General features: G+C 40.4%; 5 protein-coding genes across 10 annotated transcripts; 1 reads left to right on the top strand and 4 right to left on the bottom strand.

Annotated features, from left to right (window-relative positions):
* Window positions 1-24,019: 24,019 nt before the first annotated feature.
* On the bottom strand, window positions 24,020-39,013 carry vcpkmt (valosin containing protein lysine (K) methyltransferase). Its single transcript, XM_067991019.1, has 5 exons — window positions 38,501-39,013; window positions 34,375-34,485; window positions 30,088-30,160; window positions 28,110-28,229; window positions 24,020-25,454 (listed from the first exon to the last, which is right to left on the bottom strand). Exons 1-5 carry the CDS (start codon window positions 38,743-38,745, stop codon window positions 25,323-25,325), a joined length of 681 nt encoding a protein of 226 aa, XP_067847120.1. The 5' UTR covers window positions 38,746-39,013; the 3' UTR covers window positions 24,020-25,322.
* A 3,154-nt stretch (window positions 39,014-42,167) lies between these two features.
* sos2 (son of sevenless homolog 2 (Drosophila)) lies at window positions 42,168-140,708 on the bottom strand. 3 transcript variants are annotated; one of them, XM_067991651.1, is made up of 24 exons: window positions 140,025-140,708; window positions 100,189-100,314; window positions 97,957-98,088; window positions 96,002-96,166; window positions 91,333-91,536; window positions 88,080-88,223; window positions 86,565-86,675; window positions 80,387-80,485; window positions 76,203-76,327; window positions 74,161-74,816; window positions 72,306-72,387; window positions 71,946-72,068; window positions 70,786-70,889; window positions 62,994-63,216; window positions 59,564-59,683; window positions 54,907-55,069; window positions 53,546-53,663; window positions 53,067-53,239; window positions 52,832-52,948; window positions 51,290-51,548; window positions 50,620-50,673; window positions 49,279-49,320; window positions 47,228-47,331; window positions 42,168-43,995 (listed from the first exon to the last, which is right to left on the bottom strand). In XM_067991651.1, exons 1-24 carry the CDS (start codon window positions 140,100-140,102, stop codon window positions 43,513-43,515), a joined length of 4,005 nt encoding a protein of 1,334 aa, XP_067847752.1. In that variant the 5' UTR covers window positions 140,103-140,708; the 3' UTR covers window positions 42,168-43,512. The 3 variants fall into 3 exon arrangements, with proteins under 3 accessions (XP_067847752.1, XP_067847755.1, XP_067847754.1); XM_067991654.1 differs by lacking the exon at window positions 140,025-140,708 and adding an exon at window positions 116,891-117,391; XM_067991653.1 differs by lacking the exon at window positions 50,620-50,673.
* Window positions 140,709-161,206: 20,498 nt separating this feature from the next.
* l2hgdh (L-2-hydroxyglutarate dehydrogenase) lies at window positions 161,207-189,216 on the bottom strand. 2 transcript variants are annotated; one of them, XM_067991645.1, is made up of 11 exons: window positions 189,173-189,216; window positions 188,828-188,991; window positions 186,627-186,742; window positions 179,430-179,581; window positions 177,865-177,996; window positions 174,536-174,698; window positions 172,936-172,970; window positions 170,204-170,371; window positions 167,921-168,078; window positions 167,144-167,275; window positions 161,207-162,282 (listed from the first exon to the last, which is right to left on the bottom strand). In XM_067991645.1, the coding sequence occupies exons 2-11, from the start codon at window positions 188,926-188,928 to the stop codon at window positions 162,087-162,089; spliced, it is 1,353 nt and encodes a 450-aa protein (XP_067847746.1). In that variant the 5' UTR covers window positions 188,929-188,991; window positions 189,173-189,216; the 3' UTR covers window positions 161,207-162,086. The 2 variants fall into 2 exon arrangements, with proteins under 2 accessions (XP_067847746.1, XP_067847747.1); XM_067991646.1 differs by lacking the exon at window positions 189,173-189,216 and having other exon boundaries at window positions 162,174-162,302; window positions 188,828-189,138.
* A 14-nt stretch (window positions 189,217-189,230) lies between these two features.
* On the top strand, window positions 189,231-205,730 carry dmac2l (distal membrane arm assembly component 2 like). Of its 2 annotated transcripts, XM_067991650.1 has the most exons (5): window positions 189,231-189,391; window positions 189,686-189,802; window positions 189,886-190,094; window positions 194,592-194,763; window positions 199,207-205,730. In XM_067991650.1, the coding sequence occupies exons 2-5, from the start codon at window positions 189,699-189,701 to the stop codon at window positions 199,319-199,321; spliced, it is 600 nt and encodes a 199-aa protein (XP_067847751.1). In that variant the 5' UTR covers window positions 189,231-189,391; window positions 189,686-189,698; the 3' UTR covers window positions 199,322-205,730. The 2 variants fall into 2 exon arrangements, with proteins under 2 accessions (XP_067847751.1, XP_067847750.1); XM_067991649.1 differs by having other exon boundaries at window positions 189,232-189,802.
* Window positions 200,978-244,151, bottom strand: cdkl1 (cyclin dependent kinase like 1 (CDC2 related kinase)). 2 transcript variants are annotated; one of them, XM_067991647.1, is made up of 9 exons: window positions 243,455-244,144; window positions 227,874-227,995; window positions 226,118-226,190; window positions 222,685-222,775; window positions 220,575-220,775; window positions 217,774-217,856; window positions 204,396-204,452; window positions 202,757-202,906; window positions 200,978-201,293 (listed from the first exon to the last, which is right to left on the bottom strand). In XM_067991647.1, exons 1-9 carry the CDS (start codon window positions 243,620-243,622, stop codon window positions 201,192-201,194), a joined length of 1,047 nt encoding a protein of 348 aa, XP_067847748.1. In that variant the 5' UTR covers window positions 243,623-244,144; the 3' UTR covers window positions 200,978-201,191. The 2 variants fall into 2 exon arrangements, with proteins under 2 accessions (XP_067847748.1, XP_067847749.1); XM_067991648.1 differs by lacking the exon at window positions 202,757-202,906 and having other exon boundaries at window positions 243,455-244,151.
* Window positions 244,152-251,925: the final 7,774 nt, after the last annotated feature.

Genomic DNA, 251,925 nt, shown 5'->3' with positions numbered 1-251,925 from the left:
GATGCGGAGGAGAAGGTGTGGAGGGCAGTGGTGACTTTGACAGCGACAGGTAAGCAGTTGGTGCTGGGGCCAGCCAGGAGCCGCTCAGCATGAAAGAGCCTGCAGATCTCCACGACTACATGTCGAGCGAATCTGCGCCTCCGTGTGCACTGCTGCTCGGAGAGGTCCGGGGAGCTGCGCCTCGGTCTGTGGACCCTGTGGCGAGGGTAGTGCCCTCTGCGATGCGTCTCTCTCTGCGGTAGCCCTCCCTCCTGCTGTGCAGGTGGGCGTGCAACAACACCGTGTTGGGGGGCTCCACATCTCTGCGGCGGACGGCGTGGACTGCGAGGCTGCTGGGGCTGGTCATGCTGTTCGTCCTCCGAGGGTGTCCACGCACCACCCATCTGGCAGGTGTTGGTCTGAGGGGTTGTGCAGGGTAGGTGGGTGGTTCCTCGGACTGGGGCTGCAGTTTCGTGTCGGTCTGTCCTCTGGCTTGGCGGGGGGTGGTGGGGGGCAGGGGTTGCCCTATGTGACGCGGTGGCCTCCTGCGTGGGTGAGGGCTCTCCCCCGTGGGGTGCACCTTGGTACCTGCCACAGGCTGCTGGCTGCAACACGCCTGGTTGGAGAGAGACTGTTTCCCCCAGTGTGGGAAACACTCTGCGATGCAGGTGAAATCCCACACTTCCTCTTTTGACAGCTGATTCAGCTCATTAACTGACCTCAACAAGCAAGGTAAGTACTCTCAAGTGGAACCCCGCTGGCTTTAATTGCCTGCGGGATTCCCACCAGCGGGGGCCACGCACGCAGCCCCGCACGTCATCGGGGAACCCGGAAGTGGTCGGGATCGCGACGCGATCCGGTCACGTGACCGCATTTCGGGATTTTCGGGGCCCCCCCGCTGGAAACCCGCAGGAAACCCGACCCTAAAATCGAGCCCAATACTCCTATTTTTAGTGTATCAGTATGGATTGCTTCATTACATTGACATTTCATACATCTAGTCATACACCCCAGCATTTTTGTTTGCCTTTGCAGCTGCTGCACACACAGACGACGCTTTCAACATTTCGACTGTTACACAAAGATCTGTTTTCTGATTTACTTTATTTAATGATATATGCATAATTTTGTAATTGCGTTTGTTATTAATACATATTCCCTGACATTTTTCAATATTAAATAGCATATGTTATTCATGAGACTCTGTTGGACACAGCTGTCCAATTCAAACTACTATTGTTGGCCACTAGCCTTTTCTGTTATTTCGTCAATTTATTTTCCAGTTTCTTCTTTGTTCCAGAAGCTCTCATTTTAGCCACAAGAATTTTGTGAAGCAGTTACTGAATAACTTCTGGACGTCGCAATATACATCATCTATCACATTACCACGATCCACCAATCTTATTATATCCTCAAAGAATTGTAAAAATTTGTTTGACATGGACCAGGCTTTCATAAATCTGTATTATGTTGGATTTATTGATTAAAACTGGCCACAATGCTGATCCGGAGTTGCACAACCTAGAAAATTCACCACCAGTTAAGTACTGCTGCACAGCTTAAGTTTCCATATTTATAAGCCTTTTAATTTGATTCATAAGACCATTCTGAAATATGCATATCTTCAAATCACTCCAAGCAAAATGCCTAAGATTATTTTTCTTTAAAGTGATTTGTTTCATAAAAGGATAAATGATAAAATTGTGGTTTCTTGTAGATGTAAGATGAAGTATGACTCATAAACAGGGACAAGCAGTATAGGGTGGTAGGGTGACTGGCCATTTTTGTCAGTTTAACTACTATACTGATGACCTATTATATGCTAATTTCCAATAAGCACATAACCCTTTATCATGTCTAGTTTTGAGACCTTTGCACTGGCTGTAAATATGGCCAACACACAATAATAATTGCAGCAACTAGGTCAAAGGTGGAAAACTGTTCTGTTTTATGTAAACAATTTTATCTTAAAAATATGACCCCCAATAACCCCTTATCACATACAACTACATTATTTCACATTTTATTAACAATGATGGCATCTGAATTTGAGATTTCTGTTAGGTACAAACACAACAACTCGATTTTATAGTTGAATGAAGATGAAAATAAATAAATGAATATATATATAAATAAATAAATAATCTCCAGTGACACGTTTCAGGATTTTAAAAAATATTTTTTCTTCACGGAAAGGACTTGGGATTGATTTACGTTTAAGAGTTGCGTTTTGAAATAGAGTGAATTCGCACAGGTTTAAAAAAAGGCCACAGACAACGGGCATTGAAGCTATGGCAGAATAAGGCAGTTTGTAGAATGTTGCAGCTCCCAGTCTATTTGAAACTGATATAAATGTCTCATCCCAGGCCCAATGACCATGATGACTAGCCTTCGGTATCACATCTCAGAGGCAAACAAATATTCACACCCATTGTGGGGGGGGGAGGGATTGATTCTATTCATGTGGACACCACCCCTCTCCTTCTGGGGTCAGATTTCACAAAAAGAGGGATAAACCCATGTTCAGGACAGTCAAGTTTTAACACGAGACTGCCAAGTGTAGGCCTGGGGCTGGAGCTAAAATGCAAGAGGTTAGTTTTGCAGCCAAAAGTTCTGTAGAAAGAATTTACAAGGCTATGCGGCCAAAAATAAGTAAGTCCGCGCACAAAAGGAACAGGGCGTTTGGTTTCAGTATTTCTCCCATTTTTCAAGGACAGAAGTGAAGTAAATGGAATTTGCTTTGACTGTTACTTTGTACGGTCACATGCTGTCTGTGAGATAAAGCAGCTCAATGATTTTAATGGCTTTATCTCATTAACTATTTCTCAGTCCGTCTTCGAATACATTGGAGAAATGCATGTGGCAAAAGGGGCAAAAGATACACTAGCCAGTTCAGATTATGCTGTCATATAATTAGATATTGGGTACTATATGGGCACACTCTTAGAACGTAAAATGCTCGGACTGCTGACGGGATTTACTAGCACTGCTGTAACTGAGAGAATATCGAATGCAAGACTTTAAACTTAAGGTATCAATGGACTGGTCAGGTGGGCAGAAAGGTGGCAAATAGAATTCAATCCAGAGAAGTGTGAGGTAATGCATTTGGGGAGGGCAAACAAGGCAAGGGAATACACAATAAATGGGAGGAGACAGAGATGTAGAGGAGCAGAGGGACCTTGGAGTGCATGTCCACAAATCCCTGAAGGTAGCAGGACAGATAGATAAGGTGGTTAAAAAGGCATTCAGGATACTTTCGTTTATTAGCCAAGGCATAGAATTTAAGAGCAGGGAGGTTATGCTGGAACTGTATAAACACTAGTTAGGCCACAGCTTGAGTACTGCATACAATTCTGGTCACCACATTACAGGAAAGATGTGATTGCACTAGAGAGGGTACAGAGGAGATTTACGAGAATGTTGCCAGGACTGGAGAATTTTAGCTATGAGGAAAGATTGGATAGACAGGGGTTGTTTTCATTTGAACAGAGGAGGCTGAGAGGTGATTTAATTGAGGTATATAAAATTATGAGGGGCCTAGATAGAGTGGACAGGGAGGACGTATTTCCCTTAGCAGAGGGGTCAGTCACTAGGGGGCATAGATTTAAAATAATTGGTAGAAGGATTAGAGGGGAGCTGAGGAGAAACTTTTTCACCCAGAGGGTGGTGGGGGACTGGAACTCACTGCCTGAGAGGGTGGTAGAGGCAAAAGCCCTCAACTCATTTAAAAAGTACATGGATGTGCACTTGAAGTGCTGTAACCTACAGGGCTATGGACCAAGTTCTGGAAATTGGGATTAAGATGACTAGCTCTTTTTCAGCCAGCACGGGCACGATGGGCCAAATGGCCTCCTCTGTGCCGTAACTTCCTATTATTCTTTACAGCTACGTGAGCAGCATCCTCTTCTCTAGTGAGGACCAATGCGAAGTATTCATTTAGTACCTCAGCCATATCCTCTGCCTCCATAAGAAGATCTCTTTTTTGTCCCTAATAGCCCCCACCCTTCCTTTGACTACCCTTTTACTATTTATCTGTTTATAAAAGACTTTTGGATTCCCTTTCATGTTAACCGCTAATCTATTCTCATACACTCTCTTTGCCCGTCTTATTCCCTTTTTTAGATCTCCTCTGTACGTTCTGTAAGTAGCTTGGTTCTCTGCTGTATTATGAACCTTACACTTGTCATAAGCTTGCTTTTTCTGTTTCATTTTAATCTCTATATCTTTAGTCATCCAGGGAGCTCTAGCTTTGGATGTCCTTCCTTTTCCCCTCATGGGAATATGTCCAGTCTGTACCTAAACCATCTCCTCCTTGAAGGCCTCCCACTGTTCAATTACTGTTTTGCCTACCAATTTTTCATTCCAATCCACCTGGGTAAGATCCCTTTTTAACTCACTGAAATTAGCCCTCTTCCATTTAAGTATTTTTATGCCTCATTGTTCCTTGTCCTTTTCCACAACTATTCTAAACCTAATGATATTATGATCACTAGTCCCCAAATGCTCCCCCACTGAAATATGCTCCACTTGCCTCACTTCATTCCCCAGATCTAGATCCAGCACTGTTTCCTTCCTCGTTGGGTTGGAAACACACTGATCAAGAAAGTTCGCTTGTATACATATATTGCAAGAATTCCTCCCCCTCTTTGCTCTTTACATTGTTACTATTCCAGTAATATTTGAATAATTGAAGTCCCACACTATCACTACTCTATAGTTCTTGCATCTTTCTGTAATTTGCCTGAAAATTTGCTCCTCTATCTCCTTCCCACTATTTGGTGACCTATAGTATACACCCAGTAGCATCTCCTCTATTGTTCCTTCATTTTTTTTTTATTCGTTCATGGGATGTGGCCGTCGCTGGCGAGGCCCGCATTTATTGCCCATCCCTAATTGCCCTTGAGAAGGTGGTGGTGAGCCGCCTTCTTGAACTGCTGCAGTCCGTGTGGTGAAGGTTCTCCCACAATGCTGTTAGGAAGGGAGTTCCAGGATTTTGACCCAGCAACGATGAAGGAACGGTGATATATTTCCAAGTCGGGATGGTGTGTGACTTGGAGGGGAACGTGCAGGTGGTGTTGTTCTCATGTGCCTGCTGCTCTTGTCCTTCTAGGTGTTAGAGGTCGCGGGTTTGGGAGGTGCTGTCGAAGAAGCCTTGGCGAGTTGCTGCAGTACATCCTGCAGATAGTACACACTGCAGCCACTGTGCGCCGGTGGTGAAGGGAGTGAATGTTTAGGGTGGTGGATGATGTGCCAATCAAGCGGGCTGCTTTGTCCTGGATGGTGTCGAGCTTCTTGAGTGTTGTTGGAGCTGCATTCAGCCAGGCAAGTGGAGAGTATTCCATCACACTCCTGACTTGTGCCTTGTAGATGGTGGAAAGGCTTTGGGGAGTCAGGAGGTGAGTCACTCGCCGCAGAATACCCAGCCTCTAATCACTAGATTCTGTCTTTGACCCCTCAACTACATCATTCCTTTCCAGTGCTATAATAGTTTCTTTGATCAATACTGCCACTCCCTCCCCTCCTTTCTTTCCTTCCCTTTCTTTCCTGAATACCTTACAGCCAGGAATATAGGAATATTAAGTACCCAATCCTCCTCTTCTTTGAGCCAGGTCACTGTTATTGCCACTATATCACAGTCCCACGTGATGACTTGAGCCTGCAGCTCACCAACCTTATTTATCATGCTATGTGCATTTACACGCATGCATTCCAAACTCATCTTAGACTGTCTCACATTCGCTTTCTGTTTGATCCCTCCTATTTCTGAACTATTCTTTATTCTAGTGCTATTTTGAATTTTAGAAAAGCCTCTTACCTAATTCCATGGACAAAACTAGTAAATTAGAAATGTGGCTGACAGCTGTAATTAGTCATTGAACCAATGCAATGCTCCGGGCGTGAAACCCGGAAACAACTTTAATCAGCGAGACGCTGATCGCCTATATCAAGATCTATCCGAAAATTGGAACAGGTGGACCTCCAGCGGTAAGTCAGCAATTAATTTTTTAAAAATTATTGCCCTTCAACCACCCTGTTTAAGTCTAAATATGGCACAGTTGTGGGGTGAAAATCCACCCCAGTGGTTAATTAAGCCAATCAAAGAAGTATGACATCCTTTTATGATGTGAAACCCTGCAGGCACTTGTTAGGCACAAGACTTTTAATTGGAGATAGATGTTTAAGTAGGATAAAATAGAATTTGATTAACAACAACAGAAAATGTTTCATTTGCATTGCCAAAACAAACTATAAAATGCTACTGTTTCTATTTTGATGTACAATTACCACTACAACATTCACAGGTAAAACTAAACAATTTGAGTCCCTCACATTATTGTTAAGACAATCCCCAGAATCATTTGCTAGTACTTGAATAGTTTCGGTCTGAATCATCAGTACTTTATGATAATAGAAAGTCATTAGCGAGACAGAAATTAAGGGCTCAGCTTTCTTAAAATGATACATTAACAAAAGAGAGCAATAATGGAGCTACTCCCATGTGAGAATCTCTGCCACCAGCTATTCATTTATCAAATCAGCTCTGCAATTGATTCTGGTTTTCATAAGTGTCTAATGAATTTTACAATTGCTTCTGAAGACAGATATTTCACCCACTGATATGATCCCAGGAATTTATTGCTGTGATGTTTTCTTAAGAAATATTAGCCGTATAGTGTTCTATTTGACAAAAGACTTGCTAAAACAGTGATCTTTCAAAGATAACAATAAGGAACTCAGTTAAGTGGAAGGGAATGAATAGGCATAATGCATAACGACACATTACATTCCAACTTAAAAATTTTATTAAATAGCAATTTACTTCAGTTAATTTCAAACAGTGTACGGCAATGTATTTTCACATTGCTTGCAATGCCACAAATGAATACGATGCAACATGTAAAAATGAAAGTGACTTTAAAAAAATAAATAGAAGGAACTAAAGAAAAAACAGAATAGATTATTCTGAGTTTTTGATTATTGTACCTTACATTGGAATGTTTTTATAAAACAGTGCAAACTGTCATTTTGATACTGCTAAATACTTAACAGTTCCAGTCTCAATTGAAGTTATTTTATCTAAAACTCGTGTGTAATTGGACAAATACCGTGAATAAACCAGTTCAAACAAGAAAATGGTGTATGTTTTATGAAGTCCAGTGATATTTCCCTTGATTCACAGTAACATGAACCAGATTGTTGTAAAGTACTCCAGTGTGATATGGGTTTGCATTCCTGAAAATTAGTTTTAACACAGGCTATAACATCGTTGTAATTAAAATGGTCCAATACTGCACTACTTAATTGTTGAACCGCCCTTCCCTTTCCTATTTGACTGATCACTAGATGAGTTCCCCCAGATTATTTACCTGAATAATTTTCAGGTTAAAAAAAAGTTGTTGGTTCCTTTGCTGAAAACTGAAAGAAAATTAATAAAGGAAATACATCTAAAATATAATCAGAAGTCATAGAAACCTGCTGTTATGCATCCCCCTTGTCCCAGATTCCCTCCCAGGAATTCTAACCTATCAAAGCATAGTCATACTTCCCTTCCCTAGGTCACAAAATCTAACCACAGGTTTGTGTATTCTTAGAATATATGTTGTCAAACACACATAGCACTTTAATGTCATAGCATCCAAATATCTCTTGAATGATTGCAAGGCTTTTGTCTCCAGTATCATGCCAAGAAGTCTATTGCAAGTGCTTATCATTCTTTGGATGAAGAACTTCATGACATAATTCTTAAATTTGCTTTTCACCAGTTTAAACCTATGCTCTGGAGTTACTTTATCTGTACTGTTTATTATTTTATATATATCTTTGAGTCACCCCCTTTCAAAGCTGAAGAACCCAAGTTTCTTTAGTCTTCTCTACAGGCCTCGTGTCTCGATGACCAAAACTGTACACAGTACTCAAGATGTGGTTTGACCACAGTACTGTAGTTTTAGTGTGACATCCTCAGACGTGTACTCTACTGATGTAGCATTCTATTTGCGTGGTTAATTGCTACTTCATGGTGACTGGACATCTTAAGCATACGAGATCATTGGCTTAAGAGCTGAGTCTACCTATAAACCCTAGGTTTCCACCGGGCGAGGGGAGTTAAAATTCCTCCCAATGATTCAGCTGCTTGTCCAGTGATAAACATTTCCTTCATGTTCTGATCCAAAAACAAAGTAAAAGTGCAAAACCAAACCCCCACAAAAACTAGTCAAAATCCAATCAAAAGTCACTAGATGAGTTCCCCCAGATTATTTACCTGAATAATTTTCAGGTTAAAAAAAAGTTGTTGGTTCCTTTGCTGAAAACTGAAAGAAAATTAATAAAGGAAATACATCTAAAATATAATCAGAAGTCATTGAAACCTGCTGTTATGCATCCCCCTTGTCCCAGATTCCCTCCCAGGAATTCTAACCTATCAAAGCATAGTCTAAGTAAGCCTGTGTCCTTTTAACAGAGGCCTTCTGCACACAGCTTATAACTACTGGCTGAAAATCTGCTCCTTTCTTTGCTTACTGTATTGACCTGATCACACTCTAAATTTGCCAAGATACCATTTTGAAATCAGAACTTTAAGAAACTAGGCCATCATGATATTCCAGTAACAACTATTATTTTAAAATGTTATGACTGAATAAAATGTATTTGTGCTACTGGAAAATTCTGAGTATTCTATTGGTTTCTTCAGTTAAAAAGGTATTATTAAAGCAAGTGGATGGACTTTTCTCTGCCTCTAGCCTGTGCCATTTCTGACCTTGGACTGATTGATGCTGACACTGGGAGTCAAAAGTAGAGAAAAATATTCCATTTGTCAGCATTGGTATCCATTATCTTGATAAATTTCTTAAAAAAGAATCTTCCAAAAATGTTAATTTAAAAAGCTCAATATTAGGTCACACGCAAGGTATATGGACCCTTTGAGAAATCTAATTGGAGCAGCTTTGTAAATATTTTATAAATAGTGATTAAGATTGCAAGTTTTCAGAAATCTCTGTCTTTCCTCTGGTGCAGATGCTGCAAAGCAGGAACAGAAAAATTAGACTTGTGAGATCTTGGACAATGTGGGATGTTTAAAAAAAGAACACTAGTTACCTGGATCAAGGCTCTGTAGATTTGTAGAATCATTATTTTGTAACCTCAATAGTTGTTCCTTTCCTCTTCAATAGTTTCTGTACAATGATTTCTCTATAATTGAAAGCATAGTAATTATGAACATTATATGATTAGAATCATCTTCTGGATACTATCAACAGGATTGGAAATATTCAGATCCACTTTTACATCTGCAGGGGCTTTCCCTCCAATTTTTCCCTTGACCTGTCCTTTCCCGACGAAGCAGATGTGCTTGGGTATTGTTCCATGGACAGCCCTCTGCTACCTCATCCAAGGGGCCAAAATCCGTCATATGTGAGGTTAATCAAGAATGCCAAGTCACCTGTCCTCAACGTTGTACGCATTTTTAATCAGTGTAGATCACTGGATATCAATCAAGAGCAGGAATTTGTGCCAATAATTTTGTTCTCACTGTTCCAGGAATGCCAAGGCCAATTGTGATATTACATCTGCCACTCTATTGAAACTGGTATCTTCCTGGCTTTTATAATTCATGTGAACAGAACATGGTGTACTTAGCTACTCATTTACCCACTGAGAGACTTTCCAAGAGTGTCACAACTAGATTAGAGATTGCAAATATTGATTTGACTGAAAAACCTGAGATACCTGTAACGGAAACTTAAGGCTTAGAAGCACTAACTTCACGAAACAATGCTCTGCATGCTTTTTGCAACTACATAATATAATGATCTAAATCACAATGGCAGATGCAATTTAATGCAGAGAAGTGTGAAATTATGCATTTTGGTAGGAAGATTGAAGAGAGGCAATATAAACTAAATGGTACAATATTAAAGGGGGTGCAGCAACATAGACCTGGAGGTGTACATACACAAATCTTTGAAGTTGGCAGGTCAAGTTGAGAAGGCTGTTAAAAAAGCATACGAGATCCTTGGCTTTATAAACATAGACATAGAGTACAAAAGCAAGGAAGTTATGCTAAACCTTTATAAATCACTGGTTAGACCCCAGCTGGAGTATTGTGGCCAATTCTGGGCACCACATTTTCAGAAGGATATCAAGGCCTTGGAGAGGGTGCAGAGGCAATTTACTAGAATGCTACCAGGGATGCGGTATTTCAATCACGTGGAGAGACTAGAGAAGCTGGGGCTGTCCTCCTTAGAGCAGAGAAGGTTAAGGGGAGATTTGATAGGTGTTCAAAATCATGAAGGGCTTCGATAGAGTAAATAAGGACAAATTGTTTCCAGTGGTAGAAGGGTCGGTAATCAGAGGACACAGATGTAAGGTAATTGGCAAAAGAACCAAAGGCAAGATGAGGAGACATTTTTTTTTACACAGTGAGTTGTTATGATCTGGAATGCACTGTCTGAAAGGGTGGTGGAAGCTAATTCAATAATAACTTTCAAAAGAGAATTGGATAAATACTTGAACAGGAAAAAATAGCAGGGCTATAGGGAAAGGGCGGGGGAATGGGACTAATTGGATAGCTTCTTTCAAAGAGCTGGCACAGGCAGGATGGGCCGAATGACGCCTTGTGTGCTATATCATTCTATGATTCTATAAAACAATGCAAAACTCTTCTCTCGCTCCCATCTTTGCATGAAGATGGTGCCCCTTTAAGTCAGAACTATTTGAAAGTTCTGGGAAGCTTTAATAGTAACATTATTTGTAAATAATACATCTTGTAAAGATGTTCCTTGAATTCATTCATATCCATAGTGACATAGGCAATAATCCAGTTAAGTGATGTAATGAATGAAGCAATTCTTCAGATTCTTTGTCACTGAGTCAATTACTGACTTAACTTCAATTGTAGGCAGTTGGTGGTATTGATATTGGGCCAGAAATCACTCCTGAAATAACGGTGGAGTTCAACAGTGCCCTCCATTTTTAGTGGTGAATTGAAGGAGCAAGTTCCCGTGTTTGCACATGTGCAGTGAAACGCGGAAATCATGAACTTGCTCCTCGTGCCAATATGACAGCTTAGAATTTAAGGGACATCGCACGCTGCAATCAGAGAAATCACTGAAAAAGTGTAAACTTGCTCATCTACCCAGCTGGAAAGTAACTAATATCGCCACCAAACAGGTACGCTTAAAAAAAAACAGGTCTAAACTAAATTTTAAAAGCAGTTAGTCTTAATGATTGCCAAGCAACTAAAAATTATCTTTAAAAATGTGGTGTCTCATCTTACTCCTTATTTTAATAGTTTTTGGTCATTAAAAAAAATTCCCTTCTGTCTCTTTAATTCAATTATTTCTTTGGCTTTGTATCAAAAAAAATTAAAAATTTTATTTACTATGACGTCCAGAATACTAACTTTAAATGAATGAAGTCTGCTTGTCTGCTTGAGCAATGCAGCCTGAATCTGTGGGCTTGACTTCTCTCCCTGACAGATTTTGTGGGAGCGTCCAATTGCCCGGCAACTCACGCTGCTTAGAGGCTGGGTTGATAGCGCACATTTTGTTCATATTCAAGCAATTGAATGCCACAGATCCCGCAGTAAGTATTTTCATTAATTAAATTTGCAGGAGTTGCAGTGAACGTTGCCTTGCCAATCTGCATGATTTCTGGCCCATTATTAGTTAATGAATTTGTACAGGTATGTGCTTTTTAAAATCAAAACTGGTGTTAAATTGACTCTCAATTTCTTTGAGGCTGCATTTTCCTTTTAGTTTATAGTGCTTTGCTCAATGTAGGACCTCAAGGAATAGGGGTATTATACGGTGTTATCAGGTTATTTTGGCTAATGAAATGTAGAAGTATTGCAACTTGAATTTTGAGGAGTTTTTTTTTGCTGTGAATTGGCATCACGAGTACAATACATCCTTTATTGTCAGACCAAAGTGCTGCCATCTATGGGAAACACCTATAACTATGGTTAAACTGAATCATAAATGCATTAGTGTGTATGGAAGTGCTTTGTGTACAATGAATTACGTTGAAATAACATGGCTGTTATATAGGCAAACACAGCAGGTATTTTTGTACAAGATCCCACAAGCAGCAATAAAAGAAATAACTCGTTTTTGGTCAGTTAGTTAAGGAATATCAGCCAAAACACTAGCATAACATCCAGCCATCTTTTCCTCAAACAGTATCATGGGATCTTTAACATTCACCTGAACCACCAGAACTTGGTTTAATATCTCATTGGAAAGACTGCACCTCCAACAATGCAGCTTTCCCTGGAGTGTCAGCTTAAGTTATATGAAAGGAGATAGCAACTAAGGCAAGATAACAGTTAGATCTCATGGATTAACAGAATAAATAGCATTACCAAACTCAAACATGTTGACAATAGATCAGACCACTTTATGTACAATTTATGAATGTATTTGTTAAAAAGGTTTCTCTTAAACTGTGCAGTCCTTTATACAAGAGCAGGGAAGATGGAACAGTCTAGATTTTTAACCTCTACATGACTACTATTTATGAGGAGGAGTTGTAATTTTACAAGCTGGATCAGATTGTATCAGCTCTTTCCTTCCTCCACCCCCATAGTGTAACACTTGGTTTTATGTCACTATTAACCATTACCAAGTATTGTCAATTTATTTTCACGGAAAAAATCAAGGTGAAGGACCAAGGCCCATAGTGCAAGACAGCATTGAAGTTAAGAAAAAGACTTGCAATTATATAGCGCCTTTCATGACCTCAGGATGCCCCAAAGGGCTTTACAGCTGATGAAGTATTTTTGAAGTGTAGTCACTGTTACAGTGTAGGAAACACAGTTACAAATTTGCACTCAGCAAGCTCTCAAGCAGCAATCAAATAAATAACCAGATAATCTACTCTCAATCATTAGCAAAGTGATGAAAGGTGTCGTCGACAGTGCTATCAAGTGGCACTTACTCACCAATAACCTGCTCACCGATGCTCATTTTGGGTTCCGCCAGGACCACTCGGCTCCAGACCTCATTACAGCCTTGGTCCAAACATGGACAAAAAAGCTGAATTCCAGAGGTGAGGAGAGAGTGACTGCCCTTGACATCAAGGCAGCATTTGACTGAGTGTGGCACCAAGGAGCCCTAGTAAAATTGAAGTCAATGGGAATCAGGGGGAAAACTCTCCAGTGGCTGGAGTCATACCGAGCACAAAGGAAGATGGTAGTGGTTGTTGGAGGCCAATCATCTCAGCCCCAGGACATTGCTGCAGGAGTTCCTCCGGGCAGTGTCCTAGGCCCAACCATCTTCAGCTGCTTCATCAATGACCTTCCCTCCATCATAAGGTCAGAAATGGGGATGTCCGCTGATGATTAGAATCATAGAATAGAATCATAGAAGTTTACAACATGGAAACAGGCCCTTCGGCCCAACATGTCCATGTCGCCCAGTTTATACCACTAAGCTAGTCCCAATTGCCTGCACTTGGCCCATATCCCTCTATACCCATCTTACCCATGTAACTGTCCAAATGCTTTTTAAAAGACAAAATTGTACCCGCCTCTACTACTGCCTCTGGCAGCTCGTTCCAGACACTCACCACCCTTTGAGTGAAAAAATTGCCCCTCTGGACCCTTTTGTATCTCTCCCCTCTCACCTTAAATCTATGCCCCCTCGTTATAGACTCCCCTACCTTTGGGAAAAGATTGTGACTATCTACCTTATCTATGCCCCTCATTATTTTATAGACTTCTATAAGATCACCCCTAAACCTCCTACTCTCCAGGGAAAAACAGTCTCAGTCTATCCAACCTTTCCCTATAAGTCAAACCATCAAGTTCCAGTAGCACTCTTTCTAGTTTAATAATATCCTTTCTATAATAGGGTGACCAGAACTGTACACAGTATTCCAAGTGTGGCCTTATTAATGTCTTGTACAATTTCAACAAGACATCCCAACTCCTGTATTCAATGTTCTGACCAATGAAACCAAGCATGCTGAATGCCTTCTTCACCACCCTATCCACCTGTGACTCCACTTTCAAGGAGCTATGAACCTGTACTCCCAGATCTCTTTGTTCTATAACTCTCCCCAACGCCCTACCATTAACGGAGTAGGTCCTGGCCCGATTCGATCTACCAAAACGCATCACTTCACTTTTATCTAAATTAAACTCCATCTGCCATTCATCGGCCCACTGGCCCAATTTATCAAGATCCCGTTGCAATCCTAGATAACCTTCTTCACTGTCCACAATGCCACCAATCTTGGTGTCATCTGCAAACTTACTAACCATGCCTCCTAAATTCTCATCCAAATCATTAATATAAATAACACAGCGGAGCACCGATCCCTGAGGCACACCGCTGGTCACAGGCCTCCAGTTTGAAAAACAACCCTCTACAACCACCCTCTGTCTTCTGTCGTCAATCCAATTTTGTATCCAATTGGCTACCTCACCTTGGATTCCATGAGATTTAACCTTACGTAACAACCTACCATGCGGTACCTTGTCAAATGCTTTGCTAAAGTCCATGTAGACCACGTCTACTGCACAGCCCTCATCTATCTTCTTGGTTACCCCTTCAAAAAACTCAATCAAATTCGTGAGACATGATTTTCCTCTCACAAAACCATGCTGACTGTTCCTAATCAGTCCCTGCCTCTCCAAATGCCTGTAGATCCTGTCTCTCAGAATACCCTCTAACAACTTACCCACTACAGATGTCAGGCTCACCGGTCTGTAGTTCCCAGGCTTTTCCCTGCCGCCCTTCTTAAACAAAGGCACAACATTTGCTATACTCCAATCTTCAGGCACCTCACCTGTAGCTGTCGATGATTCAAATATCTCTGCTAGGGGACCCGCAATTTCCTCCCTCACCTCCCATAACGTCCTGGGATACATTTCATCAGTTCCTGGAGATTTATCTACCTTGATGCGCGTTAAGACTTCCAGCACCTCCCTCTCTGTAATATGTACACTCCTCAAGACATCACTATTTATTTCCCCAAGTTCCCTAACATCCATGCCTTTCTCAACCGTAAATACCGATGTGAAATATTCATTCAGGATCTCACCCATCTCTTGTGGTTCCGCACATAGCTGACCTTGTTGATCCTTAAGAGGCCCTACTCTCTCCCTAGTTACTCTTTTGCCCTTTATGTATTTGTAGAAGCTCTTTGGATTCTCCTTTGCCTTATCTGCCAAAGCAATCTCATGTCCCCTTTTTGCCCTCCTGATTTCTCTCTTAACTCTACTCCGGCAATCTCTATACTCTTCAAGGGATCCACTTGATCCCAGCTGCCTATGCATGTCATATGCCTCCTTCTTCTTTTTGACTAGGGCCTCAATCTCCCGAGTCATCCAAGGTTCCCTACTTCTACCAGCCTTGCCCTTCACTTTATAAGGAATGTGCTTACCCTGAACCCTGGTTAACACACTTTTGAAAGCCTCCCACTTACCAGACGTCCCTTTGCCTGCCATCAGACTCTCCCAATCAACTTCTGAAAGTTCCTGTCTAATACCATCAAAATTGGCCTTTCCCCAATTTAGAAATTTAACTTTTGGACCAAACCTATCATTCTCCATAGCTATCTTAAAACTAATGGAATTATGATCACTGGTCCCAAAGTGATCCCTCACTAACACTTCTGTCACCTGCCCTTCCTTATTTCCCAAGAGGAGGTCAAGTTTTGCCCCCTCTCTAGTCGGGCCATCCACATACTGAATGAGAAATTCCTCCTGAATACACTCAACAAATTTCTCCCCATCCAAGCCCCTAATGCTATGGCTGTCCCAGTCAATGTTGGGAAAGTTAAAGTCCCCTACTATTACCACCCTATTTTTCTTGCAGCTGTCTGCATTCAGTTCCATTTGCAACCCCTCAAATAATGAAGTAGTCCGAGCCCGCACGCAGCAAGACCTGGACAACATCCAGGCTTGGGATGATAAGTGGCAAGTAACATTCGCGCCAGGCAATGACCATCTCCAACAAGAGAGAGTCTAACCATCTTCCCTTGACATTCAACGGCATTACCTTTGCCGAATCCCCCACCATCAACATCCTGGGGGTCACCATTCACCAGAAACTTAACTGGACCAGCCATATAAATACTGTGGCTACAAGAGCAGGTCAGAGGCTGGGTATTCTGTGGCGAGTGACTCACCTCCTGACTCCCCAAAGCCTTTCCATCATCTACAAGGCACAAGTCACGAGTGTGATGGAATACTCTCCACTTGCCTGGATGAGCGCAGCTCCAACAACACTCAAGAAGCTCGACACCATCCAGGACAAAGCAGCCCGCTTGATTGGCACCCCATCCACCACCCTAAACATTCACTCCCTTCATCACTGGCGCACCGTGGCTGCAGTGTGTACCATCCACAGGATGCACTGCAGCAACTCCCCAAGGCTTCTTCGACAGCACCTCCCAAACCCGTGACCTCTACCACCTCGAAGGACAAGAGCAGCAGGCACATGGGAACACCACCACCTGCACGTTCCCCTCCAAGTCACACACCATCCCAACTTGGAAATATATCGCCGATCCTTCATCGTCGCTGGGTCAAAACCCTGGAACTCCCTTCCTAACAGCACTGTGGGAGAACCTGCACCACACGGACTGCAGCGGTTCAAGAATGTGGCTCACCACCACCTTCTCAAGGGCAATTAGGGATGGGCAATAAACGCTGGCCTTGCCGGCGACGCCCACATCCCGTGAACGAATAAAAAAGTCTGTTTTCTAGTTGATGGTTAAGGGATACATGTTGACCAGAACACCAGGAAAATTTCCCTGCTCTTCTTCGATTAATGCCAAAGGATCTTTTACGTCAACTTGAAAGGGCAGACAGAGAATTGGTTTAACATCTAATCTGAAAGATAGTATGACAATGCAGCACTCCCTCAGTACTGCACTGAAGTGCCAGCCTAGATTATATGTTTAAATCTCTGGAGTGGGGTTTGAACCCATAACCTTCTGAAGAGTGTTACCATTGAGCCAAGTCTGACAAGTTGAAAAATGTGGAAGTAGTAATTAGGTAATGACACGTTTAAAAACCTTTAGCTTAAAAGAAAGAAAGAAAGAAAGAAAGAAACAGACAGACAGACAAGGACTTAAGAAGTTCCACCATTTTGAGGTCCTGGGAAAAAATGAAATACAGTAGGAAACAATGGAATCAGGGCTTGCAATCATAGCATCTTGCATTGCCAGGATCCCAGCCATATTAACAACCCCAAAATCTTTGGATTGTAAAAGTGGCACAATAGTGAGAATGAAGTTCACTCAATCACTAGGAATAGCTTTGCAAGGCTTGAAAAAAAGAAAAAGACTCTCCCTCTCCTGGAACTGTCCACTGCAAGTAGGTTATCACCTTGCAAGGCAGAGTTTTCTGCCAATTCCTGCCAATAGTGATTTTGGCTCTTCCATACGGGGTAAAACCACCAGTGGAATAGAGGTAGATGAATGAGAAAAGGAGCTACAACTGAAGAGTACCGCAAGTGATAGACAGAAACCAGGGTGAGAGAGAGAGAGAATGAACCATATTGGAGAGATATTGCAGGATCGTGAGTGGAGAGAGATGCAGGTGAGGCAATGATTAGGGGCAATATCAAGGTGCCATTGGAGAGAACTGCCTGTGACTTAGGAAAAGCAGAGTCAGTGTTTGAAACCTGCTGATGAATGTAGAGGAGCTAAAGCAATGCCATGTGCATCTCAGGCTGCAGAAGCAAAAAACGTCAGGTTCTTGGAATAACTGGTTTACCTACCTGTCAGATTACACCCGCTCTTTTAGGAAGCTCTGGCACCCTGCCTGATAATGAAACAAGCTTGTTAACATTAAGGATAAAATGGCAGAGAACCTGATTGCAGTATGTAAATAATAGTAAAATGCAATCTCAATCCCTACCCGAGATCCTAGGATTTGAGAGATTGAATCCCAAAGTCCTGAAATCACAATAGAAATCCAGTATTACAAATCCTATTCGCAATGAGTCTAGATTTCAATATAGTTGGGATATAGGGAGGAGGAAGAATATGTAGGATGTATTTGAGACTTAGATAGAACAACAGAGGAAGGTTCGCTGTTGGTCTGGCCATAGTAGCATCTATAGAATGGAAATGAATTTTTGTGGTCAGCCAAATGTCTGAAACACAAAACCTTGCTTAGGAGTCTCTAAACCAAGCCAATGAAAATCAACTAAGATAAGGAGGTAATTTTAACCTAACCTGCCTGGCAGAAAACAGACGGAATTGGATCGATGCCCATTGAAATTAATGGAACTGAAGATCGGGCAGGGTATATAAACAGTCAGCTGATCTGCAACCACCAGCCCCCCAACATTGAATTTCCCCCCCACTCTCTCTCCTTTCTGTGTGTTCTTCGCTTCTCTCCATCTCACTCCTTTTCACATTGAAGCAGCCTTGTTTTTTTTAATATAAAGTGCAAGTCATTCACAAAAAGGAGCTTGGCAATCAGCCTGGCATTAAACAGTCCTTCACCATATCCAGGATATGCTTATGCATACTGCCAAAACTTAATTACTCAAATTAAAGCAAATCTTAATTAGATCTGTATTCCAATTCTTACCTTTGACATTCTTGATTCTACTAACAACTGTATTAGCAAGAGATGGTCTACCCATAACTACTTGATCTTAGGAATAATTTACAGATTTTAGAAATGAGTTTTCTGTAAAGGAACAAAACATGGGTTCCAGTAGTTTGGGTATTGCCTGTTCTATCAATTCTAAATGTTCACTTTTGGTAAATACTATTTACATAGTGATAATCATGTGTATTTCTACTTTTAGCCTAATGATATTCTCATTCAGTTTGGATCAGGATGATTCAATCTGCCTTGCCCTTCAGGTTTCTACTAAGGGCTGGTCAAAACCAGTTCCTAATACAAGAGGTATTAACTTACCTGCTTGGTGCATTTCCTATTTTACCTGGTTAAAACTAGAAGATTTGCAGGAGACTATTTATACCAGCCCAATGTGAGTCTCGTGCTTTAATAAAGATATAGAGGCACTGGAGAAGGTGCAAAAAAGATTTACTAGGATGATACCAGAACTGAGCAGGCTGGTGCTCATTTCTCTAGAAAAAAGACTGAGGGGTGACCAGATAGAGGTCTTTAAGATTGTGAAAGGGTTTGATAGGGTAAAAGTAGAGAAAATCATATAATCATAGACAGTTACGGCACAGAAGGAGGCCATTCGGCCCATCGTGTCAGTGCTGGCCGAAAAAGAGCTATCCCGCATAATCCCACTTTCCAGCACTTGGTCTGTAACCTTGTAGGTTACAGCACTTCAAGTGCACATCCAAGTACTTTTTAAATGAGTTGAGGGTTTTCAGGCAGTGAGTTCCAAACCCCCACCACCCTCTGGGTGAAAAAAATTCTCCTCAGCTCTCCTCTAATCCTTCTACAAATTACTTTAAATCTATGTCCCCTGGTCACTGACCCCTCTGCTAAGGGAAATAGGTCCTCCCTATCCACTCTATCTAGTCCTGTCATAATGTCATATACCTCAATTAAATCTCCCCTCAGCCTCCTTTGTTCCAAAGAAAACAACCCCTGCCTAACCAATCTCTTCTCATAGCTAAAATTCTCCAGCCCTGGCAACATCCTCTTTAATCTCCTCTGTACCCTCTCTAGTGCAATCACTTCTTTTCCTGTAATGTGGTGACCAGAACTGTACGCAGCACTCAAGCTGTGGCCTAACCAATGTTTTATACAGTTCTAGCATAACCTCCCTGCTCTTATATTCTACGCCTCGGCTAATAAATGAAAGTATCCCCTTTGCCTTTTTAACCACCTTATTTACTGTCCTGCTACCTTCAGGGATCTGTGGACGTGTACCAAGGACCCTTTGTTCCTCTACACCAAGGATGTCCTTGAGGGGTCAAGGACAGAATCTATTTGGTTAAAGTTAAGAAATAGTAGAGGGGACATTACACTACTCAGTGTATTCTAGTCAGCCACCAACTAGTGGGAAGGATATAGAGGAGCAAATTTGCAGGGAAATTATAGAGGTGCAAGAACTATAGAGTAGTGATAATAGGAGACTTCAACTATCCTAATATAGACTGGGATATTAATAGTGTAAAAGGCAAAGAGGAGGAGGAATTTCTGAAAAGTGTTCAGGAAAACTTTCTTGATCAGTATGTTTCCAGCCCAACAAGGAAGGAGGCATTGCTGGATCTGGTTCTGGGGAATGAGGTGGGTCAAGTGGAGCAAGAGTCCATAGGGGAACATTTAGGGAAGTGTGATCATAGTATCATAAGGTTTAGATTAGTTATGGAAAAGGACAAGGATCAATCTAGAGTAAAAACAGTTAATTTCAGTGGGTTGAGAACGGATCTGGCCCGGGTAAATTGGAATCAAAGTTTGGCAAGCAAAACTGTAATTAAACAATAGGCAGCCTTCAAAGGGGAGATGGTTCGGGTACAGTCTAGGTACACTCCCACGAAGGGGAAAAGGTAGGTTAACCAAAGCCAGAGCTTCCTGGATGACGAGAGTGTAAGATGAAGCAGAAAAAGGGGGCATATGACAGATATAAGGTTAATAATACAAGTGAGAACCAGGCTGAGTATAGAAAGTACAGAGGAGAAGTGAAAAAGGAAGTAAGAGGGGCAAAGAGAGAATACGAGAATAGACTGGCAGCTAACATAAAAGGGAATCCAAAAGTCCTCTATAGGCATATAAATAATAAATGGGTATTAAGAGGGGCCGATTAGGGACCAAAAAGGAGATTTGTACATGGAGGCAGAGGGCATGGCTGAGGTACTAAATGAGTACTTTGCATCTGTCTTTACCAAGGAAGATGATGCTGCCAAAGTCACAGTAAAAGAAGTAGTTGAGTTACTGTATAGGGTAAAAAATGATAGAGGTGGTACTAGAAAGGCTGGCTGTACTTAATAAGTAGATAAGTCACCTGCTCCAGGTGGGATGCATCCTAGGTTGCTGAGGGAAGTAAGGGTGGAAATTGCAGAGGTGCTGGCCATAATCTTCCAATCCTCCATATGGGGGTCGTGCTAGAGGACCAGAGAATTACAAATGTTACACCCTTGTTCAAAAAAGGGTGCAAGGGTAAACCAGGCAACTATAGGCCTGTCAGTTTAACCTCTGTGGTGGAAAGGCTTTTAGAAATGATAACCCGGGACAAAATGAATAGTCACTTGGACAAGTGTGGATTAATAAAGGAAAGCCAGCACGGATTTGTTAAAGGCAAATCGTGATTAACTAACTTGATTGAATTTTTTGACAAAGTAAGAGGGTTGATGAGGGCAATGCAGTTGACATTGTGTATATGAATTTTCAAAAGCCGTTTGATAAAGTGCTACATAATAGGCTTATCAGCAAAACTGAAGCCCATGGAATAACAGAGTGGTGGTGAACAATTGTTTCTCGGACTGAAGGTATACAGTGGTGTTCCCCAGAGGTCGGTACTAGTACCACTGCTTTTTTTGACATCTATTAATGACTTGGACTTGGGTGTAGAGGGCACAATTTCAAAATTTGCAGATGACACAAAACTTGGAAGTGTAGCCAATAGTGAGGAGGATATTAATAGACTTCAAGAGGACATAGGCAAGCTGATGGAATGGGCTGACACATGGCAAATGAAATTTAATGCAGAGAGTGCAAAGTGACATATTTTAGTAGAAAGAATGAGAAGAAGCAATATAAACTAAATGGTACAATTCTAAAGGGGCGCGGGAACAGAAAGAGATCTGGGGTATATGTGTACAAATTTTTGAAGGTGGCAGGACAGGTTGAGAAAGTGGTTAAAAAACATATGGGATCCTGGGCTTTATAAACAGAGGCATAGAGTACAAAAGCAAGAAAGTTATGTTGAACCTTTATAAAAGACTGGTTTGGCCACAACTGGAATATTGTGTCCAATTCTGGGCACCGCAATTTGGGAAGGATGTGAAGGCCTTAGAGGGGGTGCAGAAAAGATTTACTAAAATGGCTTCAGGGATGAGGGACTTCAGATATGTTGAGAGACTGGAGAAGTTGGGGTTGTTCTCCTTAGAACAGAGGAGATTTGATAGAAGTGTTCAAAATCATGACGGGTTTAGATAAAGTAAATAAAGAGAAACTGTTCCCATTGGAGGAAGGGTCGAGAACCAGAGGACATAGATTTAAGGTGACTGGCAAAAGAACTAAAGGTGACAAGAAAAAACTTTTTTTTAAAGCAGCAAGTGGTCCTTCTAGCCTCAAAAAGGTAAGTAGGAATGTACATGTTCCTCCACAAATTGGCAATGTCACTCAGACAGGTTTAAGGTTTGGGACATGGAAAAAATATCACACTGTCACAATAGGGGCTGGTCTTAAAGTTCAGGCTAAAGCACATTGTTTACCAGAGTAGAGAGAGCTTTACTATCTATACCTGACCTAGAACTGCTTTGCATCACATTAAATGCCTAAAATGGAAAGTGTTCCATTTCCTAATCTCCCTCATCATAGTGTGCACAAAAGTTATAACATTAAAAAAAAATTTAACTACAAATCTCAGATCATATCATGGTCAAAATATACAGCATCATAAATTTATTGGCCTGCACAATTAGTTTGGGTTGTAGTAAGCTTAATGAAAGCGAGAACTGAATTAATATATTATGAGTGATTCTAGAACAAAATTAGCTGAAAAATATGGAACATTAAATATGGTGAACACTTTATACTGCCTATTTCAGTTCATATCATTTAATAAATTTAGATATAAAACATTCATAACTTGTTAGAGTTAATAATGACATTGCCTATCAAAAGGTGTATCGTTGGCACAACCAACCTGACATATCACTTAAGAACAAGGTAAATAAAATACATGTAAAAGTCAATTAATTTGCTACAGCAGGAATGGGAGGTGGCCTTAAAGTTTTTGACATCAATGAGCACTCAGAAAACTTAGGAAACAGCTGCTGTGAAAAAATAACACTGGGTGACTACATTAAGATAGTGTGTATCTTCAGATTTAAAAAGGTCTTTCTGAAATATACATTTTTCATAATGCTTTAGTTATGAATTTTAACATACAACCAGATAATTCAATTCTGTGGTCTGCCTAAACATTCACATTCAATTCTGATAATTTTTTATACATATTTAAAATAATCTACACACAGTTTAGTTACTGTGTGGATATATTCATTTAACTTGAAGGGTTATATGTTCTATCATTTACCAGCATTAGTGAAACAAAATATTCTGCACAAGACTACTTAGGTTTGGACTAATGGTATAGTTACAGGGTTTAACTGCAAAGACTTAGACAACATTCGATGTTTAACGTATCAGCAGTAGCAGCCTTTATTTTGCCTGTGACACATTGCACTGTTTAATTCAGTCATCTTTCTTGCTAAAGTTGGATTCAAATGGCAGTGTGAGCCCCTTTACTTCATGATTAACCCAAATTATTTGAATTTTGTTTGTGGAACAATAAAATAATTAAGAAAACTGTTTTTGTTGACTTTCACAGATCAGATGTTTTGAGTAGTGGAATAAAATGCATTAGGAAGGCTCCCATTTTTGAATATATCTGCTGAAATTACTGTGTGATATTTGACATGCTTTACATCATTTTAGTCTAGCAAGAAACTTTGTGAAAGTGTTGCTAAATGCTTATATTAAAAAAAACTACAAACTACTAATTGGTAAACAAAAAGTTACTTTATCTTTTAAAATAGTGGGTGGTGTTTTTTTTCCCCCACAATAAAGTAATTCTAATTAAACACACCACTCCTTTGTATAAATAAAACCATTACAGAGTATAAACCCTATAAAAGGCAAACAATAGTGTTCATGGACCCCAATTAGTTCACTGTCCTTTAGGGTTGGAAACCTGTTTTCCTTCACTGGGTTGGCCTATACATGAGTCCAGTCCCACACCAACGTGGTTGACTCATAACTGCCCCAGCAAGTCACTCAGTTGTATCGATCTGCTGAGCAACTAGGGATGAGCAATAAATGTCAGCCTTTCCAGCCACACCCACATCCTGAGAAGGAATTTTAAAAAACTGGTGTTAACCCCAGTTCCACCACCGCCCCCCCCCCCCCACCAAACCCCATCACCCAAGGAAAGCAATAATTATTTGTGTAAACTATCATCTCCCAGACTTAATCTTAATTGAACTGGTACCAAATCCACATAAGGGCTCTGAAGTGTTACCTCACACCTTTTGCACAACTGTTCACTAATACCTCTTCACGTGAGATTGTATCAGTTTGTGATTAACACGTGGTTATGCTCTCAGGTCATTCCAAAGTGTTACAAAGCCAATGAATTACTTTTGCAGTAGTCATTTTTGTTTTGTAGGCAAATGCAGCAGACAATTTGTGCACAGCAAGGTCCCACAGACAGCAAATGAGATAAATGAACAGTTAATCTGTTTTACTGGTCTTGGCTGAGGGATACTTGTTGACCAGGCCACTGGCAGAACTGACTCCTCTCCAAGAAGAGTACCATGGGATCTCTTAAATCCTCCTGAATAAGCACGCACAGACAACTGGCAATGCAGCATTGCCTCAGACCTGCACTGAAGTGTCCGCATAGATTAAGTCCTGGAGTGGAGCTTGAACCCACAACCTACTTACTCAGCAACAATGATTACACAATTTATGATGCACATTAACTTCAATCATTTTGAAATTGTTTAATCAAATTCTCAGGTCATTTCCAGTGCTGTTCTGAATAGTGAACATTAAAATTTCAAAAAGGTTCATTCAGTGGTTTTCAAACATGATCAATAAAACCACTCAACCACTGTTCAAAACCGACCAACACTTCTAAAATGCGATTTTTTTTTATGACTGCATAAAGAACAAAATGAACAATGGTTTAGGAAGGCACCAGTGGTCTGCCTGAACATTCCATAACATTCACATTTGGATTCAGCAGAGGATAAACCCAACATCAAACCCTGCTGTCTCAATGTCATAAACCATGATAGGAAAGCTCAAACTGTTCATGAGCATAAGCAGAAACCAGAGACTGAACACTTCCCTCCAACATCATCTGATATTTATCTCGTTATTGTACACATTAACTACATGTTCAAAGCAAAAACAAAAAAAAGGAATCTGTAACATAAACCATGCAGCTTGCATTATTGCCTAGAATGTATGCTGGAAAGAGAACATTGATGACAGTTGGAAATAATGCAATGACATTCTATAAAGAACAGAATAGCATTTGTGACATCCACAGAGCTGAATACCATTCTTCAAGTGGGTTAAAAAAAATAACTTTTTACATTTGCTTGTGTAGTAGATATATATCACAATAAAACTTTAATAAGAATTGCCCTCTCTCACATCAGGGTTCAACCTTTTTTGGCTTCACTGTGTCGGAGAACAAAAACGGTGGCAATTTTTATTTCAAGGTAACGATTCCCTGATGACGTCTTTTTCTTTTTATGTGTAAAATATGAATGTCTTCACTTCTGTATTCCTCATCTTGCCTGTCCAATGGAATCTCTTCTATGTCAAAATCAGTCTGCAAAAGCTGATGTAAAAGGTATGTTGGCAGTTAGCATCGCAAGAATTGCAATCAATAAATCAAGCACGAGTTTAAAATTATTGTTTTACCATAATTCTCATTTTATCTTTTCAGTTAAGTCTGAGTAAAGAAGTTATCAAGGCCAAGTCCCCCTTTGCATATCCAGACAATACAGTAATGCTAGCAGCAACTTGGGAACAGGTCACCAAGCAGACACTCAATTGTGAAAAAATGTTTTAAAGAATAATCAGAATTAAACCTACATTAGGAAAGCTAACTGAAATTAGCTAACAAGCAGAAAAGGCACCCAATTATCTATACAAATAAAAGAAAACTACTGCTGTTTTTTCTTTCTACATGTCACAAGCAATCTCAAAAGGCTACACCACAGATGCAGACCATTTGTCCTATCATTTTTCTCTATGAACCACCTAATTGAATCCTATCGCTTGCTCATTCCCTATACCCTTTAATATTTATTTTTCAAGCAACTATCTAATCCCCATTTAAAAGAATTTATTTACAGACTCTGCTTCAATAGCTTGTGGCAGAGAATTCTACACTCTAATCATGCACTGTGTAAAGATTTTTTTTCTAGCCTCTCCTTTAACTCATTTGGTGATTATCCTAAATTTGTACCCTCTTCCTGCTGTCTAGGTGACCTGTGGAAATAATCATTGTTTACCTTATCATAACCAACATTCCCCCTACTTTTTTTTCGGCCATGTGCGGAATGAATTTGGGTTTGTGCACCAATATAAAAAGGATGTGTGCACCACCATTAAAAAAAAACATAACTTTGAATAGAATGTCTTTTAAGAAAATATTATTCAGGGTATATAACAAATGTACAAAATAATGGATAATTGTAGCAATTTAATGTTATGTTGGCTGGTAAATTTATGAGATGAGTTCCTTAAGTTGCACTAGGATTGAGCAGACCAGTCTCATTATATTGTATTAAAAATCTGATAGGAACAATTCTAATCAGCTTTTTATTGAATCAGCTTAATGACTGATTCAAACAGAAATAAATCATGTGCAATCAGAATTTTTAATTTGAGTCAAATACAAAACAGCTGTCAAATCAGTCAGTGTGAATTTGGGGATAGGGAACAATTTAATTAAAGCTCCCCCCACCCCACACCATTGAGTCTTCAGCAGGGTTTAAAAAATTATTGCATTACAATTGTACATTTTGCAGGTCTCATTAGTTTTGGCTGCCTCTATGTAAGGCAGGGAGCAGTTTGGTCATGAAGAACCTGAACTGAGGGCTTTTGGATAGCAGTTGTATAATACAATTTAAATCAACTTCATTGTTTTGATTATAATGTACCAACATGATTGGAAAATATGTTTTAGCACAATTGTAGAAGGATCTTTAATAACAGTATTACACGATCTGTCAGAATTACTTAATTTGTAAATATGAAATATGGAAATTGATAAACAATTATTACAATATGCCAGGTAATTTGGGTTCACTTGTAGTTTACTTCAGAAGCTAACGCTGAATAGGATGGTGACAAAAACTGATAATTGCACTAATCGTAGACTCCCTCCAATGTTATTTGCTACCAATGCTTTAGATATGTTTGTCTTTAGACTAAAGTAACAGTTCTCCACAATTCGCACTAGTGGTGAAAAGCTTTCATTTAATTAAACGCTTCTCCTCACTGAATCCTTGTGTGCTGAAGTTTTCTGATTGGAAACTCAAAATCAGCTATATCATGAAGGAATGGAATAAGTTTTTCATCGAACGGTATACTATTTGTGGAGACCGGTCTGAGCAGCTGTACCACTGACCTGCACTAGATGCCGACATTCGCAGTACAACGCTCCCATCCAACCTAACTTTAATCCCCACCCTTGCTGCAAAGTGATTGGTAGCCGACGTCACCTCAGCAGCATTTCCACCAGAGAGCATTGGTTTGGTGCGCAGATGGAATTATGACGTGCACGGCACAAACTGCTGCACAGCTGCGCTTACGCGCAGCTTAGAGGGAACAGTGATCATAATTCCTCATAATCTTGAAGACCTCTATCAAATCACCTCTTGCCCTCAGCTGAAGTGGAAAAAGCCCCAACTCCTTGTCTGCCTTCATATCTATAACCTCTTATACACAATAAGATTCCAGTGAATCTACATTGCATCTTTTCCATTGCTTTTATATTCTCTCTAATGGTTATGCAAAACTGTACACAACATTCCAACTGAAGCCTAACTAAGGTCATGGTCTGGTTCTGAGCTGAAACCACTGGGGATCAGTTTGAAGATGTTCATACTGATTTTGAATCTGAGCTGTATCACATTTTTAGTAACATACTTTTAACTGTACTCAGACATTACTGTCATTTGTTGCTGACAAGTTCCTCACAGGTTTGAGGCAAGAGCTAATAAGGTGAATTATCAACTGTCATTTCATCTTACCAAATCCTGCTTATAACAAATGTAGATTAGGGATTAGGAGAACACCTTTGAGTATACTACTTTGTGAAAGTATAAGATGCGGGTTATTTAAAAATTCAATGTGTACACAACTAGTTTCAGTTTGTCAATATCTCAACCTATCCAAGATATAAACATTAACCATGGAGCGACATTTATCACAATCCAATACAATAAATGTGGTATTTGTTTTAGCATAAGATAAAACATACCTTAAAAAAACGTCTCTCTATTTTAGGGTTGTTTCCCATTGTCCTCTCTTCATAGCAACATATGATACAAGTTTTTCTTCCTGTAAGTTCATTTATAGTCCTCAGCAAGGGCTCTAAAGACTGCAAAACCAGTATATTGTTTAAACAATACACTCATAATTTAGACAACATTACGACTGTCATCTTATTCAAACCACTTTTATACAAAGTGGGAGAACAAGAACAGCCACTGCAAGGCAACGTACATCATACAATTTAGGGTTTCTTACAATAAAAAAAGTTAAAGATACAAAAATATTAAAAGTAGGAATTTAAACTAAAAAAAAATCTTCAAATCAGAAAATGCATATGAAAACACAAAAGATAATTTGATGTGAAATTGCAATGGCTATTTTGTTTGCCACTGACATTTTAAAGTAAAACAACTTAAATACCAAGCTTGCTTGAGATCTTCTCCTCAACCATAGCCATCTGCCAATCTCATTTTTAAAAAATATAATGGCAGTGTGGACCGATGATTAGTCAGCTTAACAAAAATTGTTAGTAGTGAGATACTGTAATCTCAATTCTTAAAATGTCACTGTACTTCTCAGCATATTTTTCTGTGCGCCAACAATAAAATATACTAATTTATTTTCAGTTCTACCTGTTTTGATATGTTTTATGTATCAATTATTGGCCAAGTCAATCTCCACTGTGTGTGCTTTCAATTAGCAGAATGAGTGTTTGCAGTTAGTTTTCAGCTAATGAAAACCCATTTTTTTGAACGTTCCTCCCATCTTCAAAGTGAGTTTAAAAAGAAAAAAAGTACAGAAAAAGATAATCCAACTTAATTTACATCAAAAGTAATGAAACTTAAAATAAAATTAGAACTGGTAGAATGGGAACGAACAGAGTAACAGAAAAAGCAAAATGAATGTTTAAAATGTTATTGTGTAGGGTTAATAATACTATTCCTGACATGAGTAATTTTATTGCTGTAATGTTGGTGCTTGTTTCAGCAGTGTGTAAACTGAAATTTTACAAATACCAGCCAACTCAAGGAATCAATCATTTGTTGGGATTGCCCTCAGTCCCAGGTTAAAGTACAGCATAAAGTAAAATACTGCAGACGCTGGATATCTGAAATAACAGAAAATGCTGGAAAAACTCAGCAGGTCAAGCAGCATCTGTGGAGAAAGGAAGGTAGGATTCTGACAAAGGGTCATAGGCCTGAAATGTTAACCCTAACCCTACCTTCTTTCCTCCACAGATGCTGCATGACCTGCTGAATGTTACCATCATTTTCTGTTTTTATTTAAAATACAGCATATCTGAACCTTCAAAATCTACTTACAAATGAGCATTCTATATACCCATGGCACACTATGAAGACATTCTTAAACATTAAATTTAAGAGTAGTTTAAAAAATAACCCTCATCTTAACTAAACATGGTAGGATATATCTAAACACTACAAATATGTGCAAACATTATTTAAAGGTGCAATTTTAGAAAGAGAGTAGAGGACGATATAGGACAGTGGGAAGAAAGCAGGGCAGTGGGTTTAGTTTTGGACTGCTTTAATGGCATGCCAGCACAGATATGGCGTTATTTATGAATGAATGAAATAAATGTGACGGAATGGAATGGAATGACATACATAGACACACGAGTCTAAAAACATTCAATTCAGTGTTACATCAATGCAAAATTTCAGTTTGATTATTGCATTATATGAAGAATTATATTTTAAAACTTTGTGGTTACATTTATACTGCATAAAGAACCATAATTACATTTGCTACACATACAGGATTAATATCAGGCATAAAGACCACATGACAGATATGAAAATACAACCAGTGCAACTTGATTTTTCTGTGAAAATACTTTTATTGCACGTGTTAAATTAAAAACAAAGTTAAGGAACAATCCCCTTACAAAGTACATTAGTCCATGAAGCCACTGTTTAATTTGAAAACCCAGGAGTACACACCTGCTCATAGTAAATACAGTCTGCCAGAAGGATGTAGTCTGGGTCAGGTGGAAGGTCTTTCACAGTTTCACCCCTGAAACACCACAATACAGAAACATTAAGGCTCCAGTTGTACTACACTATCATAGGAAAAGGAGTAGACCATTCAGCCCCTCAAGCCTGTTCCACCATTCAATTAGATTATGGTGGATCTGTACCTCAACTCCATTTACCTGCTGTTACTCCATATCCCTTGATACCCTTACCTAACAAAATTCTGTCGATTTCAGTCTTGACAATTTCAATTGACCCAACATCCACAGCCTTTTGGGGGAGCGAGTTCCAGATTTCTACGACCCTGTGTGTGCAAAAGTGCTTCTTGATTTCACTCTGAAATGGCCTAGTTCTAATTCTAAGATTATACCCTCTTTTTCTGGATTCCCCCACCAGAAGAAATAGTCTCTCTGCATCTAACCTTTCAAATGCCTTCATCATTTTAAACACCTCGATTAGATCACCCCGCAACCTTTTAAACTCAAGGGAATACAAGCCAAGTTTATGCAACCATTCCTCATAATTTAATGTTTTAAGCCCTGGTATCATTCTGGTGAATCTTCACTGCACCCCTCTGAGGCTAATACATCTTTCTTGAGGTTCTTGAAATATAAAAACTGACAGTAAAAGCTTCTACAAGTATATAAAAAGCAGGAGGGTAGCTAAAGTAAACATTGGTCCCTTAGGGGATGAGACTGGGGAAATAATGGAAAACAAGGAAATGGCAAAGGAATTGAACAGATATTTTGTATCTGTCTTCACAGTAGAAGACACTAATAACATACCAATAATAGTAGAAAAGTCAAGGGGCAAAGGGGAGGGAGGAATTAAAAACAATCACTATCACTAGAGAAAAAGTACTAGGTAAACTAATGGGTCTAAAGGCTGACAAGTCCCCTGGACCTGATGGCTTGCATCAGAGAGTCTTAAAGGAAGTGGCTACAGAGATAGTGGATGCATTGGTTGTAATCTTCCAGAATTCACTAAATTCTGGAAAGGTCCCAGCGGATTGGAAATCCGCAAACGTAACACCCCTATTCAAGAAGGGAGCGAGACAGAAAGCAGGTAACTATAGACCAGTTAGCCTAACATCTGTCATTGGGAAAATGTTAGAATCCATTATTAAGGAAGTAGTAGCAGGACATTTGGAGACTCATCATACAATCAAGGAGAGTCAACATGGTTATATGAAGGGGAAATCATGTCTGACAAATTTATTAGAGTTCTTTGAGGAAGTAATGGGCAGGGTGGATAAAAAGGAACCAATTGATGCAGTATATTTGGATTTCCAAAAGGCATTCGACAAGGTGCTACATCAAAAGATTACTGCACAAGATAAGAGCTCATGGTGTTGGGGGTAATATACTGGCATGGGTAGAGGATTGGCTAACTAACAGAAAACAAAGAGTTGAGATAAAAGGGTCATTTTCAAAATGGCAATCTGTGACTAGTGGGGTGCCGCAGGGATCAGTGCTGGGGCCTCAACTATTTACAATATATACCAATGACTTGGATGAAGGAACAGAGTGTCTTGTGGCCAAATTTGCTGATGATACAAAGATAGGTGGAAAAGCAAGTTGCGATGAGGACACAAAATGTCTGCAAAGAGATACTGACAGGTTAAGTGAATGGGCAAAAATTTGGCAGATGGAATATAATGTGGGAAAATGTGAAGTCATCCACTTTGGGAGGAAAAATAAAAAAGCAAATTATTTGAATGGAGAAATATTACAAAATGCTGCAGTACAGAGGGATCTGGATGTCCTCGTACATGAAACACAAAAAGTCAACTTACAGGTGCAGCAGGTAATCCGGAAGGCAAATGGAATATTGGCCTTTATTTCTAGGGGGATGGAGTTATGCCATAACTGTACAGGGTGCTGGTGAGACCACACCTGGAGTACTGCGTACAGTTCTGGTGCCCTTAAAGGAAGGACATACTTGCATTGGAGGCAGTTCAGAGAAGGTTCACTAGGTTGATCCCGGGAATGGAAGGGTTGTCTTGTGAGGAAAGATTGAACAGGTTGGGTCTATACTCATTGGAGTTTAGAAGAATGAGAGATCTTATTGAAACATACAAGATTCTGAGGGGACTTGATAGGGTAGATGCTGAGAGGATGTTACCCCTCATGGGGGAATCTAAAACTAGGGGGCATAGTCTCAGAATAAGGGGTCGCCTATTTAAGATGGAAATGAGGAGGAATTTCTTTTCCCAGAGGGTCGTGAATCTTTGGAATTCTTTACCCTAAAGAGCTGTGGAGGCTGAGTCATTGATTACATTCAAGGCTGAGTTAAGACAAATTTTTGATCAGCAAGGGAGTTAAAGGACATGGGGAAAGGGTGGGAAAGTGGAGTTGAGGTAAAAATCAATCAGCCATGATCTCATTAAATGGCGGAGCAGGCTTGAGGGGCCGAATGGCCTACTCCTGCTCCGATCTCTTATGGTCTTATGTGCCCAAAACTGAATGCAGTATTCCAGATGGGGTCTGACCAAGGTTCTGTACAACTAAAGCATCACTTCTGATTTCCAACCCTCTTTAAGGTAAAGGCCAACATTCAATTAGCCTTTTTGAATCAGTCCAAACCAGGACCTGTAGTATGTGAACCACAGCTGGCAAGACCAAAGTTACACAGCAGGCTATCATTCATACTGTCTGCTTACATACATGCAGATTTGTGCTCCTACAATAGCAATTTTATAGCAACATTAGGAGAGATAGCAGTACCATGCTTTCATAATATTAAAAAGAATCAATACTGCATTTATAAAGTGCCCAAGAGGTCCAACAGAGTACGTGAACTCTTTTTAAAATCTAGTTATACATCAAACTAGATGAAGACTCACACAGCTCAACCTAAGGTTGGCATATCATCCAATACCAGAGCTATGTTATACCACTTTTGCACATCTAAAACACAATACACATTGATACAAGAGACAGTATAATTGCAGCAGAGCTATATACATGAAGCAGCCATTAGGCACTCTACAAAACACGTGGCTATATTACCCAAGTTCAAACATTATACATACAACAGGCAGTGAATAAGTTAGCTCTTCCTAGCACAGTTCTTCTCTTTTTTAATAAAATAGTTAACATTCGACACTAAGCTGCTCTACTTTGGCAAAATCTTGCTCATTCTTTTGACTGCAGTCATCATCTACATACCATTCGATAAGCAAAGGTCATTGACGGAAACAAAAACGCAAGATCCTTGAAAGACATTTTGATACAAAATCCTTTTCGGCATTCAGTTTTTGATTGCTCAATAGAGTCAAAGCACAATTTAACACATTAGGTATCAACTTGGCTCAGTTGGTAGCACTTACCTCAGCCACATCATTGTGGCTTCAAGCCCCATTCTAGGTCTTGAGTACATGATCTAGGCTGACACTTCAGTGCAGTATTGGGGGAGGAATACATTGTTGGCAGTGCCAGCTTTCAAATGAAACCTTAAATTAAGCCATACACACACCACCCCTCCCCCCCACGTTAGGGAAGTACCTTTAGACCCAGTGATAACAGTATCAAACACCCTTCACAAGCTTCAAAACTTGCTTTTGTTCACAGATTGCATTCAATAACACTTATCTTGATTTATCCCATCTTTAGCAACCACATAATGGAAACTATGTCCACTTTCAGAGGAACACTAAGAATGAAAAAAAAGTAATCACTGGAGAAAGACAAAACTCATAATATTATTTGGGTTCAAGCTTCACTGTGGTACAAGGACAGCTCGCTCTCCTCAGGCTTGAAGAACTACCTGAAAAATTTCTCTTCCTAGAACCAAAGCTGTCATTGAGATCTGATATTAGCAGGAAGATATTACATCTTGGTACAAAGGGGTAGGTTAATTGCTCATCTAAAGACACTTCTGCACTGACAAAAAGAGAAAAGAAATTAATGGGAGTGATTGAGGGGAAGCAATTCTGTATCTTCACAGAAAGTCACAGCAATAAATTCTCAACTGAGATAACATCAAATATCTTAAAGGACTAATCAGTGTGATGGTTTCCCCTCCTCCCACTTGTTTTTCCCCTTTCACAAGCTAGATTAATCCTGTGGCATGTAGAGAATGATGAATGGTTACCTTTTTTCCACGAAGAAATCTATATCTAATTAAAATACGTTCAGTGAAGCAGAGGTCAAGGTGACATGAATCCCTAAGCATTTATTCTGAATAAATAAAAACAATATCAAACAGTTGAAAACTCTTGTTGAGAAGTTTGAAAGTCAAACAAGTACAAACCATTTAAGTACCTTGGCTTGGATAGAACCAGTAACCAAGTGCTTGTTATCATTGATGTTTATGTTAAGTAAATCCTGCAATTCTTCAAGATCTGTGACTGTGACGTGTGCTCTGGAAAACAGAAGGAAATACATTAGTTTAGAATTGAAATCAAAACTTAAGATGATCTTTTATTTAATTTTGCACCACAAATATTAAATAACAGTAACAAAGGGGTTAAGTGACATGGTACATTACCACATTTCTCCCTCAGCTATGGAACTTGCATCCATTTTAGGCCAAACAGATAGTTGAAAGTCACCTGATTCTCTTGGCTGTAAGGATCCTAACAATTTACATTTGTATAGTATCTTTACATAGAAGCAAGGCAGACCAAGCAATAGAGCATTTGAAACAGTTGGTTGCAGGCAGTCAAAAAGGTAGGGAAGTAACAAAAAGGAAAAGGTTTAGGTAGAGAGCTCCAGATGGTGCAGCCAAGATAGCAGAAAGCTCTACCAAGTGCTGAACACCAGAAAAGTCATCATGTTAATTCCCTGCTTTAGAGTATAATAAGCCTCCTTTCCAGCCAAACAGCACAACCAATCTGAATTTTTCAGGGAAAACAGCACACTTAATATTAGCTTGGAGGGTGACGCACAAGCAATGGTAGCTGACTATACCTGCCAAACATGGCTTTCTGATTTTATAGTTACCCAACAACTTACATTTATATAGCAACTTTAACATAGGAAAATGCTCTAAGGTGCTTCACACTACCATAAGACGACAAAAATTGACACCAAGCCAAAGGAGATGATGTTAGTACAGGTGCTAAAAGCTCTAAGAAGCAAGGTCCTATATGACCTGGAGTGGAGCTTCCGATCCCATTTCCTCTCCATCACAAAGAGCGCCTACTTCCACTTCCAAAACATAGCTCGTCTTCACTCCTACCTCAGCTTATCTGCTGCTGAAACCCTAATCTATGCTTTTGTTAGCTCTAGACTCGACTATTCCAATGCTCTCTTGGTCGGCCTGGCATCTTCCACCCTCCGTAAACTTGAGCTCATCTAAAACTCTGCTGCCCATATCCTAACTTGCACCAAATCCCGTTCACTCATCACCCCGTACTCACTGACGTACATTGGCGCCCAAACCAGAACTGCCTCAAATTTAAAACGCTCATTCTTGTGTTCAAATCATTCAGCGGCCTCACCCCTCCCCATCTCTGTACGCTCCTCCAGCCCTACAACCCTCTGAGAACTCTGCGTTCCTCCAATTCTGGCCTCTTGTGCATCCCTGATTTCCATTGCCCACCATTGGTGTCCATGCCTTCAGCTGACTAGGCCCTAAGCTTTGAAATCCCCTCCCTAAACCTTTGACTTTCTCTCCTCCTTTAAGACATTCCTTAAAACCTACCTCTTTCACCAAGTTTTTGGTCACCTGTCCTAATATCTTAAGTGACTTGGTGTCAAATTTTGTCTGATAACACTGCTGTGAAGCTCCTTGGGACATTTTACTACATTAAAGGCATTATATAAATGCAAGTTTTTGTTGTTGATATATGGCCTTGAGACATTGGGTAGCTAGTCATGTAGCTGCAACTTACCCACTAGCTTGCTGAATGAATCATACATTGAATGGGGGGGGGGGGTAACATTCAGTACTTGGTTTAACTACAGTGGTGTCTGGAAGGTGCAACTGGTAGAATACAAGTTACTTACCCCTGGTAGGATTCCTCTTGCTTCAAATAAAATATCAGCCGCCCACCTATTCCCAGTGCAGCTTGGAATGGTTGCAGCGAGTGGGAGCGGGACTTGCCCTGATATAGTAAGCAGAGAAGTCACAAGGGGAGCATCTCCAGTGTCACCACGTTAGAAACATCTTAAAGGGAGGGCACTCCAGCAACGTGTGCAAGATGCTAAAAGCAACAATAAAGCTCTCATTTCCACCTACCCCCAATATATATAGTCATGATGTGGAGATGCCGGTGATGGACTGGGGTTGACAAATGTAAACAATCTTACAACACCAAGTTATAGTCCAACAATTTTATTTGAAAATCACAAGCTTTCAGAGGCTTCCGCCTTCATCAGGTGAATGTCAGGAAATCCTTGAACCTTTCGCATTTATATTCAGAGAACAATACCTGGTGATTACAGATAATCTTTCCAACTGCCCGTTGTCAAGGCAATCAAAGTGTTCAGACAGAGAGGTGTTACCTACAGGACCACTGAATATACAAACGGCCAGAACACAAAACAGAGAGAGGGAGAAACATCCGAAAGGAAGAGAAAGACTGAAAATGACCCGTTGAATTAAAAACAGATAACTTTTATTCGCTGGTGGGGTTACGTGTAGCGTGACATGAACCCAAGATCCTGGTTGAGGCCGTCCTCATGGGTGCGGAACTTGGCTATCAATTTCTGCTCGACGATTTTGCGTTGTCGTGTGTCTCGAAGGCCGCCTTGGAGTACGCTTACCCGAAGATCGGTGGCTGAATGTCCTTGACTGCTGAAGTGTTCCCCGACTGGGAGGGAACCCTCCTGTCTGGCGATTGTTGCGCGGTGTCCGTTCATCCGTTGTCGCAGTGTCTGCGTGGTCTCGCCAATGTACCATGCTCAGGGGCATCCTTTCCTGCAACGTATGAGGTAGACAACGTTGGCCGAGTCACAGGAGTATGAACCATGTACCTGGTGCGTGGTGTCCTCTCGTGTGATGGTGGTATCTGTGTCGATGATCTGGCATGTCTTGCAGAGGTTGCCGTGGCAAGGTTGTGTGGTGTCGTGGACGCTGTTCTCCTGAAAGCTGGGTAATTTGCTGCGAACGATGGTCTGTTTGAGGTTGGGTGGCTGTTTAAAGGCGAGTAGTGGAGGTGTGGGGATGGCCTTAGCGAGGTGTTCGTCGTCATCGATGACATGTTGAAGGCTGCGGAGAACCTGGCGTAAGAACGGGATATGACGCTTGACTCGTCGATCGACAGTTCCGACGGGCCACAGCGAAAAATCGCAAAGACCTCCTCAGAAGACTAACACGGGACGCAACCAACAGAGTACCCTTCGTCGTCCAGTACTTCCCCGGAGCGGAGAAACTACGCCATGTTCTCCGCAGCCTTCAACATGTCATCGATGATGACGAACACCTTGCTAAGGCCATCCCCACACCTCCACTACTCGCCTTTAAACAGCCACCCAACCTCAAACAGACCATCGTTCGCAGCAAATTACCCAGCTTTCAGGAGAACAGCGTCCACGACACCACACAACCCTGCCACGGCAACCTCTGCAAGACATGCCAGATCATCGACACAGATACCACCATCACACGAGAGGACACCACGCACCAGGTACATGGTTCATACTCCTGTGACTCGGCCAACGTTGTCTACCTCATACGTTGCAGGAAAGGATGCCCCTGAGCATGGTACATTGGCGAAACCATGCAGACACTGCGACAACGGATGAACGGACACCGCGCAACAATCGCCAGACAGGAGGGTTCCCTCCCAGTCGGGGAACACTTCAGCAGTCAAGGACATTCAGCCACCGATCTTCGGGTAAGCGTACTCCAAGGCGGCCTTCGAGACACACGACAACGCAAAATCGTCGAGCAGAAATTGATAGCCAAGTTCCGCACCCATGAGGACGGCCTCAACCAGGATCTTGGGTTCATGTCACGCTACACGTAACCCCACCAGCGAATAAAAGTTATCTGTTTTTAATTCAACGGGTCATTTTCAGTCTTTCTCTTCCTTTCGGATGTTTCTCCCTCTCTCTGTTTTGTGTTCTGGCCGTTTGTATATTCAGTGGTCCTGTAGGTAACACCTCTCTGTCTGAACACTTTGATTGCCTTGACAACGGGCAGTTGGAAAGATTATCTGTAATCACCAGGTATTGTTCTCTGAATATAAATGCGAAAGGTTCAAGGATTTCCTGACATTCACCTGATGAAGGAGGAAGCCTCCGAAAGCTTGTGATTTTCAAATAAAATTGTTGGACTATAACTTGGTGTTGTAAGATTGTTTACAAATATATTTAGTAACATGGAACCACATTTATTTGTGGTTCCCCCCCCCCCCACCCCCACCCCACCAAGCATCGTCTCTAATGCCTTCTCCCCGATGAATAAAAGAAGTAGAGATGAACTTTACCCCAGAGCAGAAGCCATCAGCCCCACCACTCCGGTCCCCGAGCCCAGCTCCACCACGCTCTTCCCGGTAAAGGAGTGAAGGCCGTCTCGATAGAAGCCGCTGGTTTCCAGGTACTTGGCCAGCACCAGCGCTGCGTCCCAGACGACACAGCCCACATCGCCGGCGCTGCGCTGCTTAATACGGAGCTCGACACCGCTGCGCCGCTCCACCGCCCGCAGGAAATAGCCGGACCCTGCGCCCGCCATCACCACAAACCAAGACCTCCTACCCTCACCAGGCCACGCCCGGGCCGAGGAGAGGCGGGTCGCCGAGGAGGGCACGGCTTCGATGGTGACGATTGTATGTCTTCTTCATGTGACGATAGCACACCCGCGCGCCGAATCCTCACCCCGTTTAAAACAAAACTGTCAGCGCGCGCGCCGCCCATTGGCTATTTCCTTCCCGGGGGCGGGGGTGGTGAGGAGTTTGTTTCCCCTCCCCCCCTCTCGCCAGGCCGATGCGGTTTACGGCCAGACCAAAGGGGCGGTGCGTGCGTCTCCCCCAACTGGTAACCATGGAGACGCGTGAGATACGCAACCTAACTCGCTACCCGCAGGTCGGTCTGCGATTGGTACAGCTCTCTCGGGCCGGAAAGATGTGTCAATGGTGAAACGTCGATAAAATCCAATAACATTTAAGGATTTAAAAAAAAATCTACTGCAATTTCAGCTCAAAAAACCTATAAACATTGACAAAGTAATTATGAAATTTGAATAAGACAAAAGACTTTTAAGCAGTGCATTATTAAAGTGAGAAGGAGGCTGCACGAGATGTATTTGAAGTGAACTGCGCAATGTGGGCATGTACTGTAATAAGAATCTCAGGAAATTGATGTAATGTACCTGTAATGAATCTGTAATCAATAATCTGTATTGAGTGTAACGCAATGAGGCACCCTAGAGTGTCATGAACTGTAATTATGTACAATGTGCTCATTGAACTGTACTTGATGTAACCTGCAAATTGTATAATCTGTATAGTGTACATTTGGAATGTGATATGACAACTATATTGTATGTATTGCTGCAAATTTTATGAATAAAGTATATTTTTTGGAAAAAAACTGGCGACGTCGTGAGATTTTCTTACGTGTTCATCATGCTGGACCATCTGAGGATGGCATTCCTCAAATCTTGGAATCTTTGGGACAAGTCCAAGATTGGTATTATTTGGAAATTTGAACTATCAAAAGGAACAAATGTTTTTAGAAGAAATGTAAAAAGCTGGATAAGTTTCTGGTCATGAACGGGATTGAAGATTATAAATATAAATATGGACAGGGAAAGCATGTCCCCACTGGTTGCTGAAAGTACAGAAAGACAAGTAAATTATACTAGGGTGACAGGCACCAGATTTCCCAAAGCCTAGTGCTTGCTCAGTAACTATTTCAGCAAATGGTGGTTAACTGCACTGAAACAAAGGGCAGAATTTCAGAAAACAGCATCATCTCAATCAGATGCAAAGACAGGAGACAGGTTCCTAAAGGCTTTGCAGATGGCATTCTATGCAGATTTTTTGAACGAAACAATGTTGAAATAAAAGCAAGATGCTGGAAATCTGGTATAAAACAGAAACTACTGGAAACACTCAGCAGGTCAGGCAGCATCGGTTGAGAGAGAAACTGTTAACATTTCAGGCCGATTACCTGAACATCACACTTGTAGCAGCTTGTTTTCTTGGCAGAAAGATGCAAATCCAACTTAATCATCAACAACTGTTGCAGTGTTCCTCTAGTGGACTAACCACCTAGACCTATACTCTGGAGTTTAGAATGAGAGTGATCGCATTGAAACATAAAAGATTCTGAGAGGGCTTGACAGGGTAGATGCTGTTTCTCCTGGCTGGAAAGTCTAGAACTAGGGGGCATTGTCTCACGATAAGGGGTCAGCCATTTAGGAATGAGATTAGGAGAAATTTCTTCACTCAGGGTTGTGAATCTTTGGAATTCTCTACCCCAGAGGGCTGTGGATGCTCAGCCGTTGAGTATATTCAAAACTGAGATCGATAGATTTTTGGACTCTAAGGGAATCAAGGGATATGGGGATCTGGCAGGAAAGTGGTGTTGAGTCGAAGATCAACCATGATCTTATTGAATGGTGGAGCAGGCTCGAGGGGCCGGATGGCTTACAGCTGCTCCTGTTTCTTATGTTCTTATGGAGGAACATCTTTTCAAGATGCATTCTGGCATGGAGCAGGTTATCCTCAAATTTACCAATATATATGACTTGAGAGTATTGAATCCAAGAGCAAGAAAAAGGCTTTTCTGCCAAAAAGGTATCCTGCCAAATACAATATTCTATCACTAGTTGGATACAGGCTAATCTTCTGCTAACTTTTCCCATGACTGGTTTGGCTCAGCTTAGGTTGGATAAAATTCCAAGGAGCTGAATATTTGTACCTGAAAAGAATTCACAACCATTTTAATAGCTATGCATCATTACAGTCAATCTTTCTCAGTTGATTAACTTTTCAGCATTGAAGTCAACACATCATTTATCTGCCCACTGTATAAATCTGCTCGTATTTGCTTGCAGGAATTTGTCCTTCAGACAGTTAACCACTCTGTAAAATGTAGTTTCATTAGCAAAAAGAACGCTGCTTTTGGTGATGTGTCTGAGATGTGAATCAAGTGGTGCTTCCCTGAATTGTGTGTAATTTTAAGACTGAAACTCAAGCAGGTTGGTCACCTAAGAATATATGTGATAAAAATATGTATTAATCAGTTTAAAATAAATACTTTGTCTAAGTTCACACCTCGTTTAATGACTTAATGGCTGCTGGGCTTTGTTGTGTTGTTGTACATTACATGAGTGGGAGAGGATTCTTACAACAATATGATGATAGATCAGGGTTACAATAGGGTTAGCTGACTTGAAGAGGTATTACTAAAACAAACAAGTACATCACAGCAGTATACAGCAGATTATAAATGGTTTTACATCCATACATATTGTTCTTTAATTAGAATGTTTCTGACTACTTTGTTATGTAAAGATGAAAGCCTAAATCAATAGCAGATTATGTAGTCAGTTTATTTTGTTTAAAACATTGAAAATGTATGGATTGCAAAAAATAAATTTTTGTAGCAATTTTGCAGTAACATTATCTTTTAATCCTGTACTCTAGGTGCGTGTTTTCCTTCTTTACCAAGTAGTCCCAATCTTTAGTTCTTATTCTAAAAGAAAAATCTATATCCATTTTCTATCAGAAGTCACCTTTTACAATGTGTAATTTTAAACACATTTTCAGGTACTATCTAGAGTCTAGTGATGCATGAATGCATGATCGTTCATATCCAAATGGTGTGCAAACTTTAATGCCCGAGACCAAATGCATATAACAAAAATTCTGGTTGGCTGCAGCCTTATTCAGAGATCTTTCCAATGTTTCCAGCTGCATCTTTTGCAAATCGACTCAATTCACAAAGCAGCAAGGTGAATATCAGCAGCGACATACAACTTCAGTAGATCATAGCTTTGTCCTCATTGAAATTCATAACCAGAGGTGAGAGCCACTGCATCGCCCAGATATATACCTAAATGCAATTTTACATACAAATATTTTAAGACATTAAGAAATACATATACATTCAAATGACTTGTTAAAATGACAACAGCAATTTTGAATGTTTAAGTAAAAATTAAGACTGGGTAATTTATTGATCTTATTAAGGACACAGATACAAAGTACAGTTGAAAGGCCACATAACATTAAATGAAAAGACCATCATTACTGCCACTTCAGAAAAGCAGCTACAACACTACTGGTAAACAACAAATTCCTTCACCTTTTCATACACCACCAGTTATAATGGCAAGTAGGCAATTTTAAGTCATAGCTACTATATTTAAATTTTTAGTAAAGCTTTGAAGTGTATGCTGGTTGAAATACAATACTGAAAGAAGTCTATAGAAGATTTAACAAAATGCTACAGCAGAGCCAGTTTAGCACTGAGATTTGCATCAGAAAGATTTTTTGTTTGTTCTTGATCCACAGCAGTTAAGATTCTGACTTTACATACAGGTAGCAGACTGTTTATGTAATTCAGTTCAGTCTATACAGAACATATTATCTGTATATATACACAGTAAAAACAAAACTGTACATTCATGTATATTACTTTTGTTCTCACTTTTGAGCGCTTAGGTGACTTGATAATTGAAGATACTCTTGTTCGCAAATGAAATCAAAAGGCACATCTGAAAAAAGATGCATGCTTACAACAATTAGTGAAAGAAATTCTTATTATCTTTAGTTATTACTGCTTGTTTTTCATAAACCGACCACAGTAGCCTACATACTAGTGCAGGTTAGACAGCTTTTCCCATTCAAAAATTCCAAATTAGTGTTATAAATTTTTCTCTAATATTTGCAGCAGCCAACCAATAGAACTCGAGATCCAGAAACAACAATTTGAAAAAAGCGCCACATTTCATAAACTTTCTCAGTCTATAGGTGATCTGCATCAAATAGTTACTGTATCGGTAAAACATCTGTAAAGTTCATACTAACAACTGAATAGTCACACATGATCGGCATTATAATAACCTTCCTGATGTCTGTAAAATTCCACCGCTTAACAAGGCCACTAGAGCTCAAATAAGTCTCAAGGATTTATCTCGTTGGCTCAGTGCAATGATTGGTTCAAATAATTTAATTCATTTGTACAGTGCAAATGCAAACTTGTGTTACACTTCAAGGTAATTATGTTGGCATTGCAAGTCTGAGGAAAGAAAATGCTACTGATCACCTGAGAGGAAATCACAACAGTGAACTGTGCTGTGGTCTGAATGAAAGAAACATGAAAACTCAGTGTTACTCCAATATCAGTTTCTTAATTGCACAATCTTCTTGAGTGCACAGCTACTAACAACAAGACGACAAAAAAGGTTAAAAACAGCAATACATTTTCTTGCCCCAGTGCCTTAATACAGATGCCTGATTTCCCACAGTGCTGGCAAGAACATTTAGTGTCAGTGAGGAATTTCTGCATTTTCCAGCAATGGCAGTCCACCTCTGTGCAAAGGAGGATGTGATAACTCTCGTTTGTAAGTCTTTGGTGGAAGTTTTGGCAGCTGCGGACTAGAGTTCTGTCTGGGAGGTATAGGTGGAGCAGAAGGATAAGTAGGGTTGTTGTGGTTAGAACAACGCCGCAAAACCCTGGGAGAAGGTGTTGGAGGAGGAGTACTGGGGGAACTGAGGTTAGTGCTGGATTCTCTGTACCAATCCTGATCCCGATGATGGCGGCCCATTGGTGCTGGCTGAAGAGGAAAGGAATCATTCATGAAGATCTCCGGAGGCCTAGTTGGTATGGGCGGTGGTGTATCAGGCAGTGGATCCCTTGGAGGAGGTGGAGGCGGACTATGTAGTGGCCCATCAGAGGGACCACATAATACAGGAATTCTAGGCAGCCGTGGTGGAATAGCAGGAGGGCTATCTGGAATATTTGAAGCGGTCTGTCAATAAAGAGATGAAATTCAAGTCAGAAATTTCTTCCAACTAATTAAGTGAGAAATGTCAAAAGTGAAATATTGAGAATTCAACTAAAAAGGACAAAACAGCATCAGGATCTGTAAGAGCTGCAATGGTGAACAAGTCTCTTTTTTTATTCCATATTCAAGCAGGACATCCAGCTCAAGCAAATACCACAATTAATTATGTGCAGGTTTCGATCCTACACAAATCATAAAGCTGAACTTATTACACAACAACCTGTGTTAGGATCAAAGTGAAAATCGACAGGAAAAATCTACAGAGAAACTATTGGACTTCTCTTAGTAAGTACACTGTCCAATGTGGAACTGATCCATACAAACTGGGAAGGTGATAGGTTCAATCCCTTACTTATATTCAGTTTTGTGCCCATTACAACACCAAAAACTTAGCAAGTCTGACAAACTGGCTTGGTTCTTTACACAATGACAATAACTTGCATTTATTTGCACCTTTAACGTTGCATAACATCCCAAAGCGATTTAGAAAGGCGAAAACTGATGTCAATGTGAGAGAAAAGCTATAGGGTGATGATCAAAGGCACGGTCAAAGAGGCAGGTTTTGAGGAGGCTTTTGATGAAAAGTGGCAGGATAACAAAGTGGAGGGGCTCAGAAAATGCGTAGGAGGAAAGGATGAGATGCAAAGTAGGCAGGGGGTTGAAAGTGCATTGGCACATGGGGCTAGAGGAGACTGCAGAGTTAAGGAGGGACAAGTCCATGGAAAGGTTTGTAAATGAGGATAAGGTTTTTGAATTCAAGGTGCTGGGGCAGGGACGGCATTGGAGGTTAGTGATGATGGGTGTAATAGGGGAGCAGGAAAGGATGCAAGAGACAGATTTTGGACGAGTTGTATTTTAAATCGGATGTAATTCAGGAGGCCAGTGAAGAGAGTATTGGAAAATTTAAGCCTGGAAGGATGAAGACACGATGCATGTTTCAGTGACAGCTGGGGTCAGGTAAAGGTGGAGGTGGAGGTGGATGGTGGATGTGGGGATTAAAATTCAGCTCAGATATAAACCGGACACAGAGGTTGCACACCGACAGACCCAGCCTGACTGAGCTGATGGGGAGAGGGATGGAATCACAGGCTTTGATGAGGAGCTTTTAGCAAGTTGGATGGCTTAGGTAAGTTGGAAAAGGTTTTAATGATCCACCACTTAATGTCAGACAAACAAATGGACTTTGATTATGTAGTGGAGGGTGGTGATGGAGAGGAAGAGCCGAGTGTCGTAAACATATGCATTGTTTTGTAAGCATACAAAAGTGCTAACTATAATCTTTCAAATTTCTCCAGATTTCAAAGTTCTCTAGATTCAGGAACTGTCCCTCTAGATTGGAAAACTGCACGTCACTCCGCTTTTTAAGAAAGGAGAGAAGGGAATTATAGACCAGCTAGCCTAACATTTGTTGTGGGGAAAATGCTGGAGACTATAATTAAGGATAGGGTAACTGAACACCTCGAGAATTTTCAGTTAATCAGAGAGAGCCAGCATGGATTTGTGAAAGGTAGGTCATGCCTGACAAACCTGACTGAATTTTTTGAAGAGGTGACTAAAGTAGTGGACAGGAGAACGTCAATGGATGTTATTTATATGGACTTCCAGAAAAAGGATAGAACAGTGTACTTTCTAAAAATGGTAAAAAGTTAAAAACAGTGGATATCCAAAAGGATTTAGGGGTTCAGGTACATAGATCATTTAAGTGTCATGAACAGGTGCAGAAAATAATCAATAACGCGAATGGAATGCTGGCCTTTATATCTAGAGGACTAGAGTACAAGGGGGCAGAAGTTATGCTGCAGCTATACAAAACCCTGGTTAGACCGCACCTGGAGTACGGTAAGCAGTTCTGGGCACCACACCTTCGGAAGGACATATTGGCCTTGAAGGGAGTGCAGTGTAGGTTTACTAGAATGATACCATGACTTCAAGGGTTAAGTTACGAGGAGAGATTACGCAAATTGGGGTTGTATTCTCTAGAGCTTCGAAGGTTAAGGGGTGATCTGATCGAAGTTTATAAGGTATTAAGGGGAACAGATAGGGTGGATAGAGAGAAACTATTTCCGCTGGTTGGGGATTTTAGGAGTAGGGGGCACAGTCTAAAAATTAGAGCCAGACCTTTCAGGAGTGAGATTAGAAAACTTTTCTACACACAAAGGGTGGTAGAAGTTTGGAACTCTCTTCCACAAACGGCAATTGATACTAGCTCAATTGCTAAATTTAAATCTGAGATAGATAGCTTTTTAGCAATCAAAGGGTATTAAGGGACATGGCCCATGGAGTTAGATCACAGATCAGCCATGATCTTATCAAATGGCGGAGCAGGCACGAGGGGCTGAATGGCCTACTCCTGTTCCTATATAGAAGCTGACTTCATGCCTAGAGGTGAAGTCTTCGAGTGGCAGCATATTGTTGTGGAAACGGCAGGCAAAGAAATGTCAAAGGGGAGAGATGGTGGAGGACAATGGAGTGGTCATGTGTGTCAAATACCATGGAAAGGCTACAGAGGACAAGGAGAGACAGCATACCATGGTTGCAGTCACCAAGAACCAGATAACCAACCGAGGCTGTCTCAGGAGGTGTGGGCAGGGTGGAAACTGGACTGAAAGGATCTGAACAGGCAGTAATGGGAAAGGGGCCACGGAACCAGATGACAACCTCTATGAAAACTTTAGGGAAGAAAGATAACTAGTTGGAGAGGGGACAAAGGAGTTGAGCATGAGCTTTTGAGAAGAGAGTGACAACAGCAGGTATGAAGGATGGAGAGACAGAACCTGATGAAAGGGAGTCACTGATAATGTCAGTGTAAATTCCAATTTTGTGCCTCAAGTCCCTTAATTTGTGCTCTATTTGTTTTGTCTGCTTTATGGCTCTCTCTGAAATGACCCGAGCAGAGCAATACTGGTCACTGAACTAGTAGGTAATTTTTCCCCAATTAATCAATGAGAAGTGCAAGAGTAGTATTATAGTTGGGGATAAACTGCCACTATGATGCCAGCTCAAGGACTTAAGACAAGGTAGAACAGGAGTTGACATGTGACCATCTATCTGTCACACCATGATGATATTTTTTGTGCATGCTACGCACAGGGCTTCCCCAGAAACAATCAAACTAGATTTATTCCTAACTTAAATGAAGAAAAAAAATTGTTATTTCAGTATTATTTCACACTGTACCACGAGGCACTTCCTTTACCTTAGAATTTGCCACGTCTAGATCAGGCTTCCTTCGTTGGGGAAGAGGTGGAGGAGTAGGTGAGTCTTCACTTAGCCTATGAAAACTTGAAACGGAGTGAGATTCTGGAAACACACAGCGAAAGGAGAAATTAAACACAAATCATTCATATTGTGTTTATATTTCAGTAACCCAAAAAACCCCAACAGTAACTTGCATTTATAAAGCACCTTTAACTTAGAAAAATGCCCCAAGGTGCTTTACAGAAAATTAACAGACACAAATGGACACTGAGCCAAAGGAGATATTAGAAGGGGTGATCAAAAGCTTGGTGAAAGAGGTGGATTTAATGAGGGTCTTAAAAAGGAGGTAAATGGGTGGAGGCGAAGGTGTTTAGCCAAATATTTCTGCATCAAACCAGTAACATTCTTATTAAACAGCATGGGGTCTAGACGGCTGAAAGCACTGCCGCCAATGGTACGGTGAAGGGAGTGGAGGATGCATAAAAGGCCAGTGTCAGAAGAATGGTGAGTGCGAGGAGGGTTTCTAGGACTGGAGAAGCTTACAGATATAGGAACAAGGCCATGGAGGGACTTAAACACAAGGATGAGAATTTTAAATTGGAGGCACTGCAGGATCGGACATCGATGTAGGTCAGCAAGGACAGCAGTGGGTGGATCCTGGTGTGGGGTAGGATATGGGCAACAGAGTTTTGGATGAGCTGAAGTTTACGGAGGGTGGAGGATGGGAGACCGGCAAGAGAGCATTGGAATAGTCACGACTGGAGGTGATAAAGGCATGGGTGAAGGTTTCAGTGGAAGATAGGCCATGGCACAGGCAAAGGCGGGTGATGTTACGGTCTTTGTGATGGAGAGGTTAGGAGGTCGAAAACTCAGCTTGGAGTCAAATATGACACTAAGAGTCTGGTTCAGCCTGTGACAAGGGCTGGGAAGGGGGGTGGAATTGGTGGCGAGAGTAGAGTTTGTGGCAGATGCCAAAGTTAACAACTATGGTCTTCCCAATGTTTAACTTGAGAAAATTGCAGCTCATTCACAACCAGATATCGAACAAGCAGTCTGACAATGCAGAGGCAGTGGAGGGGTGAAGCGAGGTGGTGGGGAGGTAGAGGGGATGTTGTCAGCATACATTTGGAAGCTGACCCCCATGTCTGCAGATCATGTGGCCAATGGGTAGCATCTGAATAAGAGGACAGGGCCCAGGATAGGTCTGCGGAGATTCCAAAAGTAATGGTGCAGGGATGGGAAGAGAATCCATTGCTGGAATTGCTCGGACTACAATTGGATGGGTCAGTGTGGAACCTAAGTGAGGGCAATCCCACTAAGCTGGACACTGGAGGAAAGGCATTGGAAGAGGATGGTGTGGTCAACAGTGTCAAAGATTGCAGAGAAGTTGAGGAGTGATAATGCACAGAGGATATCATATATGACTTTGGTTAGGGTTATTTTGGTGCTGTGTCAGGAATACAACCTAATTGGGGAGATTCAAACATGGAGTTGTGGGAAAGATGGGCATGGATCTGGGAGGGGACAACACGATCAAGGACTTGAGAAGAGAGGCAGGTTGGAGATAGGGTGATAGTTTGCAAGGACAGAGAGGCTGAGGGTGTTTTTGTTTTAGGAGAAGGGTGATGGTGGCAGTTTTGAAAGGAAGGGAGACAACAGTGAAGGAACCATTTACAATGTCAGCTAGCATGGGGCCAGGGAAGGCAAGGAAATCGGGTGGTCAGCAGTTTAGTGAGAATGGGGTCAAGACAGCAGGAGGCGGGTCTCATGGACAAAATGAGCTCAAAAGAGGAAATGAGGGAACATGGGAGAGAAACTAGAGAAAGATGCGAGGGCAGCAGGAAAGAGGAAGCAGCATAGACAGCTGAATAGATGGTCTCAATCTTAGTGAAAAAGAAATCCATGAGCAAATTAAGGAAACTGGATTATTACTATATTTGGCTTCCAATTCATTGACTGATGGAGTAACTAATACTCAACATAATTTTAAATGTCATCAGCAACTGATAAAGATGAAAGCATTATTGAAGGTAAATGGGCCCAACTTACTTGATGGTGGCAGCAAGACAGGTGCAAAAATGCTGTTGCTAACTGTAAAGAAAAATGACAAATGATTTAGAAATATGACTGATAATTAAGTCACAATAACATGTAAATTATGTCAGGACTGCGTAAATCAATACTTGGGCATGTTTCAGAACACAAATGGAATGTCTTGAACTTTGAATTTTTCTTTCTAATCAACATAACCCCATGTCCCATAGAATTGCACATGCAAATTATGTCATGCTTACCTTGTTGAATGCCAAATATTTCTGCATCAAACCAGTAACATTCTTATTAAATAGTAGCTGATCTCCCACAGCTTTGCTCACACACAGCCTAGAGTCAGCAGTGCATCCCCCAACTCTCATTTTGAACCAGGAAGAGAAGCACATCGGGGGCTGGAAAGTGGAGCACAGCAGGATAAAGGTGGACAGGGGGAATTGGGGTTCAAAATTTTAAAAATAACCAGTGGACCTTGAAAGAAGTAACAGCTTACCGGTTCAATAATACTGAAAACTGTGATGGCAACTGTTCTGAGAGAATTTTTCACTTTCTTTTTTAGTAATCCTCATATAAATGTTATTTATAAGAGCTTCATATCGAGTTGGGCCTGTGATTGAAATTAGTTTGAAAAACTAAATTGAATGACATAATTGGTTCATGTGTGCTAGCTGCTGCTGCCATGTTGCTTGGTTTTGTGCAGGATCTAAATTCAAGATTAGTACCTTTCCAGATCTATATTTGAGCAAATCAGTATGGTTCATTTAATAGATAGTTGTTATTTTCAGCCAAACAGAAAATCGTGACACATATTTGTGCTACCCTACACATTTAATACGTGACGTACTCTCCACAAGGCTTTTAATTGGATGTGTAATTCTTAGTAAAACATTGTTACAATACTATACTTTATGTTAATGCATGTTTTGCAATAGGATTCAGCATGTTAGCTAATGCAACAATATGAACAGAACATTAGACTCGTATCACTGAACAAATGCAACTAAAATGAAGGAATCTGAATGGCTTTGTGAAAATTGCAACACAAGATATCACTTTACTGGTATTTAATTGCAACTATGGTAGCAAACAATGAGAATAATCAAAAATACTAGCAGTTTTCTTTGTAGATTCAAAGTGATAAGAAAAGGATTCATATTCTTCAGATTGTAGAGAAAATTCATCACACAGAGGGTTAGAATTATCTGCTAAGTAACCACAACCAGACAAAAGCAGCAAATTAGTAACATTCAAGCAAATAGATTATGAAAACAAGAGTCAAGAAAATAAGAAAGCCAACAGCAAAAGTGGAGACATTTAAAAACCCAGCATGGGCTGACATACCACCAGCAATGTGAACAGCAGCAAAGATTGTGGAGCAGATTGAACTTGAACTACCTGCAGAAAATATAGGAATAAGTGGAAGTGACAAGCACAGCAGCCAGCAAACTAGTCAAGGTCTGTGTGTCTACTGTCCCTGCCATGCATCTGTCCAAATATTTACTAAACAGTCATTTTCAGTAAGGTAAAGTGCAATTTTTAAATTCATTTTCAACCTCTCCTCAAAATACCAACTTTATCAGAGGTACAGTTAGACAGGCACCACTACCTCATTCAAGCAGTTTATGAAATGATCACATGTGTTGGCAAATATACATATATACATACACACATATACACACTACTTTCCAGGAGTTGGAAACCACCACCAATTGTTTCCCTCCTGGCCCCAAGGATGTCCACTACTATTCCGGCTGAAATTAACTACCTCAGCAGGTACTGCAAATTAAACCTGGTGACCTGGTTTGTTGCTAAACCAGTCAGTGCCATTACCTGCTGGACTGTTGGAAGAGCTCTGAATAATACACCTGAGGCTTCCCAAAAATCCTAGCAAAAAAAGACTCGAATGACAAAACTCCACTTGAAACTTTGTGCTTTATGGGGAATAGTATAGATATGTTAATTAACCCACTGTTAATTTCAGTGACATTATACAATTCAAAATTACACTCACTGCCAGAGCTGATCAATTCCACATCACCAAAGACACTGAGATCAGAAGAAGCAGATACAGGTGGGGTTGATGGCGTGTTTGGGGAGTTTGGAACAGACATTGTTGATTCATTCTCAGTTTCTGGAATTCTACTGAAGCTGATCTTGCGTGGCTCCCGTTCTAATGGCATGGGATTTCTTAAGGTTCCAGAGGTAGAGGTATGTCTCGTGGGATTAGGTCTTATTCCTGGAGATTTTAAGGAATATGAAGTTTTTCTTGACTAAAGAAAAAGGCAAAGAAGATTTATTATCACTACTCAAAATTAACTGCAATTCTTACTGAACAATAAAACGCAACCAATGTTTAACCCTCTAACGTTGTTAATATTTTTATATGGCATAAAAGAGTGATAATGTAGTCCCAACAACAATTTTGGGTTATTTCATTCTGCATCCTTAATATCTAAATGCTGCTTATTTAATTTTGTATCTTCTCAGTTCATATCGATAATACAAGTGGTGCCAGGTTCTGAAGAGATTGCTCATTGGTTGGGCACCTCCACAATAAAGTTTTTTGTGCCATTTTCATCAATTTAAACTCTCAAAGCTCATTCTTTTTAACCCAAATGACTCAGTTCATGATATCTTTGACTAAAAATAAGAACAAGCTTAGCCAGTCCTCAAGTTCTTTTGGGCTTCATCCACCTCCAGGACCAGTGCTGCCACAACATCAGACATACTGGGATAAATTTCTGGCTTCAATGCATGGGCAGTAATCTGGCGAAGTGAATCGCCTGTCCATTGTAGAAAGTACTCAGTTGGGCGGGTTCCACAATGGGCTGGTGATTTGCTCCTCCAGGTTAGTTACTGGTGTGGACAAAAGATACAGTAACATTCTCTTTGAAAGGAACTGTGAGCTAGGTAAGAGGAAACTACTTATGGGGCAGGGGGTGGGGGGTGGAAATATGATTATTTACTGAAAAGAGAAACAAATGTACAAAATGCAAGGGAAGTTTACTTTTGGCTGGTCAGTCAGCAACACTGAATTTCTAGCACATCTATTTTGGTTGATGAGAAGAATCACTTTTCAAGTAAACTGTTTTTATTTTAGAGGCAAAATTTAGCATTCACTAGAGGGACAAAATTCTTACGGTTCTACACCCATCTATTTTTGTGAAGGAGTCAATTGCTTATAGAATACTTATGAAATATTTTAAATTTACTGAGGTAACACATTAACATTATACATGCATGGAGTACATGGGACTTACTATATTCTACTAACTGCAGGATTTTAAACACTGAAGAAATGCTAATTTACTGTAAATATTAAACAATCCAATTGCATCTTGATTCATTAATTGACAATCAATATCTTATTGATCTTACTGTTGATCTTTTAAAAAAGTTAATTAAGTAATCATTTTAAATGTTAAACTAAGTGACATACTGTAGCAAAATGCTTTGTCCAGACACCTTCAACTGATTTTAAACTGACTGACTGACTTGTTTCTTCTCAAGTAAGGTGAATAGCAAAATTAAACTGAACTTTAGGATAACTTACAAAACGTGGTGGTTGTTTGCAGTTACGTGGTTCAATTTCCAAGGATTTGTTGAACAAATAGTCTGTAAACTCTTTTTCATTCATATTTCCCATTGGATTCAGATTTTCAAAGAATTTCTATGCATCAACACAAACAGATCTTCAATTTAACTTTTATTGAACTACTGTAAAGAAACTGATTCTCAGAATGGCTATAAAATGTGAACTTTACAAAAGTTAGTTCCACAGTAGCTACCTTTATATCTGTTTCCACTTGTAGGCAGTAGGGCTGGTTTTGATACTGTTGGATTTCTCCTGTGATTTCAGCCACTTTCCTTCGTTTGCTAAAATTTATTAATTCTTTCCCGCATCTTTTTAGGAAATCTGGGTTCCCTACTTCGGTCTTCAGAATATTTGTCAAATAAATACCTTTGAATGGAAATCATTTTTAAGAATTGGACTTAAAAGTTAACTACAACATACTTAGCCAATAATTTTAAAAAACATTACTGCATTCAATTTTACTAATTACTGAAGATCTGGAAAAAATTAGTGAAAGACTTTGGTTAAAAAACTTGCTTTACTACACAAGTTTACATATATAATTGCAGAATAAATGGCTTTTGAAAATAATGTACCACCAATTTATGAACACACAAGAGAAATTGGTAGGATGCACATTTCACTGTTGAATCACATCAAGGTACCAAATTGATAAGTAATTAAATTGCCTACCAAAGAAAGGCACACAAGGTGGGTTTATTGACTTAAGTTTAGCTAGGTACTTCTTGAAGTGGTCTTGACTTAGGTCCACTGCTTCTTCTAAAACCTTTTTCTTTCTCTCAGGCAATGCCTGTGTAAAATATACAATAAAAAGGTACTATAAAGAAGTTTAAACAAATTGAGTGCTAGTAAACCAAAAAACATTCCTAGAAGTCAAATCCCATTAAATTACATGACATGATTATGATCAAAATTCAACATACTTGAGGATTAAAAATGTAATAAAAGAATGCAAAAAAACTTTAATGATAGTACTTCTGATGTTGCACCCCAATTTTTCATACAGGAGTGACATTTGCCAAACAGGGAAAGAGGATAGGTGAGATTTACATCATTCCTAACAGGGAGGCCCATGGTCTTCACCCTCAACAGAATGGGAGGACCATCTCAAAATTGTACACTTACATCTCAGTCTGCACAAGCTCCACAAATTTCATTCCATCCTGCCAAACACATGACCGTTCTGTAAGTTTACATAAATTGTAGACACAGAAATTTGCATGAATTAAACAAATTTGTTATTTGTTTAACCCAGGAAGAGAAAACAGGAACTCATGACCACAAACTACAAATAGATGCAGTACTGGCCAAAGAGGTTTTTATTTTTAAACATCAGACACAAACAACTAACACCAACAGTGCAACAGAAGTGACAGACTACACGGGGCATTTTATATCATGCATGAAGGGGAATGCGCATGACAAAATGACACAATCCCAGCTTAAACTGACATGTTCTGAAAACATTCTTTTTTTCCTCCCTCAAAATAATATTTGTTGGCTTTGGATCAATACTTAAGAGTATTGGGAAAGGAATGGGAAAAAAGGGAGGAAGAAAAAAAATGATTTGTAGTAGAAGACAATTAAAACATTTCAATAGGAACAACACTATCTTTCAAATCATTGACAAGTTAGTTTTACTCTGACTATTAGCTAACCTAGAAAGAACAAGACCAACATATATCATTTTCTGATTGTGCAACTTTTTTCTAGTAGCTGTTTATTGATCTATTATTATAATGAAACTGTTAATTTATAGGTTTAAACCTATAAATTGTCAGTTGCAGTACACACAGTGAAAGATTCATAGTTTATCAGACTAGTTTTGAACAGATCTATCGCAAATACTGTGAATTTCACTGCCTGTCCCTTACGTACACTGGAGTAGAATACTCAATTCACAGCAATGAATAAATCGATTTCGACAATTGCATCCAGTTGTGAATAGTACTTTCTACTTGAACTAAATACAAATAACTGCATATATTAATTGATCAGTAGGAGCTTCAAAACAATCCATGTAAAATACTCACCTCAAAAGTATGATCCAGCCTATAAACTGGCACAGAGTTTACTGTACTGACAATCTCCAGCACACCATTAAAATTGTTGAGCTCTTGGAAAACCTGTAGGATCTCTATAACTCGACTTAAAACTGCCACTCTTTCTTCAAAATTTTCTGCCTCCACAATACACCTGGAGGGGGTAACAGGAAAAAAAATTCAACATCACAAGCAGAGAATCTGAAAAGTGTCACTCCGAAAAACATTTCAATCTCATTTCTCTTTAGTTTCTACTGTAGGTGCAATTAGCTACCAAAACCCAAGACATTTTTGCAGAGTAGATAGTCAAATTCTGTAAAGAAAGTGAATAGAGGTGCCTGATTAAGCCATTTGGTTGAAAGGTTTTGCACAAAGTACCCCTACTCAGCAGGGAGAGCTGTTCCAATTCAACATTTGCTAATCTAGCACTTCTATTTTGGACTCTTTCTCTGTTTTCAATTTCAACCTAATTAGGTTATGGTCACTATTTACCTTCAAGTAGCTTACTTGTCCCATTTCATTACCCAGAATTAGAACTTGTACTGCATCCTTCCTTATTGCTTCCTTACTGCTCAAGGATAGTTCTGGCTGCATTCCAAAACCTTTCCCCATTTTGACCATAAATTGTCGATGCTATGACAAAGTTGTTTTGTGAAAATGCACATGTATAAATACGTTAAAAATCTTACATCTGTGTGTTCACTCCCTGCCAAGGCATTATAAAATTCCTATATCCATAGGTGTAATGGAAACTGTAATTGCAGCTTCTCCCCAGTGGAGGTCTCTGGCCTCTAACCCTGCTTCACGCCTGATCTTCACTCTCCATGTGCAAGACCACAGGCGAGCAATTCATGCTTTAGATATATATCTGCTATACCGTGTTATAAGGTCTACAGGAGAGATAGGGAAAAAGGAAGAGGGGGAGGAGTAGCCTTAATGATTAGAGATGAAATCACTTCAATGATAAAGGAGGATATAATGCGAGGTAAGCAGCCAACAGAGACCTAAAAACAGAGACCTAAATTGAGAAATAGGAAAGGATCTAAGACTATAGTGGGAATTGTGTATAGGACCCCTGGCAGCAGCTCTGAAGTGCTAGATTGTGTAAATGCAGAGATTAGACAAGCTGTAAGAAATGCATAGTGGTCTTAATGGGGGACTTTAACCTTCACATAGATTGGGAAAAGCAGACTACCAACTGTCAGAAAGGTAGTGAATTTCTTGAGTGTGTCCAGGATAATTTTCTACAGCAGTATGTCCTAGAGGCAACAAGGGGGCAAGCCATACTAGATTTAGTTAACGGCTTAACTGTACGCAAACATCTATCCAATAGCGATCATAACATGATCGAGTTCAATATAGTGTTTGAAAGGGAAAAAAAGTGAGTCAGCTGCTAAGATTCTAGACTTGGGTAAGGCCGACTTCAATGGGATGAGACAGAGACTGTCCACAGTAAACTGGGCAAATCTGTTAATGGGTAAAACGACTGATGATCAGTGGGAAATGTTTAAAGAAACATTTAACGAGATACAGAATCGGTTTATACCAGAGGGGCAAGAACTTTACTTGCCAAAAAAAACAGCCATGTTCAACTAAAGAGGTAAGGGACAGTATAAGACATAAGGAAAGGGCATACACAATGGCAAAAAATGGCACAGATCCTGGCGAATGGGAAAGATACAAAGATCAACAAAGGGTCACAGAACAGATAGTAAGAGTCACAAAAAGAGAGTATGAAAAGAAACTTGCAAGGCATAGCAAAGCCAAGACGAAGAACTTTTATAGTTACATTAGGAAAAAGAGGGTGGTCAGGAGCAGTGTTGGCCCCTTAAAAACTGAAAGTGGGATATTGTCATTGACAATGGGGAAATGGCGGACATGTTGAATGATTACTTTGCGTCAGTATTTACAGTAGAAAAAGAGGATAGCATGCCGGAAATCCCAAGAAAACTAATATTGAAATCGGGGACAGGGACTCGATAAAATTAACATAAGTAAAGCAACAGTAATGAAGAAAATAATAACACTGAAGAGTGACAAATCCCCAGGACCAGATGGTTTCCATCCCAGGGTTTTAAAGGAAGTAGGTGAGCACATTGCAGATGCCCTAACTATAATCTTTCAAAGTTCTCTAGATTCAGGGAACTGTCCCTCTGGATTGGAAAATTGCACGTCACTACGCTTTTTAAGAAAGGAGAGAGGGAAACCAGGGAATTATAGACCAGTTAGCCTAACATCTGTTGTGGGGAAAATGCTGGAGTCTATAATTAAGGATAGGGTGACTGAACACCGAGAATTTTCAGTTAATCAGAGAGAGCCAGCATGGATTTGTGAAAGGTAGGTCGTGCCTGACAAACCTGATTGAATTTTTTGAAGCGGTGACTAAAGTAGTGGACAGGGGAACGTCAATGGATGTTATTTATATGGACTTCCAGAAGGCATTGGATAAGGTCCCACATAAGAGACTGTTAGCTAAGATAGAAGCCCATGGAATCGAGGGAAAAGTACGGACTTGGTTAGGAAGTTGGCTGAGCGAAAGGCGACAGAGAGTAAGGATAATGGGTAGGTACTCACATTGGCAGGATGTGACTAGTGGAGTCCCGCAGGGATCTGTCTTGGGACCTCAATTATTCACAATATTTATTAACGACTTAGATGAAGGCATAGAAAGTCTCATATCTAAGTTTGCCGATGACACAAAGATTGGTGGCATTGTAAGCAGTGTAGATGAAAACATAAAATTACAAAGCGATATTGATAGATTAGGTGAATGGGCAAAACTGTGGCAAATGGAATTCAATGTAGACAAATGTGAGGTCATCCACTTTGGATCAAAAAAGGATAGAACAGGGTACTTTCTAAATGGTTAAAAACAGTAGATGTCCAAAGGGACCTAGGGGTTCAGGTATATAGTTCATTGATGTGTCATGAACAGGTGCAGAAAATAATCAATAACGCAAATGGAACGCTGGCCTTTATATCTAGAGGACTAGAGTACAAGGGGACAGAAGTTATGCTGCAGCTATACAAAACCCTGGTTAGACCGCACCTGGAGTACTGTGAGCAGTTCTGGGCACCACATCTTCGGAAGGACATATTGGCCTTGGAGGGAGTGCAGTGTAGATTTACTAGAATGATACCCGGACTTCAAGGGTTAAGTTAGGAGGAGAGATTACACAAATTGGGGTTGTATTCTCTGGAGTTTCAAAGGTTAAGGGATGATCTGATCGAAGTTTATAAGGTATTAAGGGGAACGGATAGGGTGGATAGAGAGAAACTATTTCCGCTGGTTGGGGATTCTAGGAGTAGAGGGCAGAGTCTAAAAATTAGAGCCAGACCTTTCAGGAGCGAGATTAGAAAACATTTCTACACACAAAGGGTGGTAGAAGTTTGGAACTCTCTTCTGCAAACGGCAATTGATACTAGCTCAATTGCTAAATTTAAATGTGAGATAGATAGCTTTTTGGCAACCAAAGGTATTAAGGGATATGGGCCAAAGGCAGGTATATGGAGTTATATCACAGATCAGCCATGATCTTATCAAGTGGCGGAGCAGGAATGAGGGGGTAAATGGCCTACTCCTGCTCCTATGTTCTTATCTTTGGAACACACCACTTGCATAATGCATGGGATTGTAACCAGCTTAAAATTTTCCAGCTTCAGGATTTGACTTTCTCCTGAAATCCAAAAGAGGGGCAAAGGATACTCAATTTTTCTTATTTATTTTGTTTTGGCACATTAAGTAAATTGGAGGAAAATCTTGCATTTGGTGCTTGGGGGGTACACAATAGATGGCCCCTGAATTTAGGAGATTATTTGCTTTGAACGCTAAAGCCATGATCTGAAGCATCACTCCCCCCCAAAAAATGAAGCAGCAGCCTGGAAATTATATTTATACTTAGGAGGCATCTAGCACTACTTCCAACAGGCTACCAAAACACCTGTCCCAACAACTAGAAATAAAATCAGTTGCAAGGCAAGGTGGAAAGGCATACCCAGACCATATGATGGAGCAAAATATGATGGAACAGGGGCCTAACCACCAAGGTAAAAGTTACACCACTCTCGCTGCTGTCATATTGTTTCCTGTATCTGGCTGTCCATAAGGGCAAGAAATGCTCCCTAAAAAGGGCCTGGTTAAACATAGCCATGGATTGAAACTGAGATGAACAAAACCAGCACACTGCGACCCAATAACAGGCCATACATATCTGGCAGGACCCTCGCACCCATATTCTGCACCAAAAAACATCCATATATTCTTACTCTCATACAGATGGCTCAGGGTGGTCCTCTCAGACAAATTACATTCTGTAACAAGACTTGAAGAATGACTGCAAAGTTACATACTGCACTTGATTTAGACGACCCACTGAATTATACAACCACTCTAGCCGAAAGGTGAAACCAAAAAGCTTCCCAATATAGATCATACTCCTGTAGCATTCACCCATAAGGGGTAAAGGCATGAAAAAAATTAAATATCATCGGTTGAGCTTAGTGAAGACATGGCTCTATGTGGGTTAATGGCACTGTGAGAGGGACAGCATTAAACCCCCAGCTTTGGAGGCAATGTTAATAAATGTGGTTTTGCATATTTACACTCCAGGAACAGTCACATCCCCATATAGATGAGCATTCTACTTACTTTTCAAACCACAGAGTAAGATTTGTTGTATGACGAATCATTTTCATTAAATTTGGAGAATTTAGCTCTTTGTTTTCTTTTGTCCAGACACTTCCTACAAGTTCGGATGGCTGAACAGCCCTATTAAAAAAATTAAATGCAGAGAATGTTAAAATAGATTTCTAAAAATCAGTGTCCATGATCATAAGAAAAAAAGCCACATCTAATTATAAGGAGGACTGAAAATAAAAGTTCAGTTATTCAAACTTTATTGTGTGAAATTTGTATCATTGATGTTTTGGCTATTAGTGACTTTATGGAAAGAAATTATATTTTTCAAATTTTTTTTAAAAATTCATTCATGGGATGTGGGCATTGCTGGCAAGGCCAACATTTATTGCCCATCCCTAACTGCCCTCGAGAAGGTGGTGGTAAGCCGCCTTCTTGAACCACTGCAGTCCGTGTGGTGAAGGTTCTCCCACAGTGCTGTTAGGTAGGGAATTCTAGGATTTTGACCCAGTGACAATGAAGGAACGGCGATATATTTCCAAATCAGGATGGTATGTGACTTGGAGGGGAACATGCAGATGGTGTTGTTCCCATGTGCCTGCTGACCTTGTCCTTCTAGGTGGCAGAGGTCACTGGTTTGGGAGGTGCTGTCGAAGAAGCCTTGGTGAGTTGCTGCAATGCATCTTGTGGATGGTACACACTGCAGCCACTGTGCGCCGATGGTGAAGGGAGTGAATGTTTAGAGCGGTGTTTGGGGTGCCAATCAAGCGGGCTGCTTGTCCTGGATGGTGTCGAGCTTGAGTGATGTTGAAACTGCACTCATCCAGGCAAGTGGAGTGTATTCCATCACACTCCTGACTTGTGCCTTGTAGATGGTGGAAAGGCTCTGGGGAGTCAGGAGGTGAGTCACTCGCCGCAGAATACCCAGCCTCTGACCTTGTAGCCACAGTATTTATTTGGCTGGTCCAGTTAAGTTTCTGGTCAATGGTGACCCCCAGGATGTTGATGGTGGGGGATTCGGCAATGGTAATGCTGTTGAATGTCAAGGGGAGGTGGTTAGACTCTCTCTTGTTGGAGATGGTCATTGCCTGGCACTTGTCTGGTGCGACTGTAGCTTGCAGTGCAGGTCTTAAAAACATACATCAATAAAGCACATGAATACAGCAAATTTTCTGTAATTGCCAGAGGGAATAAAAAGTTTCAGTTGTGATATTTTATGACAACTTCTAAATCACATCGGACAAATTATGCACGCGTCAAATTCCTACAACTACTACCCTGTCCCCGCCGCCCAAGAGGAAATAATTAAATCAAAAAATATTACTGAGACTTGGCTCACTCCGCCAGATTTGCCTGCAAGTTGTCACCCAGACTGCTTCTTCTGTATTTGTACCAGTCTCATTTCTCATTCATTATAAGATCATGTTTTCCTTCACCTATGTGATTTCTTTAAATACTTTATATTATACATTTCACTACGCTTTCACCAACTATTTTATTGATGTTCCCCACTTTGCACATTTTATATCGTTCCCCTCCAGTTCGATTCCACTCGGGTCTCTCTCATTAAGTCCTTATTATTTCTAATGTAAAATGCATCTCTGTTTCCACATCCCCTGCTTCCCAAAGAAATAAAACACAGAAAAAAAGTGGAAAATAACAGCAAAGATTGGGAAGCAAAAGTTTTAAAAACAACAGCATTTGTAAAATGTTATGCAGAATTGTAAGCACTTAAAATATATTATCTGAATTTTTCAAATGGATTATCACATTTCATTATGAAATGAAGTAGCACTGCAATTAACACTATTATATTATAATTTTAAAACACTTGAGTATCAATACTGACCTTTAGCAGTAGTACAATTTATGTAGTAATGCTTAATGGCAATACAGGATGTTCATTATTGAATTAACAGAAACTATTTTAAGTATTTTTTCAGGCAGAAAGTTACTTAGAAAACATACTATGAGTGAAAAAATATATTAAACAAGTATTAAACTTTATTTAACATTTTTCTCAAGCAATAACAAGCTTTAAGCTATCAGCACACATCTCATCACCTTTGACATGAATGTGTGTGCCATTTTGGGATCTGTAGATGAATTCCATTTAAGTGGTGTACTTTAAATCAAAGTGTGTTTACACAAGCTTAAAATTCTCTTTGCAGCATGTGCTGTAACTATTGAGACAAAGAGGAACTTATTTGTTAATGGACCAGGCATTGAAGATTGGTATTAAAGCAAGACAGACCAATTTGTGGAATGTCATGGCTCAATATCTACTTCAAACTGAGTCAATGAGAAACAATTGATTTATCCCAGTCTCATTAAATCAGGATGGTCCTATAATTTTGAGAATAGCAGATGGTTTCTTGAGACCCACACACGGAAGGGGTGGGGGGTAGTAGCAGTTTTATTAAAAGGCTTACTGACAAATCACTGAACGGGGAAGAAGTCAGCAGCCCTTCACTTCCTGGGAAAATAGGGAGAAAAAAGACAAAAGGTCATGTATGAAGGTCAGTCACACCAGTTAGGCCTAGAAAGTGAGCCTGGCCTAGTGAGGGGAGAACGAGCTCATCTCAAGCCCAGAGCTGATTAGAACAAACGGGCTGACCAGCAAAAGTTAAGTGAAAGAAAGGACTTGCATTCATACAATGTCTTTCACAACCTCAGGATGTCTCAAAGTGCTTCACAGCCAACAAAATGAAATGTAGTCACTGTTGTAATGTAAGGAAATGCAACAGCCAATTTGCACACAGCAAGGTCCCACAAATGGGATGAATGATCAATTAAACTGCATTAGTAATGTTGGTTGAGTGACAAACGTTGGCCAGGTACCGGGAAAATTTCCTTGCTCTTCTGTGAATCGTGCCATAGGATCTTTTATGTCCACCTCAGTTTTATGTCTCGTTTGAAAGTAAGCCAGCTGATGGGGATAGTGTGGCATATTTTTATTATTTCTCTTGTTCACCACGAGAGATCTGAACTTAGTTAAGATGAGATGATTTTCACCACGTGAAAGACACAATATATAGTTCAAATCATTAGGGGGTCCTATCATTATATTCCAGGGTTATACTGTACTAATAATATCTCTCAAGGCAGTCTGGGCACACTCCTAAATCTAAGGCATTTGCACTACATACGGGAAGTGAACAGCCCTGAGAGAATATCGAAGATAGGACTGAAATTTGTAATGGTGGGTCTTGGTGACAAATTTATCACAGTTTGTTCAATCTAATTATTGAGAGGATGCAGCTATTTACAGCATGTACTCGTTGCCAATATGCAGGAAATTACTGTTTTAAATGGTTCTGCATGAAATTACTTGGTAATATTTACCTTTTGGATGTCAGACTGCAACACTTTAAAAACTGATAATGTTGAACTTCAATAAAGTCTAAAGCTACTGACTAAAAAACTGTTACTACTATTTTACCTGTAAAGGTCAGATTCTAAGAGTGTAAGCTGCCGTGCTATTTCAATTGGATGAAGAGTCATGAGGTCAAATGTCTCAATCTGTCCAGATCGACTAATATGCCATTCAATTTGAGGTGGTGGGTTCTCAAAAGTAATAGCGTGGCTGATTCCATTTACTTGAGTTTGTCTCTTGCGATTAATAATTTTTGTGATAGATTCTACCCACTTCTTCATGGCTTTCCCTGCAAAAATAAAGTAACTTACGTTATTCACAGTATTGAAATAGATTTGCAAATGATTACAAAATATAAGCAACCAAGCATAAATGAGCCTAGTTTTTTTTTATTCGTTCATGGGATGTGGGCGTCGCTGGTAAGGCCAGCATTTATTTGCCCATCCCTAATAGCCCTTGAGAAGGTGGTGGTGAGCCGCTTTCTTGAACCGCTGCAGTCCGTGTGGTGAAGGTTCTCCCACAGTGCTGTTAGGGAGGGAGTTCCTGGATTTTGACCCAGCGACGATGAAGGAACGGCGATATATTTCCAAGTCGGGATGGTGTGTAACTTGGTGGGGAACGTGCAGGTGGTGTTGTTCCCATGTGCCTGCTGCCCTTGTTCTTCTAGGTGGTAGAGGTCGCGGGTTTGGAAGGTGCTGTCGAAGAAGCCTTGGCAAGTTGTTGCAGTGCATCCTATGGATGGTACACACTGCAGCCACTGTGCGCCGGTGGTGAAGGGAGTGAATGTTTAGGGGGTGGATGGGGTGCCAATCAAGCGGGCTGCTTTGTCCTGGATGGTGTCGAGTTTCTTGAGTGTTGTTGGAGCTGCACTTATCCAGGCAAGTGGAGAGTATTCCATCACACTCCTGACTTGTGCCTTGTAGATGGTGGAAAGGCTTTGGGGAGTCAGGAGGTGAGTCACTCGCTGCAGAATACCCAGCCTCTGACCTGCTCTTGTAGCCACAGTATTTATATGGCTGGTCCAGTTAAGTTTCTGGTCAATGGTGACCCCCCAGGATGTTGATGGTGGGGGATTCGGCGATGGTAATGCCGTCAAATGTCAAGGGGAGGTGGTTAGACTCTTGTTGGAGATGGTCATTGCCTGGCACTTATCTGGCGCGAATGTTATTTGCCGCTTGTCAGCCCAAGCCTGGATGTTGTCCAGGTCTTGCTGCATGCGGGCACGGGCTGCTTCATTATTTGAGGGGTTGCGAATGGAACTGAACACTGTGCAATCATCAGCGAACATCCCCATTTCTGACCTTATGATGGAGGGAAGGTCATTGATGAAGCAGCTGAAGATGGATGGGCCTAGGACACTGCCCTGAAGAACTCCTGCAGCAATGCCCTGGGGCTGAGATGATTGGCCTCCAACAACCACTACCATCTTCCTTTGCACTAGGTATGACTCCGGCCACTGGAGAGTTTTCCCCCTGATTCCCACTGACTTCAATTTTACTAGGGCTCCTTGGTGCCACACTCGGTCAAATGCTGCCTTGATGTCAAGGGCAGTCACTCTCATCTCACCTCTGGGATTCAGCTCTTTTGTCCATGTTTGGACCAAGGCTGTAATGAGGTCAGGAGCCGAGTGGTCCTGGCGGAACCCAAACTGAGCATCGGTGAGCAAGTTATTGGTGAGCAAGTGCCGCTAGATAGCACTGTCGATGACACCTTCCATCACTTTGCTGATGATTGAGTGTAGACTGATGGGGCGGTAATTGGTCGGATTGGATTTGTCCTGCTTTTTGTGGACAGGACATGCCTGGGCAATTTTCCACATTGTCGGGTAGATGCCAGTGTTGTAGCTGTACTGGAACAGTTTGGCTAGAGGCGAGGCTAGTTCTGCAGCACAAATCATCAGCACTACAGCCGGGATGTTGTTGGGGCCCATAGCCTTTGCTGTATCCAGTGCACTCAGCCGTTTCTTGATATCACGTGGAGTGAATTGAATTGGCTGAAGACTGGCTTCTGTGATGGTGGGGATATCGGGAGAAGGCCGAGATGGATCATCTACTTGGCACTTTTGGCTGAAGATGGTTGCAAACGCTTGGGGATGTTTACAGAGCCTCCTCCTCCCATTAGTTGTTTAATTGTCCACCGATTATTCACGACTGGATTGGCAGGACTGCAGAGCTTAGATTTGATCCAACGGTTGTGGAATCGCTTAGCTCTGTCTATAGCATGTTGCTTCCGCTGTTTAGCATGCATGTAGTCCTGAGTTGTAGCTTCACCAGGTTGGCACCACATTTTTAGGTATGCCTGGTGCTGCTCCTGGCATGCTCTTCGACACTCCTCATTGAACCAGGGTTGATCCCCTGGCTTGTTGGTAATGGTAGAGTGAGGAACATGCCGGGCCACGAGGTTACAGATTGTGCTGGAATACAATTCTGCTGCTGCTGATGGCCCACAGCGCCTCATGGATGCCCAGTTTTGAGCTGCTAGATCTGTTCTGAATCTATCCCATTTAGCACGGTGATCGTACCACACAACACGTTGGATGGTGTCCTTAGTGTGAAGACGGGACTTCATCTCCACGAGGACTGTGCGGTGGTCACTCCTACCAATACTGTCATGGACAGAGGCATCTGCGACAGGTAGATTGGTGAGGACGAGGTCAAGTAGGTTTTTCCCTCGTGTTGGTTCGCTCACCACCTGCCGCAGGCCCAGTCTGGCAGCTATGTCCTTCAGGACTCGACCAGCTCGGTCAGTTAGTGGTGCTACCGAGCCACTCTTGGTGATGGACACCGAAGTCCCCCACCCAGAGTACATTCTGTGCCCTTGCTACCCTCAGTGCTTCCTCCAAGTGGCTCTCAACATGGAGGAGGACTGATTCATCAGCTGAGGGAGGACAGTCGGTGGTAATCAGCAGGAGGTTTCCTTGCCCATGTTTGACCTGATGCCATGAGATTTCATGGGGTCCGGAGTCAATGTTGAGGACTCCCAGGGCCACTCCCTCCTGACTGCATATCACTGTACCGCCACCTCTGGTCGGTCTGTCCTGTCGGTGGGACAGGACATACCCAGGGATGGTGATGGAAGAGTCTGGGACATTGGCTGAAAGGTATGATTCTGTGAGTATGGCTATGTCAGGCTGTCTACCCTGTCAAGCCCCCTAAGAACCTTATATGTTTCAATGAGATCACCTCTCATTCTTCTAAACTCCAGAGAGTATAGGCCCATTCTACTCACTCTCTCATCACAGGACAACCTCTCATCGCAAGAATCAATATGGTGAACCTTCATTGCACTGCCTCCAAGGCAAGCATATCCTTCCTTCGATAAGGAGACCAAAACTGTACACAGTACTCCAGGTGTGGTCTCACCAAAGCCCTGTACAATTGCAGCAAGACTTCCTTACTCTTATGCTCCAACCCCTTTGCAATATGATTCTGAGAGTGTGGCTGTTGCTTGACTAGTCTGTGGGACAGCTCTCCCAATTTTGGCACAAGTCCCCAGGAGGACTGATTCATCAGCTGAGGGAGGACAGTCGGTGGTAATCAGCAGGAGGTTTCCTTGCCCATGTTTGACCTGATGCCAATCTCAGGATTGCTACCAGTGCCACGGGCTAGTCAGAGTAGGAATGACAGGATAGCTAAGATGAATACGTGGCTTGAGAGATGGTGCAAGAGGGAGGGATTCAAATTCCTGGGCCATTGGAACCGGTTCTGGGGGAGGTGGGACCAGTACAAATTGGACGGTCTGCATCTGGGCAGGACTGGAACCAATGTCCTAGGGGGAGTGTTTGCTAGTGCTGTTGGGGAGGGTTTAAACTAATGTGGCAGGGGGATGGGAACCGATGCAGGAAGTCAGTGGGAAATAAAGTGGTGACAGAAACAAAAGGCAGTAAGGGAGAGTGTACAGAACATGACCGGACAGATGGTCTGAGAAAGCAGGGCAAAGACCAAGGGAAGACTAGATTAAACTGCATTTATTCCAATGCAAGAAGTCTGATGGGCAAGGCAGATGAACTCAGGGCATGGATGGGTACATGGGACTGGGATGTTATAGCTATTACTGAAACATGGCTAAGGGAGGGGCAGGACTGGCAGCTCAATGTTCCAGGGTACAGATGCTATAGGAAAGATAGAGCAGGAGGTAAGAGAGGAGGGGGAGTTGCGTTCTTGATTAGGGAGAACATCACGGCAGTAGTGAGAGGGGATATATCCGAGGGTTCGCCCACTGAGTCCATATGGGTAGAACTGAAAAATAAGAAGGGAGAGATCACTTTGATAGGATTGTACTACAGACCCCCAAATAGTCAACGGGAAATTGAGGAGCAAATATGTAAGGAGATTACAGACAGCTGCAAGAAAAATAGGGTGGTAATAGTAGGGGACTTTAACTTTCCCAACATTGACTGGGACAGCCATAGCATTAGGGGCTTGGATGGAGAGAAATTTGTTGAGTGTATTCAGGAGGACTTTCTCATTCAGTATGTGGATGGCCCGACTAGAGAGGGGGCAAAACTTGACCTCCTCTTGGGAAATAAGGAAGGGCAGGTGACAGAAGTGTTAGTGAGGGATCACTTTGGGACCAGTGATCATAATTCCATTAGTTTTAAGATAGCTATGGAGAAGGATAGGTCTGGCCCAAAAGTTAAAATTCTAAATTGGGGAAAGGCCAATTTTGATGGTATTAGACAGGAACTTTCAGAAGTTGATTGGGAGAGTCTGTTGGCAGGCAAAGGGACGTCTGGTAAGTGGGAGGCTTTCAAAAGTGTGTTAACCAGGGTTCAGTGTAAGCACATTCCTTATAAAGTGAAGGGCAAGGCTGGTAGAAGTAGGGAACCTTGGATGACTCGGGAGATTGAGGCACTAGTCAAAAATAAGAAGGAGGCATATGACATGCATAGGCAGCTGGGATCAAGTGGATCCCTTGAAGAGTATAGAGATTGCCGGAGTAGAGTTAAGAGAGAAATCAGGAGGGCAAAAAGGGGATATGAGATTGCTTTGGCAGATCAGGCAAAGGTGAATCCAAAGAGCTTCTACAAATACATAAAGGGCAAAAGGGTAACAAGGGAGAGAGTAGGGCCTCTTAAGGATCAACAAGGTCATCCATGTGCGGAACCACAAGAGATGGGTGAGATCCTGAATGAATATTTCACATCGGTATTTACGGTTGAGAAAGGCATGGATGTTAGGGAACTTGGGGAAATAAATAGTGATGTCTTGAGGAGTGTACATATCACAGAGAGGGAGGTGCTGGAAGTCTTAACGCGCATCAAGGTAGATAAATCTCCGGGACCTGATGAAATGTATCCCAGGACGTTATGGGAGGTGAGGGAGGAAATTGCGGGTCCCCTAGCAGAGATATTTGAATCATCCACCGCTACAGGTGAGGTGCCTGAAGATTGGAGGGTAGCAAATGTTGTGCCTTTGTTTAAGAAGGGCGGCAGGGAAAAGCCTGGGAACTACAGACCAGTGAGCCTGACATCTGTAGTGGGTAAGTTGTTAGAGGGTATTCTGAGGGACAGAATCTACAGGCATTTGGAGAGGCAGGGACTAATTAGGAACAGTCAGCATGGTTTTGTGAGAGGAAAATCATGTCTCACGAATTTGATTGAGTTTTTTGAAGGGGTAACCAAGAAGATAGATGAGGGCTGTGCAGTAGACGTGGTCTACATGGACTTCAGCAAAGCATTTGACAAGGTACCGCATGGTAGGTTGTTACATAAGGTTAAATCTCATGGGATCCAAGGTGAGGTAGCCAATTGGATACAAAATTGGCTTGACGACAGAAGACAGAGGGTGGTTGTCGAGGGTTGTTTTTCAAACTGGATGCCTGTGTCCAGCGGTGTGCCTCAGGGATCGGTGCTGGGTCCGCTGTTATTTGTTATTTATATTAATGATTTGGATGAGAATTTAGGAGGCATGGTTAGTAAGTTTGCAGATGACACCAAGATTGGTGGCATTGTGGACAGTGAAGAAGGTTATCTAGGATTGCAACGGGATCTTGATAAATTGGGCCAGTGGGCCGATGAATGGCAGATGGAGTTTAATTTAGATAAATGTGAGGTGATGCATTTTGGTAGATCGAATCGGGCCAGGACCTACTCCGTTAATGGTAGGGCGTTGGGGAGAGTTATAGAACAAAGAGATCTAGGAGTACAGATTCATAGCTCCTTGAAAGTGGAGTCACAGGTGGATAGGGTGGTGAAGAAGGCATTCAGCATGCTTGGTTTCATTGGTCAGAACATTGAATGCAGGAGTTGGGATGTCTTGTTGAAGTTGTACAGGGCATTGGTGAGGCCACACTTGGAGTACTGTGTACAGTTCTGGTCACCCTATTATAGAAAGGATATTATTAAACTAGAAAGAGTGCAGAAAAGATTTACTAGGATGCTACCGGGACTTGATGGTTTGACTTACAGGGAGAGGTTAGACAGACTGGGACTTTATTCCCTGGAGAGTAGGAGGTTAAGGGGTGATCTTATAGAAGTCTATAAAATAATGAGGGGCATAGATAAGGTCGATAGTCAAAATCTTTTCCCAAAGGTAGGGGAGTCTATAACGAGGGGGCACAGATTTAAGGTGAGAGGGGAGAGATACAAAAGGATCCAGAGGGGCAATTTTTTCACTCAAAGGGTGGTGAGTGTCTGGAACGAGCTGCCAGAGGCAGTAGTAGAGGCGGGTACAATTTTGTCTTTTAAAAAGCATTTGGACAGTTACATGGGGAAGATGGGTATCGAGGGATATGGGCCAAGTGCAGGCAATTGGGACTAGCTTAGTGGTATAAACTGGGCGACATGGACATGTTGGGCCGAAGGGCCTGTTTCCATGTTGTAACTTCTATGATTCTATGATTCTATGTTAGTGAGGAGGACTTTGCAGGGTCGACTGGGCTTAGTTTACCTTGGTCGTGTCTGGTACCTCGTGGTCCGACCGGTTTTATTCTTACTATGACTTTTTTTTAAGCACGATTGTACAACTGAGTGGCTCGCTAGGCCATTTCAGAGGGCAATTAAGAATCAACCACTTTGCTGTGGGTCTGGAGTCACATATAGGCCAGACCAGGTAAGGACGGCAGGTTTCCTTCCCTAAAGGACATCAGTGAACCAGATGGATTTTTACGACAATCCGGTAGTTTCATGGCCACCATTACTGATACTAGTTTTTTTTAATTCCAGATTTTTATTTAATTAATTGAATTTAAATTCTCCAGCTGCCCTGGCAGGATTTGAACTCATGACTCTGGATTATTAGTCCAGGCCTCTAGCCACTATGCTACCGTACCCAATGTTGTCTTAGAAGTTTAAACATCCATTTACCCTTGGAATGGCAGTGACGAATTTCCTCGTCTTCAGGCTGCCAGCACCACAGATGGGACAACTCATTTAACATCCTAGATCAACACCTTACGACGAGTCAAAAGTTGACTTAGTTGTGTCTATGACAATGAGTCAATATTTTATACTACGGACATTGAGTGACTGCACAGCTAGACTTAGTTTTCAGCCATCAGGGCCTAGAAAATAGGAGCATGGGGGGGCGGGGGGCAGGGTGCGGCTGCAAGTAAAGTAGACAATAACAAGTATTTTAAACACTTTTTTAAAAAAAATTGGGTAAGTATACAAATAAAAGTACTACAATAAGGAAAAAAGATAAAATATTAAAAAGTCTGGCAGGAATGGGAAATTGACAGAAGTGGAGTTTTTAAAATTACATATTTTAGTTGCATAAAGTTGATACTGCAATAATAAATCTACTCCTGAGATATACATCAGAGTCATAGTGCTGAAACTTTTTTTTTCAAAAAACGCTCACCCTTTGACCTGATCTACGGGTTAACACAAGTCTAATTTTTCAATAATAAAACATACCTCGCACACTTGAAATAAATGCTTCCAACCTATTAAGTAGCATATTATCTCTCTCAAAGTCGTAGAAATGATGTTCTACCCAATGTCGAAAAACATTTAGTACCCTAAAAAAGAAAACAAGTTTTTAAACTTTATAACAAATCACAAAATCCTTTTAGTTTAAATAGATAGATTTCATCTATCATAACTTTAAATGTCGTCACACAGATGTCAGATTATTGTTACAGCTGCAAAATAATCTATTAAAAGAGGGAGAACCTTGAAGAACGACATTTACAATTACAACTCCCCTCTGATTGTAGCAACTTATAAACAGGTCAATCACCCGGTTTTGCCCATTTGCAGCAGCTGGTAAACACTATGATCATGCGGAGACCAGCTATCAACATCATGAGAAATCCATCTGTTTACTATAAAATTCAGTTGCTCCACTATTTTACAATAGTCATGTTGATACAAACACTGAGGTTTACAAATAATACATCTATAATCTAATTGTAGGTCATTAAAAGGAGCACATGCAAACCTGGTACATACAACAATAAAAAATACAACAGGGACATGCAGACTATACCACACATTTGCGCATATAAAATGCTACTGTTGGACATTAATGGAAGAGCCTTTCAATGCACAAGTACTGTCCTCAGGTGTTGCCATAAGTAAGAGATGGGGGAAGAAACACTTTTTCGTACTGACCCCTGCTGTCCGGAATATTTTCCTGGGACGAAGTCTCTCGGTTCAAATGAAAATTGGTTTCTTTTGACTGGTGTACTGCAGATTAGACATGTTACCTGTTGGACTCTTAAGTAGGAAATCCCGAAACAACTCTCAAGCATTTTTCTCAATCAGTTCTATGTACCTTCCAACATGCTTGCCAAACTCTGTTGCAAAGAGGGACACCTTCAAGAACTTCTTTTGGAAGACTGCAGGAAAGCTCTAGGTACTCAAGTCACACAAATCTAGCAAGGATAATATCTTGAGTTGACATCCCAGGTCAACATATCAAATAGAATCTACAGCAGACTGTAACAGCAGTGTAACGTCTGAGTAGTTACTGATATTTGCCTGCATCTTACCTGCATCTTACCCTGACTGTAGGATAGAGTGGGTAGCAGCCGTACAACTTGATAATATTTCTGTTGAAAATGTGAACAAACCTGAGTTGCACTGGCTGGATATACTCCTTACGAAACCGTTTCAACTCTGCACTGATTGGCTGTTCACCCTTCTCTCTGGCAAGCTTATCTGCCTCAGTGGGCTCTGGGTCAGGTATTTCAAACCTATACAAAACATGTTTAACAGAAGATATTTAATACAAATGGAAAACTCCAACAGACAAAGAATGCATTCTGACAGAACAAGTATTGAAAATTATACTTACCCATCTTTATGCTTTACTGAAATTCCAATGACAATGCACTACACCATTTTCTAAAAATCTTTCTTGACAACATTTTACAGTGCACCTAAATGTATACTTCTACAGGATCTAGTTAAGACTTTATTCACTTACTTACCTTTCTATTAACAAGTTCAGCAATTCCTGGGGCTTGCAGAATGAACGGTATGTCGTCAGAAAAGTGCGCACAAAATTAGGATCTGTAAATAAATACCAAATCACTTACACTGCAAACACAATAGTAGCATATTTGCCAAAAACTTACACAACAGAATGCTGAATCATGGTGGACAAAAAACTATTAAAAGGAAACAACTTAATCAGGTAATATGATGGATGGATCAGTATCGCAGGGTAGGATACGGTCTTTTAAACCAGTGGAATCTGGATTTGAATCTAACCCAAGCTGACTGATTAGGTCTCCCCTCTCAGGTGGCTGTAAATGTCTAAGTGAAATTAGGTGGTGTAGTGTCAATAAAATTCCTTGCAGGTGCAATTCACAGCATGAAGTCAATAGTACTTGGATAGTTGGAATGAGCAAAATGTACAATTTAATCAAAAAATAGAAAAACATGTTAAAAAAATTCATAATGGTGCAAGGGTGCTAACCAGACATTATAAATAAGGCATATTGCTGAGACAGCGTAAAGTGAATTTCACTTTGAATTTAACAAGGGAGGAGCGGAAAGAGAGAAAGAGAAAAAAAGGGGAGGGGATGGGGAAGAGAAGAGATGAGAATTGGGGGGGGGGGGGGGGGGTGGAGAGAGAAGAGATGAGAATTGGGGGGGGGCGTGGAGAGAGAAGAGATGAGAATGGGGGGGGGGCGTGGAGAGAGAAGAGATGAGAATTGGGGGGGGGGGTGGAGAGAGATGAGAAAGTGGAAATGGAATAGAGACAGAGAGAGTGCGGGGGAGCAGGGCAAGAATGGGAAGAGGGTGTGCGAGAGAAAACAAATGGAACAGAAGAGAACACCAAACAAAAGTGGACAGGCAAGCAAGAATGATAAAGAACAAGAGGACAGCAAAAGAACCAGAATTCAGCAAAGGACAAGTGCAAAAGGAGGAGGCAACAGTAGAAAGGACGAGGATGAGTGTCTCACATGGTCTTGCTTTTTTTTTAATACAGAGGGTATCAATTTTTGTCTAAGATGGGGGCCACACTATTTTTGCAACTGAGATTTGCAATTTTTGTGTATAGGGGTTTGCATTATTGCATAATCGTATGCAAATCACTCACTGGTTTTGATATGTATATGTAAACCCAAGCTCAAAAGTTGTACCTGCTTTAACTTACTTACGTATTATCCTATGTACACGCATCAATCCAATAGCTTAGTTCTCAAGTTCTCTGAATTACTTGCGATATCTGTCCAAAACCTCCCATCTCCCCCTCCCCCCAACTCCAATTTTGCCATCTGCGCTAAATCATTACAGGAAGTAAAAGTCGATTTAGGGTCGAGGTTGATTTTTGACAGGTGTACAATACTAGATTTTAATTTTATGTCACACAACTGTCTGAAGCAACAATAATAAACTTTTTTTTGGTAATGTATGCAACAATCAATATGCATTCAGGCAACAAGAAAAAGAACTCAGGGTGTGGTTTAAAATGAGCATCAATTTAGTGGTGTAGAGGGTGACCCAAATAACACCATCATGGCATAAATTTATTAAATAAACAGTATTCCCAGATAACAACTGTAACATCCTAGCTATATGAAGAGGTTGAACTCATTCTTCTTTATTTCACATTCATTTACTTTGCTGTACAACTCAAGTGCTTTTAACTAAAGTCAGTCAGAACACCAACTCTATACAAACTAAAGGATAGTGTTGATTGAGTTGCATCCTGTTGTGGCCAAATTATTAACAGGCTAAAATTAAAACCAGTTTTTAAAAAATATTTTAACTGCATTTAAAGCTTTGGTGAAAAATTCCAGTAGTCCGGCAGCAAGATAGCCCCACTACATTTACCTGCATACATGTGGTATGTCAGCCTCTCAATTAATTTTAGCACAGTTCCTCCTTTTATGATTGGTATTCCAGATTTAGTTTGCACATTTTCTTCAAACACTATGTTCTCTTCAGAATCTTCTTCTGCAAAGTTATAGACGTCTGGACTGGGCAGTCTCAGTGGCTGCTCCTTCTCCTCATTTAAAAGAACCGTGTCCAACATTCGCTCCAGTGTACTCCGATACTGAAGTGAAATCAAAGCCGCCATCCAGTTGTTTTTATCTTCTGCAGACTTGGCAGCAAATATTATACTGTTCTCATCCTTGGAGAGGATTTCAAACGCATGCTTATATTCACAAGAGTCATCTTTATCAATGATTTGCACTTTGCGCATTAGAAATTTTTCTTTGAGTCTGTACTCAACATTGCTACAGCCTGGAAGCCTGGACTGTCCATGATTGGTCCTGCAACTAATCATTAAACCATCAAAAAGGAAAATGTGTCGCTCATGCTTTGCTCCAATTCGTGTTAGTGTTCCTTCCATTATAAATTCATTGCAGCACTGTCCAATATCCTTCCCTTCCCACCCATCAATGTTTTTCTGGATTTCATTCATTTTCTTGATGGAATGGTGTTTACTTCTTATCTGGTGGTTGTAGAGGCGAGGTAAAGGTTCACTACATAACAAAAAAAGTCGAATATTATTACACTTGGTTGCATAATAAACAGAACAAAAGGAAAATAAGGTAAGTCATTTGGAAATTATGACACGATATACTATAATTTTATTATGCTGCTATGGAATTGGGAGAATTCAAAGATTAGCTGATTCTTAAAAAAATTACAAGAACAATCATCCAAAAAAAGTATGTTCATCAACGTACAGGATATCAGTGCTAGGGTCGAACACATATTCCAATTGCATAAATATCAAGCACTCTTAGAAGTATGGTTAAATGCAGAGTAAAACCCATTCTAATCTGTCCTAACAACGTGCTTTTGTCCCAACCTCATACTGCAACGGTGTGGATTTCTCCATACCCCACACTAACCATCCTATAGACTCAAGTGAGATTACTGATTTAGCAGCAATTTATGTTGATTTATGTGCACTTCTTGTGGAGGCTTACACCCATTAACAACTGACTTGAGACAATCTTAAACTCATTTCATTTAACACCTTTACAGCCAGTAAAGACTTTCATCTCATCAGTCTGTGCTAGATTCAAATCAGAGCTTCAAAGATGAACTGCACCACCAATTCTTTCCCTTTAACTCTTACAATTAAAGCTGGTTAACAGTACTGGCTAGAGCACCGTTAACCCACAGAAAAATCCAAATAGTATTAGCCTTTGTTTCAATTCTGATCCAGGCCTCCCTTATTTTGGATGCACTAATGTTAATAATGACATAAATTTATTAAAGGGAAAACATCTGCAAATGACATCCCTCTTCATGTAACTGAAAGATCCTATTTATATGCAGAGGTTAAACAAGATGCTCAACAGCGAAAATAAAAATACCACATCAATTGCCGTAAGACACAAATGTCTATTCGGTGTGGTGCTGATTTCCGTTTTCAGCGCGAAAACAATCAGGATATGTTCGAGGACAGTACAGTGACAGTGTGGCAAACTGTCATGTTTTTTAAAAAAAAGACTCTGCACATGCATGAAAACTAAATGATCCTTTATTTACATTCACATGAAATATTTCATATATGCATACAACTTCTTTAATATCCAACATCAGATCAACTGCACTTCTCCTGCCTGATTTTCAATCTTCGCAATTACTGGGCAACTACTCCTGAAATCTGACTGACAGGTTAAAAACTGTCCAGGTGGTCACCCTAAATGTACCTCAGGGTAAAAATACTTATTAATACAGTTATAATGTATATATGAAGGTATACAGAATAAAAATAATTTTGGACTCTCAATCAATTGTTTTGTATTTGTAGCCAATCTGACCAGGTTTATTAAACGGGGTCAACCACCTTGATGGGAGAGGGATAGACATTCCTACGCAAGGAGGAAAAATGCCAAAATAATTTAGCTTACCCCGCCCTGCGTTTAGGTAGGTGCTTATTGCAGATACGTTCCATACTGCACTGAAGATTCAGCAAGGTGGTAATGGCTTGTTTCAAACACTCCCTGTCTTCATCTTCACTTTTCTCCTGTAGTTGCTACAATTTTACACAAAAGTTACAGAATTAAATGCTTGGATATAAAATTACCACCACAGGAGGAAGACCAGGTATCCCATGGTGAAAAATCAACCTGGCAACAATCCCTTTAAAGTCATTTTTGGTGCAATACCAAGGTAGTGAGTATGGGCACGATTTTAAAAGGGAAAAACGGGTGGGTTAGGGGCGGGGTAATTAAAATCACTGTTTTTGGAAGTGGGCAGGCATCCCGGCTAGAACCCGCACATTTTTGAATGAGACTCAGGCAAATCTGCGTGCATGCGTACAGCAGCCATCAGGAAGTCCCCCCCACCACCACTTAAATCCGGCGGGCTGATAATTAAAAGGAGCAAATGTCCCTCAATGAGGTACTTAAGGTAGTTTATTTTGTGTGTATTGGATAGTTAAAAAGATTTTAATGTTGCCTGGGCAGCTTACCCACAGCTTCCGATTCACGCCTGGTAAAACCAGGCGGGAAGGGCCGGATGAGTGAAGAATACACTAAAAAAATAAAATTACATTTCCCATTGCAAACAAATTAAATAAACATATCTTAAAAAACAATGTTGTCTAGACCCTCCTCCACTCTTATCCCGATGTCCGATGTCTCCACTCTTTGCTCCCCCTCACCCCCCCATTTCTATCCTAACTGTCGATGAGGTCTTTCTCTCTTTTGTTTCTCCCCAACCCCCCCCCCACCCCCAGATTTGCAGTTCCTGTTGGCAGCCAGCCTGTCAATCAGGATTTGGCACCTGCAAATCACCCCCACCCCCTGGACTCTTCCCACCAGCATATTAAAATTGTGCCCCATTTGTCTTTCCTTTCCTCCACTGAAAAAGAACATCTCTGCTGGACTAACATCAGTTCTTGAGGAAAGGTGGCAGAAAAACATAACATAATTATTTGTAATTAGGCCTTAGAGAACTAAAAGGAAGCTCAATACAAATGGAAAATGCCAACAGCAAACAATGCACCTTGACAGAACAAGTATTGAAAACACCAAAATCAAAGGGAACTTGCAAAACAGAGGATTCAAGTGACTCGCTGCACACCAGATAACAAATGTCACCCACCCAGTCTGTGGCTAATTCTCTCCTAGACTCTTACAGTAAAAGCTGACTAACAGTACAATACAGGCTCGAACACAGAAAGATCCAAAATTCATTAGTCTTTGTTCTAGCTCCTATCCAGGGTATCTCTTATTTCGGATAGGATAATTTTACACCATAATGGCAGTTTTGTTGTGGATGTGGAAGGCCTCCATCACCAAAAGCAACACCTCTTTTGCTAGGCCATCAAAGAGAACCCTGCTAAATCCAGGTAGAGGAGACAATAGATTCTTCCTGTGAACAAATAAAACCAATTTAGCTTTGTTTAATGGCAGGATACCAGAAAACAAAAGAACTTCAAACCCAATATGGGATGACCAATATAAATTTAGTGTCCTCTAAATTTTATCTTTTTAGTACGTCAAAAAGTCAGAGGAAAGGTAAGGGACATACCGAGACCTGAGCTTCCATGAGAACAATGAGTTGTCAAGCATCCACACTGTTCTGTCCCCGTTTCTAATACTCGGCAGTATGGCCTTCTGCCAGCATTTAGATTCCTCTCCACTCACCCAGCAAATGTTTGGGTGGTGATGAAAGATGCACTTCGCCATGCTCCTTTGGGGTTCCTTTCCTTGGCATTCTCATGCTCTTTAATTCCACATGTTGAAACCCCGGTCACGCTGGATGCTTCTGTGGCTACAAGTATATGCTTCTCCTTCCTAAGTTAGCATGTATGTGAATGAATGAAAAGTCTTAAAAGGATAGTGCCCCATGAATTCCCATTTTGGACAATGGCATATCCATTTGTATATGGAGGATGGATGAGAATGATTCTAACAGTCTTCCACTTATGACACCCAAATTCCATATCAAATCCTGGACTGGCATTGGTTACAGAAGTTAATACTCCTTCACACTAGAGCTTTAAACTTAGTATTGGAAGAGCACTCCTAACTGCACAACATGAATTTTGCTCTTCCCACATGAGTTATCCTAGTGGCCTCTATGTGGAGCTGTCAAATAGTACTGAATTATAAGTAGACATAGAAATTGGGTCAAGACTGCTTACTTATTTCACTTAGCAGCTGCCAGAGAAGACTTGCATCTGCTCATTACCACCTAAATAAGTTGGAGAGAATCATTTAAGCTCTATGTTTTAAAGATCTGCAACATCTGCCTAGCATTGGTATAAGGTTAATACAATGTTATAATCCATTGGCTTACTAAAAGACCTACAGACACTAATAACTGGTGGGAATCAAAGTGGTTTCATTAGAGTCAGGGTGAACTCAGATATATCTCTGTCTGTTTCGCAATCTTAATCTTTTTAGTCCCCTCCTCCTTCTGATCTGTTCTTTCCTTTCCTATTTTTCCCTGATCTTTCGTACAGCTCTTGACCCCATTGTTTTCTTTCCTGCTTCCTCGACTTGTTTCTTTCCTCATGCAAATACTGAGCACAATATGGTGCCAGAGTGTCCCCGGAAAACAGATCTACACTCGCGTACCCCTGGCACTGGGTGGTGTTGGATAGTCCTCAGCACCAAAGGGGGGTGCTGCTGAGTGCTTATCAACACCTAATTTAGGGTGAGCAGCTTTTTTGGGTTTTCAATTTTGCTGTCAATAATATGAAACATATGGTCCCACAATCCTTTAGGGGCATGTTTGGAGAACTCAAAGCAAATGTGGTAGGCAGCGGCGTCATATTTTGACAAGAAGAACTTTATACTTTAATAAAGCCTATTAACAATTATGAATGGTTGGTGTTCACATATTGCCCCAAATGAGCAACCACTTGTTTTGTCCTACTGCAGGTCAATGTTGGGGGCCACATCAACAACAGCAGCCCTGTTATGAACGAAAATTCCAGTTTTTGCATCTCAGACCTCTTTGTTTGCGATCGATTTTGTTTTTGCCTGCTTTGAGTCTTTTTAAAATGGTCACCAAGAGACAGTATGTGATCAGTCAATGGTTATTGCCATTAACTGCTTCATTTTGTACTATTTAAGTGCAAAACATGGCTGCTATTTTAGCATCTGCAAGTTTTTTTTAAAAAAAGGAATTGTTTTGCAATAGTATTAAGCATCTGATCATTTTGGGAATTATGCAGATTTAAGAGTGTTTTAACAAATTAAGTTCACAATAATGCATCTAAAATAGAAAATCCACATGCCTAAATGTTTCCTTTGTTTAAAAAAAAGAATATTTGGTGACCAATGAGAGGTAAGTCACTTACGATTTTTGTTACAATCTTTTTGAAGGCTAATTTAGAGGTCACAAGTCTATATTTATTGGCATAAAACCGTATCCAGAAATATTTACAGCTTGCAAAAAACAACAGGAACTAAGGGTATAAGAAGAAAAAAAGTCCCTTATCAATTTAGTGAAAAAGTCTTTAAGTAGTGTTCTAGTATAGATGCATCAATCTAATGAACTGGCAAAGTCAAAAATGCCTGTGCTACTCTCAAGTGTCTGATCAGAGTAGACTAGAGTAAAATTTGGTTAAAATCTGTTTAACCATTTACATTTTCTAATTTAGTAATTTAGTTTTCAGACAGATTAACAGCACTATAGCATTCATCCCTTACTAAGTACCGTCCAATGTACATGTTTATCTTAGAACTTAATTTTTGCTGAAAAGAAAAATATTTGCAAACAAACAGCATTTAGCAGATCACAATTTCACCTGCTAGGAGATTCCAAAATGAAAATTATGCCAGGTTTGAAACAGTCTACTGTCAGAAGATGGCAGCACTGCTCAATGATCTAGAGACAATTTTAAACTAAATCCAGCTTTATAATATTCATGAAAAAGCAAAGTACTGTATAAAAAAAACTACACTACAGTATAAAATAAATGGCATGAAAGAAAAAAAGTAGATAAATGATTTTCCACTTCAGGACAGCTGAAGATGAACTGATCAATTTAGTAAGCATCCTGTAGAAAAAAAATCATTAATTTTCTTATAATAATTCAGCACGGTTTAACTCAAATGAAAACAGAATGTCTTACCTGCAGCAATTCGAAGTAATGCAAACAATGATAAACTGGAACTAAAAGTAGTTGTGGAAGTACATACTGAACGGCTTCTTTGAATCCTTCAGCAATAGACTAGAAAGCAAAAATGATACTTAATTAGCAATGAAAAGCTCTGCAAATTATTTGCATTAGATTGTAAAACATGAAGAACCATGAAATCCTATAATAAGAATCCTAAATCTGTGAATTTAATCTTATTTTTTATAAATTCGTAACTGCAGATTGACTGGAAAAATTATAATCTACCTGTAATGCTAGTGAAATTAAATATTTAAGACAATCCTTTTATCTTTATGCCCTTTAACCTACTATTGAAGAGGAAAGTTGATCAGGTAATCTCACTGCAACAAAAGGGCAATTCTCACAAAGAATATAGTAACATAAGAAGAGCAAAATATCAGAGGTCAATGTATCACTTACAATGCTAGCCTTCCACAAGAGACAGCAAATCAATAGATTACTTCTGCTTGTAGGTCTACTGCAACCAAAGTTAAAAAACACAACCAAGAGGTATTGAACTAATTTGATCTCTGATTATGATAAGCACGTAGGACCAATGACGAACATTTACCCTTTAGGGTTTTCTTGGGTTGTGCAGTTAGAAGCACAATGGTCACGTTAAGAGATAGTTTTTTTTATACAAAATTTATATAAATGTTTGTTTTATAAAGAAGCATATAATTTATCATTCATCTCAGCAAAAACTGAAATGCACCTCATATAGGATTAATTTGACTCTGCATGCAGCAATAGTTTTGGTCTGCAGATTGGTTTGTGGGGGGAGGGCTTGTGTTGATATCAAGGTTCTCTTCTCATGCTACATAGCTTCTGAGAAATACTCATTTTGTGTGAGGTTTTTTGAATCTCAAGTTTTAAAAAAAATTCCATCTGCAACTTCTCAGCTTGACTGCAAACATCTCAAAAATCAACAGTAATACAGCAATTAGAATTGGGCATCTGGACATAGAGAATCATTCTTCGTTTGGGATTTTTCTACTGTAACTATGGCCAACTACACCATTGTCAGCAGTTTTATTCTATGGGTTTGCTTCCCTCTTAGAGAGAAGTACCTAGCTCTTAGGCAAGTGCTAATTTGTGAGTAAAATCATGCAGATTGTCCATATTTTGGAAATGTACAAAATTGTACTTTCCACTCCACACCTGTGCAAACTGCACATGGGCAAAGGGGGAAACTGCAGATAAATGTGGAAGTGAGCTCAAAAGAGCAGCTTAATAACAAATGAATTATCAGATGTTGATTGTCAGTTGTACAACAAAGAAAAATCTTTGGGAACAAAAGACCAAACTCAGGTGTGAGAGTGCCTCGTACGAGAAGAGAATAAACATAATTTGAAGTGCTACTTCAGAAAAGGACACAAAACCAATACCAATAAGGCTGCAGCAAGATTACATGGCAGACTAAGAAAAGTTATCCAACATCAAACCCTCACTCAAAGACATCAATAGTAGTCTAGATTCACAAAAATTATGAACACTAATAGAGGAGCCAATTGCCCAGCTTCTTGCATCAAACTTTCTTATTGGACTGGGAAAGATTAAAACCAGCTGCTATAAGGACAGCTAAACTACCTGAAGGTACCTCAGCATGCTTCAAATTCCAATTCGTTAGTTAGTTCCAACTGATTGTCAATTTGGAATACTTTGTGCTTGGATAAGCCATGATAAACAGAAGAATATAACATAATATCACCTTCATGAACAATTCACATATCCTGCATTGATCAACCGCACTCCTTTGTTTATCTCTGTAAAGTACATATTTCAAATTTAAAGACGAAAGCGATTCATGTTGTGGAAAATATGCAAAATATCAACACTGAACCACGTATTTGTAACACTTTGTAACAGAAACACAGTTCCGCATGCCTCAACGAGGAAAATTTTTGCAATATCTTTTTATATAGTTACTTTGCATAGACAGAATAATACAATTTAAAGATTGGCTTTGAGCAGCTGTACCTTTAAAGTTAGTTATGGTTAGTGTCATGGGAGGAAAACAATACATGAAACTGTCTAGAGGATAACTAGTTTGTCTAGATTCCCATGTTTTCAAAATGTTAATGCAACCAAATTTGCAGACTAAGGGAGAAGAAACAAGTCGTTATCTTTTATGGCTGACTGTTAAGGAAGTTTCACTCTAGCCAATATTCCAATATGCATTACTTTATGCCTCAGCAGGTAGGAGACCACAATATACAACAGATTGCTTATCATGCCACACCAGTACTTCATATAATCTCTTTGATCTTAGATGTTGAAATCTGTCTTTAGAATCTCAGGAAATTTTATAAGAGCTGTGGTGGTTTTTCTAGGATCTTTAGTTCCTTGTTCTGCACTACCTGTTTTACACAAGCAGTGAAGAGGGGCTCATTGCTCAGTTAACAATTCGTCAGAGACTCAGTTAAAAGATTCCAGAAAGAACCACAAAGACATAGACTGCAACTGTTTAGGGAATATGAATATATTCAGAGAACTGTGTAAGTATTATGTAGGTCAAGTGTTGTAATACTAGCTATTTGCTGTGTGTCTTCTCCTGCTGTGTAAATTATCTTACTTGCAAATAAGTTCAGCTACCAGTTTTAGCTTTAATAATTTGGTTAGTGTGATATTTACCACCTTCTGAAGTGGACATAAGAACATAGTGGACAACTCACGTAGTCTGCGCGAAAAATAGCTTAATAAAAGGGTAAAAATGTATAGGTAGCTTGTTAATGATGTGCACCTCATTATGTCTACTAATTTGTCGTAACACTGTCCTGATGATCACTTTGAGACAGACAGCCTCTTGTAAGGTGGTCTAAAAGGTGAGTATGTCTCTTTTCAACTGGATCAACATGACTAAGTGGGAAGTTTCCTTACAATTAACTACTTTCAGCTTTTGGATTGGTGGTGTGTATGAACTGAATCCAAAATTGTTAAGTCCACTATTTGTTTCCTACATTTCTGCATGACAAAAACTACAAGAAGCACATCTGATAATCAGAATCAAAATGCAACTCAACTACTTACAAAGACCAAGTCCACCCAAGAATTGAATACTGCACTCATATCTGCGGCTACGCATCAAATACCACTCATTTTCACTTGAGCATAACGCAAGAGAAAGCTCATAATTTAATTGATCATTCTTCTCACCTACATTCTCCCAACTCAGTCTCTCTCTGGAGGCAGAGGGGATGGCTGAGGTACTAAATGAGTACTTTGCATCTGTCTTTACCAAGGAAGATGCTGCCACAGTCTCAGTAAAGGAAGATATAGTTGAGATACTGGACGGGCTAAAAATTGATAGAGGTACTTGAAAGGCTAGTTGTAGTTAAAGTAGATAAGTCACCCGGTCCGGATGGGATGCATCCTAGGTTGCTGAGGGAAGTAAGGGTGGAAATTGCAGAGGTACTGGCCATAATCTTCCAAACATCCTTAGATACAGGGGTGATGCCAGAGGACTGGAGAACTGCAAACGTTACACCCTTGTTCAAAAAAGGGTGTAAGGATAAATCCAGCAACTATAGGCCAGTCAGTTTAACCTCAGTGGTGGGGAAACTTTTAGAAACGATAATCTGGGACAGAATTAACAGTCACTTGGACGAGGGTGGATTGATTAGGGAAAGCCAGCACGGATTTGTTAAAGGCAAATCGTGTTTAACTAACTTGATTGAGTTTTTTGATGAGGTAACAGAGAGGATAGATGAGGGCAATGCAGTTGATGTGGTGAATATGGACTTTCAAAAGGCGTTTGATAAAAGTGCCGCACGGTAGGCTTATCATCAAGATTGCGGCCCATGGAATAAAGGGGGCAGTAGCAACATGGATACAGAATTGGCTAAGGGACTGGAAACAAAGTAGTGGTGAGTGGTTGTTTTTCGGACTGGAGGGAGGTGTACAGTAGTGTTCCCCAGGGTTCAGTGCTGGGACCACTGCTATTCTTGATACATATTAATGACTTGGATTTGGATGTACAGGGCACAATTTCCAAATTTACAGGTGACACAAAACTAGGAAGGGTAGTAAACAGTGAGGAGGCTAGTGATAGACTTCAAGAGGATATATTCAGTCTGGTGGCATGGGCGGACAAGTGGCAGATGAAATTTAATGCATAAAAATGCAAAGTGATACATTTCAGTAGGAAGAACGAGGAGAGGCAATATAAAGTAGAGGGCACAACTCTAAAGGGGGTACAGGAACAGAGAGATCTGGGGGTATATGTGCACAAATCGTTGAAGGTGGCGTGGCAGGGCAGGTTGAGAAAGTGGTTAAAAAAGCATACCAGATCCTGGGCTTTATAAATAGAGGCATATGGAAGTCATGATGAACCTTTATAGAACATTGGTTCGGCCACAACTGGAGTACTGTGTCCAGTTCGGGGCACCGCACTTCAGGAAAGATGTGAAGGCCTTAGAGAGGGTGCAAAAGAGATTTACTAGAATGATTCCAGGGATAAGGGGCTTTAGTTACGTGGATAGACTGGAGAAGCTGGGGTTGTTCTCCTTGGAACAGAGATGGTTGCGAGAAGGTTTGATAGAGATATTCAAAATCATGAAGGGTCCAGACAGAGTAGATAGAGAGAAACTGTTCCCACTGGCGGAAGGGTCAAGAACCAGAGGGCATAGATTTAAGGTGATTGGCAAAAGGACCAAAAAGGTGACATGAGGAAAAACTTTTTTTTTTTTAAAAACACACAGCGAGTGGTTAGGATCTGGAATGCACTGCCCGAGGGGGTGATGGAGGCAGATTCAATCATGGCCTTCAAGAGGGAACTGGATAAGGACTTGAAAGGAAAAAAATTGCAGGGCTACAGTGATAGGGCGGCGGAGTGGAACTAGCTGGATTGCTCTTACATAAAGCCAGCACAGACTCGATGGGCCGAATGGCCTCCTTCCGTGATGTAACCTTTCTATGATGCGCTCTTCCCCAGTGCAATATTACTCATCTCTATTTCATCAATACTATGAACTTTCCTCTCTTACTCCTAAATTCCCAAAACACCATGCTACATGCTCTCCTTGTATTCTCTGAGTATCTCTCCTACTCTTCATTCTTGGTGATGTCTTGCACTTCGGGATTTGGCCTTCAAATAGGTTTTCAATGTTATATTTTTTTAAAACTCCGATAAACTAATATTGCTTATAGATGTGGGAGTTGAAGGTTTGCACCAGGATTTTCCAGATTGATTATCCATTTTATCCAGAAACTCCTCTGGGATTTTTTGATGTTTTGTGGCCGTGGACATTTTCACTGCTCATCTAATGCAGTGACACCCAACCTCACAGAGACCTAGCTCCCAAAGGTTATGATATCAAGACCCAATTTCTCTGTAAGCTGTCCAGCCCTAGCTTTTGGCGAAGCAGCCAACTTCCTCCATAGGGTTATTTTTCAACTGTTCCAGTCAATTGTACTGTCATTTCATATATCAGTGTTTGGTGTGGGGGATCTTAGTGTCCAATATGGAGTGAATTCTTAACCAACATCTCCATATTGGGACTACAAACATTCATGATAGTGGAACAGATTTTAAAATCTAATGCTAGACAATTCTGGATCTGATCTTGAAATTACAGAGACAGTTTTTAGACCTGCTGTGGAAGCTATACCATAATTTATGCAAAAGGCACAAAGTATGATGAATTATAAAGTTGCCAAAGCTCAACTGAGATTTTAAAACATAAACAAACACACAAAATTAATTGGTTACTACTCTCTCTGATGCTAGCTAGAAAAAGTGAGCGAAGTCAGAAAGTATTATTAAAAATAGCAAGGAATGCAAAATCATAAAGGACCAAAGAATTTCAAACTGACTTCTCAGTTTTCAATAATTAACACGTTAATACTTGGAATTATTTCACTACAATTAATCTGAACACTGACTTAAGCAGTAATACACAGAGATGAAACCTGGATGTTTCATTAGACCAGTATGTTTACATGTGGGTCTCTTCCAACGATTTAACAAAATTCATGCAAAGAATATGCTAATCCCCCTTAGAACCTCAAATATTCTAATTATTTCACAAGTTAGCTGTTTACTTTTGATTCTAATCAAACCTTTCAACCAGGAACTTCATTCTCAGGTCAGTTTTCATAGCATAACAGAAAATAGCTGTATGATAAAATTGAACAAAAACAAACAGTTTACCTGAAAGTAAAAGGCTACTGGTGGCCTGGACATCAAGTTGTTGAAGTGCTCATGAAACTGTGGTGAAAGAATGTCTTGCGCACACACTTCATACGGGTCAAATACTTGTTCCTGTACACAATAGTTTAACATTGTTTCAGTACATCTCTGAATTTGCTTAAAAGGCTGTCTGTTTAATTGTAAGCATAGTACAACAAATATGCTGTTCATCACAAATAATATTCTGCCGTACAGTTTGTATCCTGAAAGAACAACTCCATTTTAAAAGTTATAATCGGCACCATCACTTTGAAATTCTCAGTTCCCCAAACAGCCAATTACTAATCTCAGTTGTGCCATGGAGGCGTGAAGCAGGGGCCTAGCATTTCCCCAGAGGGAAGGAGGACAAAACATAAGGGAGAAGACTTCCACTGTTCGTTGTTTATAACATAATCATAAAAGTGTTCTTCATATGCAAGTTTATGATTTTGCTATTCTGCCCAGGTAAGTAACATGAACTGCTGTTGTGCACCTCCTTACAGCCAAATCAAATGCAACATTGGTAAAGGCCTGAGGCAGATTACCTGCTTGCATTATTCGTTGAGGTATGATGCATGATAGCCTACAGGTGGATGAGGGAAAAGACAAAAAGGATAGTAACAGAAATGCACAGGACTGGAAAAGACTACTGCAGTCCATCGAGCCAGTCCCAAGGTAGAAGAAATACCAAATGATAATTTCTCTCTCATAGCCCTCAACTAAATTTGCCAAAAAAAACTCAGTGCCCTCTTGAACTGACCAACATTCTCCAGCTCCACTGTATCCCTTGATAGCTACTTCACACACAAGGATCGACTAAATCTAAACTGTCTGTTTGCCAACCTCATTCTGAGCTTAAGTTCATACCCCCGGTTACAGGGTTTGTCATTATGTCACAAAATTTATCAAAATTCTACATTCTTTAGGATCTTGAAAATGTTGAAGATTTCCTGGAGCCGTTTTTGATTTGCATAAATATCCCCAGCTTCTTTACTCTGTCCTCAAGTGCCTAATCCCAGAAACCAATTTAGTTGCCTCCTCTGTACTCTCTCTATAGGGAGGATGTTTACACTTTAGTATAGTGACCAGGACAGTAAACAGTACTCAGTGAAATTTGGGAACTTTTAATCTGTGTAATATTCCAGTCACATCTAAATTTTTTTTAAAGTATCAATATTTTATTTTTAACTTGAAAGAAATCAATATAACAGAATTTCTGACCATGAAGAAAGTGGTGCTTAGAAATGTCTTAGGTATAACAGAAGAATTAAATAAATTTGATTGTCCAAAACCCAGAATGAGTGACAAATGATGTATATAGTAGTTTTGCTGAGTTGGGGAAAATATACAACAAAACAGAGCTTACAAGGGTAAGTGCTATTGTATAATCTATATTTTACAAAGTACACTAGAGAAAAAGCTTCGTTTTTCTGTTGGATGAAGACCATATATCAAAAACCAATGTATGTCAACATACAAAACATTATTGTACTGTACCTCTGCCAGATCTTCAAACCAGCTGCCAACTAATGGGTGAGGGCTGCTTTCATCTGTCATCTCAACAGTATCCTCCATTAAACCTAGTAGCTTTACAGTCAGTTCATGAATATCCAAGATGTTACTGAAGATCACTTCAATGTCCTATCAGAAAACAGAGCATATAGACTTAACATCGCTTGCATATTTAGCCTTTAGATGCAGACTTCAAAACAAAAATCTCACAGGTCAACTGTGAGATAATGAAGAGCAATTAACCACATGGTTTTCCTTCCCAGCTCTCTACCCAGCCATTCTCAAGAATCAGTCACTGGGATGTATTGGATAGTGACAATGAGTAATACGTCCTGTGATTTTTCTTCATTCCAGTGGAAAAGCATATAATTGACAGTCAGCAGCTGCCCCCATGGCACAGATCATAAATCTCATGTGTGGGCAATCAAAAGATACTGAAACACATTTTACCATTTTGCAACACAGTGCCTTGTAGCCTACAGAATTCAAATCTTGGTTTATGTTTACCCATATTTGGAGTCTATTACCAATTTTCAACATAATTTCGCATAAGGGATAATCTAAAAATGGTATTCTTTCCGATTTCAGGGCAAATAATGAAGATATACATGTATTTGTTAATTAATAACAAAAGTATAATCACCATGGCTATTTTGGAATCATTTAACCTATTTGGAAGATCTCAGGTATTTCCTCAGGGAATATTACTATATTCAGATAGAAACAGGTCCAGCCATAATTTCTCTGGTACAGCCATTCTTCTCTTTGGTTTATAAACATGCATCTTTCTTTTAAATAAGCTCTGATCTTCAAGGTCATTGGTCATATTCTACTACACAAGTGTTCCACAACTTAACAGTTTTAACTTGACCAGCTTTGTCGATTTCCTTCCAAAAGGTTATTCTGTCCATAATTTGAATTAAAACATATTAATATGATCATGTAGACACTTTGTGCGTAATGAATTTATTGGCAACATTTCATCAATGCTGTTTTACTTACAGCTCATGTAAACTTCTTGTAGATTAAATCATTAAAATTCAGAGAAATACAACCAATCTTTATACAGATGTTTTTGATGGGAATTAAACTTGTTTCTTTAGATTTCGTAAGTTGAGAGTTATCAATGAAAGCCATGAAAACAGAGGTAGGCTTTGCAAGAGAGAAACGATAGTTTTGCAAGCAAGAACCATTCCCTAATTCAGATCAGTACAAGCAAGATTTTTGGCTTTTTCACAGCAATTTCCCTCTCCCAATATGAACTGAACATTTTCAACAGAGAAAAGCTTTTAATGGACAAGTTTTTCACTTTACTTCATTCAGGTTTAAAATCTTCAATTCCCTTAATCCATCTACTCAGATATTCACATTTAATAGTTTTCTTGCTTTATGTTCTTTGTCTTTTGCTACTTTCAGAATCAGCAATATATTCTGCCATTCTGATGGGCAATTATTTTAGTTACTGCTATTAATGAACACATAAACTGAATATTCTAGTCATTATCAGGGCATATGTGCAAAATTATGAGAACAAAATTTCATGATGAACAAAGGATACTGATTTGAAGGCAATGCTTTAAACAAACCCAAAAGGCAGGAGAAAGGCTAGCTTAAAATTTATACACAAGGAAGTGGTGGAGCAATTACTATAGACAGGGAAGTATTACTGAAAAAGTTGGTGGAACTCCAGTGGAAAAAAACACAAGGCCTTGATGGCTTGCATCCTAGAATGCTGAGTAAAATCAGAGAGGAAATAGCAGAGACACTGATCATAATATTTCTAACATCCGTGGATACAGAAGTTATGCCAGAGGACTGGAGAGGTACCAATGTAACACCTCTAATCAAGAAGAGAGAAAGGGTAAACTGGGTAACTATAGACGTGACAGCTTAACATCTATAATATGTAATTTTCTAGATGCCACAGCACAGAATAAAATTAATACTCACTTAGAAAAACGTGCTGATTAAGGACAATCAGCACAGATTTGTAAAAAGCAAATTGTATCTGACAAATTGAACAGAGTTCTTCAAGGAAATAATGGTGTGTTTTGACAAAGGCAATGCATTGGACTTTGAGTCTATGGATTTGAAAAGACATTTAATAAGGTGATACATAGGATTAATAGAGAAGTGTGAGGTGATACATTATGGGAGAAAGAATAAGTAAAAGGTAATATACACTAAATGGTAAAACTTTAAAACGAGAAGAGCATGGAGATTTAGGGGTTTCATTACAGAAATCTTTAAGTGGGAGGGAATGCTATATAAAAAAAACAATTGTATCAAGGTTTTTAAATTGAACTAAGTACAAAAAGCAGGGAGATAATGTTAAACCTACACAAATCACTTAGAGTATTGCATCCAATTTTGAGCAACTACTTTAGAAAGGTTGTCAAGGCCATGGCGGGACATATTAAGATGATATTAAGGATAAGAGGCTTTAATTATGAGGAGAAACTGGGCCTTTTTTCACTAGAACATAATAGGTTATGAGGAAATCTGATAGAGGTGCTCAAAATTGATAGGTTTTGATAATATAAACTAGGAAAAATTATTTCCACCATCAGTGAGTTAGTAATCAAACAGAGGATAGAACGAAGGATAAGGTTAGAATTGTTTTTTTTAAAATGCAGAAGGTCATTAGCATGTGGAATGTCCTGCTGAAACAGTGGTAGAAGCAGGATGCTCGATAGCTTTTAAAATGGAAGTGCACAAATATATTTGAAAAAGAAAACATTTTTAAGGATGTGCGGAATGGGACGAAGTGGATAGCTCTTTCAGAAGGCACAATGAGTTGAATGGCTTCCTTCTGCACTGTAAAATTCCATGATTCTACATCAATTTAAAACAATGCAGAATATTTCCTCATTAACAGCTGTAAAACATTTCCTCAACTTTAAAACATTTGACAATTTGTCATATGGTGCTCTATAATGGTAAATTATGGAAGTAACTTAAGCTTGCAATTTGTGCCTATAGCGAAAAGAAATAATACACTATTAAAATCTATTCAGTTTACATGAGGAACAAAGCAAGGAAGAATGACATGAGCAAAACTGTTGCACATCAAGATAAACATTTAAAATATTAAAACAGTTCTCTGCTCTATTCTTAGTTCATATAGAAGCCTTAACACATATTTCAAAGCACAGTATGTTTGAAATAAACTTAAAAGGGCAGTCTAGCATTTCAATGCAAATGATCTTTGACAAGGTATCAGCACATAAAAACTTACACGAGCAGTAAAGAGCTTGTTGTTGGATGTAAATGGCTCTCTAAAGACTTTTATAATTAGGTTCAATTCCCGTAGATATTGCCTTTCCTCTGCAATTTCAGCTTTCACCAGGTCATAGTATTGCTGTTCACCTGTGGCATTTGGTCCATCATCTCCCAATGAAGACAGACCAATATCATCCTGGTCAAACATGTCCATAAGGACCTGAAAAGAAAATTGAGCCCAACACTGAGCTATACATTTACTGTAAGAAAAAAAGTTAATTGTATTATCTAAATAATGGTAATTTTTAAAAAATACCCAAAGAATTAATTATCTCCAGGACATCTGGATCAGAAGAATTGCACTCTAGATTCCTTAAATAACCAAGAGACTCAGATAAATATGTTTAGGAACTATATAAACACAGCCACTCTACAAAAACACTGGAGGATAGCAAACATAACACTGATAATCAAGTACATAAATCTAGAAAATATTTCAGAAAGCTTAATATTTGTGATGGAAAAAATACAGTCAACGTTCATCTGGAGTACACTTGGATTTAGAAGCAATGAGCCTTGCCTAGTAAGCTACTGGAATTCTCTAAGAAGGCAACATTGAAAGCTAACTAGTGGATATAATGTACTTGGATATTCAGAAAACATTTGATAAAACTCCACAAGTGAGGCTTTTAAAAAAGAAACTCTGCAGTACATTTGGAAAGGATAGGAGTTCAATGAGACTTGACTTCAATACAATAAGAGTACATGGAAAGGAAGAGCAAGTGTATTTGACTCTTGGGAGGAAGACAGAAAAATTAATAGGAATAATGATCAAAGTAGCATCAATAAAATTGAGACAGACAAGAAAGAGATTGGAGGCTAGAGGCGAGAAAACAAGTTATCTATCAGACAACAAACTTTTTCTTGCATCCTGCCAGCAGTGCAAGAACCATTCCTCCCCAATAGCTCAGTTATTGTATCCACTGAGTAACTGAGCCTTGAAGATCAGGAGGTACACAGTCCGTGCTGCCTTAGTAAATGTCAAATGGGGCACTACAATTTTCCTCCGGGAAGGAAAAAATCAGTTAGGATTTACCTTCTTATCCAGAGCTGAAAGTGTATATGTGACAACTTTCAAGATTAAATTGGATAGATGAATGAAGGAAAAGGCAATGAAGGAAATTGGGAAAAGGTCAGGTAAGTGCGACTAGGACTATTTGATCGCATTGATGGCAAATGTCGACAAAGACTGTTTGGGTGGAATGATCTATGAATTTCTATGTGTAACACTAGCTTTGTAAAAATAGTAAAAGAATTTTATTCTCTGATCAGCTTAGTAGTTAGGCACCCAACTGAATTGTTCCTGCAGCCACTCAAGCAAAATGTGTAAATTACATAATTATTCCCCTACAAAAACAGGATAAAAATCTCATCTACTCATCAACAGCCTTTATGTACTTCTGTTTTATTATTTGTACTTTGTCAAATTTTTATCCACCAAACCTTAGTAACAGTGAGAAAGTCTCAATGAGATAAAAACTCCCTTCCAGAATGTTTAACCACCACAGACTGAATATTGATCCAAATCAGTCTGCTTTGGTTATTTGTTACACTAACCCCTGGTGGTCTTTACCATTTAAATATACTGCAAAATGTATTAATTTAATAAACTGTCAAATTGCTGCTCTTAATGTCCCCCTCAATGTCTTTCAAATCTTCCTTGTTCATTTTTCAGAAGATGCTAACTAAATAACTGCCACCAACAGTATACCCTTTTAAATATCAAACCAATATCAATCAACTGCTTCAGAACCCTTTTGTTTCCTTCTGTTGATTTTCATTAAATATTTTTGTTGAAATAGTGAGATGCATCATAGATAACACTAGTTTTGATAAAGTTACAACAACTTGCATTTATATAGCACCTGAATGTAGAAAAATGTCCCAAGGTGCTTCACAGAAGTGTAATCAGATAAAAATCGACACTGAGCCAAAGAGATATTAAGAGAGGTGACTAAAAGCTTGGTCAAAGAGACGGGTTTTAAGGAGGATCTTAAAAAAGGAGCGGAAGGTGGAGAGATGGAAAGGTTTAGGGAGGGAATTCCAGAACATGGGCTGCTGAAGGCACACCTGCCAATGGTGAGGCGAATGGAGTAGGGGATACACAAGAGGCCAGAGTTGAAGGAACGCAAGATTCATAAAGGGTTGTAGTGCTGGAGAAGTTTACAGAGATAGGGAGCGGCAAGGCCATGAAGGCATTTAAACACGAGAAAGAGACTTTTAAATTGAGGGTGGACCGGGAACCAATGTAGGTCAGCGATCATACGGTGATGGGTGAGTGGGGTAAGGTGCAGCATAGGATATGGGCAGCAGAGTTTTGGATGAGCTCAAGTTTATGGAGGGTGGAGGATGGAAGGCTGGCCAGGAGTGCACTGAAAGGTTAAAATGTTTTTAAAATGTTTGTACTTCCTAATGGCTGACCTCCAAATTGGAGCTACAATCTCAGAGGCTGAACCTAAAACCTGATGGTTTAGCATTTCATCTCTATTTCCTGTAGCAAGTTTTTAAATTTCCATTTCTATTTATTTTTCCATTTTCTTTCCTTTTTTTCCTAAAAGCAACTTATATTGGAACACATTCCACAGGTGTTAACAAGGTGCCCTGTCCAAGCAAAGCTACTTTTTAAATGAGAGAACTTGGATTATGAGTGTCAACAGGCTTTTCAACTGTGGAATGGTCATCTTACAGGGAAGCCCAGTTTTGTCCTCAGATGGCATCAACACATGCACTTTCCAGCAGGGATTATTTAATTGTAATGAAGAGCAGGAAATCTGAACAACTTTCTACTATTCATGAGCCATGTAGTATTGGTTGAAAGATATCTAACTCTTGGCCTACCTGAGATCAAGAAATATAAAGCAACAGTGCTGTATCTCTAACACTTTGGTCTTTCCCCAAAGCTATGCATGTAAAGATAACACAGGTAAGCATAACAGTTCAATTAGCTTGCTTTCAGAGTCACAGCTATGCAGCTCTCTGTTTAACTCTAATAATAATAAAATGGCCTACAACCTTTTTGGCTCCAGAAATGGTTGCACTATCACATTAAATCCACATCTACTATGACCCGGTTCAGTCTATCTCTAAGATGTGACTGGCACTTAGGTTAAGTCTTCAAAAAGAGTCCTCTAATCCTCTTCTGCTCCTGATCACCAGAATTCATCTCAATTTCTTCTTATCCCATGCGTATCATAATAACTTTGCACTATATTGCTTATAACTCAAGAATGTGTGTCATTGGATAACTGACTATAAATACTGCTACGGTTCTCTAAACAAAAACAGAGTTCCATTGACTTTTCCAAGCACATTACTTTCTCTCCTGAAAGCAACTTTCTCCTTTCACTTTCTTTCTAATTCCACTAATTAAAAACCTTCAACTCCTGTAGTACCGAATGCTACTGCTGCCGATCGTCTGGGTATCATCTGGACTGACCCCAGAGGCTATGCTGTGTTAACTTTTGGAAAAGCTTTTGCTTTGGCTTTGGCCGAATGTGGTCAAAAGGCTTTTTCAGGAACTATATTAATCAGAAAATGTTCCACAGTTGAATGGTCAAAGAAGATTATTATTTTTAACTTTGCTTTCCCTTCCACTTGTTTATTTATGGACCGTAGCCTGACCCAGCACTTTAAACACAGAAACAATGTGTATATATGTGACTATATTAAAAAGTGGAGTAATGACCCTATCCTATGGGCTTCATTCTTAATTTTTCCTATAGTTAGAAATAACAAAACATTTAAAAATACTCTAAAATAAAAATTGCAATTTACCCATAAAATTAATTATTGAAAATGCCTGGAAGAAGTCTCCCCCACAAAGACTTGGTCTTATGTCTACAACCTGGGTCTCAAGTTGGAAAATGTAGTGGAACCGTGAATTATACTACACCTGCCAAATTGTGTGTGTATCCGCGTGTGTGCGAGTAAGTGAACTCAGCAAGGTTCCACAAACACGATATGAATTAATGGACAGATAATCTAATGACTAGATAACAAAGAAGGAAATAGAGAATCTTAGAGGGAGCTTAAGCAATGGAGGAAGTGTTTGAGAAATGAGGAGACATTAAGACCAACAGTACCAATAGATGAAGCACTGTGGATAAAGCCATCAAAGAGAAGGTAGTTTCGATGAATGGACTTACAAGAGACATAGAGAAACTGAATACCAAACAAGAGTTTCATTGCCCCATTAACAAGCATGAAAATCAACTTAGTGATTTAACCATTGCCCTATAAGAGGAATGGAGGTTAAATGCACTGACGCTGTAAGCACTGATCTTAATAAGAAAAATATATTAACAGAAATGTAGAATATATATATATATATATAAAAAGGAGTTGACAAGCACAGTTCCTCCTACATTAAAAGTATTTATTCAATCTTTGAACAATCTTTTATTGAAACGCAATAGGATTCAAGCTCATTAAAACACGAAGAAAAGAAAATTTCCCAAATTTCTAATAAAAATTTGAAGAGGATAAGGGACAAAACTACTCACATGGCAGTTCTTCATTAAATAATCAGTAATATTGCTGATAATTAGAATTTTTATGATTATACTGGACTCTACTTGGATTAGTTATTTTAATCTACAGAACTGAGATAGTAAATCAATGCTCACCTTATCTGCACACATTGACACTTTAATGTCCTGTTGTGAAATTTCATAGTGTCGAATATTGCCAACATAGTTTCCAGCCAGTTTTAGGATGTCAGCTGAAATGTACTCCAGCACAGCCACTACATAAAGGGAAACCTGATAATCCGCTTTATAACCTAGTACATCCTGTAAACAAAACAAAATGATGATACAGAAAATTTAAACAAAACAGTCAATGGTCAGATTAGTGCAAATAAATCTTTACGGGCAGTTTTTATTTTTAGTGTCAAAAACCAGAAGATTGAGGGGAAAAAATTGAAGCCCAAAAAATTAGTAAAAATCAGTTTGTATTCAGATCACTAAAACTCAAAAAATAAGCAAGAGACTAACAAAAGGCACAGGTAAGCTGCATGTCAACCCATAATTATTTACACAATTACTTGCATCAGCTCTCTGAAATAGTAATCCAGTTAGGCTCCTTCCCCTAAACCCTTCTAAACTTTTCTCTCTCAAATATTTAGCAACTTCCCATTTTAAAAACTATGCATTCTACTTCCATGCTGTTTCTGGGAGGGTTCCTCTCCCTTCACTCTTTTGGTGGTGATCTTAAATTTATGCCCTCTAGTTACCAATTCACCAGCCATTGGAAATAGCTTGATGACCACTGAATAAATAAGTTAACACAGCTGGGTTTATACTAAGATTCAGCCAAAGTCAGCTGATCTTTATTTACCCTCTAAAAAACCTTTCATAGTTTTGAAAACCTCAATTAGATTCGCCCTTAGCCTTCTCTGTTTACCGAAAAAAAGCCCCAATTTTTTGATTCTTTCTTCATACCTATAACCTCTTATTCCTAGTATTATTCTCATGAACCTTTTCCAAAGCTCTAATGTCCTTCCTATTATGGGATGACCAGAGATGCATGCAATATTCCAACTGTGGCCTTGCCACCAATGTCTTGCACAAATTCAACATAACTATCTTGTTTTCATATTCAATGCCCCTATGTATATACATTTTTAAAAATTAATTCTTGGAATGTGGGAAATCGCTGGCAACTTGGCATTTATTGCCAGTTTCTAATGCACACCCAGAATTGTACCATTTCTGTTTATAATTCTTAACTCTATCCAGTGATTCTGTCTTAATGCAACTTTTTGTTTATTCGTTCATGGGATGTGGGCGTCGCTGGCAAGGCCAGCATTCACTGTCCATCCCTAATTGCCCTTGAGAAGGTGGTAGTGAGCCACCTTCTTGAAGCGCTGCAGTCCATGTGGTGAAGGTTCTCCCACAGTGCTGTTAGATAGAGAGTTCCAGGATTTTGACCCAGCGACGATGGAGAAACGGCGATATATTTCCAAGTCGGGATGGTGTGTGACTTGGGGGGACATCCAGGACATCCTTGTGTTCTGGTGATTATAGAAATCTTTATTAATATTACTATTTCATCTCCTTTTTCCCCCTCCCTATCTCTTTTGATAATGTTAGAACCAGGAATATTAAGTTCCCAGTCCCTTCCAAACCTTAGCCACATCTCAGTCATTGTATACCTGCAGAAGTTCAATTTAAAAATGCTACGACGATTCCAATAATACTGTACAGAATACAAGGACTTCTACAAGCTTCTACTAAACTGATTGGCAGACAAGCCAGAAAATGTTAGTGAAGACTCAGCCTGAAGGAGCACACCATGGCCAAGCTCTCAAGGGAACCTGAAACCCTTGTTACAATCAAATTCACCCATTTGCAATCATGTTTACCTTCTATGGAGCCAAACAATGTCAGATTGTGGAATTAATTCAGGTTTAACAAGATTAAAAAGTCATATCCAGTTGATCAAACATTCCATGGCCCCAAAAATATTCCTAAGTGCAGTCATTTGCTAACCAAAGTAAGCATTTAAGCAATATAGTTAAAATTTTACAGTTCAATTCATTATAAATTACATAAACATAGGATCAAAAACAAACTTGCACCTTTAATAAAGGATGTATTTTGTCCACTGGTAAAAGAAGAGGATTCCTCCGTCTACGTTTCTCAATAGCAGACTGTGCATCAGCAATAGCCCATTTGTCAATTGGATGTGGGAAAGTCTTTTGAACACGCTCCTAAGAGGAAAAGGACAGTAAATGTATCCATCTTGGATATAACACATGAAGAATGTCAGCTTAAATAATATCAGAAAACACAAGTTTTACTGCTCTCATTCAAAATTTGAAATGTCTTTAAAAACTTTCACCAATAATTAAGCTATTGCTGTAAATCCCAATGTTCTCCAAAAACAAAAATTGAAAAAGAAATGTCCACATACTCTATATCCAGAATATTTAACTCGGGGCAGCATTACTAAGTTTGTACAGAAGTACAAACAAATTCCAGTGTTAAGTTTTTATACAGGACATTTGGCCCAGAGTAATTTTCTGAAATCAATCTGCTAAAATAACTAGTGAGACTCCAGTTAACTGTGCTTCTGTTACCGAAAAATTTTTGCAGAACAATGTCTTGCGTGAAAGGACATCTCATTACTTAGCTCACTAACATTGGTTGGCTCTCATTTGACATAAATCAACCTTCAGCTAAAGAGGAATTAAATTTATGTCTATTGTACTTGCCTTCATGCCTGTGCTTAAGGGATTGCTGTAATATTTGTGCAAAATTTCAGGAGCTGCAATATTTACCAATTTCCATTAACTATCAGGCAGGTGGTTATAGTATCATCCATTATGGTAAAGAGGTGGCAATTATGATTAAATTAACTGATTCTGTCTACTTAGTATTTAAAGATTTAAAAAAATGAGTGCTGGTATATTTGGAAAAGTGACTCCGAAGTGTTCCCAATTCCAACAAGTGTAACTGAACTGAATTAACAGACCATTTAAACAAAAGTACTCAAGTACACATTCTACTGCTGTTCAATCTACTTCTCATACCATTGACTGAGGATTTGTACGGCTCCATTCTACAAATGACGGTACATTTACCAAGTGAACTATCGGGGAACCATCCATTTTAAGTTCTTACTTTTGCTCTGGGACCATAACAACTACAACTACTAATTTTCTGCTCTGATACCACAGTTTCCAAATTAACCCTTTTCAAGTCACAATTTTGAGTATTTTTTTTAAAAAGTAACTTTACCCCCAACTCTCAATCTATTCTTTTCTAAATTAATCCTCATCAAAAAATTCTCACTTTCATCCTCAAGCTTTAAGACTACGTCTGGATAATTTCAATTAATTGTCCATAAAGAAGAACTTAGTTTTTTTTTCCTCATTGGATAACAGAGTATTTATTTGCACATGGAATTTCAGTTTTTTCTTTCCAAATTTGATACAAACAGGAATATTTTCAAATGATAATCTGATAATTTTTTTTTTACAAAGTACTGGGATATCATAGCTATCAGAAATTGGAACATAAAACACAATAGATTTTGAGATTCCTAAATTAGTTAATTTGAGCTTGACCTTCGAGATCTCACACTGGAGTTCATGTTGCATTTGCTCCAAACTCAATAGAATGAAATCTGCTTTAACTTCTACTGCTAATATGAAATTGGAGTGTGTAATTTAGAGCAGACTATCACTACAGGGTTAAATGCTCAAATACAGTCCATTGAGAATTCAGTCAGGCAGTATAAATATACTATTAGTCACTAAGTTGCTGAGGAGAGACTGATGTGGAGAATCAGATACAAGGATCAATTAATACAGTACAAGAGTACTTTATTTCTGCAGATCACGTTATTGCACCTTCAAAAATTTATGCAAGAAAAGGTTCTGCAGACCTTGTTTGAATTGAGATCAAATGCTGCAACCCACTTAATATAAGACAACTCAAGGACAGATGACATGCAATATGCCATCGTCATAGTCCATTCCCTCATTGTACTGGCATACATCAATCACTGCCAAAATAAAACCAACCCAAGGAGGGTTATATTTTACATTAGAAGTCACATTGCAGCAGATTTGAGAGTCCATTCTGCCATCATGTACCATTCTTACCATAATAAGGGCAATTACTGTGTTTCACACTTCAGTTTAATCACCTATCACACTATCAGTTCCCCCTTTCTTTTATTTGACAAGCTAATCACGTTAAACTAATTAATCATTAACACGAGCCCAAAATTGTGCAGAACACAAACACTTAGTGGGTGCAATTCATTTTTAATCTGTAAAAATACAAAATTCTACCACTCTTACCTCTACATCTTGAACAGTCCGTGGTTGTGCAACACACAGCATATTTAGTAACTGAAGAATCAATTCTTCTATGTAATAGAGGGCATCTTCTTTTGCTGAAAGGGTTGGATGCACCTGCCTCTGAACCTGTATCAAGAAACAAAACTGTAAATATCTTGTCTGAAAAATACTTATTTTAAAAGTTAAATATTTTAACCAGTGAATCTCTCCCTCTGCTCCCACCATTAGAGCCTCAACCCTTCCCTTTCTTGGAGAGGCCCCCAGAATTTCTGGCCTGCTGTCATTTGCAGCAAATTCAGTATCACTCACTGTTGTGGGAAATCACCAAGACTGACCTGAGGGGAGAATCACCTATATCTATGCCAAGCAGAAGGTTCCCCCATATCCAGAAAAGTCTTGAGCACACTACGGACATGCTTGAGGCAGTAATCCATGTCAGGGGGACCCTGAACAACCCACTAATCAATCACTGAAAAAACACTCCTCAGGTAAACTGGAAAATAAATACAAAAGAATCCTCAAGTTCAGCACAGAAAAGTTGCAAATCAGAAAACCAGATGACAAGCCTCACAGAAAAGCAACAGAATTTGTGGGCTACAAAGCAAAAAAAGCAGAGCAAAAATTGAGCTAACCTTTCCCTTCTGTCTGTCCACTCCTATAGGAGGTTAACTCTAAAACCTAGAATTCTTAATCACACCAGGTAAGATCTAAAAGACAGTAAAGTCCCAGGACCTAATGAGTTGCTCACTTATAATTCCACAAACTTCTCCACCCTTAACACCAGTAGACCCATCAAATACAATTACACCAATACACAAAATGGGGAAAAGCACACCTCTTCATGCACATGCTGCAGGTAAATAACCCTTGTAAATAACAACTATAAATCATTAGGTAGAATTCTGACCCATTGTCCCAGAACTGTTCTGTTTAGACCAAAAAGGATTCACATAAAGGCACCAGTTAGGCAACAGTACCTGATGGCTATTCAACATGATGCACTACCAGAACAATGCAGCCACGGCAACCCAGGTACTCTCTCTGATTGCGGAGTATAGAGCATAACCAGGCAAGACAACAATTTCCCCTGGGATAGGACAGCATCAGATCAGCTCCCAAGCAACTCTAAAGTAATGAATTTCACTAAAAACAAAGATACTATGTTCCTACAGCATGTGGAGGTTGCAAACAAAAGTAGTACAAACCTAAGAGGAGAAAGGCCAGTATATTGGAGCCATTACACAAGCTGCAAGGACCAATATACCAAAGGTACTGTCACCTGCTGCAGTTAAATCTAGACAACAACACAGACAGCCTTCCATAAGCCATCAACTGGAACTAAATGGAGAGATGTCCAAAAAGCAGCCATGGAATGAGCAGAATATCTTAATCTACTCCTTGAGCTTCTTCCCTACAAGATGCTAGCAGGAAGCATGTAACCATCCATTTGGCAATCTCCTGCTTAGTCACTAGTTTGCCTTGTATCCCTGCACCACAGGAAATGAATAATTTTCATGACTGCCCAAATTGCTCTGTGCAAGAGACTAATCTAGGCCTCTAAACAGTGCAAATGATGTATGTTTCAGTTCAGACTTGTACTCAGCAGCAGATAAAACAATTCAATAATTTCTTGACCAAATGAAACTGTGAAGCATCAAGTAAAAATTTCAGGTGTGTTCTAAAGATCACCTTGCCAATACGCCAAATCAAATACAGCTGATCGACAAGGGTTTACAAGTCATTAACTCTGCAAACTGAAGCTAATGGCAATAGTGCAATTTCTTATGTCACAAACTCACATTCAAAGTTTCAGTAATGGATACATTAACTTGAGGTTATAAATTGGGATGTGCCATATATACCTTCTCAGGATCGGTGCATTCAGTCACTCCCGTAAGCGATCTGAATGCCTTACTTTTATGGGAGCTGACTCATATTCCCCAAGTCTAATTGCACAACAAGTAGAACAATACCCCCTCATGACCCTTCTTCCTTCCCTTCTTCAATCTCTCCGAAGACAGACTGAGCAAATACTTGGAAAGAGGAGGCTTGACATGAATCATTAAGCTGATTTCATTGCACATTAACATATAAAGCAACAGTTCTGATCAGATTCACTTGGTTCAACTAGTACAGCGTATCTTCATGGAATACTTGTCTTCGCTTTCACACATCAGTGGGATGTCTTGCTTGACTTAATTTCTAACTATCCCCTGCAATGTGTCTCTCACAGCCTTTTGCTGGGTCTCCATGCTTCACAGCTTTCCCTTTGAAAATGTAACTGCCTGCGCATCATCCTGCCTCAAAAACCTGTGCTTGATTGCCTATATTGTGTTTTTTAATTCTCACTGTTCACAGGCAGAATGGGAAGGCCTGTCAGGCCTGCTGCCAAGTGCCCAGTACCAGTCACTCCCCAACACAATGGGTGTGAGATGTTTATCGACTATTGAGACAAACTATTTATTTATAATCTATGAGGAAACATCAAAGCTAGTTCATCGGCATCTTAACTATTGTCTTAGACTTTTTTTTTAAAAACTTGGATGAATAAACTATGCCTATAATCTCTGCAATATCACCTGCCTACCTCACCCCATCCTCTTCCAAGCCTCTGACACTTCCATTCTCAAGTATTCCAATGCTCTCCTAGCCAGCATTCCATCCTCCACCTTGATAGAATCATACCGCACAGGAGGCAGCCATTTGGCCCATCGTGTCCAATTAGTCCCACTCCCCTGCTCTTTCCCCATAGCCCTGCAAATTTTCCCTTTTCAAGTATTTATCCAATTCCCTTTTGAAAGTTGCTACTGAATCTGCTTCCACCCCCCTTCCGGGCAGTGCATTCCAGGCCATAACAACTCGCCGTGCAAAAAAACCTCACATCTCCCCTCTCCTATTCTGTATTAAACCTCATTACCTCTGTTCTCACTGACCTACATTGGCTCATGCAGTCCCAATGCCTCAAAGTTTAAAATTCTCATTCTTGTGTTTAAACCCCTTTGTGGCTTTGCCCCTCCCTATCTGTAACTTCTTCCAACCACCACACCCACCCCCCCACACCCACCTCTCCATTCCTCCGACTCTGGCCTCTTGTGCATCTTCCCCATCTTTTACCATTACAACTACTACTTGCATTTATGTAACACCATAAACATAGCAAAACATCCCAAGGTGTTTCACAGGATCATAATCAGACAAAAATTTACATCGAGCCAAAGGAGAAGATATGAGGGAAGGTAAATAAAAGCTTGGTCAAAGAGGTAGGTTTTTAAAGGAGCGTCGGAGAGGTGAAGCCGGAGAGGTGAAGCCGGAGAGGTTTGGGGAGGGCATTCCAGAACTTTGGGCAAAGATGACTGAAGGCACAGCTGCCAATGGTGGGGTGAAGGGAGCAAGGGATACACGAGAGGACAGAGTTGGAGAAACACAGAGTTCTAAGAAGGTTACAAGGGTTTGCCCAATACTATGTCAGCCCCCATGATCAACATGATTAATTCAATGGCTGAGTATATCCAAACTTTTGGTACTATTGATCAAGAGGCTCGGGGTCATCCTTTGTATGGTGGGTTTCCCAGGGGAAAGGCCTGAAGTGCAATTGTTGAGTCTGCGACTCAAGTAGAAAAGTTCTGCAAAGTCTACTGTAAGGTCTCGTCTAGGGTTAGCTATTGATAATTTGCACATCAACCTACGACAGCAACTTACATTTATATAGTGCCTTTAACTTAAATAAACGTTCTAAGGAGTTTCATAATTAGTACAAGCAAATGTAGGCCAACCCAGGCAGGAAAAGATTAGGAGAAATGGCTGAAAGCTGGGTCAAATAAATGGTTTTAGAGAAAGTTTTAAAGGGAGAGAGGCAGAAAGGCAGAGAGGCTTAAGGAGGTAGTTCCAGACAGCATGACTGAGGGAACCGAAGACTCCGCTACTAATGATTCGGTGAAAAGAGGGAGCGAAGAGATGCTGTGGAAGAAATGCTGGGAATCCAAGAAGGATTAAAGCTATTGAAATATGAGGCTTACGTGAAACAAGACAGTCTTACAGAAACTGGGGAAGCATAAGCTATCAAGACCACAGGCCCAGGAGATAAATATGTCACTACTTATCTGAAAGAATGTAAACTTGTGTTAGAAAAAGTGAAATCGCTATCTGGTATGTCTGGGTACCGTCATCATTAACCGTAGGTCATTTGGGGTGTTCGAGGTGAAAGAAGTGAACTCTAGCATGTGTCACTCAGATCGATCACTTGAACTGAGGAAGTTTTTTTTGAAAATCAAAGATATATAAGATGTTTTTGACACAAAAAGTTCATTCTTTGTTTTTATATTAGTTCTTGTGGTAGTAGGAGTTCTTTGTCTAAAGTATGTAGAAGGTTGTCTCTGTTAAAAGGGGAAAAGTGCATCTGAGAGAAAGCGAGAAAGAAAGCGAGAGAGACCATGATTACAGAAGTTAAAATTGGACAGCTGTACCAGTCAGATATAGGCATGTCACTTACATGTACCAATTTCCCGGAGATCAAGGGTGGCGAGATTTAGAGGGAAGGATAACACCTACACAAACAGGGTTCATCACTCTGACATCTCAGAAGGCTAACACCATCATTCCACAGGAGACAAGGCAACCAGCTCATCTCCACCCAGCTCATAAGGACAAAGTTGTATAAGTTCTGGAAACATTGCTAACCATAAGCATACAGACTTTAATATATGCAATAGAGAGGCTATCTAATGCTCTTAATTTGTCAGCTATCTAAAGAATCTAACCCCAAATTAATCTCACCAAATTATATCCAAGTCAGCCATTGGTCTCAACTGTAAACTGATAATCAGAAATCATAGGAACATAGGAACAGGAGTAGGCCATTCAGCCCCTCGTGCCTGCTCCGCCATTTGATAAGATCATGACTGATCTGTGATCTAACTCCATATACCCGCCTTTGGCCCATATCCCTTAATACCTTTGGTTGCCAAAAAGCTATCTATCTCACATTTAAATTTAGCAATTGAGCTAGTATCAATTGCCGTTTGCAGAAGAGTTTTCCAAACTTCTACCACCCTTTGTGTAGAAATGTTTTCTAATCTCGCTCCTGAAAGGTCTGGCTCTAATTTTTAGACTGTGCCCCCTACTCCTAGAATCCCCAACCAGCGGAAATAGTTTCTCTCTACCCACCCTATCCGTTCCCCTTAATATTTTATAAACTTCGATCAGATCACCCCTTAACCTTCGAAACTCCAGAGAATACAACCCCAATTTGTGTAATCTCTCCTCCTAACTTAACCCTTGAAGTCCGGGTATCATTCTAGTAAGCCTACGCTGCACTCCCTCCAAGGCCAATATGTCCTTCCGAAGGTGCGATGCCCAGAACTGCTCACAGTACTCCAGGTGCGGTCTAACCAGGGTTTTGTATAGCTGCAGCATAACTTCTGCCCCCTTGTACTCTAGTCCTCTAGATATAAAGGCCAGTTAATGCTGAATTACCATGACATAACCAAAATGCCTTTGTAAATTCTTATTCCTTTTTCAGCTAACCCTATCTACTAATAATTTGTATATTCAATGTTCAAGTGCTGCTAATTATGATTTTGAGGTTTATAAACAATTATTAGTTCATGACTTCATTGTCCAGTTTCATCTTTGATGATTTGACAAGAAAGGATTAATTCACTCAGTAGCTTGTGCGCATCCCAATGAGAAGTTGGTAGTGTAACTGCTAAAATAATCCAAACTGGTTGATGTAAGGCATTTCAGCGAGTTAAATTTAAGCATCAATCACCCTTAGGCATAGACTGGGTGTTGAATCCAGATGGTTCTTTGACTAAGTGTTAAGGTAAAGGGTTATGGATTTGTCTAGTGCTCTTGATGAATATTCTTGTCAGAGTAACAATCTTACAATGCACAGGAGGCTGATAACAGAGGGCTGGAGGAGATTACAGACATAGGACGAGGTGAGGCCAAAGATGGATTTATGGATAAGGATGGCAATTCTAAATTTAATTCATTGGGTGATGGAGTCAAAGTAGGTCAGGGAAGATAAAGGTGATGGGTAAGCAGGACAGGATCTGCATACAAAGTTCTGGACAAGTTGGTGTTTATGGAGGGTGAAAAATGAGAGCCCAGCCCAGACAGAATCAGAGTAGTCAAGTCTGAATATGACAAAGTTGTGTATTAGGGTTTCAGGAGGAGTCCACTCGCAGCATGCGCAACACATCTTTGCAATTCTGCATTCTTCCTTGGAGCAAGTGGCAGCTCCAAGGACAACTGCAGTGGGGAAGACTGTCGTTCCAACCTCCAAAAGATTGGCACTTCAAATTGGTCGACCATCTGTCTTCCTTTCACTCGTTTCATTTTGCCCAATTAATGGAATGCTGTCAATTCTAACATTATTCATTTCAAATGCCTCTGCTGCTGCACGTTAGGCATATCATATTGAAATAATATAGTCGCATCAGCCAATCTGCACACAAAATATGCAACTTAACATTTAAATCAGTTGAATTAAGCTATTCTATTAGCTTAGAGGGTAACAGTATATCAAGTAAAATCAGTTCAGGAAAGTTGAAGCATTCATATTCATCCTCGCTCTCACCCAAACCCTCAAAAAATTCTCTCTTCTGCAACTACTTTTTTCTATGCTGATCTCTAAGTGAGCAGAGGAAGCCAGGTACCCTAGCTTCTACCTTAACGTCACTTCAAAGGCCAACCAACAGGAAATATATTCCCCATCATTCAATGGTCGGCACATTATTTTTACAAAAGGAGCAATCGTCATAATTAAAAACATCCATTAAGTATTATAGTACAGTTGTGTACCTTGCAGACTTAAAAAAAAAATTCTAGCCTACAGCCAAAAACGCAAACAAACATTCAGAAGATAAATCAGGTGTTTACTAGATTCAAATAATGATTATTAAAAAAAACTCAATCTTTAACAGTCATTACAACAGCCAGATACATGCTTCTCAGGGTCACTGATCTGGATCGGCTCCAAGGCCAAAGGTGAGGCAGTAGACGAGAGCTGTCTAAGCCAACAATGGATAGCCAACTACGGAGATAAAGAAATCCATTAATTTCTTGCACTTGGCACTGGAGATAAAGATGACGGCAGTTGGAAGAGAGGTTGAAGCAGGCAGTTTATGGTGTACAGAGGAGTTCAAGATTGTCCTCCATAATGATTCTAGAAAAGGAGGACTTAGCTGGCAAGAAGAGGAGGCAATATTGCTTGAGGTAGTCAAGCCAGACGAGCCAGACTTGACGTGGGTAAAATCAGGTCTGTTGCATGTTATTTATGGTCAAGCCTGCAGCACTTGGATTTAAACAGCTCACATCACATTTTTACGATGCTTTAACATTCTTTAATACTACTACTTCTACTGTGCATTTAGATCCTTTCATTTAAAAAAATCAGTGCAAATCTAAGGAAGTCTTCAAAGATTCTTCCAGACAGTAATCAAAAAGACAGACGTTGAGGTTGGAATTTCCACAGCAATTCTTAACCATCGCTTTTTTGGCGTGGGAATTTTAAAAAACCGTGAAAGGATAGTGTTTTCTTGTTAAACAGCCAGTTCAAAATTTTTTTTATATGATTACTACATTCCCCAAATATAATGACCATATTCCGAAACCAGATTAGTCATTTCAAACAGTTACGACAAATGCACAATATTGAAGTAAACTGTTTGAATCTACACACTATTGGAAAATATAATTCTGCAGTACTTAAGTAAACTGGTAACCATATATAAATTTAGAATTCACTTGAAACAAGTGGAAGCAACTTAAGTTGAATCAGAATATTGCATTATATAACCCTTCAAGCATTATGGATACGTTTTTTTTTAACACTACTGGATGTTAGGACCTAGTTGTGCTCGGCATGCAAGAATTATATTCCTTGATTTGATACATCAAAAATTAAAAAATTAATCTGTCACATAATTTAATGTCAATCTTCTAGATTTGGGCCATTACCCATTTTGGAAGTGATAGCAAACTTTGAAAAATAAGTGCCTTTCTAGTCCCTTTAAACCACCTTTTTTCCCACAAATGCCTAAAATGAACTTTTCATTTCACATAAGATAAACTTTTAAATTGGAGTTTTAATTTTGTTAAACTGTGTCAAGTAAAGAAAAGGACATCAGAAAGGCGGTGAATGCTGAAGTGGTTGAGAGCGAGATGAGCAATATTGGGCCGGAATTTGCTGTCAAAATAACGGTGAGGCTAATGGTGCTTTCCATTATTTATGCGCAAATAGTACAGCAACTTCAGGCAAGGGGCAGATGCACAGTTAAATGCCAATATGCAAAGTTGCTGTCAGAGTTGGGCCGCTCCTCCGTTAGCTTTGTGAAAGCAGCATCTCGCTGTCTGCCTCACCGCTGAAATGTATTGGATGGCGTGAAGTTGCTGCATTTGCACGATAGATATGAACTAAACTCGCCACAGAAAGTAATTGTCTTGTAATTTCAAGTTTAAGTACCCTTTTAACAACATGATAAGTGTTAATTACTGCCAATCAACATCCCTGGCACTGAAAATTAACCATTACAACTGTGGAGTCTCATTCCTTCAGGTATTAATTGTTGTTGGAGATTTTTTAAATGTCAAATTATTAAAACTTCCAATTTTTTTTTTACTTCTCCTTTCTGACTCTTTTTCTCTCTCTCTCAATCCAATCTTTCTTTCCCTCTCTTCAGTTCTCTTTCTGTACCTGGTTTGACATTGAATTCCCCCACTCCAATTTACACTTCCTTCTCAGTCCTTGCGCTGTTAATTTCACAATCCTTCAATCTGATTAGTTAAGGAAATACACAGTTGCTTGCCCTGTTCTCTCAGGTCCCAGATATGCTGTTTCCCTCGCTGTGCCTTTATCAGCTCGCACTTTCAGCAACTTGCCATGCAAAAAATTAAAAAACCTAAACATGCACGGCAAGTCTAACTAGCGGCAGGCACTGTTAGATGCCCTGCTGCAGCAAAATCTGGGCCATTGTGTTGAATAAAAGGAAAATTCTAGTTAAGTTAGTTAGACTAAAGGAAGACAAAGTGCCAGGGACTGATGAGATGTAGCCTAGGATCTTGAGGGAGAAGAGGGAGGAAATTGCAGAGACTCCAGAAATTATATTTCAGGGCACTGATGAATGTGAACATATGCCGGAGGATGGAGCATGGCCACATAATGCCCATTTTTTTTAAAAGGGAGACAGAACTAATCCATGTAATTACAGGCCAGTTAGTTTACCATCTGTGGTAGGGAAAATTTTAGTCTTTAGGGACGAAATTATCACATATCCAGATAATGAGAAAATAGCCAGGATGGATTTCAAAAAGGAGAATCATGTTTGACAAATCACAGAATTCTTTGAGGAGAGGATAGGCATGGCTAAGGAGGAAATGCAGTGGACATAGTGTAAATGGACTTTAGTAAAGCCTTTGACAAGATGCCACAGAGCAGATTATTAGAGAAGATTAAGGAGTATAGAATTAGGGGAGGGGAAGGATGGCAAACTGGATTAAAAATTGGTTAGAAGGGATCAAACAGAGGAGCAAAAGGCAACTTCTCAGAGTGGTTGGAAGTGGGTAGTAGTGTCCCACAGGGGTCAATTCTAGGGCCGTTTTATGCACTGTGTCTATCAACAATTTAGATATAAGCAGAGAGGGAGTGGTGTTGAAATTTGCAGATGATATCAAAATAGTAAGTATAGTTCATCCTATAGAAGACCAAAGGAAGCTTCAAAGGGATATTGATAAGATGGGGAGAATGGGCTATAAAGTGGCAGATGGACTTCAATGTCAGTAAGTGTGGGGTGATGCATTTTGGTTAAAAAAACACAGCAGTAATTATACACTGGTTGGAAGTAGGTTTGGCGCTGTGGAAGACCAGCGTGTTTTGGGGGTACAGGATCATAGAACATCAGGTTGGTAAGGCTGTAAACAAAATCGAATGGAAATCTAGGTTTTATCACAAGATCTTTAGAATGTGAAAGCCAAGAGTTAATGATGAACCTATATAAAACCTTAATAAGTCCGCCATTACAGTACTTTGTGCAGTATTGGGCTCTACATTATAGGAAGGGTATTGAGTCTTGAGAGGGTACAACTAGGATGTTGTCTGGTATAAGGAAATACAAGCATGAAGACAGACTTGAAAAATTGGGGCTTTTTTAAAAATTAGAAACGCAGATAGTGGAGCGAAATGATAGTGGTGTTTAAAATTATTAAAGCATAGAATCATAGGGTGGTTATAGCACGGAAGGAGGCCATTCAGCCCATCGAGTCCATGCCAGCTCTCTGCAAGAGCAATCTTGTTAGTCCCGCTCCCCGCCCTTTCTCCGTAACTCTGCAAATTTTTTCCCTTCAAGTATTTATTCAATTCCCTTTTGAAAGCCACGATTGAATCTGCCTCCAACACCCCCTCAGGCAGTGCATTCCAGATCAGAACCACTCCACGTAACTGAAGTCCTTCATCCCTCGAACCAGTCTAGTAAATCTCTTCTGCACCCTCTCTAAGGCCTTCACATCCATCCTAAAGTGCGGAGCCCAGAATTGGACACAATAATGCTCCAGTTGTGGCCAAACCAGTGTTTTATAAAGGTGCATCATAACTTCCTTGCTTTTGTACTCTATGCCTCTATTTATAAAGTCCAGGATCCTGTATGCTTTTCTAACCGCTTTCTCAACCTGCCCTGCCACCTTCAACGATTTGTGCACATATACCCCCAGAACTCTCTGTTCCTGCACCCCTTTTAGAATTGTACCCTTCAGGTTTATATTGCTTCTCCTCATTCTTCCTACCAAATTGGATCACTTCACACTTCTCTGCGTTAAAAATTTCATCTGCCACGTGTCCGCCCATTCCACCAGAATAATGATAGACTTCAAGTGGAAGTCTATCACTATCCTCCTCACTGTTCACTACCCTTCCAAGTTTTGTGTCATCTGCAAATTGTGAAATTGTGTCCTGAAAACCCAAGTCCAAGTCATTAATATATATCAAGAAAAGCAGTGGTCCTAGTACCGATCCCTGGGGAACACCACCGTACACCTCCCTCCAGTCCAAAAAAAGAACCATTCACCACTACTCTCTGTTTCCTGTTACTTAGCCAATTTTGTATCTATGATGCCACTACCCCTTTTATTCCATGGGCTTCAACTTTGATAAAGTGTCACATAATAGGCTTGTTATCAAAATGCCTTTTGGAAGTCCATATACACATCAACTGCATTGCCCTCATCAACCCTCTCTGTTACCTCATCAAAAAACTCAATCAAGTTAGTTAAACACGATTTGCCTTTAACAAGGAAATGCTGGATTTCCTTCATTAATTCACACTCGTCCAAGTGACTGTTAATTTTGTCCCGGATTATCATTTCTAAAAGTTTCCCCACCACCGAGGTTAAACTGACTGGCCTGTAGTTGCTAAATTTATCCTTACACTCTTTTTTGAACAAGGGCGTAACATTTGTAATTCTCCAGTCTCTGGCACCACCCCTGCATTTAAAGGATGATTGGAAGACTGGAAGTACCTTTGCAATTTCCAACTTTACTTTCCTCAGCAACCTAGGATGCATCCCATCCAGACCAGGTGACTTATCTACTTTAAGTACAGCCAGCCTTTCTAGTACCTCCTCTATCAATTTTTAGCCCATCCAGTATCTCAACTACCTCTTCTTGTACTGTGACTTTAGCAGCATCTTCTTCCTTGGTAAAGACAGATGCAAAATATTCATTTAGTACCACAGCCATGCCTCTGCCTCCATACGTAAATCTCCTTTTTGGTCCCTATTCGGCCCCACCCCTTCTCTTACTATTGTTTACTGTTTACATGCCTACAGAAGACTTTTGGATTCCCTTTTATGTTAGCTGCCAGTCTACTCTCATACTCTCTTTTTGCCCCTCTTATTTCCATTTTCACTTCCCCTCTGAACTTTCTATATTCAGCCTGGTTCTCACTTGTATTATCAGCCTGACATCTGTCATACACCCACTTTTTCTGCTTCATCTTACTATCTATCCAGGGAGCTCTGGCTTTAGTTGCCCTATCTTTTCCTCTCATAGAAATGTACCTACACTGTACCCGAACCATGTCCTCTTTAAAGGCCGTCCATTGTTCAATTACAGTTTTGCCTGACAATCTTTGATTCCAATTTACCTGGGCCAGATCCATTCTCATCCCACTGAAATTGGCCCTCCTCCAATTGAGTATTTTTACTTTAGAGTGGTCCGTGTCCTTTTCCATAGCTATTCTAAACCTTATGATACGGTTCCCTAAATGTTCCCCCACTGACATTAGCTCCACTTGGTCCACATCATTCCCTAGAACCAAGTCCAGCAATGCCTCCTTCCTCATTGGGCCGGAAACGTACTGGTCAAGAAAGTTCTCCTGAACACACTTCAAAAATTCCTCCCCCTCTTTGCCCTTTACACTATTACTATCCCAGTCTATATTACGATAGTTGAAGTCCCCCATTATCACTACTCTATGGCTCTTGCACCTCTCTGTAATCTCCCTGAAAATTTGCTCCTCTACATCCTTCCCACTAGTTGGTGGCCTATAGAATACACCAAGTAGTTTAATGGCACCTCTATTGTTTCTTAACGCTAACCAAATAGATTCTGTCCTTGACCCCTCCAGGGCATCCTCTCTCTCCAGCACTGCAACATTCTCCTTAATCAATTCTGCCACGGCCCCTCCTTTCTTTCCTTCCCTACCTTTCCTGAACACCTTGTATCCAGGAATATTTAGTACCCAATCCTGCCCTTTTTTGAGCCAGGTCTCCGTTATCGCCACGACATCATATTCCCATGTGGCTAATTGCGCTGCAGCTCACCAACCTTATTTACTACACTTTGTGCATTTACACACGTCCACTGTAAACCTATCTTAGACTTTCTTGTATTCTCTTAGTCTGATCCCACCTAATACCGTACTATTTCTTACTCCAGTGCTACCTGTCTCTTCCAATCCTTTGTGCATCTTGTTTCTCCTTTCCAATGCTACATCCTGGTGCCTATCCCCCTGCCAAATTAGTTTAAACCCTCCCCCACAGCGCTGGTGAACCTCCCCACAAGGACATTGTTGCCAGCTCTGTTGAGGTGCAACCTGTCCAGCTTGTACAGGTCCCACTTCCCCAGGAATCTAAAGCCCTCCCTCCTGCACTCTCTCTCCAGCCACGCATTCATCTGCTCTATCCTCCTATTTCTATACACTAGCGCATGGCAATGAGAGTAATCCAGAGATTACTACCTTTGAGATTCTGCTTATTAATCTCTTTCCTAGCTCCCTAAAATCTGCCTGCAGGACCTCATCCTTCTTTCTAGCTCTGTCGTTGGTACCGATATAGACCACGACCTGTTCACCCTCCCCCTTCAAAATATGCTGCATGGATGGGCCACGGTAGATAGAAAAATACTGTTTCCAGTAGTTACAGGGTCAAGAACAAAAGGCTATAGATACAAGATTATTTACAACAGATTTTGAACAGAGAGCAAGAGAAACTTCTTTCCAAAGAGTTGTGAAGCTGTGGAATTCACTTCCAGGGTTAACGATTGAGGCAAAAAGATTTTGACAGGTGGAAGAATGAAAAGGCACTAAAGGGACATGGGAACAGGATGGGTAAATGTGATTAGAACTATATGCTTGCATGGAGGGTAAATGCCAATACAGAGTGGTTGGGCCATATGGCCTGTTTCCGTGTTGTTACTTCTATGTACTAGCACAGACTCTTTCAATATTAATATTTCAAACTGGAACTGCTACTTTAAGTTACTTTTGTTTTATGTCAGCTGATACAATTCAGCATAAAATTGTATGGAGACATGTTCAGCTGAATGGTTTTAAATCATGATGTATAGAACATAACCAGAAACATTTTGCAAATAAAATTAAAATCCATATAATGGGACACCTTAGGGCACATGGAAAGAGCCGGTTTTAATCATTACAATACCATTGTTCACACTGATTCCCAAGATAAAAGAACAACTTGTTCCAGTTTTCTTTAATGGCACTTAAACATTAACAAATTTGTTAAAAATGAATGCTATGGTAAACAAATATGCTTTAACAGAACAAGACCATTCAGTCAACCAACATGGATAATGTTTCTTGGGCCAGCTCCCACAACCTGCAAAAAATCCAGAAGACATTCAGGCATGACGCTGCCAATAAACAATACAAAAGAATTTGCAGTGGTAGACAAACTCTATCAGCAGTCATCATTACTTGGGCAAATTTAAATTTCTTCAGCACTGTCTTTGAAGAATTCCTCTCTGCTATAGTATCTGTGGGCAGTTTCAGAGCAGCATTAAGAGCACGAAACAAAGTAAGTAAGGCGACGCAGACACAAATCAGTGGAAAACAGCAAGGAAGAGACTCCTGTGGAGAGGGTCGCTTACCCAAATGCAAACCTGGAGTTTGCGAGAAGAGTAAGGAAACTGTGTTGGGGCAGAGAAGAAATAACACCAAATATGGAAGGACACAGCAAGGATGAGCGAAGGACCAAGGCAAGACTCCAAGTGCAAAATTTAAATTTTTTTCCCCCTAACTGAAGGATGTGGGAGAAGAATGTTATTTTTGATCATCAATGCAGCAGTTTTTCTTACATTTGAGTCATAATATGAAAAGGTCTGTGAGAAAGATGATAGCCATTAAGTACATTTGCTGTGAAATGTTTACATCCAAAAAAGCTAGGTATAATAGATGGCTGGGGGGTGGGGGGTGGGGGGGGAAGAGAGAAAGAGAAACATGCAAAAATTGTGATCAATAGGATGAAGGAAAGAGTTTATGGCCTTCAAGAGGAGAGTACAGGAATTCATGGGCAAATAAATCCAAGGGGAATTATCAAGGATGTGGGAATAAGTATTGGAGTCACATGTCAGCAATGTGGTGGGCTGGTATGAACATACAGGGCGAGTAATCAGGGAACTGATATAACCAAATACAAGGCCAACAAGTTAAGGAGGTAAATACTGAGAGGCACACAAAGAGGATAGGAGTATTGGATGGAGCAAGATGGAAAAAAGTAAAAGGAGAGGAAAAGCAGCCAGAGAACTTATCCACAATTTAAAATAACGGATAGATGCCGGGCATTGAGACATATCGCAGAAGTTAGCCAAGTGACCGGAAAAAAGAGAAGATAGTTGGGGTAAAGAGGCAGTTTGGACATGGAAATTTTAGTTATAAGGGATTTGTGGTTACAAGATGATTAGCCAAGATTGTCATAACGACAGCACCTACAAGATGGTGAATTGGTTACCTGGAGCCAGAGCAGCTGGAAAGCCACCCAATAGCAACCAAAAAAAAGCCAGGAGTGGTAATCTATATAAGGGACAATGATTTAAGAAGAAACCACATACAGGTTCCATTAACCATGCATGTAAGGACTACCTTGAAATGGAATGCCATTTTCATAAGTAGCATGGACAGCTTTCAGGATAAAACTAGGAGACAAGCTGCATCTAAATAGAACACAAACTATGAGACTTGCAAGGAACATTGAGGCACAAAGGAAGAAGGAGCGAGGAGAAAGTGGATCCCAAATATGACCGACTGAAATATAACTGCCACGGGTAACAAAATGGCAAAACATGCTCAATGGGGTGAATAGCTTATTCCTATGGTCATATATTAAATTTCAACTGCCATCATCCTGACTATTTGTCCAATTCATTTTATAATTCTTGAACTGACTCCTCAGATTCAACTACTTCTCCTAGCTTGTCATCACATGTGAATTTGAGTTTCTGAATCCAAGTTATTAATTTAAATTAAAAAACAAAACTTTCTTCTCCCACCCACCACACAATTATCACTCACCCAGCATGGATCGAATGTTTTCTACGCTTTAACCATTTTTTAAAATCCCGTCCCAGATTTTACTTTGATTCCCCCATGGCTTTATGCTTAAGTAGCAGCCTTTTGTCCAGAACTATGTCAAACGATTTTTGAAATTCTATGTATACCACAACATTGGATTAGTCACAGTCCACTTAGAATGTCACTTCCTCAAAAAAGGTTAGTAGCTTGCCTTTCCCCATCGACATTGAATGTTTACTGGATCATCACACAGGTAATCTTCAAGTTTACTCTTCGATAATCAGTTCTATTATTTTAACCCATATTGATATGGGGCTGATGGGTCTGGCGTTTCTTGGGTAGGTTTTGTCATCCCATTTGAAAAATGGGCAGTTTCCAATCGAGCATAACCTTCCCAGTGTTCAGCTCCCTCATGACAACCATTAACACTTCAGAAATCTTGTCCCTTGTGTTTCTTAGTATCCTAGAACAAACAGAATCCATCTTTGGGGATTTATTTATTTTGAACCCTTTTCGCCTATAGGGCGTTCCTAATACATGTCACAGGTCACTTGACGCGACATGTTGGAGTACAAGCGTGTTTATTGAGTACAGGGAGCTTCCCAATGTGACCATTGCTTTTTCCATTAAATTCTAAAACTACCGCGTGTTGGACGGTTGCAGCAGATTGTAGTTGGATATTGTGGATGTAATTTCCGCTCACTCGTCCTGCAGTGTCGTTCAGTCTTTAATACACAAAATTATTCTTTTTTAAAAAAACAGGGTAACACTTGAATTATTTCCGTCGCTTTTGGAATAAAGGTAATTCTGAGACACCGTCTGACAAACTGCAGCCGTGTCGAGTTTGAGAGCCCCCGTGTCCTTCCCACCACGGACATCTCACTTCAGGTCAAACTCACCAATTCACGATCACGATACACTCAGAACAGCCGGAGAATGGGGATCGTCGGGAAAGAGATCACTGCAATAAAGTTTAAACCTGAAGCACCTGACAAAAGGTCGTAGTTTCTAACATAAAAATACAACGATCCAGGAAAACAACTGACTTTGGCTCCTCAACTCTGCTCCAATAACGAGATGCATCGTGTCCTTAAATGGCCTACCAAAGCGCGGTATCAAGTGGCACATTTACTGTTCGCAAAATAATTCACAATTCACCACAGACCCGTCACCGATAAGTGGGGATGTGCGTGTGTGGCGGGGAGGAGAGGTTTGGCGATGGGGGAGCTCTGAAAGTTATTTTTTAAAGTCTGCCGGCTAAAAAGGACGAGTCGCATCTGCTCGCAGTGCCAGGGGCTTTAAACAGCATTCAATCAGCTGAAAGGACATGAATAAACAAACGTCATTTCGAAACGATAACCTGTCAAAGTTAGTGCAACTTAACATTAATGAGGGGTTACGCATTTAACGCGTGCAATCCAACATGGCCGCCGGAAGTTATCGGGTGACACCATTAGGAACAGCCTGCAGAGGGCGCCACCCCACTCTATCTGGATTATGGAGAATTATAATGGGCGCGATGCACATCTTCACCGGTGAATGCCTGGAGGAAGAAGTCATTTAGTATATTAACTACCTTATGCTCAGTCTCAATTTCTACCCCACCAACATCCTTTAGGGCTCTCAACTCTTCTGTGACTGCCGTCTTTTCGCAGTAGTGCAAAAAGACTGAACCGCTATGTTTTGCCTAGATGTGGAGATGCCGGTGATGGACTCGTTCACCTGAGGAAGGAGGTAGCCTCCGAAAGCTTGTGAATTTAAAATAAAATTGCTGGACTATAACTTGGTGTTGTAAAATTGTTTACAAATGTTTTGCCTATGCAGCACATACTCATTTCCAGGTCTCTCTGCTCCCCTTTGAACACCCTTTAACTTTACTATTCCATCCACACAGCAAACACTTCCATATTGTCCTTGAGTCTGTCCTTTTCTATACCACCTTTTCCATACTCAAGATGATAACTGGAATCAATATAGCTACTTTAACAAAGAAACATCCCACTGCACTTCACAAATAGGTAGGAGAAAAATGGACACTGAGCCAGAATATGGAAAGATTAGCAGGGTGACCAAAAGATTGGTCAAAGAGATAGATCTTTAAGAGGTTTTTTTTTTAATACTGGAGAGTGAGTTAAAAAAGTCATAATAAGAATAAAACCGGATGGACCACCCAGTATTGGACCACTAGGCACCGGACACGACAACAGCAAACCAAGCATAGTCAACCCTGCAAAGTCCTCCTCACTAACATCTGGTGAGTTGTGCCAAAATTGGAAAAGCTGTCCCACAGACCAGTCAAGCAACAGCCTGACAAAGCCATATTCACAGAATCATACCTTTCAGCCAATGTCCCAGACTCTTCCATCACCATCCCTGGGTATGTCCTGTCCCACCGGCAGGACAGACCCATCAGAGATGGCGATACAGTGATATACAGTCAGGAGGGAGTGGCCCTGGGAGTCCTCAACATTGACTCTGGACCTCATGAAATCTCATGGCATCAGGTCAAACATGGGCAAGGAAACCTCCTGCTGATCACCACCTACCGTCCTCCTTCAGCTGATGAATCAGTCCTCCTCCATGTTGAGCACCACTTGGAGGAAGCACTGAGGGTAGCAAGGGCACAAAATGTACTCTGGGTGGGGGACTTCAATGGTCCATCACCAAGAGTGGCTCGGTAGCACCACTACTGACCGAGCTGGCCGAGTCCTGAAGGACATAGCTGCCAGACTGGGCCTGCGGCAGGTGGTGAGCGAACCAACACGAGGGAAAAACTTACTTGACCTCGACCTCACCAATCTACCGGTCACAAATGCATCTTTCCATGACAGTCTTGGTCGGAGTGACCACCGCACAGTCCTCGTGGAGATGAAGTTCCGTCTTCGCACTGAGGACACCATCTAACGTGTTGTGTGGCACTACGACCGTGCTAAATGGGATAGATTCAGAACAGATCAAGCAGCTCAAAACTGGGCATCCATGAGGCGCTGTGAGCCATCAGCAGCAGCAGAATTGTACTCCAGCACAATCTGTAACCTCATGGCCTGGTATATTCCTCATTCTGCCATTACCAACAAGCCAGGGGATCAACCCTGGCTCAATGAGGAGTGTAGAAGAGCATGCCAGGAGCAGCACCAGGCGTACCGAAAAATGAGGTGCCAACCTGGTGAAGCTACAACTCAGGACTACATGCATGCTAACAGCGGAAGCAACATGCTATAGACAGAGCTAAGCGATTCCACAACCAACGGATCAGATCAAAGCTCTGCAGTCCTGCCACATCCAGTCGTGAATGGTGGTGGACAATTATACAACTAACGGGAGGAGGAGGCTCTGCAAACATCCCCATCCTCAATGATGGCGGAGTCCAGCACGTGAGTGCAAAAGACAAGGCTGAAGCGTTTGCAACCATGTTCAGCCAGAAGTGCCGAGTGGATGATCCATCTCTGCCTCCTCCCGATATCCCCACCATCACAAAAGCCAGTCTTCAGTCAATTCGATTCACTCCACGTGATATCAAGAAACGGCTGAGTGCACTGGATACAGCAAAGGCTATGGGCCCCGACAACATCCCGGCTGTAGTGCTGAAGACTTGTGCTCCAGAACTAGCTGCGCCTCTAGCCAAGCTGTTCCAGTACAGATACAACACTGGCATCTACCCGACAATGTGGAAAATTGCCCAGGCATGTCCTGTCCACAAAAAGCAGGACAAATCCAATCCGGCCAATTACCGCCCCATCAATCTACTCTCAATCATCAGCAAAGTGATGGAAGGTGTCATCGACAGTGCTATCAAGCGGCACTTACTCACCAATAACCTGCTCACCGATGCTCAGTTTGGGTTCCGCCAGGACCACTCGGCTCCAGACCTCATTACAGCCTTGGTTCAAACATGGACAAAAGAGCTGAATTTCAGAGGTGAGGTGGGAGTAACTGCTCTTCAAATCAAGGCAGCATTTGACCGAGTGTGGCACCAAGGAGCCCTAATAAAATTGAAGTCAATGGGAATCAGGGGGAAAAATCTCCAGTGGCTGGAGTCATACCTAGCACAAAGGAAGATGGTAGTGGTTGTTGGAGGCCAATCATCTCAGCCCCAGGGCATTGCTGCAAGAGTTCCTCAGGGCAGTGTCCTAGGCCCAACCATCTTCAGCTGCTTCATCAATGACCTTCCCTCCATCATAAGCTCAGAAATGGGGATGCTCGCTGATGATTGCAGAGTGTTCAGTTCCAATCGCAACCCCTCAAATAATGAAGCAGTCCGAGCCCGCATGCAGCAAGACCTGGACAACATCCAGGCTTGGGCTCATAAGTGGCAAGTAACATTCGTGCCAGATAAGTGCCAGGCAATGACCATCTCCAACAAGAGAGTCTAACCAGCTCCCCTTGACATTCAACGGCATTACCATCGCCGAATCCCCCACCATCAACATCCTGAGGGTCACCATTGACTAGAAACTTAACTGGACCAGCCATATAAATACTGAGGCTACAAGAGCAGGTCAGAGGCTGGGTATTCTGCAGCGAGTGACTCACCTCCTGACTCCCCATAGCCTTTCCACCATCTACAAGGCACAAGTCAGAAGTGTAATGGAATACTCTCCACTTGCTTGGATGAGTGCAGCTCCAACAACACTCAAGAAGCTCGACACCATCCAGGACAAAGCAGCCAGCTTGATTGGCACCCCATCCACCACCCTGAACATTCACTCCCTTCACCACCAATGCACGGTGGCTGCAGTGTGTACCATCCACAGGATGCACTGCAGCAACTCGCCAAGGCTCCTTCGACAGCACCTCCCAAACCCGCGACCTCTACCACCTAGAAGGACAAGAGCAGCAGGCACATGGGAACACCACCTGCACGTTCCCCTCCAAGTCACACACCATCCCGACTTGGAAATATATCGCCGTTCCTTCATTATCGCTGGGTCAAAATCCTGGAACTCCCTTCCTAACAGCACTGTGGGAGAACTGTAACCACACAGAATGCATCGGTTCAAGAAGGCGGCTCACCACCACCTTCTCAAGGGCAATTAGGGATGGGCAATAAATGCCAGCCTCGCCAGCGACGCCCACATCCCATGAACGAATAAAAAAAAAGATGGAGAGGTTTAGGGAAGTAAAAGGCCCAATGCAGCTGCAGCCTCTGCCATCATTGGTGGACAAAAGACAGGGAATGCACTGAAGGGCTGAGTTGGAGAATGAAGAGGAACGATTTGCATTTAAATAGTGCCTTTAACACATAAAAACCAGGGCACTTCACAGAGCCATAAAGGGAAAAATAGACTCTAAGCCAAAGGAGATATTAGGAGGGGGAAACCAAAAGCTTGGTCAAAGAGGAGGGTTTTGAAGGAGGAGAGGGAGGTGGAAAGGTTTAAGAAGGGAATTCCAGAACATAGGGCTAGGCAGCTGAAAGCAAGGCTGCCAATGGTGGGAACAAAGGGATATGCAAGAGGCCAGATTGAGAAACAGAGATTTCAGAAGCACGATGTAGCACCGGAGGAGGTTACAGAGATAGAGAACGGCAAGGCCATGAGGATTTAAACACAAAGATGAAAATTTTAAATTTGAGGAATTAGAAGAGCAGGAACTGATGTAGGTCAGCCAAGATAGGGATGATGGGCAAGGGGGAATTGGTGCTGGATAGGATACTGGCAGCAGAGTTTTGGATGAGCTGAAGCTTAGAGGGTGAAGGATGTGATGCTAACCAGAATAGCATTGAAACAGTTAAGTCAGAGGTGACAAAGGCATGGATGAGGGTTTCAGTGAAAGATGAGCTGAGGTGGGGCAGAGGGTTTCAGTGAAAGATGGGTTGAGGTGGGGCGGAGGGTTTCAGTGAAAGATGGGCTGAGGTGGGGCAGAGGTGGTCAATGTGAAGATGGAAGTAGGCGATTTTAGTGATGAAGGGGTTACGTGATCGGAAATTCAGCTCAGGATTAAATAGGATACTGTGCAATCTGGTTCAGTCTTAGACAGCAGCCAGAGGAGGAGTGAAGTCGGTGGCAAGAGTATAGAGTTTGTGGCAGATGGCAAAGGCGATGGCTTTGGTCTTCCCAATGTTTAGCTGGAGAAAAATGCAGCTCATCCAAGATTGGACATCGGACAAGTTGTCTGACAGCACAGAGTTAGTGGAGGGATTGAGAGGGGTTGTGGAGAGAGGGGTAATATCATCAGCATGCATGTAGAAGCTGACCCCATGTCTGCAGACATTCTCACCAAGAGGCAACATGAAGATGAAGAGCAGGGGGCCAAGGATGGATCTTTGGGGAGACTCCCCAGGTGATGGTACAGAGGTGAGAAGAGAAGCCAATGATAGAGATGCTTTAGCTATGATCGGATAGGTAAAAGTAGAACCACATCTGGCAGTCCCACCGAGCTGGACAAAAGAGATATGTTGGAGGAGATGGTGTGGCCAACCATGTCAAAAGGCTACAGAGAGACTGAGGAGAGATAATACACCAGCGCCACAGTAACAGATAAGGTTGTTCGTGAGGTTCCTACATCTATCTGACTTTTTTTTAAATTAAAGGGGACTGGGTAGTACACTGGCCAAACATGGGTTCAAATCCAGCAAGACTGATCTGATGAAATTATTCTCTCTCAAATAGTTACAAGGACATCACTGAGAGGGTGCACAACATTTTGAGGGGGGGGAATGAAGGGGAACAGCCAGAAGTCATGGTCCATGTGGGAACCAATGACGTAGGAAGGAAAAGGAGTGAGGTCCTGCAGTCAGAGTTTCAGAAGCCATAGAGGAAGTTAAAAAGCAGGACCTCAAAAGATATTAATCTCCGGATTACTCCCAGCGCCACGCGCTAGTGAGTATAGGAATAGTAGGGTAAGACAGGTTAATGCGTGGCTGGAGGAATGGTGCAGGAGGGGGGCTTCAGATTCGTGGGGCATTGGGACCAGTTCTAAGGCTGGAGGGATCTGTTCAAGATGGTCGGGTTGCACATCAACAGAGCTGGGACCAATGTCCTCGCCGGGAGGTTAATTACTGCTGTGGGGGAGGTTTTAAACTAATTTGGCAGGGGGATGAGCACCAGGATGGAACATTAGACAGGAGAAACAAGGTGCACAGAGGATTGGAACGGACAAATAGATCTAGAGTAAAGACTAGTTCAGGAATAGGAGGGATCAGACACGTGGCAAATGCAAAGCCATCTAAGATGACTTTAGAGTGCATGTGCGCAAATGCACACAACATGGTAAATAAGGTTGGTGAGCTGCAGGCTCAAGTTGCCACATGGGACTATGATATAGTGGCAATAACTGGCTCAAAGGTGGGTACTTAATATTCTTGGCTACAAGGTATTCAGGAAAGATAGGGAAGGAAAGAAAGGATGGGGGGGTGGAAGTATTGATCTAAAAAACTATCGTAGCATTGGAAAAGAATTATGTAGTTGAGGGGTCAAAAACAGAATCGATTTGGTTAGGATATACAATATAGAGAAGCTATTACGCTATTGGGTGTATTCTTTCGGCCACCAAATAGTGGGAAGGAGATAGAGGAGCAAATCTGCAGGTAAATTACAGAAAGATGCAAAAACTATATAGAGTAGTAATAATGGGGGATGTCAATTATCCTAATATAGACTGGGACAATAACAGTGTAAAGGGCAAAGAGGGGGAGGAATTCCAGAAATGTGTACAAGAGAATTTTCTTGAACAGTGTGTTTTGAGCCCAATGAGGACCTAGTTCTGGGGAATGAAGTGGGGCAAGTGAAACATGTTTCAGTGGGGGAGCATTTGGGGTACAGTGATCATAATATCATTCGGTTTATAAAAATAGTTATGAAAAGGGACAAGGAGCAATCAAATGTGAAAATACTTAACTGGAGGAGGGCTAATTTCAGTGAGTTAAAAAGAGATCTTGCCCAGGTGGATTGGAATCAAAAATTGGTTGGCAAAACAGTAATTGACAATGGGAGACCATCAAGGAGGAGATGGTTCAGGTACAGAGTAGACACATTCCAACGATGGGGAAAGGAAGGGCATCCAAAGCTACAGCTCCCTGGATGACTAAAGATACAGAGATTAAAATAAAACAGAAAAGGCAGGCTTATGACAAATGTAAGGTTCATAATACAGTAGAGAACCAGGCTGAATACAGGAAGTACAGAGGAGATTTAAAAAAAGGAAATAAGAGGGGCAAGAGAGTATGAGAATAGATTAGCAGCTAACATAAAAGGGAGCCCAAAAGTCTTTTATAAATATATAAATAGTAAAAGGGTAGTCAAAGGAAGGGTGGGACTGATTAGGGACAAAAAAAAAGATCTTCTTGTGGAGGCAGATGTTATGGCTGAGGTAGTAAATTAATACTTCGCATCGGTCTTCACTAGAGAACAGGATGCTGTCATTGTAGCAGTAAAGGAGGAGGTAGTAGCGATATTGGATAGGATAAAAATAGATAAAAAGGAGATACTTAAAATATTGGCAGTACTCAAAGTAGAAAAGTCATCCAGTCCAGATAGGATGCATCCTAGGTCACTGAGGGAAGTAAAAGTGGAAATTGCGGAGGCTCTGGCCACAATCTTCCAATCCTCCTTAGATATGAGGGCGGTGCCAGAGGACTGGAGGATTGCAAATGTTACATCACTGTTCAAAAAAGGAGAGAGAGTGATAAACCCGGCAATTACAGACCAGTCAGCCTAATGTGGTGTTGGGGAAATTTTTTAGAGACAATAATCCAAGACAAAATTAATTGGCACTTGTAACAGTATGGGCTAATAAATGAAAGTCAGCACGGACTTGTTAAAGGAAAATTGTGTTTGACTAACTCATTGATGAAGTAACGGAGAGGATTGATGAGGGTAGTGCAGTTGATGTTGTGTATGTGAACTTTCAAAAGGCATTTGATAAAGTACCACATAATAGACTTGTAAGCAAAATTAAAACCCAGGGGTTTAAAAAGGACAGTGGCAGCATGGATACAAAATTGGCTAAAGGACAGAAGGCAGACAATAGTGGTGGACGGTTGTTTTTCAGACTGGAGGGAAGTACACAGAGATGTTCCCCAGTGGTCAATATTAGGACCACTGCTCTTTTTAATATATATTAATGACCTGGACTTGGGTATAGAAGGTATAATTTCAAAGTCTGCAGATGACAAAAAACTCAGAAATGTAATGAACAATGTGGAGGATAGTTACAGACTTCAGGAGGACATAGACAGACTAGTGAAATGGGCAGACGATATTTAACGCAGGGAAGTGTGAAGTCGTACATTTTGGTGGGAAGAATGCAGAGAGGCAATATAAACTAAATGGTACAATTTTAAAGGGAGTGCAGGAACAGAAAGATCCGGGGGTGTAGGTACACAAATCTTTGAAGGTGGCAGGACAAGTTGAGACGGCAAACTAACTCGAAGACCTCGGGATATTTGCGTGGGAAATGGAAAATGGAAAATGCCACACTGCCACCATAGGGGAGGAAAGGGTTGAGACACTGTTAGCACAGAGCAGATGAAGCTTTGCTTTACATCTAACCATGTTATACCTAATCTAGAAATGTTTGGTGCTGACGTATGACGCTAGGTCTCAGAAATGGAAAGCATTTAATTTTCCAGCATTAACATTTTTCACCCTGATATGCACAAAAATTCACACACGCAAAAAAAGAAAACTTGCATTTATAGTGTCTTTCATGCCCTCAGGATGTTCCAAAGTGCTTCACAGCCAATTAACTACTTTCAATGGTAGTCACTATTGCAATGTAGAGAAAAGTGGCAACCAATTTGTACACAGTAAGTTCCCACAAATAGCAATAAGATACATGACCACATTATCTGTTTTAGTTAAGCTGTTTGAGTGTTAAATGCTGGCCAGGATACCAGGAGAACTCCTATGCTATAGGATCTTTTTACTTGAGAGGGCAGACGAAGCCTCAGTTTAAAGCCTCAACCAAAAGACGCCACCTCAGGCATGCAGCACTCCCTCAATACTGCACGCAAGTCTTAGCTTTAGTGCTGGAAGTATATTTACCAGATTTAGAAGTTGTCTGCAAAAAGTTTCTTTGACAAACCCAACTGTAAGAGCACTTCCATCTGCATCACAAGGAGGACTTTTCATCCATTGTGGAATGGCAGCAAACTCTTCAAGGTCCATCATCCTCTACTCTATGATAGAATATCATATGATGTCTTCAACTTCAAAGCTTTCTTTCCTGGCTTTGGGGGAGGGAAACTCTTCCAGTAAACATACAAAGACAGAACACGCATTTATGTACTGTCTTTCACATCCTAAAGACATTCCAAGGTGCTTCGCAGCCAAGTGATTACTTTCAAACTGTAGTTACTGTTGTTTTGAAAACCTATGCAAATGCACAACTGAATCAGTTATAAACCTATCTGTAGCCGAGCAACAGATGTGACAAGTTTAATCTGAATTTTTTTTTTAAATCAATGGAAATTTCCAAGTCCACCAAAAGTAAAACTTAAGTTTCATCAAATAATCTTTGATATGCAGCAATTCATCGTTAGTAATTAGGAAACTTAGGTAGCAGCTCCTTGAAAAAGAGTAGGGGTGGGGAGAAGAAATCATGCGGCAAGTGCAATGAGAACAGACATCTTCAAAAGGATTACTTCCTGCACTTTTTCACTCCACCCCTTCCATTCAAAAATTCAAAAAAATGTGGCTGATCATTAGAATATTTGGCTCCATGACTCAAAATTATATTTTTACATTTGCCACTGTCGGTTGTACAGGGCAAAAAACACTTTATTCCACTTCAATTCTGTACACCTGGTCAAAAGTGTTGCACAGCTGTTGCAAAGCAACTGAATGCAGCAAATTTGCAACAATTAGAGGGAGGATGAAAGAGTTGTATCTTTATATCAGCTGTGACCAACAAATGGCTCGTGAGCCACATGGGGCTCTTCCTTGCTTATGGCTTTTTGACCTTTGAATATGAGGGGCAGTAGAGCGGCTCTAATTGGATAGTCATAGCAGTCATGCTTGCTGGATTCAGTCAACATGAAGAATGTTTTCAGGGAAATTGGCATATAGCAGGATGCACAACAGCATTTTATAAATGGGACTGGAGTGAGACCAGGACTTTAAAAGTGTATGTGGGACTGGGACTTCATAATTGGACTAACTTCTTCTAAAGAGTGGGAATAGCACAGAGCATGATTAATGGGCAATGGTGCCAAGAGCCATGTCAAGAGAGCAGAAGCAAACAAAATGGTGAGTGAAATTTGGTGCTTTTCCTATCGATTAAGGTCACGATGATTTTAACTTCAAAAATATGACATTGCTGATAATAGATTATGGAGTTTCAGCTCAATAACACAAATCCCAAAAAATTGTGGTGAAGTATGGTTTAATTGGATTCTTTCTAGAGAGTGGTGAAGCCTTAAGATAACTTTCAAGGTAGGAACTGCTATTCTCCTGTTCTATGAGTTTTTGGAGGAGGTGAGCGAAGATGACAAATGTGATGAGAACTCATAATGTGTACCACATGAGTGTTTTAATTATTGGTGCTAAACAGAAGTCTCTCCATAATGGAGCCCAAGGCTAAAGATGTGCCAAACAAGTGTTTTAAAAACACTGGTGCTGAGCTAAGTACAGATGCACAATTTCAATACTTTTGGCAGCACTCCTGCATATAAATGATCTGATTATATTTGTAGACTAACAGAAACAGAGACCCAACTTTTGGCACTCTTTCCCAAGACTGCAGCTATAACATAAAAGGGCCCAAACACTTGCAGCTCTTAATCAGGTACAATTGCTATCATCTGACTCTTGAGCCTTGAAAGGTTGGCCACCCCTGATCTTGATTGTTACCACATTTTTGTGTGATCACAGGGAGAAGCTTATATTATATATACAGAACTGCAAATGTTTCCACTTCAATTCTGCCCAATCACTACCTTTATACTGGCAAAATGCCACGGCTGCTATGGGGAAATTACAAACATTGAACAAAACAAAGCTATCCAGTTATAATGAAATTGGGTAGTTCTTGGGTTTAGCTATGAGTTGGCATTTAAGAAGCTAGACTATGTTACCAACTGCCATACAAGTGGAAAAATTAGTCAGTTCCCACCTTGGAGTAAAATTTGGATACAAAAGACTAAATTTATCAGCTCCCTAAACCATCCTGACAAGTAACATTTACAAACTACTCAGTACTTCATAGCTGAAACTTTAAAATAATCACAAGCAATTGTGCAAGATAAATCACAAGAGTAATAGAAACTTTACAGAATCACCAATTTTACAGTTTTACTACTCTGTCTTAACTCCCCATGGCACTGCAAACAGGGAGTTAAGACCGAGTGCAGTATTCACATCAGGCGCAGGGTGGGGAAGAATAATTGGAAAAGGAGGAAGGGGACGCAAGGTGGAGAGGAGAATAAAGAAAATAGAGACCTTAGGTGGCCGATTATGGAGAAAATTACTAGTGCAGACTTAATAGGCTGAATGGCCTGTTTCAACACTCCATGATTGTATAAAATTGTTTATTTTTACAAATAGCTACAAGAAGTTTCCCCCAAATAGGCCTGCCCTTCTGTCTAGGGTCCAGAGCTAGAGTTGGAAATCTCATCTTGGCTTTGGATCCTGGGGATTTCCAGCTGCTGCGGACAGTGTGTGTGTGTGGAGAGATGCATCATGGGAGTTGCACCACAAAAACCCAGGTCACTTGACAACTAGACGGAATTAGGACTGGGAAGTTCTCACTTCTTGTTGATAAATTGTGTGTGGGGGAAATAGATGCATCATTACAGTTGTAGTTTTCACTTTGCTCCTGTAGAACTACAGTATCCCAGAGTGAATTGCAATAACCTGGGTTAAAAAAAAATACAAATAACTGAGGTGAGTGTGACAGGGAAAAAAAAAATAATTTTAATTTAATTTAAGCCAATTCTAAACTAAAGCTTTTTTTTGCATCAGTCTGGAAAATTTACGTTTGCATCGAGATTGCAGAGAAATCGTGTTAAGATTCTTTGATGCTGGCCTCTGATACTGCAGTCAGTCAATCAAGCAGACTTTGACAATGGCAAACGACCACTTGTTCAAGTGCTTGTCATTGGAAGCTCAGCAATAGCATTAATGACAGTTTAAGGAAGAACTAAAAATCCACCATGGAAAGTAAGGGAATTATTTTTATAATCATGGAATAGATTAAAAGTGGGTTTAAACTGTGCAGATTTTTAAGAGACCTAGACAACTTCCTGAGCAAAAAGGCCATTTCCAGTTATAGAAGATGAGTTGTTAGTTAGGTGAGATGATGATGGGTAATGAGCTACAGCAGTCTCCTAGAACTTAGCATGACTGCCTTGGGAATTAGAAAGGAATTTTACAAAGTTTTTCTGAAATTAGCTGCCATTTTTTTGCCTCAATCAGAAAATTGGGTGGTTGAGGAGTTGATAAATGGTGCACAGTATCTAAATAGGGCCGGCTTGATGGATCTGATGGTCTTAACTCATTCATTTTTTGATATGTACATTTGAGGTTTTGGGGAGGAAAGAGCAAAGCTACTTGCATTTTAAACAAATTTTCTAAAATTGACTGATGAATATTACAAACATTATATCTGTGAGGCCTGTATCTTTCAGCAACAGTATGGCATGTAATATTTTTCCCTCATGTCAATCATGCAACATACCGCTTCAGTAAATTTGCTCTATTACAGTAATAGGTGAACCAGTCATATCTAGATTGCAGCTGGACCACAATAAAACATCAGAAACTGTACTCTAAGTTCCGCACTACTAGTCTGCTAGTGTTAATTATAAAAGTACGTTTGCAGAATATAGATCTTAATTCAGTTGTCTTAAAAAATTACACCCGCATCCAATCTCTGTTAAATTTTCCATTTTGGGTCAGAAATACTACTGCACTCAAATTGTACCATACAAGATTAAAATACTATGAATATTTAAAACAAAAACATCATAACCTATAAGATTCAATCGTAGCTTTCAAAAGATAAGTACTTGAAGAGAAAAAATTTGCAGGGCTACAGGGATAGGGACTAGCTGGATTGCTCTTGCAGACAGCCGGCATGGGCTCGACGGGCCAAATGGCCTCCTTCGGTGCTGTAACCATTCTTCGATTCAAAGTCATTTACAGAAACAAGCAGGCATCTGCTGACAGTCATTAATGAAGGTTGGCTCAGAAAGCATTTTTTAAGTTATTGATGTGAAAAGTTAGTATTATATTTCAACAATTGTCAACAACTATATGCTGCAGCAACATATCAAGCATTTATCTCCTTGCATCACTGAGTGGGAAGGAATGAGCAAATATAAAAGTTCTTAACTAATGCACACAAAAAAAGCTTTCAGCACTGCCAGTAGGTTGCTGTCACAAGAATCTCCCTACTGTTTTATTTATGCCACTTCAATGTATTTGAACTTCGTCTATATACCTCCTACCAATAAAATGTAACTACTTACTAGAAACATAATTTAAACAAACCTAAATGTTGTTCCATAAGGAATGTAACCAAATTAATTTTCAAATGAAGTAAAGTTACACCTGGGACAATAGAAGAAAATACGAGTTTCTTTATAACATTTTCCACTGAGCTTTTAAAAGATACGTTTTTTTTTTAAAGAGCGGTATCTACATTAAACAAACAGAAGATCAGCATGCCGAGGTCACAGAGTGTTACTCTTCTGAGACAACATATTAAAGTGCCAGTAGACACTTTGCCAGTGATCTCCTGCTACAGACGATCACATCCAAAATTTATACACTTAACTGCAAGAACTTTCCATTATAAATGGTTTCAGTTTTTTTTTTAAATGGTATTTGTGCACCATTTCAACTCTAAGCACATCCTGGATAAGTTTACTTATCCATCCTCTAACATCAAAAATACACAACTTAACATTCAGGTCTTTGTTATTTAATGGCTAGGAAAAAGTAGATTTGACAATTTGTTTTAAAATCTGCAGCAACCTTCAAAATGGACAATGGAGATAGAAGATAAATGTTTTAAAGTTTAAAAAAAACTTTATATTTTTATAGAGTTTTTTGAGGATGTAAATAGCAGGGTAGGTGAAGGGGAACCAATGGATGTAGTATATTTGAATTTTCAAAAGGCATTTGATAAGGTGTCATATAAAAAGGTACGGGCTCATGGGGTTGAGGGTAATATATTAGCATGGACGGAGGATTGGTTAAAGGACAGAAAACAGAGTAGGAATAAACGGGTCACTCTCAGGTTGGCAGGCTATAACTAACGCGGTGCCGCAAGGATCAGTGCTTGGGCCTCAGCTATTTACAATCTATATTAATGACTTAGATGAAGGGACCGCGTGTAATGTATCCAAGTTTGCTGACGATACACAGCTAGGTGGGAAAGTAAGCTGTGAAGAGGACACAAAGGGCCTGCAAAGGGATATAGACAGATTAAGTGAGTGGGCAAAAAGGTGGCAGATGGAGTATAATGTGGGGAAATGTGAGGTTCTTCACTTTGGTAGGAAGAAAAACAGAATTATTTTTTAAATGGTGAGAAACTATTAAATGTTGGTGTTCAGAGAGATTTGGGTGTCCTCGTACAAGAATCACACATAGTTAGTATGCAGGTACAGCAGGCAATTAGGAAAGCAAATGGCATGTTGGCCTTTGTTGCAAGGGGGTTGGAGTACAAGAGTAAGGAAGTCTTACTACAGTTGTACAGGGTTTTAGTGAGACCACACCTGGAGTACTGCGTACAGTTTTAATCTCATTATCCAAGGAAGGATATACTTGCCTTGGAGGTGGCGCAACAAAGGTTCACTAGATTAATTCCTGGGATGAGAGGGTTGTCCTATGAAGAGCGATTGAGTAGAATGGGCCTATACTCTATGGAGTTTTGAAGAATGAGAGGTGATCTCATTGAAACACCTAAGATTATGAGGGGGCTTGACAGGGTAGATGCTGAGGGATTGTTTCCCTTGGCTAGAACCTCTAGAACTAGGGGGCATAGTCGCAGGATAAGGGGGCGGCCATCCAAGACTGAGATGAGGAGGAATTTCTTCATGCAGAGGATTGTGAATCTTTGGAATTCTCTACCCCAGAGGGCTGTGGAAGCCGAATCATCGAATAAATTCAAGGCTGAGATGGATAGATTTTTGGACTCTAGGGGAAATCAAGGGATATGAGGGATTGGGTGGGAAAGTGGAGTAGAGGTTGAAGATGAACCATGATTTGATTGAATGGAGGAGCAGGCTCAAGGAGCCATATGGCCTACTCCTCCTATTTCTTGCGTTCGGGAGAATGGGATATATTAGTCAAGAAAACAATTATAGAATTACAGAGGAGGAAACAGAAGGGAAAAAAAGAACAGGATAAGTGCAAGTAAATAATTTGAAACATTCTCCATACAATTGTCTATTAAGGGTTATTTCATTGGTTTAGGATTAATGGTCCAGAAATTGCAGGAATGGCACATCTTGCAGAGAGTGACGTGCATTGGACTTATTTTCCTCACCCTTCAGATCGCACTATATTTATGCCGCAAATTGCTGGAAATGCGAATTGATAATGGGACAGCGATGTCAACGTTGCATCTGGGACCTCGTGAATGTCTTGTCTAATGGTCTATCTCCTTAGCCAATGAAATTAAAGGATAGAGAAAGAAACAGAGCGAATGACAGGGAAAGAAATAGGATAAATTAGAGTCAAATTAGAGACAGAAAGAGGGATCAAGAGTGATTGAGAGAAAAGAGACAGAAAGGAAAAGAAAGAAAAAAATTAAAACTAACAACTAGAAGAAGAGAACATTATAACCCAGTTGTGTTTGGGAATTGTGGTAGTAGATCTTGAGAAGTTATGAGTGAATAGCAGGGTAGGTGTGTGAAATGTAGAAACTTCATACTTGAGCCATGAAGTATTGAACCAGCATGATCATCATGATCAGGAACAATGGAACTGCTTTCATAGGAATACAGGAATTGCTAGATGAAATAAGACCAAGATCCATCTAGTTCGCCTTCTACCATCCTGGTAGTCGCATGATACAACGACAACGGAATTGTTGACTAATTATAGCAATCAATTCATCTAAAACAGACCCAGGCATGAGGTGAGGAAAACTCCAATGGTGGAGAGCTTTGGGAACTGCAGGTCCAAAGTCACCTTTTTCCTCCCAAGCATCCTACACTTACCACGTCATGTCTTCAATTACTCATCTACTGTACCCCAAAATGTTATTTTCCTGAAAGAAATCTATCTAATTTGCATTTCTGAGTGTCGAAAGAGCTTTGCATCCTGAAAATTATTACCTTCTGACACTTAAAGGAGTATGGATGGCAAGACTGGCACAAAAATACTGCCAAAATAGATTAAGTTTTTAAAAATCTCTAGGAACAATTTACTAACGGCGGGAGTGAGACTCCACAATTTCAGTGTTTCCTTTCTGGGCCTCCAAGGTTGAGTGGCATGGCAGGATCATAAATTAGGTCATTAACAGCGTCCTTACGACATGAATTACCAGCCCATAATGGCTGCGGCGAGATTAGTTTCCATTAACGGCGTAAATCCAGCAATTTCATGACATGCAATGAAGTTCAATGAGGGGGCTCATGGCAAGGTTGCAATTTTTTTGCGTTTGTTGAGGCTATCAGCAGAGCTGCACAAATTGTCCAGCAATTTGTGGAGAATCAGAACTCATGGCCTACCTCCTCTTTGCCACAAACTGCTGGAGTTTTTATGAACTAATAATGATGAGCGCCGTGAACTCACCATTATTTTTCCAGCAATTTCTGCGCCATTACAATAACAATTATTTGGGGTTTTAGTAGTTTTATTGCTGTACTATTGGCGTTTTTCTTGTATTAATGCACAAGGTGAAAATTTGCAAAACCAATTGGACCAAGGAAACTAGAGCTTCCCTGAAATTACTGGCCTTCTCAGTCTCTCCTCATATCTGTTAACATAAGTTATACAGCACAGGAAATAAATTCAAAGTGGTACACTTAAATTTGGAAGTACACGTGAGTACCAATATAAAATTATGAAAAAAAGCTTTCCAGATACTGCATTAAAACAAAAAGATACATACACATTTTCAATAACTAAATGCTTCATCCTTTTTCTGAACTAAATTCCTTGTCATCAAAAAGAACGTGTGAAGATGTGACAATGGAGTTTCATTCCCCAATCTTCTCCCCTCAACAGTTCTACAGGCACAAAAACCATCCAAAAGCTTTTTCAAGTGGCCAATGTTGACAGGTAAGTGTGGACATGAGTATCAGCAGACAGTATTGCCACTATTGTTTCAGTAATGTATAACAGTGGGTGTGTGAATTTTTTTGTCCTGTGTCCACTCGGAACACACGCTCTGCAGTACACCATAGATCTTTGTCCTTCAAGGCTTTGTGTTTGGAGAGAGCACTCAGTAGTAAAATGCCACACTGAAATAGTGGTGGTTACAGGTTTGTCACTGAGTAGTGGCGAGACCACTTTACGGTGAGGGATGAAGAATAATTATCACACAAGATGCATATTGGCAAATATATAACCTTAAAGTTTATTGGATTAAGTGTGATCTTTTTTACTGAAGCATACTGATGCCAGTACACTAAATAAGCCTGGTGCTAACATTAAGCAGGTTATTTGACCATAGGAAACAACAGTCAAACCTGACCCGTCCTCATGATACAGATTATATATTACACTCACTCATTTCAGTAGGGGTTACTGGGTTGTGATCACAAATGAGAACATTGTCCAGTTTGTTCCCCCTCCTTCCCCCAGACTGGGAACATTTTTAAAACTTTGTTCACAGGATGATGCTGGCAAGGCCACATTTATTACCCATCCCCAGTGGTAGTGGGGTGATGGGCCTTCTCCTTGAGCTGCTGCAGTCCTTGTGATGATGGCTCTCCCACAATGGTGTTGGATGGGAATTCCAGGATTCTGATCCAACGCCAATGAAGGACTGGCAATATATGTCCACATCAGGATGCTATATGGCTTGGAGGGGAACTTGGATGGGATAATATTCCCACAAAATTGTTGTTCTTGTCCTTCTTAGTGGTAGGTCGCAGGGAAGGCAAGTGCTATCAAAGTAACCTTGGTGAGTTGCTGCAGTGTATCCTGTAAATCACATATTGCAACCACAGTGCATCACTGAAGGAGGGGATGGATATCGAGTCCAGTGATCGGGGCACAGATCAAAATAACTGCTCTTTCCTGGATGGTGTCAAGTTTCTTGTCTGTTGTTGCGACTGCATCCACATAGGTGAGTGGTGATTATTCCATCACACACCGTACTTGAGCTTTGCAGATAGCAGTGAGGCTTTGAGGGGTCAAAAGGTGCACCAGGGGTCACAAGATAGGGAATTCCAGGATTCTGATCCAACGACAATGAAGGACTGGCAATATATGTCCACATCAGGATGGTATATGGCTCGGAGGGGAACCTGGATATGATAATATTCCCACGAAAATTGTTGTTCTTGTCCTTCTCAGTGGTAGAGGTCACAGGAAAGGCAGGTGTTATATCAAGGCCTCAGTCCTGTTCTCGTAGTCACAGTGTTGACACTGTTGGTCTAGTTCAGCTTCTCGTCAATGGTGACCGCCAGGATATTGGTGGTGGGGGACTCAGCAATGATGGTTCCATTGGTCAATGAGAGATGGCTATAGTTTTTCTGGTTCAAGATGGTCATTAACTGGCACTTAGGTAATATTTGAGCCACATGTCATTGGTTAACCCAAGTCTAGAGGTCATCCAGGTCCTGCTGTCGGTTGGCATGGACAGCTTCATTACAGGAGGAGTTGTGAATGGAGCTGAACACTGTGTAATCATCAATGAACAGTCCAACTCCTGATCTAAGCATTGTTGAAGCAGCTGAAGATGGTTGTGCCGAGGACATCATAGAAGCAACAGAATTTAATTTGGCTGAGGACACTCCCAAGGAACTCCTGCAGCAATGTCCTGGTGCTGCAATGATTGACCTCAGACAAACTTCCTTTGTGTCAAGTATGATTCCAGCAACTAGAGGGTTTCCCCTTTGACCATCCCCATCGATCTCAGTTTTGCTAGGGATCATTGGTGCCATACTCAGTCAAATGCTGCCTTGATATAAAAGGGTAGATACTCTCACCTCTCCTCTGCAATTCAGCTTTTGCATCCATATCTGGGATCAAGGCTGTGATGAGGTTTGGTGAAACCCGAACTGACCATCAGCAAGCAGGTTATTGGTAAGTGTCACTTGATGACACTATTGGCAACTTGTTCCTTCAGTTTACTGATGAGTGGAAGGTCGCTGATAGGCTAGGAATTGGCCAGGTTAGAGTTGTCTTATTTTTTGCGGACACACCTGGGCAATATTCCACATCTTTGGATAGATGCCGATGGCATAGCTGTACTTAAACAGCTTGGCTAGGGAAGCAGCTAGCTATGGCGCACAGGTTTTCAGCACCAGTTAGGATGCTGTCTGGGCCCATAGCCTTTGTGACTAAACCGAGGTCAGTTGTGCACTTTCCATTGTTGTCCTGACTGAGATCAGCCAACGCAAAACGAATCAAACTCAGACCTTACTGGTCTACATAACTCAGTACTGTAATGATACACACTCAATCCAGGAGCTCTTGCATGAATAGGTTTTTTAAAAATATATTAGAATACATTTGTACTTGTCTATCCCACATCAACCTCATATGGGCCATCTGGGCAAAGTGGAAAGCGGAAGGCAAAAACCAATGTACTTCCCCGTACGGGAGAAGAAAAAACCAGAGGGCGTTACTACTTGCAAACTTCCTGCAACCAGCTACACAAGTGACATGGGTAAAAACCTGCCTGCAATAGGTCTGGAAACAGAATTTCTTCATAAAAAATGGGAGGGATAATAAAATGACAAATAAAATGGACACTTAAACAAGCAGAATTTATTTCAAAAATTGTTTTCAGAAAGAGGATGCTCCATCCTGCGCTCTTGAAATATTTAACATATTTATCAGCCAAGAGCGCAGCCCGACGCAGGCATCTAAACAGAGCTTTCTTACGACTGGCTGTGAATTGCAACTCCCTATCAATGTAACAGGGATCTTGCCAGCTACATGTTATTCTTTGCAAGAGTCTCCGACAAGAAGTGCAGTATAACCATAGCCTTAGAGAACAATGTGACTGACAAAAACAATTAAAATGTGGGAGACAGTGTTTGCCCTGGATTACGTGTAGCAGATGGACACTAATCAACAATTTCAAGTGCCCCCCTTTTCCATTTGCAATGTAAGGAAGGTTTTTCTAATTTAAAAAATGAGTCCAATCAAAATAAAACCGTTAACTTGGAGCAACACATGTTAAAACACATAATTGGAAAAGTGGTGATGTTTACAGCAGACTATAGCTGTACTTTAGGTCAACAAAATTTATCGGCAGGATGTATCGTGTTAGAAATTCCAATTGCTTCCTTCACTTGCAACAATATCCTTGTAATTTTAAAGGCAGTACTTCAAGTAACTAACAAAAATTGAAACTGTTCAACAATTGAAACTTTCCCAACATTACAACATTGATTACACTTCAAAAACGTACGTCATTGGCTGCAAAGAGTTTTGGGATGCCGAGGTCACGAAAGGCACTATGCAAACGCAAACATGAAAGTTTAAGCATCAATATGAAGCAGATCTGGATAGGAATCAAGGCAATACTAATAGCATAATTCTAGGAGGCAATCTTATACTGCTTGAACTTCGCACTAGATGCAAAATGTAACTGCAGGCCAGTATGAAGCTGAGTTGAGTTCCCAGGCAATCCACTGGATCACAAGCATTTTTTTTAAATTTAAAAAAACTTCATTTTTAAATCTTTATCAGTCGATCCCACATTCCCCTCCACATTCTGTCAATATTAGAATGTGACTGGCAGTCCAAAGGTATGAATGGGCCTGTAAAGTCATTAAGCTACAACACAGGAAATATCAGCATAATTTGGGTCTGACTATTCCAGATCACATTTTACAGGTGCAAAATCAGTGCCTGTAGTGTGATGGGCCTCTTTTTCTACAGGGCAGAATTAAATAAAATTGCACTGCCCTATTTGGAACACACAGTATTAAAACACATATCACACTGATAACTGCATATTATATTTCCTTCATGAGGAAGGAAGTCCCTTGTGAGAAAGAAATGCCTGCAATACACTACTCTATTCGATGGGGCAGTGCTCTAATTTTATTTAAAAATATTACAGAACATAAAATATCCCAAAACATAAGGGTTAAGTAATAAATAAATTGCTTGAACACTTAAAATGCTGGAATTTACATTCTTACGTAATTGCACAAAAAATTGCTTAAATTGCACCTTGAAGTGTTTACTCGAGCTATAAATGACCAGTAATTCCTATATTCCCTTTTCTTTTTGGGACATCATCACACAGATATTAGTAGGCATGTATTCACTAAATTCCACTTCTTGTGTACCCACAAAAGTCACATACTAAGATCCTAATTAATTAAAGCTTATTGTATTTTTTATGGAAAAATAATAAGAGCTTATAGGGCAACTGTTACTTTGAGAGATAAATTGGACATACCTATATTTAAAAAAAAATTAACTGCTGCAGTATAATGGGCAATTTGTAATATAACCCCCTTCTTAAGTGACTAATTGTGAACCCTCAACACAGATTATGATTTACATATAGAATTCTAATTTTATTAATTCCCAGACAGAAAACGTCACAAGGGCTTGTTTTCTATGACAGACTACAATTATAAATGATACAGGATATCACTGCTACCTATCATGAAATATGATATGTATGTTCAGTAGCAATATTGCAATTCTTATTGATCATTGCTGAAATGCTAATCTTCAACCACTCTGGCACATCTATTGCTAAATTTATTAGTACAGAAATACAAAGCTCTAAAGCATCTGCATTAAAATAATTGCAAAAAGTTACAATGCATACTTTTATGTTTTAACCAAGATCATACCAAAGGATTAATACTCCTGTGAAGAAAAAAACACAACATATAAATTCAATGTTTTCACTTAAAACTTGTCCTTGTGATATTTTCTGTCTAGGAATTAATAGAAGTAGAATTCTATATGTAAATCATAATCTATCATTCATACTGGAAACACATCTTTTAGTAATTCTGTAGTAGGCAACAGTTTTAAAAAGAGCAAATTATAGATTTCATTAGTTTTGTAGGAAAAAGTTATCTCTTTGTTCGGCTCAAGTCCCCAAACAGAAATGCTTGTCCACTTTTCACTTGTTCAACAACAATAGTACCTTTGGTAATGTGGTACTTGATTGTTAACATAGCATTATGATTCCCAGTGTTAAATTCATTGAACACTTTGGGTAATGTACGTTTCAAGTGATCGATCCTACTGGCTATAACGTATTCAAAAATTGTTACATGTACTTAGAAGATATACCTGACACCAGTAATTTAAAACTGAATTGTGTATAGTATAGGTGTATCTATAGTATATTTTACTTACAAATGACAGTACTAGATTATTTATGGAATTATATTCAAAACAAAGAAATAAGAATTGGTGCGTCTATAATGTTCTCGTGGGGAAAATCGAGTTTTAAGGAAAAAAAAGAAAACTACTCATTATCTGGATTACTTTGATTTACACCGGAGGTCAAATGAAATCCAGCAATTTGCCTAATGTAATTTACACCTAATTCAATTTATCTAATAATTCAATTTTAGCACTAAATTTTCACATAGTGAATTCAGATTATTGGAAATTTCAATTTTAATCACAAAAACGACTTTAAATTATCAGGAGTAAACTACATGCATCAAAAGAAGCAAGCCAGAAGCAATTTGATAAAGGAATACATTACTGATTGATTGTTATTGGCCAATAACAATCTAACTTTTGCAGCCAAAAATCGTTTTGTATAATTCCATTTCAAATATAAATACTTCACTTGTACCTGCTACAAATTCAGACTACGTGATTACACTTGAGACCAGTGACGCGGAGCGAATCTGTAGCGTACTACAAGTTGCACCCCAACATACACTTTTCCACCATTATCTTCCTTCCCTTTCCCAAATATCGACGTTGCATTATTTAAAAAATAAAAATATGCATAATGTATCATTACCTTGCGTAAAGCTGGTACAAACAGCCCCCGCCATTTCGGACTGTTCTCCTCACTGAAGAAATCATAAGGCTGCTGCATGGCTCTTGGACACAACACTCGGCATCGGCCTCGGCTCCAACCGGCGGCGACCACACTTGAGCCTCACAAAACAAAAATATTTCCCCTCCGTTTGTTTTTATTTCAAGTAATTACTCATATCAAGTGCGAGTCCTCGCAGCTCTTACATTATTTAGCATGGCAGCCACAGACGGAAAGGCGAGCAGAAAAACGAGAAATTATTGATCCGGCGGCTGAGCCGAGAGTTCATAGACATCCCTGGATAATTCCCCACACGGCACGGGTCTAACTTCACTCCGCTTTGCTGCTGTAGGAATTAGTCTCCTCCCAGTTGAGTCAAGTCTTGGTTGGACAAACAATGGCATTAATGTTAACTACGCACATAAAAAAAAAGATCACCCATTGAAGAAAAGCACAAAGCTCTCTGCTGTTTAGAAGACTTTTCGGCTGGGGCTGTAGTGCGGCCGTGGCTGCAGCGAGTGGCGATCCCCGGGCCTCGCGGTGTCGGCGCGCCGCTCCATCCTCACTCGCTGCCTCCCTGACCCATTTCTTTTTTTGAAAAAAAACCAAATAGAATCACAACCCGTCACTCGCGCTCCCGGGACATTCTATTTACCGCAGAGGCTGCAGTGCGCACGCGCGGACTGGGCGGCCCCCTCCTTACGCACTCTTGCCAAATGCGGAAAGAGTTGAGGATCGAGGCTGAGGATAGCAGGAGCGGACAGTAAAGATGTGGGGTTTGCACTTCACTTTAACTCACTCGTTGCCGAAACCAAGCCGCTATATTTTGTTGCTCAGATATTTTCCGGGGGGTTAAAATACCTGTAACCCATTTCTCCCATCTTAGAAATATATAATGTTAATTACGAAGAAATATATAAAAAAATATGTACAGCAATTCGATATATTGTATTCTATGTGTATCTATCTATATATATACATATACATATATATATATACACACACACGCGTATATATATATATATATATACACTGAATATTTTATTTCCAGATAATCCTTGCTGTAAAATAATGTCACAATTTGCAGCATTACTCTTACCCTGTGTCAAATTCCTAATGCGCTCATTATACCTTTTGTATAGAGAGCGAACTAGATTTTAAAAAGAAAATCTAGACGATAATAAATAGCTGTGAGACTAAATATTTAATCCAAGTCACTGGAGGTTCACACTTGCAGTTTATGACATAAGAAAAACGCTTGTGGTTCTACCACCTATTAATGGTATTACATTTATTTTACAAACAAGACTAAATGTATAACTCACAAAATAAATATTCGTCAAAAATAAATTTATGCATATCAGTCTCCTCATAGATTGAAAATTGTTTTAATTGTTGGTCAGAATATTTTGATTATACAACCTACTTTATGTTTTATATTTTTTTACATCTAAAGTTCGAGCTGGATTACTTGAGGACTTATTTCTACGGAAGGTAGATTCATAGAGTCATAGAGTCATAGAGTTATACAGCACGGATAGAGGACCTTCAGCCCATCGTGTCCGCGCCGGCCATCAGCCCTGTCTACTCTAATCCCATATTCCAGCATTTGGTCCGTAGCCTTGTATGCTATGGCATTTCAAGTGCTCATCCAAATGCTTCTTGAATTCTCACAAGGTCTAGTTATATGGTGCCCTCGATGGTAGTTATCATCGTTTAATCACTTGACATCTCATTGTGGAGATTTCTGCTTAAGAGTAGGAGCTTAGGGCCCAAAGGATATAATCTTGCCAAGAAAGAGCAGCAGCATTTTAATGAGGGCAATAGTGGCCTTGGCTGCAGCTTTAGGCGTATACAGACATCAGCAATATGCCAAAGAATGTGGCGATATCACCTATTGAGAATGTGCTGTACAAATAAAGGAGTATCTTTATTGTGGGGTGTACAGTTTACACAAAGCATACGCTACAAGAAAAGACACAACTTTTCACATCCGCAAATATCCAGAACAGTAGCTAATCACATCATTAAATATGTTACAGGAGCCATTCTAAGTAAATTATAATAATCTTATAAAGATCCTCAAAGAATAAAAACATATACATAGCATTCAACTGTGATACAATACACAGTATTTTAGAAAGAATAAAATGAGACAAAACAAACATCCAATGTTAAGCCACCAGATCAATTATTGGAAGTGAGGAGTGATCTTCATATAGTTGGACAGAAGTAATTACAATTACTACTAATTGATTTCCAGCTTTTATTCACAATCTATTCTAAGGGAAGTCTCAGAGTTAGTATATTTGGTCATATTGAGGGGGTGTCATGTCACTTATAATGGTAATGAATCATGAACAACACTTGATGCCGCCTTTGATGAGGTAAATAAATATTTTCATGTATGAAATATCCAAATAATTACCAATTTTAATACTGTTACCAGATTTCTTATAATATTATAGTTCTATCATAGTACTTCAATTTGTTATGATGTCCCAATTAATTCAGAAACACTGATTCGCCTTGAAATAGAAGCTTAATAATGCATTGTTGTTTCAAGCCCTATGACCATACTTCTTACTTAAACTTTTCTTTTCAGTTCTATAATTTAAGCAATCTCATTGAGACAAGCCATAAAGCATAGGAAATAGAAAAAAGTTTTTTTGGAGGCTGAAGTTTTATGTAATTTCTCATGATAATGTAAAAACGTTGTTACTGTAAATAGCTGGTGCAACATCTGGCCCAGTTAGCCTTAGCTACAGAGAAACTGTAGCTAAAGTTAACAGGGTATTGGATTGTATTAATAGAACCATTCAGTATAAATCAAAGAACACCATTCTGTCATTATAAAGGTCGCTGTTTAATCCGCATCTGGAGTACTGCACCCAGTTTTGGTCCCCTCACATAGTGGGTGATACGGTGACCTTGGAAAAGGTTCAGAGGAGAGCTATGAGAATGATTCCTAGCTTAAAGAACTAAATATTGGGAAGACCGCAGACCCCCACAAACTCCGTTCCCTAGCCACCCTCTCCCTGGCCACTGTCTGAGGCTGAACCAAATCGTTTGCAACCATGGTGTCCTATTTGACCAAGATGAGCTTCCGACCGCACATCCGCTCCATCACTAAGATCGCTTAATTCCACCTACGTAACATCGTCCATCTCTGCTCCTGCCTCAGCTCATCTGCTGCTGAAACCCTCATCCAATCCTTTGTTACTTCTAGATTTAACTGTTCCAATGCTCTCCTCACTGGCCTCCCATCTTCCACCCTCCATAAACTTGAGCTCATCCAAAACTATGCTGCCTGTATCCTAACTCGCACCAAGTCCTGTTCACCCATCACCCCTGTGTTCACTGACCTACATTGGCTCCTGGTCCAGGAACGCCTCGATTTTAAAATTCTCATCCTTGTTTTCAAATCCCTCCATGGCCTCGCCCCTCCCTATCTCTATAATCTCCTCCAGCCCTACAACCCTTCGAGATCTCTGCACTCCTCCAATTCTTGCCTCTAGCACATCACCGATTTTAATCGCTCCACCATTGGCGGCCATGCCTTCAGTTGTCTAGGCCCTAAGCTCTGGAATTCCTTCCCTAAATCTCTCCGCCTCTCTCTCCTCCTTTAAGACACTCCATAAAACCTACCTCTTTGACCAAGCTTTTGGTCACCTGTCCTAATATCTCCTTATATGGCTCGGAGTCAAATTTTGTTTGAAAATCGTTGCGTGAAGCGCCTTTGGATGTTTTACTATGTTAACTGCGCTATATAAATGCGAGTTGTTGTTGTTGTTACTCAGATAGACTTAAAGAGCTGGATCTATTTACTCTAGATCAGCGTAGACTTAGAGGGGACCTGATAGAGGTTTACAAATAATGAAAGGGCTGGATAGCATGCCTATTGATACATTATTCCAGTTTTACAGATTGTGGAGGGCCAGAGTACTTGAATTTAAACTACCAAAAAGTAGAAATAGACTGGATGTTAGGCAATTCTTCTTTTCACAGTGGGTAGTGAGCCTCTGGAGTGCGTTGCCGGCTGATTCGATGTGTGCTAACTCTTTGCATGCCTTCAAGAGGGAGCTGGACCAGTTCTTGGCAGAGGTAGAGATTGCATCATATAGAAGGTAAGTAGATTAACAGATAACACATGGTCCCTGTGATCTCCTGGACTGGTTTCGAACACCAGAGGGGGTCAGGGGTCAGAGAGGAATTTTCCAGTGTATTTTTTCTCTTATTGGCCCAGGGTTTCTCTTTTTTTTGCCTCTCCCTGGAGGTTACGTAGCTGCATTGGAGTAGGAAGTGTCTAGTCATGATACTCCAGTCGTCATGAGTATGGAGTGAGCTTGATGGACCAGCTGGTCTTTTCCTGCCCGTTATTTTCATGTGTTCGTATTGATCAATACTTTCCGCAGTGACCTTTACAAATTTTCTCTCTAGCTGCATTCTAACAAAGTGTCAGCCTTAGTTCAATGGTAACATTCTTGCCTTTGAGTCAGAAGCTTGTGAGTGTACAGCACCACTCCAGAGAGTTGAGCACATAATTTAGGTTGACACGAGTGTCAGAGGTGCAGAGGTCAGAGGAGATGTTAAATCGAGACCCATTTGCCCTCTCAGGTGGAAGTAAAAGATTCCATGGCACTTTTCAAAGAAAAGCAGGCAGTTGTCCCAGCCAATATTTATCCCTCAACCAACTAAAACAGATTATTTGGTCATTCATTGTTGTTTGTGGGACCATGTGTGCAAAGTGGCTGCCATGTTTCCCTACAATACAATAATGGTAACATTTAAAAGATACTTCATTAGCTATGAAACATTTTGGAATGTACTGTGGTTGTATACAACTATATAATTGCAAGTTTTTCTTCTTCTCATCATGTCTGATTATATTGTAAATAATGTGGTTTGCTACTGGTTCCTCTTTTCAGTTCTTTAAATGATTTGCTTGTATCTGAAACATGTGTTTATTGAGTCACTCCTTTTTAATATAGTGCAAGCTACAGAGGCCCATAAGAACTTCTAACAAAATCAAAAAAATCAGTAGCATTCTTTGGCTTTTAAAGATTTTCTACTAAATTTCACCCATGGCCTGAACAATCAAAAAAGTTTTCAGACTTGTTTAGGTTTTGGGTCTGATGTTATAATACCAACTTTGGGAGGTTAATAAATAATACCAACAAGGCACATTAACTGATAGAATCATTGTTATTTAGAGCTATTTTATTCACTTGATTAGCACAATAAATGATTTGTTCACTTAAATCTCCTTCAAGTCCATCACCGATTCAACAGGTTGTGTTTTTAAAACCGCTGACTGCAGCCAATAGGGAACAGCTTTAAAAGATTAATGCAGTTTTAGATGTTTATAATGGATAAGAAAATGCACCAAAAGCATTGCTTCAATATTGTATATTCATTTATATTTTTGGATTCCATTTTGTTATGCCCTCCTCATTACATCTTTCCCAAGTGGAAGGACAGGCAACTTACCAACATTAGTAGAGTTAACTAGTATAAGGTGTGAATGAGAGACTCAGGAAGATTCACCATTTAACTTTTCCTCCCTTGAGAAGAGGAGAAAGAAATAGCCCTAAAGGTGAAAAGTACCTTACCTATGGCTTGTAGGTAAGGTACTTCTCCCCCTTCTCAAGACAACCAAACTGAGATGTTGGGAAGTTATATGAAGAATCGCATTGTGAACCTGGATCTTACTGCTCTATGATACTGAGACATTACTTGTTTACGTTATACAGATTTGTCAACTTAGCTCAGTGCTAGCATTCTCACCTTGAAGTCAGTAGTTTGTTGCTTTAAGATCTATTCCACGACTATCCAGACTGATGCTTCAATACAGTACTGAGGAGCGCTGTATTGTCGGAGTCGCCGTCTTTTGGATGAGACATAACACCAAGATCTAAATGCCCGTAGAGTTTGATGTAAAAGATTCCGTGGCACATTTTTAAGAGGAGCAGGGATTTATTCTAGTGTCCTGGCCAACATTCAGCCCTCAATCAACATCACCAAAATAGAATAACTGGTCATTCATTACATTGCTGATAGTGGGACCTTGTGTGCAAATTGCCTGTTGCACTTACCTACAAAACATTAGTTACTACATTTGAAAAGCATTCATTGCAATGAAGCGCTTTGGGAAGTTGAGCATGTGAAAGGTGCTATACGAGTGCAAGTTCTTTCTTTTCCTTTACAAAATAACCATGGTCAAAGATAATTTACAGACAAGCATCCGTGCCATATTGGATCTGAGCATATACACAAATAAAATGCATCCTTAATTTTATATGAAGCTGATTGTCAATTTCTATTGCTTGTTGAAATGAGCAAACAAGGCTTTATGGAGAAGAAGACAAGAAAAAATAAAAAGTTAACCATTGACATGCAGTACCAAAAGCTATTAAAAAAGTACATAAGATAATAAACATTTTTCACACTTTACCTATTTAATAAACAAAATAAACGTTCCAACCTCTAAGATTTCCCTACTTTTTTGCTTTTGGACAGTCCCCCTTTAGCTAGGATGAAGATAACTGGCAATTGGACACAGCAAGATTCTCTTTTGGATTACAACCCAATATTGATACTACAAGACACTCTGGCCCTGAATTTCCATGGGGTTCTCCTGCCATAACTTTGGGAGTAATTTGACCGACCCTCCAGAGAAATAGTGTAAAAGGCCATTTTTAGCAATTTACTCCGTTTCTCCAGGGGTTTCGGTGATCTCCCGCTAGAGAACTTTAGGGTACGGTAGCATAGTGATTATATTACTGGACCAGTAATCCAGAGGCTTGGACTAATAATCCGGAGTCATGAACCCAAATCCTGCCACGGCAGCTGGGGATTTTAAATTCAGTTAACTAAATAAAATCTGGACCATTACCGGATTGTCATAAAAACCCATCTGGTTCACTAATGCCGTTTAGGGAAGGAAACCTGCCGTACTTACCCAGTCTGGCCTATATGTGACTCCAGACCCACAGCAATGTGGTTGATTCTTACCTGCCCTCTGAAATGGCCTGGCAAGCCATTCAGTTGTACAATGCCACGACAAAAAGTCATAAGAATAAAATTAGACGGACCTCCCTGCATCGCACCACTAGGTACCGGACACAACAAAGACAAAGGCAAACTAAGCCCAGTCGACCCTGCAAAGTCCTCCTCACTAACATCTGGGGACTTGTGCCAAAATTGGGACAGCTGACCCACAGGTTAGTCAAGCAACAGCCTGGCATAGCCATACACACAGAATCATACCTTTCAGCCAATGACCCAGACTCCTCCATCACCATCGCTGGGTATGTCCTCTCCCACCAGCAGGACAGACCCATCAGAGGTGGCTGCACAGTGGTATACAGTCAGGAGGGAGTGGCCCTAGGAGTCCTCAATGTTGACTCCAGACCCTATGAAATCTCATGGCATCAGGTCAAACATGGGCAAGGAAACCTCCTGCTGATTACCAACTACCGCCCTCCCTCAGCTGATGAATCAGTACTCCTCCATGTTGAGCACCACTTGGAGGAAGCACCGAGGGTAGCAAGGGCACAGAATGTACTCTGGGCAGGGGACTTTAATGTCCATCACCAAGAGTGGCTCGGTAGTAACACTACTGACCGAGCTGGCTGAGTCCTGAAGGACATAGCTGCCAGACTTGGCCTGCGGAAGGTGGTGAGAGAACCAACACGAGGGAAAAACCTACTTGACCCCTTCCTCACCAATCTACCTGTCGCAGATGCATCTGTCCATGGCAGTATTTTTAAAAATTTGTTCATGGAATGTGGATGTCGCTGGCAAGGCCAGCATTTATTACCCATCCCTAATTGCCCTTGAGGAGGTAGTGGTGAGCCGCCTTCTTGAACCGCTGCAGGCCATGTGGTGAAGGTTCTCCCACAGTGCTGTTGGGTAGGGAGGTTCAGGATTTTGACCCAGCGACAATGAAGGAACGGCGATATATTTTTAAGGCGGGATGGTGTGTGACTTGGAGGAGAACGTGCAGGTGGTGTTGTTCCCGTGTGCTTGCTGTCCTTGTCTTTGTATGTGGAGATGCCGGTGATGGACTGGGGTTGACAATTGTAAACAATTTTACAACACCAAGTTATAGTCCAGCAATTTTATTTTAAATTCACAAGCTTTCGGAGATTTTCTCCTTCCTCAGGCAAATGTTTCAAGAGCTCCTTGAAGCCTACGCATTTATACATATTGAACAATACATGGTGTTTACAGACTGCCCCTGCAACTGCCCGTTGCCAAGGCAATCACCGTGTTCAGACAGAGAGGTGTCACCTGCAGAACCCCCGAATACACATTCAACAAAAAAACAAACAGGGAAAAAAAAACAGAGAAAAAAAAACACAGAGAGAGGCAGAAACATCCGGAAGGCAGAGAGAGCCAGCAAATGACCCATTATATTAAAAACAGATAACATTTGTTCGCTGGTGGGGTAACGTGTAGCGTGACATGAACCCAAGATCCCGGTTGAGGCCGTCCTCATGGGTGCGGAACTTGGCTATCAATTTCTGCTCGACGATTTTGCGTTGTCGTGTTGTCGTGTAGGTGGTAGAGGTCGCGGGTTTGGGAGGTGCTGTCGAAGAAGCCTTGCCGAGTTGCTGCAGTGCATCCTGTAGATGGTACACACTGCAGCTACAGTGCGCCGGTGGTGAAGGGAGTGAATGTTTCGAGCGGTGGATGGGGTGCCAATCAAGCGGGCTGCTTTGTCCTGGATGGTGTCGAGCTTCTTGAGTTTTGTTGGAGCTGCACTCATCCAGGCAAGTGGAGAGTATTCCATCATACTCCTGACTTGTGCCTTGTGGATGGTGGAAAGGCTTTGGGGAGTCAGGAGGTGAGTCACTCGCCGCAGAATACCCAGCCTCTGACCTGTTCTTGTAGCCACAGTATTTATGTGACTGGTCCAGTTAAGTTTCTGGTCAATGGTGACCCCTAGGATGTTGATGGTGGTAGGAGTGACCAACGCACAGTCCTTGTGGACACAAAGTCCCGTCTTCACACTGACACCGTCCAACATGTTGTGTGGCACTACCACCATGTTAAATGGGATAGATTCAGAACAGATCTAGCAGCTCAAAACTGGGCATCCATGAGGTGCTGTGGGCCATCAGCAGCAGCAGTATTGTATTCCAGCACAATCTGTAACCTCATGGCCCAGCATATTCCTCACTCTACCATTACCAACAAGCCAAGGAATCAACCTTGGTTCAATGAGGAGTGTAGAAGAGCATGCCAGGAGCAGCACCAGGCGTACCTAAAAATGAGGGTGCCAACCTGGTGAAGCTACAACACAGGATACATGCATGCTATAGACAGAGCTAAGCGATCCCACAACCAACGGATCAGATCAAAGCTCTGCAGTCCTGCCACATCCAGTCGTGAATGGTGGTGGACAATTAAACAACTAACGGGAGGAGGAGGCTCTGTGAACATCCCCATCCTCAATTGTAGCAGAGCCCGGCTTGTGAAAGCAAAAGACAAGGCTGAAGCGTTTGCAACCATTTTCAGCCAGAAGTGCCAAGTGGATAATACATCTCGGCCTCCTCCTGAGATCCCCACCATCACAGAAGCCAGTCTTCAGCCAATTCGATTCACTCCACGTGATATCAAGATACGGCTGAGTGCATTGGATACAGCAAAGGCTATGGGCCCCGACAACATCGGGGCTGTAGTGCTGAAGACTTGTGCTCCAGAATTAGCCGCGCTTCCAGCCAAGCTGTTCCAGTACAGCTACAACACTGGCATCTACCTGACAAAGTGGAAAATTGCCCAGGTATGTCCTGTCCACAAAAAGCAGGACAAATCCAATCTGGTCAATTACCGCCCCATTAGTCTACTCTCAATCAGAAAAGTGATGGAAGGTGTGAAGGGTTCTCAAAATTCCCACATTTTTCATATCATCAACGAGGATATGACTTTTGGAATTTTATTTGAAGACGTATCAACTGCTAGTTTTAAAACATGGATCCCTGCAAGACATGCCTGGACTTGTTGCGACAGAGTGGATTGTTCCTGAAAACCAGACAATGAGAGTAGACAGAATACGCATTCTTCCCTTTAAAACAATCAACCCAGAGAAAGACTTCAGCTTACACGAAACTAAAGCCCATCAAAACCTTGCATAAATTATCGCTACTAACTACTAAAAGCAGGAAGCCAACAATCACCTGAAGAACACAAAGAACTAACCTTGTTTTGGGAATCAGATAAGAAATTCGAAAGTCAGTATAACTGGGGACCAGTTATGAAGGGGTTTTTTTGGTTTTGGAGCAGGTTCTAAGCAGTTTAGCTTTAAAACAGCAGTTTTGAAGCAGCAAGAAGGCAGCCACAGCCCTGCACGAAGATCGTCCACCCACAACTGCGCCTTACCGTACCAACAGACTCTATCCAACTGAAGAACCTTCGCAGATTCCACAGACCAGGGCCACGTGGGGACGGCAGGGCCCAGAGGACACAAAGAGTGTACCCCAAAACTGCAACCGGCTTACCTGGCTGGATTTCGAACTGTCAAGGAACCCTGGTTTGGTGAGCATGATTCCTGACCTCTCCTAGTTCAATTTAGTTAGGTTTTGGGGGTGGGACAAGGGTAAGGGGATTAGTAGGGTGATTTTCCCTCGTTATGCCGTGTGTTCCCCATTCTTAACTAAGTGTACTTTGTATCTCAGTATTATCCTAATGTTATAAGTTCATTTGTGATTTCAATAAACCCAGTTTCTTTTCTTGTACCAAAACTAGTTGTCTGCTGCATTTTTTGTCACAACCCCCAAATAAGTCCAAGGTCTAGAACCCAGGGAGTGGGAGCGATTCGGACCGCTCAGTAGTCAGAGGTGAAGCTGACACAGACCACCACCCCCTACAGGTGTCGTCGACAGTGCTATCAAGCGGCACTTAGTCACCAATAACCTGCTCACCAATGTTCAATTTGGGTTCTGCCAGGACCACTTCGCTCCAGACCTCATTACAGCCTTGGTCCAAACATGGACAAAAGAGCTGAATTCCAGAGGTGAGGTGAGAGTTACTGCCCTTGACATCAAGGCAGCATTTGATCGAGGGTGGCATCAAAGAACCCTAGTAAAATTGAAGTCAAGTGAATCGGGGGAAAATTCTCCAGTGGCTGGAGTCATACCTAGCCAAAGGAAGATGGTAGTGGTTGTTGGAGGCCAATCATCTCAGCCCCAGGACATCACTGCAGGAGTGCCTCAGGGCAGTGTCCTAGGCCCAATCACCTTCAGCTGCTTCATCAATGACCTTCCCTCCATCATAAGGTCAGAAGTGGGGATGTTCGTTGATGATTGCACAGTGTTCAGTTCCATTCGCAACCCCTCAGAATGAAGCAGTCCGCGCCCACATGCAGCAAGACCTGGACAACATCCAGGCTTGAGCTGATAAGTGGCAAGTAACATTCGCTCCAGACAAGTGCCAGGCAATGACCATCTCCAACAAGAGAGAGTCGAACCATCTCCCCTTGATATTCAACGGCGTTACCATCCCCCACCATCAACATCCTGGGGATCACCATTGACCAGAAACTTAACTGGACCAGCCACATAAATACTGTGGCTAAATGAGCAGGTCAAAGGCTGGGTATTATGTGGCGAGTGACTCACCTTCTGACTCCCCAAAGCCTTTCCACCATCTACAAGGCACAAATCAGGGGTGTGATGGAATACTCTCCACTTGCCTGGATGAGTGCAGCTCCAACAACACTCAGGAAGCTCAACACCATCCAGGACAAAGCAGCCTGCTTGATTGACACCCCATCCACCACCCTAAACAGTCACTCCCTCCACCACCAGCGCACCGTGACTGCAGTGTGTACCATCCACAGGATGCACTGCAGCAACTTGCCAAGGCTTCTTCGACAGCACATCCCTAACCCGCGATCTCTACCACTTAAAAGGACAAGGGCAGCAGGCGCATGGGAACACCACCACCCGCACGTTCCCCTCCAAGTCACACAGCATCCTGACTTGAAAATATATCGCCATTCCTTCATCATCGCTGGGTCAAAATCCTGGAATTCCCTACCTAACAGCACTGTGGGAGAACCTTCACAACATGGACTGCAACGGTTCAAGAAGGCGGCTCACCACCACCTTCTCAAGGGCAATTAGGGATGGGCAATAAATACTGGCCTTGCCAGTGACGCCCACATCCCATGAATGGATAAAAAAAAACTCCAATGGAAATATAGTTGTCTGTCTTTTTCTCCAGGGTGCTGAGTGACAGAGTGATGTCGGCCAGATTGCTTCTACAAGACAGGTACCTGAATACCTGGATTCAGCAGTTGCCAATAAGTAATCATTGTACACGGCCTTGGACTTGGATGTCCAGATAGCAGGTTGGAAACTATCCTGCATAAGTTCTTTCAACACATTAAATGGAAATGTCTGTCACATAGTTGAGGAAACTGAGCGGCTTGGGACAACAGCTGTTGGAAGATCTTACTTGGCTGGGTATGTGAACACCCACTCATCTGCCTACCTTGATTGTGTTGCAAATAAGCAGTTGTTGCTGTTGAAACCCCTTACTTTCAACTGAAAGAACCACTGTTTGATGGGATACAGTTAGGACAGGATGATCATGGCAGTGTATTTTCATGTTTTAGATGAGTTGTGCAGCTCACGATGCTGCTTGTGCCTGGTGACTCCTAACAAGAATTGAAACCTGCACTCATCAGTTTAATATTCTGCTGCTAGTTACTGGATAGAACTATGTTAGCAGTTTAGTGCCAATTGAATAGGAATTTACCCGTCAAAATTTAATGTACCTCTTAACATCTTAAATCAGTCAAATGTGAGACACAGCCCTTTAAAGTTGTGGAACAAATGACTGTGCAACATATTGCACCTTGATCCTTATTTAAATAATTCCTTAAATCCATAATAACAGTAGTTATTCTGTAGTCACAAGCAGCAATCCTTAAATATGTCATTTCACTAAATGAAGGATAGTTGATAGTCTAAATATGATGACCTATAGAATGTAGGGCAGATATGACCATCAGTGAGAAGAATCAATTAATGAATGGCACACTGCATATGCTTTGCTAGTATAAACAGAATGATAACCAGCACGTGTGATTATGGGCACACAGGTAAACTGCAATTTTGTGAAGCATTATTTCAAATCGTGTGTTAGAATTAAAATTACATGATGGCATTTTCTTCAATTTTCTTAAGACATTAGCAAAAATAATTACTTTATCTTAAATGTGCAACTTTTATAATTGCATCGTGTGGTAAATAAAAAAACAAAACCTGTTGCAAAATGTGTTAGGTAAATGCTATTGTTAATTGTTGAAGACTTGTAAATAAATTGTAACATATCCCTGGAGGTATTCACTGACCTTATCATGAAGAGTACAGGAAGCTTATTGACCTCTTGTTGTGTTGTTCTCAAAAGTGAATACAGCACATACAGTTATTGCACAACTCAGTAATTACATCATGTTTCTGAGTCACTTTTTCCTCCATTAGCTTTTGTATGAACTTTAAAAATAGGCTGCAGTTCAAAAATCAGTCAGCTTTCATATATTTCTATTCTAACATTCTATTATGTATTTGATTCGAAATCATTTAATAATTTGCTAAAGTCATAATAATTACATAAAACTAAACCATAGAAAAGTTTTGAAGACGTCGAGCAAAAGGAGGAGGATTGAAAATGGATCTTTTTCAAGATAAATTCATCTTAATAATTTCACTAATAATTCACTTAATAATTAAGTTCACTATTTAAACATGACAAAATACAGATCCCCTTCATTTTGACAAAAAAAAACAGAATAGCACCCAAATTCCATCCATAGATATTGGAAGAAAATTTATAAGCTGTAACTTGCACTAAAAATTCTATGTTAGTTAGATTCTCTGTGTATCAATTTGGAGCAACAACAGTAGATATGGAAAAATGGATGGTACAGGCTACCTTACAGTAAGGAGGATGCCATGTAATGAAACAAAAAACGAGAAAAAATGCAGATGTAAAGGGCTCATTTTTGTAAATAAACTGATGGTGAAAATAAATACAGGGACTCAGAATTAGAATCATAGAAAGGTTACAGCACGGAAGGAGACCATTTGGCCCATCGAGTCCGTGCCGGCTTTTTGCAAGAGTAATCCAGCTAGACCCACTCCCCCGCCCTTTCCCCCTAGCCCTGCAAAATTTTTTCCTTTCAAGAACTTATCCAGTTCCCTTTTGAAGGCCGTGATTGAATCTGCCTCCACCACCCCGTCGAGCAGTGCATTCCAGATCCTAACCACTTGCTGTGTAAAAAAGTTTTTCTTCATGTCACCTTTGGTTCTTTTGCCAATCACCTTAAATCTAAATCCTCTGGTCCTTGACCCTTCTGCCAATGGGAACAGTTTCTCTCTATCTACTCTGTCTAGACCCTTCATGGTTTTGAATATCTCTTATCAAATCTCCTCGCAACCGTCTCTGTTCCAAGGAGAACAACCCCAGCTTCTCCATTCTATCCACAAAACTAAAGTCCCTCATCTCTGGAATCACTCTAGTAAATCTCTTCTGCACCCTTTCAAAGGCCTTCACATCTTTCCTGAAGTGCGGTGCCCAGAACTGGACACAATACTCCAGTTGTGGCCGAACCAGCGTTTTATAAAGGTTCATCGTGACTTCCATACTTTTGTACTCTATGCCTCTATTTATAAAGCCCAGGATGCTTTTTAAACCATTTTCTCATCCTGCCCTGCTACCTTCAATGATCTGTGCACATATACCCTCAGATCTCTCTGTTCCTGTACCCCTTTTAGAGTTGTGCCCTCTAGTTTATATTGCCTCTCCTCGTTCTTCCTACCGAAATATATCACATTGCATTTTTCTGCGTTAATTTCATCTGCCACATGTCTATCCATGCCACCAGCCTGTTTATAGCCTCTTGACGTCTATCAGTATCCTCACTTTTTAATACCCTTCCAAGTTTTGTGTCATCTGCAAATTTGGAAATTGTGCCCTGTCCACTAGGTCCAAGTCATTAATAAATGTCAACAAAAGTTGTGGTCCCAGCACTGCCCCCTGGGGAACACCACTGTACACCTCCCTCCAGTCCGAAAAACAACCGTTCACCACTACTGTTTCCTGACCCTTAGCCAATTCTGTATCCATGTTGCTACTGCCCCCTTTTTACCATGGGCTGCAATCTTGATGATAAGCCTACCATGCGGCACTTTATCAAACGCCTTTTGAAAGTCCATATTCACCACATCAACTGCATTGCCCTCATCTACCCTCTCTGTTACCTCATCGAAAAACTCCATCAGGTTAGTTAAACACGATTTGCCTTTAACAAATTCGTGCTGGTTTTCCCTAATCAATCCACCCTCGTCCAAGTGACTGTTAATTCTGTCCCGGATTATTGTTTCTAAAAGTTTCCCCACCACTGAGGTTAAATTGACCGGCCTATAGTTGCTGGATTTATCCTTACACCCTTTTTTGAACAAATGTGTAACATTTGCAATTCTCCAGTCCTCTGGCACCACCCCCATATCTATGGACGTTTGGAAGATTATGGCCAGTATCTCCGCAATTTCCACCCTTACTTCCCTCAGCAACCTAGCATGCATCCCAGCCGGACCAGGTGACTTATCTACTTTAAATACAGCTAGCCTTTCAAGTACCTCTTTATCAATTTTTAGCCCATCCAGTATCACAACTGTATCTTCCTTTACTGAGATATTATATGCTAGATATATTATATTGGAGTACAAGATTAACTGTAAGGGCTTGTTGCCATCTTTAAACACTTCTGTGTACATCAGGTACTTTATACTGCTGGCTGTAGGAGCTTATGAGATATTCCTGCAGTTTTAGTACTAGAATAAAAGGGAGTACCATCAGTGGAAAGGGCTAGAAGCAATATCTAACCCAGTAAAGTGCAGGCCAGCTTAGAAGTGTTTATTTAAAACATTATTTCACTCTAAATGTTGTATAACACATGACTGGGATCCTGCCCCACTGTTGACATAACTCCAGCCATTTCTATGAGGTCCGTTTAAAAAAAAAATGGCAATGCAGCGACACAGTCCATCTCCATTTTTCTTCTCAGCAGATCCTAGAAATGCGCTGCAGTGCATCTTGTAGATAGTACACACTGCAGCCATGGTGTGCCGGTGGTGGAGGGAGTGAATGTTTAAGGTGGTGGATGGGGTGCCAATCAAGTGGGCTGCTTTGTTCCGGATGGTGTTGATATGTTGTGACATGGCCAATCATACCTGTGCTGATGCTAACTCTTCAAGTGGAGCTGTTTATTCTAATTCAATTTTCCTGCCTTTTCCCCCTATTCTGTTATAGTCTTCCTTTTTATCTCCTGCACAGTCACGTCTGGAGCTCCACAAAGATCTGTCCTTGGCCCTCTCTCTTTCCTTATCTTCATGCTTTCCCTCAGCATTGTCATCTGTAAACACGGGACCAACTTCCACATGTATACTGATAACACCCAACATTACCTCTCCACCACTTCTCTCAACTCCATGATCACCTCTGTGTTGTCAGGCTACCTGCCTGAATTGAAATCATGCATAAGCTAGCATTTCACCAACTGAACATCAGGAAGACCAAAGCCATAGTTCATAGTCCACATCAAAAACTCCACAACCTTGCTATCGATTCCATCTCCATTCACTTGGTAAGGCTGAACCAGGATGCATGCAACCTCTGTGTTCTGTATGACTCAGAGCTGAGCTTCAAACTTCATATCCTATCCTTTACCAAGAATCTCTGCAACATTGCTCAGCTCTGTCCTACCTTAAATCTTGATCCACAACTTTATCACCTTGCCACTGTCCTGAGCTCCACCCTATCTGTTCGACCTTCACTAGCCTTACATCCCCCACCATTGCCCTATGGTCCTCTAACCCTGCACCCCTCTGTTACACCTTCAGTGGCAGAACCTTCTGCCATTTCAATCCTACTCTTAATAACTCCTTCTCCAATCCCTTGTCTCTCTTTAAAAGCCAAAACTATTCATTCATATTTTCAGGCCTATGTTCCTTCTTCTTCTATTGATGGCAGCTTTCAAAAGTCATTAACTTGCTCACCAAGAGCAAAGAACAATCCAATATAGGTGCTAAAAGGTTTTGATCAGCAATCTGCGTGCTTAGCATTAACCACTATCTCACTGGGCCAATCATGCAGGATTTTCCGAGGTTGGCTTCATTAAATGTTCACTGAGTATTTCTGGCCTGATTTGAGATTGCCTGCAGGAGTACACTGTCAGCAAATATCGTACATCTGCAGTTCGTAAAGACTGAAGTTGCTATTTAAAAGAGGCTTTTTCATTGTTGTTGTGTAGAGAAGGAATCATGGATAGACAAAGAGACATAACACCTCAGTTTTCAATAGAGCTTAGGAGGTTCTGTTGGAAGAAATACAGCAAAAGCAGACTTGATGTTTTTGGCATCCAAGGACACACTCCTCATAGAAGAAATGCCCAGCCAGGCTGTTTGACCAGAGGTGGTTACCAGAGTCAATGGATGGAAAATCTAGCCAACAATGAAGCAGAGCACATGAGGAAGAAAGATAATAGCCTCAGGACATCTGCCAAATGAATCCTATCCAACACTGCACTGTATCAAGTACATGAGCAAAGTATGAAAGCAACTAACAGATTCCTATTGGCTTCTTTGAAATCTCAAGAGTTATTTTCTCGAGGAATTTTCCAACAACCTCTGGATTATAACGTATTAAAAAGGAACTGTCAGTCAAATACAAACTGAACCAATCACAAGGCCTCTGTGTATTTGAAAATTGTGTGTTAGACATTTTCTCAGGCTAGTTATGAGGGGTTCACAACCACAAATCTTGCAAGGCTATCTCAGGGTGGTACAAGTTACAAGATTTTGGCTTAGATGGCAGTTAAACTCTCTTAAGCACAATGACTGAGTTTTAGAGACAGCCGCTAAAATGAAAACATAGACAAAAATGCATATTTTTTCTCACATCCCATTACACCCTTACTGAGATTTAATTCTATCTTTCACAAAACACCTCTTCTGAACTTCATATGCCTATCCATACTGCAGCAGGGCACACTATATTACTGCCATTTAAAACTGAAACTGTTGTTGCATGACATTTTACAAAGGTGACCTCTTAATGCATACTCTGCACGATGCATATTCAATTGTTTGGACACGAGTTAGAATGCAGGATGCTCCTCTGTTTGTTACTCATCCATGTGCTCTAAAATCTTTCAACATTTCATCACCACTTTTTTGCTTGCAGGACAAAGTGGCATACAACAGGAGGAGCAGACCAGACATCGAGGAGGTCCCTTTTATTTTAGTCCCCTCAGTTAATATGAACAGGCTATGCTGGACATAGTAGGGCCTACAACATAGCGGGATGGGCCATAGTGAATCTGGATGCCTCCCCAGAGCTCAGGACTAGCACATACCCTTCTTGTTATTCTTTCTCTCACACACACATTCACTCACTCGCTTAGAACTGCAGTCCAGTATGGAACTACATGGCCCTCTGCAGCTGCCAAGGCCTCAATGACAGAAGTCCAAAGCTTTGCTTGATTATCTCTCATGAATTCTTAGCTTCCAATCTCCAAGACACTATCTTATCCAGTTCGAATATGCAGAGGAATTGAATGGAAATAGTTATTAAGCAGGACTATACTGCAATGATTGTTGCTTAGAAGTCTGCTTCCCTGGAGATCTCCAGACATGCCGAGCAGCAAGGGCAAGACTGGAACAGACAGACAAAGCTGCTGCCTCTCAACGTGGCAGCCTAGCTCAAATGACAGAAGCTGTGGCAAAAATGCACAGGACCAGACAGCTATTGCAGCACTATTTGTGGTGGAGCTAGTTGCAGGGTCAGCTCATGATTCAGCACAAGGAAGCAAAAGGCTATCTCAATCCCAAGATGCTTCCACTGATATCCAACAGCTAGCCACATCATTTATTCCTGCTACTGGGGGAGTACCTAGAAGGAGCACAAGGAAAAGCAGCTAGGCAACAAACATGAGACACATACATCAAATCACTAATAAGGCTTAACATCTGGTTGCATTTTATTTCAACCGTGTCAAGAGTTTTTTGGGGGATAATATAGAATAACGTAAAAACAGATGAAATTCATTTGATCCATGGAAGCTAAATTACTACAGAGGTCAATATTGGTGAGGGTGCAATTAACCACTGTGTACATATGGAGGACTGTTAATCCATTGGACAGATGGGACACATTGGTGTAAGTTTCATCAATGAGGGCTTGACATATGGTTCTCAATGCCTGGAAAGATGGTTCAGCGGGAATCTCTCGTTCCTTGTTGTCTTTAGCTACTTCCTCCATCTGCTCCATTCTTATGTATTTTTGGATGTCACAATTGTGGAACATGCAGCATACTATGATGATCTCAGAGACATTGGTAGGCCTGTATTGTAAGATGCCCTCCGATCTGTCCAGATTGTTGTTTTGAATGTTTACACCCTAGATATTTTTGGCTTTTGTCTCATAGGTACTGTCATAGGTGAACCTTACTTCCTACTCCCACTTCCTAGAATATTTTTACTTGCCCTGATATCTAGGTAAAATTCATAGCACACTAAGGATAACAAACAGAAATCCCTTTAAGATTGCTTCAGCTATTGGTTCAACTCTGTATCCTCATTATCTTCAAAAGTGACAGACTAACACTACACCTTGTTTAAGGCCTTTACTGTTTAATAAGTTTGTTCGGCAAATGAGAGAAGAATCAGAACATTTTCAGTAGTTCTTAAACTTTACTAGCTCTTTGTATTATAGCTATGACTAAAACTATGACTAAAAAAACCCAACTACATAAAAAATTATAGTCATTTCCTCTATGGAAATTGTCTGGCTTATCTTATTCTTTCCAGAGGCTCTAGTCAGTTGCTTTTCAAAGACACCAGATCAAACTCATTGATTTACGTACAGGATAATAAATATCCCAAAAGAGTAACTGGATCCAAAAAGTTATTTAAATAACTTTGTTACATTCAAAAAAAACTACCAGATACATACTTGGACAAATCAGTTGTATGAATTGAGTTTAGCTCCTCCCTCAAACAAACTGCCAAGTGACCAAACTATTGTCACAATATTGTATTGAGTTAAACATGAACATGATTTGAGCAAGTAAAGTTGCCTTTTAACCTCTTATATACAATGGTACAGTTAAAGAAGCCAATACCAAGCTAAATCTAGATAAAAATGCATTTTTATCACAAAGATTTAACTGGAATAGTTTGTTTGACATCACAATGATGACTCCTTTCAGAAACTCAAGTCTCAGCAAAATTTTGAATTTCCCCTGCGCCCCCAATGTTTCAGCAGAATAATTGAGGAGGCAATGTGGAACATTGAGGAAAAAAAAATAATAGACAAGGTAAATATTTGGATTATTTGGAGCCAACATCGGAACTAAAAAGCTTTTTGAAATAATAGACTGGAACATCTCAAAGAAATCTTACCTTGGGTAAAGACTGCAGGAAAAATGTCTAAACATCTGCATAGTGCAGTATTTTCCTGACCATGTCAGCACCTGTAACTATTGCAGAATGCAGCTTTCCAAAATGGAAACTGATCAAAACCTATTAGGTCAACTAAGAACCAAGAAAATCTATCTGCATTAGCTGTGGTTGCTATTTAATACAAATTGGCCAGTATGACAGCACAATTAAGGAATTTATCAGGAAAAAAGTTCAGATGACTGAATTATTAATCAGACTAAAATAAAATTCTGTTTTTAAACTCAAATGAAAGTAATAGAGTTTGAAACATCTTTTTGTGGTGATGTGATGGGTGTTCTTTTAAAAAAATCCAGGTGTGGATTGGAAAGGGGTAGGATGGGTAAATGCCCATCACAACTAGCTTTACATCGGGATCCCCTCAAAATTCTAAGGTTGACTCTATCTGAGTGATGCCATAATCTGGTTGCTGATATACAATGTGATGGGGGTAATATTGGTGTGTGGATGAATATGATCTTTGACATTAGTTGTTGATCGGTGAAGAATGAATTTCCACCATCACAATTCCTTCTGCTTCTGATGTGTAGGACAGGCCAAGTAACCTCATCCACTTCTGTAAACCATATATTGCAAACAGTACTCTTAGGTGGTTGGAGGAAGATCCTGATAATGAGCCAACTCAGGTTTATTTTTCATTGAAAAGACAATTAACATTGCTGCAAGTAAATGATTCAGTGCATGGACTATTTAAGATTATTTTAAATACTTGGACAATAGTTTTAAGTGCAAAATTATATCTTTCCACATTCCTCTGCTTGACTATTACCCATCAAATCACTGAACATCACAGACCTTCCTCCGGTATACCCTATTCCTGGTTTGTGTATCTTACACTTGTTTCAAATGTATTTGTTTATATTACAAAAGGTGGAACTGAACAATGGTTCAGCAAGTTTATCCAGTGAGTAGCTGAATCATACAGATCAGGACGGTCCCAGGTTTGATTTCCTGCTCTGTGCTGAGTTATCTTACTTCAGCTGGGACAGCGGTATGGGTGCTACAATTGGCCTCAGTGACCTTGAGCTACAGAGGGATAATTCCTCAGGGTTCTCACTTCGGATTGCTATTCAGCAATATTTAGTGGATGTACGCATGTGTGCATGTCAGACGAGGAAAGGAGTGGCTCAGCTCTGATGCCTCTATTATCCAATAGCCTACCAATATTCACCATCAAGGTTGATCCGTGAATAATGCTCACTTGGGCAAGGAACTAGGAGGGCACCCAGCAAGTTTGGAATGTATTTAAGGAATAAACTGCTTCAAGATCAGAGGGAAAAAAAATTGGAAACTTTTTTTTTAAAGATTATTTCAAACTATTTTAATCAAACAAATCTGTAGGATTCAATGTTAGAGAAGAAGTGAAAAAAAGAGGAAGCACATGTAAACACAGATAATTCAGATATTTCTCTGACTTGCCCAGTTTTCAACCTGAGTTTTAAATATGTTGCCATATTTTGTAGTGGGTGCAATTTACCAATATTTTATAAAGCATAAAAAATGTAACATACTACAAAGTAAATTTTTTTTCTGCTTCATCAGCAATGATTTCACCAATAGCTAGGGAGGACGTTGCTGCAGGAGAAGGGGCGTTTCGAACGTGAAGAACACGGCTCCCAATAGCTCCAGAGCCTCCATCAAACACAAAGTCATCCACTAGATTCCCATCTCTGTCCAATGCTTGGGCTCTTACTCCAGACGGCCCTCTGCAGAAATACAGCATACCCTAGAGGTTATTTAAAGTATAGCAGTAAAACAATGAGAATAACTTTAAGTACTTTTAAATGGAGAAATTACATTCATTTCCAATTTAAATACTGTGTTCTAATCAGTTCATGCAACAGATTGAACCAAATTATCAGTCTTAGTTTTCCTTTAGCAGAAAGTTGCCAGGAAGTAGAAGCATTTGGCTACAGACTTTAAATCAGCATTAAGATTTTTAATCTGAGCTACGACTAGGGTCATTAATTCCGCACTGTTTACAATGACTCTTGTGAATTAACCTTACAAATCCTGAAAGTGAATTTACAACAGCTTATGTTAACAGGATGGCAAAGATAATTTCACAAAACCAAATGAAACCAACATAAAAAAAATGACAAACAGCATCAAAAAAATGGAACCACATATTAATTAACATACAGTGAACTCCTTTAATGCAGTATTGAGAAACTCCATTTATTACTTTGTACTTTTAGTCTTATAGAATCATAGAAAGGTTACAGCACGAAAGGAGGCCATTCATCCCATAGAGTCCATGCCGGCTCTATGCAAGAGCAATCCAGCTGGTCCCACTCCCCCCGCCCTATCCCCGTAGCAACTATTTTCATTTTTTCATCCATTTTATTTTTCTACTGTCCCCTTATAGCTGGTACAGCAGGACAATTTGGGTCATAGACTCAGAATATAGTTCAATATTATGGTAATGTGTAGATACCTATCACAGACAGTTCATTTTCTGAGATGGGATGAATCTCTCCAAACTTCTCTCTTCCAGAAGTTGCAGTACTCCACCATTGTAAGCACCTTAATTTAGTGGTTCAGGAGAGAACCAGCAAAGTCAAGATTATTCACTCGTGCCTCAGAATCAGAGGCTGTGGGTTCGAGCTCCTCACCAGGACTTGAGTATATGATCTAGGTTAACACTTCAATGCAGTACTGAGAAGGTGCAGTCCTTCAGGTGAGAAATTAAACCAAGGCCCTGTCTGCCTGTTCCAGTGGTTCATATGTATGTTAAAGATTCCTTGATGCTATTTGAATAAAGGCAGGGAAGCTCTTCCAGCCTAGGCAACACTCTTCTCTGAGTGAACACTACCAAATATGTATTGCCTGGTCATTCATCTCATCGCTGTTTATGGAACCTTGCTGTGCGCAAAAAGGTTTCCATGTTCACTTAAACAACAACCAGTAACTGCACTTCCAAATAATTAATTTGAAGCGCTTTGGGACGTTTCAGAGTCAAGTGATAAGTTCCTACATAAATACACGTTCTTTCTATAGCTGGAACATAGGAAAAGGAGTACGTCATTCAGCCTCTCGAGCCTGTTCCGCCATTCAACGAGATCATGGCTGATCTGTATCCTAACTCCATCACCCGTCATGGCTCCATATCCCTTAATACACTTGGCTATCAAAAATCTATCGATCTGAGATTTAAAATTATTAATTAAGCTAGCATCTATTGCTTTTTGTGGGAGAATGTTCCACACTTCTACCACCCTTTGCATTCTCTCCTTAATGGCCTGGCTCTGATTAAGATTATGTCCTAGACTCCACCACCAGCAGAAAAAATTTCTGTCCACCCTATCAATTCCTTTCAAAATCTTAAAAACTTCAATCAAATCACCCTTTAACCTTCTATATTCCAGGGAATACATGCCTAGTTTATGTAATCTCTCCTCGTAATCTAACCCTTGGAGCCCCGGTAACATTCTGGTGAATCTGCGCTGCACTCCTTCCAAGGCCAACAAATCCTTTCTCAAGATGCTGTGCCCAGAACTGTGTACAGTACTCCAGATGTGGTCTAACCAGGGCTTTGTATAGCTATAGTAAAACTTCCTCCCTTTTCTATATTAGCTCTGTAGTTATAAAGGCTAACGTTTCATTAGCCTTTTTGATTTTTTTTTTTGCACCTGACTACTACATTTTAGTGATCTGTGTAGATGGACCTCATAACCTCTTTGGATCGCCACTGTTCCTAGCTTTTCATCATTTAAAAAAATACTCGGATCCATCCTTTTTTGGTCCAAAATGGATGACTTCTCACTTAAACAAAATCAAAATACTGCAGATGCTGGAAATCTGAAATAAAAACAGAAAATGCTGGAAATACTCAGCAGGTCAGGCAGCACCTGTGGAGAAAGAAACAGAGTTAACATTTCAGGTTAATGACCTTTCGTCAGAACTGGAATAAGTTTGAGATAAAATCCCATTGGAGAGAAGAACACAACTTCTAGGCATTCCTGGAAGAGAAATGGCAGTGAATTAAACACAAACAAAAGCAAAATACTGCGGATGCTAGACCTCACACTTCTGTGTTGAAATCCATCTGCCACAGTTTTGCCCACTTACTTAATCTATCAATGTCTCTTTGTAATTTTATGCTTCCGTCTACACTACTATTCACCAATCTTTGTGTCATTGGCAAACTTGGATATATCGTTCTCTATTGTGTTAACTAAGTCATTAATAAATATGGTGAATAGTTGAGGCCCCAGCACAGATCATTGGAGGGACACCACTAGTCACTTCCTTCCAATTCGAGTATGTAGCCATTGTCCCTACTCTCTAATTTCTACTGCCTAAACAATTTCCTAATCAGGTCAATAATTTGCCTTCAATACCTTGAGATTTAATTTTAGCTAACAGTCTTTTATGTGGCACCTTATCAAAGACCTTCTGAAAGTGCACATAAACTACATCCATAGACATTCCTTGTCTACTACTTTAGTTACTTCCTCAGAAAATTCAATTAGGTTCGTTAGACATGACCTACCCTTTACAAATCCATGTTGGCTCTTTCTAATCTGCTCAAATTTCTCTAAGTGCTCAGTCACTCTGTCCTTAATTATAGATTCCAATAACTTACCCATAACAGATGTTAGACTAACAGGTCTATAATTTCCTGGTTTCTCTCTCTCAGCTTTTTAAAAATAATATAGTTACATTTGCAATTTTCCAATCTAAAAAGGACAACTCCTGAATCGAGTGCACTTTGGAAGATTATGGCTAAAGCATCTGCAATTTCCTCACCTATTTCCTTTAAAACAATGGGGTGGAAACAATCAGGTCCTGGGGATTTGTCAGTCTTCAAATAGATGGATTCCAATGTTAACACAGAGATTCAAAAGCAAGGTTTCTGTCCCCGCCAAAGCACTGAAGTAGCCATAATCAAAGTCACAAATGACATTCTCTGTGACTATGAGCACAGTGGAATATCCCTTCTTGACCTCTCTGCATCCTTTGACATGGTCAACCGCAGCTTCTTCTAACGCCTCTCCTCCGTTGTCCAGCTCAGAGAGATTTCACTCACTTGGTTCCACTATTACCTATTCAACTGTGGCCAGAGCATCTGCAGCAATGGCTTCTCTTCCCACCTCTGCACTGTTACCTCTGGAGTCCCCCAAGGATCTATCCTTGGCCCCTTCTATTCCTCATCTGCCCCTCAGCATCATCATCTGAAGATATGGAGTCAGAGTTTACATGTCTGCTGACGACACCCAGCTCACTCTCTCCACCACTTCCCTCGACTTTCACTGCCTCAGTGTTGTCAGATTGCTTGTGCAACATACAATCCTGGATGAGCCATAATTTTCTAGTTAAACATTGGGAAGGCCAAACCATCATCTTTAACTCCTGCCATAAACTCTGTACCCTTGCCACTGATCCTATCCCCTCCAGGCTACTGTCTCAGTTGAGCCAGATTATTTGCAACCTCAGTGTCCTATCTGAACCTGAGCTGAGCTTTCAACCCCATATCTTATCCATCATAAAGACCACCTACTTCCACCTTTGTAATGTAGCCTGCCTCCACTCCTGCCGTAGCCTATCTGCTGCTGAAATCTTTAATGCCTTTGCCACATCCAGACTCAGCTATTCCAATGCTCTTCTGGCCAGCAGCCCATTCTCCACCCTCTATAAATTTCAGCTCATCCAAAACTCTACTGCCGTCATCCTATTCCCGCACCATGTCCCACTCATCCATCTCCTCTGTCCTTGTTGATCTAGATTGGCTCCCAGTCCCTCAATGCCTCAAATTTTAAATTCTCATCCTCGTGTTTAAATCCCTCCATGGCTCACTCTTCCCTATCTCTGTAACCTGCTCTAGCCATAGAACCCTCCGAGAACTCTGATATTCCATCTCTGACATCTCGTGCCCCACTCCTTTCGCCCCATCATTGATGTCTGTGCCTTCAAATGTCTAGGCACTATGCTCTGGAATCTAGCTATAAATATTTCAGATTTACCTTTCCCATACCCTTAACTGTCTTGTATACTTCTAGAAGATCATCCTTCAGACTCAAAAGCCCAAGTTTCTCCAGTCTTTCCTTATAACCCAGACCTTCTACATTAGGGATCAGCCTTATGGCTCTTCTCTGCACTGTCTCCTGCACTTGAATGCCTCCCTTGGTTCTCAGGAACCAGAACTAAGCAGTGCGCTTACGGAGCTGTGTAATCAGAGCCATGTACACTTTGATCATGACCTCTTATGACTTGTATTCTACTGTTCTGGCTATGTAGTTGAATATTTTATTGGCTTTGTTGATTGTTGCCCTACATTGGTTGGACATGTTAAGCATCTCGCCTACTAAGACTCCTAAGTCTCTGAACTTCATTAATCCCAACAGTTCTGAGAACAGCACAGAAGCATAAGTAGTACACAAATTTTGCATTTAAAAAGAAAAATCAGGCCCTTAATCAAATTATTTGAATAAGTTGGTTGTGATGGCTAGATATTAAGAAAAAAGCAATGCACTGAATTTAGAAGGGGTCTTTTCCCACATAAGAATGCTGTAGTCAACAGTAATTGTTGAGATTCAATGTGCTTCATACATTCTTGCTACTCACCTCATGACATCATCGGCATTGAGGTTTGGTATGTACCGCTGAAGCTGTTTCACTTGGGCATGGGTGACGATTCCTCTGTACATTTCATTTACACCAAATGCTATATTTCTCAGTACAAGCTTTTGAACCCCACTGGTAAAGAAAAAGTGGAGACATTTTTTATAACTTTCTGACAATCTCAAAAATTAATTGAAGATCTCGATATAAATTGGTACCCACTTCCAAACTTTAATGTACTAAGAATTGTTATTTTATAAAAATAACATATGATCAAACTGCTTTTATTTTAATATTTAAATTTTCATCCAAATGTATATGTGTAACACTATAGGTTAAAAATAGTTATTGAAGGAAGTATGATATATGAACCCCAAGATGTGTTACATCCTTCAAAGGCAATCCATCTTGTGTTATTGTTAAAAAAAAATACATAGTTAGCATTCACATGTGATGCAAATTTTTGATTTTCTTTTTTAAAAAAAAATCACCAGTAGGTGTCAAGGCAAAGACAGACAACAAATTCTTAAAAACAGTTTACTTCAAGTGATTAAGAATGCGATCGGAAAGTGTGCTTTGAACTGCAACAGGAATAGTTTTCATCGTGAGAAACTTACAGTTTACAGCTAATGAATAAATCTAATTAATGGTTTGCACCCTAAAGAGAATGAACTGGAGATTTAATGGTTTAGTCAATGTTGAAAGATGCAGTTTTGAAATTAAATACTTGACGACTCCGTTAATATATTGCAAAGATTCAGGTCTGAAATTTGTGCATACCTATAGCATACTGCATCTGTAAAATCGCGCAGGTCAAAGTCAAAAACATTGTAACCTTCCCGTTTAAATGCCAAAACTGCATTGGGCCCAAGCCAGACACTACCATCCATTCTGGGTGTAAAGTGCACACCAAGGAAAGGAAAGTTTGGGTCTGGAACCTATCAAAAGAAAGACAGACAGTTTAAAGGCTCATAATAGAAATATCCAAAGAATCCCGAAGGAACACTTTTCATTCTGATTGAGTACTTAAACAAACAAAAACCAAAAGGACCGGACACAATTTCTCCAACAAAAGGCTTTTTTGATATGGAGCTCAGTGGGATTTGGTCTATTGTATTGCAATGGCAAGAGCCTAACCATAAGCAATACAATCACACTAGCTACAGTTTACCATTTATGGAAAGAGAAGCATTTATCTAAAAGTGCCATTTTACTTGGTTTGTTAAATTGCAAAGAAATTCTCATTACTGATTTTTAATATATAATGGCATTCATAAAGCTGGTATGTTGCACATTATGAATCATTATGAAGAAATTTATAGCAATACAAGATGAGTAGATAAACAAAAACAGCATCAGTTCAGCATGCCTCCAATTACCTTGCTTTGTACACATTACTGTATAACTGTAACCTGTAAAAAGCCAGCTTTAAAATCAGAGTTTAAAAAGAGCCCTTCAATTGCCTTCATGAGAGAGGAGACAATTAAAACCAATAATAATTTGGTCAACCTGCAAGATCAACACACTGCAAGTGTCCCTCAGATACACCCAATTGACATGTAGGGGACAGGAGGAAGATCTGCTCATGTCCCCTCCCACTAGAATTTAAAGGGGCAATGTAAATGGCAGAGGCAATCCCAGCACAACCTGGTTCCACCCCAAACTCCTAGTCTACCAGATGGACATCTTCCTTTACACCCTCTACGAACTCAAGCATTTTGGGGCCAATGTATTCAGATTATTTTGTTTAGCTCCTAGGAATTTACATTATTTTCAACAAGAACATTTTCCAGCAAATTAGAAGGCAAATTGTTAAGGGCATGAATGATTCTGCTTGAAACTAAGTGTTCAAGTCTAGAGTACTGCTTTATTTCATAAAGAAAAAAAAACATCAGCGTTAACAGTTTTAAATATTAATGTTAGTGAAAAAGCAATTCCAAAATAACTAAAATTTCCCTAAACTATTAAAAGAGTCATCTTATTAAAGCTATTTGTATTTTTGGTGAAACAAAATAAAATTATGCACAAAAAGACCAGAGATGGGTTGCTCCACAAGAGATCTAATTTTACTACATTTTTTTCTTGTAAAAATATTTTAAGTCCTACCTACTTTTGTTACAATAACCTAGTTTTAATAAAACAAATGAAACAATTTTACATTGTTGCCTTTGAAAGAACAATATTCTTTTTCAGCATTTTACTCCTTTAGCTTCCAGGATCAAAAATATAATTAGCAAGCCTCAACTTTTACCACAATAGGTCTAGATTTTGGGCTTTTTCCAGAGCCTTTCTCCCATTTTCCTGTCTTTGTAGGCCAATTGCCACAATGCTTCCTCTTCTCTAGCCAATAAAGGCTGGATTCTACACTTGAAAATAAAATATTCTCTAAATTATGTCAATACGAAAAATAGACAGAATTAACTCAGCAGGCACCAGAATGAAGAGCACCATTGAGGAAAACATTGATAAAATGCCTACTCACAATATCAATTTTAGATCATTAACAGTGGTAATCCAAATATAAAAGTTGTTCAATTAATTTGTACAAGTACATATAATTGAAGTGCCAAGAATTATTGCCAATCAGTAGATTTCAAAAGAGACAACAACAAAGTAACAGGAATACATTGTACAAAATACATTTACGTTTTGAGAATGCACGAATCAGAAATGGAGCTGGGTAAGAAATTTCATACTTTAATTCAATTTTTTGTGACTGTTCAGCTGAAATTGGAACTGCAGCAATTGTTTGAGAGGAATGCATTTTTATCTCACTAAAAACAAAGCTCACCACAGTGTTCCATCTAGTCAGCTGGATAGAAATTAGAGTTTATATCCAAATGAGGCAAGGGTATTTGAGTGACGTGCAGCATTGGAACTTCTCCTTCTGGCTAGGATTCCACACCCCCCTCCCCAAAACATGTATTTCAATATTTGTACCCAATTGTTCAATGCTGCATTATATGAGAAAGGAAAAACAAGAGATTTAAAAAATATACAATCTTGTGTGGTTGCTCAAGGCTAAATAAATTTGTTAACTGCATATACATCCCAAATACTTACAGGATAAATGTTGCCTTTGACTAAATAGTGCTTTTCTGGTTTTAGCACCAAGTAATCTCCCCGAAAAGGCACAATACGTGGTTCGCTACTACAGCCCGATTTCTCCGATAGTCTGTCTGAATAGAGACCTCCACACGTCAGAACGTAGCTGCATCGTATGGCAGTTCCCTGTTAAAATAAAATCACATACAACTGCAATACTTACCAATTAAACTGAATAAGTGTGAGTCACGTGATGGTGTGTGTTACATTAGCTTTTATTGTTGACCTTTCCCATGTGGTTCTTTTAGTTAGCTTTGAATTGAAAAAGACCCAATATAAATTCTTTAAAAGTTAACACAGTTGTTTGAGGAAGTGAGCAGCTGTGCCATACAGCGAGGACGGTCCCAGCTTTGCACCTAGGTCTGTGTTCAGCTGGTCACTCTCAACTAAAATGGTTCATGTCACGCTACACGTTACCCCACCAGCGAACAAATGTTATCTGTTTTTAATATAACGGGTCAGTTGCTGTCTTTTCTATGTTTCTACCTCTCTATCTCTGTTTTTTTTTTGTTTGTTGTTTTTTTTTGGTGATTTGTATATTCTGTGAGACCTGGCAGGTAACACCTGTCTGTCTGCACACTGATTGCCTTGGCAACGGGCAGTTGAAAAAACTGTCTGTACTCACCAAGCATTGTTCTGTGAATTATAAATGCGATTTCATTTCGAGGATTTCATTTTCACATCGTTCACCTGACGAAGGAGGAAGCCTCCGAAAGCTTGTGAATTTAAAATAAAATTGCTGGACTATAACTTGGTGTTGTAAAATTGTTTACAACTAAAATGGTGTAAGAGACATTACAATTGCCCTCAGTGTCCTTGGGGGGAAAACACAGGCTAGGTTCGTGCCCTGGTTTATCCAGTATGAAAATGTGCATTTTTGGATGTCTGGGAAGGGCAGGATAGAGATTGCTACAATGTTCTGCTTGATTCAATTGTCTACTAACACCTACTGTCCAAACTCACATATGAAAAATGTCCATTTGGGTGGAATAGATTCCAGCAGAGATGGTAGTGATACTTGGGGAGAAATTTGGAAGAAATAAATTGAACATAATGGTGAGATTTTGACTCAAAATGCAGATTTTCCATAAAGAAGTACATATCACAGCTTGACCTGTCTAGGAAGCCATTGAGCAGGAAAGACACATCCTACAAATGGGATAAAAGGGAGAGGGAGACACACTAAAAACAACTTGGATAACTCCCCATCTCCTCCTTGGTAATCAGTCCTGGAGTAAGTGCCAGCAGGCCTCCAGTATCTCCTAAAATTGGTCATTCCTCATGTGTGAACCTAGACAGTGAGCATGAGCAAACTAGTGAACCTAAATATACCACATACACGCACTGCTCGATAAGGTTGAAGCTGATAGTACACAAACTTAATGTCCTGTCCAACCCCGCGCTTCAATCCCAACATTCGCTGCAACACTGAAGTGAGCTTCAGCCCCACATTTATTCCATTACCAAAACCATCTAGTCCCACCTCTGCAATAATCAACCACCTTGGCATCGACCGTAGCCCCATCACTGCTGAAACACTCGCTCATGCCTTTGTCCCATCCAGTCCCTTGATTTTTCCAAAGGTCTCCTTCCTGGTGTCTTGAGTTCGTCCCTATACAAACTCCAATTCATCCAGAATTCTATACTAAATCGTGCTCACCTATCATCTCTTTCCTCGACAGCTACCACTGTCTTTGCATCCTCCAGTGCACTGAATTCAAAATTTTTAACCTCATGTGGAAATCCCTGTATGGTCTCAGTTCACCCTACCCCTGCAAATCCCAACAGCCCCACGTTGAAAGGTGCAACCTTGCTCTTCAGAGTCTGGACTACTGTGAGTCACCATTCTTGTGCCTCCACCAGCCCACTTACACTGTCTATGGCAGAGCATTCAGCAGGCATGGCCCTGCTCTCTAGAATTCTCCCAAAAGCCCTCTACCTGGCTTCACCTCTTTCCCCACCTTCAAATGCCTCTTCAAAACCAGCCTTTTTGACCACTCTAACCCTGTGGAGCAACTTCTGCTATGTTAAAAGCTCCATATAAAAGTGTAAGTTACTGTAACGTATCTCAGAAATTTACCAAAAAGTTTATACAATCAAGGTCACAAATGCCTAAACATTTATGATCAGGAATGCAATATTTTCCAATCCTTGTCAACCAGTGTCAGCATCAAGCATTCCCAAGCTGAGTATGTCAAGTATAAATAGATGTAAAGCTGCCTCTATTCTGCCTCAACTCCAACCTCAGATAGGCACCTTCTTACTACAGCTGTATGAGATTTTTCACAATACCCATTCTTCTTGCCTTTTGCAGTGAGATTGTCAACTCACGCTGAATTATGAACAGTTTCATGCTGTGGTCCTCTATTTTCTGAGAATTGGATTGAGCCTGCCCTAAATACTTTCATGCCAACCGCTGCAGCCAGCAGAGAAAGGAGTCTGTACCTAATCATGAGCTGCATTCATACCCAGGTCTCAATGTCCAAAATCACTGTACCCCTCCCTCCCTATTTCTCATTTTCTTAGATAACATGCAGTTGGGTTAATTACTGAAAAATAAAGGCAATTTTTGATTTGTTATAAATTAAGCTGGGAAATGTATTGCCAGTATTATGTCTATTCAATATTATGGAGTTATTCAATATTATGTCTACCATCTTGCTTAATTTTATGTAATAAAAACACTTTACCTTCAAACTCTTGATTGTTATTGGAAATTTTAGACCTAGAACAAAAAAAGAATCTCTCTAATCAAAGTACAGGAATATTAGGCTACTTTGGACCACATTAATAATGCTGAACTTCATTCACATGGTACTTACAGAGTTACGTCTTTAAGAGGTAAAACTTTACAAACGACAACAGTTATGCATCTCAAAGAACAAGCATATCAACTAAAAATAGCTTTAGCACATTTTATGGTGCAAGTTATACTGATAATCAAGTTAAATGTAAATTATTTAAAATGCATCTGCTTTAAGTTGTGATTGTTAAGCAAAACTTAAGTTTATTTTCAAATTTATTTTTGGTGAATATTGTGCTCATCGAGATGAAGAATATTCATGAAGCATTTTGTTTTTTGAAGTATATTCATGTTGGGGAATGGAATGCATTTTCCATTTTTGGGCATCCAGTACTGCTGGGTCAGGTATTGCACAGAATAGATGGAGACTTAATTCCCTCTACTTCATCTCAGCAGTACCTTGATCCCTCTTTTAGAAGAGCATTCCCTACTGGAATAGTCTTGACTTTTTTCCAATTCCCACACTAGACATCCACTCAGACTGCAAATTTTAGTAATAACTTGTGTTCAGTTTTATGCCGTGAGGTCTGAAGTCACGAGGTTAAATGTTTAAATTTGTAATAAAAATGCAAGCAAGAGCAATTTTATCACATCAGACACAAAAGGACGGCATGCTAACTTACGTTGTCAGTGTCCATTTGTCTAAAATGTTGCCACACATTTTTAATGAAGTTTCCTCATGTGTCAATATTAACTTCCATTTGTCTGATATTTTTACATTGCATACAATGCCTACTTCCTAAATAAGCATACATAAACTCCAATTAGACTATGAAATTACTTCTGACAGCAAACATTCTGTCAGAGGCTCTTCCATAGTATAAATGAGATGGCATAAATGTCTCCAAAGGCACAAAACCCAATTCACAAATTTGGTTTTATTCCCTGCCTCTAGAGGTAAAAAACTGCAATTGTAAACTTCAACAGACATGTCCAATGGTGCAGGTCACCTTTCGTTACCAAGTAGACCAAGCTCCCAGCCCATCTGTGCAAACCAGTAATGAAGTTTATACATTGTTGACCCCATACCGGCCTTCCTCAGACTTTATGTTTCTGGCTGTGGACCTTCCCTAAAGTCATGAATATGACTTTTGATCAACTGCACATTCACAAGATCATACATGCACTTCAGTGTTATGGTCAATGCTCTAGATCCACACCACAATGTGAATGGCCAACTTGTGATTCAGAGCATGTTACAACTTGATCACATTATGAAAAAGTGGTTCTCTAATATAAATGCGGTGTTAGAATCAAGAAGTCCTTTAACTGCAACACAGTCTTTAGTGTCACTTCACTATCTTACTGCCTTTTAAGAGGATAGTTGAGATATCAGCAGTTCCCTGCTCCAATTTAGGGGGTATACTATCTCCTTTATGAGGGTATTTGTTTGCTTCACTTCCATTTTAACAACTGTGCCTAAAGGGTCACAAACTGCAAATGATCTGTTCAGTGACATGACACCAGGAATTGTGGGTAGTCCTTACCATCTGTACAGCCTCCAGGACTTTCCTTAGTTATCTGAAAGTCAGTTGCTTCAAACTGCGTTGCTATAGTCCCACCCATTTCACAAAAATCTTTTGCATATGAGAGGGCCACCTCTCTCCAATCTACGATGCCTGTGTTTGGAGAATCCAAAGCCATCAAACCCTACATTACAATGAAGAAGTAGAAACTGTTATCCATGAAAATTCAGTACAAATTATCATAGATTGTTTTTGTGCTACTAGCATCTTCCATTCCTTCGCTAATGTACTTTCGCATTAAAATAGCTTTTTTCCTTTAAAACAGAGCAGCTTTTTTGTTTGAGCCTGTAAGTCGTAGGTTAATAATATTTAATGAAAATATATCATTTTTCATCAAATTAAAACTTTATATTCAAAGGAAAACAAATTAAAATTCTGTAAGTCTGGCTTCCATTTGTTAAATTAACTTTTATCAAAAATAATTACACAATTACATTGAGAACACAACATATGTAAACAGAAGAGCAAATATCGAAGATAAAATACAAAAAACAACAAAAGCAAAAATCAGTCAAACAGATTTGAGTTCTGCAGATTGTCACTTTTTTTTACTATCTGATTGGCCCATGATCTGAAGCCAACAATGAAGTTTAAGCCAACACTGACCTTGGTGATGCAGGATTAAAAACGTAAGGAAGGCACAGAGGCAGTGGAAGCGAGACTAATGCAACAAGGCATTTATGTGAGAGAGAGAGAATGCTAGAGGTGGGAAGGAAAAAGAAAATCCACATGATAGATGAATGATGTGTTCACACTGGGAATTTGGCATCTATCAGGAGAATGATTAGCTTGCTATCACAGATTATCTGCACGTTGAGGCAAAATAAGCCTTTACAGTTATCAAGAAACAGTAACTATGAAGCTCCAGTGGCTTATGGACATTATCTGTATCATGGCTTCATAGAAGAGGAGTCAGGTGGAAAGAAACAATGAGGAGGAAGAGGATTGGAGAAGAAGAAATAGGAAGAGGAGGGTGAAATGGAAGCCCTTATGGTTGAGGATATTAAGAAACGATAACCAGTAGTTTATCAACATTATCTATATTATGCTCAGGGAAGATGAGGACAAGAAAGATGAAGGAAGTGAAGAAAAAGAAAGCGGGAAGAGAAAAGTGGGAAGGAGGAAACTGATAAGGGAGGAAGGAGAAAGAAGGAAGAAACAGAGAAGAGAAAAGGAGGGAGAGAGGAGAGAAAAGAAGTGAGAGGAACAAGAAGGGGCAGGATGGAGCAGGGAAGAGGGCAGTATTGAGGAGTGAAAGATAAAGAAGGGTAGGATTGGGTTCTTAATACTCCAGGCTTCATGGTATTCAGGAAAGATAGGGAAGGGAAGGAAGGAAGGGGGGGGGGCTGCGCAGCAGCATTGATCAATGAAACTATTATAGCACTAGTAGGGTGCCTCAAAGATCAGTGCTTGGGCCTCAGCTGTATACTATATAATCAATCACTTAGATGACCAAATGTAATGTAGCCAAGTTTGCTTACGATACAAAGCTAGGTGGGAAAGTAAGCTGTGAGAAGGATGCAAAGGTATATAGGCAGGTTAAGTGAGTGGGGCAAGAAGGTGGCAGATGAAGTATAATGAAGGGACATGTGAAATTTTCCCCTTTGGTAGGAAAAATATTTTTAAAAGGTGAGAGACCAAGAAATGTTGATAGTCAGAGGGATTTGGGTGTCCTTGTACATGAATCACCGAAACTTAACATTCAGGTACAGCAAATAATTAGGAAGGCAAATGGTATGTTAGCCTTTATTGCAAGGGGGTTGGAGTATAAGAGTATCCTTGTTTCAATGATATAGGACTTTGGTGAGACCACACCTGGAGTACTGTGTACAGTTTTGGTCTCCTTACTTAAGGAAGGATATATTACCTTAGAGGAAGTGCAACGAAGGTTCACTAGATTGATTCCGGGGATGAGAAGGTTGTCCTATGAGGTATTGGGTAGAATGGGCCTATATTCTCTGGAGTTTAGAAGAAATGTAGCAATGATATAGCAATGTAGCAGTAAGGAGGTGGATGCGATATTGGATAGGATAAAAACAGATAAAGAAGAGTTACCTAAAAGGGTGACAGTACTCAAAATAGAAAAATCACCCGGTCTAGATGGGATGCATTCTGAGTTAGAGGGAAGTAAGGGTGGAAATTGCGGAGGCTCTGGCCACAATCTTCCAATCCTCCTTAGATATGGGGGCGGGGCCAGAGGACTGGAGGATTGCAAATGTTATACCCCATTCAAAAAAGGGGAGAGGGATAAACCCAGCAATTACAGGCCTGTCAGCCTAATGTCGGTGGTGGGGAAATGTTTAAAGACAATAATCCGGGACAAAATTGATTGGCACTTGTAAAAGTATGGGCTAATAAATGAAAGTCAGCATGGATTTGCTAAAGGAAAATCGTATTTGACTAACTTGATTCAGTTCTTTGATGAAGTAACTGAGAGGGTTGATGCAGGTAGTGCAGTTGATGTTGTGTATATGGACATAATAGACTTGTAAGCAAAATTGAAGCCCATGGAATTAAAGGGACAGTGGCAGTGTGGATACAAATTGGTTAAGGGACAGAAAGCAGAGAGCAGTGGTGAACGGTTGTTTTTCAGACTGGAGGGAAGTATACAATGGTGTTCCCTAGGGGTCGGTATTAAGACCATTGCTCTTTTTGATATACATTAAAGACTGGACTTGGGTATAGAGAATATAATTTCAAAGCTTGCAGATGACATGAAACTCAGATATGTAGTAAACAATGTGGAGGTTAGTAACAGACTTCAGGAGGACACAGAAGATTGGTGAAATGGGCAGACACATGGCAGATGAAATTTAATGCAGAGAAGTGTGAAGTGAAATATTTTGGTAGGAACAATGTGGAGAGGCAACATAAACTAAATGGTACAATTTTAAAGGGGTTACAGGAACAGAGACCTGGGGATGCACACAAATCTTTGGAGGTGGTAGGATGAGCTGAGAAGGCTGTTTAAAAAAGCATATGGGATCCTGGGCTTTATTAATAGAGGCATAGAGTACAAAAGCAAGGAAGTTATGCTAAACCTTTATAAAACAATGAAGTGGATCCAATTTGATGCTGGGGAAAGGACAGGATTGGACTTGACCATAATGCCACCAATGATTAAAACAAAAATCCCACCATCGCTGTCTAGCCACTTATGAAAAATGGCCACTTAGTTAAAGGGCCAGAGGGTGACCATCACTTTGGAACCGTACACTGGCATGAGCCTGCACATTCAGGGAAGGAGACATGTGGAAGAAGAGGAAACTTTAAAAATTAGAAAATTTTACCCTACAATACGGCTCTCGTTCTCGGATTTCTTTCTCATCAATAAGTTTTAGGTCTCGGACATTGTTCTGCAGTCCACGTTCATACAAAGCCTTTAGTCTTGAGATTTCTTCTGGCTCAACAGCAACAATAAGCTTTAATAAAAATAAGAGATTTACAAATCAAGTATAGTATCTAGAACAAAAATAAAACCTAAAAGTTAAACTACCAACTGATTATAAATTCAATACTTCAATCGCTGAATTTTTCAAAGTTAATTTTCTGTATTTAAAGGAACACAACATATCATCCACAATAGTTTAGTTTTGTATTTTCTGTATAAAAAAACTTCTCAAAATTTTTTATAATTTAAAAAATCTCCAATAGGTTTCTATTAGATTTTCCCTCTTAACCTTCTGGGAGATCATTGCAAGTGTTGATCACTCTTTGGGTGAGAACAATTTCCTTAAAGTCCTAAAACTCCTTTTACTAATCGTAAACTTCTTGTTCTGCTCTCATTTTAATTTAAAGTAATTTTTCCAGATTTACCTTTTCCACATCATTTACAATCTTGTATACCACTAAGCTTAAAAGCCCAAGTTTCTCCAGTCTTTCCTCACAACTGAGACCCCAGGCTGGGGATCAGCTCTTCTCTGCTTGCCTCCAGTGCTTAAAAGTCTCCCTTGTGACTCCGTGACCAAAACTGGACACAATACTCAAGGTGTGGTCTCACCAGAGCACTGTACAGTTTGATTATGATTTCCTCTGACTTGTATTCTACAGTTTTTGCTACATGGTTCAACATTCCATATGCTATGTTGATTGCTACTCTGCATTAGTTGGATGTTTTGACCGTCAAGTGTACTGAGATCTGAGGTCTTTTTCAGCTTCCTTAGCTATTTCTTACATCATTCAGAGTACGTTTGTTGCCCATTTTTCCTTCCGATGTGTAATCCTTCATATTTGTCTGTATTAAACTCCATCCTCCATTGCTCTGTCCACTTGCATATTTTACCCAGCTCATTCTGTAATTTTGCAACGGTCTCCGCCGATTCCTGGTTTGGTATCACCTGAAAATCTGAACAATTTGTACTGGGTTTCGAGTCCAAATCACTGATGTAAATTAGAAACAGTACTGGTCCAACACAATTTTTGGGCACCCGAATCAGTACTCTCCCCTACCCCAAACTAACTCCTTGAACAAGTTGTTGTTTTCTACCCTTCAGCCAATTTCTTAATCATATCCAAGATTTACCCTCAATCACCACAGCCAATAGCCTTTCCTGTGGAACTTTTTCAAATGCCTTCTGGAAATTTAGGTACAACACATCATAGGGCTTATCATAGTCAACTTAGAATGCTGGGTACCAAAACTGAAAAATGTATGTTCTAATTCACTGTGTAGATCGATAGTAGGCAGAGTTGTATCTTGGTTTTCCAAGGTAAAATTTTGGCAGCCCATTTGCAAATCAGAGTTAACTATATCTAATAAAATAGTATTAGTAATTTGCAGGTGCATTCATATAGTCATTGTCAGCAATAGAAAAAGAAATATGATCAACATTCACAGAACAATAGGACTACTCACTTTGCCGCATCTTTTGTACGGGATACCTTTCTTCTCACAATAAGCATAGCTTAGTTCAGCACCCCGCACACAGAGTTTGGCTTTCAGAGACCCTGGTGTATAGTAAATTCCACTGTGAATAACCCCACTATTGTGTCCACTCTGATGGAAAGCTAAACAGGATGACAAATAATTGTTGCAGTAGAAAACAAAAAGGTTAAATTTATCATAAACTGGTTACTGCATTGTTAATGAAAAAAAGTGAACTCTATTGAAAAAAAACTCATTATAAGGGTAACAACACTGGTCCTGTTCTTTGCATTGATACATTAAAACTAACATATTGGTGCAGTTTAAGCCATTTGGTGGCACAGTGCACTCGCACTCAATATCACTGCTATATTAGATCAATTTCCCACACGGAGGGATCTTGACCACCTTATTACGCAGTGGTGGTGGGGAGAAGGGACAAAGAGAAAACAGATACTTAGAGGATGCTAGGTCTTCTCCCCGTACTGAAATGTAAATAATTGGATAATACAGCTTTTGACTAGTAACTTAAATTATTGGCCCAGTTTGTCTAATAATTTTTAGACTAAAGATCTCAAAATGCCTTACACAATCATTTACCACCGAACAATTCCATATCAAACTTTTGTAACGACTCAAAAATGCTAATTGTTTCTAACATTCCCACTGCTGATGGACCCCAAGTTAAAACAGACATGTTCCTTTCACTTTTGCCACTTTTTAAAAAAGCACACGTAAAAGATATATTAAATATATCAGCCAATGACTCCTCATCCTTGATTACTTCACATAAATTTCCTCTGCTCCTCTATTCTGACTTATTTTCTCTTTTGTCCTTACTTAACCTCATGCTGCATATTAACTCTCCCACCCATACTGATAACACAAGGCCTCATGACCTCCTAGGTTTCAATCATGTCCAGGCCATTTCTAATCATTTCCTTGTTTCCCTTGTCATCCACATTCGCCTGTCTGCCTCTAAACCCTTCACTATTGTGCTTCATCCCTGGAAAAATAACTCTCCAATTGCACTTCTCTGGCTCTCCACTCACATTCAAACAGGCAGAGGTGGACAGTGAGTCAGCTTGCATTGACATGCTCCCAAACTTTAGAGAGGATGAGGAGATGTGATGGTAGTTTGCAAAGTTGAAGGAGTTGAGAGTTGAGAGTTGGCTTTTTAGGGAATGAGGTTTTTTTTTTGGGGGGGGGGGGTGGGGGGGAGAGGAGAGGAGAAGAGGAGAAACAGAGGAAACAGTTGCAGCCTTTATTGACCTGATCAATTTACTTCCATTTTTGATACCTTCATCACCATCAAATCTCTCACGATCTCCCACCCCCACCACTCTCCTGTACAATATCAAACATTTGCCTCCAGTCTGAGCGCCACAGGCTTGAATGCACATGGTGTACAAGAAGTCTAGTTGGCCATTGCCAAATCTGGCTCAGCGACTTGAAACAGTATTGCTTCTCCTCACTCCAGCCAAATCCTCTTGAAGATCATTCTGAGGGCAAACAAAATTCCTGATTTATCTTTTCCACTACTAACAGTCTCCTTCAAACTCCCTTCTCTGCCCTCTCCAAGTGTACATTTGATGCCAGTTGTGAGAATCTCATGGATTCTCCAAAATTCATTGAGGTTACCTGTTCAGTTGCCTCAGCCTCCTCCACCTTCTTTGCCCTCCCTGACCATCCATAGTTCACCCCTTAGCTCCAACTTCACAACACTGTATAGCTTCTCCCATATCTCCACTCCAGCCCTCACAAGATTAAGTGCTTATATCTCCTTTTCCTTTGTGAGGTTGTCCAGTTCATGTTGGTCTCCAATACTATGATCTCCAGGGTCTCAAGACCATGCTCCATGAAATGTCAGGTGGTAGGTTTGTATACATCCTTCATTGTAATAGCACTGAGGTGCCCAGTGAGCCTCATCCTTAGACTGTTCCCTGTCTCTCCTATGTACTAGATGTGGCATTGTTTGTATCATATTGCATAGACAACGTTGTGCAGTTCAAATGTAACTAGGGCTGTTTTTGCTGTGTTCCTTTTTTTGTATCATGTTTTGGATAATTAGATATTTTTTTAAAAAGCATATGGGATCCTGGGCTTTATAAATAGAGGCATAGAGTACAAAAGCAAGGAAGTCACGATGAACCTTTATAAAACACTGGTTCGACCACAACTTGAGTATTGTGTCCAGTTCTGGACACCGCACTTTAGGAAAGATGTCAAGGCTGAGAGAGGGTGCAGAAAAGATTTACTAGAATGATTCCAGGGATGAGGGACTTCAGTCACGTGGCTAGACTGGAGAAGCTGGGGTTGTTCTCCTTGGAACAGCGAAGATTGCGAGGAGATTTGATAGAGGTATTTAAAATCATGAAGGGCCTGGACAGAATAGATAGAGAGAAACTATTCCCATTGGCGGATGAGTCAAGAACCAGAGGGCATAGATTAAAGGTGATTGGCAAGAGAACCAAAGGTGACATGAGGACAAACTTTTTTGCACAGCGAGTGGTTATGATCTGGAATGGATCGGGGGGGGTGGTGGTGGAGGCAGAATCAATCGTGGCTTTCAAAAGGGAACTGTATAAGTACTTGAAAGGACAAGATTGGCAGCGTTGCAGGGATAGGGTAGGGGAATAGGACTAACTGGATTGTTCTTGCAAAGAGCCGGCACGGACTCGATGGGTCAAATGGCCTCCTTCCATGCTGTAACCTTTCTATGATTCTATTCTTCCATGAGACCCACTACCTGCTTTCTTGATCCCTTCCTGACTCATTCAGCCAACCTTCCTTTTCCCAATCTATGCTAACATCATCAACTGTTCCCTCTCCTCAGACATTATCTCCCCTTTCAAAACTGCTGTAATCATCTCACTCCTTAAAAAGTCTAATCTCAGCCCCTCCCTCTTTTCAAACTACCATTCCATCTCCAACCTCTTCTTTCTCTCTAAGGTTAAGGAACATATAATCACCAACCAACTCTATGCCTACTTCTGCCTGTTCAATTCCCTTTAACCTGGCTTCCATCCCACTTGGTCAAATTCACCAGTAACATTTTGTATGACTGTGACTGTGGAGCATTATCCCTTCGTGTCCTCCTGTGACTTTCAACATGGTCAACTATGCATCCTCTTACACCACCTCTCCTATTACTGTATCTCTATTTCATTGTCCTTATGTGGTACTATTCCTGCCTGTTCCAACACAGTCAGCTCATCTGTTGAAATGGCTTTTCATCCCATGTCCAGTCACCTCCAATGTGTCTCAGGGCTCCACCTTTGACCCTCCCCCATTCTTTATCTATTTATTGCAACATTATCCATCAGCATCGGGTCAATTTTTGTATGCATGCCAACAATACTCAGCTTCATTTATCCACCATCCTCAATCATACAACTCTTGTGAACCACAGCTTTTTGCAACTCAACAATGGCAAGGCTGAAACAATCATGTTCAGCCCCACCAGAAATTATACATTTTAACCAGTGTTCCCATCTGTTTTCCTACTCAAGCTCAACCCAAAAATGGGCAACCTTGGATCCTGACCAGAGATTCAAATCCCTGTCCAATCACCAAGACCATTTACTTCCATCTTTAAAATATTGCTTGTTCCACCCCATTATCACTGAAACCCTCATTCATACTCATCTCTGGTCTCAATTTTCCCAACGCCTTCCTTGCCAGCTTTCCTGAGTCCACCCTACATAAACTCCAGAACTCCGCCACCCGTGTCTTATCTTCCACAAAGCTCCACTCACTTATCACGCAACATCTTCAAAACCCTGTATCTATTTACAGGTCCCTCCCTGAATGCACTCCATCCCACTTCTACAATCTCTTCCAAATCTACATCACTTCTTACACTAGTGTTGTCCAATAGTTTAGCCACATGGCATATATGGCTAATTAGGAATCCAGATGTGGCTAATTGCATTTCTGATTAGTAAATTTAAAATAAGTAATAGACACAACAACACACTTGCATTTATATATCACCTTTAACATAATAAAACATCCCAAGGCTCTTCACAGGAGCTTTATTAAACAAATTTTGACACCGAGCCACATAGGACAGGTGCTTGGTCAAAGAGATAGGTTTTAAGGAGCGTCTTAAAGGAGAGAGAGGTAGAGAGGTGGAGAAGTTTAGCCAGGAAATTCCAGAGCTTAGGGCCTAGGCAACTGAAGGCATGTCTGTCAATGGTGGAGCAATTAAAATTGGGGATGTGCAAGAGGCAAGAACTGGAGGAGCGCAGAGACCTTGGAGGGTTGCAGGGCTGGAGGAGGTTACAGAGATAGGGAGGGGCGAGGCCATGAAGAGATTTGAAAACAATTTTTGAAAAAAACGAGGTGTTCCCAGACCGGGAGCCAATGTAGGTCACGGGGGTGATGGGTGAATGGGATTTGGTGCGAGTTAGGATACAGACAGTAGAGTTTTGCATGTGCTGAAGGTTATGGAGGGTAGAAGATGGGAGGCCGGCCAGGAGGGCATTGCAATAGTCAAATCTAGAGGTTACAAGGGAAACGGTGAGGGTTTCAGTTGGAGGGAGGGACAGAGAAGTAGGCAGTCTTGGTGACGGAGTGGATATGTGGTCGGTAGCTCATCTTGGTCAAACAGGATGCCAAGGTTGCGAACGGTCTGGTTCAGCCTCAGATAGTGGCCAGGGAGAGGGATGGAGTCGGTGGCTAGGGAATAGATTTTGTGACAGAGACCGAATTCGGTCTTCCCATTTTGTTGGAGGAAATTTTTGCTCATCCAGTTGTACAAGCAGTGTGATAAATCCTTAGATTTGGGAGCGGTGCCAGAAGACCGGAGGATTGCAAATGTTACACCCCTGTTCAAAAAAGGGGGAAGAGGATAAACCTGGTAAATACAGGCCAGTCAGCCTAACGTCGGTAATGGGAAAACATTTAGTGTCTATAATCCAGGACAAAATTAATTGGCACTTGGAAAAGTATGGGCTAACAAATAAAAGTCAACATGGATTTGTTAAAAGAAAATCGTGTTTGACTAACTTGATTGAGTTATTTGATGAAGTAATGGAGAGGGTTGGTGGTGTGTATATGGACTTTCAAAACGCATTTGATAAAGTACCACATAATAGACTTGTAAGCAAAATTGAAGCCCATGGGATTAAAGGGACAGTGGCAGCATGGATACAAAATTGGCTAAGGGACAGAAAGCAGAGAGTAGCGGTGAACGGTTGTTTTTCAGACTGGAGGGAAGTACACAGTGGTGTTCCCCACGGGTCGGTATTAGGGCCATTGCTCTTTTTGATATTATATTAATGACCTGGAATTGGGTATAGAGGGTATAATTTCAAAGTTTGCAGATGATATGAAACTCGGAAATGTAGTGAACAATGTGGAGGATAGTAACAGGCTTCAGGAGGACAAAATAGATTGGTGAAATGGGCAGATGAAATTTAATGCAGAGAAGGGTGAAGTGATATATTTTGGTAAGAAGAATGAGCAAAGGCAATATAAACTAAATAGTACAATTTTAAAGAGGGTACAGGAACAGAGACACAAATATATACACAAATCTTTGCAGGTGGCGGGACAAGTTGAGAAGGCTGTTAAAGCATATGGGATCCTGGGCTTTATTAATAGAGACATCGAGTACAATAGCAAGGAAGTTATGCTAAACCTTTATAAAACACTGGTTAGGCCTCAGCTGGAGTACCGTGTTCAATTCTGGGCACCACACTTTAGGAAGGATGTCAAGGCCTTAGAGAGGGTGCAGAAGAGATTTACTAGAATGGTGCCAGGGACAAGGGACTTCAATTATGTGGAGAGACTGGAGAAGCTGGTGTTGTTCTCCTTAAAGCAGAGATAGTTAAGAGGAGCTTTGATAGAGGCGTTCAAGATCATAAACAGTTTTGATAGAATAAATGAGAAACTATTTCCTGTGGCAGAAGAGTCAGTATGCAGAGGACACAGATTTAAGGTGACTGGCAAAAGAACCAGAGGCGACATGAGGAAACTTTTTTTTTAAAAGCAGAGTTGTAATGATCTGGAATGCGCTGCCTAAAAGGGTGGTGAAAGCAGATTCAATAATTACTTTCAAAAGGGAATTGGATAAATATTTGAAGGGAAAAAATTTACAGGGCCATGGGGAAAGAGCAGAGCAGAGGAGTTGGACTAATTGGATAGCTCTTTCAAAGAACCTGCACAGGCACGATGGGCCACATGGTCTCCTTCTGCACTGTAACATATTGATACTATGAAATCAGAGACAGTGGAGGGGTCGAAAGAGGTGGTGGTGAGGTAGAGCAGAGTGTCATCAGCGTTAATGTAGAACCTGACGTGTTTTCGGACGATATCGCCAAGAGGCACAATGTAGATGAGAAACAGGAGGGAGCCAAGGGTAGATCCTTGGAGGACTCCAGAGGTAATGGTGCGGGAGTGGGAAGAGAAGCCATTGCAGGTGATTCTCCGACTACGACTGGATAGATGAGAATGGAACCAGGCGAGTGTAGTCCCACTCAGCTGGACGATAAGAGATGCATTGGAGAAGGATGGTGTGGTCAACTGTGTCAAAGGCTGCAGAGGGATAGTTTACCACAGTCAGATAGGATGTCATTTGTCAACACCGTTATTGGGCATGTGATCTCAATACTCATAATCAAACGGCATATGCATGTGTACTTTAACCTTTTGTGCGTTTGTCAGTAAAATGATGAAAAGCAGAGTGTGCCAGTGCTTTTTGATCACAACGAGTGCTTTACTTCCTTAGTGACCGAATGGCGGTAAATGTTTCTTAATATACATGTGAAGTACGTTTATCTGTATTGTGTGTGAATGCAAGGCATTTTCTATGAAAATTAGTGCATGTGCCTAAAGGTGTTGCCATAGCCACACTTGTGGCTAGTCCGCAATTTCCAACGGACAACACTGGCTTGCACCTTCACCTTTTCCAACTCTACTGTATGTTTCCCTCTTCCTTCTGCTGTACCATCAGTGGCAGAGACTTAGCCATCGACTCCCCCTTTCCCAAACTGTGCTGTCATAAATTCAACAGAACAGTACATTACTTTCCATCTATGCTTAAGGAATAGCTATATTAAAAACAGTACTGGGGAGAATTTTTTGATGATACAAATATTTCAAATTAGTTTAATCCAGTATATTGATGGCATATGACATGTTCAGAAGTTTGCATTTGACAGTTTTATTTCCAGAGTGTACCCAGTTGTTTTTCCTTTTCCAGTAGAATGTAGGTCAACTTAGGATGTCGCTGTATAAGCTCTCTCGCAGATGCCAGTCCAACAATTCCTCCTCCAACAATGGCCACATCAAAAGAACTAGAAAAGGGAAGTGCAAACAAAATCACAAACTTGCAAATTTTTCAAAGTCCAAACTTGTTCCAAAGTCAGGCCCCTGTCAAAGCTTCCAAAACACAGACTTTGATGCAAATATTGCAATAATACTATTCACTAAACATGCAAAAACATCTAGGAGGTCTGAAAATGTACTCAAAACACCTTTTCTAAACCCTAACTTTGCGATTGGTGAGCTATGGTAAATGAGTCCCAACTTTTGAAATATGGAAGTAATTTATCACCATTAATAAATGTTTACTGATACCAAACATTATTTTTTTTTAAAATTCATTCATGGGATGTGGGCGTCGCTGGCAAGGCCAGCATTTATTACCCATCCCTAATTGCCCAAGAAGGTGGTGGTGAGCTGCCTCCTTGAACCACTGCAGTCCGTGTGGTGAAGGTTCTCCCACAGTGCTGTTAGGTAGGGAGTTCCAGGATTTTGACCCAGCGACGATGAAGGAACGGCGATATATTTCCAAGTCGGGATGGTGTGTAACTTGGAGGGAAACGTGCAGGTGGTGGTGTTCTGATGTGCTTGCTGCCCTTGTCCTTCTAGGTGGTAGAGGTTGCGGGTTTGGGAGGTGCTGTCGGAGAAGCCTTGGCGAGTTGCTGCAGTGCATCCTGTGGATGGTACACACTGCAGCCACTGTGCGCCGGTGGTGAAGGGAGTGAATGTTTAGGGTGGTAGATGGGGTGCCAATCAAGCGGGCTGCTTTGTCCTGGATGGTGTCGAGCTTCTTGAGTGTTGTTGGAGCTGCACTCATCCAGGCAAGTGGAGAGTATTCCATCACACTCCTGACTTGTGGAAAGGCTTTGGGGAGACGGAGGTGAGTCACTCACCGCAGAATACCCAGCCTCTGATCTGCTCTTGTAGCCACAGTATTTATGTGGCTGGTCCAGTTAAGTTTTTGGTCAATGGTGACCCCTAGGATGTTGATGGTGGGGGATTCGGCGATGGTAATGCCGCTGAAGGGGAGGTGATTAGATTCTCTCTTATTGGAGATGGTCATTACCTGGCACTTATCTGGCACGAATGTTACTTGCCACTTATCAGCCCAAACCTGGATGTTGTCCAGGTCTTGCTGCATGCGGGCACGGACTGCTTCATTATCTGAGGGGTTGCGAATGGAACTAAACACTGTGCATTCATCAGCGAACATCCCCATTTCTGACCTTATGCTGGAGGGAAGGTCATTGATGAAGCAGCTAAAGATGGTTGGGCCGAGGACACAGCCCTGAGGAACTCCTGCAGCAATGGCTTCTCTTGCCACTCCCGCATTGTTACTTCTGTAGTCGCTCAAGGATCAAACGTTGGCCCCTTTCCTCAGCTATATGTTGCCCCTTGGCGACATCATCTGAAGACATAGGGTCAGTTTCCACACATACGCTGACAACAATTAGCTCCAACCCTCCACCACCACGCTTAACCCCTCCATTGCCTGTGTTGTCAGACTGCTTGTCCAACATTCATTCCTGGATGAGCCACTTTGTGCATCCCAACAGAAATATTCCTGTTGTTACAGTTCATGTTTTCTTCCAGCACTTCTAACTTGTATCACAGTAAGCAACTTACTGTACCACAAAAGTTTACAGCACAGGAAACAGCAATTTGGGCACAGACATTGTGTCTGTGCCAGCTATTTGCCTAAAAATAATCCCATTGCCCATTCTGCACCAATCCAACTGTCCTGCTCTCTCCATAGTTCCCTATCAATACAAAACCAATCCAACTGCTCCATACTCTCTCCACAGACTCGTATCAATCCCAAACTATTCCCATTGCCCCACTGACTCCCAGGTAAAAGGATGATTTGTATAAACAAAGTGGTCCCAAATCTGCACACACAAATGATCGGGGTGGAATTTCCTATGTTTCTTTTACGCCTATCTATCGATTCCCACCCCGAAACCCCTCACAGCTCATTATAATGGCTTTGTCCCTATGCCAAATATTAATTAAGTTCCACCATCTTTCCAATTATCCATATTACCCGAGCAGCCTGCCAGCAAACACTTCACACCTATCTAAGCCGAGCCAGCATCCCTTCAAACCCCATTACTTACTCATGTTTTCTTCGCACTTTATCTACTCGGAAGGCTCCGGACCCCTTGGACCTCCTGACGAGCAGCGACGCTGCGGAAACAACCCGAACACCAACGACCATCGCTGCCGGAAACCGACTCCCAGCCGCCGCCACAACAACCGGCACCGGCACCGCCCCTTTGACCTTTAATAGATGCACGAATGGGTGTAATTTGGGGTGTAAATTCCCGATTGCGCATGTGGAGCAGAATACCCAGGATTAACAATTACCCCAAAAATGCGATCTTTACACTGCGTTCCCCGCCCACCTTCACAAGGCACTAAATACCTTTGACCCCCGCCCACCTTCACAAGGCACTAAATACCTTTGACCCCCGCCCCTGCTCGAGGCTGGCACGAAGGAGTAAATATGACGGCAAGTGCGCCTGCGCGATGAACTGCAGGACGCGAGACGTTCGTGCTTAGAAATCGGAGACGGAGGTTTAGTGGCGGTTGGTGCGAGGGGCCTTCGCAGACTCGGAGTGTGATTACCAATTCAGACAAACTGTGGCTTTACGCCCGGCAGAGAGGCGATTAACCCATCAGTTAAGGCTAAATTCAGACTCTCGTTTTGGAGGTGACTGAACAATATGTGAACCCAGCGTACATTCCAGTGGACTGGAATGGGCTGCTTCTAATGCTTGGTTCGAGAGCAAGCTTGGTTCACTTGCTGTCTCAAAAAAGCATAGGAAGCAATCGCCTGTGCTTGGTATCTCCCTCTTGCAGCGGCACGAAACCTGCCATATGGGGAATTGCAAACATAAACCTTGGATCCTACTAGTCCCAGAATATAGTGAGAATTTGGCCGTACTAATCTGCATATCTTTCTTCTACTTCAGAAAATCTATCAAGATGCTGCTTTCAAAGACAACGGGATCCTTGAGGGCTCTGCGGATCTTACAGTCTCAAGTTGGCTGTAGGAGTTTCTGGGGATGGTTGAATGCTGTTTTCAATCAGTAAGGGTAAAATAAAAGATCATTTTCATCAGGTTTAAATCTTTTAATAATGCATATAACAGGGTACATTTCCTTTCGAATAGGGTGGATTATGATCGTATAAAGGCTGTTGGTCCAGACAGAGCAGCATCTGAGTGGTTGCTTCGTTGTGGTGCTAGTGTGCGTTACAAGGGTTTCGATAAGTGGCAACAAGATTACAGTCACCTACCTACTGGTCCATTGGAAAAATTCAAAATTGAAAGAATTGATGCCACAGAATCATGCATTATGTTCAAAGGATTTGACTACCTGGGTACAGTATTAGATTGTTTACAGTAACAGTTCTTAGTACTTTATTATAATATTTTTGTTAGTGATTTTAAAAATGTCTAACATTTTTACAATATAAAGCAAAAAGATCAAATACTCAGTTTACATTTAAAAATAAAAGACTTATGTTTGCACATACTGTCAACTTCTCCATTATAAATTCTTACATCCTCATTTATAATGGAAATTATTCATGCAAACTGGTCAGGCTATAATTACGCTCACCAACAGAGACGGTGCCATGCACCACTGGGAGGAGGGTATAATTACTGTGCTGTCACACTGCTTGTCCAACATCCAGTACTGGATGGGCAGAAATTTCCTTCAACTAAATATTGGGAAAACTGAAACCATTGTCTTCAGTCCCCGCTACAAACTCCGCTCCCTAACCACCAACCCTATCCCTCTCCCTGGCCACTGTCTGAGGCTGAATCAGACCATTCGCAACCTTCGTGTCCTATTTGACCCTGAGATAAACTTCTGCTCCATCACCAAGACCACCTACTTCCACCTCCTTTTCATTGCCCGTCTCCGACCCCCTCAGCTCATCTGCTGCTGAAACCCTAATCCTTGCCTTTGTTAACTCTAGACTCAACTATTTAAATAGTCTGGCCGGCCTCCCATCTTCCATCCTCCATAAACCTGAGCTCATCCAAAACTCTGCTACCTGTATTCTAACTCGCACCAAATCCCGTTCACCCATCACCCCTGTGCTCGCTGATCTACATTGGCTCCCGGTCCGGCAATGCCTCGATTTTAAAATTCTCATCCTTGTTTTCAAATCCCTCCATGGCCTCGCCCCTCCCTATCTGTAACCTCCACCAACCCGACAACCCTCCGAGATCTCTGCGCTCTTCTAATTCTGGCCTCTTGCACATCCCCGATTTTCATTGCTCCACCATCGGCGGCCGTGTCTTCAGCTGCCTAGGTCCGAAGCTCTGGAAATCCTTCCCTAAACCTCTCCGCCCCTCTCTCCTCCTTTAAGACACTCCTTAAAACCTACCTCTACCTGTCCTAATCTCCTTATGTGGCTTGGTGTCAAAATTTGTTTGATAACGCTCCTGTGAAGCATATTGGGATGTTTTACGACATTAAAGGCGCTATATAAATGCAAGTTGTTGTTGTGATAAGTTTTACATAGGTGGTTTCCATTATAAATGTTGTCACAGAAATTTACAATGGAAGTACTAAAATAAGGGCACACTGTATAACTTTAAAATGGGACTGAATTATGCCTGTGCACATTAGCCAAATTATTTCCTGCCCTCTAATCCTGTTTTACCAACAGACTACATTTGGTCTTGACTCCCCATGTGCAACACCATTGGACATTGACTAGTGTTTCGTGAAAGAGAGAAACCAAAGGAATCATGATTAACTTCATCATCCTTGTTTTGCTTTGTTCTTATTAATTTAAAAGAAGAATGGGGTTTAAATATTTAACTGCTGATGGTATCATTGGGGAACCAACTTGGAGTTGCTATTCTCAAGAGATTTGAATTAATGTACATTTTGGAAATGTCAATCTCTATAGAAACACGAGTTAATGACTATGGTTTTCTTCCCCATTTAGTCCACAGCCCCTGATGGCAAGAATGCTGTTAGAGGTAACCCTCTGAAGTAAACATAATGGCCCCACACTCTTCTTGGGAGAGGGTCTTGCTAGGTTTCTCCAACCTCTGGTTGCTACCAGCAGCACATAGGTTACATCTTCCATTTTAAACCTGGGCATCGGCAGGCTGATTTTATCCTAGTTTACACAACAGTTTTGGTTTTCATTTTAAGAAAAGTTATGTTTAGACTAATCTTGAAACTGGACATATACAAAACAGAAACAGTCTTGCAGCATAAACAAGGCAGATTAAAGAGCAGCAAGGGAACAGGATTATATTGCAGTATGGCTTCCACGTGAAACTCCTTCTGTAGGTCTGGCAGACCCTCTAGTGACATAGAATTACTGTCACAATCTGCATGGTTTGAAATGCTGTTTAAATAGCTTATTTAGAACAATCCTTGCCCTCAACCAACTTTCTCCAAAGGTGGTTCTTTGAATATTGGGAGCAGAAGATAGCCCTTACCATTTTAAGCTTTACATAAACCCTCCTGAATTCTATGATGTGATTTTAATTATTTGTTTATAATCTTTGTATGCCTGATTTTACTGCATCTTTTATACACTTTATTCTGAAAATCCATCTATCTATATATAATTAAAAGTCTTGCATCCAGCAAGAATTTGTCAAGTTAAGCCTTTCAAAAGCATGACACCTCAGGGCATTGAATATCCATAGGGAAAAAATTAATAATTGGCTGAAATGATACCTTTTCTGTTCAATCAAAAGCAGATCAATTCAGTCAGTACCAATGAGGAATGATGTAAGGAGTTGCACAACACCAGGTTACAGTCCAACAGCTTTATTTGAAATCACAAGCTTTCGGAGCTATGCTCCTTAGTCAGGTGAAGTGACGGAGAGCAAAGCTCCGAAAGCTTGTGATTTCAAATAAAGCTGTTGGACTATAACCTGGTATTCTGCGACTCCTTACATTTGTCCACCCCAGTCCATCACCGGCATCTCCACATCAATGAGGAATGAGTAATCAGCACAAAATTGAGTAATAAAATCTTTTTTTTTTGAAAAGTGCCAATCCCAAACTGGTAAGTAATAGGAAGCAACCAAGCAAATCACTCCAAAAATGTTGAGGTTAGCTTAAGCTGTTATCTTGAATTTCCCCTCCGGCTGAAAATTTACAGGTAAAGATAAAATTTATAAGACCAAAAATAAACAATTCTGAATAAAATGCTTATAATAGCAGTTGCTTGTACCATATTGTAGGGCTCTGGAAATGTTTGTGTCAGCAGACTGGGATTCAATTTGGAATACTTGTTTGGAGCTTCAATTATTGGGTTGAAGGTTGTTACCATTTTTTTTTGTAAAAGCCTTGGTTCTGCCCTTTTGGCTACAATCATGTCAATCACAACAAGCCTCTCCCTCTTTGTTTGGCTGCACCCACCTGCTCTGCTGAGTCTGATGCATGTCCTCATGTATCCTTCAGCAATCTGATCTGACCCACCAAGAGTTCTTCACAGTCCAGCCCGCCCAGAGTCATTTCCAGCTTTGCAGCTTATGCTCCACGGACTGTAATTGCAATTATAATTGGTAATTATAGTCAAAAGGACTGAATTCTGCAACAACTAATAAGAAAATGTGTTTTCCGCTTGTCCAGATGCTCCTTAGCCAGGCTGCTCACATGCCTAGCTCAAGTGATACCTGGTCCATCCATTTTGCATGCCAGCTGTCTGTCTGTTTACTTTCCCAGCTCAAATGCTTCCTTGTCCATCAGTCCTATGTACATCCCAGCCCACTTGCCAACCTGAATGCATTCTAGCTGATACTGAATATTTCCCAATTCACCCATTTGTCTCAACTGCTCCCTGGCCTACCTGTTCAGTCCAATTGGTTCCCTGCCCTCCTGACCTGAATGCTTACCTTCATGCTTTCTATCTTGCCCACCTGCCCAAGTGCTTCCCAGCCTGATGAGATAGGCAAGAGAAAAAGAGTGCAGCGATCGAGTAAGAGAGCAAAAGTTGGAGAGTAAGAATGCATGAAGTGAAGGAGGACAAGAGAGCATGAAGTGAAGCTTCAACAAATTTAGTTGGTCTCACCCCAGCCACTTCTAAGAAATATAGTGACCTTAATTGTAATCACTTCCTTCCAGCACCTTTGGCCTGCGCCCGATCTAAAAACATCATCACTATCTCTTCAGCTGTTCCTTCTCTGCAGTGTCTCTTGCCTACTGCTTCTGCTACTTGCCACCAATTTTGTAAAACCTGTTTCCAGGTGGTGCCTCTGGTCAGTTCACAGATGTGACCAGATGTATGTCAGTAGTTGGGGCTTAGCCATGTGCCCTAAACCACTTCCAGCCTCACTCCGTCAGTTGTTCCAAAACACATTCAGTACTTCCAGTCACCATCCTTCCTTCTGTCCACCCCGCCACCTGTGCTTTCAGCTCTTCCCTCAGTGTGCCCACAACTCACTCCATCCATATTCAGTGCTTACATCTAGTGCTTCCATTGTAGCCCAGCCTATTTCTCAAATGTCCCAGCAGTCCCCAATTATTCCTCCCATGCCCATCCATTCCCAGACCACAATTTTAATTGTTCCCCCACTCTATTCCCCTCAATTACTCCCACACAGCAGCCGCCAAATTCAGTTCCCTAAAATCGCTGCATTCCTCCAGTTTACTCAAAGCCCCAACCTCCTGAGACCCTCCCCCATTCCCTCCGCCTAAATCCCCTCCCCCCCCCCCTACCCAAAGTACTGCCAGAGCCCAATAGGGAAAAAGATGTTATTGATAGTATTGTATGCCTGATATTAAAATCAATCCTTGTGGTTAAAATCCTTTTTTAATATAAAAAGATATTTGTTGGGGAACAAGTTAATGATCCTTTAAACGATCTCATTTATACATTCTGTTGCAGATTATCTAGAGCATGTTGAAGAAATTAAATTCCAAAAGTGTATATACATTCAAGATGAATGTCTTGAGAGACTGTGCAAGATAGAAAATTTGCAAAAGAGCCTGCAATGGCTAGAAATTATTTCTTGTGGAAATGTCACAGACCGGGGAATCATAACTCTTCACCTTCTTAAGTAAGTATTTTGAGAAAGAATAAGATACTGTGAAAAGGGCAGTAGTAACATTTTTAAAAATTGAACATACTGGCATCATGTCTGCATAACAAGACAGTTTACAGCTAACCAAAACAGTCAGTGAAGTTAGAATAATTGTGCTTGGTGTGCAGTTCATTTGGTAATTGAGTTAACGATACTAGGAGTAGCAATTGTTTCTGCTAGTGAACTTACTGGATTATGCCTAACCCTAAAATTATTACAGTATTTGAACTTTCAGTCCCAGTGACTGGAACTCTGGTTGAAGTATGTGAAAATGCAAATAAACCTCATCCTTCCCACCCACCCCAAAAAAGTTTAGCTCAACAGCAACGACTTTCATTTATATAACATCTTTATGTTGAAAAACATCCCAGGGTGCTTCGTGGAGTTGTAAGGAACAAAATGGATGCCCAAGCCAAAGAAGAAAATGTTAGGAGGAGTGACCAAAAGCTTGATCAAAGATATAGATTTTAAGGAGGGTCTTATAGGGGGAAGAGGGAGGTCGCCAGGCAGAAGGGTTTAGGGAGAGAATTTCAGAACCTGGGACCCAGACAACTGAAGGCATGTCCATCAGTGGGGCAAAGGAAGGAAGGTGTGCCCAAGAGGCCAGAGTCAGAGGAACGGAGAGTTGGGGGAGGAGTTATAGCACTGGAGAAGGTTACAGAGCTAGGGAGGGCCAAAACCATGAAGGATTTTAAACACAAGGATGGGAATATTCAATTTGAGACTTTAGGGAATGAGGAGCAATAGTAGCTCAGCAAAGACAGGTGTGATGGACAAGCAGGACTTGACATGGGATAGGCAGCTGAAGTTTACAGATCATGGAGAATGGGAGGCCAGTCAGGAGAGCATTGGAATACTCAGGTGTGGAGGTGACAAAGGCATGAATGAGAGTTCAGCAGAAGATGAGATGGGTAAAAAAATATGGGTGGAAGCAGGTGATCCTTGTGATGGAGAGGATGTGGGGTTAGAAGCCCAGCTTCGGATCAGATAGGACACCAAGGTTGCAAACAGGCTGTTCGAGCCGGAGTCAGTGTCCAACTAGTGGGCTGGAGTCGATGGCAAGGGTATGGAGTTTGTGGCAGTGCCCAGAGACAATGGTGTTGGTCCACTGAATGTATAGCTGGAGGAGATTGTGGATCATCCGAGACTGGATGTTGGACAAGCAATCTTGTCAGCACAGACCTTCTCTTCTGAAGGCATGGCCTATGCTGGACTAAAGTTCTACACATGCGAGCAGTTCTTCATACCTCAACCAAGCAGCCAATGCTTGTATCAGGCTATTAGGCCTAGGCCAAGTCCAATTCTGTTCTTGCCCAACATCTACATGTACAATTTTCAGTAGGAGTCACTGGATAGCATTTAGGAGTGAGAACGCTAGCCAATTTCCCTCATCCCTGGCCTGGGGATGCTGAGATCAGCTACCTTAATACATACCACAGATCAAAACTAGGGACCTTCAGGTCTGTGTGGCTCACAACCACACCATGCAGTGCCTTTAACCACTAAACCAGTCATCCTGAAATATATACTAGTTTAAAATACATTCAGGTATTATAACCAATGATAAATAGAAATTCATAGTAACATATCCTTACATGTAATGGTGGAAGTTACTATTTTACAGTGACAGAATTATCTAAAAAAGACCAGATGAGCCAAATTGGTGCCTTCATTGGCATACCTTCCATTCATACTTGACTGTTGGCTTATGTCATACATTATGCTGGCCTTCCCCCTACCCTACCATATATTTCAGCATTAGTATTGCAGGAACGACATCTTGCCTGCCAATGGTTAGGAACACTTTATGGACTATCATACAGTGGAGTCTGTTCATTTTATTTCAGGAAAATATCATTTCACTACACTCCTTTACTTTGAATCCTCCTTTGATTTTTAAAAAATCCTTAATCTTGTGATAGTTCTTATACATACTTAAGTTAAAAATTAGCATCATGTGCAACTGAGAACACAGAACTGGCAATAAACTGTGATCAAAAATCAGTGCAGCGGAGTAGCTGAATATTTAATACATGTGTAGGTGAAAGAGAAAAATGTATATTGCCATAACAATCTTAATACTAAATGTTTGTCATGTGTAATTTAGTTTTGCTCTTTAACTCTGATCTAACTGTAGCTTAAATCAGGTTGTAAAATAATTGGTCAAAATCCAGTGTATTGTTGGATTATAAATTGTAATAAAACCAGAAGTATGGAAGCCAGAAATCACAAAACATCTTCTATTGATTGGAATCATGAGATTAAATTACAAATATTTTCACCAGCATAAAATATGATTTAGGGAGGTGGCAGAAGTTACCTTCTTTCCTGTAGAAATTTATTTTAAAATGTAATTGATTGTTGTGTACTGAATTTATTTGGAAGGAGCAAAAAGCAACAGAATATCCCACAAGAGAAATTTTGAAGCAGGGAATGTCAGGGAAGGGGATGAAGAAGCTAAAGGGGAACCCTCAAGGTGTTGTATTTTATCCACACCTTGTAATGAGTTAACATGGCATTTAAAAATCTTTTGTAAAAATCCAAATACTCAGTTGTGTTTTTCTTTGTTTTGTCTGAGTACTTTAGATTTACACATTCATTATAGAATTGCAGAGCATAGAATTACATTATAAAGTCAGAGACTCCATTGGAAATATTAACCCCAAATATCTACCGGCCATTCCGGCACACACTTGGTACAAGTTTGCCAGGAATGTAGCAGAAGGCCCAGGAATTAGGCTAGGACTCGACCGTGCTGGATCTCACACTGCATTTGGAGTTTCTGGGGGTCCTGTTAAGAGCAGAACCTTTGTCTGACCCAAACATGGCCTTTACATCAGAGGAGGCCTGGCCAAGAGAGGGAATTCTCCAGATACTAGTTTCCTCGGCCCCAGCCTAGGGCAGAGCAGGTGGCATGCTGGCCTTTTACCCAGCTTAATTGAGTCTTGGCCTGGACCCTCAAAGAACTCTGTCAACTATTGGGTCAAGACAGCTTCTTTAGACCTTTTGAAATTTTGGGAAGTTGAGGCAGGGCAGCTGGGGACTACCGAATGGCAGTCCAGCACCATGCTACCCACCTCCCCATATCTGGTGGGCTCAAGATGCCTCCATAATGTGCAGGCACCCCCCCCCCCCCCCCCCCCCAAGTCATATTAAAAATTAGGAAAGCTCCCGACCTTGGATATTCTGGCGGGGATAGGGGCAGTGGCATTTACACTGAGATCAAGGCCTGTAGATTTTCTGGCCTATTGTATCTAGAAGTGTCATGATTATTAACTCAAAAGGTTAAAATCCCCCACTCCATAAAGTTATGGGAACAAAAAGGGTGATGCCCATTATGTAATTCAGATTTGTTCTACATTCAAGCCTGCATATAAGTAACATCAAATTGTTAAAATAAACTAGCTTAACTTTTTTTCAAAAAAGGATACCGTGTTTATCTCTGTTGGCACATCTGCCTTTCTCGGCTTCATGGTCTCAATTCCTTGCACTCGCCTGGCCAAAATGGCAGTGATACTTATTTGTATTCACTGGCTTAGATTTAAACCCTCCAACCATTCACAAAGTGGAAAATCCTGAGAATGGATCAATTCCTGCACGTCTCCTGGTGCAAGTGAAGCATGTAAAATAAGGCCACTTTGATTCTGCAAAATTATACCCAGTACTCATGCTCCTTTGAGTCATTTATTCCTACTGTCCCTGAGAAGATCAAAGTTTTAAAGCAAGTTCGAGCACAGAATGTTACAGCCTGCATAACGTGGTCACACACCAGTTGCACTTATTATGCCACAGGTTGAAGGGTCAGTTAATTCTAGTAGATGAGTAAATAATTGCTCTAATGCACTGTGACACACATTGGATGCTGGGTGTTGTAGCCACTCCAGGTGTTACAGTGGGGCTGGTACATATTCACACCACTGCCAGGCAAGCACTTTGCATATGTTTCACTTTAGGTTTTACATAGAAATTACAACAGGGAAAAAGGCCGTTTGGCCCAAACATTTTGTGATGATGTTTCACCTCCACACGAGCAGTCATCTCAATCCAGTGCACATATCCTGCGACCATGATCTCTTTATTCCCTTTTCCTTTAACCACTTAGAAGTATTCTTAGAAGTTAACATGGTCTTTGCTTCAATCACTAACTCCATTTGTGCATTTCACAAACTCTGCAGCTGAAGTGCATTCAAATTTTAAATTTGCATGTATGTTGATAAAGGTGTAAATTATAGTGCAATCAGACAAATGTACAAATGAATAATCGCTTAGCTATACCTCAAAAATGCTACTTAGAAGTCATTTGAATGCAATATTTCATTTTGGAGCTAACCAGTTTAAATTTGAGATACAATAAAATGTTAAACTGTCACTTCTTAAGCTGCAAAGTGTAAAATCTTTTTTTTCTTCATCTTACTGTAGAAACTTAAGGTACTTGTTTCTGAGTGATCTTCCTGGCATAGAAGAAAAAGAAAAAACACTTCAGGTTTTACAAAGAGCTCTGCCTGCCTGTGAGGTGAAAGTTGATCTTGATTAAAGCTACAATTTGGAAATTTATGTATAGTGTAAATAATGCTACTTTACAAATAAGCAGGATGGATGATGGATGCCATTACATGCAAGTATCTGCAAAAAAGTTTAGGCTTTTGTTTTATTTAGAAATTAGATTGTGTTAGCCATAAGCGTGTTCACATGAAAACAAAAGCTACCCAAGGTGTTTTAAACTCATCTGTAAAATTGGATTTAAGCCTCTAAATTGGGAATGTAAGTTGATCCACAGTAGCTTATATTCCTGGCAAATAGGTAATAAAACATCTGTAAATCAAAACTGTAAGTGGCAAATGTGTTTGAAATACATGCATAAGTTATAATTATGCTGAAAATGTTCAAGCATTGATGCTTTACATTTTTGTATTATGAAAAAATCTTTGCCCCCTGATGGTCATTACATTAAAATACCTTGGTCTTCATTATACTGCATTATTTTATCACTTTATTTGTAATTATCAAGTGCAGCATTATGATATAGAGCGACATACACCATGTATTTTATATTCAATCTTGAATCTGTTAGTACTGGAATAACTTAGGCATCCAGTTTAGCTATATAAAGAGATTTTGAAATCAAAGCAAGATACCATAAGCAATGCAAATCCTACAATCTACTTGTGGGTAACTTTTGTAACTGTTTAAACAGTATACATTTACAACTATGAAGTAATGTTATACCTCGAAGGTTTAAACCGACACTATTTATAAAAAGTTATGATCTTTTAGTAGTCACACCTGCTACATTTTTATTTCAAATGTCTGACTTAAATGTGGCAGATCAACTTTTCAACACCAAAAACTGTTAGGTTATCAGTTCCAGTGTGATTTCAGAAAAAATGAATAACTTGTAGCTCCATCCATTTTCATTCATGTCAAATAGTGACTTGAGAAGTAGACTCACTATCATGTAAAAATACATAGCTAGCAGAAAACTCTGAATTTTGCATGCCAAGCACAGTCATTTACTTATATAGTATTTGATCCATTGGTTGACAGTTCTACAATTAAATATTTGCTGAGCAACCAAACAATTACGATGCTAAAACTGTTGTTTTTGACTACATTGAGTGCTGTGCTAAAGTTGTGAATCTGAACCGAGCATCATCATTAACCATAGAGTGCAAGGAAGTGAAAACTCCATTCAGTATCAGGGTGTTTTAAGGGAGTGCCTGAAATGGGCAGACTTAGAACTGATCAGAAATGCAAACCAAATGATCCAAGAACAAATTAATGTGGAAGTCAGATTAGGATTGAAAACATTAAGAAATTGTTTATCATCTGTTGAGCTTGCAGGTTGTGAATCCAACTTTTCTGCCCATTAATACACTGATCAGCTGATGAAATTGAAATAACAAGTTATTAAAAAAAAAACTGAATCTTTGGCCTGATGCTCCAATAGCTGTGGAAGAGTGGTGTTGGCAGTATGCTTGATTTAACAGTGCATTTTTACCTAACAAAAGTTGAATGAACCATTGCACTTCTCTGATCAGTTAGGACACCAATGCAGACATGATTTGGGTTCCCTCCAACAAGTAGAACTATAGTTTAAAACTTTTTCAAGCAGTGCAAAGAATATAGTGCTATTTCTTTACACAAACATAATACACATTTAAAACACAACCTCTGACCAAGTATTTCCTGGTTTATAGTAATTTTCATTTATTGTAAGTATGCTCTTTTAAAATCCAAACACACAAAGAAAAAGAAGATAATGAACATAAAAAAGTGCATATAATTGGAGGCTGGGTAATGTTATGATGCAGTCTTCATTTTGCCATAGTTTAAAAGTCCTTACTTAAATATTTCCTCTAGACACTTGGTTTTTCAGGTACCTTGATGGTGTTGCTGCTATTTAGTCAAATGTTGGGTAGATGGTAATTATATTTCTGCTTGAAATACTTCTTGCCTTCTATGGATGGAGATATATTGCTGCCGGTAAGCTGTGGTAAGTACTGCAACTATACAAAACAAAAAAGAAAAAAAAAATCATGAAGTACAATAATTAGAATGAATCCTTATTTGCTCTAAGGATAGTAACTAATTTCTGGTACATTTAGTTTTAACAATAGAACACTTTTTAAAAAATATCAAACTGATACTTGGCAAGGAGAAATCTTTAGCTCATTTTTAAAAAAAAAATTTGCAGCTTAAATATTATAAAATGGCACAAACAAATATTTATTTTTGATTCCTGGAAATCACCAGTTCAATTGAAACATAATTTTCTAACTTCTTGTCTGTTATTAAACTTTAGACTTATTGGTTTGCAGGAACAGAGTGAAAAGTGATCTCTCTCTCTTCCCCCCCCCCGCCAACATGGATTTTCTCTACAGTAGCTGTAAACCCCAGCACTCAAAGCCCAGGTGAAATTTCTACCCAAGACTCAAGTAGAACTGAAGCCAGTTTCGAGAGAGAGGGGGAAATCCTCTGGAAAGAAACAGTGGTTGAGGAATGTAAAATTACCATATTGTAATAGTGCTTTGATGCAACTGAGCAGCTTGCTAGGCAACTTCAGAGGGCATGCTAAGAATTAAACACGTGATCAAGTAAACACCTCACACACAGAGTGTGAAGTGTGTACTGATTACCAAGACAGGCTAACTAATTGCTTATCATTTATAGTCTTTAGGGAAGCAACAAAGCTTAAGTTATTAGCAGTTTAACCATCTGCCGTCTCATTGCCAATTTTTAAAAACTTGAGTGAATATATTTCGCTTTAAAAACCCAACATTTGAAAGTAACTATTCCCCCTCAAATCCTTTCCGTGGAAAAATGGTCAAAAAAATCCCTAAACATGATCATTTATCTTGGGCACAATCCTACCGTAGTTACGGACTGGAAAAACTAGTAGATCTGGGTTTTATGTGAAAGTCCTGGAATCACCTAAGACAATTAGTTAATGGCCAAAAGGAAATAAGCAGAATTTGCTCATATATAGCAACAGAACCCTGGGAAACACTCAATTTTAATTCAAATATGTCATCTTGGTTCAGTCTGTAATACTTGTACTGGAGTCAGAAGGTTAAAGTCCATCTCCAGGACTTAAGCACATTATCCAAGTTGGCGCAGACTGGATGGGCTGAATGGCTTCCTTCCATGCTGTAACCTTTCTATGATTCTATGACATTTTATTGCAGTTCTGAGGGAAGGCTGCACACAGTCATTGATGCCATCTTTTGCACGAGATATTAAACTGAGGTCTCATTGGCCTATTCAGATAGATGTTAAAGATCCCATGGCACAATTCATTGTCGTTAGTGGGATTTTGCTATGCATAAAATGGCTACCGATTTTGCCTCGATAACAGTCACAGCACTTCAAAAATAATTCAGTGTGTAATCGTTTAGTTTCTGAATGACAAAGTGTTGCATAAAAGCAGGTCTTTCCTTAATGATGTTTAGTATGTAGCCAGCTCACTTACTGCTGGTACATTTCTGCGTGGTGGTCTCACACGCCGTTTGACAGCTTTTTGCTTGCCCATTTCCAGTTCTTCCCTAAGGCTATCAAAGTATGGATGTTCCAGCAACTTTTCACAATTTAGACGATCAGCAGGATCCATGTGTAAACAGCCCTATGTGTACAAATCAGAATGAACATTGTTTCCTTATGCAGATATTTTACATGCACCTGTCAATCTTTTCTTCCTCCAAATTTTTCTTCCTACATCCACCTTCACTTGTTTACTTCAGGGGGGTAACAGAGTCCTGTCTTCAGAAGGTATACTTAACTGGTGCAGAAGGCAGACTGAGGAATTCCCTCCCTGAGTGATCTTAACACTGACAAACCTATCTTTAAGAAGCAACCAGACTGTAAATGTTGATTTAAGTCTAGGATTTAAGATTAGAATCTTAAAATCAGGAGTTCAAAACTTTAGGGAGCTAACAATTTTAAAATTTAAGGACAAAATTTTAATCCCTAGGACAGTGGGCAGCCATTTACTTATTTCATCCAACTGACGATATATTCAAAGGCTGATACTGCAGTGTTGTGGTAGCCTTGGTTAAAAACTGGCCTTTGGAGCATACTTTCAGCTTGGACAATGTGGCCCATGACACTTGGGAGAAAAGTTAAGTACGTTATTTAAATTTACAAAAGTAAAATTTATATTATGTCAGTTAAACTAATGTTAAAATAAAATGAGAACAGGAAAAATGGAATTCAGGGCAAGTAGTATTAAAAATATTGAATTGAGTTTCTTTTAGTAATGTAATTAGTTACTTCTAACACCAGAGTAGCTTTATTAAGGCAATTAAGGCTTCTTTCAATGTCACGGTGAGAGTTAAAAACTGACAGGCTAGAGTCTAGAATTCCCTGAAACTGCTGGTTGGCTTATGCACATTATTTTTGTAATACTGCACATGGGTCTCTGTAGTCAACCATTTCTTCTCATTACAGTAAGAAAGCTTTAGAGAGCCTTGTAAGAATGGAATCTTGATAAGGTTTTGCATCTGTGCTGTATACCCTCTAATAATCCTTTTATATACAGAACTGTGTCGAGGGCCAATTTGGTAACAAATAGAATACATGCATTCACAAGAGGAAGGTTTATACAAGCTGGAGATTCCAAAAACACATTGCTGACCTGTACTGGTGGGCTAAGAGGATAACTTGCCCAATACCCCAAAACGGCCACCTGATGTCAAATCTTTTGACATGTTTTGTTTTTAGTTGCAGTTGGGAATTTCATTTGGAAACAGCAAGTAAAATCAGACCCGTGTAAAATGCCTGAGATCCGACTATATTATAGGTCCAGCAAGGTAACAAAACAGTTTTCTGCACCTGTGCAGCGTTTATACTTGAAACTCGTGGAGCCTGTAAGTTATAAAATGAGAGTTCCACGAGAGCACATGAAGTGAGTTTTATCAGTTTGAAATATATTCTTAAGAAGGAATCTTAGAAATAAAATCACTTTTTAATCAATTATGCAAACAATTTCAGAGGGCACAAACCATTTTCTACTACAAGCATTGCAACTGTTTTTTGTGAAGACATGCTCCTTGCTAAAATATTAACTGTTTGCTATGGAAAGGTTTACTGTGCAAACCACAAACAGCACTCACCTTCATTAATCCAAGGGCATGTTGGGAAATATTTGCAAACTTCATTTCCAAAGATTCCTGTACAGAAAATAAATTCTAGTTATACTTACATACTGTCCAAAACGCACAGAAAATTTGAATTTTCAAGTTACCTTCTATTAAGAAACAAATTTAGTAAACATGTGATTGGTATTAGTAATCAGCATTCCAACTGCAAAAATTAAGTTTCTCCAAAATATGTTTTTTTTCCTCATGTTTCCTCTCCATTATCTTTAAGTTGGCTTCAAAACATATCCTACCAGCCAACAATTTCACTAATTGGCTAGCAGAATGAACAATGCAAGTTGAATGATGGGAATTTAAATACTTCCCCCTCTAACTATCAGGGGTACGATAGCATAGTGGTTATGTTACTGGACTAATAATCCGGAGTCATGAGTTGAGATCCCGCCATGGCAGCTGGGGAATTTAAATTCAATTAAATTAAATCTGGAATTAAAATACTAGTATCAGTAATGGTGGCCATGAAACTACCGGATTGTCGTAAAAACCCATCTGGTTCACTAATGCCCTTTAGGGAAGGAAACCTGCCGTTCTCACCCAGTCTGGCCTATATGTGACTCCAGACTCACAGCAATGTGGTTGATTCTTAATTGCCTTCTGAAATGGTCTAGCAAGCCACTCAGTTGTACAATCTTGCTTAAAAAAAAAGTCATAATAAGAAGAACAGCAATGTGGGAGAACCTTCACCACACGGACTGCAGCGGTTCAAGAAGGCGGCTCACCACCTTCTCAAGGGCAATTAGGGATGGGCAATAAATGCTGGCTGTTAAAGTAAAATTTAAGCTGTTGGGTTAAACCGGCAAAGATGACTTTTGGCGACTAATGTGTGCGTGGCTGCGGTCACTGCCCCGAGACCACACTGAGCTGCGCCTTGCACGAACCATAATTAAAAGCTTAAGCATAACATATGATTAACAAGTTAGTGTAGTGCTAAACAAAATGGACTCTGTGGAACAAAATGGACTCTGTGAAAAGACATTAAAATGTGCTGACTTAGACAAAGACATTCCACAACGAACTGATAAAACTACGGAACAGACAAAAGCCAGACTGTCTTAAGTTGATAACAGTTGTTTTAATGTGATTGGAGGTCAATTGTTGCTGTTGGGGCCTAATTGGCTAATGTGTAACTAACCAAGGCTAATGATGTATTAACTGCTAAATGTCTGTACTTGTAATGTATAAAAGAAGCTCAGCGACCATTTTAAAATTGAGAAGGTGACTGCGTGCACTGCGGAGTGCCAAGCGCTTCTCCCAAAGCTTTGTTCAATAAACTGCATGTTGAATCTTTAAGTCTGACTCCGAGTGGTGATTTCCCACAACAAATTGGCGTAGTCGGCAGGATCTCACTGCTGGTGAGTTGATCGGTTAGCCTCGATCGGCGAACTGGAGTAGAGATTATTGAACTGTGGGAGTCAGACTCAGCCAACAATGCAGTTAAAAACGGGGGAAAATTAGGGGAATTTATGGGACTATTGGGTAGAAACAGGAATTGATTGCTTGTGCTGATCGACTAAGGACAAGGAAGTGCCCGTCTCAAATGCGCAGCCTTAGACCGGTTGTTAAGAGGGGAGATCCCCCACGCGATGGTCAGGACCATGAAGTGGGCGTAGAGGCACAAGGGCACTTAGGACCGTGAAGCACAAGTAGTCAGGACCATCCGGCATCAAACTCTGTAGTGGCGAACAAACGCAGAGATAATTAGAGCATAAGAATTCACGATGTGTACTGTCTGAAGTTTTAATGTCTGAAGTTTTAAGCGGTGCGGTAAGGAGCTGATCACCCTGACCTAGAGCCGGACTCCGGTGGAGGAAACACGTTACCAAAACGGTAATCGTGGCCGTGAGTATAAGTAGAGTATAAGTTGATCCGGTGGAGAAAACACGTTGCCAAGTCGGTAATAGTGGCCGGGAGTTTAAGTTAGATCCGGTGAGTGGCCGGGAGTTTAAGTTAGATCCGGTGAGTGGCCGGGAGTTTAAGTTAGATCCGGTGAGTGGCCGGGAGTTTAAGTTAGATCCGGTGAGTGGCCGGGAGTTTAAGTTAGATCCGGTGAGTGGCCGGGAGTTTAAGTTAGATCCGGTGAGTGGCCGGGAGTTTAAGTTAGATCCGGTGAGTGGCCGGGAGTTTAAGTTAGATCCGGTGAGTGGCCGGGAGTTTAAGTTAGATCCAGTGGAGAACACGTTATCGAGTCGGTAATCGTGGCTGGGATTATAAGCCTGCAAGATGACAGGTGGGGACCTGCGGGTTCCCTTATTGATAAATATATGACAGACAGACACTCGTTGATTAAGCAGATGCAAAAGGATGGCTGGGATGTTTCTCAGACCTTAGAACAACAGAGAAAGTGGGTAGATGGGGAAAAGAGAGACAAAACAAAAAAGGCAGGGGTATTAGTACATCAATTAGCTGGACTAATGGGACAAGTAGCCGTTTCCATTAAAAAGTGGAACGAAGACAAGGACAAAATTAAGAAATTAGAATCTAGGGTAAGGGAATTAGAAAAAAGGAATCAATTAAAATGTTTAAAAGACAGAGACCTGGAAAAGAAAGGTTCTTTTGTTTTTAGTGTACTCTCTCTTTAAAAAGCCTGTCCTTATTGTGAGTGTTTTCTGTCGGTGTCGTGGGCCACGCCCCCTTCTTACTGCGTCTTACGTGTTTTCTTCTTTTGTGTAATGTATCTGTTTTGTCTTGTGTTTAATTCTGATATTGCTGAATTAAAATGGGAGTTATTGAGGTTAAATGACCTATTAAATTCTGGTTCTTATAAAATGTGAGCATGTTAAATTCCAGACATGGGATCTTCAAAAAAAAATTGGCATTTTGAATTTTTATCTTGTGATTGGCTGTGGTTAAAAAAAAATTAACGGGACAGATAAAAAAAAGCTATCTGGTATCACCGTGATAGGAAAAGTCGGAAAGCTGGAACAGCTCGGAGAGTTGGTTATAATCATACCCACTAAAAGTATGTGAAAAAAAAATGAATTGGACAGCAAATTATAAAACTTACGAAGCAATGTGGAAATTGAGGGGTACCTAAACAAAAGTTGATCACAACAATCTGGAAATACTAGACTAACTATAAACTAAAAATGTACGATGGGAGATGTTATTTCCCGGTATGAATTTTTTTTTTTTAATTTATGTGAAAATTACGTCGACATATGCTAAGAACGCTGTGTGAATCTGATATCTGGCTCCGTCGTTTTGTTACTGAAAAAAAAGGTTAGCCCCTTCCAAGGACACTGACATCTGTTTTCAATTCACCAAGACAAAATGAGGTTTAATTGTAAAAGAAAAGATAAAGTGCAGATTTAAAGAATTACAAGTTACAGTTGCAGGATGATCTCTGGTTATAAATTAACAAAAAAGAGACGGCGATAATTATCATATTGGATTTTAACTGTCGTCTGAAAGATAAGATTAGGGAAAAGGCTGTTTGCAAAGCTAAAGCAGAGTCTGAAAAGAAAGTAAAGAAGCTGCAAGCAAACAAGTTGGTTAATAAGAAACATTGGAGAAAACACTATGATTAAAATAAATCTCAAAATAGTGTGCAAAATATATAGTGTAAAGCAATCTACAAATGAAAAAAAAAATCAGTCAAACCTGTGTGAAGAGAAATTTTGAAGGTGGAATGTGGAAACTTAATCTCAGAGGGAGAAGTATCAAATTACTGCTACCACGAGAGCCAGTTAATGTTAACCCCTTCCATCCCAAGAAGCCAGACTGTCATGCCAAGAGCAGTTCAAACAGATAGAAATGACCCAATCAGTTGAAAACTGTCTGAGGCTTGCCCAGAACACAGGTGAACATGAGGTAACAATTGGTATACGTTATATTATTAAAATTGACCCAATTACTCGGAAATGCCAAAGGCTACAATTGACAGATATAAGTTTCCACACAGACAATGCTACAGTGAGAAAAAAAATTGATAAGAAAGGAATGTAAAACAAATCGTATGAAGAGAAAGCATAGGTTGGACAATTGGCAGTCCATTACTTGAGCTACGTACTGACACAGGGTACTAAACGCCTATCAGTTTTACCCCGCCACAGTATGATAAGGAAGTTCAACAAGTTCTGGGGCTATTCAATTTTATTTGAAGCTATTCACGAATAGTAGCTCCAATACAAGATCTGACCAAAGAGGGGAAGACCTTCCCTGACAAATTATATAACTCGCATTGAGAATGCTAAGAAAACTCAACAATTATATCAACACCTCCTAACTCAAGTGTTAAAACAAAGCGCGACATGGAATGGAGGTGGACATCGTAAAAGAGATAGACAAATGTGGAGATGTGAAAGATCTGTGATAAATGATATAGCAACTGCCTTTAATACGGGTGCCTCGGGTGTTAACACCATTGATTTGGCAACATTAGATCAAAAGGTCAGAGATTTAGGGTCTCGCATTAAAGATATATTTAATTGTCCGAGGATCAAATGCTGACCATATATTTGCAAAGGATAGCTACAGTGCTAGAAACACATGCCCAAACCATTAATAAATTAATAAAAGAGGAATATAACGTATCTTAGCAGGCGGCTGCTAATGACATCTGCAGTACATATGGTAACTGGATTGTGGAACAGACACGAGAGAACCTAGCCCAGATACAGGCAGGGGAAGTACCCTTACAAACTGAGGGTGAACCTGACCTGTGGGCATGATGGAGGGTCTGTCCTTACCTGAGGGAATAAATGAAATCAAAAAAACACAAAACATTTTTCTTAATGTGGTTACATCTTGAAAACACAGAGATTAGGACTTGGAGTTGGAAATTCCAGTCTGCAGTCCTATGCACATCTGTATGTGGGAGAGACAGTGCGAGCTCCAGAGAGAGGGACGAGGCAATTTCTCTCTCCTGTTTTGTTTTCTGGATTTGTTTCAGGTAAAGGGATTATTCCTTTGGACAAAATAAATAATAAATGATGATTTGACAAATTAACCCCTTGGGCTCTCAAGAACAGCCGCAATGGATTTTCTGTGTTTCTTTTAAAACAGATGACCCTGTTTTTTGGGACCACGTGAGTGTTGGTGGTGCAGGATTACCAAGAGTAGTTCTTTGACATAAAATGGCTTTACAAAGTTACGGTGCAACCTTTGCTGGAGAAATTTGGTGCAGGAAACGATCCAGTGGTGTTAAAAATTTAAGACTTTAGCTGCAGACATCAGCAGATACCAAATGTCACAGCGTGGTGATATCAACCTGATTCTCTTCTTTTGAAAACATTTTGATTTGTTTTGTTTTAACCCATTTATTGTCTTCCGAGACAGAGTGCTCGAGGTGGGGAGATATGGGAGTTACATCCAAAAGTAATTACGAGCACTTCATCTCTACTATAAAACCACAAAGCCTGGACATAATTTGTTTCTGAAATTGGAATTGATAAGAAAAATTTATATGAGTTGCTATTCAAGCACTCGAGAAAGAAAAATTTACTTGTAATTTTAGGGGATAATCAAATTATATTTTAAAATAAAAGAAGTCCAGTCTAAATGGTTCCTATTGAATGCTGTGTATCAAGGAAGAATTCTTTCGGGAGGGAAGAAAATTTTCTCAAGTTGGGATAATTGTGAAATGATAGAAGGGACTCGGGCACAATGTAGTGGGATATTTTGGGAAATGAAAAGCGGTTCAAGAAGAAATTACGTAAAATAAACACATTTTGGGACATTAGACCTGACTGTAAATATTGTATCGGACAGTAACGTTCCTCCAGGGCTCATGATAGGTAATGTAAAATTGGATGAGAGGAAGTGATTGAGAATTAAAGTAAAGAAACAGAGAAATTACACCAAATGGGAATTTCTCTAAAGTCATTGAACTGGGCATGATTTACAAAAAATATCAATCTGGCATAAATATACAATCTAGTGAAAGTCAGGAAAGTGTAGTTGAGAATAGTAAATTGATAGCTTTCTCGTGGAGATATTTGTGTCCTTGCCTATAATGAACAATGAGAAAGCTACATTCAATAGCCTGGCCACTACCCTGACATCAGGACCATGCAGGGGGAGATAAGCACTCTAGACACCCCTGATCTTTTTGATAAGATAACCTGAAAACCTAAGAATGGCTACAGTGGACATAAAAGATACAAATGTACGTTGCCATCATCTGAAACGGAGACCAGGATGAAGAACATGATTACAAAGGCCTGTGGCCTGGTGAGCTAGTGGAACCACTCTTTAAACAAACCAGTTGCTTTTACAGGACTGAATGCTACTGGACATATGATGTGTGCCATGGAAAACATTTTCGGAAATACCATGAGGAAAAAAAGAGACTGGCCAGCAGAAAGTTAATATCCAAGAACACTACCTATGATATGTTGCTAGTATGCAGAAATACATGAAGAAGATACACTGACAGCACAACATAAAATGGTTAATGTGGTCCAGGCGAGTGAGAAATCCTTTTAAACAAGGCACTGACACATGGTCCATAGAGAAACGGACTAATTAATGAAACAGTCAGGAAACACTGGTACCAATCAGAAGGACTGAAATTAAAGTAAAGAGGGACATAGTAATTTGGATTTCCAAAATTCAGGGTTAGGTTCCCATCAGTTAACAATGAAATTGAGAGAAACAATACTTAGAAGATATCCACACGATGGACACAAAATTATGAGGGGCCCAGATAAAGTAGACAGGAAGTACCTGTTTCCCCTAGCAGAAGGTTCAAGAACTAGAGGACATAGATTTAAGCTGATTGGCTGGAACAAAATTAAAGGGATGTTTTACTAGACATGCTGTCACTGTATGTCCACATAGTGTTGGACACAGCCCAGAAGCACAGGGTGGGATAATTTACAACAGAAATGCGTATGTGCAGCCCCAACAGCCGAATAGCATAAAGATAGGGCACTTTGCACCCAAAATTAGAACCTCTGGGGACAGTCGGAAGTCCACAGCCCACTTAGACCAAAAGAGCAAATGGCTCAGATAGGTAGGTGATGCCGACAAAATAAGGACATTAGATAAAGCCATGTGAGGTCACCCGGGGTTGTTGGAGGTTAAGATTGAAAGACTGAAATGAAACAATGCAATGCTAACATTGAAAAAGGGACATAACCTTATGTTAAAGTAAAATATACGTTAGTTAGCTGTGAATAAAGGGCTTGCTGTCTTTATCAAACAAGCTTTTTACGACCTTGTAAAAGAGCAGGCTGATAAGCACCTAGAGGCCATTAATCATTAGGGAGGTGGCAAGTATCATTGGAGGAATGTACAAGGGAGTTATTTGAAAGTTTATTATGCTTGGTTATCGGATGTTTAAGACATCTATCTGTAACATGTAGCCTGTGAGTTATGGGTTAGGGATACGCACAGAACATCACGGAAGGTAAATACCCAAAAAGGCTGTGTATTAAGTGCCGGACCAATGTTGCATGAACTCTATCGTTATTGGTCTAAATGATTATTAAGCCATAATCATGACCAAAAGGGGGGACTGTTAAAGTAAAATTTAAGCTGTTGGGTTAAACCGGCAAAGATGACCTTTGGCGACTAATGTGTGCGTGGCTGCGGTCACTGCCCCGAGACCACACTGAGCTGCGCCTTGCACGAACCATAATTAAAAGCTTAAGCATAACATATGATGATTAACAAGTTAGTGTAGTGCTAAACAAAATGGACTCTGTGAAAAGACATTAAAATGTGCTGACTTAGACAAAGACATTCCACAACGAACTGATAAAACTACGGAACAGACAAAAGCCAGACTGTCTGAAGTTGATAACAGTTGTTTTAATGTGATTGGAGGTCAATTGTTGCTGTCGGGGCCTAATTGGCTAATGTGTAACTAACCAAGGCTAATGATGTATTAACTGCTAAATGTCTGTACTTGTAATGTATAAAAGCTCAGCGACCATTTTAAAATTGAGAAGGTGACTGCGTGCACTGCGGAGTGCCAAGCGCTTCTCCAAAAGCTTTGTTCAATAAACTGCATGTTGAATCTTTAAGTCTGACTCCGAGTGGTGATTTCCCACAACACTGGCCTTGCCAGCGATGCCCCCATCCCATGAACGGATAAAAAAACTTCCCTTACTCTCAGCATGAATTGCCAAAATTATATATTAATTCTATTAGTGACAGGCAGTAGGTATGTAACTAGTGTTCCTGAGGCACACTGTCTGGGGTTCCTTCATTACTCATGTTTCTGTAGAGATCACTGTATGTGCCACTTCCTATCTAGATAAAATGGTGACGAATGAATGTCTCAATATGCACGGTCAGTCACTGAGACAATGAGACAATGTCGAAATTAATTTGTATACAATTGCTTACATTGCATACAGCTTCTTACACCACAGGCAATGATCTTAGAATTAAAACTTGAGCACCTTCTGGCTGGAAGTCAAATACTTAAATTACTAGTCCACTCCATTAGTGAGTATCAGTTCAGTTTTCACAGTGAGTGCATATATCTAGTTCTATCTGACAGAATAAAAGAGACCAATTACACAAGAAAGATAAACTGAAATTGTTGTCAAAACTACAAAAGGCAAAAAGGTTTTACAATGTACCTTGTAGTTTACATCAATTTCACTGTAGGACTGGTTCTATCAATGTTCATCTTCAAGAACAAGATCTTAACAATTATTGGTGCTTCCTTGTTGGCATCAACCTTGCACTGTAATTGCATAGGTCAGTTTGAGTTACTCCAGCTCCACAGTCGTACTGGAATAAGATGACCTATATCTAAGAAGGTAAGCTTTTGGGTCAGCATGGCACCAGAGTTCATAATGCAAGATTTACAGTTGAGGGCATCGGAGTTCAAGGTTGATGTTAACCATGTATAATTCATCAGTAATTTGTTTTGCATATTGCTGATATGATTGTGCTGAATAGAAGGATATCATGTATTCTACTTAGGTATATTTTATTAACATTTTCAAAATTAATCTGTAGCAAGGATGTGGCTGTCCAACTAATGTTATATGATCGTATTGGCTTAGACCTTCCAGCCAACCCTGCTAAATTTTGGCAGATCTGGGGAAGGTGAGGGTGGAAAAGTACTCAAGGATGTGCTCTGCTGCAAACCCAACTCCTTACGCCTCCACACTCATTTCCCAGTGCCTCAGTGGTGCAGTATGAGCCCACCTTCACGTGGCAAGTGTATGGAAAGAAAATGAAAATGAAGGAAAGACATCCTTGGGCATATTTGCATCATTTGAATGCTGAGCACAATGGACTCCCATTGGATCCAAGCATCCAGTGTTCAAAGATCAGTTAGCTCAAAAAAATTGCCTTGCACAGGCTCCAAGAGGAAGAAAAAGTAACTAAAATGTTGTCACTTTAACGATAGACCGGAGGGAGCTGGCCCTCCGAGGGCAGGCCTCTAGGTTCCGCCACAACACAACTCTGCCCCCATTTTGGCAGGAATCCCCAGGAGGAGGCAAGAGAGCCTACCATTTTTATTTAAATGATTCCCGAGGTTGGAAGTTCAGCTGGAGACAGGGGTGCATTTTCAAGGTGGGCAGGAAAGTCTAGAGTATTAGGAACATAGGAACAGAGTGGCCATTCGGCCCCTTGAGCCAGTTCCGCCATTCAATGAGATCATGCCTCATATGTATCCTAACTCCATCCACCCGCCTTGGCTCCATATCCCCTAATACCCTTGGCTAGCAAAAATTATCGATCTCATTGAAAATTATTAATTGAGCTAGCATCTAATGCTTTTGTGGGAGAGTGTTCCACTTCTACCACCCTTTGCGTAAAGTGTTTCCTAACTTCTCTCCAGAATGGCCTGGCTCTGATTTTAAGGTTATGTCACTTTGTCCTAGTCTCCATCAGCAGAAAAAGTTTCTCTCTATCTACCCTTTCAAAATCCTAAAAGCCTCAATCAAATCACCCCTTAACCTTCTATATTCCAGGGTATACAAGGCTAGTTTATGTAATCTCTCCTCATAATCTAACCCTTGGAGCCCTGGTGACATTTTGGTGAATCTGCTCTACACAGTACTCCAGATGTGGTCTAACCTGGGCTTTGTATAGCTGTAGCAAAACTTCCTCCCCTTTATATTCTAATCCTCTAGTCATAAAAGCTAACATTCCATTAGCCTTTTTGATTATTTTTTGCACCTGACTACTACATTTTAATGATCTGTGTATATGGACCCCTAAATCTCTTTGGACCTCCACTGTTCCTAACTTTTCATCATTTAAAAAATACTCTGATCTATCCTTTTTTGGTCCAAAATGGATGACCTCACACTTAACTGTATTAAAATCCATCTGCCACAGTTTTGTCCACTCAAATAATTATTATTTGTTTGTAATTTAATTATTTGTAATTTTATGCTCCCATCTGCACTACTTACTATGCCACCAATCTTTGTCATCGGCCAACTTAGATAAGACAATAGTGAGCCATATATCCAAGTGATTCTATAGACTCTGGAACAGTTCCTACAGATTGGAGGGTGGCAAATGTAACCCCACTATTTAAAAAAGGAGGGAGAAAAAAAAAAACAGGGAATTACAGACCAGTTAGCCTTACATCAGTAGTGGGGAAAATGCTCGAGTCTATTATAAAGGATGTGACAACAGAACACTTGGAAGGCATTAACTGGATTGGACAAAGTCAGCATGGGTTTATGAAAGGGAAATCATGCTTAACAAATCTACTGGAGTTTTTTGAGAAGGTAACTAGTAGAATAGATAGGGGAGAACCAGTGGATGTGGTGTACTTGGATTTTCAGAAGGCTTTTGATAAGGTCCCACACAAGAGGCTCATGAGCAAAATTAAAGCACATGGCAATGGGGGGAATATACTGGTATGGATTGAGAATTGGTTGACAGACAGGAAACAGAGAGTAGGAATAAATGGGTCTTTTTCCGGGTGGCAGGCAGCGACTAGTGGGGTACCGCAGGGATCAGTGCTTGGGCCCCAGCTATTCACAATACAAATCAATGATTTGGATGAGGGAACTAAATGTAACATTTCCAAGTTTGCAGATGACACAAAGCTGGGGTGGAATGTGAGCTGTGAGGAGGATGCAAAGAGGCTCCAATGTGATTTAGACAAGTTGGGTGAGTGGGCAAGAACATGGCAGATGCAGTATAACGTGGATAAATGTGAGGTTATCCACTTTGGTTGTAAAAACAGAAAGGCAGATCATCATCTGAATGGTGATAGATTGGGAAAAGGGGAGGTGCAACGAGACCTGGGTGTCCTTGCACACCAGTTGCTGAAAGCAAGCATTCAGGTGCAGCAAGCAGTTAGGAAGCCAAATGGTATGTTGGCCTTCATTGCAAGAGGATTTGAGTACAGGAATAGGGATGTCTTACTGCAGTTATACAGGGCCTTGGTGAGACCACATCTGGAGTATTGTGTGCAGTTTTGGTCTCCTTATCTGAGGAAGGATGTCCTTGCCATGGAGGGAGTGCAACGAAGGTTTATCAGACTGATTCCTGGGATGGCAGGACTGACTTATGAGGAGAGATTGGGTCAACTAGGCCTATATTCACTAGAGTTTAGAAGAATGAGAGGTGATCTCATCAAAACATATAAAATTCTAACAGGACTAGATGCAGGAAGGATGTTCCCGACGGATGGGGAATCCATAGCCAGAGGTCACAGTCTCAGGATACTGGGTATGCCATTTAGAACCGAGATGAGGAGAAATTTCTTCACTCGGAGGGTGGTGAACCTGTGGAATTCTCTACCACAGAAGGCAGTGGAGGTCAAGTCATTAAATATATTCAAGAAGGAGACAGATATATTTCTTAATGCTAAAGTGATCAAGGGATATGGGGAAAAAGCGGGAACAGGGTACTGAGTTAGACGATCAGCCATGATCATTTTGAATGGCAGAGCAGGCCCGAAGGGCCGAATGGCCTACTCTTGCTCCTATTTTCTATGATTCTATGATTCAATGATTAATAAATATAGTGAATAGTTGAGGCCCCAGCACAGATCCTTGTGGGACACCACTAGTCACTTCCTTCCAATTCGAGTACATACCCATCACCCTCTACTCTCTCTTCTACCGCCTAACCAATATCCTAACCAGGTCAATAATTTGCCTTCAATTCCAAGAGCTTTAATTTTAGTTAACAGTCTCTTATGTGGAACCTTATCAAATGCCTTCTGGAAGTCCATATAACCTACGTCCATAATATTCCCGTCTGCTACTTTAGTTACTTCCTCAAAAAATTCAATTAGATTCGTTAGACATGACCTACCCTTTACAAATCCATGTTGGCCCTCTCTAATCAGCTCAAATTTCTTAAGTGCTCAGTCACTTTGTCCTTAATTATAGATTCCAATAACTTCCCTACAACAGATGTTAGACTAACAGGTCAATAATTTCCTGGTTTCTCTCTCACCTTTCTTAAATAATGGAGTTACATTTGCAATTTTCCAATCTAAAAAGGAACAATTCCTGAATCAAGAGAGCTTTAGAAGATTATGGCTAAAGCATCTGCAATTTCCTCACCAACTTCCTTTAAAATCCTGGGGTGGAAACCATCAGGTCCTGGGGACTGTCAGTTCTCAGTGCCATTTTTCTACTGTGAGGACTGAGAGTAATTATTCAACAAGTTTGCCATTTCTTTATTTTAATTTGCAATATTACCTGCATCTCTTTTTAAAAAGGCCCACATTACCCTTGACTACCCTTTTTCTTCTAATATAAATTGTAAAAACTGTGTTAATCTTGATTTCCCTCAAGTTTCTTTTTGTATTCCCTTTTGTAGCTCTTACTATCTTTTTTGTCTTCTTTTGCTGTTCTTTATATCTCTCCCAGTCCCCTGGACCTACAGTATTCTTTGCACTTTTGTACGCTCATTCCTTTAGTTAGTAAGTAGAGCTCTTGCCCCCTTAGGGGTATATACTGGTTCTGTATTAAGCTAAACTCTTTTTTGAACACCTCCCATTGTTCATCTGTAGTTTTACCCACTAACAGTTTTAACCAGTTTGCTCTCTTCAATCTCTGTCTTATTCCGTTAAAGTTAGCCGTACCAAAATCTACAATCTTAGTGTCTGTGTTAGGCTTGAAAAGGAGAAACTTAACATTGAATTTGTTTTATTCGTTCATGGGATGTGGGCAATTTGATCATATTATGATCACTGTTAAGATAAATGTTCCCTTCTTGTTGATTAACAACTAAGTCTGGCTCATTAAATCTAGTATGGCCTGCCCTCTTTTTGGTTCTAGAACATATTGCTCCAGAAAACTATCGTGAATGCATTCAAGAAATTCACTACCTTTCTGACTTGAGCTACTCTGCTCTTCCTAATCTATACTGAATCAATAACTGAATTTATAGTCAACATATTTCCAAAGGACTACTTTACTAGATTAATACAATGCCATACCACATTATCTGGCACTGGTATGCTCACTCCACTGAAGAACTGGTTTGAACTGAAGACTTGTTGATGCCTAGGAATCAAATCACCTGTAGGCAAACAAGATGCAATAGTAATTACTAAATCCGGGTGTCCACATGTGCAGAAGTCGCAATGAAAGATAAAAACAATTTTAAAATGTGTTGTGCTTCTCAACTACAAGGTGAAACTGGCAAGCACCATTAAACTCTGAATGAACTCTTAGTCTACATTTACTTGACAGTTAGATTTAAAGAGAAAGAAAGCCAGTCTGACTTGTGTTCAATCTGAGCGTGCAGTTCAAGAATGCAGACCAATTACACCTTAAAGGGATACACATTTTGACAGATACATTTGTGTTATATGGTATAATGTTCCTGTAATTACAAGGAGGTGCATCCTGTGGCATGCCGTGTGCAATGCCATGGCAGACCCGCTGGTATTTAAATAGTCAATCTCCTGTGGCATTACACACAAGGAATGAAAAGCAAGTATAATCTTCAGGTCAATTGGGGTTAGAGACCAGGGGATAATTGAGTCTCCATTTTAGAAGTTCTATATCCTGTCCTTATTTTTATATTTGCATTATAAATTCCTCCACTGAGGAGGAAGATGCAATTGCAACATAATAAGTTTAAATAGGCACTTTCCATTGTAATTTTTTTTTAAAGTTGGCAGGAAGTGCATATATATTATAGATATGGATTGTGGACACCAGTAATAAAAAAAGATATGAAACAGCCACTTTGTATTTTCAAAATCTAGTTGCCAGAAGGAACTGTTATACAAAGATATTTGATCAAATCAGTTAAATCACAACTTTAACCCAATTAGTGTTGTGTAAAAAGTTATTTATCTTTCTAGTCCCCCCAACAGATATTCAAATGTGATAATATTGCTTTTTCCACTTTTTTTCCTTACTGTTCTTGCTGTGCAGTATTTTAACTAATAATGGAACTGGTGGTTTTAGCTTTGCTCTTAATAATCTTAGAAATACCTAAAGACATTATTTCAGGCAGCTGGTTTTCTGGAATATAGTTTTTCTTCAGCTGCTAAGTTATTTAAAATATTCTGGGTAGCAAAGTGCAGCTGAGTGTATGAGCATTAACACTCAGTGCCAAAGGATGGGGCAAATACAAGTTAGAGTCCTGCTTTGGTCAGCTCCTAATGCAAGCTTCACCGCAGCAGAGTTCACAACATCTCCTAAAAGAGTTTGGGGGAGGGAGGAATGGGGGGAGAGAGAGAGAGAGAGAGAGAGAGAGATACGGTCGAGGAAGAAGAAAAACAAGGAAAAGACGTGCCTAGACAGTCTTGGTGGGCGACTGTACTAGGCACTGACAGTAGCCTCACAGCAGATCATATCTACACCTTTTGGCATTGAAAATGGTCCTCAAGCTTAGGATAACTGATGAAAAGGTTAGACAAAAAGAAATTTAAAAAAATATTTACTATTAAGAATACAGGGATTTATTTTCTAAAATGTTGCTGTATCACCAGGATATATGTAACTTGTAAATTAACAATTTGTTCCAGTGATATTCAATTCAGATATTTTTGCAAACAGAATGCATACAAGAGCATTTAATTTTGTAGGGTTTGAGATTAAGATTACGATTGCCAAATTCGATCCCCATTTTAAATCCCATTTTGCTCTGCTGCACCAAATTTTGATCCTGTTTCAACTTGTAAAGGACTATTAAAAGTAATAATAATTGGGAAGACCAAAGCCATTGTCTTCAGCCCCCGACACAAACTCCGTTCGCTTGTCACCAATTCCATCTCACTCCCTGGCCACTGTCAGGCTGAACCACACAACCATGCCATCCTATGTGACTGAGCTGAGCTTCCGACACCATATCCTTTCCAGCACAAAGACCGCCTACTTCCACCTCCGAAACATTGCCTGCCTCAGCCCATCTGCTGCTAAAACCCTCATCTATTTTTTTTTCCTCCAGCATGCTTCCTGGCTGGCCTCCCATCTTCCACCGTTCATAAACTTGAGCTAATCTAAAACTCTGCTGCCCGTATCCTAACCTACATCTAGTCCACCAATGGCTTAATTTTAAAATTCTCATCCAAATGTTCAAATCCTTTCATGGCCTTGCCCTTCCTTATCTCTAACTTCCTACAACCTTCTGAGAACACTGTTCCTCCAATTATGGCCTTATGCATCTCCCACTCAGCTTTGCCCCACAATTGGTGGCTGTGCCTTCAGCCAACTAGGCCCTAAGGTCTAGAATTTACTCCTTAAACCTCCACCTCTCCTCTTAACATACTCCTTAAAAACTGCCTCTTTGACAAAGCTATTAGTTACCCCACCTAATATCTCCTGCTTTAGCTCAGTGTCAATTTTTGTCTGATTATGCTCCTGTGAAGTGCCTTGGGACATTTTCCCACGTTAAAAGGTGCTATATAAATGCAAGTTGTTGTTGTTTAAGTAAATTTAAATAGGTTTGTATGTGATAATTCATGAGAGTCATTTACCTGTCAGAATGATTCTCTTTCTGGTTCTTGCAATTGATTAAGAGTGATTGCTACTTGCAATACTATATAGTACAACTATTGTTAGGGCAGTCTGTCCAATACCCAGTAGGCTAGTTTGAAGTTGGACCTGGAGATGAGATTTAAAAATAAACCTACCCAAAATTATTCAATCAAAAGAAACATGTATTCCTAGGATATCAGAAATTAGATTTTTGCAAATTTTAATGATAATTGGAATCTCTTGGTAATTTACTTTGACAGACAAAACTAGTGTCATTTTCTAATACCTTGAATACAGCACTCACCTAGTGTTTTTCTAATCAGATAGAGCTGATCCACATCTGATTTTCCTGGCCACAAGGGGGCTCCAAACAACAACTCTGCAAAAACGCAGCCTATTGCCCAAACGTCCACTGGAGGGCCATACTGAGTGTCTCCAACCAACAGTTCTGGAGCACGGTACCACCGGGTTGCTACATAATCTGTATAGTAATCTCCTGGACCAGCTACAAAATAAAATGAAGACTATATATTTCAAATATAATGTAAAGGCCCCTTATATCAAACTACAAAATGCTGCATTACCATAGGCAACCAAGCTTTACTTTTATGGGAAGGAACATGCTTTAACAAAACCATATGTTCCTTTAAGCTAAAGGATAACTTGCATTCAGTGCCTTATCACATCTCCCAGGATGTCCCAAAATGCATCAATACAATGTTAAATAACTTTAGTTATTTTGGGGAAAACAGCAGCTATTTCAGGAACAGTAAAGTCACACAGACAGCATTAAGGTCAATGACCAGTTAATCTGTTTTGGTGATGTTGACTGAGAAAGGAATGTTAACCAAGACATTGAAATAACTGTGCTCTCTGCATATTGCCAAGGGACCTTTTACATCCACCTGAACAATCAGAAGGAACCTCAGTTTAACATCTCATTTAAAGGATAGCACCTCAAAGTACAGCACTAGCTCAGTATTGCACTGAAGTGTCAGCCTTGTGCTCAACTTCTGGACTGGGATTTGACCCCACAATCGTCTGACTCAGAGACAAAAGTGCTATTAATGAATCAAGATATTTTTTCAAAATCCAATACCCCAAATCTATTTATTTATATTAAACAATCAGTACTTTCCTCCTCCATATCTGGTCTGTTTCTGAATAAATTCATCAAAGTAAGGATTATTTTCTAAAGAAATACTATGTTACATTATGGAAATACGCTGTGTTTGAAATTGGCCACTGAACTTTGAACGATACTTAAAACCATCACTGTGTAACTGTCCACTATTTATCTTTGGAACTTGATAATTGAGAAATTTCTATTTCAAAACAGCTTTGAATCTTTTCATTCTTCCCATTAAGGCTTTTTTTTAAAAAAAAACCTAAACCCAAAGCAGAGCAGCACTTAAAATATTCGGTTAATTTCCAATAGTGCTTTTCTTTTGGAAAATAAACTTCACACCAACTCTCTTATTTTAAAGTAGTTATGCAGTTTCTTGACCATTGTGAATATAGTAAAGTATATATACCAGAGGACTAGCTGGCTTTCAGGGGGGGGGGGTTAGAACACAGTCTATTCTCCTTTGGCATTTGGATCCAAATCAAATATAGCTGTTATATATTTTTTTTAAATCTCCTTTTTCTGTGAGCTGTAAAAGTCCGACATGAAATAAATAAGCTTAATGACACGATGTTTCTTAATAGGTTTGGCTCCACACATTCTCACCATAAAAGTTGATATGTAAAATTAAGATAATTTACATTAGTGCTAATAAATGCTGCTTTTCTGAGGTTGGGATTAATGCACATTGTTGGGGCAGCTTAGTGTAGAGGGAGATTTACTCTATGTCCAACTCATACTACAGTAGACTTAGGATTATACCATGAAGGTGGTTTCACCCAGTTGTGATATGACAATATCTCAGGGTCACAATGCAATGGCACCTTGCTAGAAATGTAATGGAACGAGAGATAGATTATCACTACTGCTCCACCTTTATGGAAGCAAGGACCCAAATATATTTCAAGGAGAAAAACAAATTTAATACCATAAAAATGACAACTTTTTGGCAACCATTAGTGATTAGACCATTGTAATGAACTCATAACCAGTTGTGAAATATAGCAACCCATGTTATCCTCACGCGTATTGTCCATTCGATCACTGAGATGTAGTTCCCTGCTTTTATTTAACAGTATTTTACTGTTACTCAAAAAAATTGCCAACCAGTTGCCACAAATCTAATTTTCATTATACAAATGCAAAAATTATAAAAACTGCTTCTATTGTATTATTGAACAGTAATCTGTGAAGCTTCTTTTTATACAGGACTAACATGAGTATACAGTTTAAAGAAATAGTAGTTCCAGCAGTAGCTACCTATTGAAAATATAGGACTATCACTTACTTAATATCCTGGCAAAACCAAAATCACAAAGCTTAATGACGTGATGTTTCGTAATTAAGATATTTTCCGGTTTTACGTCCCTATGTATACACTGCAAAAATACAAGTAAATATAATCAAAAAAGTTGTAACTTCAAGGATTCCAAACAGATGCATGAATGGCAACAATATGCCAAACTATAAATAAACTGCAGATCAATTATCTTACTGATACCATAAAAGGCAACTTGGAGGGTGTTAAAAAGCTTTAATTCAATTGGGGAATTCTGATGACATTACAGAGACTGACTTTACAACCATCAGAATTTTGAGTTATGTCCCCAAAACAACTTCTCAGAGGTTTGTTGTTTTAATAAATTTTGTCTTTGGGTTTGCCATCTATTTTCTACTACTCTTGGTATGTTTTACCACTTGATTCATCTTAAAAATCAATTGAAATGATACAAGAGGGATTGGACTTTCAGCCAGTTTAAAAATATGACTTCAAGCTAGTAGAATACTACATCTGGTAGTATTGCACTAAAAAGTCTTTCCTAAAATACTCCATATGTTTACCCATCATATATTTTTTTTATTTGTTCATGGGATGTGGGCGTCGCTGGCAAGGCCAGCATTTATTGCCCATCCCTCATTGCCCTTGAGAAGGTGGTGGTGAAGCTTGTCCCACAGTGCTATTAGGTAGGGATTTCCAGGATTTTGACGCAGCAACGATGAAGGAACGGCGATATATTTCCAAGTTGGGATGGTGTGTGACTTGGAGGGGAACATGCAGGTGGTGTTGTTCCCATGTGCCTGCTGCCCTTGTCCTTCTAGGTGGTGGAGGTCAGGGGTTTGGGAGGTGCTGTCAAAGAAGCCTTGGCGAGTTGCTGCAGTGCATCCTGTGGATGGTACACACTGCAGCCACGGTGCGCCGGTGGTGAAGGGAGTGAATGTTTAGGGTGGTGGATGGGGTGCCAATCAATCGGGCTGCTTTGTCCTGGATGGTGTCGAGCTTCTTGAGTGTTGTTGGAGCTGCACTCATCCAGGCAAGTGGACAGTATTCTATCACACTCCTAACTTGTGCCTTGTAGATGGTGGAAAGGCTTGAGAGTCAGGAGGTGAGTCACTTGCCGCAGAATACCCATCCTCGGACCTGCTCTTGTAGCCACAGTATTTACGTGGCTAGTCCAGTTAAGTTTCTAGTCAATGGTGACCCCCAGGATGTTGATGGTGGGAGATTCGGCAATGGTTGAATGTCATGGGGAGGTGGTTAGACTCTCTTTTGTTGGAGGCGGTCATTGCCTGGCACGAATGTTACTTGCCACGTATCAGCTCAAGCCTGGATGTTGTCCAGGTCTTGCTGCATGTGGGCATGGACTGCTTCATTATCTGAGGGGTTGCGAATGGAACTTAACATTGTGCAATCATCAGCAAACATCCCCTTTTCTGACCTTATGATGGAGGGAAGGTCATTGATGAAGCAGCTGAAGATGGTTGGGCCTTGGACACTGCCCTAAGGAACTCCTGCAGCAACGTCCTGGGGCCGAGATGATTGGCCTGTAATTATCCACTACCATCTTCCTTTGTGCTAGGTATGACTCCAGCCACTGGAGAGTTTCACCCTGATTCCCATTGACTTGAATTTTACTAGGGCTCCTTGGTGCCACACTCGGTCAAATGCTGCCTTGATGTCAAGGGCAGTCACTCTCACCTCACCTCTGGAATTCAGCTCTTTTGTCCATGTTTGGACCAAGGCTGTAATGAGGTCTGGAGCAGAGTGGTCCTGGTGGAACCCAAACTGAACATCGGTGAGCAGGTTATTGGTGAGTAAGTGCCGCTTGATAGCACTGTCGACGACACCTTCCATCACTTTTCTGATTGAGAGTAGACTGATGGGGCGGTAATTGACCAGATTGGATTTGTCCTGCTTTTTGTGGACAGGACATACCTGGGCAATTTTCCACATTGTCGGGTAGATGCCAGTGTTGTAGCTGTACTGATCATAGAAGTAGAATCATAGAAGTTACAACATGGAAACAGGCCCTTCGGCCCAACATGTCCATGTCGCCATCCAGTTTGGCTAGAGGTGCGGCTAGTTCTAGAGCATAAGTCTTCAGCACTATAGCCGGGATGTTGTCAGGGCCCATAGCCTTTGTTGTATCCAGTGCACTCAGCCGTATCTTGATATCATGTGGAGTGAATCGAATTGGCTGAAGACTGACTTCTGTGATGGTGGGGATATCGGGAGGCCAAGATGGATCATCTACTCAGCACTTCTGGCTGAAGATAGTTGCAAACGCTTCAGCCTTGTCTATTGCACTCACGTGCTGGACTTTGGGAAGTTTACAGAGCCTCCTCCTCCCGTTAGTTGTTTAATTGTCCATCACCATTCACGACTGGACGTGGCAGGACTGCAGAGCTTTGATCTGATCCGTTGGTTGTGGAATCGCTTAGCTCTGTCTATAGAATGTTGCTTCCACTGTTTATCATGAATGTAGTTCTGTGTTGTGGCTTCACCAGGTTGGCACCTCATTTTTAGGTATACCTGGTGCTGCTCCTGGCATGCTGTTCTACACTCCTCATTGAACCAGGTTTGATCCCCTGGCTTGTTGGCAATTGTAGAGTGAGGAATATGCCGGGCCATGAGGTGACAGATTGTGCTGGAATACAATTCTGCTGCTGCTGATGGCCCACAGCGCCTCATGAATGCCCAGTTTTGAGCTGCTAGATCTGTTCTGAATCTATCCCATTTAGCATGGTGGTAGTACCACACAACACATTGGATGGTGTCTTCAGTGTGAAGACGGGACTTCGTCTCCACGAGGACTGTGCAGTGGTCACTCCTACCAATACTGTCATGAACAGATGCATCTGCGACAGGTAGATTGGTAAAGACGCGGTCAAGTAGGTTTTTCCCTCGATACACTTCAGGTAGTTTTAGTATTCTATTTTATTGAGTAAAACATTTTGTTTCAGCTGACAAAAAATGGAGGACACAAATTTGTTCTGTAACACATACTCAAGCCACCTAGTGACAAATATATACCTTTCATTTAAAAAGTCACATACCTGAACTACTCATCATACTGTATGAAACAGCATTTAGAATGTTTAGGCGAAAGATTGAAACCAATTAGTGGCCTGGTTAGTTTGGTTAATATTTTTACATATTTATACAAAGTACTGTCAATTATAAGTTGAAAGTAAAAAATCAAAAGCAATTTAACAGTTAAGTCGATTGAATATGTAATTTTTTTACATCTTGCTTCAGTCTAAATGAAGGAATTACACATTCTAGGATCTTCAGATACATTTATTTAATTGTGGCATTTGAATCTAAATAAAAGCTTTAAACATTCTAAAAGTGAATCAGCATTGTAAAAATAATGCTGTAGGTGCATTACTTGATGGGGTGTAAAATACTTCATATATACAAAGATAGTGTGTGAGCTTACATTGTGCTTATGGCAAAAGTTCACAGCCTGTAGTGTTTGCCAAGTGATTCTCCTCACCAAGTGATCTGGTACCCTAAGAAAAAGAAAAACGTACAAATCAGTCATTTTTCTCCCCTATTTACTGTAGTGATTTTAAATTGGCACAGAGAAATTTAAGAATGAATAAGACACAAAGTAAAACCGCACTCAAACACGAAATACCATGCTTTTCCAACTATGCTTGTTAGAATTCTACATCCCAGAAACCATCTGCTTAGTCTAAACAACATCATAACAATATCAGCACTAACTTGCACAAGGTTCTATAGTCATAATCACTACAGTTTGCCATGGTTGTGATTTCTTTACATACAGAATTATAAAATGGTTGCCGTACATTTCTTGGTAAAGATAACAAATAGTTGAATACCAAACACAGCAACCTCTAACATCTCTTTTTCAAAAACCTCAGGAAGTAACGATTTAAATCTGTCCAAATTCTTTGGCTTTAAATTGTAAAGAGTTAATAAAGAACCTATGTTCCACTTTAATAAGCAGGAGCATAAAGTAAGTGTGATTTCATTAGCTTTTATAAGATTTGTCAGGAATGCAAGTGCACATAAATCTAACAAAAGGCATGGAAAGGAAGGGATAAATGGCAAAAAAATGGCATTTTTCTCTGGCCTCTAGTCTGCAGAGATTCATTCAATAGCATGCATTACTAATTAAGAGTTCAATGAAAATATTCACTAATAAAGACATAGCAGACAATAATGAGTCAAGACCAAAGTGCAGTCAACAAAAAGATGTTGAAAACCAATAAGTCATATAGAACTGACATTTACAACATACTCTGACTCAAGTTAGTAACATTTTTTAGACTGGAATGCAGATATCCAAGATGTAAATAACAACCTTTCCTGTTTGGAGTTTGATTTTGATCACATAATTAGATACACTAACGCATACGGACTGCAGCGGTTCAAGGTGGCGGCTCACCACCACCTTCTCAAGGGCAATTAGGGATGGGCAATAAATGCTGGCCTTGCCAGCGACGCCCACATCCCGTGAACGAATAAAAAAATAATAGTTGTGGTCTTATTCACAAAAACTGCACTTTAAAAACATTAAAAATGAATCTTTTCTGCCTAATACTTATTTGTTCAGTGAAGCCAGTACTTAGAAATATAAATTTATACAAAAACAATTTACACGTGCTGATTGTGGGATTTTGTGGCACAAATTAGTTGCCATGTTTGCCTACATAACAGTTATTATATTTCAAAACGTAATTCATTGAATGTGATGTTTTGGGGTGTCATAAGGATCAGCTAAGCAAACTGTGTATACCTAACTATTGAGCAAGCTTTTCTGCAATCATGTGTGATAGATATTGCATAAAATGACTTGGGTTTTAGATCGTTCTGAGCAGTTACGTATTATTAATCCAACTTTTATTGGAACACAGTTTTGAAGAAAAGTTAGGGAAGCTCAACTAGTTCTCATTGGAAAATAGATTTTTAAGCTGACATCATGGGCATCTGAAGGAAACTATGAACAGCATTAAAAATGAATACTCTATTACCATCTTGCTCCTGGTTTACACTGCTACTAATGATTCCTGCCTCTACAATTAGTGCTGAGAAGAAATCACTACCACAGATATCAAAACCAGGGAAATGACCATTAAAGGTCTTGTTTTCAAACTTAGAATGCCATGTTGCGCTTCTGTTCACGTGTCACGTCTACTATGTACATTACAATCACTGTTACTTACCCTGTGGGGTATCGGTCCAATTCATCTAACACAGTGTGATCACAGTATTCAAAAACTAAATGAAGCCTTCGTTTCCTTCTGAACACTTCAATCAAGTTGACAAGATTGGCATGTTTGAGTTGCTGAAAAAAATAAAATGTAATTTAATTTAAGAGATATATTCACAAGGTCAACTAAACTCTGCCATTTGACAAGTTTCTTTTGTTAATTCTCCCCGTTGTAAAACTAAAATAGATTTTACTACATGATGTAATCATAAGCCAATAGCAGTTGGGTTCGAGGGATCATGTGATTAATGGTTATACATCAATATAGACTGACACTTGCAGATATACTTGCAGCTTGGCAGAGTATCTTTTTACATAAAGTTATCAGGGCGGGGGGGGGGGGGGGGGAAGGGAGGAGGAGGAGGAGGAGAAAAGAATACATAGATAATAATAAATTACATCTTAGAGTCTTCATCCTTTTAGGTTTCAAGTGTTTTTCTTAATGTAGTCATTGCATCAATGTAAACAACCCTACCTGCTTCCAGAGTTCGGTTTAAAAGAGCATAAGCCATAAATGGGGAAGCTGTACTTGATCAGGAAGAAGTAAAATTACAGTATTTCAATTATAAATACTTTTTCTATAGATTTGATTTAGATTAATTGCAGTGTGTGTACTTTTCAAATTAATTATTTCCCTAATCAAAATTGAACATGAATTTTAAAGCAACCATTACCACAGTAAAATTGACGTAGCCAAAAATTGTATGGCAGATGAAAAAAAAAATCAATAGATATAACAGCAAGCAGGTTCACCTTTATGCAGCTTTTGTTTGTGGTGTGACAAAACCATTCTGCTCCATCTACTTTTAGACTGTTTAATGGCAAAGTCCTCATGGAATGCAATTACAAAACTTCTGCAAAAAAGCCCTCAAGACAGAGGTTCTTCCAAACCCAGTTCTGGGCAATGCAGAAGAAAGAATGGACTGAATTACAAACAGAGCAATCATATTAGAATTAATACTGCTCATCATAGTCCTGGAAGGATAGTTAACCAATTAAATTCCTAGTTAGGGACAATGTAGGAGTTGATTGACTTGAAAGACCTAGATCATCAGAATGTGGAGACAAATACCCACTAATAGGAAAGCAGTTGGCTGTACCTTATGTTTCAAATTCACCTTCTGCTTCCTATTTTAATAAAAAAACACACTGAAATGTTCATTACAGCTGAAGCATTACAAAAAAGACACTGCAGCTACACAGCAACAAAACTGACTGCTTACGTTTTAGCAATATCCCAATAATTTAACAAAACTAAGCTCCCAGATGTCTTTGTGGGTAATGCACTGTGTACTGCAATGCTGAACTATATAGGAGGATCTCAAGTTCAATCCCTGGTTTGCGCTGAGTTAGCCAATTTTAGCTGGAGCAGTGTTTCTGGAAAGGGAAAATTGGTAATAGTTCTGTTAACTATTCAGTGGCCTGTACTGAAATATGTACATGTGAACAAGAATGACTTCAGCTGTGATGGTTCCTACAGTTGAATAGCCTGTGGGAACCTCACTGTCCAAACGAACATGTGGATAAGGTACCAGAGTGGGACTATACACCATCAATTACTGCTTTCAGGAGATGAGGGCTAAGGGGACAAAAAAATAAACACTTAACAAGTAGCATCATGTTAAATTATTCAAAATAAAAAAAAGAACAATTTCATTAATATAGAATTTTCCTTTTTTAAAAAAAATCTGCCCAAAACATGCAGAGTCTATTGTACATTACCTTCTTAAAAAATAAAATGCAAACCATTGTTTATCTAAAGTTGGCCAAAGTCCCGTACCAGTTCAGTACAAAAACAGACTAAAAAATGTTCAATTTGGTTCAAGTATGTAAATCAAGCTTAAAAATATAGATATTGGCACAGTCACTTTGATTAATACTAACAGTAAAAGTGCAGCAAATCATGCCATTAATTTAGCAACCAGATTAAACTGCAGCAACTGTAATTCTGAAAGTTCCTTTAGCCGAGATCTGATTTTCAACATCAATGCTTATTACAGTATGTTTGTTGATTGAATACTCCAATGTTATTCAGTTGCGACTCAATTTCCACTTCAGCCACTTCTTTGCGTAGGGAGGGAGTTCGTTTTACATTTTGAACAGGAAAACTTATTGGAGAACACTTAAAAAAAGGTACCAAAGCAACAAACTGAAACACAGTAATTTGAAACGTTTATACCTTCAGGTTTTCAACCATGACTGTTTAATTTTTGGGAGGAGAAACTAATTTCTGCATGAAGAATCCAAATATTTCCCTTCTCTTGTCCTTTTGGGAATATCAATTCTTTTATTTCTAATGAGATTTCCTGGTTGCCCACTTAGTGAAATAAATAATCATCAGATCGGAGTCTCAACTGGTTGTGAACAAGCTAAAGTACTAGTTATTTGATATAGATAAGTTGTTCTGTAGTGAATATGATACTACTTATTCAGTAGACTATTGGGTGACTTATTATTTACCCAAACTTTTGGAACCACACAGGTCCTGTCACCAGATGAGAAATGGAAAGGAGTGCTATAGCGCAGAAACTAAAGGCATCACATTACTTACCATGAAAATTACTTTGACAGGCAAAACACTACTGATTAAAAACAGCTATTTGATTAAAATCTACAATGCATAACAAACATTGTAGTCCATGTAAGAATATTGCACTAGATTTCCTCACACCAAATAAAAGCATTTACATTTTTCTCCAGTCCTCTACTTCATTTACTTGTCATCTATATTAAATATTATGATTTACTAGAACTATAATTTTTTTTTAAAAAACAGATCAAGGAACTCTCGACGAAGTAGGAGCACCAGTTCCAGCCCGACAAGCAGAGCAGTGCCTGGAATGTGCACTGTCAAACATGACAGCTCTTAATTTTCATGACAATTTACAAATTGTAAAATGTACTCAGATGTACTTACCTTATCTTTACGTTGAGTGTGCCTTTACTTGGCTCCCTTTCGCATTCCAGAATTGTACAACTAATATTTCATAACTCGAGTGCAGAAGAGTTGAACAAAGAAACTGAACACAAAGATCAATATGTCTGAGTACCATCATAAAATTACATTAGAAAAATAGGGATGGGTTTCTCAAAAAAAGGTTTATTTGTTAAACAATTAACCAATATTCTTGTAGTATTTTAACCAATAAAAAATATTTTTAAAAATTAACTTCACATTGAAAGTGCAATGTTGTAGTAAATGCCCCTCCGCCCCCCAAAGAAATAGTGGTACTCTGATTCATTCTTCTTAAATTAATCCTACGATAAATAGAAAGTAAAAGAAACATCAGAATAATGCACACTTTCTATGATTGGATGTAATGTGCTCACTTGGTTGCAGTACAGCTCTTCATATAATGTTAAAGCTATCTAGTGGCAATTATAAGAACCTGGATTCAATTTTGAAACAAATATTAGTGTATTGATGGCAAAACAAAGTTACTAAATTGACTGAAGCAAGAGCCAACAGATTTAATTTTGCTAATGGTAACTGATTAAATATTAAAGATTCATTTTAAAACTATGTAACCAAACAAGTGCAACATTGTGCCCCAGAGTGGACCTACAGATCCAAAACTACATTTCTCTACGGGGCAACATTCCGGGTCTTTAGGGAATGTTGAAACATGTAGATTAGGTGCTTTCCCATATGGAAGGATTAAATGGTGATGAGCTATATTTAGCCACAGTCCTCCTAGTGAGTGACTATTTACAAAATGGCACCGAGAAACTGTCTGGCAGTAAGTCATCAAAAACTATTTTGGCTATAGAGTGGTACATGGAATAAGGAGACTCGGGTGTCAGTGTGATACAGAAAAGGAACTTGGATGATGGTTTAAAAATTATGTAATAAAAACTGAGCTCTTCATATATCAGCTAAGACACTTTGTACAGCAGTGAATAGAAGGGATAAGAATGCAGATACAGATGAGGAATGCCTCCATTCAGTAAATTAAAAAAAAAAATCAGCATTCCCAAAGATTTTGTACAGAGAAAGTAACTATTTTTCAGCAAGTCTTGCACTGAATGTAGTTTGCTACACTTTTCAAACTGCTTAACTTAATGAATACAGAACATAGCATGTTACTGAATGCATTGTGTTATGTATACTAGAATGAACATTACAGATTACAGATATTTACACATAAATAAAATATGTGAAGGGCTGTCATTTTGCCAATTACATACTTTCTGAATATAGTAATACTGTACAATCCACAAATATCTGATTTTTAAAAAGTGGTACTGTGGAAATATGTAGTTTGTGCCATATGTACATCAGTAGTTCAGCAACTGGCTTGGTTTGACACACCCACAAACTTTTAATATGTTTTCAAACACACCATAACAAACTGATTCATTACAAGTTGGCATATTTACTGCAAATGCCAACCCATTCTTAGCAACAGCAGCATTTAGCAAACAGATCATTGCTAGGTTCCAATGTGATACTTATTGTTTACATTAATGAAACCAAGAAATATATCATACATACAGTCTATCATGTCAGAACATGAATGAAAACACAGATTCACCTCCTGATCAACAAAATTAATTATGTTTACATTTACAATATCCACATAGACTAAAGCAATAGTTAAATACAACTGGCAGTTACTGACAAACATGTATGACTATCTGTTCTGTTGTTTGGTTGCTAGCCAACATCAATAGAGATATGAAAAATGAACATTAAAACAAATACACTACAACAGGAAAAAAAGGAGTTGATAGAATAATGATGTGCCAAACCTACCATTGGTAATAAAAGTTAAATTTGCTGATTTATTTTGCCATCACTAGAAAATGATAATGTTTTGCGTTTCATGAAATTCTACCCATCAACCCTGTACTTGCTGACCTACGTCGGCTCCCAGTCCGGCAACACCTCAGTTATAAAATTCTCACCCGTGTTCAAATCCCTCCATGGCCTCGCCCCTCCCTATCTCTGTAATCTCCTCTGGCCCTACAACCCTCCAAGATCTCTGCGCTCCTCCAATTCTGACCTCTTGTGCATCCCCAATTTCCTTCACTCCACCATTGGCGGCCAAGCCTTCAACTGCCTAAACTCTAGAATTCTCTCCCTAAACTTCTACGCCTCTCTATCACCTTCTTTAATTCATTTCTTAAAACCTACCTTTTTGACCATGCTTTTGGTCATGTACCCTAATATCTCTTTATGCCTCGGTGAAACGCCTGGGGATGTTTTATCATGTTAAAAGGTACTATATAATTGCAAGTTGCTGTTGTTTCGAAAAATCTAGCTTTTCGCTCCATTATCTAATCACTGTTAAGATGATAATCTTTTTTCCATCACAATAAAGTAACAACAAACAGCCCAATAGAGAAAATGGCATGGAAAAGGATGTTCTTGGGAAAATGTGCCATTCAAAGGCATTTAGCAACGGGGCAAATTACATGGATTATTTAGAATTTTACAGCCATTTATATCATTAAAATGTATAAATGTTTTTGCTAGTCATTAAAATGGAGCAGTGGGAAAAATGTTGGAAGTATCATGCTATAAAGTAACAATTGCCAATGCCAATAGAATGTTCGGTTATACAAGTAAATCCATAATTTATTGGTCTGGAGACGCAAGAGTGACACTCTAGAAATCATTGGCAAGGACACACCGAGTAGGGTGTCCAATTGTGGTGTCCACTTATGAAAAGACACAGCCATTGGAAAATGTTCAAAGAGGAGTAATAAAGATAGTGCGGGACTTAAAACAATAGAGGGGGGGCTAATACAGACTCGCCTGGGAAAAGAAAGACGACGATAAAACTCAAAGACTAAGGAGAAGGGAGGGAAGAGTTGAGAAAGAATGTTGAATGTTTCAGTTACCTACAGGAAATAATTGCTTCCTGAGTTCCAACTTTCATTGATTAAAAAGATAATTGCTCCACGTGAATACACACTGCATGTAAGTACATATATTTACTCTCCATTGTCATGTATTGAGTAAAGAGCAAATCGTGATCCAAGTATTAAAAAAAATTTTTTTTTTAATCACAAAAGGAATCAGCGCGATGAATTTTGAAAACTTCTTTACAGTGAACTAGGAGACATAGCTATAATCTAAGAAAAGCACAAGCAAAACATATCTTCTAAAGTAAATAGGCTACACTCAAGTTTTTTTTTAAATCATTTTCAGGATGTGGGCATTGCTGGCAAGGCCGGTATTTATTATCCATCCCTAGTCACCCTGAGAAGGTGGTGGTGAACCGCCTTCTTGAACAGCTCCAGTCGTGAGTGGTTTCATTCAACCTAGTACTAGGCCACTTCAGAATGCAGTTAAGTGTCAACCACTTTGACGTGGGACTGGAGTGACAAACAGGCCAGAGTGGGTAAGGACAATAGGTTTCTTTACTAAAAAGGACATTAGTGAACCAGGTGGGTTTTTAATGACAATCCAACAGTTTCATGGTCACTTTTATTGATACCAGCCTTTTACTTCCAGATTACTTAAATTAAATTCAAATAAACTGCCATGGTGGGATTTGAACAGACATTCTCTGGATTATTAGTCCAGGATTCTAGATTACGAGTTCAAGTTATTAATTTTGGAATAACTGGCCATGAAACACAGCTATTGTGGTTTCAGTTTATAATCGATAAAAGAAATGGACAGATCCCTGATTTAACAGGAAGTACAACAACAAGCATTTATATAATACCTTTAACGTAGATTAACCTCCCAAGGCACTTTACAGAGGCATAATGAAAAAAGTGATCAGATATATGTTTGCCACTAAGACAGGAGAGAGAGATGAAGTTGGTGTGTGAGATCCATATATGGACTTAATTAAGAGGTCAAGTTTGCTGGGCTGAATGGCTCTCTCTCATTCTAACCTTCACATAATCAAGTAAGCCATCAACTAGCACCAATTTTTATTAATGCTTTCCTTCCACATGATCTTATTGTCTATTTTAATTTGATTATGTTTGTATTTTAGTTCAAACAAATGTATCCCATTTTATGGGACAGGTATTCATTGTTATAACATTCCCTACGTCAAAGGATACTCTCTAATCAGTATTCAATTCTGGGGGAAGAGGGTTCCTCTCGGATATATAGCCAGAGCCAAGTCCAAAGCACCATGGGTAGCTCAGCTGTACAAGGGGGGTGGAGGAAGGTCGTCAGGAATGCAATAGTGATTGGGGATTCAATTGTTGGGGGAACAGATAGGCGTTTCTGCGCCGCAGACAAGATTCCAGGATGGTGTGTTGCCGCCCTAGTGCCAGGGTGAAGGATGTTACCAAGCGGCTGCAGAACATTCTGGAGGGGGAGGGTGAACAGCCAGAGGTCGTGGTCCATATCGGTACCATTGACATAGGTAGAAAGAGGGATGAGGTCCTGCAGGCAGATTTTAAGGAGCTAGGAAAGAGACTAAGCAGGACCTCAAAAGGTCCGATGCCATGCGCTAGCGAGTATAAAAATAGGAGGCTAGAGAGGATGAATGCGTGGTTGGAGAGAGGGTGCAGGCGGGAGGGCTTTAAGATTCCTCGGGCATTGGGAACGGTTCTGGGGGAGATGGGACCTGTCCAAGCCGGACGGGTTGCACCTCAACAGGGCCGGGACCAATATCCTCGTGGGGAGGTTTGCTAGTGCTGTTGGGGAGGGCTTAAACTAGCTTGGCAGGGGGATGTGAACCTGAGCGTAGATTCAGAAGAGAGAAGCAGAGCTGGAAATGGAAGGCAGAAAATTAGTAAGTGAGTTTGGAAGGCAGAGGAAACAAAGGTTAGAATCTAGACAACAAAGGATTTTGGCAGTGCTTAATGGTATATACCTCAATGCAAGGAGTATAGTGAACAAAGCAGATGAACTAAGAGCACAGATAGACACGTGGAAGTACGATACCTTAGCTATTACTATTCTCTGGAATATTAGTCCAGGATTCTAGATTACTAGTCCAAGTTATTAATTTTGGAATAACTGGCCATGAAACACAGCTATTGTGGCTTCAGTTTATAATCAATAAAAGAAATGGACAGATCCCTGATTTAACAGGAAGTACAACAACTAGCATTTATATAGTACCTTTAACGTAGAATAACCTCCCAACAAAACATGGCTTAAACAGGGGCAGGAATGGCAGCTCAAATGTTCCTGGTTACGGCTTTTCAGGTGGAATAGAGAGGGGGATATAAAAGACGGGGGGGGGGGGGGGGTGGCAATATTGGTTAAAGAAACAATTACAGCTGTGAGGAGGGATGATATGTTAGAAGAATCATCAAATGAGGCCATAAGGGTTGAGCTAAAGAACAAAAAATGGGCAGTCACACTGCAGGGACTGTACTACAGACCCCCAAACAGTCAGAGCGACATGGAAGAGCAAATATGTAGGCAAATTTCTGAGAAGTGCAAAAACAATGAGAGCAGTAATAGTCGGGGATTTCAACTACCTTAATATTAACTGGGATACAATCAGTGTAAAAGGTATAGAGGGCGCAGAATTCTTAAATTGCATTCAGGAGAACTTTTTTAGCCAATACGTAGCAAGCCCAACAAGAGGGAGGGATGCAGTTCTGGATTTAGTTTTAGGGAATGAAGCTGGGCAGGTGGAAGGAGTATCAGTGGGAGAGTATTTTGGTGGTAGTGATCATAATTCAGTTAGATTTAGCATAGTTATGGAAAAGGTCCGAGATAGAACAGGAGTAAAAGTTCTAAATTGGAGAAAAGCCAATTTTACTAAGCTGAGAAGTGATTTAGCAAAAGTGAACTGGAAACAGCTACTTAAAGGTAAATCGGTGTCAGAGCAGTGGGAGGCATTTAAGGGGGAGATTCAAGGGGTTCAGAATAAACATGTTCCCACAAAGAAAAAGGGTGGGACTGCCAAATCTAGAGCCCCCTGGATGACAAGGAGCATACAGGGTAAGATGAGGCAAAAAAGGGAGGCTTATGTCAGACACCGAGAGCTCAATACTACAGAAAGTCTAGAGGAGTATAGAAAGTGCAGGGGTGAAATTAAAAAGGAAATTAGGAAAGCAAAGAAAGGGCATGAAAAAATATTGGCAAGTAAAATCAAGGAAAACCCAAAGATGTTTTATAAATACATAAAGAGCAAGAGGATAACTAAGAAAAGAGTAGGGCCTATTAGAGACCAAAAAGGTAACCTATGTGTGGAGGCGGAAGATGTGGGTATGGTTCTTAATGAATACTTTGCATCGGTCTTCACAAAAGAGAGGGACAATGCAGAGATTGTAGTTAAGGAGGTGGACTGTGAAATATTGGATGGAATAAACATAGAGAGGAAGTATTAAAGGGTTTAGCATCTTTGAAAGTAGATAAATTGCCAGGCCTGGATGAAATGTATCCTAGGCTGTTAAGAGAAGCAAGGGAGGAAATAGAGGAGACTCTGACCATCATTTTCCAATCCTCCCTGGCTACAGGAGTGGTGCCGGAGAATTCGAGGACTGCTAATGTTGTACCGTTGTTTAAAAAGGGAGAAAGAGATAGACCGAGTAATAATAGGCCAGTCAGTCTAACCTCGGTGGTGGGCAAATTGTTGGAATCGATTCTGAGGGACAGGATAAATCGTCATTTAGAAAGGCACGGCTTAATCAAGGACAGTCAGCATGGATTTGTTCAGGGATGGTCGTGCCTGACTAGCTTGATTGAATTTTTTGAGGAGGTAACAAGGAGGGTCGATGAGTATAACATGTTTGACATGGTGGACGTAGATTTTAGCAAGGCTTTTGACAAGGTCCCACATGGCAGACTGGTCAAAAAGTAAAAGCCCATGGGATCCAAAGGAAAGGGGCTAGTTGGATCCAAAACTGGCTCAGTGGCAAGAATGGTTGACGGGTGTTTTTGCAACCGGATGGCTGTTTCCAATAGGGTCCTGTAAGGCTCAGTATTAGGTCCCTTGTTTTTTATGGTATATATTAATGAATATGACTTGAATATGAAGGGCTTGATCAAGAAGTTTGCAGATGAGACAAAAATTAGCCACGTGGTCGATAGTGAGGAGGAAAGCTGTAGACTGCAGGAAGATATCAATGGACTAGTCAGGTCGGCAGAAAAGTGGCAAATGGAATTCAATCCAGAGAATTTTGAGGTAATGCATTTGGGGAAGGCAAACTAGGTAAGGGAGTACACAATAAATGGGAGGATACTGAGAGGTGTAGAGGAAGTGAGGGACCTTGGATTGCATGTCCACAGATCCCTGAAGGTAGCAGGACAGGAAGATAAGATGGTTAAAAAGACATATGGGATACTTTCCTTTATTAGCCGAGGCATAGAATATAAGAGCAGGGAGGTTATGCTAGAACTGTATAAAATATTGGTTAGGCCACAGCTTGAGTACTGCGTATAGTTCTGGTCACCACTTTACAAGAAAGATGTGATTGCACTCTAGAGGGTAGAGGAGATTTACGAGGACGTTGCCAGGATTGGATAAGCTGGGATTGTTTTCTTTGGAACAAAGGAGACTGAGGGGAGATTTAACTGAGGTATATAAAATTATGGTGGGACTGGATGGAGTTGATAGGGAGGACCTATTTCCCTTAGCAGAGGAGTCAGTGACCAGAGGACGTAGATTTAAAATAATTGGTAGAAGGAATAGAGGGGAGCTGAGGAGAATTTTTTTTTCATCCAGGAAGGTGGTGGGGGTTTGGAACTCACTGCCTGAGAGGGTGGTAGAGGCAGAAACCCTCAACTCATTTAAAAAGTTCTTGGATGTGCACTTGAAGTGCCGTAACCTACAGGGTTACAGACCAAGTGCTAGAAAGTGGGGTTAAGCTGGATAGCTCTTTTTCGTCTGGCACGGACACAATGGGCCGAATGGCCTCCTTCTGTGCCGTAACTTTCTATGAAAGACCTACTTGAACCAGAATCTAAATTACACCTTAAACTATCCAAGGTGAAGGAAGTCATACAATTATCAGCTTTTTAAGTACATTAACATAAAACCAGTTCCAACTTTACTGTTTCTAAGAATTCTTTTTCCAATGATTTAGTACCTTATCCTGAATCATTTTTGAGTGGCCAATAACACAAATAATCTGCTCTCAGGCTTCTAACTGTACCACTATTTTAAAATACCTGATAGAAGTGTGCCAGGGGCACCCAGGGTGACTTTCAATAAGACTTTATTTTCCTGCCAGTAAAATGATTAGCCTCTACTTTGTGCCTCTCCCGGTAAGTTACATTATTAAAACTGAATGAGCCCTAGTGATGAATCAAACTTACAAACTGGCACCCTATCATTCTGAGGCAGGATAGACATGTTACCAGCAAGCTCTAAATGGTGTATTACTTCACAGCTTATGCTTACATAAAGAGCTCTTCAACATGCTCAATTTCCAATCTAATTCCCAATCAAGGAGTCGCAGCAACATTGAATCTCGTTAAACCTCACATGGAGGCGCAGCTCACTCAAATTACTACTATTACGGAAGCTACTTCTGTCAGTTTTTATTATCCTGAGCAACTTAATGTGGTAAATTCAGAGTGAATAGAAACAGAATGTAATCCATGCAGGCTTCAATCTTCCATGCACCCTATCCGTGCAACAGTAGTTTCATCTTTGGACACAAACAAAATATGTTATCTGGATTTTTGCCACAAAACCAGAAGCAGGCCTCAGTTAAGGGCATTTCTAAAATTCTCCCTTTCTCACAGCTTGACTTCATTGCCTTGCTCCTCTCCTTTCTTAAGTTCAAATCCTTGTTCAGTTATTGCCATAGGTATTGACCTTAAGCTCAACTTGTCAACTTCCCGCAAGCTAGAAAATAGTGTTAATAAGCAGTGCTTTGGATAGATAACACTGGTGAACCAATAGGCTTGTTGTGGAGTAGCAGGACAACAGGTTTCTTTGGAGAAATATTTACCTTCTCCTCACATAGGCAATAGCTCAACCTCCATTTGTTTGTGGACAACAAACAAATGGAGGTTGAGCAGATTAACTATCTGCCCTCTCAATGGCTTGTTTTGACTAAAATGGGGGAATAAAATCTTTAAGTGTTGTGATATAATTAGAACACAAGAAAACATAAAAGTAAATGAGAAATTGATTCAGCCCATCCAACACTTCCACACACCATACATTATCTACATTTGTTGTATTCTGTTGTAATTATTTATCTCCCAAGAAAAAAAATCCACTGAAATACTTCCTGATCCCTAAAGGTAATCAAGCAAACTTGATTCCCACATCTTCACAATTCAATGCTGGCTTGTTAACCTCCACAGACAACAACTTGCAGTACTATGATATGTTTAATCATCCCAGAATTAGAAACCTCAATCCTTTCCTGACTAGATAATTATCCAGCTTTTTTGAATAAGTCAGTTCGCAGAACATCAACTTTGCTAGAAGTCTATTCTACATGTCCACTCCATATGACAAAAAAAACTTCCAATCTGTGTCCAGCAGTTCTATCTAAAACAAATAGCACGCTACATCACCCATGCCTCTTAGAATTTTAAAGACCTGATTCATGTTCTTCCCTCCCCCATTTTGTCTTTTCGCCAATGAAAAAGTTCAGCTCTGTCTCTCTCCTCAACTTACATCAGAGAATCATCCCTTTCTGCTTTTCTCTGAATCCTCTCTAGCTTTAATGAGCATGAGCATTACTACACTGTGCAGTGCACACACACTCATCTGGTAGCAATATAGTTAACTTTAGAAATATACAGTTGTTACAGCCAATCGCCTGAATTTTTCCAATAGTGCAAATGCCCATTGGGATGAAGCAGTCTTTCATTTATCTGGCTCAAACCCATTGTGGCTGTAATTGGAAGCTAGTCATAAATAACTCAAAAATTGTTCAAAAAGTTATTTCTGTAAAATATATGATGCTAGCATTTCCAATTTTAATTAAATTTATAATAATTTCTTACTGATAATTGTGTTCCATCTCAGTCTACTATAACTCCATCACTCTATCTTAATAAATGATCATGTAACCACCATAAACTTAAGGGGGGAGGGAGGGGAGTAATTTCCCAAATATTTCTTCAACTTGAAATACTCAAACCAGAAGCTTTTGATCAGAAGTTACAGCAAATTAAGGATTAAAGTTATTTTTAAAATGTCATTCTATACTTATCAACCATTAAGAGCTGTTGAGTTGATTGATATGTTCAATCGTGAATAAATTTTTGTTTTATGCATGTAAGCCAACCACGATATTTAGGAGTCTACGAAACAAGCTACTGAGAAATCCACAGGTAACGTTTCTATTTACCTGATATGGGGTACACACTCTGTCCCTGTAGACACACACCCCACTTACCCAAGCCCAGAAAGCTTAGGCACAGTTGGCAGAGCCAAGGCTTATGGACCCGCAATTGAGTATAGAATATTACTCGAGTTGAACCAGGTAAAATCGTGCAGCTTATGAACACAGAGCACTTCCCACTGTTTGTCCAGCCAAAACCTCCTTCCTGTTAGGGTATTGGCTTGCAGAGCTATCTGGAGCCAAGTGGGAAGAATCTCTGCCTCCAAATAACTACCCCAAGTTCCATTCGTAAGAACACTGGCTGGTCAATTGTCAACCTTGTCCTGAAGTCCTGTGGACCTGCCTACTTCAGATAATTGGATTACCAAGTGTGCCACAAAGGGTTAACTTGGTTGCAAACCACCACTGGTATGCCATCATGTAGTCATCTTGGCCCCAAGGAAACCCTGTTTAACCTCCCCATCACAAAGAGGTCAGTTACAAGTTGGCCATCAGACAACAAACACAGGTATAAGCCTACATTAGATGGACAGTAGGTACCAGTAGCTCCTCCTGTGTGAATGCTTTGTCACCATCCTCCTGAACACATGTCCCACTGACTGGTGGTTCCACCAATTGGCAGTGCAGTTTCAGCAGCTTCTTGTCTTTCTGTAACCCAATGATGTGCTCATATATCATTGGGATTAGAGCCTATTCTCATACTTGGCCTACAGGTAGTGTTTCCCAGCAACTGTTCAACCTGATTCTCAGAGTTTTCTCATCAGCTATACAACGGACACCTACCCTTAGCATGATGGAAGAATGTAAACAGATTAGCTTTTAATGTGCCAGCCACTTTGATGTTCCAGACTTCCAAATCCAGTGCTGCATACCAGGCTCACTCATCAACTGTGTAATGCAGGTCATGTGAGGGCTTTCACAAAGAGGCTTACTTGCCATGAAGCTGATTTCCCTTCCAGGGTATTTAGTGATGTGTTTGTGTAATCCAGAAATCTCTCCTTTTGCAACAAATCTACCTCGTAGCTTGGTTCTAGATCTCACAAATGGTCTTTCTGTGTGACTAGGAGTTCTGAACCATGAAGGAGAACTATTTGAACATATCTTGTATGCCAAAAATAGGTGCCAGCCTTGGCTCAGTGTTAGCACTCTCGCCTCTGAGTCAGAAGGTACAAGTTCCACTCCAGCGACTTGAGCAATTTATGCTGACACTTCAGTGTAGTACTGAGGGAGTGTTGCACTGGGCATCTTTCAGGGGAGATGTTCCATCTGCCCTCGCAAATGGATGTAAAAGATGCCATTGCATTATTCGTAGAACAGGGGACTTCTCCATGTTCTGGCCAAAATTTATCCCTCAACCAACACACAAAAACAAATTATCTCATTGCTGTTTGTGGGACCTTGTCCACAAATTGATTGCTACTTCTCCTGTTTTATAACAATGACTACACTTCAAGAGCATTTCATTGGCTGTAAAGCGCTTTGGGATGTCAGAGGGGGTAAAAGGCGCTATATAAATACATGTTTATTCTTTCAAAGGTAACATGTATTGGGAATTTGCTGGCAAAACAGGTTATGGTGGAAGGGTTAGAATTGAAAAAAAATACAACGGGACACAAATGAATTTGCTTCGATACTGAAGCAATTTAAGTACATATGACAATTCTATTTATAACAAACGATGTGTACCGTAGGACAATGTCATGCAGCAGTCTGATTTTTGAACAAAAATAGCCAAATAAAACTACAAACAGCGAAGACTAGTATGGTGCACGTATTTCGATGACTTGTAAGACGTTAAGAATCCACACAAGGCATCAAGGTTTCTAGTGCCGGGCGTTAGTCGCGGTTCAGCAAGGGACAGATTACAGTATTTTCCTGCAGGTCAGCACTTCCACACAAGGTAATTAAAACAAACTTCAAATAGGACAAAACCCCGTGTGTCTCAGACGAGCGAGTAGTTTATCACTACTTCAACAAACTATTAAGGATGTAAATACCCCACGATTTCTACTTGTACACATGAGGTCTGCACTTTGTTTTGGGCGGTGTGTGTGCACAAGCCTGAAGAAAGAAGCGAGTTTGATTGTGAAAACGTACAAAAAAAACCACCGTGAATTGGAAAAACATTGGGATTTCGTTAGACCTATTCACACCGTGCGGACAATCCTGAACGTCTGGAAATTATCTGTCCGATGCAAAATAATTGCATGTTGTCATTTATTCATATAAAAGCGGCCTCTTACTGAAATTATATACAAAGATTGTACATCAAAGACGGTTTACATCATGGGGGTGGGGGAGTTACAGCACCTCTCGCATTGACTGAAAGTCGGTCCGAATTACCTTCAGCATCCGGATCTCTCGGAGTGCAATCTTCTTAATAACAGGATCATCTTCGGATTCCACGAACTTTTTAATTGCAACTATTTGGCCGGTGTCTTTATTCCTGCACTTGAACACAACGCCGTAAGACCCTTCTCCGATTTTTCCAATTTTGTCGTATTTCTCCATCCCCGCCACTGCTTTCCGCCGGTTTATCCTCAGAGCTCAGCGCAAAAAAAGGTCTTTTTTAAATAAAAATGGCGCGTTGACCAAGAGCGAGTGATTTAATTGCGTGAGCGGCGGGAACGAGCGGGAATCCCGGCGAGAGCCGAGGGCTGGAGGCGCCGGCAATTCACGCTCACATTCTGCTCCTGTGCCAGGCGGAGCCGGTCCTCCGGGTTTACCGTCTGCACAAGGAGGAAGCAGAGTGATGGGTGGCGTTGCAGGAAGGTCCAAGGCAGCTCCACCATTACCTGCAGCAGAGCAGAAACCTTATTTAATCCGATTCTTGTCCAGTCACCGGATACTCAAACCAGACACCGCACTCTTGAATTGAACGGAGCCGGTGGGAATCTCCCCCCACCCCGCCCCCGAACCCCAACTCTCGGGCAGCCTGGGACCTGAGGAGGGAGCGGGCGGGATAAAGCTGCTCCTGCGCTTGAGGAGAGGTGATGGGACCCCTCCCCGCCGTCTAAAACACCACTCAGTACAGTCTTCTCACCACAACAACGCGCCACCTTCACCCAAGTGTGAACAACACCTCAGCTGAAGCGCGACTTAACACCCACCAATCGGAGTAGTCGGGGCGGGGCCGTCTCACCTTAAGATTGCACTTCGTGTCCAGGTGCTGACTGGTGGGCACCGCAGGGACTGGAGTGCATCCTGGACCGACATAAAACAATTTTAATTTGACACTTATTTTGGGTTTTTTGGTTTTTCTGCACGTAAACACACCCTAAAACCCCCATTCTTATCCCCGTTCACCTGAGGAAGGAAGGAGGAAGCCTCCGAAAGCTTGTGAATTTAAAATAAAATTGCTGGACTGTAACTTGGTGTTGTAAAATTGTTTACAATTATAAAAGGAGGGGGGGACCCTGAAACACACAAAAAAAGGTGTTCAATGAGGAGGTACTTTACATTTCATTGATTTAAATGTCATTGTGTTCGTACATTTGAGCATTTTCGTGATGCATATTTCTGTGAAATGAAATCGCCAACGGCAGAACCAACAAGTTTTGGAATTTATTAATTTTAATTATCGTTTAGAAAAGTGGTAAAACCAGCAATTTTGCAGGTGAAATTGTTAAAACTCACTATAGAAAATGAAATACCACAACAGATATCTAAGGACAAAATCAGTATATAAATATACATGATGAGGAGAAGAAAGAAAAACTTGCATTTATATAGCACCTTTCACAACCCTGGGACATCCCAAAGCACTTTAGTCAGTGAAGTACTTCTGAAGTGTAGTCACTGTTGTTGTGTAGGACACGTGGCAGCCAATCTGTGCACTGCAAGGTTCCATGAACAGCAATGTGGCCAGATAATCTATTTTTTAGGTGTTGGTTGACAGAGAAATATTGGCAAGGACACAGGGGAGAACTCTCCTACTTTTCTTTGAAATAGTGCCATGGGATCTTTTACATCTACCTCAGAGGGCAGACTGGGCCTTGGTTTAATGTCTCGTCCAAAAGACAGCACAACACTCCCTCAATACTGCACTGAAGTGTCAGCCTAAATTTTGTGTTCAAATCTCTAGAATGGGACTTGAACCCACAACCTTCTGACTCAAAGGCAAGAATACTACCCACTGAGCCACAGCTGACACTGTGGATATAGTGTATATGGACTTTAGAAAAGTCATTTTTTAAATTCGATCATGGGATGTGGGCGTCGCTGGCAAGGCCAGCATTTATTGCCCATCCCTAATTGCCCTTGAGAAGGTGGTGGTGAGCCGCCTTCTTGAACCACTGCAGTCCGTGTGGTGACGGTTCTCCCACAGTGCTGTTAGGAAGGGAGTTCCAGGATTTTGACCCAGCGACGATGAAGGAACGGCGATATATTTCCAAGTCGGAATGGTGTGTGACTTGGAGGGGAACATGCAGGTGGTGTTATTCCCATGTACCTGCTGCTCTTGTCCTTCTAGGTGGTAGAGGTCGCGGGTTTGGGAGGTGCTGTCAAAGAAGCCTTGGCGAGTTGCTGCAATGCATTCTGTGGATGGTACACACTGTAGCCACTGTGCGCCGGTGATGAAGGGAATGAATATTTAGGGTGGTGGATAGGGTGCCAATCAAGCGGGCTGCTTTGTCCTGGATGGTGTCGAGCTTCTTGAGTGTTGTTGGAGCTGCACTCATTCAAGCAAGTGGAGAGTATTCCATCACACTCCTGACTTGTGCCTTGTAGATGGTGGAAAGGCTTTGTGGAGTCAGGAGGTGAGTCACTTGCCGCAGAATACCCAGCCTCTGACCTGCTCTTGTAGCCACAGTATTTATATGGCTGGTCCAGTTAAGTTTCTGGTCAATGGTGAACCCCAGGATGTTGATGGTGGGGGATTCGGCAATGGTAATGCCATTGAATGTCAAGGGAAGGTGGTTAGGCTCTCTCTTGTTGGAGATGGTCATTGCCTGGCTCTTGTCTGGCGCGAATGTTACTTGCCATTTATCAGCCCAAGCCTGGATGTTGTCCAGGTCTTGCTGCACGCAGGCTCAGACTGCTTCATTATTTGAGGGGTTGCAAATGGAACTGAACACTGCGCAATCATCAGCGAACATCCCCATTTCTGAGCTTATGATGGAGGGAAGGTCATTGATAAAGCAGCTGAAGATGGTTGGGGCTAGGACACTGCCCTGAGGAACTCCTGCAGCAATGCCCTGGGGCTGAGATGATTGGCCTCCAACAACCACTACCATCTTCCTTTGTGCTCGGTATGACACCATCCACTGGAGAGTTTTCCCCCTGATTCCCATTGACTTGAATTTTACTAGGGCTCCTTGGTGCCACACTCGGTCAAATGCTGCCTTGATTTGAAGAGCAGTTACTCTCACCTCACCTCTGGAATTCAACTCTTTTGTCCATGTTTGAACCAAGGCTGTAATGAGGTCTGGACCCAAGTGGTCCTGGCGGAACCAAAACTGAGCATCGGTGAGCAGGTTATTGGTGAGTAAGTGCCGCTTGATAGCACTGTCGACGACACCTTCCATCACTTTGCTGATGATTGAGAGTAGACTGATGGGGCGGTAATTGGCTGGATTGGATTTGTCCTGCTTTCTGTGGACAGGACATACCTGGGCAATTTTCCACATTGTCGGGTAGATGCCAGTGTTGTAGCTGTACTGGAACAGCTTGGCTAGAGGCTCAGCTAGTTCTGGAGCACAAGTCTTCTGCACTACAGCTGGGATGTCGTCAGGGCCCATAGCCTTTGCTGTATCCAGTGCACTCAGCCGTTTCTTGATATCACGTGGAGTGAATCGAATTGGCTGAAGACTTGCTTCTGTTATGGTGGGGATATCGGGAGGAGGCCCAGATGGATCATCCACTCAGCACTTGTGGCTGAAGATGGTTGCAAACGCTTCAGCCTTGTCTTTTGCACTCACGTGCTGGATTCTGCCATCATTGAGGATGGGGATGTTTGCAGAGCCTTTTCCTCCCGTTAGTTGTTTAATTGTCCACCACCATTCATGACAGGATGTGGCAGGACTGCAGAGCTTTGATCTGATCCGTTGGTTGTGGAATCGCTTGGCTCTGTCTATAGCACATTGCTTTCGCCGTTTAGCATGCATGTAGTCCTGAGTTGTCGCTTCACCAGGTTGGCACCTAATTTTTCGGTACGCCTGGTGCTGCTCCTGGCATAGTTTTCTACACTCCTCATTGAACTATATACCATATGGGAGCTTACTAGAAAAAATTGAAGTTATGGAATTAGGGGGAGGATCGCAAAATGGATCAAAAATTGGTTAGAAGGGAGAAAAACGAGTGTAGGAGTTAAGGACACTTTTTCAGAGTGGTTGGAGGTGGGTAATGGTGTCCCACAAGGTTCAGCTCTGAGGCCACTTCTGTTCACTGTGTATATCAATGATTTGGATATAGGTCTACAGGGAATGGTGTTGAAATTTGCGTATGACACCAAAATAGGAGGTATAATTATTTAGAAGACTAAAGGAAATTGCAAAGTGATATTGATGAGGGAATAGGCTAAAAAGAGACATGTGAAATTCAATGTCAGTGTGAGGTGATGCATTTTGGTAAAAAATACAACAGTAATGATTATTCTCTGAATGGAAGTAGGTTCGATGCTATGGATGAGCAGAGGGACTTGGGGTACAGGTTCACAGCATTAAAGGCAGCACCTCAGGTTAATAAGGCTGTAAAAAAGATCATAAAATTCTAGGTTTCATCTCGACATATAGAATATAAAAGCAAAGGTAATGCTGAGCCTATATAAAACCTAAAGATCACTTAATAGTGTATGCAGTATTAGGTTCCACACTATTGGAAGGATATTGAGGCTTTGGAAAGGATAGAATGCAAATTCACTAAGATGCTGCTTGGTATGAAGAAAAATACCAAAAAAAGACTTGATACAAATTGGATCTTTTTTCATTGGAACAATGCAGATTATGGGGCGATATAATAGAAATGTTTAAAATTATAAAAGGATGGGACAGGGTATATAGAAGCAGATTGTTTCCAGTAGTTGAGGGGTCAAGAACAAGGGGATGGGGCCATATAAACAAGATTAAATGCAAGATATTTTGAACAGAGGGCAAGAGAAACTTCTTCACGTAGAGAATTGCAAGGCTGTGGAATTCACTTCCAGGGTTATTGGTTGAGGCAGAAACGTGTTACCATTCGAGATTAAATTGGATAGGTGGATGAAGGAAAATATAGGAGCAAGATAGGTAAATGTGATTAAAACCAATTGCTCGCATGGAGGGTAAACGCTGACATATACTGATTGGACTGTTACCGTGTTGCCACTTCTATGTATTTCTATGACTGAGTCAAATTCATATTTACTACATGGGAATACCAGATTATTTCTTAAGTGTTTTGGCTATCATTCACTTTTCAGTGATAGGATGCATTCTGCCAAGTTCTGGTTGAAGTTGGATTTGTGAAAGATGCACCTTAGCTACTTGCTCAGGTTAAACCCTGCAGTGTTCAACCTCTGCACTCTGCTTGAACCTGTGATGTGGAGATGCCGGTGATGGACTGGGGTTGACAATTGTAAACAATTTTACAACACCAAGTTATAGTCCAACGATTTTATTTGAAATCTACAAGCTTTCGGAGGCTTCCTCCTTTCTCAGGTAAATGTCAGGAACTCCTCGAAGCCTACGCATTTATAAATCACAGAACAATACATGGTGGTTACAGTCAGCCTTTGCAACTGCCCATTGCCAAGGCAATCACCGTGTTCAGACAGAGAGGTGTTACCTACAGAACCCCCGAATATACATTCAACAAAAAAAAACAAACTGGAAAAAAAAGAGGCAGAAACATCCGGAAGGCAGAGAAAGCCAGCAAATGACCCGTTATATTAAAAACAGATAGCTTTTGTTCGCTGGTGGGCTTACGTGTAGCGTGACATGAACCCAAGATCCCGGTTGAGGCCGTCCTCATGGGTGCGGAACTTGGCTATCAATTTCTGCTCGACGATTTTGCATTGTCGTGTGTCTCGAAGGCCGCCTTGGAGTACGCTTACCCAAAGGTCGGTGGCTGAATGTCCCTGACTGCTGAAGTGTTCCCCGACTGGGAGGGAACCCTCCTGTTTGGCGATTGTTGCGCGGTGTCCGTTCATCCGTTGTCGCAGTGTCTGCATGGTCTCGCCAATGTACCATGCTCTGGGGCATCCTTTCCTGCAACGTATGAGGTAGACAACGTTGGCCGAGTCACAGGAGTATGAACCATGCACCTGGTGGGTGGTGTCCTCTCGTGTGATGGTGGTATCTGTGTCGATGATCTGGCATATCTTGCAGAGGTTACCGTGGCAGGGTTGTGTGGTGTCGTGGACGCTATTCTCCTGAAAGCTGGGTAATTTGCTGTGAACGATAGTCTGTTTGAGGTTGGGTGGCTGTTTAAAGGCGAGTAGTGGAGGTGTGGGGATGGCCTTAGCGAGGTGTTCGTCGTCATTGATGACATGTTGAAGGCTGCGGAGAACATGGCGTAGTTTCTCCGCTCCGGGGAAGTACTGGGCGACGAAGGGTACTCTGTTGGTTGCGTCCCGTGTTAGTCTTCTGAGGAGGTCTATGCGATTTTTCGCTGTGGCCCGTCGGAACTGTCGATCGATGAGTCGAGCGTCATATCCCGTTCTTACCAGGGCGTCTTTCAGAGTCTGTAGGTGTCCATCGCGTTCCTCCTCGTCTGAGCAGACCCTGTGTATTCACAGGGCTTGAACCTGAGCTGAGCTTCAATCCCCAAATCCATTCTATCACCAAGACTGCCAATTTTCATTACAGTACTGAGGGAGCGCTGCACTGTCGGAGGTGCAGTCTTTCGGATGAGATGTTAAACCAAGGCTTTGTCTGCCCTCGCAGGTGGATGTAAAAGATCCCACATCACTATTCGAAGAGCAAGGGAGTTCTGACTGGTGTCCTGGCCAACATTTATTCCTCAACCAACACCCATCCAGTCATTTATTTCATTGCTGCTTTTCGGAGCTTGCTGAGCACAAATTGGGTGCCACATTTCCCAAATTACAACAGTGACTACACTTCAAAAGTATTTCATTGGCTGTAAAGCACTTTGGGACATCTGGAGGTTGTGAAAGGCGTTATATAAATGAGAGTGTTTTATTTTCAACTCCAAAATACTACCTGCCTTCATCCCCCACCTCACCACCATTACTGCCAGAAAGCCTCAACTATAGTTTTGTCACCTCTCCAATAAATGGCCTGCAGAACAGAAGAACTAATGAATCTTCTCAAAGTTTGCATGCCGAGAGGCTTGCAGCTGAAGTCATATACTTAAAGGCACTCCTTCACAAAACCTGATGCTCCAGTCAGCGAGCAAAGAGCTGGTCATTGGAGGGAAACTTTCTGCACTGCAGCAGCTTTCTACTCGGTAATTGTCTCCTAAAAACATATTTAAGTGCACCAGTTACTTCCTGGACAAATACGATTCTAGCAGAACACAATGCATGTTCACCATACAACAAATTGAGATGTAAGAATCTTGAAGTTCCACACTGGTGTATGACAGCAGCATTGAACCAGAACTATTTTTTCTGCTAATAGCTAGGAAACAGTCAAATTGTATGTTCTGAAGTGGTCCAGTGACATTAAAATTTACTTTTTCTAGGGTAATGGAAGACAGTGCTACTAAAGTACATCAACAGTAAAGTAGGGCAGGTTGTCTGTGACCTATGGGAGCAGCCCAATGGATTGACCATGTCATTTTTGGTCATGTATAGTCCTATGTATGAAATTAAGCCTCATGGGAATGGGGTTCATTTAAGTATCAAGTGACGTAGCATAGAACCATGGTCTCCTGCAGTTGCTCGACAGCCTTGGGGAGTCAGGGAATTTCCTACCATTTTTCCCAAAACTGACCACAGCTTTTCTTTTCCCTCCTACAAGTTAGTAGTTGGAGGGTGATGCATGCGGTAACACCATCTAATGGTGAGCATTGGTTGGTCTGAATGTTTTCCTTTTTTTGGAATTATCTGAAACCTGGCTATTGAAAGACTGATCTTTCCTAGGCTATAGTTCCCTTATAAATAAAGGTGTGATCCAATGGTATCAAAATCTGAGAAAAGCTGCATCATAGACAGGCATTTCATGAATTATCTAGGTGCTAACGTGTAGCATAAATATCCAAAAAGGTAGAGGAGGTTTAGTTCTCTTTTTGCTCTCAGGAATCTAACCCAGTTCATACAGCTGACACAAATCTTTTTTAACTTTATTCAACTCAGAAGCCAAATTAGGCTCGCTCACCCATTTCAATGAACACCGGAAAGGTTGCAGGGGTGGAATGTGAGGCGTGTATTGGCAGGTGGAAGCATGGGAGGCTAAGCAATCATTCGATTTTTGATCAGTAAATGGTTACCAAAGGGGTAGCTCAAGATTCTACAATACACTTTTTATATTACGGTACACCCTCAGTAGGGGTTTCTTCCTTTTCTATGATGTTAGAAGGGGTTGCGACCTCTGCTAAGCTTTTGATCCTGCACCAAGATTTTAAGATTTAAAATTACACTTTTATGAGGTCATGTTTTCTCAGGCAGTAACCATTACACTCTGCAACCAGAAACCTACACATAGCATTGCCTGATGCTATGCAATCAGTATAATATACCTTGAGCCAATTTTTAAAAAAATGTAGCTCACTTAAGGAGATATTTGGTCACTACCTGATTTTCTTAAATCAATATAATTCTGGACAATGTAGTTCTAAATTTCTCCAAGTGTACATGATGGGGCAGAACTTGCGCTCTCCGTCTCAACAGCGCTCTCCGTTTTTTTATGGTGAATTGACGGAGCAAGTTCCCA

The sequence above is a fragment of the Heptranchias perlo genome, chromosome 10, assembly GCF_035084215.1.
Source record: "Heptranchias perlo isolate sHepPer1 chromosome 10, sHepPer1.hap1, whole genome shotgun sequence".
NCBI lineage: Eukaryota > Metazoa > Chordata > Chondrichthyes > Hexanchiformes > Hexanchidae > Heptranchias > Heptranchias perlo.
This window is presented reverse-complemented; position numbering and strand designations above follow the sequence as displayed.

What these genes read in the sequence shown, in the direction of transcription:
- vcpkmt (XM_067991019.1), bottom strand. Translation starts at nt 38,745, where the DNA reads ATGGCGGGCGCAGGGTCCGGCTATTTCCTGCGGGCGGTGGAGCGGCGC. An exon ending in CAAGCCAAGGTACTTAAATG is followed by an intron (nt 30,161 to 34,374) that starts GTTTGTACTTGT and finishes GTGGTGTTTCAG; the next exon opens with GGGTGAAACTGTGAAAGACC. An exon ending in TAGAGAGACGTTTTTTTAAG is followed by an intron (nt 25,455 to 28,109) that starts GTATGTTTTATC and finishes CTTTTACATCAG; the next exon opens with CTTTTGCAGACTGATTTTGA.
- sos2 (XM_067991651.1), bottom strand. Translation starts at nt 140,102, where the DNA reads ATGCAGCAGCCTTATGATTTCTTCAGTGAGGAGAACAGTCCGAAATGG. An exon ending in TGTCAATGTGTGCAGATAAG is followed by an intron (nt 91,537 to 96,001) that starts GTGAGCATTGAT and finishes TTTTCTTTTCAG; the next exon opens with GTCCTTATGGACATGTTTGA. An exon ending in CTGAACTTGTTAATAGAAAG is followed by an intron (nt 72,069 to 72,305) that starts GTAAGTAAGTGA and finishes TGTTTTGTATAG; the next exon opens with GTTTGAAATACCTGACCCAG.
- l2hgdh (XM_067991645.1), bottom strand. Translation starts at nt 188,928, where the DNA reads ATGGTCGTTGGTGTTCGGGTTGTTTCCGCAGCGTCGCTGCTCGTCAGG. An exon ending in CGTACAAAAGATGCGGCAAA is followed by an intron (nt 177,997 to 179,429) that starts GTGAGTAGTCCT and finishes TTTTTATTAAAG; the next exon opens with CTTATTGTTGCTGTTGAGCC. An exon ending in ACAGATGCAGTATGCTATAG is followed by an intron (nt 167,276 to 167,920) that starts GTATGCACAAAT and finishes TTTCTTTACCAG; the next exon opens with TGGGGTTCAAAAGCTTGTAC.
- dmac2l (XM_067991649.1), top strand. Translation starts at nt 189,591, where the DNA reads ATGGGGAATTGCAAACATAAACCTTGGATCCTACTAGTCCCAGAATAT. An exon ending in CAAAGGATTTGACTACCTGG is followed by an intron (nt 190,095 to 194,591) that starts GTACAGTATTAG and finishes ATTCTGTTGCAG; the next exon opens with ATTATCTAGAGCATGTTGAA. An exon ending in ATAACTCTTCACCTTCTTAA is followed by an intron (nt 194,764 to 199,206) that starts GTAAGTATTTTG and finishes ATCTTACTGTAG; the next exon opens with AAACTTAAGGTACTTGTTTC.
- cdkl1 (XM_067991647.1), bottom strand. Translation starts at nt 243,622, where the DNA reads ATGGAGAAATACGACAAAATTGGAAAAATCGGAGAAGGGTCTTACGGC. An exon ending in TTGGACCGATACCCCACAGG is followed by an intron (nt 226,191 to 227,873) that starts GTAAGTAACAGT and finishes TCTTTTTCTTAG; the next exon opens with GGTACCAGATCACTTGGTGA. An exon ending in TCTGATTAGAAAAACACTAG is followed by an intron (nt 217,857 to 220,574) that starts GTGAGTGCTGTA and finishes GTTTGCCTACAG; the next exon opens with GTGATTTGATTCCTAGGCAT.